At 42.7% G+C, this 226,622-nt stretch overlaps 4 protein-coding genes across 8 annotated transcripts; all 4 read left to right on the forward strand.

The window, feature by feature from the left end:
• Positions 1-1,105: 1,105 nt before the first annotated feature.
• LOC309340676 (acetylserotonin O-methyltransferase-like) lies at positions 1,106-35,256 on the forward strand. The gene is made up of 15 exons (XM_081859557.1): positions 1,106-1,207; positions 2,291-2,465; positions 3,030-3,159; positions 4,453-4,521; positions 6,892-7,013; positions 7,745-7,885; positions 8,220-8,342; positions 9,665-9,861; positions 15,094-15,280; positions 16,054-16,183; positions 32,549-32,617; positions 33,028-33,146; positions 33,405-33,545; positions 34,456-34,578; positions 34,796-35,256. The coding sequence occupies exons 1-15, from the start codon at positions 1,136-1,138 to the stop codon at positions 35,002-35,004; spliced, it is 2,007 nt and encodes a 668-aa protein (XP_081715683.1). The 5' UTR covers positions 1,106-1,135; the 3' UTR covers positions 35,005-35,256.
• On the forward strand, positions 17,642-21,411 carry LOC309339846 (acetylserotonin O-methyltransferase-like). Its single transcript, XM_081858363.1, has 5 exons — positions 17,642-17,949; positions 18,266-18,384; positions 19,432-19,572; positions 20,619-20,741; positions 20,959-21,411. Exons 1-5 carry the CDS (start codon positions 17,927-17,929, stop codon positions 21,165-21,167), a joined length of 615 nt encoding a protein of 204 aa, XP_081714489.1. The 5' UTR covers positions 17,642-17,926; the 3' UTR covers positions 21,168-21,411.
• A 7,660-nt stretch (positions 35,257-42,916) lies between the features above and the next one.
• On the forward strand, positions 42,917-51,209 carry LOC309339813 (acetylserotonin O-methyltransferase-like). Of its 2 annotated transcripts, none has more exons than XM_081858277.1 (9): positions 42,917-43,029; positions 44,614-44,761; positions 45,207-45,381; positions 46,472-46,601; positions 47,699-47,767; positions 48,478-48,596; positions 48,872-49,012; positions 49,607-49,729; positions 49,947-51,208. In XM_081858277.1, exons 2-9 carry the CDS (start codon positions 44,690-44,692, stop codon positions 50,153-50,155), a joined length of 1,038 nt encoding a protein of 345 aa, XP_081714403.1. In that variant the 5' UTR covers positions 42,917-43,029; positions 44,614-44,689; the 3' UTR covers positions 50,156-51,208. The 2 variants fall into 2 exon arrangements, with proteins under 2 accessions (XP_081714403.1, XP_081714404.1); XM_081858278.1 differs by having other exon boundaries at positions 42,925-43,029; positions 44,602-44,761; positions 49,947-51,209.
• A 37,759-nt stretch (positions 51,210-88,968) lies between these two features.
• On the forward strand, positions 88,969-224,356 carry MAP4K4 (mitogen-activated protein kinase kinase kinase kinase 4). Of its 4 annotated transcripts, XM_081858393.1 has the most exons (32): positions 88,969-89,630; positions 90,201-90,266; positions 151,833-151,889; positions 169,552-169,677; positions 171,306-171,416; positions 174,796-174,886; positions 177,017-177,147; positions 181,443-181,497; positions 182,018-182,096; positions 183,863-184,038; positions 184,975-185,047; positions 186,221-186,431; positions 188,537-188,698; positions 191,180-191,266; positions 191,913-192,122; positions 193,171-193,332; positions 196,169-196,399; positions 197,186-197,292; positions 198,539-198,690; positions 199,802-199,899; positions 202,927-203,102; positions 204,428-204,548; positions 205,634-205,825; positions 208,853-208,967; positions 209,410-209,580; positions 210,084-210,227; positions 213,166-213,300; positions 215,919-216,019; positions 217,394-217,543; positions 218,738-218,897; positions 220,257-220,396; positions 221,196-224,356. In XM_081858393.1, the coding sequence occupies exons 1-32, from the start codon at positions 89,574-89,576 to the stop codon at positions 221,277-221,279; spliced, it is 4,131 nt and encodes a 1,376-aa protein (XP_081714519.1). In that variant the 5' UTR covers positions 88,969-89,573; the 3' UTR covers positions 221,280-224,356. The 4 variants fall into 4 exon arrangements, with proteins under 4 accessions (XP_081714519.1, XP_081714520.1, XP_081714521.1 ...); XM_081858394.1 differs by lacking the exon at positions 205,634-205,825; XM_081858395.1 differs by lacking the exon at positions 196,169-196,399.
• Positions 224,357-226,622: the final 2,266 nt, after the last annotated feature.

A 226,622-nucleotide genomic window follows, 5' to 3' on the forward strand; every position in this document is an offset into this window, starting at 1 on the left:
TTAACAGTATCAGCTTCCCCTGTAAGAGTTGGGACTCCATTAGGGTAGCCTACTCCTGGAAACTTAGGGAGTTCAATGGATCCCTGAATGCCCTCAGGGATTTTCCACTACTTTAACTTGCTGAAGCCCTCATCTCACCATGAATCGACAATATGTGGAGGCCATAGATATTATTATTCCTGAGTGCCGTGTCTCTCACACGTTTGGCTCCCTGGTATGCTGAGGAGCTATACAGGAAAGATAATAGAGTACAGGAGGTGTGGTTATGACCAAACATCTGTTAAATCACATAATCATGCCTACTGTGTGGTGGCAAAATCAGCAAAGAAGGCCTACTTCATTGTTTCCACAATGAAATCAGCCAGAGGAGCTCTTCGGGGTGGTCTGTGGTCTGCTGACATATGCATCTCTCCATGGAGCCCATGACACCTCAGTGAGTTGCTTGCTAGGACGTTTGAGGACAATACTGTATGTTTCCATAGTGAGCTAGATGCCATAATTGATGCAGTCCCTGGTGAGGTTTCCAGCACTCCATAAATCCATGTTTTGTGGGCTCCATTTCAGTTTTTGCAGCCTGATGTTGAGGACAGGGCACTTTTGAGTATGTGCTCAACAATATGCTCTTGGGACACTTGCCTTTCATGGCCAATGAAAGGTAGCCTGTGGGGGGCATGGCTGGCTCTACAGCCTTGAAGGAGTTGATAGCATGGCTGCTCCTGGGCAGAGGGGGTGGGGAAGCACTCCAGACCTTCTGGTATTTAACAACTGCCCCCCTCAGTCGCAAATACTCCCTTTTTTTAGCAAGTTACTTGGCAGGGTCATGGCAATGTAGCTGCAGGCATTTCTGGAGGAAGCTGGTTATCATTTCAATTAGATCCCTTCCGTATTTATGGGAGGCAATTAATTTTCCACCTCTGCCTGCCCTTTTCTCAGATTGGGACTTTTCCATAAACCGCTCTGATCTTAGTCATTTTACAAAGGCTCTTGTGTCTACTTTGATTTTACCTGAATATTTATGGTCACTTTCAGCTAACATTGGATAGCAACATCGCAAGCAGAGAGGTCTTGGTGCTGTCAAAAGCAACTTTTTCTTCGGACACAGGCTGTCGGGTATTGGGCAGCGCAGTGAAGAACAATGAGTGCTCCAGAACATGCTGACGCTGTGGAAATCTTGTTTCAGCACCAGTATGCATTTATGATCCCAAAGGTAAGCTCTGTGATGGGTATAGTCTGCAAAGTTTAAAACTTGCAGGGACTTTCAAACCTTCAGCTTGTTAATGGATGGTAGGCTTAACCAGGATTTATATTGGGGAGCGGCGTCTCCCCAATATCCTGTCATCGTCCTCTGCTTGGCTCTGTCTAGTAGATTCGGAATGAAATGTCTCGACTGTTATGTATTCAGTGGTCTCTGTTTGCCTGAACTTGAGTCTGGACAAAGGATTCTGAGCCGCTGCATTCCGATTCGATATATGATATCCAATCACAGAACATTTCAGGATTTGGGCCACTGCCATTGGCCCTTAAACTATGAGTTACAATTTGCAGCTTGGGAGTTTAGACAGCCAGTCACGTTGAGAGTGGGAGTGGCCCAGGCCTTCAGAAGCAGTTGCTTTGCCTCTGTTGTCCAGTTCTGTTAGTTCAATAAAGGTAAAAAATCTGTCAAAATTTTCAGTCATTTGAAAACTAGGAAGCTAAATAAAAATAAAATAAAAAATCAGGCAGTAGCTTTCATGTGGTAAACGAGTATATTTGCAAAATTACAAAAAAACCTAGCTTTTTAAATCTTAAGCTTTAAAAAAATCTAAACTAAAACACGTTTTCTTGGATTTGCTGAAAACCTTTTCAGCACTTCCTTCTCAAATTCCTCCTTTTTCTAATCCAGTTTTTCTGTGCTCACGCAGTAAGCATAGCCCGTGGAGATGCTCCCCTGTTAGAGGAAGTGTCAAGCTCTGCCCAAACCTGTTGTACCACTCTGAAACAAAAAATGGAAGAATTCTGTTCCCCCCCAGTGCTTTTTGCCAGCGTTTTCTACAGCAGGGATGAAGAACCAGTGGCCCTTCAGATGTTGTTGAATTCCAGTTCCCTTCAGCTCTGGTCAGCATGGCCAATGATCAGGAACAATGGGAGTCACAACCCACACCATCTGAAGGGCCACAATAATTTATGGTGACTTTGTTTGTTTGTTTGTTTGTTTGTTTGTTTGTTTCAAAAGCATCCTTCTAGAACTTCCTAACTATAGACCATTTTGAACTCTTTCCTTTTGAATTCCCTCGCTCCTTTTTGCATCCAGATTATGTTTACTGCTTCTGATCTTGGTGTATTTGATCTGCTGATGGAGTCCAAGGAACCGCTGACTTCAGTGACTATTGCCGAACGTCTGGGTACCAGTCCCTTTGGGATGGAGAGGCTGCTGGAGGCCTGTGTTGGCTTAAAGTACCTGAAAGTGGAGAGGAAGGACAACCAAAGTATTTATTACTTACATCTTAGCATCTCTGGGGGAGATCCCTAAGCAGTTAACCAAATTATCAAATCAAACCAAACCAAATTGTATAAACCAAAAGCCAATGAATACAATCCAAGAAAGAGATCAGGAATACAGTAAATAAATTTATACCAGCAGACCAGAAAGTGAACAGGGTAGCATTCAAATAAGCCTGTCGAAACATCTGAGTTTTTAGGACACATTTGAAGCACACAGCAGACAGAACTTCCCAAATCACTTTGGAGAGTATTCAAGAGGAAAAGCTTGTTTCTTTAAAGCATTGTTACCCTACTCTTCAGCAATAATAATAAAAAGCTTTCCCACTGAGCTGTAGTTGCTTCCCTTTTTTTTTTTTTTGCAGCTGCAGTGTTGTATAAACTTTAAACAGGTTACAGGTGGGGTTTTTTTTGGGGGGGGAGGGATGTTTCATGCTGCCATGCCTGTCATTTCATGCATTTTGTTCCTGCATAATTGGGAAGGGCTTTGGGCTTTGGCGATCATTGCAAAAAAACAACAACATTAATCTTTTGTCCCTTTTCTTTTTAAGCTCTTTATGGAAACACAGACCTTGCCAATCTCTACCTTGCCAAATCAAGCTTGGAGTCTCAGTATCATTCCTTGAAGTTCACTTCTGAATTTGTCTATATGGGTATGCAGTACTTGGCTGATTCTGTGAGGTGAGCGGAAGGATATCACTAAAGCAGGAAACTGCCACCTAAAGCTGTGCCACAGTGCCAAGGCTGGCTAGCTCCATATGCCAGATGCAACTACACTGGTACCTCAGGTTACATACAGTTCAGGTTACATACGCTTCAGGTTAGACTCCGCTAACCCAGAAATAATACCTCAGGTTAAGAACTTTGCTTCAGGATGAGAACAGAAATTGTGCTCTGGTGGCGCAGCGGCAGCAGGAGGCCCCATAGGCTAAAGTGGTGCTTCAGGTTAAGAACAGTTTCAGGTTAAGAATGGACTTCCAGAACGAATTAAGTACTTAACCCGAGGTACCACTGTATTGGCACTTCCATACTAGGGCTGGCTCCAGATGAGCAGTTCCTAGTGCTTCCCTTTCTGTTGCTCATCTGTTGAAAGGTACAGGCAGAACCGCAACTGCTTTTTGACTCTGCTGGGGCAGCATGGGGCCTTTTCTCTGTCTGCCTGCTACTGTCTTCTGTCTACAGCAGCTGCCCTGACATAACTGTTGTGGGTGGAGTTCACGGTCTCCCTTGTGGAGTGCCTTTTCAGGACCCCCGTTGATTGGCTTAAAATTAATCTCTTAATATCTGCTAAACCACTTACCAGAGATTTTAAGTGAATGAGAAATATTGTGCCCCGTCACGAAAAATACTACGATTTTATTTTAAACGACAATTGGAAAGAGCAACACTGCAATTAGGCATGTTGCTAAAATGGAAGCGAAAGGGGTTTTCTTTTGCAGTGTAGCATTCTTCTTTTTATACATTTTTGTAGTATAAGTTATTTTATTTTGTATATATTCAAACTGTTAGTTTTAATTGTATGTTGATAAATTTAGGTCACTGCTTAATATTTGGTTTTCTGTTATTTTTAATTAACAATTTATATTGTTTTATGTTAACTGCTTAGAAGTCTAAGAATATATACCTACATCCAGGTGAAATTGGTTCAATTCTTCTCTGGTGACTAATTTGAGATTTAAAAATAGATTTGGAATCACTGAGATATGTAAGCTACTCAGAGAACTTTGGTTATACGGTGGTCTATGCATGTCACGAACAAACAAACCTGTGATTGTTAGTCAACCTTGACAACACATAATTTTTTAAATGTACTTTATTAGGCAATGTTTATATATTACCTAATAAAAAAAAACCCTCTAAACTGTTTATACAATAGTATAAATCTTTCATTAAAAAGACAGATAACATGATAATGGTATGAGTGTGTGCGAGCCACTCAATTTTCATTTAATTAAAACAAATATTCTTTTTCAGAGAAGGAAAGAGTCAGACTGATAGAGTATATGGCATTTCAGGAAAAGATTGCTTTGATGCTCTTAACAGGTAAAAAAATAAAATAAAAGGTTTTCTAGATCTTGATTTTGGAAGAATGGAGAAAACCTGGGATGCTTCTTGTCAAAGTGACCATTGCCGTTGCAATTTGTGCGAAACATATTGCTTGCTTGTATTCACAGTTCCAGTGTTTTCTCTATTCATTGTTGCATTTCCCTTCTCCAAATGTTATCAGATTATTGGGAAATTTCTTACCACATGCCAAACTTGGGTTCCTGTTTTATGCATGTGTGAGGGTGATGTCTGCAACCAGGGCTTATATTATGCAGCCTAGTTGTGCAGAATATCCTGGTTTGCCTCCACTATGCTCCAATATTGAAGCAGAATTGCATCTGGTCTTCACAAATGGCTTTTTCAGAGTCTTATCATGGGTACAATGCAGTTTGCCATTATCCAGAGATCAGTCTATGCTCAGACCAGATGCATCTGCACCTCATTTTGGGTATGTGCATCAGGATACTGCATTGGAATTAGATGTTCAAGCTCTCGTTACTGGTGGAGCACAGAGGTCCTGTGCCAATTAACAACTCCTGAAGTTGGAATGTTGTGATAGTTGGGAAAGAGAATCTGAAAGCATGTGTCAGAAAATGTCAAGGGTTGCTGATGAGGAAGATAAAAGTATCCATTTCAGCCCTTCGTTGCGTTCAGGGGTCCTGAATGGACAGTGTTAAGGATTCATTAGAGAGAATATCCCGTCTCTCTCCTCCCTCTTTCTCTGTGTCAAATCCTTAGCAGGCAATATCATTTATCAGCATTTGTATACAACTTAACTAAAATATAGATTAAAAATGCACACACAATATTTATTCAGATATAATTAAGGAGCCAAATATTCAAAGATCTGGTGCAGAATGCAACCAGTGATGCAACATGTTTAGGGGAGTAATTCAGACAGATACAGATACGTTCTCAGATTTTAATTTGTTACATTAATGCAAGAGACAAAGCACTTCATTCACTAGCTTCAGTTGTGTCTTCATAATGGGTAAAAGTTTTCATTTCATTGTGCCGTAGCTCAAAGTTCTTGCATTGTAAACCTGCATGTGACACGATGACTGTCTCACTTTGTTTTGCTTTGTTGTGTGTGTTGTTTTTTTAAAGTCTGTAAAAAATAAAAGAGGGACGAGACTATTGCAAAGTGTAATAAGAAGAATGTTGAAGTTTTGACGTGCTCTAAATTGAGAAGCAGGGTTTAACCAAAGTAGCAGGTTATGGAGGTGCAGGGAACAGCTGTGCAAATGCTGAGCAAACAAACCATTCTGAGGTATTGATAAATTATAGGAACCTATGATGCGGGTGGCGCTGTGGGTTAAACCACAAAGCCTAGGACTTGCCGATCAGAAGGTTGTTGGTTCGAATCCCCGCAACAGGGTGAGCTCCCATTGCTCGGTCCCTGCTCCTGCCAACCTAGCAGTTCGAAAGCATGTCAAAGTGCAAGTAGATAAATAGATACCGCTCCGGCGGGAAGGTAAACGGCGTTTCCGTGCGCAGTTCTGGTTCGCCAGAAGCGGCTTAGTCATGCTGGCCACATGACCCGGAAGCTGTACATCGGCTCCCTCGGCCAATAAAGCGAGATGAGCACCACAACCCCAGAGTCGGTCACGACTGGACCTAATGGTCAGGGGTCCCTTTACCTTTGCCTATAAGAGGTATTAATGAATTATAGAAACATCATTAATTAATTAAATTTGTATGCTGCCCTTCTTCCAAAGATCAGAGTGGTTCACAACATAAAAATACAAAATGAGATCACAAAATGCATAATAAAATAAAACCAAAACAAGCTAATCACCCCCTTCCCATAAACACATTTAAAATGCCATGGAATGTTTAATCTGCCTGGTTTGAGAAATGTTTTTGCCCAGTGCCTAAAGCTTTACTAATGCAGGCAGTGGGTGAGCCTCCCTAGGGAGAGCAGGGAGCCATCACAGAAAAGGCCTGTTCTCATGTTGCTGCCCTCCAGCATCTCATGTGATCAGGTGATGATCACAGGGTCTGGGTTGCTTTGTATGGGGAGAGGCGGTCCTTGAGGTATTGCAGCCCAAAGCTATTAAGATTTTATAGGTAAAATCAGCACTTTAAAATTGGGTCCAGAAACTAATTGGCAGCCAGTGCAGTCAGGCCAGGATCAGTATGATATGCTCACAATCTGCCCCTTGGTATAAGTGGGGAATAACAGGATCGGACCAAAGAAAATAAAATCTACCAACAGGGGTGAACATTTTTAGAATTGCTGAATGTCTACATGCAGCTAACAATGGGAAAGCGAGAGCATTTTATGGAATATCGCTCTAGTCTAGAAGCAATTTCTGTATGAAACGTTCATGTCTTTTATATGCCAATGCAATTTTGAATTACTAGATCCGAGAGTGGGCTGCAAAAAATCTTCATGGGTGCTATGCATGCAAAGTGGCATCTGTTTGGCCGAGAAATTATGACTGCATTTGATCTTTCGCATTTCCCACTTGTTTGTGATGTGGGAGGTAAGTGCTGTAAATTCCACAATATCGTCCTTTACTACTAGCTCAAAATCATAAAGCAGGAAGAATAGAAATGAGAAAGAAGTGCTACAGGTGTTTTTCTGATTTGTGAAGGGAAGGCAAAAATGGGTGGAGTGGATAACACTCAAAGTGAAAGGATCCATGACTGTGAGTGATGGAGAAAGCCAAGCAGGAAGAACGTTGCAAAACAAGAGAATGAATTAGACAAATAGAAACTCATTAACATCTTTCAAACTACATTACTTTGATGCTACTTGTGTTTAGTCCTGCAGTATCAAGAGCAATGGGAGAAACAGGGTTTGTCCACACTGGAGATTACTGTGCATTTGCAGCTGTTTGCATCCTCATTTAATTTGTGTAGCCCCCATGTCTAACAACAGATGAAATGCTCTAACAGCTGGAATCTACATGCTTTTCTCCTGGAAATTTGGTACTTAATTGGCATAAAAGAACTGACAAATTAGAAAGTGGGAGAAGCACACAAGCAAATGCCTTCTCCATGGGTCCTTCCTTATTTCAGACATCATGATATATCATGATATATATTGTGATGTTTAGCTGGTGATAATCATGCTGTTGAAAAGCAGACATCATTCAACCCTAAGTTGCCAGTCAACTATCTGATGTGCTACTCTTAAATTTTTGCACAGGGGTGTTTGGATAAAGCTTTGAGGTGCACAACATTTTCATTTTTTCTTTGTTCTCCCTTCAAGGATGTACTGGGGCATGTGCCAAGGAATATATTTCATTATATCCAAATTCTACAGTGACAGTTTTAGACCTACCTGAAATAGTGGAACAAGCGAAAAACCATTATGTGTCCTCGCAAGATCACCAGATTACTTTCCATAAAGGTAAACTGTGTTTTCCCAAGAGCCTACATTGGTTCGATCATTCTTCTTTTAACAAGCAAGATAGCAAAACTCTAGGGTAGGAATCGGGATCTGTGCTCCTCCAAAGCCTGTTGAACTACGGCTCCCAGCATCCCTGACAATTGGCCATTCTGACTGGGACTGATGGGAGTTGGAGTCCAACATCATCTGAAGTCCACAGATTCCTCATCCATGCACTAGAAGAAACAGCAGGCAGCAGCTGGGCCTTAATAACTGTTGATTTCTGAAAGATACAGTGAAGTATTACTGCATTCCTTTAAGAAAATATGCTTATTTTCTACCTATTCTATTACAGGGGACTTTTTTAAAGACCCAATTCCAGAAGCTGACCTCTATATTTTGACTAGGGTCCTGCACGACTGGTCTGATGAGAAGTGTGTGCAGCTACTAACCAGACTGCACAAGGCCTGCAAACCTGGTATGTGTATTTATACAGTGAACAGATCAATGAACAGTGCAAAGATGGGGCAGGAGTAACCAAGGGCAGAAACCCAAGAGAGCTTCTCACATACCCTTCGTTGCCCAACTACAACACAACAGCCCCTCAGGGCTGCCAATGAGTTGCTGCCACTGCCCTTCCACTTACTCCTGCCTCTCCAGATGGGAGGGGACCTGGGATGCACTAAAATAACTGCATTTCAAACGCTTCTTATGTTACTTACAGTGTAAAGATGGTCAACACTCCCTCTTGACTCTGCAGATTCTGCTGGTCACTTACAACTCCAGTCCTAAGTGCCAAGCATCTAGACATGTGTAGGGCTGCCATATATCCGGGTTTTCCCAGACAAGTCTGGGAATCGAGTAGCAAAATGGCGCCCGATTTTCACTGAATCGGCAAAGTGTCTGTGAAAACCCGGACATATGGCAAGTGGGGCTATTGGCAATAAGACACACTTCAGCAGAGAAATTAAAAAACTTTATTAAAAGGTGGGGGGAAAGCAGGCAGAATGTCAGAACGGAATACAAAATAAACCCGAGCTCTGTGACTCTAAAATTGAACTAATCCTAGCCTGCTCGCTACAATAATGGGAGGCTCAGGCCTTTCTTCAGAGAAGGCAGAGTGACAGAAGAGCTAAAGGTACCATGGAAATTGGGCCCTTGTTACTCAAAGCCTTGCTGCACTGTCCCACATTTGCCCATGTCACTCGGGTTCAACTGCATCGCTTCTGATCATCCCAGAATGCTTGGATAAATTCAGATGAACTCTTTCCTTATGCAGTTTTGAACTAAGTAATCTGCTATTTTGGAAAGTGGTATGTCTTTCTGTCCATCTGTATTCTATGGGTTCAGCTGCCTTTCGAGATCAAACTTGGCACAAGGGTTACCGAACTGAGGGTGGCAGACTTAGCTGATGTTTGGGTGTCTGGTGCCATTTTGAATCAAGATGGCGAATTGAAAAAACACCCATTTGTCCACCCACCTCTCAAGATATCATCACCCAACTTGGCATGAGGGTTCCAGAGGTGGGGTGGCGGTCTTTGTTGATGTTTGGACAATGGGAACCATTTTGAATCAAGATGGCAGGCTAAAACATGACTTTTGGCTCCCTGGGTCAGGTTGAAGCACTGAGTTGGTATGTGTGTGCATGTGTCTGTGTGCAACCCTGAAATTCACAAACTACACTATCCATTTGAAAATCATAATATTTTCTGGTTTCTTTGAATTCCTGGACAGTGTCGGGCATTTTCTGCTAATGATATATATCTTTGTCCTAACTTGGTGAAACGTATTTTGAAACAGGTGGTGGAGTGTTAACAGTGGAAATGGTCCTCAATGAAGATAGAAAGGGGCCGGTAAGGTGCCAACTATACTCTGTGATGATGCTGCTTCTTACCGAAGGCCAAGAACGAACCGCATCAGAGTACAATGCGCTGCTTAGCGCAGCTGGATTCAAAGAGATTCAACAAAAGAAAACAAGCTTCTTTGATGCCATTTTAGCAAGAAAATAATATTGACCGTACTTCATTCTTCTTCAATTCAATACGCTTCAGGTTGCAGACTCCGCTAACCCAGAAATAGTACCTCAGGTTAAGAACTTTGCTTCAGGATGAGAACAGAAATCGGGCTCCAGCTGCGCGGCAGCAGCAGGAGGCTCCATTAGCTAAAGTGGTGCTTCAGGTTAAGAACGAATTAAGTACTTAACCCGAGGTACCACTGTATTTATTTCACAAATTGTAATATCCCTTGCAGTAAGATACTCCCTTGAATAGTTTTGTTCGATTCAGGATAGTTTGGAAGAAGGACTTTTTTTCAGCTGGAACTCCAGCACCTCTCAGATGGGCCAGTTGCCATTATAAGAGAACAAGGGAGGTGTTCAGTGTGAGTTCCAGCACCTCTTTTTCTAGAAAAATAGCACTGCTTAGAAGCATTCCAGTATTGCCTCTCCCAGTCCATTTATGTCTTTTTGGATAGAGACCAGTCTTTGCTTATGTTAATCTGAATAAAAAATTGCTATGTATATTGAGTGATACATAATCTCTGTGGAGGATCAAATAGCTGTGGAAGGCCTGAAGTTTACTGAACTTGTTTTCACATGAAATGATTTTGACTATAAACAGGCAGCTCCCAGTTCCGGGATTTGAGCTGTGTAATACCTCTGGATAGGTTATGCACCCTTCTTTGAAGGACCAGGTATGAAGATCCATCATTGTCACTAGAGGCCCAGGTGACCTCTGGGGTGCTCTTTACCAACTTTGGTTGGTGTACCAGCTACAACAGTCCTAGGAAGGAGATATCATTTCCTACAACATTCCTCAGATGAAAAGGGGAACAGTCCATTCTCCATCATTGTCATTGCTTGAGCATTTCCTCCTAGTCGAGTACAAAAGTTATTAGAGGAAACACACAAAACTGTAGTATTTAAACACAGAAATCTTTGAATTTTTGTATTGCATTTAGGGAAGCCTAAGGGGAAAAAGAAAACCCCAAATCAATAAATACCACTAACTGGGTGTACACATACACAACATTAACAATAAATACAACATAATAAAAATAAACATTATTATAAATAAAAACAGCATGGGTGAAATGTCTTTATTACCAAACAATTGCTCTTCATTGCTATTGCTTCCAGTTTGAACTGGAGTTTTTAACCAACAAAACTTCCTACCCTTAGAGAAAATTCATGCTGCTCCTGAAGGCCATAATGTGAGCCCAGCCAATCCCCATTTCAGCTTTAGCTGGTTGAGAAGTTTTTTCTTGCTGTGTCTGCCAACGTAGACCAGGCCTGGGAAGCTGTGGCCTTCCACATGCCACCAGACTACAACCCCCAGTGCCTCTGATCCCAAGCCATGCAGGCTGGGGCTTCCCATTGACTGCCTCGCTGTCCAACTGCTGTCTGCACCTCTCAGCTAAGGCAGAGCCCTGGGAACACAACCCACCACTGTCTGCCATTGGGCTGTGTTGGGAATTTAGGATTCAGCATGAGAAAGTAAGGAGCTGAGATGGCTTAAGGGTCCTGGCATTTTCAGGGAAGTTGGAGACTATGAGATAGGGTTGCTATGCTGCTGCATACTTTGGTACCCTCCTAATTACACTACTGCGATGCTTTGTATGTGGGACTACCCTTGTGTCTGGTTTGGAAGCTAGTGGGAAATTGTTCATTATCACATTTAGATCCCACCACCTTTTCTTTGAGGAGTTTAAGTTGATGTTCTCCCCACTTCCATTTTATTCTTGCAATGTTAGGTAGGTTAAGATGAGAGTTGTTAAAGGTGAGCTTCATGGTTGAGAGGAGATTTCAGCCATGCTGTGGCAGATCCCATCGCTAACCACCAATTAATATATGGCAGACTGGCCCTCTAACTACCCCCAGTTAAATATGTCTACAATTTAACACAAGCTATCTTGTGAGGGTCTTCTGTGAGGGAAAAATTGGTGATTTAGAGTCTTAGGCAGGAGTTGGTCAAACAAGAAAAGTTTTGTTTACAAAAAGAAGTTTGTGAAACAAAGTTGGGTCAGGAGATGCATTCTTTCAGGTAGAAGTTAACCTGTTACTTAAAGCTCAATATAAAGATTTCACAGGCCTAAACACCGTAGTATATGCACAGCTTTTCTTAAACTTCGGTTGCTAAATATCAAGTAGATGTTCCGGTTTCTAGAATGGGTGGTAAAATGTTTAACTCAATCTCTGTTACTTCATTCTTATTCCTTTACTTAGTTATGACAGGGCTTACAGTTAAATACTTTGGACACAGGACAGCTGCCTTCACAGCCTAATACTTTGGTTCATGAGCGAGGGACACATTTTGCCAGTTAGCCACTCCTGAGGTATTGCAATTAGTATAACACACCCAGGGGATCACCTCACCCCTTGTTACTGGTTTGGGAGTTGTCTTTACCTAGAAGAACTCTTCTCCCCTCAGCTAGAATGAGGCCCAGGTAAACTGAATTCCCACAGGTTCTACCTCTCCTGGGTCAGACGCAGCCTTCCAGGTGACTGTATACCTTCCTCAGACACTCAACCCAGTCTTCCTATCTAAGCTGTGAGGCTCTTTCCTCTTGCTATAGATAGTCTCTTCAGTGTAGGTGTTCTACTCAAACCAGAACCAGCTCTCCTCAGTCAAATCCTACCCTGATCCTTCTCTGTCCCTATCTCTCAAGCTAAACCCTATCTCCCATCTCAAGCCCTTTCCAACCCTCTCCTTCAGAAATGGCTCCTTTTATTCTCCCTCCCAAAGTGCAGTTCAACTCCCTCAATCTAGCTGTCTTGAGAGAAGCTCCAGCACTCTGGTGGAATTTCTGAGGGACTTCATCACCAGACCCTAGTCTGCCTTTGCTGTCCATCATACATGCCCAGACTCTAGCGCAGAGCTTTCCGAACTTTTCATGAGGGTGACATGCTTTTTAGACATTTATCATTTCACAACACAGTAATTCAGCTTTACTAGCAAACCAGAGGTTAAACTAACCCCTTTCCAGCCCCAGGAGGGGCGCCAGGAGCATTTGTGCAATACGCCTACACATTGCAGCCAACACACTAATGTGTTGCGACACACAGTTTGGAAAGCTCTGCAATAGCCACTGCATGATGCTTAGCGGGGCACCAGCTCTACACACATCTGCAGTGGTTGCTACAGAGCCAAGTTCAAGAGTTTCTTTTTGTGTGTGTATGGACATTTAAAACCCTAAACAACTTGCGTTCAGGATACCAGCAGATCACCTCCTAGGGTAAAGGCCAGGTTAATCTTTAAGATCTTCCAAGATGACTCTGCATGCTCCCAGTAGATAGTCACTTAGTGAAAACATGGAAGCAGAACTTTTCAGTGATGGTGCCCACCCTGGCAATGTCCTGCAGAAGTAATGTGTGGTGTGGAGAAAGTAATGACATTTAAATGCCTTTTTGAAATATTGGTTCATTCAACCTTTGGAGGGATCCTAACTCTAAAATTTCTGATTTTGTCCATTTCGTACACTGATCAGATTTATTTGTAATACACACTTGTATTCTGTTTTTATCTTGTTTTAGAAAATCTGTATTGAACACTATGGTGTTTTTATGTAAACCACTTAGAGATTTTTATATGATTTTTTTAAAAAACAAAACAGTTGCTTCTAACACATTTGTTTGCAAGAGAGCACCAAAGTAATTTGAAAAGTTGGCTTATACATCAGATACACGTCATGAAGTATTTATTACCTGTCGTATGAAGTATTTATTACCTTGCAAGGGCGAGATAAATTACCATGAACCAGGCACATAATGAGCACTGGTGATGACAGAGATTGTTGTTATTGCACAACACAAATACTATACTTTGAATACTATACTATATCTTGACCCACAGTCCATCCAGGTGGGCGCCTCCTAACATCAAGGAAATTGAAGAGACTATAAAGCCAGCTGACAGAAGGGGGGGGGGACGCTAGCATTCCACTTCTCACTGACAAACCTATAAAAAGGGGAGTGAAACTGCAAAACAAAAAAAAACAAAATCCTGTTTTTGCTGCTTCTCCACAGGTAAGCGGTCCTTTATTCTTCACCCCTGCCTCAAACCTTTCTGTTTCTGGACTCTCTGATTCTTAATAACTCTATCATGTCGTTTCCCTTCTCCAGGAAACTCCTGATTGTACATTTCCTTTCTCTAGGAATCACCTTTTTTCTTTCACATGATTCTCTATATCAGCATAACAAATAATTCATTTTTAGAAGTAAGTTCTTTGGTGAGTCTCTTGGGAATTTTTGCCATTCATATTTGTTGACTTGGGCACAGAAACGGTTCCTACTATTTGACTTTCATGTCTTGCTTCTTTGTTAAGCTGCTACCATTTCCTAAAGTGTTTCTGTATTTTAAGAATTTCCAAATGGCCTCATTTCAGCAAGAGTATTTTCCCCAAACCACCTGCTCTCTCTTTTGATGAATTTTCTCCAATAACTTGTTAATTTTGCACTTCCAGACACCAGTTGATTTTCTCTCACTTGTCAGGTTCTGGTATCACTTTTACTCACATAGGCAAAGTCAACAATTTCCAGGTACTTTCTTCCTCCTGCACTTGTGAGAAAAAAATCCTTTTCCACATATCCCTTTACTTAGCAGATGGGGACTTTCCCATAAACATATCTAGTCTCACAGTCATTTATCATTATATGTTTATCATTACATTGTCATTTTCAGTGAATTCTGAATAAAAGAACCACAACTTGCTCATCAGAGGAAAACTGTGAGATATCTGACAGAGAAGTAAAGAAGAATGAGTGCTACAGAAGAAGCTGAAGCTTTGAAAATGATATTTTGTAATCAGTATTCATTTCTAATATCAAAGGTATTGTCTGCAAAATTTAATACTTGCAAGGACTTTGAAACTTTCAACTTGTAAATGGATGTGTAGAATCAAACATGCCTTTAAATGGCAAGGCAAATCTTACTGTTCCAGGGGTCAACCCAGCACAAACAAAGGCAGAAACTATTGTTAATGTCACTTGAATGTTCTAACAAGAAAATGAGAAGAACTGTGAATCTGTGTATGGGATTCACAGCACAGGTGGGATGCAGCAATAATTCAAAATTAACTTGCTTAAAATACCTGTGTCCTACTTTTATTTCTACACTTCAAATGGACTTGAACTGTATTGTAATCTTTTTGTGTTTCAAAGGCATCTTGTTCCTTTTAGAACATATGTAACTATAGACCATTTTTAACTATTTCCTTGTGTACTCCCTCACCCTTTTTGCATCCAGATTATGTTTACTGCCTCTGATCTTGGTGTATTTGATCTGCTGATGGAGTCCAAGGAACCGCTGACTTCAGTGACTATCGCCGAACGTCTGGGTACCAGTCCCTTTGGGATGGAGAGGCTGCTGGACGCCTGTGTTGGCTACAAGTTCCTGCAAGTGGAAAGGAAGGAGAACCAAAGTGTTTATTCTTTATTTGGGAATTTAACCAACACTATAAAGTAGAAATACCATTAAAAATCAATTTCAGTAAATAACTTTAAACCATCAAGCCAGCAACTGAACAGAATAACATCTAAATAAGCGTAGGGAAACATCTGAGGTTTTAGGAGACATTTGAAGCACATGGAACTTCCCATATCTTTCTTTGGGGAGCATTCCAGAGGGCCGGTGTCATAAACAGAAAGGGCGTTCTTTCCATTAGGTATGCAGGTGACACACTCCTTTCATGACTGTAAAGGGTGATTTGTCCCATAGCAGGAGAGATGGTCTGTTAGATGTGCTTGTTGTACCTAGTTGTTTACAAATGTCAGTGAGAAAGCTCAGTAGCAAATATGCAGCTAGTGCAGGTCACTAAGCACCAATGCAGCTCAGGACATTCAGAGTTTGTGCTTCTGACTTAGATGTTACAGTGGAACAAAGTTGCCTGCTGTTCATAGATTTTTAATACAGTACTTTGCTCCAGATCTCGGAATGGCCACTCCTAGTAGCAGCTTTGTACTCTGAAGTTCCACTGCCAGCAGGTGGAGGCCTAGTCTTTCTATAATTTTCTCTGGAAGAGAAGCTGGAGAATTGCAGTCTTGGTTTTTTACAATGCATGCTGTGGAATCATAGAAATGTGTCTTCTGCCTCATTATCCTTGTTTCAAGCATTTTGTCCCTGCAGAATTGGGGAGGGAAAGGGATTTTGCACAGAGGTGTTTAAACGTTAATCTTTTGTCCCCTTCATTTTAAGCGCTTTATGGAAATACTGACCTTGCCAATCTGTACCTTGGCAAAAGAAGCCCAAAGACTCAGTATTATTCCTTGAAGTTCAATGCTGAAGTTGTCTATACGAGAGCACAGCACCTGGCTGATTCTGTGAGGTGAGGAGATTGATAAAAAGGGTAAAAAAACGGTAAAACTCACAGACGTTACAAATAAACAAACCTGTGTAGGTTAGACACAGCTTTGACAACACATGTAACTGTATGAGTAGCACACTTGGTTTAGTTGTTTTGTTGCAGAGTCTGAATTTTAATTCTGTAGTTATTTTTTCTTAAACTAAAACAAATATTCTATTTCAGGGAAGGAGAGACTCAGACATATGAATTAAGTGACAGTTCTACAAAAAATTTCTATGAGGCTACGTACAGGTACAGAAAAATTATGTTTTTCTACATCATGTTTCTTTTTAAAGAATGGGCAAAGCTTTCCTTTTGCAATTTGTGTGAAACCTATTGCTAACTTGTATTCACCTTTCCAGCATTTTTTTATCCAGTGTTGCTTTCTTCCCTCTCTGATAGTTATCTTTAATGATATTGGGAGATCCCTTATTACATGCCAGACTTGGGTTCCTGGTCCCCCCCACCCCATTTAAGCATGATGTCTAAAAATAGATTCCTTGCAGGTCTTACATTACACAAACTACATAGGAGGCTACTACTCCTGGGGGCTGTGGGAGTTTCAGCCCCCACAATAAAATACTTGAGGGGGCAGGTCTCCCCCCCAAGTTGATGAACATTCCCATTCAAACGATGTGTATGAACTACATCATGTGATCAGTTATCATGCGATCACACTATATTTTATTCAAGTTGGCACCCTAACAGACTAGTTGTGAGGACCCTGCCTTGTTTACCTCTTGAACTTTGCACTGTTGACACAGAACTGCTTCCAGCAAATAGCAAATAGCCTTTCCTGAGCCTTATCACTGCTTCAGTGCAGTTTTCCACAATCCAGAGGTCAATGTGTGCTCAGACATGTCAACAGACATCCCCACTTGCTCATTACGGGGGAATCCTGTACAGGCAGTAGAGACCCTGTGCTATTTAACAATTCCTGGAGTTGGAATATTGTGATAGTTGGGGAAATAGTTAAGAAAGAAGGTTTGAAACATGTGGATAGGGGCTACTGATCAAATTCAACTGCCAAGAGGCAGCTTATGCCATGGCCAAAATTATCCTTGGCCAGAAACTGGTCAGTAAAAAAACTGAGTTAAGGAAAAATCCGTAAAGAGAATTCAAAGTTACAGTATTTATTGCAATTGAAAACATAGCATAAATAGTAGTGCAATATGGGATTGATATATAATTAATATAATATAGCATAGCATAATAAAATAAAATAAAATGATTAATATCATATCATATAATATCAATTGAATAATGAGGAGAAGTCAGTCCACTTCAACCCTTCTTTTTGTATGGAATGCTTAATTATTCCTCAGGATGACTAGTAATATAGGCTTCTGCCCATCAATTACTACACCCAGACTCCTCCATGTGAAGCATTATTAAATTACGTGTATCCACTGAGCATGCAGAGGAGCAGGTTTGAAGAGGGGTGCTTTCTCCTCCTCCCCCTCCTCCTCCTCATCTAAGTGGTCATATATTAGGAACCACAGCCTGTAGAATTGTTCCATTTTTAATAACAAATTAGGCCACCGATGGAAACAAAGATATGCAATGTTTATCCAGATGGAATTCAGATGCAAGAGTTTGGACATACTAAACAGTCCTTAGTCGAGTTCTTAACAATGTCATGCCATACACAGCAGAGTTGGAGGAAGCCTTAGTTGTCCAATTCACAGGGGAAGATGCAATCACAAGGGAAATGCAGTCAGAAAAATGGAGAAGGGAATTTGTCAAAGGTAATTTTAATAACTGATAGTTTGACATACTGGTGAGAGGGACAGTTACAGTAAATGATGTATTATTATTATTATTATTATTATTAATAATAATAATAATAAATATTTAAATTTGTGCATGGATTATGGATAGATCCCATCATGATCTGTCCACTGGTATCAATGGAAAAAAGGAGGATGAGGCCGAAGAAAGGAAAGGAAATCCACACACAACTAAAAAGCAACAGCATTATGTGGAATATGGCTCCTGTTTAGAACCATCCTCTGTTCAAAGGTATCCCTTCTGTTAACTGACAATGCTATTTTGAATTACTAGATCAGAGAGCGGCTTGCGAGAATTCATGGAGTTTATGCGTGAGATGTGGAGTCTGTGTGGTCGAGTTGTGTTGAATGCATTTGATCTCTCTCATTTCCCACTCGTTTGTGATGTGGGAGGTAAGTACCATAAATTCTCACGTGTCTTCCTATGCTGGTACTCTGAAATGATAAGGCTGCTGTTGTAGAACATCCCATTTTGTCCTGAGCTGTAGCCACTGTATATTTTGGTGGCGTAGGGTAGGGAGAAGGGCAGTAGATGACTTGAGTTTGTGAATTGTGAATTTTATTATTTCAGTCACAGACCGGTTCCAGCTCACATACAACATCAAGGAAGTCATAAACATGATAGGGATACATTTGAATTTGCAATCAGGTATAACAGAGACAATACAAATATAGCAACAGTTAAAAAATATATAAATTAAAACTTAGCCACTAAAATATAACCTAAAATTATCATTGAAGGCCTTAATCATTATGATAGCACAGCTTGTTCCCTAAGTTTTATAGCAATCACACAGACCCTTAACGTGATCTCAGGATTCTTGTCCTCTACCAGGGATTTTAGACATTGAAGTTTGGATTCATTTGGAGATTTTTGCATAGCAGGGGTAATAAATACCGAGCTTGAGTTCAAATTACCAAAGTCTCAATTAGGTCCACTGAAAAGACTTGTGTTGGCCTTAGTTCTGGCCGCTCCTGCCTGGCACACTCTCATATTCCTCTGGTCTGTATTCTCATTGCTCCTGCTAAACAGGATAGAATTGCAGCACAAGGTTTTGCTTGGTATTGTGCAAGTACAATATTGTTCTGATAACCCATGACCCAAGCTCTGAACTATCAGATCTCAGAACTGCAGAAGCACAGTGGCGTAGCATGGGTTGTCAGCACCCGGGGAAGGCAAGTAATTTGCGCCACCTAACCCGTGGGGGCAGAGAGCTGCGAGTGCGAGCGCCCCCCCCCCAGATGTTGCGCCCGGTGCGGCCACCCCCCCTGCACCCCCACGCTACGCCACTGCAGAAGCGGCACATACTTACCACTGAATGAAATGACTGAACAGCCACCTATCTGGTGTGCTATCTTAGAGATATGCGCAGAATATTTTGGAAAAAGCTTTGATATGCACAACATGTTCATTTTTTCCCCTTTGGTTCTCCCCTTAAGGATGTAGTGGTGCCCTAGCAAAGGAATGTATTTCATTGTATCCAAATTCTACAGTGACCATTTTAGACCTACTTGAAGTTGTGGAAACAGGAAAGAAGCATTTTGTCTCCTCAGAGGAACACAGAATTACTTTTCACAAAGGTAAAATGATGTTTTATCCCACATATATTAGATCATTTTCTTCCACTAACAAACAAGACAGCCATGCACTAAACAGGGGTCGAGAATCAGTGACCCTTCAATTATGGTTGGACTACAATTTCCATCATCTCCGACCATGCTGTCTGGGGTTGATGGGAGCACATACATAGAACTATAAAATTCACTCCCACAGGAGGCAGTGAAGGCCACCAAATTGGGTGGTTTCTTTTTTAAAAAAATAATTTTTATTAAATTTTCCATTTAACAATCCAATCATATCACATTAATTAATCTGAATTATACCAATACATATCATAAAATCATAAAATCCAAATATTTTGCTGAATTTTTTAAATTATTTGTTGGGGGTACCCATGCTTCGAGCTCAGTAAGGGTCCAATCATCTCATATTTCTGCTGCTTTGATGTTCACAGGTCCCATCTTCCAATCTTCTTGTTGTTATCGTTTTTCTTCTTAATAACCTCTGAGTTGTTTCCACAAGCGAGTTGAAGCAAACATTATTATCTTCCTGTGTGGATTTTCACGCTGATCCAAAAGTCCTATTCGGGCGGCAGGCACCATTTTGACAGTTCTGATGAAATAAAGTCTAAGCATCTGCTCATTAATTTTCCCAGACCAGTTGCTCCATAAATCAGCCTTTCCAGGGGAGTTCTTGCCAGATCAGACATAGAATTCAAACGTGATAACAGAACAGAACAGGAGGCAGTGAAGGCCACCAAATTGGGTGGTTTCTAAAGGGAATTAGGCAAATTCCTGGAGATAAGTCCATCAACGGTTACTAGCTGTCATGGTGTATGCACTGCCTCCATGATCAGGGACAGTATCCTGAATAGTAGCTACTTGAAACCGCAGGAGGAGGAAAGGAGAGTGAGCTCTTCTTATGCTAAGTTTTCCTTCTTCACAGTAGAAGCACCAGGAGACAGCAGTGCTCATTGTATAGCTACAAATTGGAGAAAGATAAAATCATGTATTCTCTCTGTAAGAATAATAATTATTTCACCAGATTGCTACTTGTTTTATTTCAGGTGATTTTTTAAAAGATCCAATTCCAGAAGCTGACCTGTATATTTTGGCTAGGATCCTGCACTGCTTTACAGATGAGAATTGTGTGCAACTGCTAACCAGACTGAACAAAGCCTGCAAGCCTGGTAGGTGCATGGTGTCAAAGGTGTTTCCTGTGGGAACTGATTCTCATTCCAAGCCGCGTGGATTTCCCCATGGCCCCTTCCCCTTATGTCTGTGTCCCACTCTGGCTCAGCTGCGTTCCTTTATTTCTTGAGCTTCTGATCCCAGGACACCTGGGAAAAGTAACATGCTGCTTTGCAATATGTAATGATACATCTTCTATGTCCTTTTCTGAAACAGGTGGTGGAGTTCTAGTAGTGGAAATAGTTCTCAACGAAGACAGAACGGGGCCAGTGGAAGCTCAAATATTCGGTTTGGTAATGCTGCTTTGTACTCAAGGAAAAGAACGGACCCCGTCAGAGTACAATGCGCTCCTCAGTGCTGCTGGCTTTAAGCAGATTCAGCAAAAGAAAACAGGCCACTTTGACGCCATTTTAGGAAGAAAATAACATTGACCAAGAACATTCTGTGAGCGTCGTGACTGAACGGATATATTTCAGCCTGATTCTTTGCAGCCATAACTGAACATGCTTAATCACTTTTTTTTTTTTTTTTTTGCAAATCCTCACCATGTGGAAATATCTCCTTCACCCCCCTGTTTATCATTATGCTTGAATACTAAGAGAAGCTAGAATAATAATACTAATTGTTACATGTTAACCACCATTGTAATAGTAGTAGTTATTACCTTCATTTGCCTGCTTGCCTTTTTTTTTCTTTTTGAGCACATGAGCCAAACCAGGAAAAAGAAAGAGGTTGTATCCCATATTGCATCAGGATTTTTGTGGTAATCAGAACTTGTTGGAAACAATTTCAAAATAAATATAGACAATATGCAAGCTATGATCAGCTATCCTGTGTAGCTTGAGAGATGCCAACCCTATTAAGAGGAGCCTTTCTCAAACTTTCCACACAGGTCACTCCTGACTAACTCTTTATCTTGAGTCCTCAGATGTTGTTGAACTATAACGCCCATCATCGCTGACCACTGGTTATGCTAGCTAGGGATGAGAGGAGTTGTAGTCCAACCACATCTGGGAATTCAAGCTGTCCTGAGAGAGTAGCTCCATTTAGTTCCCCCTCTTGCTGAACTCTCCATTCCATCGTTATAAGAACTTCAGCAACCAGCTCTGGGAACCTCTTTGGCCAAAGAGGAGGGTAAAACAGCTTTAAACATATAAATGTCAGGGAAAGGCAGGAACCCCCAGAGTGGGTTGGAGTGGGGGGGGGAAGCAATGAGAGCTACTAATCCATATTTCAAAATAAATATAGATAATATGCAAGCTATGATCAGCTAGCCTGCGTGGCTTGAGAGATGCCAACCCTGTTAAGAGGAGCATTTCTCAAACTTTCCACACAGGTCACTCCTGACTAACTCTTTATCTTGAGTCCTCAGATGTTGTTGAACTATAACGCACAACATAATAATAATATAATAATAAAAATTTATTCCCCGGCCACTCTGGGTGTCTTCCAATAGAGTGTTAAAAACAATGCAGCATTAAATATAAAAAATCTTCCCTAAACAGGGCTGCCTTCAGGTGTCTTTTAAAGATAGGATAGCTGCTTATTTCCTTCACATCTGAAGGGAGGGTATTCCACAGGGTGGGCGCCACTACCAAAAAGGCCCTCTGTCTGGTTCCCTGTAACCTCACTTCTCGCAATGAGAGAACCGCCAGAAGGCCCTCGGCGCTAGATCTCAGTGTCCGGGCTGAACGATGGGGTTGGAGAGGCTCCTTCAGGTATACAGGACCGAGGCCATTTAGGGCTTTAAAGGTCAGCACCAACACTTTGAATTGTGCTCGGAAACGTACTGGGAGCCACTGCAGATATCTCAGGACCGGTGTTATATGGTTCCGGCGGCCACTCCCAAAAACCAGTCTAGCTGCCGCATTCTGGATTAATTGCAGTTTCCGGGTCACCTTCAAAGGTAGCCCTTTGAATATGGAATAGAGCACGTTGCAGTAGTCCAAGCAGGAGATAACCAGAGCATGCACCACTCTGGCGAGACAGTCTGCGGGGAGGTAGGGTCTTAGCCTGCGTACCAAGTAGACTGGTGGGCAGCCGCCCTGGACACAGAATTAACCTGAGCCTCCATGGACACCTGTGAGTCCAAAATGAATCCCAGGCTGCACACCTGGTCCTTCAGGGGCACAGTTACCCCATTCAGGACCAGGGAATCCCCCACACCCGCCCGCCCCCTGTCCCCCCAAAACAGTACTTTTGTCTTGTCAGGATTCAACCTCAATCTGTTAGCCGCCATCCATCCTCCAACCACCTCCAGGCACTCACACAGGACCTTCACTGGTTCTGATTTAAAAGAGAGGTAGAGCTGGGTGTCATCTGCATACTGATGAACACCCAGCCCATACCGCCTGATGATCTCACCCAGCGGCTTCATATAGATATTAAAAAGGATGGGGGAGAGGACGGAACCCTGAGGCACCCCACAAGTGAGAGCCCAGGGGTCTGAACACTCATCCCCCAACACCACTTTCTGGTCACGGCCCAGGAGAAAGGAGTGGAACTACCATATAATAGTTCACCCAGCTCCCAGCCCCTCTAGATGATCCAGAAGGTTGTTATGGTCAATGGTGTCAAAGGCCACTGAGAGATCCAGCAGAACTAGGAAACAGCTCTCACCTTTGTCCCTAGCCCGCCGGAGATCATCAACCAGCATGACCAAGGCAGTTTCAGTCCCATGGTGAGGCCTGAATCCCGATTGGAAGGGATCCAAATGGTCCGCATCCTCCAGGCGTGCTTGGAGTTGTTCAGCAACCACCCGCTCAGTCACCTTGCCCAAGAATGGTAGATTCATCGCTGACTACAACCCATGCTGGCTAGGGATGATGGGAGTTGTAGTCCAACCACATCTGGGAATTCAAGCTGTCCTGAGAGAGTAGCTCCATTTAGTTCCCCCTCTTGCTGAACTCTCCATTTCATCGTTATAAGAACTTCAGAATTTTAAAAACGGGGGCCAGGGTTGGTTTGTTTTCCTCTTCCCTCCCTGCAAATTTTTGCATCTTGAATTTTTGACTGTAAACCTGCAGGCCCTCTTATGCAACCAGCTCTGGGAACCTCTTTGGCCAAAGAGGAGGGTGAAACAGCTTTAAACATATAAATGTCAGGGAAAGGCAGGATCCCCCAGACCTTTGTGGCCCAGGACCCAGTGTACGCAAAGAATTTTGGGGCAGGCCTGGCATGGGTACCCCCCACAGTCACCAGGGTGACTGGTCTCGTGTTGTACAAGGTGCTAACGAGGGGGGGGGAGGCAACGCTGGCGCCGCCACTGCAACCAGCTACACCAACGATTCCCAGGAGAAAACCTGGAGAAGGGTGGGACGAAGGGGTCCCAAGGGGACAGCTGGGTGGTGAGGCCAGTAGAGCAGGAAGGGTGGGCAGGGGAAGCAGAATCAGTAAGTACAGAGGGGACGCCTGAGGCCGAAAGGACACGGGAACCAGAGCCACGACTGAATGGGCTGGTAGCGCCAAACCAAACAGCCCTGTCACAGCCAGCGGCCTCAGAACACAAGCCAGAACCAGAACCCCTGACCAAGGAACACCCCAGGCTGCAATGTGTGGCTGGCGTACCTTGAAGACTATGAATGAATGCTAACCTTCCAGGCAGGACTGGAACTTAGAGGGGAGGGATGTTATGTACTGAGCTGAATCCTAGAACAATAGGATCCAGAATGCAGCAGTCTGATTGGTCCACAGGAGCCACCCAATCCAGCTCCGGGTGTAACTGAATTAGCGACCTGGGGTCACTTCATCCAGACTCCTGGATGAAGTGAAGCAGCAACCTGATTGGCCTGCTGGAGCCAATAAATAATGTATACATAGCTAGAGGTTTTGGGGAAAGTTTCATTCATTGCTACTATGAGTTGAATAAAGAGCAAGAAAATAATACTTGACTATATATTTCACTTACCTAAAGCTTTCCGAACTTTTCATGAGGGTGACATGCTTTTTAGACATTTATCATTTCACAACACAGTAATTCAGCTTTACTAGCAAACCAGAGGTTAAACTAACCCCTTTCCAGCCCCAGGAGGGGCGCCAGGAGCATTTGTGCAATACGCCTACACATTGCAGCCAACACACTAATGTGTTGCGACACACAGTTTGGAAAGCTCTGCAATAGCCACTGCATGATGCTTAGTGGGGCACCCAGCTCTACACACATCTGCAGTGGTTGCTACAGAGCCAAGTTCAAGAGTTTCCTTTTTTGTGTGTATGGACATTTAAAACCCTAAACAACTTGCGTTCAGGATACCAGCAGATCACCTCCTACAGTAAAGGCCAAGCTAATCTTTAAGATCTTCCAAGACGGCTCTGCATGCTCCCAGTAGATAGTCACTTAGTGAAAACATGGAAGCAGAACTTTTCAGTGATGGTGCCCACCCTGGCAATGTCCTGCAGAAGTAATGTGTGGTGTGGAGAAAGTAATGACATTTAAATGCCTTTTTGAAATATAGGTTCATTCAACCTTTGGAGGGATCCTAACTCTAAAATTTCTAATTTTGTCCATTTCGTACACTGATCAGTTTTATTTGTAATACACACTTGTATTCTGTTTTTATCTTGTTTTAGAAAATCTGTATTGAACACTATGGTGTTTTTATGTAAACCACTTAGAGATTTTATATGATTTTTTTAAAAAACAAAACAGTTGCTTCTAACACATTTGTTTGCAAGAGAGCACCAAAGTAATCTGAAAAGTTGGATTATACATCAGATACACATCATGAGGTATTTATTACCTGTCGTATGAAGTATTTATTACCTTGCAAGGGCGAGATAAATTACCATGAACCAGGCACATAATGAGCACTGGTGATGACAGAGATTGTTGTTATTGCACAACACAAATACTATACTTTGATAAAGCATCTTGACCCACAGTCCATCCAGGTGGGTGCCTCCTAACATCAAGGAAATGGAAGAGACTATAAAGCCAGCTGACAGAAGGGGGGGGGGCGCTAGCATTCCACTTCCCACTGACAAACCTATAAAAAGGGGAGTGAAACTGCACAACAAATCTGTTTTTGCTGCTTCTCCACAGGTAAGTGGTCCCTTACTCTTCACCCCTGCCTCAAACCTTTCAGTTCTGGATTCTCTGATTCTTAATAACTCTATCATGTTGTTTCCCTTCTCCGGGAAACTCCTGATTGTACATTTCCTTTCTCTAGGAATCACCTTTTTTTGCCATTCGTATTTGTTGACTTGGGCACAGAAACGGCTCCTACTATTTGACTTTCATGTCTTGCTTCTTTGTTAAGCTGCGACCATTTCCTAATGTGTTTCTGTATTTTAAGAATTTCCAAATGGCCTCATTTCAGCAAAGAGTGTTTTCCACAAACCCCCTCTCTCTCTTCTGATGAACTTTCTCCAATAACTTGTTAATTTTGCATTTCCAGACACCAGCTGATTTTCTCTCACTTGTCAGGTTCTGATATCACATTTTCCTCAGATCGGCAAAGTCAATAATTTCCAGGTACTTCCTTCCTCCTGCACTTGTGAGAAAGAAATCCTTTTTCCACCTATGCCTTTACTTAGGAGATGGGGACTTCCCCATAAACATCTCTTGCTTCAGTCATTTACAAAGTCCATTAAGTTTGATTTTGACCTAGACATTTATCATTTCAGTGTCATTTTCAGTGAATTCTGAATAAAAGGACCACAACTTCTCATCAGAGGAAAACTGTGAGATATCTGACAGAGAAGTAAAGAACAATGAGTGCTACAGAAGAAGCTGAAACTTTGAAAATGTTATTTCGGAATCAGTATGCATTTCTAATACCAAAGGTAAAAGTATTGTCTGCAAAATTTAATACTTGCAAGGACTTTGAAACTTTCAACTTGTAAATGGATACAGCAGGTGGGATACAGCAATAATTCAAAATTAACTTGCTTAAAATACCTGTATCCTACTTTTATTTCTACAATTCAAATGGACTTGAACTGTATTATAATCTTTTTGTGTTTCAGAAGCATCTTGTTCCTTTTAGAACATATGTAACTATAGACCATTTTTAACTATTTCCTTGTGTGCTCCCTCACTCTTTTTGCATCCAGATTATGTTTACTGCCTCTGATCTTGGTGTATTTGATCTGCTGATGGAGTCCAAGGAACCGCTGACTTCAGTGACTATTGCCGAACGTCTGGGTACCAGTCCCTTTGGGATGGAGAGACTACTGGACACCTGTGTTGGCTACAAGTTCCTGCAAGTGGAAAGGAAGGAGAAACAAAGTATTTATTCTTTATTAGGAAATTTAACCAACAGTATAAAGTCAAAATACCATTTAACACCCCCCCCCCAGTAAATAACTTTAAACCATCAAGCCAGCAACTGAACAGAATAGCATCCAAATAAGCCTAGGGAAACATCTGAGGTTTTAAGGAGACATTTGAAGCACATGGAAGTTCCCATATCTCTCTTTGGGGAGCATTCCAGAGGGCCGGTGCTATAAACAGAAAGGGCTTTCTTTCCAATACATATGCAGGTGACACTCTCCTTTCATGATTGTAAAGGGTGAGATGGAGAGGCGGTCTGTTAGATGTGCTGGTACCTAGTTGTTTACAAATGTCAGTGAGAAAGCTCAGTAGCAAATAGGCAGCTAGTGCAGGTCACTAAGCACCAGTGTATCTCAGGACATTCAGAGTCTGTCCTCCTGACTTAGATGTTACAATGGAACAAAGTTGCCTGTTGTTCATAGATTTCTAATACAGTGGGCCCTCTAGTTACGTACCGCTCTGGATATGTAACTTTCGGGTTACGAACACTGCAAACCCGGAAGTGTATACTTCTGGGTTTTGCCTACATCCATGTGCAGAAGCGCTCAATCGCACTGTGCATGTGTGCAGAAGTGGTGCTTCTGCCTACAGACTTTTCGGGTTGCGGATGGACCCCCCGAACGAATTTAATTCCTATCTGGAGGGTCCACCGTACTTTGCTCCACATCTCAAAATGGCGGCTCCTAGTGCCTGCTTATAGCATTTTCAAGCATGTGGCAGCTTTGCACCCTGAAGTTCAACTGCCAGCAGGTGGAGGCCTAGTCTTTCCATACCTTTCTCTGGAAGAGAAGCTGGAGCATTGCAGCCTCGTCGATTCACATTTCACAATGCGAGCAGCATGCCGTGGAATCATAGAAATGTGTCTTTTGCCTCATTATCCTTGTTTCAAGCATTTTGTCCCAGCAGAATCAGAGAAGGAAAGGGGCTTTGCACAGAAGTGTGAAAACGTTAATCTTTTGTCCCCTTCATTTTAAGCGCTTTATGGAAATACCAACCTTGCCAATCTCTACCTTGGCAAAAGAAGCCCAAAGACTCAGTATTATTCCTTGAAGTTGAATGCTGAATTTGTCTATATGAGAGCACAGCACCTGGCTGATTCCGTGAGGTGAGGAGAAGGATAGCACTGAAGTGGGGAACTTAATGTCACAGTATTGTAGGGTTGCCACCTGCACAGGATTTTCCCGTATTTCAATGTAAAATGTAAAATGCTATGTCCTGCATTGAAAAAGTTTTGTCCTGGGTAGCCAAGCACAGAAAGATTTACAAATGAAACTGCAAGTTTGTGTGTGTGTGACAAATTTGAGAGGGGATATCCTATTAGACTGCAATAGATGGTACTGGATTGCTTTGAAGTCACTTCAGCACCAGATGAATAAAAATAATCGCTCCCAACTGTCATAACTACTGTGGCTGAGCCATTTGAAAATTAGCACATATTCACAATATAACCCTTATAGCAAGTACTGTCTAAGGACACCCATTTATTTTTCAAAATAATAATAATAATAATAATAATTTATTATTTATACCCCGCCCATCTGGCTGAGTTTCCCCAGCCACTCTGGGCGGCTCCCAATCAGTATTAAAAACAATACAGCATTACATATTAAAAACATCCCTGAACAGGGCTGCCTTAAGATGTCTTCTGAACGTCAGGTAATTCTTTATCTCTTTGACATCTGATGGGAGGGCGTTCCACAGGGCGGGCGCCACTACCGAGAAGGCCCTCTGTCTGGTTCCCTGTAGCCTCACTTCTCGCAATGAGGGAACCGCCAGAAGGCCCTCGGCGCTGGATCTCAGTGTCCGGGCTGAATGATGGGGGTGGAGACGCTCCTTCAGGTATACAGGACCGAGGCCGTTTAGGGCTTTAAAGGTCAGCACCAACACTTTGAATCGTGCTCGGAAACGTACTGGGAGCCAATGCAGATCTCTCAGAACCGGTGTTATGTGGTCCCGGCGGCCACTCCCAGTCACCAGTCTAGCTGCCGCATTCTGGATTAATTGCAGTTTCCGGGTCACCTTCAAAGGTAGCCCCACGTAGAGCGCATTGCAGTAGTCCAAGCGTGAGATAACTAGAGCATGCACCACTCTGGCGAGACAGTCCGCGGGGAGGTAGGGTCTTAGCCTGCGTACCAGGTGGAGCTGGTAGACAGCTGCCCTGGACACAGAGTTAATCTGCGCCTCCATGGACAGCTGTGAGTCCAAAATGACTCCCAGGCTGCACACCTGGTCCTTCAGGGGCACCGTTACCCCATTCAGGACCAGGGAATCCTCCACACCTGCCCGCCTCCTGTCCCCCAAAAACAGTACTTCTGTCTTGTCAGGATTCAACCTCAATCTGTTAGCCGCCATCCAACCTCCAACCGCCTCCAGGCACTCACACAGGACCTTCACCGCCTTCACTGGTTCTGATTTAAAGGAGAGGTAGAGCTGGGTGTCATCTGCATACTGATGAACACCCAGTCCAAACCCCCTGATGATCTCTCCCAGCGGCTTCATATAGATATTAAAAAGCATGGGGGAGAGGACAGAACCCTGAGGCACCCCACAAGTGAGAGCCCAGGGGTCTGAACACTCACCCCCCACCACCACCTTCTGGACACGGCCCAGGAGGAAGGAGCGGAACCACTGTATAACAGTGCCCCCAGCTCCCAGCCCCTCTAGACGGTCCAGAAGGATGTTATGGTCGATGGTGTCAAAGGCCGCTGAGAGATCCAGCAGAACTAGGAAACAGCTCTCACCTTTGTCCCTAGCCCGCCGGAGATCATCAACCAGCGCGACCAAGGCAGTTTCAGTCCCATGGTGAGGCCTGAATCCCGATTGGAAGGGATCCAAATGGTCCGTTTCCTCCAGGCGTGCTTGGAGTTGTTCAGCAACCACCCGCTCAATCACCTTGCCCAAGAATGGCAGATTTGAGACTGGGCGATAGTTGGCCAAATTGGCCGGGTCTAAAGATGTTTTTTTAAGAAGCGGTTTAATGACCGCCTCTTTCAGCGGGTCTGGGAAGGCTCCCTCACAGAGGGAAGCATTCACCACCCCGCAGATCCCATCGCCCAGCCCTTCCCGGCTCGCTTTTATCAGCCAGGATGGGCAAGGATCAAAGAGACAGGTGGTCGGTTTCACTCGTCCAAGCAGCCTGTCCACATCCTCGGAGGTAACAGATTGGAATTGATCCCATGTAACAGGACCAGACAGAACTCTAGCACTCTCCCGCCCTGGCCCTGCTCCCACGGTGGAGTCTACCTCCTTCTGAATCTGAGCGATTTTATCTGCAAAAAACTTTGCAAAAGCATTGCAGGAGATCTTGGGGTCCCTACCAGGCCCCGGTGGTACAGGTGGTTCTGATAGATTGCGAACCACCTGAAAAAGTCTCCTGCTGCTGTTTTCTGCAGATGCAATGGAGGCGGTGAAGAAGGCCCTCTTCGCCGTCGCCATTGCCACTTGGTAGGCTCGACGTTGAGCTCTAACCCGTGTCCGGTCTGATTCAGAATGAGTTTTCCGCCACCGGCGCTCTAGCCGTCTCAACGATTGTTTCATCACCCTCAGCTCCGGGGAAAACCACGGGGCTGTCCGGGCTCCATGCAATCGGAGAGGGCGCTTCGGAGCCAGACAGTCAATAGCCCTGGTTAACTCCGCATTCCAGCGGGCCACCAGGGAATCAGCTGAAAGGCCATCAACTTGGGATAAAGCATCCCCTACCACTCTCTGGAAGCCAATTGGATCCATTAAGTGGCGGGGGCGGACCATCCGAATCGGTCCCACCTCCCTGCGGAGGGGAAGGGTTGTGGAGAAGTCCAGTTGCACCAGGAAGTGATCTGACCATGGCACTTCTTTTGTTTCGCTTTTAGTTAATGTCAGATCACCAGCATCCGTAGAGGTAAACACCAAGTCTAAGGCATGTCCGTGGCTATGAGTTGGGCCAGACTTATTCAGGGACAGCCCCATGGAGGCCATGCTTTCCACGAAGTCCCGAGCGGCCCCTTGTAAGGTCGTGTCGGCATGGATGTTAAAATCCCCCAGGACAACCAAGCTAGGTGTCTCCAGGAGCATATCCGCCACGACCTGAAGCAGCTCGGGCAGGGAATCCTTGGTGCAGCGGGGAGGTCGGTACACCAATAGGAATCCTGTACTGCCCCTATTGCCCAACTTCCAGAACATGCACTCAGAAAACTGGGTCTTCCCAATAGGACGCCTGGTGCAGGCTAATGACTTCCTAAAAATCACTGCAACCCCCCCTCCCCGCCCACATGACCTGGGTTGCTGTGCGTAAGAGAAACCTGGTGGGCAAGCAGCGGCAAGGACAGGCCCATCTGCTTTATCCAACCAAGTCTCTGTTACACATGCCAGATCAAATCCTCCATCCATGATCAAGTCATGGATGGCAGTGGTCTTATGAATCATTGACCTGGCATTGCACAGCAACACTTTCAGGTCATGTGGGTATCCCTTGCTGATTCTAGTATCCATCCGGTCAGGACCAGACCCGGAGGCAGGAATAGTCCTCAGACAACGACTAAACCTGCCTCCTCTGTAATGACATGGTCTGGTCTTAGCGTAACTCCTCCTCCTACCCGTGATCACTGAGATCGGTTGTCCCAGTGCATTCCCCCCTGTGGAACATGCCCCAGCCATTTTGTGGGCTGGGGCCCACTCCCCGGCAGCCCTGACCCCTCCCCCTAAGAACAAAATAACAACTTATACAAACAAACAAAACCAATAAAACAATACAAACAAAAAATGTAAAAATTACAAGAACATCAAAATATCAAAAATGTTTATTTATTGCTAAAACACTTCTTAGGTTTTAGATATACACTTTTCATAATGAAAGAGAAAGAGAGTGCTACAACACCATTAGGTTTTGATGTGATTTTCAACAAAATGATTAAAAACAAGACCACTACCATAACAGCTGCTGCAATAAACCATGTTGCTAAAATGGCTGTGAATTTAAAGTTGGATATTTGGTAGTATGGCATTATGCTTTATGTGTTGTATTATGATATTTTAGCACTACGGTTATACTTTGGTTCTTGAACACCTTGGTACTCATACATTTTGGCTCCCGAATGCCAGGAACCCAGAAGTGATTGTTCCGGTTTTTGAACGTTCTTTGGTACACAAATATCCAATGCGGCTTCCTGCAGCCAATCAGAAGCCACTCCTTGGTTTCTGAACGTTTTCAGAAGTCAAACAGCCTTTTGGAACAAATTATGTTTGAGAAGCAAGGTACGAATGTATAGCAAAATACAAAACACTAGCAGCATTAAAGAATTTATCTTATAATACCGTGCTATGCCTCACTTTTGTTTACAAACGTTTTTACTGATAAGTCAAGGATTGATAAGAAGGGTAATAAAATGATAAAACTCACATACGTTACAAATAAACAAACCTGTGATTGTTAGATGCAGCTTTGACAATTTTATGAGTAGTAAACTTGATTTAGTTGTTTTGTTGAAGAGTTTTAAATTTAATTCTGTAGTCATGATGCTTATTATTTCTTAAACTGAAACAAATATTCTATTTCAGGGAAGGAGAGGCTCAGACATATAGATTAAGTGACAGTTCTACAAAAAAATTCTACGAGGCTATGTACAGGTACAGAAAATTTGTATTTTTCTAGATCTAGCCTTGTTTGCGTCCAGTATTTTCAAATGTTGAAGCAGAATTGCTTCCAGTCATAGCAAATAGCCTTTTCTGAATCAGGTGAAAGGAACAGCTAAAATAAATGATGTATTATTCATACTAATAGTACTTGCTACTAGTAGTACTACGACTACTACGACTACTACTACTAGTAGTAGTATTTAAATTTGAGTATGGATTATGGCTACAACCCATCATGATCGCTAAAATGGGAAACAGAAGGATGAAGCCGAAGAAAGGAAAGGAAATCCACACACAACTAAAATGCAACAGCATTATGTGGAATATGGCTCCTGTCTAGAACCATCCTCTGTTCAAAGATATTTCCTCTGTTAACTGATAATGCAATTCTGAATTACTAGATCAGAGAGCGGCTTGCGAGAATTCATGGAGTATATGCATGAGATGTGGAGTCTCTGTGGTCGAGATGTGTTGAATGCATTTGATCTCTCTAATTTCCCACTAGTTTGTGATGTGGGAGGTAAGTACCATAAATTCTCACATGTCTTCCTATGCTGGCAGTCCGAAATCATAAGGCTGCTGTTGTAGAACAGGAAACATCCTTCAATGACCCAAGCTCTGAACTATCAAATCCTCAGAACTGCAAAAGTTGTAAATTGAATGAAGGACTGAGCAGCCACCTATATGGTGTACTATCTTAGAGTTTTGCACATGAAGTTTTGGGGAAAACTTTGATATGCACAACATGTTCATTTTTTCCTTTGGTTCTCCCCTTAAGGATGTAGCGGTGCCCTAGCAAAGGAATATATTTCATTGTATCCAAATTCTACAGTGACCATTTTAGACCTACCTGAAGTAGTGGAAACAGGAAAGAAGCATTTTGTCTCCTCAGAGGAACACAGAATTACTTTTCATGAAGGTAAAATGTTATTTTATCCTACAAAGGTTACATCATTTTCTTCCACTAACAAACAAGACAGTCATGCACTAAACAGGGATTGAGAATCAGCGACCCTTTAGTTATGGCTGAACTACAACTCCCATCATTCCTGACCATGCTGACTGGGGCTGATGGGAGCACATACATAGTTGAACTATAGAACTCACTCCCACAGGAGGCAGTGAAGTTTGGATGGTTTCTAAAGGGAATTAGGCTAATTCCTGGAGATAAGTCTATCAATGGCTACTAGCCGTGATGGTTATGATCTGCCTCCAGTCTCTGTAAGAATAATAATTATTTCAGCATGGAATTCTACTCAATATTGATCCAGCATATAGTTCTCAGAGTAAAAACTTTGCAGGTATAGTTCTCAGAGTAAAAACTTTGCAGGATTTCAAAAAATAGACCAGAGGCGATTGTATTTCATCCAACAGAGCTTTACTGCTACTGAAGGCAAATAAGCATAAAGATGACAAATCCAATACATTCAGGATTGGCCCTGTCCATAAGAAATCCAGTTGCAGCAGACTTAACTTAAATTTACAATATAATTAGTCTAAACCTTGATATTATAGCATACTATGTACAGAACACCACACCATAAGGAAAAGAGATAGAAAGTGTAGTGAAACTCAGGCTCCTTCTAACCATACTTTTATACTCAGCGTGACCTTGACAGAAAGATATAAGAGAACCAGTATAAACCAGCTGGACTCTTCTTCTCTGAAGGAATAACCCAAACATCATGAACCTTCTAACTGTTTCTTTCACACAGAGAAGCTTCCAGAACCCTCTTGAATTAGTTAGAATAGGAAAGAACTCTACACATCAGATCAATACTTTCTACACTAAGAAATACAAAATTAAAACTCTCCTTGTTTTATTTCAGGTGATTTTTTTAAAGATCCAATTCCGGAAGCTGACCTGTATATTTTGGCTAGGATCCTGCACAGCTTTACAGATGAGAATTGTGTGCAACTGCTAACCAGACTGAACAAATCCTGCAAGCCTGGTAGGTGCATGGTGTCAAAGGTGTTTCCTGTGGGAACTGATTCTCATTCCAAGCCGTGTGGATTTCCCCATGGCCCCTTCCCCTTATGTCTGTGTCCCACTCTGGCTCAGCTGCGTTCCTTTATTTTTTGAGCTTCTGATGCCAGGACACCTGGGAAAAGTAACATGCTGCTTTGTAATATATAACGGTGCATCTTCCATGTCCTATTCTAAAACAGGTGGTGGAGTTCTAGTAGTGGAAATAGTTCTCAACGAAGACAGAACGGGGCCACTGGAAGCTCATATATATGGTTTGGTTATGCTGCTTTGTACTCAAGGAAAAGAACGGACCCCGTCAGAGTACAATGCGCTTCTCAGTGCCGCCGGCTTCAAGGAGATTCAGCAAAAGAAAACAGGTCTCTTTGACGCCATTTTAGGAAGAAAATAACATTGACCAAGAACATTCTGTGAGCGTCGTGACTGAATGGATATATTTCAGCCTGATTCTTTGCAGCCATAACTGAACATGCTTAATCGCTATACTTTTTTCGCAAATCCTCACCTTGTGGAAATATCTCCTTCATCCCCGTGCTTCTCATTATGGTTGAATACTAAGAGAAGTTAGAATAATAATAATAATAATAATAATAATAATAATAATAATAATAATAATAATTGTTACATGTTAAGCACCATTGTAATAGTAGTAATCGTTACCTTTATTTGACTGCTTGCCTTTTATTGGAGTGGGGGGGAGCACATGAGCCAAACCAGGAAAATGAAAGAGGTTGTATCCCATATTGCATCAGGATTTTTGTGGTAATCAGAACTTGTTGGAAACAATGAGAGCTACTAATCCATATTTCAAAATAAATATAGATAATATGCAAGCTATGATCAGCTAGCCTGTGTGGCTTGAGAGATGCCAACCCTGTTAAGAGGAGCATTTCTCAAACTTTCCACACTACCGAAAAGGCCCTCTATCTGATTCCCTGTAACCTCACTTCTCACAATGAGAGAACCGCCAGAAGGCCCTTGGCGCTGGATCTCAGTGTCCGGGCTGAACGACGGGGTTGGAGACGCTCCTTCAGGTATACAGGACCGAGGCCATTTAGGGCTTTAAAGGTCAGCACCAACACTTTGAATTGTGCTTGGAAACGTACTGGGAGCCACTGCAGATATCTCAGGACCGGTGTTATATGGTTCCGGCGGCCACTCCCAAAAACCAGTCTAGCTGCCGCATTCTGGATTAATTGCAGTTTCCGGGTCACCTTCAAAGGTAGCCCTTTGAATATGGAATAGAGCACGTTGCAGTAGTCCAAGCGGGAGATAACCAGAGCATGCACCACTCTGGCGAGACAGTCTGCGGGTAGGTAGGGTCTTAGCCTGCGTACCAGGTAGACAGGTGGGCAGCCGCCCTGGACACAGAATTAACCTGAGCCTCCATGGACACCTGTGAGTCCAAAATGAATCCCAGGCTGCACACCTGGTCCTTCAGGGGCACAGTTACCCCATTCAGGACCAGGGAATCCCCCACACCCGCCCGCCCCCTGTCCCCCCAAAACAGTACTTTTGTCTTGTCAGGATTCAACCTCAATCTGTTAGCCGCCATCCATCCTCCAACCGCCTCCAGGCACTCACACAGGACCTTCACTGGTTCTGATTTAAAAGAGAGGTAGAGCTGGGTGTCATCTGCATACTGATGAACACCCAGCCCATACCGCCTGATGATCTCACCCAGCGGCTTCATATAGATATTAAAAAGGATGGGGGAGAGGACGGAACCCTGAGGCACCCCACAAGTGAGAGCCCAGGGGTCTGAACACTCATCCCCCAACACCACTTTCTGGTCACGGCCCAGGAGAAAGGAGTGGAACCACCATATAACAGTTCACCCAGCTCCCAGCCCCTCTAGATGATCCAGAAGGTTGTTATGGTCGATGGTGTCAAAGGCTGCTGAGAGATCCAGCAGAACTAGGAAACAGCTCTCACCTTTGTCCCTAGCCCGCCGGAGATCATCAACCAGCATGACCAAGGCAGTTTCAGTCCCATGGTGAGGCCTGAATCCCGATTGGAAGGGATCCAAATGGTCCGCATCCTCCAGGCGTGCTTGGAGTTGTTCAGCAACCACCCGCTCAATCACCTTGCCCAAGAATGGTAGATTCATCGCTGACTACAACCCATGCTGGCTAGGGATGATGGGAGTTGTAGTCCAACCACATCTGGGAATTCAAGCTGTCCTGAGAGAGTAGCTCCACTGAGTCCCCCCTCTTGCTGAACTCTCCATTCCATCGTTATAAGAACTTCAGAATTTTAAAAACGGGGGCCAGGGTTGGTTTGTTTTCCTCTTCCCTCCCTGCAAATTTTTGCATCTTGAATTTTTGACTGTAAACCTGCAGGCCCTCTTATGCAACCTGCTCTGGGAACCTCTTTGGCCAAAGAGGAGGGTGAAACAGCTTTAAACATATAAATAGGGTATTGCCATCGGAATGGGGGAGGGAGGCAGGGGGATACAGAGAGCCTCCAGCGCTTCTGAGAAGCAGCTCCTCCTCTGGCAGTGGAGAAAGCCACACCTCCAGTGGAGCCGAGGGGGAAGGGGGTAGCCGGGTGAAGGGAAGGTTCAAAGATGCTATGGAGAGCCCAAGCGCCTCACCTAGCCCAGCCGGCCAGGAGGCACCCACGCCACTTCCATCGCCCTGCTTGTGCGTAAGGAGGGGAGGCGGAGATTTGGGGTGTCTAAGTTCTTATGCTGGGGGAGAAACCGGAAGGGGGCACTCCCGGAATCTGCAAGTGACTAAGACGGACATGAATTTTGGGATTCTGCACTGTAAATAGTTTGCACCAATAAAAATCTGCAAAAACAGGTCGGAGTCCTGCCTGGTTACTCATGAGCAACTACTTCCACACCTGTCAATAACCTTTAACTGCAATGGTTAGATTCTTCCCCGCAAAACCCTCAGGTCTGAATGTCTACAACTTGTGTAACTCTTGCCTTCATTAGTTCCTAATTATGGCAACAGAACTGGCTGCAGCTTTGGACAACACATTAAGCCAAGCTCAGCACAGTGCAGGAGTAAAATAGACTGGGGGGGGGAGGGGGAGGTACAAACAGCTACAAGCCTGCCTGCTTGTGTAGTGCCAGTAAGCTACACTTTGGCTTACCATGACACGCAAGCCAGACAATGGGGAGGGGGGGGGAGATTTGGAGGACCTTAGAAATCCAGAGTGTGTGTGAAATACCAACAGACAAGTTTGAATTATTCTGCAAATCAGCCAAATCCTGAAAGGAAGTTGAACTCTCTTCTTCTGCAACAAAGAAAATTCTGCAAGTCAACCTTCTCTCTTCTTCTGCCAAGGGAGTCACACTTGATAACCTCGCTGGCCTTTGCAGCAACATGAGACAAATGGGATAAGCTCTCGTATGCCATCTATCCATCATGGTCTGGATGCCATCTATCCACTGCCCAGAACGGAACTGGAGCACACACCTGCCAACAGAGCAAGACCCCATTTAACCCAAAGCCCCAGGAACCAGGCGTTCCAGTTTTTATATTACTTTTCTTTCCAGGAACTCCATCATGTACTCTCCCAGGGGGTTCAGGTTTGAAATTTCAGAACCTTTGAAGCTGGCTGTCCTGCCCTGTTTACTGCCTGGGATTTGAAATTAAATTTCCTTAAAATGTTCCCTCTTTCCACATCCAAGGGTCGCTCTGGGTCAGACTTGCTTCTGTTGCTCTGAAAAGCCCCTTGGCCTCCTGCACAGTGACATTCCTCTGTTACATAATGTAATGCCTTGGTGAACCCAAGCTGGGCCCGATTTAGCCCTTTCAGTTAGGCATGGTGAATATTCTTACACCTCAGGCTCCCTCCTGGTATCAGTGCCAAGATGGCATCCCTTTTCAGTTAGCTGTAGATTTCCTCGGGTGCTGTCAGAACGGACAAAATCTCTTTGGGCTGCAGAAGAGCAAGGCTGGAGGTTGGGGTGGAATACAAGCATTCAGCCCATAGCCCAACTGTCCCATAAACTGATTTGAGAGGAGCTCAGGAGACGAAGCCAGAAGGTGACATACCAGGTATGTCGCTGAGAATTTGTAAGGGCTTGGTGTGTGAGGGAAAACTAAAAGTAAGAGCTGTTCAACGGTGGAACGGACTTCCTTGGAAGGTTGTGGACTCTCCTTCCTTGGAGGTTTTTAAGCAGAGCTTGGCTGGCCTCCTGTCATGGATGCTTTCGTTGAGATTCCTGGACCGGACCACCCTTGGGGTCCCTTCAAGTTCTACAATTCTACAATTCTAAAAGCACACTCCCTGATTCTCGTTACATGTGAAATGCGCTATTTATCATACCACCTACAGTAAGTCCCATTTAGTTTCACAGGGCTTGCTCCCTGGTGTGTGTGTGTGTGTGTGTGCAGGATTCCACACTGAGCTACAATCTGGAAAACATCCTTAAGGTGCCTTAGGCAAGCTTCTTTCTCCCAGCCTTCATACATACACACCCCATATCTGTAATATGGATGTAATAATACTATTTGAAGTTTTTTGGGGGGTTACTCTAAATGCCACCTGAGGTGCCTCACATAGCCCTGTAATTCTTGGTTGTCAAACTGAGGTTTCACTTAACAGAATAGGCGGCATTGCTGGCTGTTGTGGAGAGGTCAATGATTGTTTTTAGAGAGGAATTTCAAAGGGAAGCCCCAGAGTGCAGTGGCGTAGCATGTCTTCATAGCGCCCGGGACATAGCTGTCACGCGTCCCTTATTTGGCGGGACAGTCCCTTATCCCAGCGCCATGTCCCGCTGCTGTGCCTTATTGATGATGTCCCTTAAATTTCCCGGGTTTCAAAGGAAGTAGCTCCTCTCCCTCCCTCCCTGCCGGCCAACTCCAACTGTGTTGCTTGGCTGTGTTGCTCACCCAATAAGGAGTCTAAGAACGACAGGAGGTTGGAGCTTGTATGCCTTGTGCCGATCAAATCGGCCGCGTTGCCTGGGGACTCGCCTTTGCACAGTGCTTCCCAGCGGAGAGGTGACGGTGGTTTTCCTTGCTGTATCCCCTTTGCCGGGTTGCTGCGCTGTGGGAACCACCGCTTGAGGCTTTGTTTGGCTTCTGGTTGACTAAAATCCCTTATATTGGCTGCAGATCCCTTATTTTCGAGGCTGCTGGTCCCTTATCTTCAAATCTGTAAGTTGACAGCTATGGTCCAGGATGGTTGCCCCAGGGGGCATGGAGGGCAACATGAGGAGGACGCGGTCCAATTGGAGGAGCACAAGACTGTTGCTTCTTCCTCATTCCCTGCCAGCCCCACGCTGCTTTGTGAGGCTGGGATGTGGGAACGGACTCATGAAGCATTGAGGGGCTGATAGGGACCAGGTGAGGAGCAAAGTGCTCCTTCGAAGAAACTGCGCCTGAGCAATGGCCCCCCTCAGCCTGCCCACGGTATGCCTCTGCCGGAGTGAAACTGCTACATCACAAGTACTGAAGACATTCTCTCCAATTCATTTGGGTCTGAATAAAGACAATGATTTGCAGGCGTAAATTCACTCAGCACTACCAAGTCGGTTTCTTTCATGGCCTATCATCGCTATCCTAAAGGGTCCCTGTCCTTATCCAGCCTACAATGTAGCTCGAATTTGAACGGTTCCTATCTGTGTTTCTGGCATTCCATTTCCCTTGACCCCACTGCATACAACTCCAATGCCCACCCCACACCTCTTTCCACATCCAAGGGTCACTCTGGGTCACACCTGCTCCTGTTGCTCTGAAAAGCCCCTTGGCCTCCTTGATGCTGACATCCCTCTGTTATGTAATGCATGCTGGCATTGGCACACCCAAGCTGGGGCCGATTTAGCCCTTTCAGTTAGGCATGGTGACTCTTCTTACACCCCAAGCTCCCTCCCGGTATCAGTGCCAAGCTGGCCTCTCTTTTCAGTTAGCTGCAGATTTCCATGGGAGCTGTCAGAACTGAGAAAATCTTTTTGGAAATTTAGAATAGAGTGAACTTGTCTTTGTTAGGATGAATATCAGTTATTAAGATGAATGTACTGTCAAAAATGTTGTTTTTGTTCCAGGCAATCCTGGTAACAAGCAATATGGGATGCTTCAAAGATTGGCAAAAGGATATTTCAAAAATTGTATGGCGGGGCAAGAAGCTGTGAATAAAGTATAATTTATTAACCGATATTAACGATAGAGGAGGCTTCTCCCTGCCAGATCTGAAATTATATTACGAAGCCTCCTGTATTTGCTGGATCAGGGAATGGATAAAATTTAAAAATACAGATTTATTAGATTTGGAAGGCCATGACAATAGATTTGGCTGACACGTGTACTTATGGTATGAAAAGGCAAGAGTACATCAAAGCTTTTGAAATATTATAAGGAAAGCAGTTTTTAAAGTTTGGGAGAAGTATAAAGGATTATTAGAACAAAAAACACCATGGTGGCTTTCTGTATTAGAGGCAATATCAGGGGAAAAATTAACTATGGACACTAAATGGGCTACATATAGAAAGTTGTTAATTGAATCAGAAAACCAATTAAAATTGAAATAATTTAACAAAGTTAGAGAGAATGTAACAGATTGATTACAATATTTTCAGTTAAATGAAATATTTAAAAATGATAAAAAGATAGGATTTCCATATGAAATTTCAACTTTTCAGAGAGAAATAATAGAAAATGATACTTAATTAATATCAAAAATGTATAATCTGTTGCTGGAATGGGAAACGAAAGATGAAGAGGTTAAATCAGTTATCATTAAATGGGCACAAGATGTGGGACACAAGATTCAAATGGAGGAATGGGAAAAACTATGGTAGAATGAGTTAAAATTTACAGCTTGTGTGGCGATTAAAGAAAATTATATGAAAATGATGTATAGATGGTACTGAACTCCAGTCAAATTAGAAAAAATGTAAAAAACTAAGGAAAGCAAGTGTTGGAAATGTAAAGGGACATTTTTTTCACATGTGGTAGGACTGTAAAATTATAAAGAAATATTGGGAAATGATTTATAATAAAATAAAGAAGATGTTTAAAATAACCTTTGTTAAAAAACCAGAAGCTTTCCTATTAGGAATTACAGGAGTGGACTTAACAAGATCACAAAAGAATTTATTCATGTATGCAACTACGGCCGCACAGACATTACTAACACAATATTGGAAAAAAGAAGGAGTCCAGCTAAAGAAGATTGGCAAGTTAAATGAATGGAATATGCTGAAATGCCAAAACTGACAATGAAATTAAGAAGAAAAGACGAAAATGAATTTAAGGAAGAATGGAAGATGTTTATTCCATATACAGGTTAAGTACTTAATTCGTTCCAGAGGTCTGTTCTTAACCTGAAACTGTTCTTAACCTGAAGCACCACTTTAGCTAAGGGGGCCTCCCGCTGCCGTTGCGCCGCCGGAGCACAATTTCTGTTCTCATCCTGAAGCAAAGTTCTTAACCTGAAGCACTATTTCTGGGTTAGCGGAGTCTGTAACCTGAAGCGTATGTAACCTGAAGTGTATGTAACCTGAGGTACCACTGTATACAGAAGCATTGTACACAGGTTAATACATTAGCAGGGTTCAAGGATTACTTGTAATTTTGTTATGAATGGACAATAAGTAACTTAAATGGTTTTCGGATTTAACAATGAACATGAGATATGTTGATTAATAATGGAACCAAGGAAGGGACTAGGGGGAAGTCAATCTGTTTTTTGTTTTTTGTTTTTGATTTTGTATTGTTGTTGTCTTTATTTTTGTTAGTTTTGGACAATTAATAAAATGTTATCATAAGTAAGTAAGTAAGTAAGTAAGTAAGTAAGTAAATAAATAGAAAGACAACATCTCTTTGGGCTGCAGAAGAGCTTAAAAAAAAGGCCAGACATTGAGGTGGAAAATGAGCATTTGGCCCAGAGTATTGAAGACATTCGCTTCAATTCATTTGGGTCTGAATAAAGACAATGGTTTGCAGACGTAAATTCACTTAGCACTAACAAGCCTATCATGGCTATGTCGCTGTGCTAATCCTGCCTACATTGTAGCTCGAATCTGAACAGTTCCTATCTGTGTTTCTGGCATTTCAGTTCCCTCTGACCCCACTGCATCTATCTCCCCTTCCATTGCCCACCTCACACCTCCATAATTGAGAATCGCACCATGTATGTGATGAAATAGACTCTAGTTCATCACGTCTTGTGCCAGAATAACAAATGTGTGGTCCTTTGAGGTGCTTCAGGACTCTCTCGGTTTTTTTGTTCTTGTTTCTCCTCAGAGCAACTGATTCAGCAAATCCATTATTAGCTCCTGATGAAAGCTGCAATCCTAAACCCAATTAACTTGGTGCGTGGGGATGGCTACATGCCATTTAATCCAATGCAGCTGGTTTCTGAGTAGCCAAAGGATTGCACATCACAACACTGGCAACTTGGGACCTGTGCCTCATACGATTCCAGCTGCTACCTGGGAGCAAGCCACATAAAGGTTAGTCCTTTCGCTACTAATAGGTACCACTCCGGCGGGAAGGCAAACGGCGTTTCTGTGCGCTGCTCTGGTTTCGCCAGAAGTGGTTTAGTCATGCTGGCCACATGACCCGGAAGCTGGGTGGGCGTGCCCTAAGGTGAAAGACTTCTGGGAAACGATTTATAATGAGTTGAAAAAGATGTTGAAATATACCTTTATTAAAAAAAACCAGAAGCCTTTCTACTTGGAATAATAGGTTTGGAATTGCCCAAGAAAGATGTTAGGCTGTTTTTGTATGCCACAACCGCAGCAAGAATTTTGTTAGCTAAATATTAGAAATTACAAGAATTACCAACAGTGGAGGAATAGCAGATGAAGATGATGGACTTTCTGGAGCTGGCTGACCTGACCGGTAGAATCCGCGAACAGGAGGAGGAGGATTACCAAGAAGAATGGAAGAAATTTAAGGACTATTTAGCAATATATTCTAAGATAATATAAGTAGCATTATTGTGAGTACTTAAATGTTTTAAATTTTATAATATTATGGATATAAGTGAAATAGGATAAGAAAGAAAGATGTTAATTGATTAAGTTAATTTTATTGGAAATTAGTATTGGAAAACTGCTACAATGAGCTATATGGAAACACAGCTTGAGGGATTTGAGGTTATAAAAGTATGTTTATAACAGCTAGGATAAATGTTTGTATGTTTATTTGTCTGTTTTTTTATATTGTAATGTTTTTTCTTTTATGTTGTTTATGTTTGTTATAAATTTGAAAAATTAATTAAAAAAATTGGGAGGGGGGAAATGACCCGGAAGCTGTACACCGGCTCCCTCGGCCAATAAAGCGAGATGAACGCCACAAACCCAGAGTCGGCCACGACTGGACTTAACGGTCAGGGGTACCTTTACCTTTTACCTTTCCTTCAAGGAGTTCATGGTGACATCCCTGGTTCTCCCTCATTGTTCATATTCTTTCTCTTGGAATCCCCTTGTTTCCATTCTCATGTTCCAATCTCTTAAATTTTAACTTTTCTTCTTCATGCTTTACCTATCCTCATTCAGCTTTACTATTTGTATATTTTCCTGAATTTCTCTATATCGTTATCACAAATAATTCATTTTGAGAAGTGAGTTCTTTAGTGAACTTCTTGGTAATTTTTGCCATTAACACTTGTTGACTTGGGCACAAAAATGGCTACCACTATGTGACTTGTATGTGACACTTCTTTGTTAACGTGTTTCTGTATTTTAAGAATTTCCAAGTGGCCTCATTTCAGCAAGAGTGTTTTCTCTAAACCACTTGCTCTCTCTTCTGATGAACTTTCTCCAATAACTTGTTAATTTTGCATTTCCAGACACCAGCTGATTTTCTCTCACTTGTCAGGTTCTGATATCACATTTTCCTCAGATCGGCAAAGTCAATAATTTCCAGGTACTTCCTTCCTCCTGCACTTGTGAGAAATAAATCCTTTTTCCACCTATGCCTTTACTTAGCAGATGGGGACTTTCCCATAAACATCTCTGGCCTCAGTCATTTACAAAGTCCATTAAGTTTGATTTTGACCTAGACATTTATCATTTCAGTGTCATTTTCAGTGAATTCTGAATAAAAGGACCACAACTTGCTCATCAGAGGAAAACTGTGAGATATCTGACAGAGAAGTAAAGAACAATGAGTGCTACAGAAGAAGCTGAAGCTTTGAAACTGTTATTTCGGAATCAGTATTCTTTTCTAATTTCAAAGGTAGAAGTATTGTCTGCAAAATTTAATACTTGCAAGGACTTTGAAACTTTCAGCTTGTAAATGGATGTGTAGAATCAAACATGCCTTTAAATGGCAAGGCAAATCTTACAGTTACAGGGGTCAACCCAGCACTAACAAAGGCAGAAACTTCGAATATTGTTAATGTCACTTGAATGTATTAATAAGAAAATGAGAAGAACTGTGAGTCTATGTTTGGGACCCATAGCACAGGTGGGATACAGCAATAATTTAAAATTAACTTGCTTAAGATACCTATGTCCCACTTTTTTATATATAATTCAAGGGGACGCTCAACAGAAATATTTATTATATATATGATAACATTTTTGTATTTCAAAAGTATCTTGTTCCTTTTGCAAAGTCAGTAACTATAGACCATTTTTAACTATTTCCTTGTGTACTCCCTCACCCTGTTTGCATCCAGATTATGTTTACTGCCTCTGATCTTGGTGTATTTGATCTGCTGATGGAGTCCAAGGAACCGTTGACTTCAGTGTCTATTGCTGAACGTCTGGGTACCAGTCCCTTTGGGATGGAGAGACTGCTGGACGCCTGTGTTGGCTACAAGTTCCTGCAAGTGGAGAGGAAGGACAACCAAAGTATTTATTCTTTATCTGGAAATTTAACCAACACTATAAAGTCAAAATACTATTTAATTCTCTCCCCCCCCCCAGTAAGCAGGAGAGATGATCTGTTGGATGTGCTTGTACCTTGTTGTTTACAAATGTCAGTGAGAAAGCTCATTAGCAAATAGGCAGCTAGCACAGGTAACTAAGCAGCTGTAAGGGAAGTGGGTAGTGCTGTGGTCTAAACCACTGAGCCTCTTGGGCTTGCTGATCAGAAGGTGCACTCCCTTTGCTCTGTCCAAGCTCCTATCAACCTTGTAGTAGTGAAAGCATGCCAGTGCAAGCAATTATAAATAGGTATTATTGCAGTGGGAAGATAAATGGCATTACCCTGTGCTCTGACTTCTGTCATGGTATTCCGTTGTGCCAGAAGCGGTTTAGTCATGCTGGCCACATGACCCAGAAAGCTGTCTGTGGACAAATGCTGGCTCCCATGGCCTGAAAGCGAGAAGAGCTCTGCAACCCCATAGTCACCTTTGACTGGACTTAACCATCCAGGGGTCCTTTACCTTTTTACTTTTTTACTAAGCACCAATGCAGCTCAGGACATTAAGAGTCTGTCCTCCTGACTTAGGTGTTACAATGGAAAAAAGTTGCCTGATGTTCATATATTTCTAATACTTGACTCCAGATCTCAGAATGGCCACTCCTAGTAGCTGCTTATAGCAGGCATAGGCAAACTTAGCCCTCCAGATGTTTTGGGACTACAACTCCCATGATCCCTAGCTAACAGGACCAGTGGTCAGGGATGATGGAGGGCTGAGTTTGCCTATGCCTGGTTTATAGCACTGGTGACCATGTGGCAGCTTTGCACCCTGAAGTTCCACTGCCAGCAGGTGGAGGCCTAGTCTTTCCATACTTTTCTCTGGAAGAGAAGCTGGAGAATTGCAGTCTCAGTGTTGCACTTTTTTTACAATGCGAGCAGCATGCCATGGAATCATAGAAATGTGTCTTTTGCCTCATTATCCTTGTTTCAAGCATTTTGTCCCAGCAGAATCGGAGAAGGAAAGGGGCTTTGCACAGAAGTGTGAAAACGTTAATCTTTTGTCCCCTTCATTTTAAGCGCTTTATGGAAATACCAACCTTGCCAATCTCTACCTTGGCAAAAGAAGCCCAAAGACTCAGTATTATTCCTTGAAGTTCAATGCTGAATTTGTCTATACGAGAGCACAGCACCTGGCTGATTCTGTGAGGTGAGGAGAAGGATAGCACTGAAGTGGGGAACTTAATGTCACAGTGCTGTAGGGTTGCCACCTGTCCTGTATAATACAGGATTGTCCTGTAAATGTAAAATGCTAATGGATCCTTCCTCAGTAGGGCTAATTCCAGATGAGCAATCACAAACATTAACCTTCCTGCTGCACACCCACTGTAAGCTACAAACAGAATTACAATTGCCTTTCTATTTTGTCAGATATCTTGTACTTGTTCTGTTTGCCTCTCGCTGTGCTCAGTACCTACCGTATTTTTTGCTCTATAAGACTCACTTTTTCCCTCCTAAAAAGTAAGGGGAAATGTGTGTGCGTCTTATGGAGTGAATGCAGGCTGCGCAGCTATCCCAGAAGCCAGAACAGCAACAGGGATTGCTGCTTTCACTGCACAGCGATCCCTCTTGCTGTTCTGGCTTCTGAGATTCAGAATATTTTTTTTCTTGTTTTCCTCCTCCAAAAACTAGTTGCGTCTTGTGGTCTGGTGCATCTTATAGAGCGGAAAATACTAAGTAGGAGCTGGCAGGACATAGCTACTGTGGGCTAAGCCATTTGAAGCTTAGCACATATTCACGATACTGTATAACCCTTATAGCGAATACTATCTAACGACACCCATTTATTCTTCAAAAGGTTTCAATGTTATTTTCAACAAAATGATTAAAAACAAGACCACTACCATAACAGCTGCTGCAATTAACCATGTTGATAAAATGGCTGTGAATTTAAGGTTGGATTTTGGGTAGTATGCTATAATGCTTTATGTATTGTATTATGATATTTTAGCACTATAGCAAAATATATAAAAAAGGAGCTTTATAGCATTTATCTCATAATACTGTTCCTCACTTTTGTTTACAAACCTTTTTTACTGATTATTAAAAAATTGATAAAAAGGGTAATAAAATGGTAAAACTCACAGACGTTACAAATAAACAAACCTGTGATTGTTAGACACAGCTTTGACAACAAATGTAATTGTATGAGTAGTTGGTTTAATTGTTTTGCTGAAGAGGCTGAAATTTAATTCTGTAGTTTTGATGCTCATTCTTTCTTAAAGTAAAACAAATATTCTCTTTCAGGGAAGGAGAGGCTCAGACATATAGATTAAGTGACGTTTCTACAAAAGATTTCTATGAGGCTATGTACAGGTACAGAAAAAAATGCATTTTTGTATATCTTGTTTCTTTTTAAAGAATGGGCAAAGCTTTCCATTTGCAATTTGTGTGAAACCTATTGCTAACTTGTATTCACCTGATGTCTAAAATTAGATTCCTTGCTATCAGGTGTTACATTACACAAACTACATAGGAGCCAACTCCTAGGGGCTGCGGGAGCTTCGACCCCAAAATAAAATATTTGAGGGGGTAGGCCCCCCCCCAGGTTGATGGGCATTCCCATTCAAATGGTGTGTATGCACTGTGTTATGTGATCAGTTATGAGGGGTGGGGCTTACCTGGGCCCACACTATATTTTATTCAAGTTGGTACCCTAACAGACTAGTTGTGAAGACCCTGCCTTGTTTGCCTTCAGTATTTTCGAATGTTGAAGCACAACTGCTTTTAGTCATAGCAAACAGCCTTTTCTGAGTCGGGTGAGAGGAACAGCTACAGTAAATGATGTATTATTCATATTAATATGATTATGATGTATTATTCATATTAATACTACTAGTAGTAGTACTACTAGTACTACTACTACTAGTAGTAGTAGTATTTAAATTTGAGGCCGAAGAAAGGAAAGGAAGTCCACACACAACTAAAAAGCAACAGCATTATGTGGAATATGGCTCCTGCCTAGAACCATCCTCTGTTCAAAGATATGCCCTCTGTTAACTGACAATGCAATTTTGAATTACTAGATCAGAGAGCAGCTTGCGACAATTCATGGAGTTTATGCATGAGATGTGGAGCCTCTGTGGTCGAGATATGTTGAATGCATTTGATCTGTCTAATTTCCCACTAGTTTGTGATGTGGGAGGTAAGTACCATAAATTCTCACATGTCTTCCTATGCTGGCACTCCGAAATCATGAGGCTGCTGTTGTAGAACAGGAAACATCCCTCAATGACCCATGACCCAAGCTCTGAACTATCAGATCCTCAGAACTGCAAAAGTGGTAAATACATGCCACTGAATGAAATGACTGGACAGCCACCTATTTGGTATACTATCTTAGAGTTTTGCACATGACGTTTTGGGGAAAACTTTGATATGCACAACATGTTCATTTTTTCCTTTGGTTCTCCCCTTAAGGATGTAGCGGTGCCCTAGCAAAGGAATATATTTCATTGTATCCAAATTCTACAGTGACCATTTTAGACCTACCTGAAGTAGTGGAAACAGGAAAGAAGCATTTTGTCTCCTCAGAGGAACACAGAATTACTTTTCACAAAGGTAAAATGTTGTTTTATTCTACAAAGGTTACGGTGTTTTCGTCCACTAACAAACAAGACAGTCATGCACTAAGCAGGGATTGAGAATCAGGGACCCTTCAGTTATGGTTGGACTACAACTCCCATCATTCCTGACCATGCCAGTGTGGTGTAGTGGTTGAGAGCGGTAGTCTCGTAATCTGGGGAACCGGGTTCGGAACTCCGCTCCTCCACATGCAGCTGCTGGGTGACCTTGGGCCAGTCACACTTCTCTGAAGTCTCTCAGCCCCACTCACCTCACAGAGTGTTTGTTGTGGGGGGGGGAAGGGAAAGGAGAATGTGAGCCGCTTTGAGACTCCTGAAGGGGAGTGAAAGGCGGGATATCAAATCCAAACTCTTCTTCTTCTTCTTCATGCTGACTGGGGCTGATGGGAGTTGGAAACCATGAGAACAGTTCTTCCCAGGACTCTTATGTTCAGCTTTCCCTCCCTACAGTAGAAGCACCAGGAGACAGAAGTGCACACCTTATAGCTACAAATTTGAGAAAGATAAAATGAAGTATACTTTCCGTAAGAATAATTATTATTTCACCGGTTCTCTACTTGTTTTATTTCAGGTGATGCTTTTAAAGATCCAATTCCAGAAGCTGACCTGTATATTTTGGTTAGGACCCTACACTGCTTTACAGATGAGAAGTGTGTGCAACTGCTAACCAGACTGCACAGGGCCTGCAAGCCTGGTAGGTGCATGGTGTCAAAGGTGTTTCCTGTGGGAACTGATTCTCATTCCAAGCCGTGTGGATTTCCCCATGGCCCCTTCCCCTTATGTCTGTGTCCCACTCTGGCTCAGCTGCGTTCCTTTATTTCTTGAGCTTCTGATGCCAGGACACCTGGGAAAAGTAACATGCTGCTTTGTAATATGTAACGGTGCATCTTCCATGTCCTATTCTAAAACAGGTGGTGGAGTTCTAGTAGTGGAAATAGTTCTCAACGAAGACAGAACGGGGCCACTGGAAGCTCATATATATGGTTTGGTTATGCTGCTTTGTACTCAAGGAAAAGAACGGACCCCGTCAGAGTACAATGCGCTTCTCAGTGCCGCCGGCTTCAAGGATATTCAGCAAAAGAAAGCAATCCTCTTTGATGCCATTTTAGGAAGAAAATAACATTGACCAAGAACATTCTATGAGCGCCATGACTGAATGGATATATTTCAGCCTGATTCTTTGCAGCCATAACTGAACAGACTTACTACCCTTGATCTTAGCCAAAAGGCCGAGAAGTGATGGCACTGAACGTGTTCAACCGCTATACTTTGTTTGGCAAATCCTTGCTATGTGGAAATATTTCCCACCCTTTAGCATTACGGTAGAATTCTAAGAGAAGCTGACAATAATAAAAATGGCTACATCTAAACCACTGTTGTATTAGTAGTTGTCATATTTTTTCATAGTAGTGTTTCTTCAACTGTTTTTAAACTACAACTTCCATCATCCCCAGCTACCAGTGATCAGGGATGATGGGAATTGTAGTTCCAAAACAGCAAGTTGGGGAAACACTGATTTATAAGTTTTATAGAGAGATTTATAGAGAGATCTTGAAGCAGTTTCCTTCTTCTTGATGGTATGCTGGTTGGAGCTGATGGGAGCTGAAGTCCAGCAACATTAGAGAGGCCACAAATTCCCCATCCCTGTCTTAGAGTATTGGACCAGGGCCACAGGAAGCTCCCATGTGCAAAATAGAGAAGGTGTGATTTAGTCAGTGATCATCATCCTTGTGGGCTCTGGCTAGACCATTCCTACAAGCCATAGGTGTGGCGTTGACATATAAGAGTGCTGGAGGTGAAATAGTTAAACAGGTTACCCAATCAGAACCCCAGGGGGTGGAGTCAGAGGGACTATAAAACCAGCTTTGGGAGGGGCGAAGCTTTGGGAGGGTTCGTTGGGAGTTGGGTGGTTGGTTGGAGTGGGAGTGAGTTGGGATAGAGTCTGTGGGTAGGTTGAGTTAGTGTAGCGAAATAAGCTGAGTCAGGAACTGTTAGGAGCTAGGAAGACAAGTAAATATGTGAGAGGTGGTTTAGTGAGTGAGAGCAGGTAGCAGAAGTTATAGGTCTGGATAGGCATTCCATGATTGTAATTGACCGATACCGTTTATGAAACCACACGCTTGTTAAACTGCAATAAATAAACAGAAGTTCATGTTCCAATTTAACCCTGACTGGACTCAGTATTGTACTAAGTAGGGCCTGGGTGGTGGCAGTGAGAAATAAAGTGGTGGCACAGGGATCAATAGATGGTGAAATGTCTGGGGACCCTATGTGATCGCCACAGTAGGTTCCATTGTGGCAGGAAGGACTGCATCCAAACTTGCCTTGACCCTCATGTTGCTTGCCAAATTCCTTTGCTTGCTTGATCCCAGTGGAGACTGAACCAGTACAGCAAATAAGGCACTGCTCTTCATTCAGACAGGCCCCATCCCCTGCCTGCCTGCCTTCTTACTTGCAGGAAGACCAGGGAATGGCAGTGACTTTCCTGTTCCTCCTACTGGGTCTCAGTGTTTTCATCTCCAACAGGGAGGAGGATGGGGACAAAGCTGGAATGAGTTGGCTCTGGCTCCATCAGTCATTGGCTCTAGGTCCACCTCCATTTGGCCTTCCTGCCTCCCACCCTATAAGTCTCAGTGGGCACCAGCCACTTCTGCTGGATCCTTTGCCATAATGGAAGATGTTATAAACCTCAGCCTTGTGACTGCCTTCACAATATCATTTTATCTGTGTAATAGCATACCCTCCAACATTTCTTCAATGAAAATAGGGACAATAATAATAATAATAATAATAATAATAATAAAATTTAAAAAATTCCTTCCAGTAGCACGTTAGAGACCAACTAAGTTTGTTGCTGGTATGAGCTTTTGTGTGCATGTACATGAAAGCTCATACCAATAAGGTGCTCTAAGGTGCTACTGGAAGGAATTTTTTTATTTTGTTTCGACTGTGGCAGACCAACACGGCTACCTACCTGTAACTAGAATAAAAAATTATTTATACTCCACCTATCTGACAGGTTGCCTCAGCCACATTCTGGGCAGCTTCCAACATGCCTAAAAACATAACAAAACATTAAACATTAAAAAACTTCCCTATACAGAGCTGTCTTCAGATGTCTTCTAAAAGTTGAATAGTTACTTAACTCCTTGGCTCGGGAGTTGCTTAACTTGGGGCTGCCATACACCCAGAATTTCCCAGACATAGCTATGTATTGGAAACAGCGCTTGAGTGGATATCATTTAAATGTCCATGTAGATTTTAGTGGCATTTAGTGTCTGTACCCTCCTATGTTTCTCTGATGAAAATGGGGACATCCTAAGGAAAAGCAGGACATTCCAGGATCATATCGGAAACCAGGACGGTTTCTGTAAATCTGGGATTGTCCTTGGAAAGCATGGACACTTGGAGGGTCTGCGATAGTATTAATAACTCCGCTTCCAATGTGAAGCACCAAAACACTCTCAGGACTCTGCTTAGGGGTAGCATGCATATGCCACACACAAAAATAAGCAAACAAGTCTACCTGTGGCTGCTAGAGTCAACTGTGGCAACATGTATTGTAAGAATAGTATAGTGTGAAGGGATGAACCTGAAGATTACTTCGGTAGTTACACAGCTCAAGCATCATCCAATTAAAGCAGTGAAGGGGGGGGGGGACCAGATTGGTAAAATATATGGCACTTCACTTCAAGGGAGCTATGAGGCTATGTGCAGTTTTAAAAAATAGCATTTTGTGGGTCTTGTATTTGAGAGGATGGGCAAAACTTGAATGCTTTTTGTCTGATTAAACATTCCTTGTGAACTCTAGGGAAGAAGGTCCTAATAAAATTATCTTACCATACCTGTCATTGAAGGATTGGGTTGCCTTTTGAGGTATACAAAAAAGGGGTGAATTTTTAGTTAAGAGTCAGTTATCTTATCACCATTGTACTCTTAGGACTGAAACAGTTGGAAAGGGGGGGGGGGTTTGAATTTTTGCAATCCTTCTGGCACCAGAGAGTCTAGCTTGACTTTGCACAGGAACCTCTCTTTAAAAGGTTCCAAGGCCAGATACCAGATAAGGTGAGGCCAGAAGGAAATATTTACTTTTAAAACAACTTTATTGTTAGAAACCCTAAGGGAAACTTCTGGAGCAATCAATAAGTCTGTTAGAAATGCTTGAGTTGTGTGACTTTAGGATAAGTCCTCAAGTTACCAACTTCTGAATTGTAAAGGAATATCCTAAATCATAAAGCCTGTCATTGCAGCCTCAATATATGGGATCAACCTGATTACCAGTGGAACTGCAGAGAAACACCATATTCTCTCTATAGGTCTTTTTCACCCTTCATGAAGGGAGCATTTAAACAATTGATTGGCACTCCTTAAAGTTCTGCACTAGAATATGCTATATCATTCGTTGTAATTCTGTTCTGGATGGCTTCCTGATTGTTTGTTTTTTATTAGAGATTTCTTAAGTATACAAAAAAAGTGTGATGTTTCTTTCTTCAAGTTATGATTTATACAATCCAGCTGCATTTGTTATGAGACATTAATGATACAGTGGTACCTTGGGTTAAGAACTTGATTTGTTCTGGAGGTCTGTTCTTAACCTGAAACTGTTCTTAACCTGAGGTACCACTTTAGCTAATGGAGCCTCCTGCTGCCACTGCACGATTTCTGTTCTCATCCTGAAGCAAAGTTCTTAACCCAAGGTACTATTTCTGGGTTAGCAGAGTCTGTAACCTGAAGCGTCTGTAACCTGAGGTACCACTGTACATACAATGTTAGATTAGGAAGAAAAGAGGGGGAAAGAGGGGGAATGGTGGGTGGGGTGGGGTGGTTATGTTTCTATTCTTCTGTTTAGTGTATGTGTGGGGTTTTGTGTCAGCGTTACTTGTATGGGGTTTTTTTTTTACTATTCACTTGTTGTGTTTCCTTGGTGATGAGAGAGGTAGAGGGTGTCCTAGGGTGTGATTGGTTGTCCTAGGGTGGCTGTAGTGAGATTTATTTGTGAGTGTGAGCAGGGTGTGTGACTGTGTATATATTTTTAATCAGGTTATCCAGATTGATTTGTATGCTGTTGGCGGAGTTTTGTCGTTATCTTGTTGGGCTGTGTATGTGATAAAGGAGAGCCATACCGGGGTGAAGGCCTCTTCTTCTATTTGTCCCCGTGTCAGTTTCAGTTTATTGGTTAATTTTTCTAATAGGGCTGTTTCCCATACTACTTGATACCAGTGGTCCATAGTTACTCCTGACAGGTCTCTCCAATGCCTGGCTATGATGATTCTGAGAGTAGGTGGCTTCCTGTTTTTTTATCGGACTTAATATTAAAAATTGTTGCTCTGTTTCTCTCTCACACACACTGCTTTCAGGAAGCGTTCTATGCTTTGTTGCTAGGTGTACACATTAGCCCCAGAGGGGTGGGCACCCACTATAACCTTAAAGCACATTTTAAACATATTCTTTTTCCTCAAAGAATGGGGGAAAATCTCTCCCTTGATGCACAGGTATGAAATGTTCTCCTTGAGTGAGATGTGGCTGTTTGTTCCTGCCATTTTTTACCTTTGTTTGTTGTTTAGTCGTTTAGTTGTGTCCGACTCTTCGTGACCCCATGGACCAGAGCACGCCAGGCACTCCTGTCTTCCACTGCCTCCCGCAGTTTGGTCAAACTCATGCTGGTAGCTTCGAGAAGACTGTCCAACCATCTCGTCCTCTGTCGTCCCCTTCTCCTTTCCCAACATCTGGGTCTTTTCCAGGGAGTCTTCTCTTCTCATGAGGTGGCCAAAGTATTGGAGCCTCAGCTTCACGATCTGTCCTTCCAGTGAGCACTCAGGGCTGATTTCCTTCAGAATGGATAGGTTTGATCTTCTTGCAGTCCATGGGACTCTCAAGAGTCTCCTCCAGCACCATAATTCAAATTTTTTATCTTACCTTTCTTTTTATTCCTTCAATGCATAGCCCACCCCTCATCAATTCCATTCATTCCCCCTGATTTTTACCATGAAAGATCCCATATCCAACTTTCCACTCAGCCACCAACTGGGTGGTGTCCAATCACTACCCTCCCTTGCAGGCTTGTTGTTCAGGGGAAATGGGGGAAACCTCTGCCCTCCGCAGTGTAGCACAAGGTGGGATACATTAAAAAATAAATTTCAAGCTGAATGCTGTGTTTTACGTACTTCGCCTACGGCTGGCAGCACCAAATCAGGGACTGCCCCTTCTGCAATGGAGAAAACTTTTGCCCTCCAGACTTTGCCGAAGTACAACTCCCATCAGCCCCTGCATGCACGAACAACGGCCGGGAACGGCGAGAGTTGTGGTTCAGCGTTCCTTTCCGGGCATTCCCCGCACGCTGAAACGCGCTGCTGCGAAAACAGGGTGCTAATATCGCGCGAGTGTGCTGCGTCCGCTCCACTGGGTGGCACGGATGAGCCGCGATGAGATCCTCCTGCGCTTGATTCGAGCTGCCGCTAGGGGCCGCTGCGGAAGCGGCGTGAATGGGAACCGGGACCGCGCCGCGCCTCTAATTGGAGAGGCGGCGTGGAAGCCGCCGGGCGCGCGTCACGAAGGGCGTGGCTTTAAAAGAACGTTGACAAAAAGGTCGGAACGTTCAGAGAGCCGAACAGCCCCAATAAAGGGATCACGTGTTAATCTTTTACCACCACCCCAGTCCTCCCATTAGAAGAGGTGCCAGGAGCCTTGTAGGTATTTAGTGCTTTGATCTGGCGCCGACTCTTGTCTCCTTGTTCTTTTCCAAAACTGCATTCAAAGAACAATAGTCGCAGGTTTAACAAAGATCACCCCCCCCCCATTTCAGCACATCGTGTGATCTCCTCCCGCCTGGGTTTTAAGACCCGAGAGTCGCAGCTACGTGTTGCATATTTTCCTGCCCTTTCAACTTCGTTATTTCTTTGCATGACAAAAAATAATAATATGGCCCGGTCTAATTTTTTTTTTTGCCTGTCGGAACACATTTAATCGCAGCACTTTGTCCAAGCAAACTGACGTCAGCCATCCATAACTCCCGGTTTGGATGAATAGAGCTTTTTGTAGGAAGCAACCTAAACGGTAGGCTCGGTGCTCTTTAAAGAGACAGAAAATGTTATAATTAGTTTGAATTGCTACAGTCCCTTCAGTGATGACTAAACACACTTCATAAAGAAAGCAACTAATTACAGAGATTTCGCTGTACAGGGTAGATGTTGAGTGCATCAAAGGCCAGCCTTCTTAAATCACAGGCTGGCGAAACAATGTTCAAATGTGCAAAACGCTTGCCACATACAGTAGTCTAAAATGTAAAGGGCTTTCTCCTTCAGGTTGCCTTGTGACTTGTCTATCTTTTTTAGCTGAGGGTGCAGCTGCAAAAATGTTTTCGCTAGAACATAATGCAGGGATAGAGGAAACCAATGGACTCCCAGATGTTGTTGAAATTCCAGTTTCCAATATTTCCAGCCAACTTAGCAATGGTTGAAGATTATCTCTCTCTAATAAAAACAAGAAGCGAGGAAACAAGTGGGAGGGGTCATGAAATTGTACATCATGTTGTCATAAGTATGGTCCATCTCATTTGTTTTTCAATAATTTCTGAGTGTCCCAGTATGGTCGTCCACAATTTCCCATAGTTGAAGAAGGACTATGTAGATTTTTTTTGACATTGACATCTATTTAAAGGTTTATAGAATAAACATTCCACAAGCACAATCTGTCAGATTTATTGGTCCCAGAAATAAAAATAAATTAAAATGAGAGGTCTTCAAGTGTTTTGATATTATCATTCTAAAACCTCTCCTCCTTTAAAATAACCTCTGCAAACCTTGGGGTTTCCACAAGCCTATTAGTACTTTCCACTTCAAGGATGGTTGTGTTTTGGTTACATGGAGATCCACGTATCAGTTCATTATTAGTACTGTATTTACTCAAATGTAATGTGCACCTTTTTTGGCCAAATTCCATCTTGAAAATTAGATTTGATGGCGCATTTTTATTTTTTTGGTTTCAAGATTTTGAAAACTGAGGTGCGTGTGAGAGTCGATGGTGCATTAAATTCGCGTAAATACGGTATTTAGGATAGATTCGTTTTAGTTCCCAGTGGTCATCCAGCAGCCTACAAAAGTTTCTGATCTATAAACAGACATCTCTCCCCCCCCCCCAATTCCTTTAAACATTAGGTCTCTGTTTGGTGCTGCTCTCCAGTCACTTTCTGCCATGGCCTGTATTGTGAATTTTTGGTATATGGTAGCACATTTTTCTGATTTGCCTGCTCCCTCCTTCATAGTTCCAAAGGGTTTTTGCATAGGCAAAGCCAGTCCCCTGCTGAGCTAGGTGATTTTCAGCTAAGTGACTTAACCAGTTAAGAATTCATTTTTGACAAATGGGCTACTGAAAACCAGAGACTCCAGTCCATTCTCTATGTAGGTAGGGGTGGGGAACCTGTGCTGCCCTCCTGCCCGTGTTGTTGGACTACAACTCCCATCATCCCTGTCTATTGGCCATGCTTCCTGGGGCTGATAGAAGTTCAGCAGTGTCTGAAGGAAACGCAGGTTCCTCACCCCCTATGTAGAGAACACAGCACCTCCTCTTTGCCAGCTCATGGAATCTTCATGAGCTTCAGGCCTTCAATTTAGCTAATTGGGTGGTAAAAATAAATCCGCAGCTATATGCAAATACTATTTATATATTGTCTTGTTGAAATTTTAAGGGGGACTTTATGAATATCCACTGTACTCCTAGAATTGCTCTCTGGTGTCGATGTCAGAAGGCTTTCTGCCAGGCTGAAGCACTTTCAGTACTTTCCTGCTGCAAGTGTGCATTAAGTAAGACGAGCTTTGCTAGCATGTGATGGGGAAACAAAAACCAAAAACAGAAAAAGACAACTAGATGAAGCATCTAAAAGCTTCATAGTGGCCAGAACTGCATGACATCAGGGTGGTTTCTCAGAAGCTCCCATGCCTTAGTTTTAATTACTTGCTGAGATGGAACAGCATTTCGGCCAAGGCAGGGTCACCTTTCTGGCCAATTTGCGATGAGAAGGTTGCAGATGACTCCGCAGCTGGTAATGATCTTTCAGATCTTTTATCCTTAAACACTGGAGTGAAAATTAAAGTGGGAAGTGTCCAGCACAGAAACTTCTGCAACCCTTGCTCTACCATAGCCACACCTCTGGTAGTGCCAAAAATATAAAAATAAAAAAGTGTGGTGGACATCCAGTGCCCTTCCAGGCTTCTGACACCCCAGCACCACAACCCAAACCCATGAAATGACCTATTTCCTCTCTCTATCAGTAGTGGCTCAAGACCCTTTGCTGCTTCAAGAGGCCCTCCCCACCCATTTCCATGGAGAGGTTCTAACCCAGGCATAGGCAAACTCAGCCCTCCAGATGTTTTGGGACCACAACTCCCATCATCCCTAGCTAACAGGATCAGTGGTCAGGGATGATGGGAACTGTAGTCTCAAAACAGTGGGAGGGCCAAGTTTTCCTATGCCGGTTCTAACCAGACTGTTACTGCAACAGTGGCAACAGAACAGTATCCTCCTGAGGCTAGCCGGCTAGCCTAGAGGGAGCAGGCTAGGTCAGGCACATGGAGCGTCATCCTCCAAAAAACTCACTGCCACCATTCCCATCCACATTGTATACTTAAATTACATGGCTTCCTTCCAAAGAATCCTAGGAACAATAGTCCCCTCCCCCCTCCGCGGAGAGCTACAATTCCCAGCACCTTTAATACATCATAGTTTTGTTAAGTTGTGGGTGAAGATATCAGACAACACAGTGATTCTTCAAACAGCTCTTGTTTATTCACAGGCCAGAACAGAACTGGGCTGAAGAGTTCAGCCAACCTGCTTATATAGAGCTCAACTACAAAGCAACAGTAACAACTTTCTGTACATATCCAATCACTGAACGTCACTTCCAATTCCTTATTTGCATATGCGGACCTGAGTGAAAATTATCTACAGCATCCCCCTGCTAGCCCAGGGTGAGAACTTCAGTACATAACAGCTTTATTGGGGAAAGCTGTGTGCATTAATGTATGGTTTGGCCAGCGTTGTAGTGACGGCTGCCGGTGTCCGGGGTGGGGGCGCTCATGCACACCATGCCGGGAGGGGGGCGCCGCCAAAAAAGGACAGAGGAATGTGATCCTGGCAACCATTTTGAATGGGCAGTTCACCTGCCTTTGTTTCTCCTTTCCCTCCCACTTTAGGATTGCAACTTAAAACTCATTTGTGCAAATCTGATGCGAATAAAAATATTTCTTTTCAAAGGAAAAGGGCATACTATATTTCTTTTGAATGGTGCATGTATTTCATAGAATCATAGGGTTGGAAGGGACCCTGAGGATCATCTAGTCCAACCCCCTGCAATGCAGGAATATGCAGCTGTCCCACACAGGGATCAGACCTGCAACCTTGGCATTATCCGCACCACGCTCCAACCAACTGAGCTATCCAGGATGTTGCAGCAGGAACGCACTGTGTGGATTCCACAGAGATGGTGTCTGCCACTAGCTGCCGATACATCAAATGCCTATGCTAAATTTAAGTACCTTATAAAAATGTGTTCCCTGACTGAGTTGCCTTTTGCTCAGTCACAAGCTTATACAATCCTTAAGTTGGTTAACAGTGCAATCCTATGCCTGTCTCCTCAGAAACAAACCTTCCTGAGTTCAATGGACTTAGTTCCAGGTAGATAAAGGATTGTAGCCTAAAAATAGCAAATCTAATATTAAGACGTGTAAATATATGGAGCCTGAAGAATGTTCCTTGCTGCATTATTGAATCTGAACTACAGTAAAGGGGGGGGGCTGATTGTATGTCAAATCGCCCTGCTGAAAAAAACATTTTAAAACCAAGCACCAGCTAAGGGTTTCCTCGTTCCAAAAACATCCTGCCTGTGTTTTGCAAGCTGTGTTCCAAAGAAACTGAGGGGTTCCTCAATTAAAAGATCAATAATGGCAGACAAGCCATTAATAATGCAGGAAATTGATTTATTAGTGTCTTTCTTTTGGCTGGAATAATTATCCAGGCCTGCACTGCGTGTGACCAGCAAGCCAAACACAAGCCCTTATTTTGGAATTACTCACACAAAGGTGACTCACATGTTGCAGCAGGAGTGGGGCTGCTGTGCTGGCCCTACATCCACAGACTGGCTCTGCCCCCAAATGCGTTGAGTGCGAGGGCATCCCAACTGCATGGATCCCCTCTGTATGCTCAGCTGCTCCTGCCTAGGGGTTCCTTTACAGGCATGTCCTCTCAAATGGATGGGCACTTGTGGGTATAGCTGCTTCAACAGCGTGTGCTCTACACAGGAGCACTGTACAACCAGGCTTGGTATCAACCAGCAGTGCAATGTAGCCTGCTGAGTTCTGGAGAAAGCTCTGTATATAAAAACCCAGGTAGGTGTCAAAATCAGAAGCTTCTTGAGGCAGCATAAGTGGTTGGTAGAGTGCATTTAGCTCACAAGCTGTACATTCCTAGCTCCTAACAAAATGTGAAAGTTGCATAGACAGTGTGCTGATGACTGGAGCTGATAGGACTTGGAGTCCAAATTCCCTAGAGGGTACCAGGTTGGTAAGGGACATGGGTGGCGCTGTGGGTTAAACCACAGAGCCTAGGGCTTGCTGATCAGAAGATCGGCAGTTCAAATCCCCGCGACGGGGTGAGCTCCCGTTGCTCGGTCCCTGCTCCTGCCAACCTAGCAGTTCGAAAGCACACCACTGCAAGTAGATAAATAGGTAACGCTCCGGCGGGAAGGTAAACGGCATTTCCGTGGGCTGCTCTGGTTCACCAGAAGCGGCTTAGTCATGCTGGCCACATGACCTGGAAGCTGTATGCCGGCTCCCTCGGCCAATAAAGTGAGATGAGCGCTGCAACCCCAGAGTCGGCCACGACTGGACCTAATGGTCAGGGGTCCCTTTACCTTTACCAGGTTGGTAGGCTGGCCTAGGAGGCGGATATGGTCTGTTCCATCATGTTCAGGCATGTCCAACAGGTAGATTGTGGTCTACTGGTAGATCATGGGGGTGTCCCAGGTAGATGCCCACCTCCCAGGTCGATCTCCCTCCCCCAAAAAGCTCAACAACCTTGGTTTCCCAAAAAATGCTCAGCTCAACAACTCTGGTCCATCCTCCACTGACAATGGGTAGATCACTGCCAGATTTTTTAAATACTGTGAGTAGATCGCAGTCTCTTGGAAGTTGGACATCCCTGTAGGTTGATATGAAGTTGATTATAGATCAGAAAGGCTCATAATTTACATGGATCACATTTACAGGCCCGCATTCAACCTTCTCTGGCCACCAGCACAAGGGGCGCAAGAACAATGTTGTGCTAGCAGAAGCTTGTTGTGCAACTGGTTGTGCAACAGGAAGAACAGGGGCTACAGCAATCTGTTGCACAACCAGCCATGTGACTGGCTTCCTGCCCTTGCTTGGTGCAAGCCATTCCACTCGTGCAACTATGGCACTGCTAAGGGACTTTAACTTGGCACGGCGTTAAATTCCTCCCACGGTTTCTTTCCTCCATGTACTATAAATGTTCATTTTATTCTCTCCTTGGTTGTGTGCATTTGGGTGGCTGATTTTAAAATTATTATTCTTAAGTATATGTATGTATGTGTATACATACACACACACACAGTGAAATGAGCAGTTGATCATTGATTGTCTGTGCTGCAAAAATAAGTATCAGAGCTGTGTAGTTGTGACTCTAAGTCAAATTAGAAAACAACAACACAAAAAACATTATTTGGGGAGTGGGAACAGAAAACAGTGAGTCAGTTTGAATTGTAGGATGTTGGGTAAAGGTGTCCCCTTGGCCTTTCCCCACCTCCTTCCTGTGTCTGATCAGATCGTCTGCAAACAATCTTTGGATGAAATGTTTGTGCAATGAGGCCATCAGTTTGACTCATCACTGGGTCAAGGACTGCTATGAACATAGGAAAAGTCTACCTAGAATAATGTTTAGAGAAAGAAACAAGCCTGCCAACAGCTATACAGCTTTGTCTACAGATGCTGACCCTTCTACAAATCCTTTATTGAGCTAAATCAATACACAATGCTCTGTGATCTATCCCACAAGTGCATAACACAGCAGGTATCTCATTCCCTCCAAATCTGGCAGCACAAAACGGTTACTTTAAAGTAATAGTATATGTTTGTAATGCAAAGGAGTCAACAAGTGCCCTCACTAGGGAAATAAATTAAGTCATTTCCATGAGATTTGGTAAAAACTCTATAAACACTTTGAAGTTAAGTAATATAATTTTGAGGTATTGCCCACCCCAAATACAGTCATACCTCATGTTACGTTTGCTTCAGGTTGAGCGTTTTCAGGTTGCATCCCATGGCGACCCAGAAGTACCAGAAAGGGTTACTTCCAGGTTTCACCGCTAGCGCATGTGCAGAGGCGCAAAATGATGTCATGTGCATGCGCAGAAGCGGCAAATCGTGACCCGCACGTGTGCAGACACGGGTTGCGTTATTTTCAGGTTGCGAACAGGCCTTTGGAACGGATCCAGTTCGGAACCAGAGGTACCACTGTACACTATCACATTTAGAAGACAAAGGACTGAATCCAGTTAAGACATAATCAAAGTGTTGTTCTTTAGTCGTGTTCCACTCTCCGTGACCCCATGAACCAGAGTATGCCTTGGAAACTCTCACTTGCTTCTCAAAGCTTCTCCTTTTTTATGTCCATGGAGTTTCCTTGGCAAATTACTGGAGTGGTTTGCCAGTTCCTTCTCCAGGTGGATCACATTTAGTCTAAACTCTTGGCCAGGGGTCAGCAACCTTTTTCAGCCGTGCACCAGTCCACCATCCCTCAGACCATGTGGTGGGCCAGACTATATATATATATATATATATATTTGCTTTCGTAGATTTTCACGGGTACAGGAATGCAGGTTTTGGTGTCCTCGGGTGTCTTTTACACGGGACTTTTACACGGGAAGACACCCGAGGACACCAAAACCTGCATATATATATATATATATATATGCAGGTTTTGGTGTCCTCGGGTGTCTTCCCGTGTAAAAGTTGGGGTGTCTAGGCGACGTTTCGACGAGGTCTCACTCGTCATCTTCAGGCTGGTGCTTTCGGCTTCTTGTTACTGGAACAGAGCAGGATCTCAGTGTTTGAGTTCCTATAAATACTGTAGAGGGGGTGTGGTGTATAGCCTCCAATGTTCTGGGCAGAGAGGAAGTTCCCAGGCTAGTGTGCCTTTTCTTCTTTTGTTCCTTAATTACTTGAGAGATATCTTGAGTGATTTCTTGAGTGATATCCTGAGTACCACTTAGGTGGGTCATTAGGTGTGGATTAGTTGTTAAAGTCTTTGTGTCTTGACCTCTTGAACTTTGTGAAGAGTTTTCCTGAGAAGATGGCTGTACTGTACTTAGTTGTGCTCTGGCTTGGCTTCGTGTATAGGGGCGAGCTGTGGTTTTGTGGCTTGTGTCAGCCAGATCTGTGTAGGGATTGCAGGGGGGTGCAGCATCCGGAGGTGCCACCATGGATTGGCTACTGGATGGTGTCTGTAATTCATCTGTGGAGAGGGTCTGGGTTTGGGTCTGGTGTGGTTGATTGGTGTTGGCGTTCTGTGTGCCTCTGGATCTGGTGTCAGTTTTTGTGGGGAGGGCTAATTTCCAGATGTCTGGCAAGCGGGATGTGTCGTCACGCTTGTTCATGTTGTGAGGGTGTTTCTCTATCTCGATGGCTTCCATGATTATTCTCTTGTGGTGATGTTCCGTGTTAAAGAGCAATTTGGAATCTGCAAAATTAATTTCGTGTCCTGTTTCTTTCATGTGTTGGAAAAGAGAGGAAGTTTTTTCTTCTTTTTTGACGGCATTCTTGTGTTCTGCGATACGTGCATTTATTCGTCTGTTTGTTTGTCCAATGTACGTGGCTGGGCAGACTTTGCAGGGTATTTCATAGATCCCTTGGTTTTCCAACTGGATTTTATCCTTGGGGTTTCTGAGGATATTGGCTATTTTTTGGTTGGTGCAAAAGGCTGTTTTGATATTGTGTTTATGGAGGATTTTGCTAATTTTATCTGTAGTGCCCTTGATATAAGGGAGGAGGGCCATGCCATTGTTTTCTTCTGTGTGCAAAGTCTGCCCAGCCACGTACATTGGACAAACAAACAGACGAATAAATGCACGTATCGCAGAACACAAGAATGCCGTCAAAAAAGAAGAAAAAACTTCCTCTCTTTTCCAACACATGAAAGAAACAGGACACGAAATTAATTTTGCAGATTCCAAATTGCTCTTTAACACGGAACATCACCACAAGAGAATAATCATGGAAGCCATCGAGATAGAGAAACACCCTCACAACATGAACAAGCGTGACGACACATCCCGCTTGCCAGACATCTGGAAATTAGCCCTCCCCACAAAAACTGACACCAGATCCAGAGGCACACAGAACGCCAACACCAATCAACCACACCAGACCCAAACCCAGACCCTCTCCACAGATGAATTACAGACACCATCCAGTAGCCAATCCATGGTGGCACCTCCGGATGCTGCACCCCCCTGCAATCCCTACACAGATCTGGCTGACACAAGCCACAAAACCACAGCTCGCCCCTATACACGAAGCCAAGCCAGAGCACAACTAAGTACAGTACAGCCATCTTCTCAGGAAAACTCTTCACAAAGTTCAAGAGGTCAAGACACAAAGACTTTAACAACTAATCCACACCTAATGACCCACCTAAGTGGTACTCAGGATATCACTCAAGAAATCACTCAAGATATCTCTCAAGTAATTAAGGAACAAAAGAAGAAAAGGCACACTAGCCTGGGAACTTCCTCTCTGCCCAGAACATTGGAGGCTATACACCACACCCCCTCTACAGTATTTATAGGAACTCAAACACTGAGATCCTGCTCTGTTCCAGTAACAAGAAGCCGAAAGCACCAGCCTGAAGATGACGAGTGAGACCTCGTCGAAACGTCGCCTAGACACCCCAACTTTTACACGGGAAGACACCCGAGGACACCAAAACCTGCATTCCTGTACCCGTGAAAATCTACGAAAGCAAATATATATATATATATATATATATATATATTGCGGAGGGGGGGGGGATGAACGAATTCCTATGCCCCACAAATAACCCAGAGATGCATTTTAAATAAAAGCACACATTCTACTTATGTAAAAACACGCTGATTCCTGGACCGACCGTGGGCCAGATTGAGAAGGCGATTGGGCCGCATCTGGCCCCCGGGCCTTAGGTTGCCTACCCCTGCGTCTCGGCTATGACCTGTCCATCTTGGGTGGCCCTGCATGGCATAGCTCAGAGCTTCTTGGAGTTATTCAAGCCCCTTCACCACAACAAAGCAGTGATCCATGAAGGGGATAATCAGAGTAGATCTATTCAAATCAATGGCTAAGTTGGATACAACCACATTTTATAGTTTGGGGCATCCAACAACATATTAGCTTTATTTTTATTTCCCCCCCCCCCTTTCCTTTCTAATATATCTGTGAATATGTAAGAGGAAACCAACCAGCCAAGTACTTACTGCTTTACAGTATGCAAACAATATGTCCATGTACAGGCAAAAAAATACAGGTTTTCATAAGCAGGTGGGAAAGTCACTGCCACAAATGAGCTTTACAGTCTAAATTGCTCTTTTATAGAAATCATTGAGTTCCTCCTCTCCAGTCTAAACTCTTGGCCAGGGGTCAGCAACCTTTTTCAGCCGTGCACCAGTCCACCATCCCTCAGACCATGTGGTGGGCCAGACAAAGCAATCCATAGTATGTTTGTCTGAGGCATACTTTCACAATAAACCATGGTTTAAGACAAACTATGGTTTATGGTGACATGCAAATGAGGCCTCTGATAGCTATGTAAGAAACAAAATAAAAGTTAGTTTTAAAATGTTTTTATCATTTATACATTTTTTAATTAAAGCCTAGGATATACAATGGATACATGTTACAATTGTATGACTGCAATACTATCTCTGGAAGCAAGCCTTTAAGTATCTTGAAGTTAAGATAATATTGATCTTGACTTCTAAGGCTTTCTCTAGATAATTGTGGCTTAAATATCTATGGAAATTTGGCTCATCTTCTCTTCAGGAAGAACAACAACATGTGACTGAGTGTTCATCTCAGGGTAGGTACCGATGACACTTTACACTATATTCAACCACTCAGGTGTGTGCAAAATTCTCCTTACTAGTTGGAAGGTGGTATGGATGCCTAAAGCACCCTGGGCCTGAAGGAACTCTACCCTGAGGTACTTTAGCCATCTGTGTGGGATCTAGGCTTCCCCTAAAAGGCTGGTGTCAAAACAGTGGTGCCCACCTAATGGAGCATGACTCCAGGCCTTTTCCCTAGAAATGACACTAGTATAATTATGACAAACCTAGACAGCATCTTAAAAAGCAGAGACATCACCTTGCCAACAAAGGTCCGTATAGTTAAAGCTATGGTTTTCCCAGCAGTGATGTATGGAAGTGAGAGCTGGACCATAATGAAGGCTGATCGCAGAAGAATTGATCCTTTTGAATTATGGTGCTGGAGGAGACTCTTGAGAGTCCCCTGGACTGCAAGAAGATCAAACCTCTCCATTCTAAAGAAAATCAGCCCTGAGTGCTCACTGGAAGGACAGATCCTGAAGCTGAGGCTCCAGTACTTTGGCCACCTCATGAAAAGAGAAGACTCCCTGGAAAAGACCCTGATGTTGGGAAAGATTGAGGGCACAAGGAGAAGGGGATGACAGAGGATGAGATGGTTGGATAGTGTTCTTGAAGCTACCAGCATGAGTTTGGCCAAACTGCGGGAGGCAGTGGAAGACGGGAGTTCCTGGCGTGCTCTGGTCCATGGGGTCACGAAGAGTCGGACACGACTAAACGACTAAACAACAACAACATAATTAAGGTACTCAAGATTAATTTATCTACTTATGTGGAATAGTAGTAAAGGAACTTGACTGTAATGGCCAGGTCACCTGATCAGCCCTTTAGAGGCTCCCTCAGAAAGGACTTTCGTAAACATGGCCACGCTGCTTTGCCAACAATGGTTTAACTGTACAGTAGAGTTCAGTTCGTATACATGGTGTTCCACTGTAATTAAATATACATGGCTCCTTGTTCTCTGTAGAGCTAGTGATCTCTTTTAATTGCATTTGCTAGCTTAAATAAAATAAATATTCAGTCCCCCACCCCCGCAACTGGGATTTCCAAAGCTTCCAAGGGCACCACTGACAATGAAGTATATTGACATTTAAATGGATGCCTGCTTCTGTGTGCTTCTGAAAGCTCCATCCTCGTTATTATCATCATCACTATTTTATTACAGTGGCATCTGTAATAAGCCAGGCCCTCATTAGAAGAAGTGTTGTAACAGTATCATAAGATATTGTTCATAAGATAGGTCTTCACCTCAAGAAGCTTACAGTCTAAAGCAAGAATGAAGAAACAGTGGTCCTTCAGATGCAGACCCTCCATTTGTCCCTATTTTCCAGGCACAGTCCCAGATTGACAGAAGCGGCCCCATTTTCTGATTTGACCCCAGAATGTCCTGCTTTTCCTTAAGATGTCCCTGTTTTCTTTGGAGAAATGTTGGAGGGTATGGAGTTATGCAACCACTGAGCCAAGGAGACATGTAACTATGCAACCTTTAGAAGACATCTGAAGGCAGCCCTGTTTAGGGAAGTTTTTTAATGTTAAATGTTTTTATATATGTGGGAAGCTGTCCAGAGTGGCTGGGGCAACCCAGTCTGATGGGCAGGGAATGATGATGATGATGAGGGAATGGGACATTCCTGTTTTCATTGGAGAAATGTTGGAGGGTGTGCAGAGTTGTGGGACTCCAGCTCACATCAGCCCCAGTTAGCGTGGCCAGAGATGATTGGAGCTGGAGTAAGTGAGAAGTAAAAAGAAAGGAGAGAGAGATTTGAGGTGCAAGTGCATCTACGTATGTGTACTATTGTAGTGTCCCATTTTGCACATTGTTTTATGTGATATACAGTGGTACCTTGGGTTACAAACACCTTGGGTTACAAACACTTCAGGTTACAGACTCCGCAAACCCGGAAGTAGTACCTCGGGTTAAGAACTTTACCTCAGGATGAGAACAGAAATTGCGCGGCGGCAGCAGGAGGCCCCATTAGCTAAAGTGGTACCTCAGGTTAAGAACGGTTTCAGGTTAAGAATGGACCTCCGGAACGAATTAAGTTCGTAACCAGAGGTACCACTGTACATCTATCTGTCCCTTCTTCACACTTCTCCTCATCCCCTTCAAAAAGCAAAGCATGCAGAAGGCAATTTAGTCTAAGTTAAGAAAGCTTCAGTAGGCAAGATTTAACTCTTCCACTGAAGTCAGTGGGCCTTAGAGGCACTTAGTGTTGGCTCAACCATGCCGATCAACAATAATTGTGGGTGGAAATAGTGTTAATTGTCATAGCTGCAACCTCAGTGAACTAAACATTGATTAAGTGACATTGTGCAGCTGAACATCATTCCCCTACCTAGGTTTTTTACATTACCAGACAGAAAGCTGGGAAACAATGGTAACAGGAAGATGACAACAACTCACTGAGTGATAAAATAAAACTGGGCCTAATGTATGTAGGTCTAAGAGTTTTTACGGTTATGTAATGTAATAATGGTAGCAAAATGAAACATTTAATAAAATTAAAAAAAGAAATGTCACATGCCCACCAAGGCAGAGCAGGTTTTCTTCTGACTGAGCAAATTGGTAGAGGATTGCTTGCATGTCTTTCCTTATATGACGACACACCAATGAAAGCCAAAATTAAATTATGGGAAAGGCCCTGGGATGCACTTGAGTGTTTCCGACCCTTGAAGACCCTGCCAAGGCTATGCCCCCCAAGCCAGTTAATAAAATTTGTTATCAGAAAATATGCAGAAGGTCACGTTTTTATTCTGTGAATAAGAGATTTTCAGACTTCTCATTTGCACGGTTGACTGACACTGCAGTCATAAACATATTAGTCACAAGCCTGATGAGTATGCAGAGAAAGCCATGCGCACAGCAGCACTTTGATTATTTCTTCTGAACAGCAGCTTCCTGGCCTGACCATGATGCATTGCCCAAACATTGAGATGCCGCCCAAAGGGGCTTGCAATGCAGCATGGGAAACCTTGCTGTTCAGAGGCAGGCAGGAAGAGGTCCGTCTTGTGGAAAGGGCTCATTGCTCTAACTCAAGAACATTCTGCCTTGGTCAAACCACTTCTGGAATAACGGGTGCCACAATTTAAGAAGGATAGTGACAAGTTAGAATGTATGCAGAGGAGGGCAACCCAGATGATCAAGGGTCTGGAAAAGAGGCCTAGGATATTTATGAATGATGTGACTGCAGGCTTGAGATGATAGTTGAGTAACGCACCATTATTTAAACTGTTGGTGAGTGTTTAATCAAATGTAATCTGAGGCTGTGGCAAAACCATTTTTGACCACTTTGTTGTGGGCAAAATGGAGGCAAAAATACTCCAGTCTGGAAAATAAACAATTCCACCACAAGCATAATATATTAAGAAGATAACATATGAGCAAACCTCATATTTGTGTCCCAAGAAGGAATTCTCTTACCCCAAAACATATAGGCAAAGGAAGAAGATTATGAACTTGTGGGCAGGGCCTGCTGACTTTTATTCCTATTTGTATACCGTAGACAGATGCATGTGGCGCTGTGGTCTAAACCACCGAGCCTCTTGGGCTTGCTGATTGGAAGGTCGGCAGTTCAAATCCTTGTGCTGCGGTGAGTTCCTGTTGCTTTGTCCCAGCTTCTGCCAACCTAGCAGTCCGAAAGCTTACCAGTGTGAGTAGATAAATAGGTACCGCTGCAGCAGGAAGGTAAACAGCATTTCCGTGTGCTCTGGCTTCCATAATGGTGTTCCGTTGTGCCAGAAGTGGTTTAGTCAAGCTGGCCACATGACCCGGAAAGCTGTCTGTGGACAAACGCCAGCTCCCTCGGCCTGAAGCGAGATGAGTGCCACAACCCCATAGTCACCTTTGACTGGACTTAGAGATTCATCCAGAGTCCTTTCCCTTTCCCTATATACTGTTGGTGAAGCGAGATGAGCACCGCAACCCCATAGTCACCTTTGACGGGACTTAACCATAGAGATTCACCCAGAGTCCTTTCCCTTTCTCTACATACTGTTGGTGCTTTATTTTTTTATAACAGAAATATACAAATGACACAGAACTAATTATGTTATTTACAACTCATGTAACATTTATTATTGACTTATTAAATACAACAGTATATAATAAATGTCTGCAGAACGCCATGGAATACATCATTTCAAAATGCCACAAAGAAAATTTACTTTTTTGTAAATCCACCAGTTTACTTCCTCTTGATTCCTCAAGAAATAACATTGTTTCAGTGCCTCAAACAGGATTTTCAAATACCAATGTGAGTTTGGGGAAGCATCTTCTGTTTTCCAGTAGCTTGCGGTGCTGATCAGTCAACATGCTAACCACTAGTTCTGAATTAGTCTTTAGCACTGTAGGAATAGAAGACCCTTTGGCCCTGCTGCGTAGAAGAATAAATGATTTATTCAGTTACTTCAATTAGCATTCTGTAAAACTGATGAATAACAGGACAAAATATATGCAGGAAGTTGGCAGGTGAAGTTGGCAGCACACTGTGTTCAATTTTATAAATTTGGTGGATCCTGCCCTCCCCCCGCATTTTACTTCTGGTTAGATTATTCTTGCTGGGATCCATTAAAATAAAGAATAAAGAATAATGAATGAATGAATGAATGAATGAATGAAATAAGCCATTAAGAGCCTAAAAAATGAAGAATGTTGGGGACTCAGTTATATCCCTTGAAAAATTCAAAACACTGAATGAGACAGGAACCTAGTATCTGACCTTACAATTATTTCTGACTAGCTTTCATCATGAAACTTGACTCTTGTTGCAAACGCTCCCTTTCTCTGGCCCAGAGCTACTCTCACCTTCCTTATTTTTTGGGTGGGGTCTACTTAGTCACTCTTAGACCAGAGAGTAATTATCCTGGAGCTCCCTGCAGGGCTCTATCGCCATTTAGCAAGGCGGTGGCACAAGTGAAACCTGCCAACTTAATGCAACGTGTTTTCCATTGGGTGAACCACAAATACTCACACTAATAAATACCCAACAACTTCTCTCTCTCAAATATTCATCTGTCATTGAGTTCTCTCCCTCCCCTACACTGCTTTCTTTTACTGAAAGGGCAGGGCTTTTTTCCCGATGAACAAAACCTATGTTCTCAAAGGCAGGAACTATCTTTAGTATGAACTACAGAGGTAACAAATGGGAATTAACATATGTTTAATTTCCCCACGCATGGATTACAGTTGCTGGTTTGTTTTGCTTCTGGGGTTCAACGATGGAAACATGTTAGGCGGTGCAGTTTGAAATGACGGGTGAGTTCATTCTGTAAGTGCACTTCTGTGTTCATTCAGAAAAAGCAAGCACGCAGAAAGTAAAGGTTGAATCCAGCATTAGTCATACACAGAGGACACAGAGCGAACTTAATGGACCCAAGTTAGTCATAGCTATTAATTCAAATGGGTCTACTCTGAGTATGACTACTTTTGGCTGCAACCCCGAGTGATAATAAACACAACACAATGTGCACAGTGGTGGTTGATGTAGCATGGTGGGGCTGTGGCGCTCACCCAACCTCCCTCTGGCTGAATCTGTTGCATACTGGAACAGAAAGGGGGAAGAGCAAGGTGGTGGGAGGTTGCTGCGGTGCAAACACACAGGCAAGAACACTAGATTGGCTCCGTTGGCCCGCAGGTGGCGCTGTGGGTTAAACCACAGAGCCTAGGACTTGCTGATCAGAAGGTCGGCGGTTCGAATCCCTGCGACGGGGTGAGCTCCCGTTGCTCGGTCCCTGCTCCTGCCAACCTAGCAGTTCAAAAGCACGTCAAAGTGCAAGTAGATAAATAGGTACTGCTCCGGTGGGAAGGTAAACGGTGTTTCCGTGCACTGCTCTGGTTTGCCAGAAGCGGCTTAGTCATGCTGGGCACATGACCTGGAAGCTGTACGCTGGCTCCCTCGGCCAATAAAGCGAGATGAGCGCCACAACCCCAGAGTCGGTCACAACTGGACCTAATGGTCTGGGGTCCCTTTACCTTAAACTTGCCACTGCCTTGCCCCTCTCCCTTTCAGTCCCAGCATGCAACAGCAGCTGGAAGGAGGTCAGGTGACTCTCCTTCCTTGGAGGTTTTTCAGCAGAGTTTGGGTGGCCATCTGCCATGGAGCTTTAGCTGAGATTCCTGCATTGCAGGAATAGACTAGAAGAACCTTTGAGTCCCTTCGAACTCCACGATTCTATGACAGCTTGCAAGACAGACATCAGTACCTGTGAAAAAGCCCCATTTAACTCAGTGTTTGCCACACAAAGGCAAAGGTACTAGGGATAATGATAAGGGGTAGAAGGTGGGGTCCACTATAGCAGTTAGCAAATACTGTGTCAGGAATGAGCCAGCTCCAAGCAAAGTTTTGCAGCCAACTGCAGAAAGCAGCCAGGAACAGAGAGGCTGCTTTGATGTTAGACAGGGGAGAGCCGACAGCTGCATACTCCGGCTCCTCCTGACCTTGGCGTGCAAGCTGATAAGACAGTAGCGGAGAGCAAGCTAGATTGCAGTCAAAGCTTGCCGGAAGCACAAACAGGATGGGAAAGAGTTAAGAGTTAAGAGACAGCCTCTCAGAGAATGGGGAAGAGGTGGGAGCTGACCCCCTCAGTCTGAGGACTCAGCAAATGGGAGGGCTGCAAGATAGGGAGCAAAACATAAGAAGCGAAAGTTCAATATCTTCTGTAGATATTGAAGGAGGCTTCAGAAGGGTCATCTTGAGTAATGGTGCCGAAGGCTTTGTTAGAGCCGCCTGGAGCTATCTGTTTGTTTTTGCAATAAATCCACTTTTTTAATTAGCTATGCTTACTGTGTTATCAAGCCGGGAACCCGGACTCCTGACATACTGTGGCTGTCTTTTTCACGATTGTCTCTGGGATCAGAGATTCCTGTTTCTATTTATTTATTTATTTATTTAAAAAATATTTATTCACTGCTATAGTAATTGTACATTTTTTTAAAAACCCTATACTGTAATCAAAAAGCTAAAATCAGAAATCAGGTAGCTATTGTGGAAAGGTGTATTCTTGATGGCGGGCATAAACCTGCTGAAATGGAAAACAGAAGGCGCCTCTGCTGAATCCCTATTGGCAGAGTATTGCACAGCACTGGACCAATGAAACTAAAGCTGAGTTTCTTGTTGCCAAATGAGTCTTGCCAATTCGGGGCAGGAGAACAACACTTGAACACCTCCCCCCCAGGCTTAGGGGCGCCATCTGTTTCTCTGTTCTTTTAACAGCAGCCTGACAATCAGAAATTAAGCAGGTGAATGTTTCCCTATCAATTTGTCTCCATGACTGGATATTATGGCTTGCTATTAAAGGCACAAAGAACCTGTCCGAAAAAACAAGCTGACACCTCAGTTCTGGTGTTCTTGAAATTCAGTTTTGTTTATTTATTTTTAAAGTGTAAGTCTCTGACTTTCAAACACTTACTCAAAGCAGGTCAAGGCTAAACCGAAACAAATGAAAGATCATGAATGACAAAAAGAGTGCAACACCACCAAAATCCCATGCAGTTTTACTTGGAAGTCAGCCCCATTGCCTTCAGTGGGGCTTACTTCCTTGTAAATGTGTCTAGTCTGATTATAACATGTTATTCATCAACTTAAATAATTTCCACTGGATTCAATGACATCTCTGATGTTGTGGGTTGTGCCCATAGTGAACAGGAAACCACAACACTGTAGATTAAGAAGTTGTGCTGATAGGTAGATAGATAGATAGATAGATAGATAGATAGATAGATAGATAGGTAGGTTAATACTGGTGTGTGTGTGTGTGTGTGTGTGTGTGTGTGTGTATATATATGGTACGTGGTCTAAACCACAGAGCCTAGGGCTTGCCAACCAGAAGGTTGGCGGTTCAAATCACCGCGACAGGGTGAGCTCCCGTTCTTTGGTCCCAGCTCCTGCCCACCTAGTAGTTCGAAAGCGCGTCAAAGTGCAAGTAGATAAATGGGTACCGCTCCGGCGGGAAGGTAAACGGCGTTTCTGTGCACTGCTCTGATTTCGCTAGAAGCGGCTTAGTCATGCTGGCCACATGACCCGGAAGCTGTCTGCAGACAAACGCCGGCTCCTTCAGCCTATAGAGCGAGATGAGCGCGCAGCTCCAGAGTCGTCCATGACTGGACCTAACGGTCAGGGGTACCTTTACCTTTATATATATATCTCACTGTGAGATAGGTCAAGCTGAGAGTCAGTGACTGGCCCAAGGTTACTCTGTGTGCCTCATGAGCAAGCACAATATGTAATGAATTAGGAATGGATTAGGAAGACTAGCACAATGTTTCAATTTGCAGCACTGAAATGTGCTGTTCACTATGAACACAATTCAGCCAAAAATGTTGTGGGTTTTTTTTTTAGAATTCTCATTGATTTCAGTGAGGGGGAAATTAAGCAGGTACTTCACTCATTGAAATCAGTGGGATTCAGAATGTGCATGTTCTTTTTTCGCTCACAAATCTAGATCTCCTTCCTTTTTCTGCTCTTGGGGGAAGAAGACCATTGATGTCAAGCGTCCTATAGAAGCACTCTTTGTGGTAATTGCATTACATTCTTATCTGATGCAATAGTTCTCTTGGGACTGAATTAGGACCAGTATAGTAACCACAGTTAAAACTAATTGGATTTTAAAAGCAAAACAAAGCCGAAAATCCCAGATGCGACATTGTGGCAATACAGCCTAATTTCGTAAATGTCACATTTGTTGCTTGTGCATGCTCACTCTCGCTCCCCTCCCCCCCCCCCGTTTTACAATTTTATTTTATATTTTAGGTTCTTAGATTAAAACAGCAGAAAATACACCTGCTTCGGACCAATCCAAACTGCACAACTGACTTGTGGGAGGGGAATCAAAAAGAAGGAAGAAGAGAAGCTGAGAATGTAGTCTTGTGATGTCAATAGTGCAACACAAATAGAGGCAGTACCCTTGGGAACTTATTTCTGCTTTTAATAATGCCAATAATGAATTCGTATTGGGGGGATTACAAAGGCAGCAAGGAAAATGTTTGCCAGGGAAGGAAACAGAAATAAAAAGGCAGGCCCTCCAGCAAGCATGGCCAACAGTCAGAAATGGTGGCAACTGCAGTGTGCGAAGGGCCACAGGTCCTCCATGACTGGGATAGGGGGAAGATAAACTAGGGCTGCCGTATGTCCAGGTTTTCTCAGATACATCTGGGAATCAGGCTGCCCAAAAATGCCATCCAGCCATGTTTTTCCCCCCTGCTGAATCCCAAAAAAGCCCCCAAACTTAATTTTGGGGTGGAGATTGCAGATGTTCCCAAAACAAGCTCAACCACTCCGCCCCACACCAAAAAAGCTGAACAACTTTGACAAACAAATAAAAACTCAACAACCTTGTCCGGATTTTCACTTTTGGGAATATGGCAACACAAGAGGGGAATCAGCCATTTTCTCTACATAGGTCTAAGTGTGGTGCCCTCAGCATGGATCGCAGTGGCCATTAGCTTCAGGCAGCCTTGCCAATGGCAAGGGATGATAGGAGCTGTAGTCTAAAACAGGGAAAGCCAATATTTTCCAGTCACCTGAGGGCCTCATTCCCTTCCAGGCAACCTTCTGAGGGGCAGGAGTCATGTGTGCAACTATTCCCTTTGTTGAGTAGGCTGGTTTCTACATCCATGTCTTCTCCATCCTCCATCCAGAGAAGCAAGGGGCATTACTGGAGTTCAAGGACCCATTCCTGCCAGGCGATAACACTCTGGGTGCAAAGGAGGGACTGTGATGGGACTGGAGAGAGCCCTGAGGTAAAGAGGCCTGGAGGGCTACATCTGGCCCCTAGCCCTGTGGCTTTCCACCTCTGGTCTAAAACATCTTGACGGCACCAGGGTGAGGAAGCCCTGTTTGTTCATATGCACATGACTGGGGATGAGAGGGAGAGTGGGGGGTGATTTCTGGTGCTTCTCCCACTTTTGCATTCCCTTCCCCGCTTCATTATCCAGAAAAATAATCTCTCAAAGGACCTGTTGATGGCATTCTACCATTGTACTGTTGAAAGTGTATTAATTTATGGTCTCTGTGTGTGGTTTGGGAGCTGCATGGTCAGGGGAAAAACAATGCTGTCCAGGGTTGTAAAGACTGCGGAGAGAATAACTGGGTGCACTCTTCCCACCTTGGATCAAATCTATGCTTCCAGGTGTCATAAGAAAGCTGCAGAGATAGCACAGGATAGTGCGCACCCCAGAAATGATCTCTTTCAGCTTCTGCCTTCTGGAAGAAGGTACAGGGTTATAAAGACTAGGACTAGCCGCCTGAGAAACAGCTTTAACCAATGCAATATTGGTTTTAAACACAGTGTAAGGTAGTCTCTGTGGGAGTATATTGTATTTAATTATGGGGTATCAGAGTTTTTAGGGGGTTAACCAGGCTGGGATAGCTGGGATAGCAGGCTTGTTGGTTTTTGAATGTCTGGTGTAGATTTTTTCAATTTCATCATTCTGTATGGGACAATGACAAAGATTATCGTATTGTATCGTATCATATCCCTGTGTTTGAGGGAAAAGACTGAAGAGTGGAGCCTTTTCCACTCCAACAAGCTTCCTGTGCAGGTTTAGAATCCTGATCCTGCAGTGTTCTCTCTGTGTGGATCAGGGCTCCCCAAACTTGGGTCCCCAGCTGTTTTTGGACTACAAAACCCATCATCCATGACCACTGCTCCTGCTAGCTGGGGTGGATGATGGGAGTTGTAGTCCAACAAGAGCTGGAGACCCAAGTTTGGGAAACACAGCATTCCTCTTTAGACCTTCTACCAAATGAAAGTGCCTGGGTGCACTAGCTGAATCTAATCACCATTTTATTCCCCACATGTTGCATAACTTTAGGGGCACAGTGAGAAATTTAAATGGTGGGCCAGCCACCCAGATTAGTCAGAGTAATGTGCCAGATATTTTTTTTAATGGGTGCCCATGGAAAGTATTAATGATGGGACCTGCCAAGATGAAATTGGGCCCAGGCAGCTCCTCAGGATGCTAGGTGCTGACATTGACTCTCCTGGACCCTATGGATCTTGCTGCATTAGAGATACATGAATCCCTACTTGAATGCTTCTTTAAAAACTCAAGGAACACCAAAGGAAGTGCACCTTGAAATGCAAATAGAAGCTCTGGAGAGGGACTTTTTTCCTCAACCATGGCAGGGAGATAGTTAAACCTCCCTGCCCCATCACGGTCCTCCCTTCAGCTGCTATATCAACAACAACAACAACACTATGCACCTTAATTGCATTCTTACAATTAACCCTCTCCTTTGAATTTATTCTATATATGACCTGGGATGCTTTCAGAGTCTGTTGCTCGTATTGGCATCTTCACTGTTACTAAGAAGCAAGACGCTCCTATCTGTGTAACATCTCCTGGATTCATTCAATCACCATTAACCACGTCTGACCATCTACAAAAGCACCTTAGTAACTGTCTGGGGAGTTTTGCTTGGATTACTTATAATGCATCAGCATGGAAGAGTGCCTGGAAGATGTACACACAAATTGGCATTAGCAGCATATGGACAGCATCCTGGCAGTACCCTAACTTTTGATAATTGGAAGAGGGAAGAGGTAGCCAGCGTTGCAACAGGCATAATACGAGGCCTTTCTGCATGTGGTAAACTTGCTGTGTCACATTTCCTAAGCCATAGAAGTCCGACTGGCTGCACACACACAAAGCAGGTTGATAGACACTCATGTCTTCACCAGACTCCAAAGCCCTTTGCAACCGTCTGGGTCTCAACAGGCCACCTGTTGCTTTTTCCCTCCCTGTTAAAAAATAAGACTGTATGGTAGGTGGGCTGCGTTTGGCTTGGTGGCTTGCAATATGTATCTGACAGCATTGCATGTTATCCTCAAATATCTACACCCAGATTCTGGAAAGGGCAGAGGGTTTATACCACCATGATATTTCTGAGGACTAGACTAAATTGAGAAGAACAGTTAAAAACTTGCATCGTATTTTAAACCGGTGCTTTCCTCCAAACCTCTTAAAGCTTCTATGAACTTTAAAAAAAAAATATAGCCCTAAAAAACAACAACAGCTGTGCTGTATAAAAGTAGCTTGCAGGTGCATAGTTGGAACTAATGATATGAAGAAAAGCCCTGCAACAATACTTTTCTCACTTGTTTTCCTCAGAAACAGGGGAATTCGAAAGCATTTTTTTTCTATGATAAGCCTCTCTCCCCCCAACCTGCCTCCCTCCCCATATATCTAGGCACATGACTCTGGGACTTCTTTTCACAATATAAGTAGCTGAATAAGATGTGGTGGACTGCACAATAGTTTTGTGGATTGTTGTACACACTGGTTCTGTTCCTGGCCACCACATCGGTACCTGTAAATCTGGATTAAAAGGAAAGAAGAGCATGGATATAGTGTGGGACTTGGAACAGGGATATCAAGGTTCAAATCCCTGCACAGCTAGGAAACTAAAATGGGAACACTGGGTCCTTTTACCACATATGTCTTCAGCTCAAAAGTGAGATACCTCTGTGTGTGCTGCCTTCTTAGAGAAAAGGAGAGGTACAAATTAAATAAGAAATATACATTTGGGCCCAACCCTAAGCCTATTTTCTAGCAAGTAAGTCAGTGGGACTTACTTTCGTGCAAACATGTTCAGGATAAAGCTGCCAAACCCCATCAACAGGACTGGGACTAAAAATCCATTTATACCCAGGCATTCTTAATTTAATCTGTGTATGGGTTGGGCCTACCATATAAAGGCTCCCAGGGAAAGCATAAATGTCTGCCTAAAAAAAAAGGCAAGAGCAAGCAATTTAGCTTTCTTTTTCATAGAATACTACACCGCCGGGTCATTTAACATTGTTTAACAACCTGAAACATTTAAATTAAGTATCTGCTTTGGTGACTGGTGGCACACTTCTGAGTGTCTGAGGTGAACCGTTACAACCTTGTCAGGCACCATCTGCCATCCTTGCCCTCTGTTCTGCCAGACAGAAGGCAAGACAGCCAAAAGAGTTCCGCAAAATCACAGGTTGCTCCTCTTTGAGCATTTTGTGCCCGGTGAAAAGTAAAAAAGGAAGCTTATATTGGGGGCTGCCAAATTGAATTCTTAAACCCTCCGTGTGCAAAGCTGATCTGATCAGGCAAAGCAATCCTACTGAGGTGGGTAGAGGAGACTTCATGATAGAGGAACCACCATACCATATTTTAGAGGTTTGTTTGTTTGTTTTTTTATTAAGGTTAATGCCAGTTCTCTTACTTCCCCTGCTATTTCTTCCCAATTGGTTCTGGTAGGAGGGAAATTCACTGCACCGGCTCCTGACTTCTTGTACTTTTGTTTTGTTTTGTTTATTTTCATGAAGGGATAATCATAAATAAATAAGAATAAAAATGTGCACCCCACCCCCGAAACCATTCCACTGTAACTATCCAACCTCCAAAAATGTCAACACCTCTTGCGATGGTTTGACCCCTTTCTGTTTTAACAGTACAAATTCTAGAAATACTTTCCATATCTCCTCAGAATCATTTCTCCTGCATATTCCTTAATAGTACATGTTAATTTATCATTCATAGCTATAATCCACCCCTCTTTATACCATTCTTCCATTTTATATTCACCTTGCCCCTTCTACTTCCTAGCTATAACTCGTGCAGCTGTCAATAAATTTGTGAGCAAGTCCTTCATAGCTTTCGAACCTTCCACTCCATTGTAAATTGATAACAATGCTACCTGTGGATGAGTTGTTGTACTTTTGGGGGGATTTTCGGGGGGGGATGATGTGGTTATAAGTTCAATGCCTCCTTTGAACCATTCCTGACAGATCTATTTTCCCTCCTCAGGAGCGTCAGTTGAGAGGGTGGATGATGACAGCGGAGGTGAAGAACACAAGACTGGGCCTACTAGACCAGGCCCATCTAGTCCAGCATCCTGCTGCCACAGGTGGCCAAGCAGATGGCTCTGTTTACATCCCTGACATAAGAGTTCAGTCGTACCCCAGTTTGCTCTTGTGGTGATCTAACACCTGATTTCAATATTACGGAAACTTAATGTGAAATCCAAACTGAGAAATCAAGTTATACATGAGAACAATATTGACCATGTATGCCTGAAAATCTCTTCTTAGCTATGAAGCTCACTTTGGGAAAGTTAGAATCTCTGACTAGTTCATAGGGTGGTTGTGAGGATAAAATGAGGGGCAGAAGAACCATGTTCTTGTGCAATAGGACCTTCCCCATTTCCTCTTACTGATTGTCTTGGGACCATGCATGGTTTGCTCAGTGATGTGCACAGTGGGACTTACGGAGTCAGAGGGATACTTTAAGCAGAGATTAATTACTAAAAATGGCTATCAAGGAAGTCATTTAATAACCATGCAGGTGTCTTTCACCAGAACTACTTACAGAGGAATCCTTCTCTGAATGAAACCCACATAGGCTTCAATCCTGTGCTCATTTACCTGAAAGTAATACAGGTTAAACTCAAGGAGACTTACTTCTGAGTAGGCATGTATAGCGTTGCACTGTTGCTTACTGGTGAATGAGAAACAGAAAACTCAACAATTATTAATTGCACAACTGTGTTAGCCTTTAAAAATATTAATAAGGAAGTAAAGGATGTTTTATCACAACTGTTAGCAGACTGCAAGAAATAAAAAATAGTGCAGTGAAAAGGTGGGTTAAAAACTGTTTGAAAAGTGCTCTATTTTCTTCATTGTGCTTTTGGTTTATCTCTGCCATGCTTGTATTTCTGTAACCAAATGAGAGGAAGATGCAGCTAAAACAGTGACACTAAGAAAAATGAACACATCCTGCTTATCCACAGATGCACTTGTTTACATACAAAGTTTGTATTGAAGTCATCATAGAATTAATTCATCTGTGAAACTGTGTGACTGGCCCCCACTCACTGAAGCTTCATTTAGGAAATTAAATTGGGTTCTGGGACTGATTCCATTTGCATGAAGTTGATTTGAGGCTGAACAGTTTTCAGGGATATCTCATCTCAATAGTGTTGTTATGCGCCAACTGGAAAAATTTGTGGCATGCAGTGGATCTCCCAGGTCTGTACTGTGCTATGCATCTCTACAGCATCATTCAGACCAGTAACATACATGGTACATCTAGGTATGAGCTTTCGTGTGCATGCAAACTTGTGCATGCACACGAAAGCTCATACCTAGAACTAACTTAGTTGGTCTTTAAGGTGCTACTGGAAGGAATTTTTTTATTTTGTTTTGGCTATGGCAGACCAACACGGCTACCTATCTATACATGGATACATGGAACATAACATGGTGTCATAGTACTGCAAACTAGAGAGAATTGAAGAGGGGTATTTTTTTATTGCTTTTGCTGTTTGCTTCAATCTGCAGCTTCCTGCAGCTCCTTGTCACTAAAATAAAAACAAAAACAGTGGGGGCTTTTTTTTTTTTAACGTGTCTGCCATGTGATGCCTAGTTTGGTCCTGAAATGCTATGTACGTAGCATCTTGTGCATTTTGCATGATCACGCTTTCTATTTGCTCAACAAGTGAGGCTGCATGTTTTAAACAAATGTTTCATGAGTCTGCTCCAAACAAGTATGCACATTAATTGTCAGGTGCGGTGGGCAGGATTTCACTCCCTCTACTGCAACATGGTTCCAAAGTGCTGCACTTCCTCAGGAGTGAATGGCAGCCATTCATCAAAACAAGAGAAATGAAATTGTCTTGTTGGAGATACTATTGAGAGGACATCCGTTGAGATCTTCTCTGCCTCTGGTGATTCCAGTGCTTGAATTGGCCTCCACAGTTACCTATGGACTCATTGTTGAAACTGTGTTTATGGAAGACAATCTTACTTGGCTACGAGTGATAGAAGAAGAAGAAGAAGAAGAAGAAGAAGAAGAAGCAGAAGCAGCCCCCTTTGGTGATTCTAGTGCTTGAATGATGCTATAGGTTTTGCCCCCTTTCAGCTAAGCCCCAGTCCACTTAATTTGCTTCCTAGAACCTTGGGAGAACCAATGAAAATCAAGATGTGCTTCTAAGCATAGCTCCACCCCTTAATCTGTTAGTTTTACCATAGATTCCATTTTTGGGTGCAACAACAACAACAGCAACAACTTTATTATTATTTGAACCCCACCCATTTGACTGGGTTGCACTGGCCACTCTGGATGACTTCCAATATATATAAAACAACAAAACCCTGACAACCAGCTGTTAGTAGGCAAGTGGGATTTGTAACAAGCCACAACAGTGTGAAATACTCATGTCCACTGTTCTACACAGCCATGTGCTTTTTCAAGATATTCCATCCTACAACCCCTCATGTCAACCAGCGTTCTTTAGCCATTTAACATGTTCCGTATGCACTCAGTTGGTTTGGGGGTTCCCACCCATAGGAGGGTTTCCTCATAAATACGTTTTGTACTTCTGCAAAATGCTGGGATCCCTTGAGACACCTGATACCTCCCTCTAGTACACAGGCAGTTTGGCTGTTTTGGCTACATAAATAATAGCACTCACAGCTTGAACACCACATGTATGTTGTCCTAGCACCCCAAACAAATGCGGAGAACTGGGTCAAACAGAAGTGTGTATCGTATACTTAACAGTGCAAACAAGCTCTTTTTTCAACTTTCCTTTTGGTCTCGATCCACTTACCAATGGGTGTGGTGGAGGAAACCTCAAATGAAATGGGTAACCTTATTCTCCTGCATGCAGTGGCTTGCCACCTTGGAGATCCACTAAACCAGGGTTTTCCCAGACTTGAGTCTCCAGCTGTTTTTGGACTACAACTCCCACCATCCCTAGCTAGCAGGACCAGTGGTCAGGCATGATGGGAGTTGTAGTCCTAAAACATCTGGAGGGCCGAGTTTGGGGATGCCTGCCTTAGTGACTAAACAACAGCAAAACTCATAATAATCAAAATGTAGTTTTGCTGATAAAATAAGAGTGTTATAAATTCCACACCAGCATTAAACTAGAGAGCCTGGAAACGGCATAGGCTCCTTCCCCTGAGGCACAGGGCTATTGCTCTTTTCATAGGAGAACAATTAGAGAACAATTAACCTACCTATATTGAAGGGACACTCCAAATAAGATTTCAGAGCAGCTTTTGGTATCACATGGTGCCACCTACTCTCCTTTACTTGCCTTTGATAATAGTTGTAACAGTTGAAAGCTAGGGTTATTGTCATCAGCATCTGATTGTGAACTCCTACTGAAAGACAAGGAGGATTTCACACCTTGAAGATCTTGTTTCCAGCAGTCTCCGAAACTGAGGATGTGTCTGTATTGCTTAGGACTCATTTCAAGTTTTGAAAGCTTTCCCTTCCCCCTTCACAGCTAAACCAGTTAAGACACACAGAGAAGCTTTTCTTTCTTTCTTTTTCAAAGGTAAGATCTTGGAGAAACATTGTAACACCTATATGTGATTACTGGCTGGCCTTCCTACATTCTCTTTTGAAGTCTTAACAATATTAAGTGCTGGTGTTGCTACATCATTGCAGACATCCGTGTGTGTGTGTGTGTGTGTGTGTGTGTGTGTGTGTGTGTGTGTAACTGGGTAAAGATCCCACTCATGTCAGTGACACTTTAGCTTCATTTATGAGGTGCACAATTTAGGTCTAAGCTAATAATTTTCAGGAGATTTAAGTATTTAAACTAATACTGAAAGCTGAAAGTGGAATGCTTCAAGCTAACAAATTAATTCTAAAACTAGTGGAATGCCATGTGTGGAAAAAGTAGTAGTTAGGGTTCTTTTCTTACTGGCACTGCTTTTATATTCCTCAATTAGCAGTCTTCTGCACATCACAGAATCTCCATGCCAAGTCCACTTTTTAAATCATGTGCATGGTGTAACCCAGCCCATTGCAGACTTTGGCATCCCTGTACGGATGGCAATCAATAGTTTTAAGAAGATCTGTGTGGGATCAAGCTGTTCGATGCTAGCCAGCGAAAACAGTTGCAGCTCTATACACTATAGCACAGCTAAGTTATCAATGGTTTAAAAGTGTGCTCTGTTTGAGAGGACAGGCTTCTTGCAAGACTTGAGGCAAGTTGTTTCCAGATTCCTGTTCTAAAATGCAAGGTATTTGTGAACTCTTTCAAGCATGTTTTTGCTCAGATAATCAGGAAAACCATGGCTCTTGCAGTAATTGCAACTCGCATTTATTTCAGTGTGCGTATAGTTTTCTTATTTTAAAAAGTTACAGATCCTCTTAATTAACTAAGGTCTCATCTTGTAACCTGATAGATACTTATTACAGTGCATGCAAAATAACTCAATATGGCTTCACATTATTGCAAATCATTTGCAGCCCAATCCTGACCACGTTTCCCCTGAAACGTGGTATCTGAAGAAGTGTGCATGCACACGAAAGCTCATACCTAGAACTAACTCAGTTGGTCTTTAAGGTGCTACTGGAAGGAATTTTTTTATTTTGTTTTGACCATGGCAGACCAACACGGCTACCTATCTGTAACACGTTTCCCCTGCATTTCAAGACAAGTTGCTCTATAAACCTCTTCCTTTGCTTGCTGCCGCTGGGAAACAGAGGATGGTCTCTGGGCCCTGTCACCTTCTTACTCACCAGAGCACAGCCTGGGTATGGGAGTCATTCCCCCATGGTGCAATATTCATGCACGCTCCCCAGTAGTATAGGAACACACCACGGGGAAGCAGCTTTCATGCTGTGTGGGCGTGTGTAAAGGTTGTATTGGCGCAGATCAGAATTGTTTCAGTAACTGGTGAATCAGTATCTTGGTATTAAGTCAAAGCGATCACCTCTGAAGATAGCAAATGCTTGTGACTTTATGACGTTTCTATTTAAAAAAAACCATTTTGTGTATATTTTCTAACAGGCTGTTATCTATAGCTGTTATCTAGCCAATTAATCTGCAGTTTAAGTAATTGCATTGAAAACAACAGCTCTGGTGTTTTTTTTTTAAAAAAACCCTGCTGCTTGAAAAACTGGAAGGACATCATTTTAGCTGATTAAGTATACAAAATATTAAATGTTGCACCACTGTTTTGTACACCACAGCCTGATGGGACAAAGAAGCAAAGCTCACAGAGTTAAAAGGGCGGGTTGGCTTTTTAAATGAGTTGGTTCACTGGGGTCATCAGAGACAGGATGGAGGCTTAGCCCCCCCCCATTAAAGTGTCTGCAAATGCATATCTTAAGTTACTCCCACATGAGTAAATGGCTATCATTCATGTCTATGGTGAGAAGTAAAGAACTGCCCTGGGGGGGATACAGTTTCACTGAGTGTAAAACTCCTTCTTATCCTTGACACAGGCTATGTACATGGTGTTAATGCAAACTTGGGGCCACAAGAGATCTGATTTTTCCCTGTGCGCTTTTGTGCACATTCATCTACATATGAGCACTCAAGTCTCAATGTTTTTCATCCGAACTAGCAGGTGGTGCTTGATGGAAAGTGTTCACAATGTGTAATATTGTCCTCTTCCCTCAGTAAGTACCGTACTTCCCACCCTCTCCCAGTTCCAGAAACCTGAAGTCCATTGTGGGCATGCACACAGGCATTTGTTTACCTATGCATGCAACCATTTTTTTAAAAGAAAAAGCATTATTATGACACAAGCTTTCCAAAATACAGTGGTACCTCGGATTACATATGCTTCAGGTTACATACGGTTCAGGTTACAGACTCCGCTAACCCAGAAATAGTGCTTCAGGTTAAGAACTTTGCTTCAGGGTAAGAACAGAAATCGTGCTCTGACGGCGCAGCGGCAGCAGGAGGCCCCATTAGCTAAAGTGGTGCTTCAGGTTAAGAACAGTTTCAGGTTAAGAACAGACCTCCGGAACGAATTAAGTACAGTGGTGCCCCGCAAGACGAATGCCTCGCAAGACGAAAAACTCGCTAGACGAAAGGGTTTTCCGTTTTTCGAGGTGCTTCGCAAGACGAATTTCCCTATGGGCTTGCTTCGCAAGACAAAAACGTCCTGCGAGTTTGCTTCCTTTTTCTTAAAGCCGTTAATACCCGGGGAATCCGCGCTCCGCAAGACGAAAAGATCGCAAGACGAAGCAACTCGCAGGACGAATTAATTTCGTCTTGCGAGGCACCACTGTACTTAACCTGAGGTACCACTGTACCAGACTTGCAGGTTAAAACATTTTTATATCATCCCACTAGCAGCCCATTGATGAATGCCACACCGATGGCAGTAGGAGTGCAATTTTATGTTGGATTTCCCCCCTTTCCTTCTTTATCTGAGGATCAGAAAAATCCAAATTAAATGGGTGCGGGCTGCTGCGTGGGTGAAGACAACATCATGTGGACTATGGGAAAAGAATGCACACACACGGGATGTATTGAGTTCACTTTAAACTGGCATGTACCAAGGGGTATGCAGAACTCAGAAATGTACAGTACTTATTTTGTAATGCCTTGCCCACGATATTTTGGTAGTCTCTGTTTGTTACAATATTCCATTGCACAGTGGTAGAGTGCAGGGTTTTTGTGTATACATAGTCACAGCTCCAATCTCTGGGCATCTCAGTTTAAAGGCTTCAGAAAGCAATTCTGGGAAAGGGCCCTCTGCCTAAACAGCTACTGCCTGTCAGGCTAGATCACCTTTGCCAACTTGGTGCCCTCTAGATGTTTTGGACTACAATTCCCAGTCAGTATAACTGACAGTCTGTGCTGGCCTGGCGATTAACCCGAGCCACACGGTCTAGGTCCGGTCCCCAATCCAAGGATTCCGCGAGGAGTTAGTCCAACAGGGCCAAGGCAGGAAACAGGGCTAGGTCAGGCACAAGGTCTCAGGCAGGTTCCAGCAAGCAGCAATGTTGCTCCCATCTCTGCTGGGATAACAGCTGGTCCTGATCCCCCACTGACTTACCTCCCTGTCTCGCTCAAAGGCGAGCACTCCTCCTGCAAGTACTCAGGTCTCTCCTTCTCTCAGACCTGAGTCTCTGCAGCTTGGGAGATGTCGGTGGGTTACTAGACCCAGAGGCGGCCTCAGCCTCTCCTTACCCAACTGGTAGTGGAGCAGCTGTACGTGATTGCCCAGCAGAGGTCAACGAGGTAACCCCCGCATCTGGAGCCAGGGCAGGCTCAGGCCCCTGACTCGGCCCAGCTGATGCTTGTTGCAGGGGAACCTGTGCAGACTGGGGCTCTTCAGAATCAGGCCCCAGACTCGGTTCAGATGCCACCTGAGGCAGAGGATCCGGTGCGGACTGAGACTCCTCCGGCTCTGAGTCCGAGCCTGAGTCCCAGGCCATCACACAGTCAGGGATGATGGGACTTGTAGCCTTACAACCTCTGTTGGGTACCAGGGTGAGGAAAGTCAAGACTAAATAAGACTAGGCTAGATGGCCAAATAGCCTGATATGGTACAAGGCTGCTCCCTATGTTCATCGCACACAAACACAGGAGTAGTTAACCTGTGGCCCATTCTAACTCCCTTCAGTCCAAATCGGTGTGGCCTTTTGTTCCAGGATAGTGGGAGTTGTGGCCCAACAGTGCTAGGAAAGCCAAAGGTTTGTAGGCCTCATTCTAGCGTCACCAATGAGTTCAGCCCAAGATAATTCAATGAGCGACTGTGCATGTCATGTGACACCCAAGCCTGCTCCCCCTCCCCATTTTCATTAAGAATACTTAATTACCTATAGTGAGAAGCTGCCCTATAGGTAGTCAGACTATTGGTTCATTTGGCTCAACACTGTCTACACTTGACTGGAGCATCTCTCTTTCAGACAGTGATCTTTATCAACCTTACCTGGCAATGTCCAGTTAAGCATTTGTTATGCAAACGGGAGGTGCTTCAGGAGCAGAATGGGCGCCATGGCATTATTAGTGTATTAAGTACTGAGTGTGCCTGCATGATTATGCAACTTGCTGTCCGCCATTTGTAGTGCCTGATGTTACAAGGCCCAAACCCTACAACTGTACGATCTCCAACTAATAGGAGGAAAACAGCAGAAGACCGGGCTGTCAGGGAAGCCTATCTTCTCCACAGAATTATAACTAAGTCTTCGGGTCTTCCTAAGATGAATCAAACCAATAACTGGTTATAAGCCATGGCCCAAATGCTGTCAGAGCCATCCAGCAGCAGAGATGGGAATGCATCCCATCTACTTGCCCTTATGATTGAACAGCACAAGATTTCTGCCCTTCCTGCGCAAATGCATCACTGAGCATTCTCAGTATTCACTTCCAATCCTGATAAGTGTCTCAGTGACTATCCATTCATGAGCGTCCCCTTGTCCATCGATTCTCCTACCCGCCTCTCCCCTATATATAAAGGCTTGCATTGTTCTGGAGGGCTGATGTGTGGAAACATATTTTGGCTCTTTCCTGGGAGGCGAGGGCCCAGCTCGGGGCCTGACTTGAGCGGAGCTTTTTCTTTAAAACAAATCTATTGTTCCCTGCCACGCCCCTGCTCGCATATTGATATATTCGCTCGAACAAAGATCCCCCCCCCCCCGCCGGCCCAGACAGACTTTGACTGAGAGCAACAGACGACTGCCACCCCCTCCTCCTCCTCCTCGCAGCCGTTCCTCCCTAATTTACCCAGAAGTGCTTTGGTGCGCGTTTGCGTTTCCGCTGGGCTTTCTTGTTGGGGGAAAAGGAGAGAAGGGGCGCCGCTTGGCGTCCTCGGGCTCCGCGGAGTCGATTTTTTTTTGCATCCCTTTCCCGCACCTCTTCGGCTGGCTTTGTCTCCCTCCCTCCAAAGCCTCACGGAGGAAGCTCTCCCCGCCGGGGCGCCCGGTGCCCTTTTTTTTGCGCTCCGGCGGCGGCGGCGGCGGCAGCAGGAGGAGAAAGGCGAGGAAGCAACTGCGTCCGGGTGGCGCTTTTTATTGTTCGCGTGCGCCTTTGGGTGGGTGGCAAGCAAGCCCTTCTGTGTGCGCGCGCTCGAGGAAGCGGGGCTGCTGCTGCTCCTCCTCCTCCTCCTTGCCCTCCTCCTCCTCCTCCTCCTCTTTTCCTTCCTTCCTCCCTTCCCACCGCCGGCTCCCGGCTCGCTATGTTGGATGTGGCTGGCTGAGGAGGAGGGAGCGCGCGCGCGCGCGCGAGGAGAGGCGCATCTGGTTCCTCGACCATGGCGTAAAAAGCCGACCTTCGCGCGCACCAGAGGCTGAAAGGCGGGGAATCTCCTTTTTTTATATATAAATAAAACGACGACGGCCACAATTGAACCGACCACCCCTCCGCCAGCCTCCTTGGGAAGGGAAGCTAAGCGGACCCGAGCTGCCTCCTCCCACATCTCGCCCTGCATCCCTCCTCCAATGAAGAAGAGTTTTATCCTGGAGTGAAGGAAGAGAGGGAGGAGGGGGGGAAGGAGAAAGAGAGAGAGAGAGAGAGAGAGAGATTGGGGTTTTTGGGTGAGGGGGGGGTAGGAAGGAAGGGGCGGCGCTTTTTCCTCTCCTTCACCCTGGCGTGTTAGCAGTGCTTGCCGTCTTTTGTTAATAGAAAGAAAGAGGAATTATTTAATAGAAGCGACGGGGAAAATGGCGAACGACTCTCCTGCGAAAAGTCTGGGGGAGATAGACCTCTCCTCCTTACGGGTGAGTGCGGCTGGAGGTGGGCTGGCTTGGGTGGGGGGCTGGCTGGCTGAGCGGGGCGCGGCAGGCGGTGACCCCTCGTTCCCTCGCTCCGCTCGCCTTTTCTGCCTCCCGCTGGCCACACAAAGCGGGAGACGGCTCCCCTGGCGTGGCTTTTGTTGTTCGCAGCTGGGTGGGGGGAGAAAAGCGGGTGGGGGGTCGCGTTGCTGGGGAAAAGAAGCTCCGGGGTTTGCAAGGGGGGTGGTCGCGGTTGCTTGCTGCGGCTGAGAAGGGGCCCTTCGGCCGGCTGGCTGGTTTGTCATCGCCCCGTTTTGTTCCTCAGAGCTTACGGGGAGGGGGGAGAGAGAGAGAGAGAGATGAGTTCAGTCTTGGGCTGCTTTCCTTTGTTTGCATGTATTGGCATGTGCGTGGAAAATCAGGGCGCAACAGCTGTACAGCCAAACAATCCCCTCCAGACAGTGGCGTTTTTGGGGGGCGGGTGGGTGCGCCGATGGTGATTTCTTATCTATATAACCCTGCTTTTTTCCTCTTATCTTCCTCCCCCCCTCCCTTCTCCACACCTTTATTGTGTAGGACCCTGCTGGGATTTTTGAGCTGGTGGAAGTGGTTGGAAATGGCACCTATGGTCAAGTTTATAAGGTTTGTGTCAAGAATTTCATTTCCTTTAAAAATCATAATACATGCACATTTTTCTCTTGCCCAGCCTTGATGCTGGCTGGCCACCCTGCTTTGCAAACAAAAGTTAAGGGGAAGTAAATCTCTGGTGGCTTTGTGACACAGCTGTCAAGCTCTGCTGTTTACTCCCTCAATGACCCTTTTGGGGTCTGAAGAACCCACTGAGTTAGCTTGTTGCTGCCCCAAAATTAGGATCCAAGAAGCTTTTAAATCTTGTATTCTCCTTCACAACCATCCAATCTTGTTTATTCAGTCCGCCCTGTCAGTATGCTGATATGTGATGGTGGGGAAATTGGGGATGTTCCTGCCTTTATTGAAAATAGTCAGATAGCTTTTTTTGGTGGGGAGAATGTCACTAGCTTTCTTTGTTATGGATCCTTACAAGGCGTGTTAAAATGTGGAGACTGGCATCACATTACCTCCAGTGTCTTTTAACTCTGTAAGAGGGTGTGGATGTAAAGGGGTGGGGTGAATCAGGGTAAAAAGAGCAGGGAATGTTATTGTATGTCTGGAGAGCAGAAGATCAGAATTCATAGAATAACCTGTTTGACGAGCAAATGATTTGGGGAGAAGCGCACACATACAGAGGAAACAATTGTAGGATACTGAGAGATGTTGCTGTTTTCAACGGCTAGGTGTGAAGGGAAGATAACAGCCCCCCCTCCCCCCAAAGTCTGTTATATAAAGGAAACCAATATTGAGATTTCATGGCTGTGTAATGTTTAGTCACCCATATGACTAAGTTTTTCATTGTACATTTTACATGAGTAAAGGATGGCCAAGCCTAAGGAAGGTTTGTAAGAAAAGATAGGAAGAGATTTGCTTCTTGTTTGGTGTGCACCCAAGTCTAATAAGCCTGTTATCCAACTTATCACAATAGAGGCTCCTTATCACAATAGAGTTTCAGTACATGACCAGTTGTGGGTCCCCATCTTGTGTACCTTCAGTGAAAAAAGTAGAGTATGTGTCTTTGTATGTCCATAATGCGGGACCTGTGGCTCTACAGATATTGGTGGACTTGGCAACTCCCATCAGCCCCAGTCCAGTGTGATAAATGGCCAGGGATGCATTTAGAGGGCCACAGTTTCCCCATTCTTTGTTTACATGCTGGTTCCAACATGGGAATCACCTTCTTTTGATGTGTGGTGTCCTTGGTATTTCTCTTTTGTTTTACAATGATCTGCAAGCTGTATTTTGTAAGAAGATTGTTGGCTGGATGAGCGGTAGTGATATGAAGTAGCTTTGATCTTGCTGTAAACAAAAGGAGTTAGTCCTATGCAATGTTAAAACGACTTTAAAACATGTCTAAGTTTGAGGCTGATTTATGGCTGACCCTTTGAAACTATTTCATAATGATATTTTCTCCTGCAGTTTCTTTGCTTGTGAAGCTTATATATCACATTGGGTGTGTCCTCTTCCTGCTACCCCTAGAAGGGAGTTCAGTTGTGTGAGTTTAGAATCTCTTGTAAATAAAACGAGTAGAAAATAAGTCAATTAATTTGACAATGCTTTGAGCTAAATAAAATGTTTTATGAGTTGACTATAGGCTGGCTGATTATAGTTTTACTATTTATTTATTTTTTGCTTGGGTGCCATTCCAGTGTGGAATGAAAATAGTAGGTAATCACTCCGGGGTCCCATAATATTTACAAAAGGTGGCTGACTACATCATGTAAACAGAGGGCTTCGTTGTTGCCATTAGTGTATTGCCAGTACTGGTATATACAATGGAGAGAAATGTGATTGTGGAATGCCTCTACTAGAGATAACGATGTTTTGGTAAGTTGCATACACACATAGAATCAAAGTGCTGTAAGCCCAAATGTGCATGTGCCACTTTTGCTTCAAAGACATTGTGATGCAACATCCTGTTGCTTTTTTTTTTTTGTATGGCAAAAAATACCCATTTGGCTGCATGGGTGGCGATTCTTCTTACCTATCCAGTCACTGCTCAGGTTTGGGAACTGGACAATATCCAAAGTGATGGAATTTCGTTAATAGTTGAATAACTGATAAGAGATCCTAAGATAACAAGCAACTTCAAGATGAAGTCGTATTACAAAGCTGTCTTTGGGACCAGTCTTTGGAGTTAAAGCCCTGTGACCAAATTGATTGATTCTTACAGAATTTAGCTGGCAGTAAACCTGTACTTGAATCTTTCAGGGTATGCTCAGATCTCTGTTTGACACTGCAGTTGCTGTGCTACTGATAATTTCAATTCTGGGACCTTGATATGATAAATATCAGTTGAGTTGAAAATCGGGGACATAGTGAAGCAACTACAACTTCTTATGCATTGAACTATGCATGAAAATCAGAAGAATATTAAAGTTGCCTTTCTTTGTTTCGTCTTAATTATATTGTGTATAACTTTTTGCTTCCTGGTTTGTTGGGACTGCACAATAGCTTAAGTATTCTTATGTATAGGAAACTTAAAAGTTATTTTTAAAAGCCGTTGTCCATGAATATGTCCAACTGTCTTCTTAGCATCAATTAGCTGTGGTAGATTGGCTATTGCCCTAAGATATGAAAGAAGTGAAGCAACCATGTGCAAATAGTTGGTGTTAAGGTCTAAGGTTTTCTCTTTTATAGGAACTTCTCCACAGATATTGGCAAAGGAAGCTATGTAGTAAATCTTTAAAAGTATGTGTGTCAATTCATGCTAAGGCATGTGTATGAGATGTTCAAGGCCAGCCTTACCATTGATGTCATTGTTGACGTCAAAGAGATACACTAGTACGCAGTTTATTGGTACACGTAAATAGGAGAATCTGTGGCCCTCCAGATGTTTTTCAAATCCCATCAGCCTCAGCCAGCATGGCCAAGAATGATGGGAGTTGTAGTTAGCAACTTCTGGAGGGCCAAAGATGCACCAGCCCTCACATCTGTTTACAAATGTGTCTTGGCTGGGGTGGGGAGAGCCACTTAGAGAGTATTTTTTAAAATGAGCATGAAAATGAAATAACAGATTACATTGCTGTTCCAGCAACCCTCTGTGTTAAGCGAGCAAAATGTTGTTGTTTCAAAGCTATTTAAAAAATAGAACATTTAGAGTTTAAAGGAAAGCAGTAGTTGTGAACCTCCCACAGAAGTTTGACGTCTTTTGTGCAGCAAATAGTTATGTCTGGCAGAAGTACAATGAATAAAGCTATTTGGGATAAGATAAAATTTGTCTAGAAAGCAGGGTATTGTTAGAATGTCAAAGAGGAACCCCTCTTCCCTGAGTTGAGGTCAACTGATTGTCAGCTAAATGGCATGTACAGACTTGCCCACTGGTGTTCATTCTCTTATTGGAGAATGAGGAGCTGAAATGTTCTGCTGTGTGCATGTTCTTTCCTGTGTTTATATTGTGTAGTCTGCCTGATCCTTAAGAGACAATAGGCTGTTTCACATCTATTTTGTTCTAATGTTGGGCAAGTTGAATTAGCACTGGATGGTAGTACGAAATTAGCTGTATAAAATTAGCTAAATGATTTGGACTTCGCATAGTCATTGCCTGTGGTTGTGTGTGTTTGTTTGTTTCTATCTGCCTCTTTTGCTAAGAAACTCTATTGAAGTGCTCCAAGACAATAAAGTAGAATCTGAATTTTGCAATCACCAATATGGGAATGGAACTTGTGAACAATGCAATGCCAGCTTAGCAATTATCTATGGAGTACCTTTAAATAAGATTATAGGCGCCTAACTGTGCTTGACAAAACTATTGCCAACGGCTTAAGCAGTGCAAGTACCTCTGGTGTAGAATACCTTGACCCTACTTGTTAGTTTGCTTATGAATCACAACAGTCTAAAAAATCTGTGCTTATTTGTGTGGGCTGAATGCACATTCGTGCATAAAAGGCTACATGAACTTCTGTGTTTTGTTCAACTCTGTGAAGTGTTTTATAGCAGAATGATTCATTCTTGGCGGGACATTAATTCGTTAATTACAATTATAAAATGAAAAAGTACTAGCAATCTACTGGGGCACTTGTAAGAACATTATACTCTGTCTTTTTGATGCCTGATGGCCACAAAAACCATCAGCTGACTACTGTTTTCTCCTCTCTTCATCATATATCTCAGTGTGGCCCTTTCCACGACCCTAAGAGGTGTTCTGTATTGTGCCATTGCCCGTTCCTGTGTTTGAGGTTTTTGGTTTCATTGAGAGGCAGAGGACACTTGACAACTATCTGCCCATAAAGGCTGCGTCAAGCCACTTCTGGAAATCTAGTGGAAGTTTTGTGCTCATTTCCATGTTGTTCACAGGAAAAACAACAACCATTCATTCGGAAAACCATTTGGATTGCAATTTTCCAGTGTGCTTGTGTGATGAAATTTGGGGCAGGATCCCAGCACACAGTTCTTTCCTGCGATTTAAAATTGCAGGTGACATGACACTATGTTGATCAAGAAGCCACGGTTCCATAACTCGGCAGTTGCTGAGGTGTAGAAGCAACGTGAGAAACGGGGATGGATGTGCTAGCTTTATAATCAATAAAGCTAACACAATAAACCCTATGTCTGAATGCAGCCATCATGTTTACAAGCATGAAGAGCTTCTTTTGAATTGCCTAAAAACTCTTGGCAGTTCCTGAGCCTGCCCTGCTCCCAGTTGCCTGCTCCCTGTCCATTGCCACCCTGGTGCAACTTTTCAGCAAGATTAAAAAAAGTTGGCCCTTCTGTGGTTGTATGCTGCTTAGCACTTTCATACCCAAAGGGTGAATGGAATTGTGGTAGCACTTAAACTTTTCTGTTTGGTATAGATGAGCGTCAACAACTGCACCTCTGGTGTACACTGGAGAGATTCTAATTCTTCCTTTGTGAGTTAGACTCAATTTATTTTGGGTGAGTAACAAATCAAGTACTCTGAGCTATTGGGGGTATGTGTGTGTTTGCTTCAGTAGCTATAAATTTGGAGGGAATAGTTTGACAATGAAGGCAAGGCGTGCTCTGCAAAAAGACAATTGAGGGAACGATGATTGATTGCGCGCTCTCTTTTAAAGCGCGGAAATAAAAATCGAGCCCTACAGAGAAAATGTGTCATTCCAAAAACCAGCTGCTGTAAATATTTCTCATGTGCGTTCAGAGACCCCAGCACACGCTAATGATTAGAAAGTAATTGGCATGTTAGGTTTGAGCTATAACAGGAAATGTGCTGTTTGAATCAGGGATGACTCTCCTAGGTTCTCATGACTGCTGCTTTCTAGAAGCCTTGTGAGAATTAATTCATAGTGAAGGCATCTTTTGTTTGATTCATATTTCAGCTTTCCAAAGCTACATGTAAATTATGCATATTGCCTAAGTTCTGGCCCATACAGGAGTGATGTAATAGGGGATGGCTTACATGCTGATGTGAAAATAATCTGAGGCCTGTGAAAATAATTTCCCTCGCCAAGATAAATCCATTGTTACTTCAGTAAATATGGTTTAAGGAAGCCTTGGCCATTGCCGAATAACTACTTTATCCTTTGTGTCCCTGTAGTAAAAAGAGAGAGTCATTTGTGACTTCACATCATTTTGCTGAACATGGGAAAGAAATCCTATTCTTTACTGGTGAGCCACTATTGGTGAGGTCACTTGCTCTTGGGAAATAAGCCAGACCAGTTTCTCAAAAGTATGCACTGTGCTTTATACTTTCTCTTAAGAATTTGGCTCTGTACTACTTGATTATTTTGGGGGGGATGGATTACTTCTGCATAGTTTGTATACATGTGCATATGAGATGACACCACTGTCATCATTACTATTATTATTATATTTTATTTTTTATTTCCCCCACCCTTTTCTCTAAATGAACAGCTAAATGAATGCCACAAAGACCTGCAATATGCTCTGCAGTTAGGTAGTACAAAATAGATAGCTCAGTCAGTAGAGCATGAGACTCCTAATCTCAGGGGTCATGGGTTCTAGTTCCACGTTGGGCAAAAGAATCCTGTATTGCAGGGAGTGGACTAGAATGACACTCATGGTTCCTTCCAATTCTACAGTTCTATGATCCTATAATATATTCTCAGTAGAAGCCTCCCATTTATGAAGTTCCCTTCTCTCCAAAATAAAGCTGGCATTGACTTTTGTCACTAGCTGCAGACCTGTATATTTGCCCTGGCCTTCTGGATGGTTTGCTACTGTGTTAAATCTGCTGCGATAAAAATATTTGCAATGTTTTGTCATTGTTTTGTGTTTTGTTTTGTTAAGATTACATTTTAATGTTTTGGCAGCTTTGTAACCTGTTCTTCACAATGAAGAGTGGGCTACAGTTAATACTTTAAACACATAACAAATAACAAAAGCAATATAGCTTCTTCCTGTATGCTTCAAAATAATGTGAATGAGATACAGAGAAGCTAGGGCTTATTAAGGTGTTTTGTGAAAATTATTCTAATGTAACTAGCTAAGGGTACGTTAACCAAATGGAGCCCACTAATTACACTTCTATCCTTCAGTTCAGAGATTGCTACCTTAGCGCAGACTGTGGGAGCTTAAGCTTTGGAGTCTTCTAATTCAGGAAACGGAAGGAAGAAGTAATAGAAAAGTACTTAGTGTTAAGTAAAAAAATATGCCTTGTGGTGGTGAATGGAGCACAGGAAAAATACAAACCCCGGAATAAAAAATGGCTAAGTGGAATTTTCAGTAGGCAAACAGTTTTGTATCCATTCACAACAGAATGCTAGGACATCAAATGCAGCTAATAAAACTTGCACCTTGGGTTTTATCAGATTTCCTCCTTCCGGGGTTGCAGTATGGAGCTTCAAGCTGAACATTGTGGGGGTAGCAAGTCAAGTGTGGTGTAAGCTAACATGTTCCTTGGCGTGTTATTCTGAAATGTTGCTTCAGGTGTTATTTAAAAGCACATGCAAAATTCCTACTTCCCCACTATCTGTTACCAAAGTGGCTTAATTAAATAAGATGAAAAATAATCAGAATGAATCCAGTGGCGGCAAAGAGAGCAAAAACCACTTTAAGGCAGCAGGAGGGGACACAGCAAGCAAGAATGAAGCAAACCTCTTAAGCAGAATTCAGCTGGAAGGCATGAAAAGAATAAAATACTGTTTAGGCACCATGCAAAGACTGTTAGTATACATGCCATGAGAATATTTTGAGGAGGGGGGTTGCAGAGGTGTGTCAGTCATGGCGGTGGTGGGGTATGTCAGGCCTGTGGGGTGGTCTACCTCCCCTCCCAAAGGTGGTGCTGTGGTCTAAACCACTGAGCCTCTTCGGCTTGCCGATTGGAAGGTTGAATCCCTGCAACAGGGTGAGCTCCCATTGTCCCAGCTCCTGCCAACCTAGCAGTTCGAAAGCATGCCAGTGCAAGTAGATAGATACTGCTGCGGCGGGAAGGTAAACACGGAAGGTTTCCGTGTGCTCTGGTTTCCATCACGGTGTTCCTTTGTGCCAGAAGTGGTTTAGTCATGCTGGCCACATGACCGGGAAAGCGGTCTGTGGACAAATGCCAGCTCCCTCGGCCTGAAAGCGAGATGAGTGCTACAACCCCATAGTAGCCTTTGACTGGACTTAACCGTCCAGGGGTCCTTTACCTATTACCTACCTCCCCTCCAGGCCCCCCCTCTATTTCTCTCTGCCACACTCCTCACTGGCCCCTGCTTTGCACTCTACTTTTTGCATTTCTGGAGTATGCCCTGATATTCTCTCTTGCTTGCCTGGTTGGAGGACAGAGAAGGATGAGCGAGTGTGCGGAGAAACTAGCCTACTCTATGTAAGTTCAAAATCTTCCCACTTCTCCCTTTGGCCTTGTCCACTACTGGCCCTGGTTCCTGACAGGTTGCCCAAAGGGACTTGTTTCTCGGGCTGAGAAAAGTTCCCTATTAAATCCACCTCCTCTCTAAGGGCAGGGGAACTTGAGAAGGGCATTCAGGTACATGGATTGTAAATGCCACTTTTCGCTGGACTAACTTCAGTGGTAACAAGCTCAGTGCCTTTTGCACAAAACATGACATAGTGGTATTACAGTGGTGAATAAAAATAGAAGCGCTGACTTTTTAATCACCTGATTGCTGTACAAACAAAGGAGGCTGCAGGTTGCAAGCTTTATTAATTGTGGTGTAATTTGCCTGGTCTTGCAAGCTGAGAAACTGGTGTTTTAGAAGGTTTTCTTGAGAAACCCATAGCATCCTCAGCTGGACTTCCTGTAAGCCCAGGAAGCTACCTGTGGAGCACCTGACAACTGTTTGCATGCTGATGCTTAAATAGCCCAGTTCACCCATCTCATTAAAATGTATTTAAAAATAAATGATGATTTACTACATGGACAAGCAGCCTGCCAGTGGCGTAGCGTGGGGGGTGCAGGGGGGGCCGGCCGCACCGGGCGCAACATCTGGGGTTAGGGCAAATCCACGGGTTAGGGGGCGCAAATCCACGGGTTAGGGGGCGCAAATCCACGGGTTAGGGGGCGCAAATTACTTGCCTTGCCCCGGGTGCTGACAACCCACGCTACGCCACTGCAGCCTGCTGCTGCATACTGTTCAAGAGTCCCCATGTGTGGTACATGATGTGGTCATGTGTGATGAGTGAAGTGGCAGTTGGAAGTTTTGGGTCCAAATAATAATAGATGGTGGCTGCTTCTGTTTTGTATATGGTTTCATATCCATGCTTGTAAGGTTTCAGAAAGAAAACCAGCTGGGAACCCACTTCCTACTTGAAAAATCTCAGAAACTATTTGTTACTCTTCAGTTGCAAGTGGCGGGTGGTCATCATGTCAGGAAAGAATGGTAGAATCCTGAATTGAAAACTTACATATCCATAACAAACCAATATAGAAAGTAGATTTCCTGTGTGTTCTTTCTGCATCTTATAGTGTTATATTTTATAAGTCTGAGGTTCTAATGGTGATAGGTATGGTTTTGTTGGGTTGGGCACGACTTTATATTCCTAGCTTCACTAACCCTAGTTCATTTAGCTCTGAATGAGTGCTGGGCTTTTGTTTTCCTCTCTACTCACTTTGGTGCTTTGATCCTGGTCTCCTTAAACCATAGTTTCTGTTATGTTCAGAACAGGGAAACTGTGGTTTTAATATTGTTGTTGATTCCGGTGAGGGAACCACAGTTCACAACCACAATTGAACCACAACCACCCAATTCAGGAATAATGGAAAAGTGTGGTTTGAAAAAGACCAGGGCTGAAATCCTGAAACAAATGCATGAAGGAGAGTGGGGGATGTCTTCTTTCGTCTTTCTTTGGTAATCACTCGTAGTCGAGTAAGATTGTCTCCCTGAATACGGTTTTAAGAGTGAGTCCGTAAGTGACTGTGGAGGCCAATTCTGGATCCACACGTCCTTCCACAGTGGGGAAATAGGCTTCTTGATGGGAGTTAATCACGGTGAGGCTTTGCCAAGCGTTCCTTCCTCTTAGCACATTTCTCCCTTTCATTCTGAGTTCCAAGCGTCTTCAAAGTCCACAACACCTTTGATAAAGGCTGTTCTCTAATTGGAGCATTCGCAGGCCTGAGTTTCCCAATTGTCAGTGTTTATACTACATTTTTAAAGATTTGCATTGAGAGAGTCTTTACACCTCTTTAGTTGACCACCAGCATTATGCTTTCCATTTTTAAGTTCAGAATAGAATAGTTGCTTTGGAAGATGCAGGCAAGACACTGTGGTTTATTAAGCCAGGGATGAAATGTCCAAACTGGTCCATTATATGGATGGAATCCTTAAAAAGATCACTGTGTTTGTGTAATACTCATGTTGATTCACTTTTAGAATTAGAGAAGGGTCATAGTACAGTGAAAGAGCACATTTTCTATACAGTAGATTTTACGTTCAGTCATACTTTTTTTTTAGTGTTTGCCCCCACCCCCAATCAACCATGGAATCAGTCTTGACTTTTTAGAAGCCAAAAAATCCTGATTGTGATATTTTTAATCTGCATCCTTTCAAAATGGACCAAAAAAGTGTCACATATTTATTTATGTGAGACCTTTGCCTTTACCTTTTACCTATTCATATACTTACTAGTCTGCAATATAGGAATATCTATGCCTGAGATGTATGTACAGTCATACCTTGGAAGTCGGATTGAATCTGTTCTGGAAGTCCGTTTGACTTCCAAAACATTCGGAAACCAAAGTGCGGCTTCTAATTGGCTGCAGGAAGCTCGGAAGTCGCAGAAGCCCCATTGGATGTTTGGCTTCCAAAAATAGTTCGCAAATCGGAACAGTCACTTCCGGGTTTGCGGCGTTCGGAAACCAAAATGTTTGGGAGCTAAGTTGTTAAAAAACCCAGGTGTGACTGTATAGGGGTGTCAATAAAGTAATGGCAATGCTGCCTTTGATTACAGAGGGGTTGACACATTCTTGTTGTCGTAATCTCGGCAAACCCCTTGAGAGGTCTGATGATGCAATGCATTTCCATAATGTATCTTCAAGACTACAAAGCTTAATTGCAGTTCTCTGTGATCCTCTAAAGACAATTGCAATGCTGTGTTATTTACTGTACAGTACTTTTAACATTCTGAAGATGGGTGCTAGAACAAGAACGGCACTGAAATGTCTGCTCATTAACTTGCAAATCTTTTTGTCTACTTTGGGCACATCCTAGTATACAACAGTTCAACATTAAATCACAAGAGTTTCTTCCTTCTATGTTAGGGAGAATATTTTTTTTTTTAAAAAATGCTTAAGTGAATGAAACCTAAAAAATTGTATACTTGTGGGGTAGAAGATGCAGAAAATGTCTCTGAATTGGTGTGTATGGTAAAAAGCATGTTTGCATCATCCTAGGAGCAAGATTGTTTTTTCCTTTTTCAGTTTTTGAATCTTAACTTGGTGCCTGTGCATAGATGTAGGATCTAGATCAGGCATCCCCAAACTCTGCCCTCCAGATGTTTTGGGACTACATTTCCCATCATCCCTGACCACTGGTCCTGTTAGCTAGGGATGATGGGAGTTGCAGTCCCAAAACATCTGGAGGGCTGAGTTTGGGAATACCTGATCTAGATTAAATTGCAGTGATTAGCAAAAGGTGACTTGATTTTTTAAATCTTCTCTTCAGAGATGTGCAAACCCCTGTGTGGAGAGTTTACCTGACTGCTAAAGGCTGTAAATCTATGCATACTTACTTAGGATAAGCCCAATTGAACTCAGTACAACTTCTTTTGAGTAAACACGCTTAGGATTATATTGAACAAACAGGATGATGGGTGCTTGGCAGTTAGAATATTTTTCCTAGCTCATGATAAGCTTCCATATATTTATTTCCTAGATAAACTTTAACTCTACTGTGCCTTTGCCTTCTTTTAAACTAAAATCTGCTCAATAGCGACATCATTTTAGATGGAAGTAAATATTTATATTGGCTCATATATAAATACTTAGTCTTAAATCTGTTAACTTTTCACAATTCGCTCCCTCCTTTTCTGATGCTTGAAGGACCATGCTACTGCATACTTTAATCAAACCTATCTGTCTTTTAAAATCATGGTTTATACAATTTCTTTTTGTTCACTGCAGAAGTACTTTTTTTCAAAAAGAGCAATACTTTGTATAACTTAAGCATTTCAAAAGCATATCTTTTAAAGAATGCTTTTAAATTACATATTTTTTCCTGCCTTACCACAATTGCTCATGATGTATTAACATGTAAAACAAAACAGATTAAAATCTAAAGCAGTAAAATACCACAAAATCTGGAAAAAGGGTTCAAATAATATTCTTTTCTGGAAGAAATCTGTGGTAGGACTCTAGAGTGAGTCTTTTTTTCTTTTCTTTCTGGTTTAAGGAGCCATTTGGTGCCTAACTTATACAGTGGTACCTTGGTCCCCGAACAAATCGGCTCCCGAATGCCGCAAACCTGGAAGTAAGTGTTCCAGTTTGCGAACATTTTTTGGAAGCTGAACGTCCGACACGGCTTCCATGGTTTCTGATTGAGTGCAGGAAGATCGTGCAGCCAATTAGAAGCCACGCTTTGGTTTTCGAACAGTTTTGGGAGTCGAATGGACTCCTGGAATGAATTAAGTTTGAGAACCAAGGTACCACTGTACACCTGAGTTTCTAACACTGGGAGGCAGTTGCTCTTGGGTAGCTATGGGTAAACATTTTGAGCGTGGCAATAGATTTCAGCCCTGTTCTTCAATTTCCTAGCATTGTTATTCCATGAAATCATGTAAAGAGGTTCTGTTCCTGATGCCTCCAAGTGAAGTGAAACAAATGGTTGCCAGGGAGGTGGCCTTTTCATAGTGGTACCCTGTTTGTGGAACGCCGTTCCCCGAGAGGCTTGTTTTATAGTCAACAGGTGAGGGCAACCTTATTTTTTGAGACATTAAATATAAAAATATTTTCTAAAGTGTTCTAACCACTCTCTATCTGCTTTTATTCTCTCCTGTATGCTGGAAATTGTTATCTTATGTTGAGATGTATTTGAATCGTGTTTATCCCTTTATGAGCTGCAAAGCCATTCAGAGAACAGTGTCATTGGGCAGTTTTATCAAGCAGTAACTCAGTGCTGGGAAGTAGAGTTCTTGATGTTTTCGAAATAAAATACAAGATGCAGCATCTACCTATGCATTCCATATTACGCCATCTGGTAAGTCACTTGGGGAATGCGTGGGAAAGAGAGTGGGAGTGGCTGGGAGACAAGTCTCGCTGTCTGTTTATATCTCAGTTGTATCTCTATATCCTGTCCTTTTCTCGGAGGAGTTGCTCAGCTCGCTTACATTGATTTATTGTACCTTTTGTGTATGCAGCCAGGCTTGTAAATGACCACTTGGCTAGTTCCTTTTGGCAAGTAAGCATTGCTTCTAGGTGACTAGACCCAGGAAGAATTCTAGAACTTTTCTTCCAGGCTTGACTCGTGTTTCATAAATTACTAATAAAACTCAATGTGTTTGTGATGTAGGCTAGTGTATTTTGTGTGTAGTCCCATTTGCAAAGTTGCTTTCAGCTATATTGAGACATAAGTGTTCCACTCAAGTGAGTTTTATGTCTGATTGGGGATTTGAACCTAGATGGCTCCTCCCTGGTTAAAGCCTAATACTTCAACTCCAACTGCTTGGGCTCCACCCACCACAAGTATAAAACTGGTAGCTTTTGCTTGTTGCCTGCCACTACAGGAGTGCCCTAAGCAGCCAGCCCTTGCTCTTCCACTATGAAAAAAACCACCACATTGCCTCTACCTTTATTGCCCTCACTGGAATGCAGCCCACACTTTTGATACCACATGCACACTTTTGCTGGTTCTCCCCAATTCGGAAAGTACAACCGAGTAGCTGCTCTTAAATGTGTGTAGCACAAGCTTAAATTGGATAAGGTTCCAAATACTGCAGCATAAATGTTCACTTTAAAAATTGCTTTTAATAATAGCATTTAATATTAACAAAATAAAAAAAAATCCTTCCAGTAGCACCTTAGAGACCAACATTCATAACATGCAGTGTATGCAGTATAGGTGCCGGCCATTTTGCACGGGAACTCCCCTCCCGGCCCCTGTGCGCGTCGGTGGAGCGTGCAAATGTGCCCACTGTTCCGCCCCCCATTCTGCCCTCTTCTGGGTCCAAAAGGAACCATGTCAGTGATGACACGTCAGTTGGACACTCCTATAATGGTTGCCTTCTGTATCCACTTACAAATGAATGTACTTGTACTATTTTTTCCTCCCTCTCCTCCAAAGCTGGTTGGCATAGCCAACACAGACACTCTAGGACAGGGGTCTGCAACCTTTAAGACAAAAAGAGCTACTTGGACCCGTTTCCGAAGGAAAAAAAAAATGGGAGTCGCAAAACAAGCCAAATGTAAATAACCACACATTCTTCCCCTTCCCCCATTCTCTCTCTTTCCCCTGAGTCTATTTCAGATAGCAAAGAGGGGTATGGTACCTCTCATATCCATTTTTTGAAAAGCACCATGTGCATAGAGGGCATTATACAAATTAACACATAGAAAAGTGTCTGTCCCTCCCTGCAGTTCAACTCCCTCTCTTTTTACTAACAGCACATATCCATTCCTTCTGCTGGTGCAACTTTCTCATCATTTCTACATAGCAGCATTTATAAACCAGTGCCAGAGAAACTGGGTGAAAGGAAGGTGAGAGGGAAGAGATATGAATGTTTATGTGTGTATATGTATACATACATACACCTACACAATTACAGGTTTGAAGCCAACTTTAAAAAAAAGTGCTGGTAAGCAAAGGAATCTGTGGTGCTTTCCATGGGATCCGGGGACATGTCAGCTAATACTCTTCCCTTTCTTCTTCATTTGCTTGTCTCTGCAGCAAATCTCGAGGGGGAAGGGAGAAGGGCAGGAATTGCATAGGCACGAGAGAACGGGGGAAATCCCGCATGCAGGATTTTGGTGCCTAACAGCCCCCCCTCTCTCTGCAATTGCTCTCGTGCTCCCCCGCCTCTCTCTGAGGCCGAGATGCTGCATCACGGCACCTGCTGGCTACCTCTGGACCCCCTCCTCGTCACTGACGTAATTCACCCCTTCCTCCCTGACAGGGAGGGCGGGCCCATTTTGTGGTTCACCTCAGGTCTCTCCCTCAACTGGGCGGCCACTCAGAAGCAAGGCACGGAAAAGGATCCCGAAGCACCACCGCCACCCCCCCTCTCTCTCACACACACCCCGCCCCGCCATTTCCCTTGAGCGCGCGTGCGCGCGCTCTCTCCCTCGCCTCAGGTGCCTCGCGCGCGGGGCTGAGGAGAGCGTGGCCTGGGAGAGAGTTCCCCCTCGCCGCTGCCGCCGCCGCCCGTCCTACCCCGGGGGAAGCTATGAGCCATGAAGCCGCCTGGCAGAACTTCTCTCCGGCGGCAGAAGCAGCAGCAGCCCTTCTCCGGCCGCCGCCTCCTCCATCCCAGCAGCCGCCGCCTCTCGCCGCCGCCTTGCTTTGCCCGGCTCGGCTGCCCAGCTCCATCCCCCTCCTCTTTCTGGCGCTTCTGCTTTTCTGCTCAGGGTCCCCGAGGATCTGTGGAGCCGCGGCAAAGCTGTAAAAGAGCTGCATGCAGCTCTGGAGCTGCGGGTTGCTGACCCCTGCTCTAGGATCAAAGTTTGAAGGCTTAATGGGGAACCTCATAGCTTGCTTATGTGAACTTTTACATTAAAAAATAAAATGCAAGGGTTTTGAATAACACGTGTAAGCGTTCGCATCGTGCACAGTGCAGGCTATTAACTTATACCTAGTCAAGCTAGCACACTTTTTCTACTAAGCCTTTTAGTTTAAACCAGGGGTCAGCAAACTTTTCCATCAGGGGGCCGGTCCACTGTCCCTCAGACCTTGTGGGGGGCCAGACTATATTTTGAAAAATAATAATGAACGAATTCCTATGCCCCACAAATAACCCAGAGATGCATTTTAAATAAAAGGACACATTCTGTTCATGTAAAAACACGCTGATTCCCAGACCATCCGCAGGCTGGATTTAGAAGGCGATTGGGCCAGACCCGCCCCCCCAGGCCTTTGTCTGCCCATGGTTTAAACTGCTGCTAGCCCATGTGTTTCTACTGTAGTCTTACATAGAAGAAAATAACAGAATCTAGCGAATACTTTGTCTGGTACAGTATCACCCAATCTATTGCAGACCTCTTTGGAATGCACTGAGACCTCATTTGATAATAACGGATGAGGAAAGAGGACGCGGGTGGCGCTGTGGGTAAAACCTCAGCGCCTAGGACTTGCCGATCGCATGGTTGGCGGTTCGAATCCCCGCGGCGGGGTGCGCTCCCATCGTTCGGTCCCAGCTCCTGCCCACCTAGCAGTTCGAAAGCACCCCTAAGTGCAAGTAGATAAATAGAGACCACTTTATAGCGGGAAGGTAAACGGCGTTTCTGTGTGCTGCGCTGGTGCTGGCTCGCCAGAGCAGCTTCGTCACGCTGGCCACGTGACCCAGAAGTGTCTGCGGACAGCGCTGGCTCCCGGCCTCTAGAGTGAGATGAGCGCACAACCCTAGAGTCTGTCAAGACTGGCCCGTACGGGCAGGGGTACCTTTACCTTTTAATGAGGAAAGACACATGGGGCTCAAAATAAATATAAAGTGAGATTACAGTGGTACCTCGGGTTACATATGCTTCAGGTTACATACACTTGAGGTTACACACTCCGCTAACCCAGAAATAGTGCTTCAGGTTAAGAACTTTGCTTCAGGATGAGAACAGAAATTGTGCAGCGGCGGCAGCGCAGCAGCAGGAGGCCCCATTAGCTAAAGTGATGCTTCAGGTTAAGAACAGTTTCAGGTTAAGAAAGGACCTCCGGAACGAATTAAGTACTTAACCCGAGGTACCACTGTATTAGAAACACTGGAGGAGGTTGTATGTTCCTTAGTTGCATCTTCATGTGTTGATAGAACTAGACTGTGGGATGTGGGTGACGCTGTGGTCTAATCCACTGAGTCTCTTCGGCTGGCTGATCAGAAGGTTAGCGTTTCGAATCCGCTTGACAGTGGTGAGCTCCTGTTGCTCTGTCCCAGCTCCTGCCAGCCTAGCAGTTCGAAAGGACGCCAGTGCAAGTAGATAAGTAGGTACTGCTGTGGTGGGAAGGTAAACGGTATTTCTGTGCACCCTGGCGCTCGTCACAGTGTCCTGTTGCACCAGAAGCAGTTTAGTCATGCTGGCCACATAACCTGGAAAACTGTCTGTGGACAAATGCCAGCTCCCTCAGCCTGAAAAGTGAAATGAGCGCTGCAATCCCATAATTTCCTTTGACTGGACCTAACCGTCCAGGGGTCCTTTACTTTTTTAGAATGAGACTGTCTTCTGGGAGCTCCATAATACAGAGGAAAATGCAAGCAGGTGGGGATGGTTTTGTTTTGGAATTCAACTCTGACATGGCAAGGAATGAAACCTTTTAATATTGAACTAACTATAAAGTTTTGCTTCCAGGTTCAATGAACTTTATGAATGAGTGTTGTGGTGCTTTTAAGTGATTCGTTACAAGCTAAACAATAACATTAGAAAAACAGCATGCGTAGAAACAGAGGGCAGTATCTAGTTTACCTCTTCAATTATATTTGGGGTTCTTCTCAGACCTCTGGAGCAGATTTGAGAAGGTTGTAGGAGGCACTCAAGAGAGAGGAGAGGGAGGAAAGATTCCTTTGGGCAGCCAGAGCTCTTTGAATTAATGAAAGGTCTTCTTTGGATGCAGCCCAGAGAGATTTCCCACTTAAATGCTGGAAGAGTTATGTGGTTTTGCTTCCTTTATTAAGTATATTGTTGTAGACCCTGATTTATGCATGTGCTGAATCATTCATATACAGTTATACAGTGGTACCTCTGGTTGCGGACATGATCCCTTCCGGGGTGCGAACAGTCTGCAGCTAGAGTGGAAGGTCAGCTGTTCGAATCCCCGCGATGGGGTGAGCTCCTGTTGTTCTGTCCCAGCTCCTGCCAACCTAGCGGTTCAAAAGCATCCCAGTGCAAGTAGATAAATTGGTATTGCTGCAGCAGGAAGGTAAACAGCGTTTCCGTGTGCTCTGGTTTCCATCACGGTATTCCGCTGCGCTAGAAGTGGTTTAGTCATGCTGGCCACATGACCCGGAAAGCTGTCTGTGGACAAATGGCTGATCCCTAGGCCTGAAAGCGAGATGAGCTCTGCAACTCTATAGTTGCCTTTGACTGGACTTAACCGTCCAGGGGTTTTTAAAAAAACTGAAAGTAACATGTCCCCATAGTTGAAGGCAATTCCAGAAATTGGCCCCTTCCCAAAGAAGCTATAAGCGTTTGGAGTGGAGTTTTGGACAGCTTTAGTAATTTGCCACTTTTCCATTGGGATGTTGATTCCATAGGGCTGTGTTTGATCAAACTCCCATTGTGTTGAACTAGCATTATCAATAAGTTGTCTACCACCCTCTTGTGTTGGGGTTTTAAAACCAACTCTGCTTGATAGCAGTCAAATTAGGTTATTTAGCACAAGGCTCTGCAGGATTCCATCTCATTTGTCAATGTCCATGTTAATGTTGTCATAGCTGTCATCTAAATATTACAGAAGTTTTCTAGATAGTCAGGGCAATTCCTTAACTAAATGAGGTTGTTGCCCATCTGACTATTTGACTGAAATCAGTGAAAGTGAGATGGGTGCCACAACCTGTAGTCATTTTTGACTGGACGTAACTGTCCAGGGTCCTTTACCTTTACCTTATTCCTTGCTTAGTTATTTGGTTTTGTGAATACTTGGACACATCTTCCAAGATTGTGTTCTCCAAGTTGCATAGAAGGTACTAAGTTGCAAACAAAGCTGTTTTGTAAATCAAACTTTGGAGAATCCATTTTTGGCAATGGTTGGCACAGACTAGAAAAGTATTGCTTTTAATGCCTTGTGAAAATATCTTGACTTCATTTTATCAGCAAGAAATCAATCCAAAATGGTTGCTTCTTATTACATAGTTATCGAGGAAGGAGCAAGATGTTCAGGACTTTTAAGATGAGACGTTTTATTGCCTTGTGAAATATATGTCAAGCCAGAGGGTTGCAGCTACTACTGATATTTTTACTTGTGCTTATTTTGCTTAAACCATGCACAGACGTGTTGGACACCAGGTTTGCGGGACTTGAATGAAGCTTTAGTTCTTAGTTTCAGGTGATACTGAAGCCGGTAGTTTTCAACATGCTTTGAGGGGACGGGTTATTTAATTGAGAGAGCCTTGATTAAAGTTCAGTAATTAAAATGTTTAAGTGTATGTCCTTTCCCCAAAAATATTTTCAGGGAGCAATTTCCCAGCCCAGTATTACTTTTATGTGCAAAGAGTTTATATAAAGATTTCCAGAAGAGGATAGTCTTGTCTGTCAACAGCTGGGGAAGAATGCTTGCAGAATGGAACTTGACCCTACCGTCTTATCCCACACTCTGTCAGATCTGCTTTGGGGATTACCCAAACTCTCTAGATCAGATTGTGGGGAGGAGGGGTACACAAAGGAGAAGAACGAGAGGGAGTTCTGTTGCAAGCCTTCTGCAGTGACTTTGTCGGATTCAGCCTGCCTAGAGATAGTTTGAGTTCTTGCCAATAAATAAAGGCAAAGAAAAGAGAAATGTTAGGCCAATTATGCAAAACAATATGGAAGGCAGGACTCTTTTGGAGATGGCACACTTAAGCCAGTGGCAGATATTTGGGAAGAACAACAGCTGAGATTGCTGTGCAGAGATATCTCAATGGTATAACCCAGTTGCAGAGGAGCGTCTATAAAAAGCACTATAGATAATATTACTTGGATGGGGGCAAATATATTTGAATCTTGGAAAGGATGGAGGCTCTTTGGGTAGGTGCTTCCCATGTTCATGTCGGGTCCCATGTCAGTTGCCTGCCCTGAAAAGGCTTAAGCATCCTCTGAAGGAGCAGCTACAAAGTTCAGGGGTGTTCCAGCTTTTTCATAAGAGGCCCATGTGGCCTGGGCGCCATCCACCAGTTTCAGGTGATGCGATAGCTGCAGCAGTTTCTGCACCCGGATCGCTTACCCGGTGTAGCCCAGACACTAGCAACCTCAAGACTGGATTTACTGTAATACACACTCTGTGGAGCCTTCCAGAGGAGAGCTTTCCACAAGCAGAGAGGCACCACGGAAAAGGCCTGTTCTTGTGTTGCCACCCTCCAGACCTCTCGTGGTGGAGGCACACATAGAAGGACCTCATGATGATCGGGGGGGGGGGTAGGTTCATATGGGGAGAGGTGGTCCTTGAGGTGTTATGGCTCTGAGCCACTTTGTAGGTCAAAACCAACACTTTAAATTGAGCTTGGAAACTAATTGGCAGTTGGGACAGGCTTTGTGTTACATGCTTAAACCATCTTGCGACAGTGAGAAACCTGAATTCTACACTAGCTGAAGTTTCCGAGCTGCCTTCAGAGGCAGCCCTACCCTTAACGCATTGCAGTAATATTACCTAGAGGTTACCAGAGGATAGATGACAATAGTTAGGCTTTCCCTGTCCTGATTGGGGCACAGTTGAGCCACCCGCTGAAGCTGATGGAAGGCATTCTGCACCACTGAAGCCGCCTGAGCCTCAAGCGACAGCAAGAGGCCCAGAAGTACCCCCAAGCTACATACCTGCTCCTGCAGAAGGGGTGTAACCCCGTCAAGAACAGGCAACCTTCCATCCATCCCATCCCATTCCCAACTTGGACAGCCGCTCCACAAGGATACCGTGGTCGATAGTGTCAAACACCACTGAGAGCTCAAGGAGAATTAACAGGGACACATTTTGTCTGTCTCCCTCTCAACAGAGGCCATCATATCTAAGTATAATTCCATATATATTTCGTGCACATATTTTATATTGTATGTGAAAAGTAAACCTTGTTGGTTCAAGTTCCCCCTTCTATGGACCGTACATACACTGCATGCCAGCAACTATATTCAGATCTTTTCAAGTATGCTCCTTCAGCCGTAGGCATTGACGGTGGGGAAGACATGCTCAGATATCCAGTATATCTGAAGGGGTGTCTCCACCTCCATCGTTCTACCCGGACACTGAGGTCCAGCACCGAGGGCCTTCTGGTGGTTCCCTCACTGCTAGAAGCCAAGTTACAGGGAACCAGGCAGAGGGCCTTCTTGGTAGTGGCGCCCTCCCTGTGGAATGCCCTCCCACCAGATGTTAAAGAGAACAACTACTATCAGACTTTTAGAAGACATCTGAAGGCAGCCCTGTTTAGGGAAGCTTTTAATGTTTTATGTATTACGGTAGTTTAATATTTTTTTGGAAGCTGCCCAGAGTGGCTGGGGAAGCCCAGTCAGATGGGCTGGGTATAAATAATAAATCATTATTATTATTATGGGCTCTAACTTGATTTTTGTTAGAATGCCGAGGTCTACTAACAAGAGCCAAATACAAAATTGGCAAATATTGCATTATGGGAGTCAGAAAATAAGGCACCGTTATTTGTGCAAATCTGCAGGTCATTTCTGGACTTCTTTAAAAAGCAGTCAAACAAATCTTCAGTGCTGGAAAATTGTATGGGGTTTGTTTTGTGTAATGGAGACTTCTGAGCTTCTATGGAATATGCTGAAGACAAAAGCGTGCTGAAATTGGCTTGGGACATGTATCTGAATTGCAACCGATGCCCTATTGGCTCCAGCCAAATAGCTCTGGTAGGAATTAAGCATTACGTCAACAGGAATCCCATGGGACAATCTGAATCGAACTGCCCGTCAGCAAACATCTAGTTTCATTAGCGGAATGTTTTGAATGAAGTTGCTGTTGCTTTGCTCTCAGAGGCTGTGGGGATTGCATCTTTAATAGATTATGTCTACTGTACAAATGTATGATTTAAATATGTGAATGCCATTTGGTGGGAGCACACAATGAAAAACTCGAGATAGAAAAGCAAGCTATAAATAATACATTTTTAACATATATAAATAGAAAGCACTGGATAGATCAGCGGTAATGTGCCCAAATACTTCCATTAAATAAAAGCAGCATACCAGATTAGGTTTTTGTGTATGTGTGTACGTTGAAGTGGATAATGTTAGCAGTCCTTGATTCACTATGTTTTTGTGCTGAAGTAAGATAATTGTGGCAAGTAATCATTTCCAGTGGCCATGCAGGCAGCTTTTGTAAGCCGTATCTTGATCATTTTTTTGCTTTTCAGCCTATCCATGCATAATAACTTAATGTAGGTCAGTGGGCAAGTAAATTTTATAGGCTGACTTGCAATGTTGCATTTCTTTTTGTGTTGTCTGCCCTGGTTCTATGTTTTTTTGCTGCACTACTTTTCTTTCTAGTATGCTGTCGCTGCTGCTAATTTTATTTACTGTTTCGTTTTATATGTTAGATACTCTTTAGGGTTGTTTTGGGTGCGGAAGTTGATGGGCACAAACGATTGCATAAATAAAACCCATGAGGTACACAGCAGCTGCGTTATCAGAAAACATGCTAGCATGAATAGCCTGCAAATTGCACCGGGGCGGGGGTGGGGGGGGTGGGAAAGAAAAATTTAAAAGTAGAATGATGTGGGTAAAAAAAGAGTCCAGAGCAGGACAGAAGCAGCTGGTGGCAGACTACTGCGAGCCTAATGGTGACCTTCTCACCTGTAACCTCATTAAAGTCAGCCAGGAAAACACAGCTGGAAACCTTTTGGCCTCTGGGTCATCAGGCCCCAAAATTCTCACCGGGAGGCATTCCCTCTTTCACAGAAAATGTGGCAAACTCCTCATGGTGCTCGACTGAAGTAGTTGTAGAGGACTCAGAAATACTGGATAACTTGGTGTCATCAGCACCATGCTAAACCTCTTCTTCCTTCTGGCCGTAATTATCAGGTAGCTGCCTCAAATGTAATCTTGTTTTAGTTGACTGTATCCTTCAGCGTCTTGTTGCCCTGTTCCGTAGAACCGTAGATAAACCACACTTTCAACAACACCAGACCATGCCTGTTCCCTGCCCCCACCCCTATTCTCCCACCCCACAATGTCTCCTCCTTAATCTGTAGCCAAGGTTTGTTCTTTGGTTGCAGGCTGTGGATAAGGAGAGACCATAGGTATGATCCTGAGTTCTTGCAACAGACTAAGCCAAGCCTATGTTGTACTGACGTAAAAAACAACAACTACTAGGCACAGCAAAGTGGCTGTGATCATGTGTGTTGTGTATTGAGTCAAAGGATTATATATCTGTATTATTATTGTCTGTAATTGAATTAGGGTAAAGTAACTGCCTTTTGGTTCCAGAGGGTACAGCTACTATTGGTTCATTTAAGCTGCTGTATTTGGATCCTCTGTCTTATTGGTTGCCTCCAAAAGGCAGGACTGTGATTGCCTGATATTGTTCCATGATTATGTGTACGGTCGCCATTTCTCCATTGAAACGGACCACAAACCACTGTTGGGGTTGTTCAACCCGAACAAACAAACGCCACAAATTCTCTTCCCCTTGAATGTTGCGTTGGTCTATATTCCTGAACGGGTTCCAGTACACCTTGACCCATGTGCCGGGGAAACGGTTGTGCCACGCTGATGCGCTGAGTCGATTGCCCCTTCCTGGCGGGAGCAATGAGGATCCTGCTCCAGCGGAGCACATAATGATGCTGGAAACACTTCCGGGGGCTCCTGTAACGGCTACTGATATTGCTGAGAAAACGAAGAAAGATGCTGTTCTCTCCCGTGTGCTCACTTGGGTGGGGAGGGGGTGGCCAGGTGGTCCGCATGAAGACAAATTCAGGCCTTATGCGACAAGGCAGCACGAGTTATCCATGCATAAGGGTTGTCTCCTGTGGGGAGATAGGGTGATCATCCCAGCACCACTGAGAAACAGGGTTCTTGAGACGCTTCACATGGGACACCCGGGAATGGTCAGGATGAAGTCGCTAGCCCGATGTTATGTGTGGTGGCCTGGAATGGACCAGAACATAGAACAATGGGTACGAACATGCAAGGCATGCCAAGAGGTGCGGCCAGAAGTGGCCAGAGCACCAGTTCACTGGTGGGAGCAGTCCAGATCTCCCTGGAGCCGGCTGCACTTAGATTTTGCTGGGCCATTCCAGGGGAAGGTCTTTTTGGTTATCGTCGATGCATATTCCAAATGGTTAGAAGTGGCGATGGTCCCTAGCATGGCATCAGCTGCCGTAATCAAGGTGTTGAGGCAGCTGTTTGCAACCCATGGGTTACCTGAGACCATTGTATCAGATAATGGGGCAGCTTTTGTATCCCAGGAATTCAGGGCATTCTTGGCTGATAACTTCATAAGGGGGGTCACATCCGCGCCCTTTCACCCATCCTCCAATGGGCAGGCGGAGCGCATGGTAAGAACAGCCAAAGAATCCATGGCGCGCTTAATGGAGGGTAACTGGTCAGCTCGCATCGCGCGAATGTTATTTTTGCAGCATGCGACGCCGTGTACTGCGACGGGCAAGTCGCCAGCTGAGCTGCTGTTGGGTAGAAGATTGGTAACGGTGTTGAATTATGTCCACCCGGATAAAATGCCATCCTTGGGAGCCAGGGTATTCATGCTAAGCTGTGGTTTGGCCATTGAGTGCTTTTTTCTCAAGCGGGAAGTATCTATACAACTACTCAAAATATATGTAGCCTGTCTGGCAATTGGCCTTCAAGGTGGCTTTGATAGTAAGAGGGGAAGATGAAGCCCAGTTCACTTATGACTGTTGGAAGTCATTCTTGGATCCATAGGTTCATAATCCACTGTTTTTTTTTTTTTTTACAGAAGTAAGAATTAAGAGCATTATTTACTTATTAGGCTGACAAGAGCAGTTGAGGAAACTCTGCAAGCTTTTCCTTTGTTTGCTGAGTCTTAGTAAAGCTATTGCCCTCATTTAACAGGGTGGGACAGAGCATCAGGCTGAGGTTTAATTTAGTGGAAGCAAAATGAACAAATGGCCCCCTCTTCTTCTGTAAAGTGGACTGAATGTGTTTGGTCTTTCCTCAAGGGTCTCCCAGGCCTTGTTCCATGCCCATGTCTTTTGGCTGGATAGAATGCATGATTGAATTGTGATACTGTCTCTTGCTTGCCTGAGTGGAAGATGAGGGGAGGGATGACCACCTGACTTTTCCATGGCTGGAACGGAGCCTATGTACAAAGGCAAGGGCCTCACCTGTTGCTCCGCCCACTTCCTTGGCACTGGTTCCCCCCACTTCCTTCTTACCTTCTCACCATGCAGCCAACAGAAGGGCATGTGACCTTCAAATGAAAGGTAGTATATAAATTTAATAATATATCAACAACAGCAGCAATAAGATTGTGCACAAGGTAATATGTCTCTTGGAATGAAGGAGCATCCCCACCTCTGCTCTCCAGGCTAAGTAAGCCCTTATTCCATCTCTTGCACATACAATATGAAGCAGCAATGAGAGGGGGAGAGAGAGAGGAAGAAAAAGAGAGAAATAAGTAAATGAAAGGCAGCCATGAAGTGTTGGAATAGTCTGAAAGGATGTGGCTGGGCTGGCCGAGAAAGGCCAAAGGGAAAGTTTGTAAGTTCTTTCTGCAGTGTACGAAACACAGGGAAATCACCAATGTTTGCATGGAATATTAAAGTTCTATTAGACCTATTGGTCCCACAGAGCAAGTGGTACATATCAGTTACTTGCTTTGGAAGTTATATAAACCTGTCAGGGTGTTTCAAATGATACATATTTTTTCTTAGTTGGGGAGGATTCTAGTTCTATGGTTTACTTCCTAAATTAGCACTACAGTACTTGAATTGGGTATGGTTTTGCTTTCGTTTAATTCAGCAAATTACACATTGAATGCAAAAGTGACTGTGTGTTGTGTTGTGTCTTTCACCATATATTTATAACCTAAACTCATACTTACCTTCCTCTTCTGAAATGACTCTCATTAAAATATCTGTAACTAAAAGCAAATGGAACCCTAACTTGTCACTTGTGTGGTTTCATCCTTTGTTTTCTTGGAGTGGAGTTTACTGTGCTATATTTGGTACAGTGGTGCCTCGCAAGATGAAATTAATTCGTTCCACGAGTTTTTTCGTCTTGCGATTTTTTCGTCTTGCGAAGCACGGACTTTGGAAAAGCTTCAAAAATACCGAAGTCTTCAAAAACCTCAAAAAAGGCTACCACACCGCGTGCTATGAGTTGCTCCTCAAAGTGAATGCACGGTTTTAAGAAAAAGGAAACAAACTTGCAAGACAAAGGAAACAAACTTGCAAGACGTTTTCGTCTTGCGAAGCAAGCCCATAGGGAAATCCGTCTTGCGAAGCAACTCAAAAACCAAAAAACACTTTCGTTTTGCGAGTTTTTCGTCTTATGAGGCATTTGTCTTGCGAGGTACCACTGTACTGTACTGTTGTGGGAACATAAATAGTTGAACATGCAATAGTATAACCTAGGTATTTTTTTTAAAGATCAAACTGGACCAAATGTACTTATCAGCAGTATGTAAGGGGTTGTTCCCAAAGTTTAAATAGATCCATTTTTCAACTAGATATGCTGGTAGGAAGAGTATTTGCTGGTTTGAGCAACTGAGAGCCAGTGTGGTGTAGTGGTTAAGAGCGGTAGTCTCGTAATCTGGTGAACTGGGTTCGCTTCCCCGCTCCTCCACATGCAGCTGCTGGGTGACCTTGGGCTAGTCAGGCTTCTCTGAAGTGTCTCAGCCCCACTCACCTCACAGAGTGTTTGTTGTGGGGGAGGAAGGGAAAGGAGAATGTTAGCCGCTTTGAGACTCCTTCGGGTAGTGATAAAGCGGGGTATCAAATCCAAACTCTTCTTCTAATAAGCATTACCTAAATTAAAGTTGATCATTCAGTTTTTACCACTTTACCCAAGGTGGTTGTTGATGCAATTGTTGACGTGGGGTACGTACACACACACACACACACACACACACACACACAGTTTGGGTGAGGGGGCAGGGATAAGAAGTATTGCCTACACAGAATATGTAAGGAACAAACCTTGATTGTGTGGATAAATGGCTGGAGCAGTAATCCCTTGCGCTTTTTGGGGAAAATTTCCACAGTCTGCTTTAGTAAGCCAAGGACCTTGCTGTTATCTTCATACTGCTTTTTCAGGCAATCATTTATTTGGTTGGTAGTGGGAGGTAGGTAAAACTGCTTTCACTTATCTTGTGATTTTGAGAAAACATTTCTTGCTTATGCATATGTAACGTAAAGCTTAGCAATGCTTTCCCTTTTCATATTGTCGTCGGCATCTGTCTTGTCTCGAGAGACAATGGAGTACGCCTGTGAGGGTGAAGTGAAACCACTGTGTGGGCAGTGTGTATAAAGGCCCTGGGCTGCCTAGATGACACAGTATCTAGCGTTCAGTATGTATTTGTGTGTCTTCGGGTATGAGAGAGAGAGAAGGAAGAGAGTGTCATATTACCATCTCTAAAACAGGTAAATGTTCCCTAGTAAATCATCTACGTGTACAGGTCTTTGACATGCAGAGCAATAACTTGATTTGAGGCACCTTCTCTACCTTTAGGGTTTATTCCCGCTTCCTCACTGTGGCACAATTTGATTTGTAGCCTGAATTGTTAGGTCCTCATCTGTAGTCCTCATCTCCTGTCCTGGCGGCAGTGGCTTGACAGGATGCATGGACTTGTAGCTCCTCAACCTTTTGGAGGCTCAGCTTCCAGTACGGTCGCCGCTCACATGTGTTGGCTTCCCGACTCTTCTCTTCGAAGCAGAATAAATTGTGTCTTCTTTTGCAAGGGAGTACATTACCCGTACACCATTAACCTGTATGCACACTGAATAGCAAAGCATCATATGCAAAGTGTGTACACATATTTACAAGTGTGTCATTTATTAGCTTGACTGACGTTCATTTCCTGTGCTCTGATAGGTGTTTTTTTTAAAGCACCTTCTGATTTTTGTCCTTTTAAGAGATTTGCATGCCCTTGTGCAATGTTTCATCCTGAGAGCTTGCATTGCCTTCCTTTGGTAGGAAATGAGTGGGTGTGTAAAGCTGGAGGAAGTGGAAGGCAGCCATATGACAGTAACATACTGGTTTTCACTCTCTGGTTAACCAGGTGAAAGAAAGTTAGTCATCTGCTCAAAAGTTTCTTCACTCGCTTTAGGATATGATTCAGTCAGGAACACATGCCTAGTTTGAAACTGCAGCATGGAACAGAAAGAAGAATGAGCGATCTCACGTGGGAATTCATAACTAAATCTTACATGAAACTGTGTTTTGATCTGGATCTTGTCATTTTTGCCAAGCATGGAGACTGTCAATAACCTTGTTGGCGTCCCTGAATGGCATTGAACGAAACACAGTTAGTTGAACTGGAGTCTTCACGAATAGATTTTCATTATTTTTTGTCTGCTTTTATTTTTAAAACCCCTGTCCTTGGGAGGTGACAGTTGTTTAAGGATTGAAAAACTGCTTGCTAAGCATGTGTGTATATGTGTGTATTTTGAGGTATTAGGAGGTACTTAAAGGAGTTTTTGTAAGGCACCATCTGGTCACTGATTAATTTTGTTAATATTGGAGGCTGCAAGTCTGAACAGCTTGTGTGTACGTATGTGTGTGTTGTTCTGAGCTTTGTTTTGTATTGGTTCCTAGATGTCCCAAAATTCCCTATCTGTGAAAGTCAAGTAAAATAAGTCGCTTTGCTCCCCCCCCCAAACTTTGGGGTGATCTTCTGATGTATAGAGAATGGGTGTTACAAGAGAAACAAAATTTATGAATGTGGAACCTCTTCCTCTCCTTGCCTATCAACCTACTGCCCTGTTTTAAGCTGCTGTCATACTGTAGCCAGGACTGCTGCTGCATTTTGATGGTGGTGCTGAGGAAGGTAACTACCCAAGTATTTACACATGGGTCTGTGAGTTTTGGGGAGAATTCTTTCAATTACAAAACACATTTTGAGTGCTTTCACTGAAAGGGCAAGTTGAAAAGTTGGTTATGCTTTGCTGAAATTAACAGCTCACTTCTGAGATTACTTAGGAAGTCATGGGGATAATTGAAGATTTACTTGCACTGGCAATATGTTTTGTTGTAGCAGTGCTGTGCCAAAAGCTGCCCTCCAAATTTCTCAGTTTTTCTGCCTCATTTTAAGCAATCTCTGACGGCAGAGAGTACCTAAAGGTATTTAAAAAATAAAATAAAATATTAAAGTATTTGACAAATCTACAGTCGGCTTGAATGGCTTAACTAGTCAGTTTTTTTAAGCCTGAAGGAATCTTATGTATTTGCTCTCTCTCTGATATTGAAACTTAATCCATCTTTTTGTAAGGGTGCTTATTGCGCCTTCCAGAAACATTATACTTGAATCACATGTGGCTAAAAATAATGAACTTCAAAGTAATATGAAAGCAACAATCTCAGGTGCAGTCAGGCACTACTAGCCTTAAATACAGAAGTGCCCACAGGTAGCCTTGCAGAATTAAGAAAAGGGAGTTCATTCATATTGCTAGGCTTAAGGGTGTGTGTGTGTGTGTCTTGTTTTCGAACAGCTTTGCATGTGTACTAGAAGTATAGATAATAAGCATTTTTTGCTATTCTCATTTCATGACCTACCTTTTTGGAGTGTGTAATTTTTTAAATTTTTAACAGAAATGTAATGTGTGTGAACATTTGGGATTATGCTGGGCATTCTCTGCTGTTGTTCTCTTGGAAACTGTTTTTATGTTCCCGATGACTTCAGAATGGTTGGGTTTCCCTCTGTGTTTCCTAGGCAAGCACCTGTGAGAAATGACATAGTGGTGGGAGTTTATAGATAATTGCTGCTGAGCTGTGGCTTAAAAAGACTTTCTGCCTCCCAGGCATTGTTTATATGAGCTTGTATTTTGGGGGAGTCCTGTGCTGTTGAACAGATGCCTGTTGTTTTTTTTTTTGCTTGCCTCTCTCACTGTTGTCCTCTCCACTGGGCAGAATTCTGTTGTTATCAAAACATTGACAGTCAAGGTCATGGGGAAAATATAAGCAATGCCTGGTTATAGCTTCTCACAGGCCAGTAACTGATATCAGTGGAATTATTCCCTCCCCACAAATATTCACAATGCTCTTTTCTGGTTGTTTTCTTCTGGCGGGGAGGGGGAATTAAACTTTCTACAAGGTGTTTCACTGTTCCTTTTAATTATTCAGTGGACATTTCTTTTTTGGTTATGTTGATAATGAGAGTTAACTCCTCAGTAGAGAGAGGAAATGTTCAGAAATTTTGAAAACAATTTGGCTACGGTAGTGGGGTTATTTTTAAAAGCTGCTCTTTTTTTGAGGAAAACGAAAAGGGAAATAGGTGGAATACTTGGATTTTTAGGGGCACCTAAACCTTTTATACTTTGTTGAGAATGTGAAATGCATAACTTAGCACCTGAGATTGTCCTTTTTGATAAATTTACAAAATGTAAGCATACAACATTTGAATAAATATTTACAGTTGAAAATAAACCAGCTATTAAGAGATGGAGGTAGGTGGTAGCTGGGGACAATAAGTTTCCATTTTGCAAATTTAATTACAGTTCTGATCAACAGAGTTGTAAAGAAAAGGGAGGTTTTGTTATTTGGGCAGTGGCTCAGTTCAGACATATCATGCTCTTAATCACCAGCTCAATGCTTTTGTGGTTGCTAAAAAAAGATAATAGAGATGGCACCTGTCTGATATGTAATATGAGGGAGTTCCAAATGGTAAATATTCACTAATAGCTTGGCGTCTTAAAGTGAGATTGGTTAAAAATGAGGCATAGCCGCTTTACTTTGAAAGATGCCTATCCTACAGTCGCTGCATTCTCACTGGCAACATTGAACCTTACCGTGGCTCTTATCTGCTAATATACCCATCCAAGGCTGTGTATAAGAACATTGTAATTCATAAACCATCTGTTCTCACTAAGTGTTCAGAGCCAGTGCTCTCCTGGAGGACCAGATGTCAGGAGAGGGAGCAATAGGGGGGTGGCTCTCCCCATAGCTTTGCTTGTGAGCTCCCAGAGGAATCTGTCTGAATCTTGTTGGAAGTAGAGTCCTGGGCAAGAAGGGTCTTAGTCTTATCCAGCAAGGCAACTCTTGGCATTATTTTTAACACAGGGAAGAGATTAGAACATTTCTGCCAACTGTTGCAAGTTCTAGATATTGGCGTTGGCAGCGACTGCAGCATTGCTTCAGCTAGCTGGCTGCGTCTGGGAAATAACATTTTCCACATCCCTTATCAAGAGTGTTATGTGTAGTCATTTGGTCTGTGTGAAATGCATAACTGGTTTTGATTACCCCTTGGAATGTATGGGAATGGAGCTTGTATGCGTTTCCACCTCCTGCTTGTAACACTTCTCCAGTGGTTGCAAATAAATGGGATTGTTTTTTGTGCAACGGGGGCCCAGAGGTTGGGAAGTGAGTGTGACTACCACGTTTATCTCTGCTCCTCTTTCCCCATAATCCAGTTATGATCCTTTTACTTAACAGTGATGCCTTCCATTGCTTTCGTTGTCTTGATAACAACTGTGATTAATTAGGGAGTTGCCTTGGAAAAGCTGCCTGGGTAAGTCAGGGGTGTGCCATGATCCATGTGGGAATGATGATGAATGGGTCTTTGTTTCACCTTTCTCCTGGGACATGCAACAATAGCTTCAAGGAAGGGAAGACTCTCTCATGTCATGCTATGTGTTGCATTTTGCTATTCTGCTTTGTTCTCCTAGGAGTTCCTCTAGCTGAGTGCAAATTTATTCACATATAGGCTGTAGTGGGAGCTACAACTGCTGTCCAATACATTTTGCCACCTAAGGCAGAGCAGCAAACACCACCCCCTACTCTCAAGTCAAAGTGCATAGTGTGTAAGGCTTTGGCACCTGAATCAAGCGTGTTCCCCCTCTCCCTGGCAGTGTAAAATGCAACAACAATAAATTAATTAAACAACAGCTTGCTGGGGGAAAAGAAAAGAAAAAACCCACTCTGCCCGATTAGTGTGGTAGGCCCTGAAAGTTCCCCAGTGGTGTTTTGTGATGTGTTATCCAAGCCACTGTGAATGTCTGTCAACCTGGGTAATTTCAGTTCATGGCAAGGGCCACAAATGGCACACTTCCACAAAGCATCTTCATCGTGTGCCTAGCAACAGGTAAGCAGTTTCAGGAGTGAGGAGTGAAGTGTGAAATGCTTGCTTGTGATTGACTCAAGAGTAGTCAGTTTTCCTGGGATTTAGTTCTGCACTTCAGTGAATGCATGTCTCTTTGCAAATAAAACTTGCAGATGTAACTGTGAGGGGTTTCCATGTTCAGTAGCAAAAATGCACTGACTTGTTTTGAATTGGGTTTTTTGTTTGTTTGTTCAAAAGCAACTGTTAATCTTAACAGATCCAATAACCGCTCGTGTCAGTTTTTTGTTTTGGCAAGCAGATTGTAAAGGAACTTGATTGTTACAATTTGGAGTATATATTATTGTGCTTTACTTTTTGTGACTCTGAGACAGTTGGCAATCTTCTTTTTGATCACAGAGGTGAAAGTAACCAGGAAGCCATAAGGAAGGTACAGTATTGTAGTTCAGTCACATCCCTTTTCTCTCCAGTAGAAAAAAATCAGGCAGCAGGGTGACCAGGAAGACCCTTTGCTAGGCAAAATAAGTAATATTCTGGGATTGACTGGCAAATTGGCATAAGTCAAATATTATTTTTTAAAGAATCCTCTCCAAACTTTCTACAGTACATTAATCTGATATAGAAATACAGTGGTGCCTCGCAAGACGAAATTAATCCGTTCCGTGAGGGTCTTCGTATAGCGGTTTTTTCGTCTTGCGAAGCAAGCCCATTGACAGCTTATCGGATTAGCGCTATTAGCAGATTAGCGGCTTTTAGCGGATCAGCTGATAAGTGGCTTAGGGCTTAGGAAAAGCGGGGGGAGGGGAAAAACCCCCCGCAGGAACTCGCAAGACATTTTTGTCTTGCGAAGCAAGCCCATAGGGAAATTAATAATAATAATAATAATAATAATAATAATAATAATAATAATAATAATATCTGTATTGTCATTGACCCCTCTCGGGGACAACGAAATTACTTGGCTGCTCCATCCACCCAGGTAGGGCACTCCACTCAAAATCAGAACAACTATAAAAACACTAATTAAAACAATATAATATAATTCATTTTGGTTTTCATCACCTTGGGCATTTTTAATAATGAAATTCATTTTGCGAAGCGCCTCCAAAACTGAAAACCCTTTAGTCTAGCGGGTTTTCCGTCTTGTGAGGTGTTCGTCTTGCGGGGCACCACTGTATTTGCTAAATTGGGGGTGGAGGCAATAAGCACCGGTAAGATTGAAAAATGTTTTTCCCATTTTACTTATACAAAATTTTGTTTGTATGCTGCTTTTACACACACACACACACACACACACACACACACAGAAGCAGCTTGCAAAAAAAGAAAACAAAAATGCATTTAAAAATCAAACAGTGAAAAAAATAATATAATAAAACAGCAACACAATAGCAAGCATAAAAGCATACGAAAAAGAGAAGCATTTCAGTACAGTGGTACCTCAGGTTACAGATGCTTCAGGTTACAGACTCCGCTAACCCAGAAATAGTACCTCGGGTTAAGAACTTTGCTTCAGCAAAAGAACAGAAATTGTGTGGCGGCAGCGGGAGGCCCCATTAGCTAAAGTGGTACCTCAGGTTAAGAACAGTTTCATGTTAAGAACGGACCTCCAGAACGAATCAAGTTCTTAACCCGAGGTACCACTGTACTGTAAATGTAACAAGATTACTGTACAATATCCCAACAGCAAAAATAACAAGGGAGCTTGACAGTTTCACCTCTGTCCTAGGAACACCTCTCCCATGATGTTGCTTGCTCACGGTCCCTCTCTCTCTCTCAGCTTCCCAGGAGGCTACCAAAAAGCAGGGGTGGCTGGGAATACCCCTCCCAAAATGTAATGGGCCTGCAGTATCTCTAGTGGAAAGATTTGGGTAATGTCAAAAGATATGCAGTGCTTAGAAGCTGGGCAGTTTTCCAGACCGTTTGCCAAAGTGCTCATAGTCAGCATTTTAACAAAGGTGAAACAATAAGAAACATTAAACTTCAGCATCACTCCGGACATTTTAATACTTTTCAAAAAATGAAAGATGCTTATTGTGCTGTTTTATATCACTCACTTACACTTTTTTATATCTTCAGTGAAGGTAATTGTGTAGAGGAAGACAGCGGTGGGGAGGGGAACCTAGAGGTAATTGTTGATTAGGTGAATAATTATTTGGACAATTTGGATTTCGAAAGATACTGTTTTAAGCTAGTTAAAAATTGTGTGCATTCAGTTCAGTGCTGGTTCATGAATAATCATCTCTTCGTTATGCAAATGTTTTGGCTAGAAGGGATTGGCATCTTATCTCACATTGATTAGCTGCTGTTGTTGTTGTTTTATTAAAACAAATGGCTTTTCATTATTAAAAATGCCCAAGGTGGTGAAAACCTATTAGAGAAAGCGTGTGAAGGAAAATAGGATTGGTCACAGCAGTTAGCCGTGTCAGTACCTGACACCACAAACTGTAGTAGAACCTTCACCAACCCAGTATATAGCCCAAAATATTTGGAGGGCAAATCCTGTTCGCACTGACCATCAGCCATGCTGGACTGTTGGGAATCGCAGTCAAAAACACCATCAGGTCACTATGCTGGGAAAGGCTTCTGTAAAGGGATGCTTGGCATATCCAGGAGATTTCTAACCACAAATGAAGTTTAGTAGGTGTGACTAGAGCAGGACACCTTCAGTTTGATTTCCTGGAGCAGGGAGGAAGTTGAGAGAAGATACTTCATAAGTTAAGTTGGGCCCAAGTTGTTTAGAGCAGGAGGTTGGAAGTGGAACCGGCCCAGGGGACCAGATCATTATCTTCCCCACCTTCAATGGGCCCCATTTGACAGGTGGTCCGGACTGCCCATCGTGTCAACCATTTGATATCACAGTGACTCTTTCCTGCCTGAACAGTTTAAAATCAAGCCATATGGGCAAATGAACAGCCCAACTGCCAGCTGATGGGGCTTTTGGTAGCATTTTTCTCAGGGTTTTGTTTTGCAGCTTGCAAACCCCCTTTTGGTTTTAGTCAGGTCTTTGCTGAAAGTCTGAGTGCAACTCAGCTTGCAGAAGAGGGGTCTTGCATGGGTTCAGACCGATAAAAGAGTTTGGGACAACTAGATTCCCAGACTGTCCCTGTATCGTTAACCCCTTGAGCTGACCTCTCTAGCTTTTTGCTTCTTTAGTTGCAACCTGCTTACAACTTCTTCCTCCTCCTCCCACTTCTCTCTCAGACCTCAAGATGAGAGTTCACATGGGAACTATCCCTTAAGAGGAGAAAGGGGCCAGCGTAGTTGCCTTGCTCTACTATAGACTAGTTAGACTGTAACTAGGATATTTTCTAAACCAATGTTTGTTTCCTAAAATAAACTACTTTGTTATTTTTCTGACCTACAAGGATAGCTTCTATGTGTGTGATTGCAATAGAAAAAGTCTGCTTTTTAACCAAGAACCACTCCCTTAATGCTGCCTTACTCTGCATATCAAAAAAAGCTTTCAATAAGTAATTGGAACATAATAATAATACATGATACCATATGGGACATAAGGTGTGGTTTGCCTGAAATGGCTACATAGGTCAACTGGAGATGCTTGGCTTGTTCCCTGGTTTAGGGTTTTCTGTGTAACAAAGAATTCTTGCACCAGAAATTAATGGGTGTGGTGTACTCCCGGCCCCCTATTCCATTTTAGACAGACATTAGATTCCTTACTAGCAGTAGGGCAGCTCCATATAGAACAAATTGCAGTAGTCTCTACTGAAATTATTTTCTCTGTAGAAGTCATTCAGTGTCTAGGAATCAGCTGCCTCTGAATGATGACACATGCACATGTGAGACACATGGTGTGAAAATAATCATTACTGCATGTGTAGGGGACAGGAATAAAGAATTGTAGCAGCTATTGATTATGTCATAGGAGGAAGCCCATGGGCAATAATAATTGAACAAGCACCGAGGTGTGAGTTAGATGTTGCAGCCAGCTAGTGCTGCTTTACAGTGGAGAGGAGCACAATGCATGCCATTGATAATGCTCAGATGCAGATGTCGTAGCTTTGCATATCATACTAGATACTCCCTTGCAGTACTAGAAAAACATGAAAAATACTTCGGTGTTTAACTTTTCGCAGTCCAGAACCTGCTTCTCTGACGGAAAGCATGTAGAAGGTAATTGAAATACACAATGAAAGTCCAAACTTACAAAAAACCCAACCCAATTCAGCAACATAACAAAGCAATCTTTAAATGTGTGATGAAAGAGAGGGAGAGGAAAAATGCTTTCACTTTGCGTATGCAGAGATAGATATGTCAAGGCTGGCTGATGAAGTAGGATTCGAAGAACCTAATGGATTAATAAGGATCAGTGCAAGTGCAAACAATGTTTAGACACATATTTTCTCCTAATGACACAAAATGCGGAAGAAAGTTTTCAGTTGCATTGTGAACCTTTACCGTGAATGCAGAGTCTCACATGAGTAGAGTTGACATGATGTATAAAGGATCTGGTTTTTGGTGTAGCTGATATGAAAAGGGTGTGTTGTGTGTTTGTATGTGAGCAGTAAGAGGAAATTGGTGCTAGAAATGTTATGGGGGCAGGGAAATGTGATGTGCAGTAAACTACCACATATGGGTAGAGAGAGCAACATAGGTAAACATCAAATCATAAATTGCACGAGGGATATTTTTTTCCACACACACATATTTGTATGACTTGCTCTTAGGCTGTTAATATATTGTAAAGCCTTTATTTATACATTTTCGAACAACGTGGCTTTTTCCATATGCCTCTTTTAATTTATTTGTACTTAAAATGCTCACGTTTATGTTCTGTCTTTCTCCTTTGATTAAATATCCATGGGTATGTAATTGAGAAGTGATTGTTTGCTTCAGGCTCTGGAAGGAATATGCAGAAAGAAATATTAGTATATTTAGGAGTGTATATCTTATTACTTGGGTGGTAGGTAATAACATTTAGGCTATATTAGAACAAGACGAATGGTCCATTTCTTTTCTTTCTTCCTGGCTGCACTGACTTCATCTCCTGCTGCTTGCTGTATAACCTTGATTTGCAGCAGAAGTTTGTATTTAATCTTAATACCAGAAACCTCCAAATATTCCTACTACAGTGGCACCTTGGTTTAAGAACAGCCCTGTTTACAAACTATTTGGTATAAGAACTCTGCAAAACTGGAAGTAGTGTTCTGGTTAGCGAACTTTATCTCAGTCTACGAACGGAAACTGAGTGGTGGAAGAGCACAGGTGGCAGGGGGCCTCATTAGGGAAAGCGCACCTCGGTTTAAGAATGGCTCTGGTTTAAGAACGGACTTCAGGAATGGAATAAGTTCGTAAACTGAGGTACCACGGTAATCATCTACAGAAGAGTCCTTGTATATTTTTATTCTGTGATTTTATTATCTCATGCTTGTCTCTCAGAATACGAACATCTTGAACTTCACCTGAAACAAATTCAGTATTAAACAGGAACTTGCTTTAAATTTTTACTTAAATCCCCATCTGTAAGAGTTACCTTGTTTCATAGCTGGTCTTGTCTCCTAATTAAGTGTGGACCAAATTCGGTTTCCTGCATAAATTGATCAGAAGACACACATACCGCACCTAGGGTTGGCATGGCAACAGGGAACTTGTATGCTTCCTATCCATATGGTGCCTGCTGACGCTGCAATAGTTGCTATTCCTGATCTCTGCAGGCTAGTTCTGGAAAAACACTTTCTGTTTGTAAAGTGGTACTTTCAATAAATACAGACTTTAGGTTGCCTGTGAAGAAGCTAATGGTTGCTTTAAAAACAACAACAACCTGAATTTTACCACTTTACACTAATTTTATATATTTGCTCCAAAATATTTATAGCCTTTAGAAACTTAACATTTCTGACTGATGCTGTTAAGCAGATTCAGAAATTATGAATGAACCCAGATCATTGCTTTTTAAAGATGATGTCTGTGGAGAGAGCTTGTGTGTGTTTGTGTGTGTTCATGTTCAGATTAGTATGCACATCTGTTGAATTGGAACTGTTTAGGGTAGCAAGCCTTTGTTTTAAGGCACAGGTCGGTTAAAAGCTATTACAGAGAAATTGTTTGAGTAAGGAAATATACTGGCTGTATCTGAAGAAGTGTGCATGCACACGAAAGCTCATACCAAGAACTGACTTAGTTGGTCTTTAAGGTGCTACTGGAAGGAATTTTTTTGTATTTACCAAAATATTGTTGCATATTTCATATCCTTACCCTGTTTGAACTCATCCCCCTTTTCATTAGTATTAAAAGGTGAATTCCGACTACTAAATTGCTAACATTGCAACCCTAGACAGAGTGCCTAAATATTCCAGCAGAACCTGGTACGCTAGAGTTTTATAATTTTGTTGAAAATGTAATGTTTTCAGTCACAACCCTAAGAGATAAGGAAAAGACACAGGGGAAAAAGAAAACAGGTGGCATTTGAGGCAGTGAGTTGAGAGGAAGCAAATATTTTACTTGTCCTGGCACAGTATTGATTTTATTGAGGTTTGTCTGGGTTAACAGACGAAACAATACAGTACTTTAGAGGTCTGCGGCTGATCTTTTCAGCTTAGCTACTTGTATGACCACAAGCAAAGGCGAACTTAAAGACTGCTGAGTTTAAGTGTTTGCTAAGCTGCTTGTTTTGTGTTGCTGATGGGGTGACTAGTTAATCTATAAAGAAAAGGAGTTAATATGGAAAAAAACCAAGTCAGCCTGTTGGATGAGCACCCAGAAACAGTGTTGACTAGATACTCACTTGAATTGTACCTGGGCAGCAACACTATGATGAAGATACTAAGAGTTTGAGAACATAGAATTCTATGTGTTATATTTTATCTGCACAATCAGAATGAATTTCAGGAACCAAAATGCTTTTTCTGTGCAGCCTGAGCAGGAGCGAGTGAACAATGTTATAGTTAATTGTTGTAGCTTGCCTTCACTTATCCAACCCCAATGTCGTCCTCACAGTTGTGAAGAATATTCTTATGTTATGAATGGTCCATGTCACCATTCAGAAAAAGAGGTAGGGGAAAAAAGATTTTAGAGCCATCTTGCCCCAAAATAGCAACTAGGCATTCTGTTCTGGTGCCCGAAACCTTGGTTTAAGGAGCTATTTGGTGCCAAGTTTCTAACACTGCTCCCAGTTCAAATATTGGCCTAATTCAGGGCTCCAGCTCTGATTTAAATATATCCAGACCTGATCCAACCTGGATTCAGAAATGTGAATATTGTGCTCTCATTCACTTGCATTGGGAAACCAAAGAAACCATAGCTTCATTTGTTTTCCCCCCACATAGGTGCATGAACTGCTGGGACATAATAGCCCCTCAAGAGGGGAATTAACCTTCTCAGAGTACAGACAGTAGCTCCAGGAGTGTTTGTACAGACAACATTTAAAAATACCACACCGCCCCAATGTATGTAATAATACACTGAATGTGCACTGCTGATTTGCTGACTGTGATTTATTGCAACTTCTTTGTTTACTATGACTTGAGCCGCTAACTGATAAACGCATGGAGAAATATACCACTTCCCTAATAAAGCTGGCGGGACAGAACTGACTCAAGGCACAAAGTTCTTTCCTATAGTGATTCATTATTAATAACTGGATGTTTTGCTCAGAGGTCAATTCTAGGACTTCAGACTTAGTAAGTAGTGGTTTGTGGGGAGTTTTTGAAATGATGTACAACTCATCAGCATCATAATCCTATACCAACCTTTCAAAGCCTTTTTTGGGTTTTTTTGCAGTGACCTTAATCTTGGAGAAGGTTGCTGGTCCTGTGCATGCATAAGTAGCTGTCTTGATATAAAGTCAGCACATTGGTCCACTTAGCTCAATATTTTCTACCTTGGCAGGCACCAGTTTTCTAAGGCTTCCACAACAGAGTCTTTCCCACCCATACCTGGGAAATAGGGTATCTCTTCCTCTTCTTGGCAAAACACCTGCCAAGAGACTGCTGCATAAAGGAGGATAACTGATCTCCCTCACTGTTGACCCCTGATTCTGAAATGGAGGGGCTAAGCTGTTTGTGAAAATACTCCTCCTTTTTCATGGGGGCTGCACTGGCTGCTAATATCATGCTGGGCCATGTTTACGGTTTTATTGCTGGCATATAAAAACCCTAAACAACTTGGAATTAGCTTATTTTGAGGGATAATTTTGTCTCTTACAGATATAACTGGGCATTGTTTTTGTCTGTAGAGGCTCTTACGTGGTGGTACCACATGCCCTGAGGCCTGAGGTTTGATCTGCAGCTACTTGGAGAAGGGTCTTTTAAATGTAGCAGTCACAGCAATGTGGAACTCCCTCCTCATTGACATGTAACAGCAACGCTAGGCTTTGGACTTACCGTATTTTTCTTCCCATAGGACGCGCCGTCCCATAGGACGCACCTACTTTTTTTGGGGGGGGGGAATAAAGGATCCCCCCCTTTATTTCCCCCCCAAAACCAGGTCGGGGAACAGTGGGATGGTGGCGCTGCACCTCCGCGCTGTCCCCCAAGCTTGTGGGGCTGGCCGATGTCTGTCCGGCGCGCGGGGCGCTCTGCTTCAGGGCGCTATGCGCGCCGGGCGGCAGGCTGCTATCCGCAGCGTGGGGAGCCCTGCGGGGAACTCCTGCAGGGCTCCCCACGCTGCGGATGTCTGTACGGTGCGCGGGGCGCTCTGCTTCAGGGCGCCCCACCCGCCGGGCGGCAGGCTGCTATCCGCAGGGTGGGGAGCCCTGCGGGGAACTCCTGCAGGGCTCCCCACGCTGCGGATGTCTGTCCGGCGCGCAGGGCGCTCTGCTCCAGGGTGCCCCACCCGCCGGGCGGCAGGCTGCGGACACCTGCGCGAAGCACGGGGCGTCCTCCAAAGGGCGCCCCTTGCTCCGCGCTGCAGGCTGCCGCCCACAAGCCTTGCGCGCCTGGGGGGAGTTCCCCTGGGCATGCAAGGCTTGCGGATAGCTTCCTGGAGCCTGGAGAGCGAGAGGCGTTGGTGCGCACCGACAACTCTCGCTCTCCAGGCTTCAGCGAAAGCCTGCATTCGCCCCATAGGACGCACACACATTTCCCCTTCATTTTTGGAGGGGAAAAAGTGCGTCCTATAGGGCGAAAAATACGGTATAGTCTACTTTTTGTGCAAGACTTCCCAGAAGACTTAATTCTACCCGTGTATTATCAGTCACCATGAAATAACATATATGTATCATGCACAACTTGCATTTATGTTGTATATTGCTATTTTTTAACTTCTGTGCAATGTTAAGCTGACTTATAAATATTTTGGGTCATCCCTAAGTAATAGGTTCCCATTTCATGTGTTTTCTTTACCTAACTATCTGAGGAAAAATGAAGTTGCTTCAAGTTCTCAGGTGGTCTTAAGCTTACAGTTAATGAAACTTTTATTTTTTTTTTTGTCTGTGCCTGGGCTGTGGAGCTGTGTGTGGACAAAAGACACACACATTTCTAGAGTATTTAGTATTTCCAGTACATATACACAGAACCTATAATTGGTTCTCCCACCCATCCACAATGGATTAGCAGGTGCCATTATTTGTCAACAGTATTAAAGCTGGAATACAGTAAGCTGTGTTTGGTTGGTTTGGACAACTAGTAACTTTATATAATCTGACGGCTGAGGTTTACTTGATAGAATGACACTCATGTATACAGTGGTACCTCTAGTTACGAACTTAATTCGTTCTGGAGGTCCGTTCTTAACTTGAAACTGTTCTTAACTAGAGGCGTGCTTTCGCTAATGGGGCCTCTTGCTGCTGCCGTTGCGCTGCTGGCAGAAGATTTCGGTTCTCATCCTGGGGCAAAGTTCTCAACTCGAGGTAACTCTTCCAGGTTAATAGTTTGTAACATGAAGCGTTTGTAACCTGAGGTGTTTGTAACTCGAGGTACCACTGTACTTGCATGTTGTTCTCCTTTAAACTCTCTCTTGGGTCCTTTTTAAAATTTGTCACAGTATCAGTAAAGATTCAGGAGATTCATGCTGCTCTCTGTAGCTTGTCTTCAAAAGAATATAATAATTACAGCAATGACTGGATCAAGTTTTGGTGATGTCCTCTTTTTATGATGTGGTAAGAACATAATTTTGGGTTCTAGTGTTTCGAAAGCCTAATTCAGCTCTTGTATAGACAACCCTGTAGAATAAACACAGACCTAACTCCCAGTAACTGATATTTTTGCATAAACATACTGTTGTTTTTACTTCATGACAAGTCATAGGGAAGAAAGGAAACCGTAGAATGCAATTGTGGGGAATACATATTCTGTTTGCTTGATGGTGACATGTGCTACGTTTTTGTTTTGGTTGCATATTCATGGGGATAATTGTGGTGGGTGAGGAAAAGTGTACTTGAAGTGTTTTCCATCTTCATTTCCCGCCAGCTTGGATACATAGAAACCATACTTTTAAATGCATTTGTCATCCAAGATGGAGTCAATTCGTTTTTATACTTCTTTCTCTCCATTGTGCTTCAAAGCATGTTTGTAAAGAATAAGTAGGCCACACACAATGCTATCCCTAAACAGGTACTTAGTACTATTTTGTGAGAAGATCTGGGATAATAGATGCTGAATAGTTGATAGGATGGGAACGTTAGGCAGAGATTGTAGCCAGGTGCACAAACTTCATATTTCCTAAGCTACTGGATTTATCCTTGTATTTTAAATTAAGCATTTCCCCCCTTTAGCTTCTAGAGTTGTTTTAATAAAAAAGCTGTGCTTTAGCTTTCCTTCTAGGGAATTCACCCTCTCAAGTTGACTTACAAAGGCAGTCAGCAAACCAATATAATAAGATTGCAAGCCAAACATTATAAATGTCATTAAGTGTAAACATTGATTCTTTAAATAATGGTTTTACAAATGATTTAAACTGTGATTCTATGTACAAGTTGTTTTGACTATTGCGCTGATATGCAACGTCCCCTACCCTAGGATCATATAGTGAAAGTGGTTTATAAATTTATATAATAAGTTTTAAAAGTAAAATAAAATGAGGGCAGATGAAACTGCTGCTAAAACACAGTGCCATAAAATCACCCCAAAGCAAATTCCCAACCTGCCCCCTCAAATACTCCTATACTCCAGCACTCGATAATCCTCTGCATGAATATGTCTTAAATGAATGGCATTGATAGGGAATGAATGGAATTGGTAGGAAATGCTACAGCTACAGTTTGCGTTTGGCAGGAAGTGTATTTCCCCTCTCCTTCCTGCATGTTGGAATAGAGATCTTGTGGAGGGGGCACAGTGGTGTCCTCATGTGGGGTGTCTACCCAATGGGAAGGGAGGCAACCTGGAGCTTTGCTGCCTTTCCTACAGCTTTATCGGTTATGATGGAGTCCATTTGTCACATGTGGACTTTAATATGTCCTTATCAGATCTACAATGAGGCCTGATAGGCTTGCTCAGCCATACTGATTTTTGTGAATAGCTTCCTGCCCCCCTCCCCATTTTATTTCCCTCTGGATCCACTGTTTACAGCCCCTCCAGAATCATCATCACTATCATCAATTGTATACAGTGGTACCTCCGGTTACGAATTTAATGCTTCTTAACCCAAAACCGTTCTTAACATGAGGAGCGCTTTCGCTGAAGGGGCCTCCCGCTGCGCTCCTGGCATGCGACTTCCGCTCGCATCCCAGGGCAAAGTTTGTTACCGAGAGCATCTACTTCCGGGTTAGCGGAGCTTGTTACCCAAAGCATGCGTAAGGAGGGCGGTTTGTTACCGGAGGTACCACTGTTTGTGCCTGTTCCTCATGATAACACTTCCTGCTTGTCAGATGGACTATATCCCACAGTAGTTTATGCCATAATCATTGGTTTAGTCTTTAAAGTGTTCTTTGTTTTTTGTTGCAAGAGATTAACCTGGCTACCTCTCCAGAAGTTGTTTCAAGGATGGGTTTTGCCTTTTGAACAACTGAGCCTTGTATGTGACTCAGGCTTAGTATCTTTTTCAGATGAAGAGCTAGACATTGAGGAAGTTAGTTTTTGGAACATGCCCTTCCAGGAAAGCCTATGGAAAGGAATTTCCACCTGTCTAGACAGAAACATTCCGTAAGCACCAACTTATCAGGCAGGTAAGATGTGTACCGTGAGAAGGTGGCTGAGACAGTTCCCTGGGGCACATTGATTGTTTCCTTAAGGTTGGGTTGACCCTACTGTGTTCACAACCTTGAGGCCAGTTTTGAATTCCTGACAGCATGTATCCAAAAAGGACTTTCCTATCCCCCAGTGTTGATAGAACTGAAAACAGGAAGGCTACGCAGTTCAACAAGTTGCAGTGCTTGGTGTTTGTTTTCAAAGCTCTGGGAGGTGGAGGAGGTAACAGTTGCGTGTTAAGATCCCAAGACCTCCCCCAATAAATACACAATTGACACGGAGTTTAGTTTAAGGCTATTGGCATAATTTTGGTCACAACTTTGATTACAGATCATGAGTGGTTTGCTTAGGCATTTGTTCCTGACTAGCTGCACCTGACCTCAGCAGGGCAGCACTGACGCCTGGACTCTGGCAGACGTCAGTAAAGGAAAACATCCTGGGGGAGCATTGGACCAGGTTCAGACTCAAGCTCATCCCAAATACTCCCAGGGGCTCTGGCATGGCCCTAACCCCTGGAAGGGGATTGGACAAAAGCAAGGCGAGCCCCTGGATTCCTTTAATGGAATACCCTAGCGTTGGAGGGGCAGGCACAGCCTATCCACATCCCCTCCACCACCATTGAACCAATGCCTAACTGCCAAACCTTACAAAGCTGTGATGGTTTGCTACGCGGCAGGCGAAACCCAAGTGGCACCAGCCAATCGGCCAAATGGGAAAATTCCCTGTCCCAAAAACAGACAACCCATGACTGCATAGCAAGCTCATAATGAACCCTAAATATAGGGAGGGTGGGTGGATGATCTGGTGCACGAGATGAAAAAGAGGAAACTCATTGCAGCATGCAGTGGTATATATGGGTCCCTCGGTTAATGCATGAAACGATCCCATTGGCCACATTTACCCCAGCAACTGAGATACCACCAATCGGGTTGTTGTGGCTACCCAATCGCTCCCACCCACAACAGCAGCGAGGTCAGTCTTGATCTCACTACAACGTGTGCTCTATGGGAGGAGGACACATTTTAGTTAAGAGCACAGATGATCCTGCCTGTAGAATTAAGAAGAGAACACTTACCGGGCTGTATTATGAATGATGACAGATTGAAACAAAATGTGTATACAGTCATATCTTGGAAGCCAAATGGAATCCGTTCCGGAAGTCCGTTCGACTTCCAAAATGTTCGGCTTCCAAGGTGCAGCTTCTGATTGGCTGCAGGAGCTTCCCACAGCCAATCGGAAGCTGTGGAAGCTCCACTGGACGTTCGGCTTCCAAAAGAACACTCGGAAATCGGAACACTCACTTCCAGTTTTCGATTGTTTGGGAGCCAAGTTACAACTGTAGTATAAAATGGTCATTGGCCCATTTTATTTCATTTATTGTGGGTGACAGGTGGTCTCAATGCAGAGTTCTTCATCATGCATATTTGAATTGATGGCAGTCTCTTTTTGAACTGTGTGTATTCTAGTATATTTTACTGTAGTGAGCGGCACGATGCTTAATTTTGGTGATACAGCTCCTAGCGAGATTAGTGTTTGCAATTTGTAATGCGAACCAAAGGGACCCTACAAATTTTATTATTAATAAACTAGTTATTGAATTTTAAGTTTTATTTTAAGCACTTAAATACTTTACCACATGCATAACCAGTATTCTTTCCCTTACAACATTTTTTAAAAATTACATTTATACCCCACCTTTCTTCAAGGTGCTCAAACTGGTTTACATTATTCTCCCTCTGCCCTTTTAATTCTGAAAACAACCCTGTGAAGTAGGGTAGGTTGAGAGACAGTGAGTGGGTCACCCAGTGAGCTTTATGGTGGTTTGGAAATTTTAACTCTCGTATCCTGCATCCCAGTCAACTATATAGCCATTACAACACACTGCAAAACCTACTTTAAAAATATAGCCATTTTACTCAAAGTGTAATGAATGATAGTGAAGAATTAAATGTTGTTGTGCCCCTAGTGTTAATTAAGCTTTTTATGTAGACCAGTTTAAAGTAGAGGGCACAGCAAGGATGCAGAACAAAGTTGTTGTGTTAAATATGTCATGGTATTCTCTTAAGTTGGTCAATCCAAATAAATGACAAAATAATGTACATTGTGTTACTTGCAGCTTTGACGTTTGTGTTGCTCGAGCTATAAGAGCTTTAAAAATACCTTGCAAATATAATAAAAGGAAGATAAAAACATATTAAAACATGTGATGGCTTCTTAACGGAAACCGTTAATGTGTAGTGGCTCATTTTCAACCTAAAAGTTTTTGAGTAAACTCTGTTCTTGATGAAAACAGTTAATAGCTCTTCTTTTTCCCATTTTTACCTTTCCAAGTTGCTGTAGCAACTTTTCATAAAGTAGTGTGAGTGTAAACCTGTCTTTGTTTGTAGTTTGAGATTGTTATTTTTTTACATTGGTCAAATATTCCGTGAAATTGAGCACACCCCCATGTAGGTTTTGGTCTACCTCTTTTAATAGCAGGATCCTGTAAGCAGAAGAGAAGGAAGAGGACTCCTTGTTCCCTACCCTGAATCAAGCTCTTTAGCCGATTCATCCCCATCACTCATCTCTTCCTCCCCGTCATCATTTTATTTGCACACAACTTTTCTATAGTGAAAACCACGCTCGCAGTGACTTGCAACATGAAACTTATTTACATAATCAAAAATGTAAGAAAAGTAGTCATAAACACTAAATAAAACACATCACGAAGTATACAACCAAATTGTAAAAAACAACAACACCCCTACGTAAGTAAGAATACCTAAAAGTAAAGATGCAAAAAATGATAATAGAAATAATAGCAACAAAACCTCCTAAACAGTACCCCAGCCCAAGAGTCTGTTCAGGAGATTTGGAGATGGACGCGAAAGTATTGTGTGGGTGGATGACTCTGTAACACACCTTTTGCAGGTATTCCTATGACGAGCTGGAAGGTATTGCTCAATGGTTAAGAGTCATCCTGCATCAGCGGCTTATTTGATTTCAACATGGAACAAACATTCAGTGTAGAATTCCTCCTCTCTGCCCCCAAGCAGAGTTTTGGATTCAAGCCCAGTCTTTCAGATGTTGCTGTCTGCTGATACTTAATGTTTTTATGTAGAATTCTGAGAGAGTTCACATTTTGGGTAGGGCTCCCTGAGCATCGCTGCGGATAGGGAGTTGTCCTACAATTTACTTGAGCTTTGCAGTTTACATATATAGGCCATAGGCAATTTTTTCCCTTCCCATACAGCTGTTTAAATAGATACTTAGATAGGCAGAACTTAATTTGATTAAATAGATGTACCTTTTTCTAAACAATTAATGCATGCTTTTAAAAACTCCTGATTGCATGCATGGAAAGCTTTTGTGAAGAAGACCTGACTTGGATTATGATACTGAAGAGCTCATGACAGAGGAGAATAATATGTGTTTTATGACCATGCTTGCTTGGTCTTTTGAGACTGGATGTACCCCTGATTTGAACCTGGCCAACGGCTAAATGTGAAACACTAAATTCAATCTGGTTTCACGTTAAACAATGCATCCAATCTGGCTTTGTTATCAATTTACCCTTTCTAATTGAAATATTTTTAATTGGCCGTGCTCTGGTGTACTTCAGAAACGGCTGTTTTATGAGGCATGTATGTGGTCTCGTCCTTAGTTGTGGGTCCCCCTGCCTCCAATAAATCTTGTCTCTTAGTTTACAGTTTTATAGTATGAATGCAGTTTGGCAATAATGTGAAGGTTTGGGTAATGTGTGTGTGTGAGAGAGGGAGATAGGTAGAGATGGGGGGTGGGGAGTATTAAACTGGGATGTTTCTTCCACTACATTTGGAGTGTTCTCTGTAGGGTGAGGATTGACAATTTTGCTTAGTATAAACAAACATTTTAAAGCCAGATGGCATGGAGATTCATCAGTACTGGTCCCAGAGTCAAGAAGGCAGTTTCTGCATGTGCTGTAGAGGGATTCGAGGGGCAGATGGGGCTCATCAACCTGGGAGGGTAACCTATCTAGGAGAAGGAGAAATCTGACCATAAACCGCTGCTGCCTAAACCCTAAATCCAGACTGGAGTCTCTAAGATGGTTGGATGGTGCCTTGTATGCCATCTTCTGGCAACTTCTGTAGCTCAGCTGGTGCCAAACGTATTGTTCTGTTTTCCTTTGGACCATATCAACAAGGCTGAGAAGGGGGTCTTGTGGTCTGGGCACCCAGGACCTCCATACACACCTCCCAGACTTGTACCCCGGGGAGGTCAGTTTGGTGCTGCTAACATAGCAGTCCAACCTCACTCCCTGGAGGCATATTCCGTTGTCTCTCGAGACAAATGGATACCAACAAGGTTCGCAGCTCAGAAGACGCTTGCCTCAAGCAAGGTGTCTTGTCTGTTTTTGAAACACTTTCTGCTTCCAGCTGGAAATTTATTTAGTAAGTAGGGACTACATATGTGTTTCAGGCTGTATGTTATAATTCGGGGAGCACTGTCTAGCTGCAGTCTGTTTGAAATTAATATCTTCAGTTACTTGTTGCTAGTAACTCTAGATAACTTTTGAATTATACTGTCTGATTAGTCACCGTACCATATCCGCTCTGTACTATATAGCAGCTTTGCAGATAAACCAAGATAACACTGCTGCCAGGATGTTAACCGGAGCTAAGCAAACAGAAGATATAATTGCTGTGCTGTTTTAATTGGGCTTCTTTTATTGTAGATTTTAATTGTGGAAGCTTATTTTGATGTTTCAATGAAATTGTTCTGTTGCCTATTTTATATTCTTGTCAACTGCTTATAAGCGATCTTGGCAATTAAGCAGTATATAAGTTAATAATAAGTAAATAATATATTTGGGGGTTGTTTCTTTGTATCTGTGATTTGAATTCTTGTTGTACAGTATATGAATTAGCCACTAGGAAGACCTTTTTAAAAGGAAGGAAGGAAGGAGGGAATTAAATCCTCTTACAAGGTCAGAAGATATAGTCTTTAAATTACATTCATACCTGCTTTCCCCATGTACAGTTGTACCTTGGGTTATGAACTTAATTCTTTCCAGAGGTCCGTTCTTAGCCCAAACCCATTCTTAACCTGAGGCGTGCTTTCGCTAATGGCTCCTTCCGCTGCTGCTGCGCCGGCGGCGCACGATTTCCGTTCTCATCCTGGGGCAAGGTTCGCAGCCCAAGGTACTACTTCTGGCTTAGTGGAGTTTGTAACCCGAAATGTTTGTAACTCGAGGTACCACTGTGCCTTCAAGTTAATCACATATGTGTGTGAGAGAACACACAAACCAGCCTTATATTTAGAGAAAGGTGTTTTCCTTGGACAACCTAGACAGATCTTAATTCTCATTAGTCTTGTTGTATAGGCGGGCTTGCAACCCCCCCCCCCAAGCAATAAAAAGTTGCAGCTTGCTTTAATGCAGCTCTACTTGATTGGCTTCCAGTTTAGGCTGGATAGGTGTTTTCGGTTGTGTTTTGCTTCTATACTGGTCACCTTAAGAATGACGCCTTTTCCGTCTTTCCAGATGAGCAACAAAAATACAATTATTTGCCTGTTTTGACAAGTGTGTACATTTGATATAAAATTATCTGCCTCCTAATTTACATCATTTTGAAGTTATGTGGGGTTCCTCCCCCTATGAATGTTCCTTTCACCTGTAAAAGCCATTTAAAAAAATCAATTTGTTATGAACATGCTTGTGAGGAAGCAACTGGACTTAAACAGCTGACAATGTGCATGTAGCTCCACATGATCTTTTCTTAAATGGATCCCAACGTGCCTTTGGCAGCTTCAACCACATTAGTTCAAGTACCTGGATTAAGAGAGTATTGTGTGGCTAAAAACACTGTGTCCATGAAGTTGCTTGCAAGTAGTTTCTAGTGACAGAGTGCATATATGAATCTGATTTCTTGAACTTGACACACACACACACACACACACACACAGAGAGAGAGAGAGAGAGAGAGAGAGAGAGAGAGACAGACACACTTAACTTTATTTCTGACAAAATGGTACAATCTGCCATTTACTCAGAAATTAGGTATTCTTCCCCTGGAAATGACTGTGCTATTGAAAATATAATCTTGTGAATTTAATGAGCCATGGCACTTGCTGTGTAGAAAAAGAAGCACAAGGCTATTGTTTGTGAATATGTTGCCTGGCTTGAGAGGAACTGAATGCAATCCAGAGTATCATCTGTGGCTACAGAAGAGCTAAGCACGTGGAGATCCCATAGAATTGTGTAGCTAAGATCCATGGCTTTCAGTGGTAGTTAAAAGTTTGCTTAAATTCTCTCAAGCACAGTGTTCCTGGTGTGATATTTAGCACCATGTTTATATGTTCTGGAGAAGGTTGAAAGAGGAAACACGAACGTAAGTGTGCCTTTGCTTTGCACACCCTGGAAAAAGAATTGTGGCTCCAGCATCTCTCACAACATCAGGAACATGCACACACACCCTCTCTTGGATGTGAGGACAAGGTCAAGTCTTTTATGTTTTCTCTTTTCACTTCCCTCTAACTTCTAAATCAGTTGGCACTATTATTTTGGGGAAAGTTTCAGGTCCCATTTTTATTTCTTAAAATGTTTTATTCCAAGTTCCAAGACTATCTTTCCAATGAATAGTTGTAAGCAACGTTAGAAACTCAGACACATTGGACTTTGTGATATGTATTGATACAATGTGGAATAATTAATATGATATGATATGATTGGTTTGGTAAATGGAAATCTAATAAAAATTATTTGCAAAAAAAAAGGAAAAAAGAAAGAAACTCAGACACATAAAGTAGGAGCCAAAAGGCTCCTTAAACCAGGGTTACTGCTGCCAAAACGGAATGCCTAGTTGCCATTTTGGGGCCAGGCAGCTTGAAAGTCATATTTTTAAATATGATTGGGGGGAAGCAGGTAAGCCCTGCCCTACATAATCACATGACAAGATGCACGCACACCATTTGAATGGCAATGCCCATCAACCGGTGGGGGGAGAGCCCCCTCAGGTATTATATTGGGGGGGTGGGCGAAACCTCCACAGCCGCTAGGAATTGGCTCCTATGTAACTGATATAATTCTAAAGGATGTGTTGCTAGTGTGTGAAACAGTCAAAATCCAAGGATTTGCAGGCTTGCAGCTCCAGATGGTGGAGATGTCAGGCACCAGACATCTTGACTTGGTCGCAAGTGGTCAATAAGGTAAAGGTAAAGGGGACCCTGACCATTAGGTCCGGTCGTGGCGGACTCAGGGGTTGCGGCGCTCATCTCGCTTTATTGGCCAAGGGAGCCGGCGTACAGCTTCCGGGTCATGTGGCCAGCATGACTAAGCCGTTTCTGGTGAACCAGAGCAGCGCACGGAAACGCCGTTTACCTTCCCGCCGGAGTGGTACCTATTTATCTACTTGTACTTTGATGTGCTTTCGAACTGCTAGGTTGGCAGGAAAGTGGTCAATACCCAGGTGCAAAGTGACCTGGTGCCTGGTGAATTTCAAATGCTGGTTGTAAGGGTTAGGATGATTTGAACTGGATTATATTGGATATGTAAATTTTGCTGTGTATGGTCACATAACATCAGGGGTCAGCAATTTTTTTTTAGCCGTGGGCCGGTCCACTGTCCCTCAGACCTTGTGATGGGCTGGAGAAGCGGCACCAGGGGGAAGCTGGAAGAAGGGGGGGGGAGCAGTCGTCCTCTCCAGCCCCAGCCGCTGCGCTTACCTTCCCTGGGGCTGCCACTGCTACTGATTCTTGTGGGTAGGCAGAGCAAGCTCGTCTGCTCCGTTCTTTGGCCCACAGGAGCACCAGGGCGGTGGAGAGAATATGAGCGGCGCGAAAGGGCTGGTTCCAGAGAGGGGCTGCTTAAAATGCCGCTCAGCCCAGCCCCCTTCCTCCTCTAGGCAGGGCAGGGAGAAGCCAGGAGGAGGGAGGAGGCGCTGCCGCGGGGTGTGTGTGTGTGTGGGGGGGGGAAATGGAATGGCACAGAAAAAAATGGCATAGCCCGAACTAATAGAATCCCCATGCCGATCCACGGATAGTCCACAGGCCGGATCCTGAAGGCAATTTGGGACCTGATCCGGCCCACGGGCCTTAGTTTGCCGACCCCTGCATAACATGGTAGCATGATGCTCCCACCTTTTGAATGCATCGTGCTAATCAAGCAACATTTCATAAGAATTGTTTCTGCGACCCAAAAGGTATTAAGTAGGTATATTGGCAACATTACTGAGATTTCTGTACTGTATACAGACTTTGAACTGGTACTGAACTTTTCCCCAAGGCACAATGGAACAGTAGCTGATTCTGAGCGATATACAGAAAAAAAACGAGTTAGTGTTGGAAAATGCGACCTTACATAGGTTTAGATGTAGGGTTGACGTTTTTACTCCCAACCAGGGTTATTTGAGGCATAAAATGCTTTTTAAGTGGAAGTGGTAACTTTGTTGCATGACCGATCTCTCTTAAAATTTGATGCCACAGTTTCAAGACTAAATGGAGCGATGCTTTGTATGTTCTTAAATTCTTAAAGGCCTCCTTGTAGACTTCCTAGAAAAGGCCTTTTGTTCTGCCTTGGGAATGTTTCTCCATTCATGTGACTACAACTAGAGAATAAATTATTGTACGACATAGACACAATGGAGGAGATCCCCACTTACACTCCCAATGAGCCAGTGATGATTATTTTTTAAATGGAGCCTGTTCCTCACTCATTGGTTGTTTTTATTATCCTTCACATTATTTCAGAGGAAAATTGCTTCTGAAGTTATACTACAAAAATTTGCCATAAGTTTAATTCTTTCTTTCATTAGTAGCAGTTTAGGAAGCACATTTATATCTGGATTAACTAATACCAAATCTGGAGATTCATATCTCTGTGTATAGAAACATACTTTACCCGTCCCTGTGAAAACACAGTGCAGCCCTTCTTCCTGTGTCTATTTTAAATGGCATTTTAGGCAGCTTTCAATAACTTTATACAGTGGTACCTCATATTAAATACTTAATTTGTTCCGGAGGACCGTTCTTAACCTGAAACTCTTCTTAACCTGAAGCACCACTTTAGCTAATGGGGCCTCCTACTGCCGCCGCGCCGCCGGAGCACGATTTCTGTTCTCATCCTGAAGCAAAGTTCTTAACCTGAGGTAATATTTCTGGGTTAGCGGAGTCTGTAACCTGAAGCGTATGTAAACTGAAGCGTATGTAACCCGAGGTACCACTGTACACCATGGGCATTGTTACTTTATGATAACTTTTCAAGGGGCAGTAGCAGTGAGTCTAACTAACTGATGCCTGTTTAGGGGAGGGTTCAGTAAGACAGCCCCCCGCTCTCCCCAAATCTCCAACTTAACTAAAGCACAAAAGCAGCATGCAAGACAGAGGCAAATCGGGAATGCTGACTGTCCAGAAATTAGTTTCATTTTCTCCCTCCTCCACAATCTCTTCCTTTTGATGAATACCTTGACTGGTGTCTCTGAATTTATGTATCTCTTCTTGTTTTCGTCCTGATTGATTGTATCTGTGTTTGGTTGTGACACACACTCACACGGTCTCCCTATGGGATTGGTGCGTGAGAAGCTGCTGCTTGAGGGCTTTGAATGGATTTAGCCAAGAATACATACAGTTCTTATCTTCCAGACCCCCAGATGTGCAATTTTGCTGCTTGTTCCTTGCAAGTCGGCAATGGCCAGCTTTCACTCACTGCCTGTGCATTCAGCAGGATCCGTCACAGACCGCGGCGGGTCACATGAGCCTGGGTTTCTTTATTTTTGTTGGGCTGTGTGCATGGTCTCATTAGAATGCTGTTGCATCGTCCAATCTCTGTCTGGCAGCAGCGATGACTCCTGCCTCATAACAACAGTAGGATATTTGAGGTCTCCTGGTGTGCATGCGCACTTCGCTCTGCTTTCACTGGGTAAAGAAAAAAAAGACCCCCTTTTTCTGATTCTGTAGAACTCTGGCACAGGCTTTCGTCCAGGGAATACAGCTTTTCTCTGAACAGCCTAGTGTTCCTGAATGCACAGAGCCTCGGGATGATTTTTTAGCAAGGAAAACTGGCAGTTCTGCATTTTCTTGAGGCTTGTTTGCAGAAGCTTTGAATAGGCAAGGGAAAATGGTAGGGGCTTCCTAGTGTCTAAGGCCAGCAATTGTGGGTGTTTGCCTTCCAGCTGCACCTCTGTGAGGCCCAAATAGACTGGTGAGGATAGAAATACAAGCCAGGGGTATGAATTGGTAAAGAGAGGCTTGTGGATGCCTTTAGCATCACTGTTAAGAGTTCTGTTTCTCCACAGTCATAGACAAAGCTAATGTTTAGCCTCAGAATAAGCTTCCCATCACAGAGGTATTCCTTTGTAAGCTACTTCAGATGTGATGTGCTGGGATAATAATACTTAACGCTTTTGCATTCTAGAGTGTCTCTCTCCCCTCTCACTCTGGTGAATAAATAACTTGGCCTATCGCACACATGCATGCAGGTAAATAACCATAATTCATAATAAAAGAATCATAGAATTGTAGAATCGGAAGTAGTCCCAAGAGTCATCTAGCCCAACTCTAAATGAAACCTTAAACCAAGGTTATGGGCACATCAACAGAATGTCTAGACGTGTTTAGAATACAAAGCTGAAAATGAATGAACTGCAGCAAAAATATGTTCATTTTTCTAGTCCTTCCCCTGCCCACCCCCCTAATACAGTGGTACCTCGGGTTATGTTAGCTTTGGGTAATGTAATTTCGAGTTACTAATGCGGCAAACCAGGAAATGTATACAGTGGTACCTCAGGTTACATACGCTTCAGGTTACAGACGCTTCAGGTTACAGACTCCACTAAACCAGAAGTAGTACCTTGGGTTAAGAACTTTGATTCAGGATGAGAACAGAAATTGTGCTCCAGCGGCGCAACAGCAGCAGGAGGCCCCATTAGCTAAAGTGGTGCTTCAGGTTAAGAACAGTTTCAGGTTAAGAACGGACCTCCAGAACGAATTAAGTTCTTAACCCGAGGTACCACTGTACTACTGGGTTTCTCTTCGCACATGCGCAGAAACAGTGCCTCTGGATGCAGACTTTTCGGGGTAAGTACGGGGCCCCGGTGGGGAGGCAGAAAAAGGTCCTCATTTCCTTCCACTCTTCAATTTTAATCTGAAATCTTAGATGCACTACTGCGCCCACAGCTCAGAAACTGCTCACGCTAATGAAATTCCCTGTCGCAAAATGCGCCTAAAACAGCAAAATGCGCCTAAAACAATGTGAGTTTCAAGCACTGATTTGAATGGAAATGACCATTAGTATTATATTATGATACAATAATAGTAAAAGATTCCTGCATTGCAGGGAGTTGGACTAGAGGACAATCGTGGTCCCTTCCAATTCTACAATTCTATGAAATCAACAGTTGCAGTTAATTGAAAAATATATCTTAAGTTTAAAAGAGCATAAAACACACCAATAATTTTGTTAACAGTATCAGACACCAATAATGTAATGTTATACCCACATTAAAAAATTCCTTCCACAGTTCACAATAAAGACACCTGGCGATAATATATCTAGCCCACATCCAACTTGAAGCAGAAAAGATAAAACATGATAGACACAAAGCAGTTAAGGTAGCTCATCCCCAGGAAGCAGAAACAGAACCTTCTCTCACTAAGGTCCCACAGTCTTGACTTCTGGATGTTTTAACTGCTAACTTTTGGAAGAGTTGATTCTGTAAACAAAAGAAATTGGTTTTTGTTCGTTTGTTTGTTTAAAAGAAGCTTATCCACATGACAAGTGTCCCCCAAATTTAAAGTACAGCTGTTCGGCCATGTATATTTTTCTGCCTTAGCTTCAATTACTTGTTGGATGAAAGTGTTTTCCTTTGTTTGCATTGCACATAAAACACAAGATTCTTCTATTGTTCTTGCGTGTCTTTTGGAATAAACATATTTTTTAAAATCACGCAGTGCTGACTTCAAGCTTTTGTGTGCTAAATGTGCCAAGGAACAAGATTCTCAAGACCTTGATTCTTTAAGAGTGACCTGTGGATTATTTGTAGCCTGTGGTGTGCTTTTTAAAGTGTGAATTTTGGGCTGTTCTGAGACTACTTTGTGCATAACTCTGGATGCTTCCCATCAACAGACAATTGAACAAGTGGCCTCTCTCTCTGTGTGTGTGTGTGTTTGCTAATGCTATATTACCACAATATAGTTTCACGATATGTAGCCCATTTTGGAATCACAACATTTTGATTCCAATATGTGGATCTTCAGCCACAGTAGGGACCACTGATTCAGCAATTCAAAAAATAGAAATTGTAGAATTAGAAGAGACCCTGAGGATCACCGAGTCCAATACCCTGCAATGCAGGAATAGGCAGCTGGCTCATACTGCATTATAATTGAAATTATCTAAAAATTGCTGTGAACCAATTTGGGGGAGGGGTGAGGTGGATGGAATGATACACCTTAAAAAAAGGAGAATGCACCTGGATTCTCAGGGATAGATGAGGGACCACAGAGTAATATAAGCACTGGGGACGAAAGCTAATATGGGAGCATAGTCTGTATGTCTCGGCTTACTCTATGTCCCGGTGATTCACTGTCCTTACTCACTTCTTCATGGTATGGATGTTGGGAAGGTCAATTTGAAGAATTGCCAGCTGGGAAAGACTTGATTTGTTACCCCCACAAAAAAACCAACAACTTGGGGAGGTTTACTTGGGTGATGAAAGATGCAACTAATGCACACCGTTCATGTTGGGGAGAGCGTCAGAGAGGAGCCCAGCGATGACAGCAATCCTGTATAATGTAGTAATTTGCCCGGAGGCAAGTTGCTTTCTTAATTTAGTATCCCTAGTAATGTTAGTAACACACAACTTGCATTTTGCCTAAGGCTTGTAGAATTCCACATAACAGAATCTACTTGAGCAAGTAGCATCATGGAAAAATCTAATTCTGGCCATTGCTTTATAGAAGCAATGCAATGAGATCCGGTTATAAGACTTTGTTTGAGTGCTTGGATGTTCCTCATTCACCATTCGCTTGGTCAATGCAGCACCCATGAGTTACTAGTGCCTTTTCTTTCCCTAATCTAGCTGCCAAGTGCTCCTAGTTTTTGTTTTTGTTTTGTTTTTAAATCTTGTTAGGTTTGGAACTGAATAGTATCTACTCTGTGGTACGATTGAGCCTCAATCTCTGAAAGAAATTTCTGCCTTCTTCTAAGCATCAGTTTATGTTGGGTTTCCTGGTCTGTTGTCTTGTTGTCTGTGGCTGTTTGTTTTAGGGCATCTTCCCCAAAGGAACAGTGAAGCAGGTATTTTGGGCCTATTCTGACTCTGTGCCAAGGAAAGTAAAGATCTTCACATATTCTGTTTGATTTGCACAGCTTATTCTGGTCCAGATACAAATATTTACAGAGCTCGAGATCTTATGGAAATAATTAATTGAAGTGACAGGAAATACAGTCTTACCGTGGAAGTCGAGCGCCTTGCGAGACAAACGTTTTGGCTCCTGAACGCCGCAAACCCGGAAGTGATTTTTCCGGTTTGCAAATGTCCGCGGTTGCTTCCGCGGCTGCAGTTGGAAGCCGCGCCTTGGTTCCTGAACATTTTGGAAGTCGAATGGACTTCTGGAATGGATTCTGTTCGACTTCCAAGGTATGGCTGTACTGTAATTACTATGTGCATTCTTTATACACGGTCCCGGTATATAGTTTAGTAGTGGGGAACCTGTGGAACTCCGTAGGTTGTTGGGTAACATCTCCCAATCAGCTCTAGCTAGCATGGCCCATGGTCTGGAATGCTGGGAGTTCTGGTTCTTCATTATCTGGAGAGCCAGAGGTTACCCAGCTCGGATAAAGAGACAGATAGAAATGCAAACAACAGGAGGAACTTCTGCAGCAATTCTTGTTAACTTCCAAAACTATTTCCATGAATGCAAGTCTAAGAGCATGTGTTGAAAACAAAAACAAAAGATGCAGCAGTCACTTTCCTGATAAGCTGTCTCTTGGAAAACAGACAAACAAAAAACCTCTTGTGCCAATCGCTTGTTTGACAGGTGAATAGGTTCAAGTCCTGTATGCTTTAAATATAGCTGAAACATTTCAGTGCCTGTTCTGTGTTGACACTGTATAAGCTGTGATCAGTTTCTTGCCCAAGTCCCAAGATCTTTAAGTATTGCATACATTTATGGTGTACCATAAATTGAATTGCCTTTAAAATAAGGTTTTGAGTGCTATGTTTGGCTTGGGACAGTGGGAATTCTGCACTTCCCACAGTCTTCTTTTCCCATCCCACCGCTTGACATAATTCTCCCCAAGGGCCTGGGGGCTAGTAAATCCAAACTCTTTTCACATCCTATCCTTAGGAGTAGCAGAATGAATTATTAGTTTTAGTGTACTTCGCTGCTTTGTGGAAAGCACTGAATTTTGGAGCAGCAGGAATCTTTTGAAGCTGCTGGGTCATGACTCTGTTCTTCACAAGGAAGAACCACTGCAGATTCTAATCTTCCGAAAGGGCGTGAATATGAGGAAAGCTATATCTTGCGCAAATGCTCTGAACAGATTCCTATCATTAAATACTTAGTTTGCTCTTTGCTTTTCCAAGGTGTTTGTTTCTTCTCCCTCTGCATGTATGCATTATTATTTTTTAAAGCACAAATGATGCATTTAAACGGGGAATGTTTGCAGAATGGACAGTGGAAGTAAATAATGAAAGGAACAAGTAGTTCCTTTCTAAGTAGGTCTTTTGCTCACCTGACTCTGCTTTGTGCTCTTCATTTAATCTTTTCTTTAATTACCGTATTTTTTGCTCTATAAGACTCACTTTTTCCCTCCTAAAAAGTAAGGGGAAATGTGTGTGCGTCTTATGGAGCGAATGCAGGCTGCGCAGCTATCACAGAAGCTAGAACAGCAAGAGGGATTCCTGCTTTCACTGTGCAGCGATCCCTCTTGCTGTTCTGGCTTCTGAGATTCAGAATATTTTTTTTCTTGTTTTCCTCCTCCAAAAACTAGGTGCGTCTTGTGGTCTGGTGTGTCTTATAGAGCGAAAAATACGGTATGCATTTTTCTCTCTCTCGCTCCTTCGGTACACCCCCCTTCAACTCGTAGTAAGATTGTGGGAGGGGCATGAGTCACTCTTCGTCTTATATAGACTCTTGCTTTATTTCCTGTAACGAGATGAAGAAGAGCTCTCGAGTGATTATAGAACTAAATTACTCAGTGAGCAGAGGTTACAGTGCTTGGATTTGCTTTATCAAGTTTTTTTTCCCCACTGAAAGAGAACGGGAAGAGTTTTACTGATCTATTGAAAGTGTGTTGATGTGGTGGCAAGAGCAGGTCATCTATCATCAAGGGCAAGTTTGATTCACTGCTTGAAGGTTCCACAGCTCTTGAAAGCAATTCATTCTGTAGCCCGTAGCTACTATTCTAAAGCCTGAAATGAGGCTTTTACACTTACACACACACACACACACACACACGATTAAAAGAACACCACCCTTTTGGATGAGACAAATAAGTTCATTCTGTTCAATTTCTCTTATTGGCCAATTGGATGCTTCTGGCAAGCCTTTCAAGAAGGCGAGAAGGCAATAGCTCCTTACCTTTGGACATAGCTACTGGTGCCATTCCTCATGGTTGTAGATATAACATTGCAGCAGTGGCAGGCAGAGTGCAGAGAAGTTTGCAAAGCCTCTCCTGGCACCAGTCCTTTTAACCTTGCAGGACATTTCAGGTTGAGAGGTTCCATGTGGAACGATATCAAAGAGCAGTGCTGGTAGAAACAAGCAGTTTCCATGGAAAGGAAACCACATTCCCCTCTTTGAGCAACTTCCCATCAGCCGAGGGTGTCTTCATATGTGGAGTGGGTGGGGGTGTGGCTTCCCCACGTTGGTCTGGTAGGCCAAATTTGACCTGCATGATGTTAAACATAGGCTTTGTGGTCCAAATTGCATAGCTCCAAAGAACATTGTTTTACTTTTTAGGATGCAGAATCTGAGGTTAGCAGGATCAGAGGCGGTCTCACTGAAGGCTGATAACTTCAGTCTCTAGTAATCTCTTAGTGCAACTTTTAATAAAGTTCTTGTTTGCTCGGTTCCAGAACAGGGGAGGGCAGACTTCTGTCTTATCAAATCCCCTCCTATTTCCGTTTCCTTTTTCTGTGGTCTAGCTTTAGAACGTTATCGTTGTTGTTGTTTAGTCGTTTAGTCGTGTCCGACTCTTCGTGACCCCATGGACCAGAGCACGCCAGGAACTCCCGTCTTCCACTGCCTCCCGCAGTTTGGCCAAACTCATGCTGGTAGCTTCGAGAACACTGCCCAACCATCTCATCCTCTGTCGTCCCCTTTTCCTTGTGCCCTCATCTTTCCCAACATTAGGGTCTTTTCCAGCGAGTCTTCTCTTCTCATGAGGTGGCCAAAGTACTGGAGCCTCAGTTTCAGGATCTGTCCTTCCAGTGAGCACTCAGGGCTGATTTCCTTTAAAATGGAGAGGTTTGATTTTCTTGCAATCCATGGGACTCTCAAGAGTCTCCTCCAGCACCATAATTCAAAAGCATCAATTCTTCGGCGATCAGCCTTCTTGATGGTCCAGCTCTCACTTCCATATATCACTACTGGGAAAACCATAGCTTTAACTATACGGACCTTTATTGGTAAGAACGTTATCAGCTGAGGTTAATTCTGACATGCGTGTACATAACTCATTATCGAATGGCTGGACAGCTTACTTGATAATTCACAGCTGAAATATGATCCTACCTTACATTGCCATCTGATGAGAGGTAAAGATCTATATGTGAACTCTCCCATTGTCATTTGGGTTCTGGAAAAAAGAAGCTTTTGCATATTTTGAACACATTTTTGATGACCTGCTCCCTAAGATCTGTTGGGAAGGCCCTATGGCTCAGGAATGATTGGTTCTGATGACAGAAAGAATTTTCTCTCTGGTCATGCACAGATTGTGGAACATCTTTACCTGTGAGATGCCTCTCATTGTGAAACATTTTTTTTTATTACTTTTATGCAACAATCCTTCATCTGTAAAACGATTTTATCTGCTGAGCCTATCTTAATTTCCATCCTACCACTGTTGGATTTTATTGTTGTAAGCTAGTCTTGTTACACTGCAAGTGCATTGGAAAGGGAGGGTTGTGTGGGTGTGTTTGTGGTGCATTACATATGCGTGTGACACACCACACATGAATCACTGAAATTTCTCGGGTTGCCAAGGGTAGATTTGGATTTATTTGTTTGTATCTAATCATCAGACCTTCACAACGTAAGAGTTTAACAAGGGGAGTTATGCATGCAGGTCCCACTATCCTAACACTCATCATATGAGAATTCAGGTATCCAAACTTTGCTGTACACATACCACAGGTTCAGACATCCAAATCAGCTGGATGTGCATTTAGTAAAGTGGTACCTTGGATTACAGACGCTTCAGGTTACAGACTCCGCTAACCCAGAAATAGTTCCTTGGGTTAAGAACTTTGCTTCAGAATGAGAACAGAAATTGTGAACCTGAAACTGTTCTTAACCTGAAGCACCACTTTAGCTAATGGGGCCTCTTGCTGCTGCTGTGCCGCCGGAGCACGATTTCTGTTCTCATCCTGAAGCAAAGTTCTTAACCTGAAGCACTATTTCTGGGTTAGCGGAGTCTGTAACCTGAAGCGTATGTAATCTGAAGCGTATGTAGCCTGAGGTACCACTGTATCTCCTAGTTTTAAGATGCAGCTTTTTGTTGTGTGCACATTTTTTACAGAGGTCCAGCTCTGAGGGCCTTCTGGTGGTTCCCTCACTGCGAGATGTGAGGTTACAGGGAACCAGGCAGAGGGCCTTCTCAGTAGTGGCACCCACTTGGTGGAACACCCTCCCATCAGATGTCTATTTCCAACTATCTGACTTTTAGAAGACATCTGAAGGCAGCTCAGTATTGGGATATTTTTAATGTCTGATGTTTTACAATTTTTTATATATGCTGTAAACTGCCCAGAGTAGCCCAGCCAGATGGGTGGGGAATAATAATAATAATAATAATAATAATAATAATAACGACGATGATGATGTAATGGAGGAGTTAATGGGAAAGCAATGCTGTGGGAAATGGAATAACTTTTCTATTGTCTTTTATTTCATGCATTAATAGAATGGCTAATGGTTCCTTCTTCTTTTCTTAGGGTCGACATGTCAAGACAGGCCAACTTGCAGCTATCAAAGTCATGGATGTTACTGAGGTAAGTTCAGAGTCATCATCCCTTTCTTAAGGAAAGCATAAAAGGAATTTATTCAACCCTGAACCCTTAATCTCTTCAGGAGGAGAGAGATCTTCACAACAGCATGCATGCAGATCTCTGGATTAGGGCCAAAATGAAAAGAAACACGCACTCATCTGATAATGTCGGCGTCATCACAATAAACCTATACCCTTTTTAGGTTGAAAAGGAAATGGACCCAATAAAGATCCCAAAGGCCTTAAACGCAGAAACATCTGCTAAAATGTTGAGCAGATTGTTGGCAGAATTCAGCAGTGTAAAGCAGTAGTTGTAATGGACTCGGGGGAATTCAGCTTCATATGAGAACGGGGAGAAATTAACCCAACCAGAGAGATAAAAATATACACCTGTAGTTAAACCCTTATCTTTAATAGCTTTAGTCAAAGGCATTAAAAAATAGACCAGTTTTTCATCTAGAAGTAATATTTTAAACATCAAATGGAAGGTTAATTCTGAATGGTTAATTCTGCATTTTACAACCAGGCAAGATTTATTCATCGACTGTGTTTTATTAGCTTAGCAGTGCAAAATCATTTTGGGCCAAACAGCCTACTGTTCCAGTACCTATTTATTTATATAAATCACTCGGCAATATGAAAGCTTCTTTTCTTGTTTTTCAAAGAGAAGGTATTTTAATTGGCAGAATTATTTAGCTATTCTGGGTGGCAATTTTAGAGAATCTCTTCCCCCCCCAGAGGCTTCATCCAGAATATTGTTTCATTCTGAATTTGACATCCAGTTTTTTGTTAGGTGTGTGCTTGCTCATGCAACTGAAGACCCAGCAAGACTAAGCATCTGGGTTAACAATATTTTTTAAAAAACAAAAAACAAAACATAAGGCAGCAAGCAAAGGCTCCTTCCTCCAAGTATAGGAACTCAGTCATTCTCTGTATAATATCTGTATACCAGCAGAACAGCGCAGGTGGCGCTGTGGGTTAAAGCCTCAGCGCCTAGGACTTGCCGATCGAAAGGTCGGCGTTTCGAATCCCCGCGGCGGGGTGAGCTCCCGTTGCTCGGTCCCAGCGCCTGCCAACCTAGCAGTTCGAAAGCACCTCAAAGTGCAAGTAGATAAATAGGGACCGCTTACTAGCGGGATGGTAAACGGCGTTCCGTGTGCTGCGCTGGCTCGCCAGATGCAGCTTGTCACGCTGGCCACGTGACCCGGAAGTGTCCACGGACAGCGCTGGCTCCCGGCCTCTAGAGTGAGATGAGCGCACAACCCTAGTGTCTGTCAAGACTGGCCCGTATGGGCAGGGGTACCTTTACCTTACTTTTTTTACCAGCAGAACAAGGCTAGAGTTTGCCAAATGTGGTTTAATGTGGGGTGTTTTGTTTTTTTGTTTTGTTTTTAAAAAGAACGGTGCGTTCTTCCCATATAGAGGGAATTAATGTGCAATGACAACTTGCTTGAAGCCTGTCATAAAAAGACTCACAATTAAAGTAATTGTAATTAATGTGGGGGCAAGACATTCTTCAGAAAGTAGATGGTTAAAGATATCAATGCATGAATTAAGAAAACCTTTTCCTGCCAGTAGTGCACCTGGCCATGGAGACGTCAGGCTTTTTAACAGTCTTCCTTCATAGACAGGCAGAAGTAGATACACTGGGTAGCGCCAGCAAAGGATATATTCTTTATTCTCTTCCTGCAGGTAACAGGGTTCAAGTTTTGGAACAATAATATTCTGCTGTCAGGCTACTTGCAGAGAATGATCCTCCCTACCTCCTAGGGAGTGATTCACTCTTAAAACCAACATGTTGGTCGGGACACTTTGTGGAAGATGCTTGGTGTTAATTTTATAAATTATAATTATATAAAGTCATAGTTTGAAACAAATACATATTCTTGTGCAGCTGGAATTTCTGCCTCCAGGCTGTGTAAAAGGTTCTGGGTGGCGTGAAAGTGAGAAATCAAGCTAGTTTAAAATATTTTAATTTATCCGGATACTTTTAAAAAGGAAAATGCTTTAAAGTCACAGTTCCTAGTAATACGATGAACACCTATCTTTAAGAGGAAGAAGCAGACACCAAATTTAAAAGTAATGATGGTGCAGAAACTATTAAAATATGGCATTTGTTCAAAAAATGTGAATTTGAAACTGCAAATGTAAAAACAGATTGCAACACTTATCTTTCCCTAGCAGATGTGGGGACATCTTAGTTAAATGAATATCCTTTTGAAAGAACTAGCTGCTGTTGGTCAGCTTACAGGCCAGCATTGCTTGTCCCGCTCCCTGCTTGATGGTGATGAAGTCCATTAAATTCAGGTGTGACTTTATTAAGCAATATTGCTTAATGTTGGTTGTCATTGCTTGGTTTGATGCTGCATGAAAATCAATATAATATGCCTCCTTCATTTCAGTATAGATAATGAAGACTTCTTGCTTGTTGAAGGATCTTGGTTTGGATTTTCTCCAAATGTTCCCATGTTGTGGCACTCATTTAATTTTGTTGTGACTTTTGTGGTTGTCTATTCAGCATAACTTTTATTTGGGCTGAACAGTCCAAATGGATTACGTTAACAAAGCTTTTTGATGCAGGCTGTTGTTGTTCTTGCATAAGTTGAGAACAGGAGTCGTATCCATGTCTAAATCTCTAGTGTATGCGAAGTGTATTTTTATCTACTCTAATAAATCAATCAGACTTGGATTTGTTGGAGGTAAATGACAAGCAGAATTAAACTGCTAATAACTTATTTAAATACCACCTGTGAGTGCTTGTTTCTGGCCACAAAATTATGAAAGGTTGGAGGAACGAGATTCTGCTGCAGACACTCGCTGCAGGGATTTGAAACTGAAGTCTGTGGAGCGGGAGAAGATTATGAAATACCTGTAGAAAATTTTCATAGGCTCACCTTGTCTGAGTCTTCAGTGTATGCAGTGTTTAGCTTTTTCAAGTTTATTTTTACAACAGTGGAAGGTTATATATTGGCTCTTATTGAAGGTTGGGAGTTTGGGTTTTCAGGGCACAATCCCCAATTATGTCAACGGAAGCCCTATTCAACCATTGAAAGCACTGTTAGGCTCATGCATGGAATTAGTATTCCTGACAAAAGCCCAGAAATTGCCAGGTGGAATCATAGACTTGTAGAGTTGGAAGGGACCATGAGACTCATGGCTTAAACCCACAACCCTGAAATATTAAGAGTTTCATGCTCTACCATCTGAGCTGTCCGTGAAACGTGGTTGTGACTAAAGTGTTGATTCACATGCCAGCGTTATGTATTCTGTTGGCATTAATGTGCAGTGAGGGGTCATGGGAGTGAGTGAAAGAGGCTTCTGTGTACCCATAGGTTGTGTGCAACATCTGATGGAATTGAGTACGGTGGCCCACTTTCCACATCACAACAAATAGTGGTTAAAAGTTTACAACGTATCGTGGTTTGCTGCTTGGAGCAAAACAAACCACATTCTCTGTTGTGGACATAGGTCTAAGCCCAGGGGTCATGGTTTGTGCTGCCACTTGTGCTAGGAGTGAAGTAGGAGCCATCTTGTGTGTTCATGGCAGGCAACTATGGTTTATTGTGCCATGTGAACACTGGGTGTGTGGTCCGTCTGTCTCAGCTATGTGAACTGTTTTGCTTGTGGCGAATGAATTGTGAGCTGACACTTAAGACTCACTTAATTGTGTACTTTGGAGTCACTGGCCATCAACAGTAAACTTTCATTAGATTTGTATACAGTGCTACTTCCAGTTGTGGACGAGATCCATTCCAGAGCTCCGGCCGGACCCCAAGGTTTCCACAACTGGAGGGACCGCTTCTGCGCATGTGTGCATAGCAAAAGCCCAGAAATATACTTCCGGGTTTGCCGCTTACGTATCCCGAAGTATACGTAAGCAGAGTGATACATAAGCAGAGATACGACTGTACACAGCTATGCCTGCCTCAAGTAATTATTATGTTTTTCAAAAGTTACCGTATTTTTCGCTCTATAAGACGCACCAGACCACAAGACGCACCTCGTTTTTGGAGGAGGAAAACAAGAAAAAAAATATTCTGAATCTCATAAGCCAGAACAGCAAGAGGGATCGCTGCACAGTGAAAGCAGCAATCCCTCTTGCTGTTCTGGCTTCTGGGATAGCTGCACAGCCTGCATTCATTCCATAATACGCACACACATTTCCCCTTACTTTTTTAGGAGGGAAAAAGTGAGTCTTATAGAGCAAAAAATACGGTACTTAGTCTGGAGGCAAAGGTGTGAAAGGAATTGATTTTCTACTATCACTGAAATCTGCTAATACTTTCCTGGCTCTTCAGCTAAAGCTGCATTCCTTTCCAGTACAACTTTAAAAACTGGCTTTCCTCTTGAAATGAAAGGACCACTTCTCTTAACTACGTCACAGCGAGGGGGGGAATAGAAAAATTTCAAATCGTGGCTTATTGAAGTGTTAAGCTTTAGTAGGCAACAGTGCTAAGCGAATCGGATGAGGAAGGCTGTGGCAAACAAAAGCGCATGACGTAATAATGGCGGCGGCTAACAGATTGAGGTTGAATCCTGACAAGACAGAAGTACTGTTTTGGGGGGACAGGAGGCGGGCAGGTGTGGAGGATTCCCTGGACCTGAATGGGGTAACTGTGCCCCTGAAGGACCAGGTGCGCAGCCTGGGAGTCATTTTGGACTCACAGCTGTCCATGGAGGCACAGGTCAAATCTGTGTCCAGGGCAGCTGTTTACCAGCTCCATCTGGTACGTAGGCTGAGACCCTATCTGCCTGCGGACTGTCTTGCCAGAGTGGTGCATGCTCTGGTTATCTCCCGCTTGGACTACTGCGATGCACTCTACGTGGGGCTACCTTTGAAGGTGACTCGGAAACTACAACTAATCCAGAATGCGGCAGCTAGACTGGTGACTGGGGGCAGCCGCCGAGACCATATAACACCGGTCTTGAAAGACCTACATTGGCTCCCAGTACGTTTCCGAGCACAATTCAAAGTGTTGGTGCTGACCTTTAAAGGCCTAAACGGCCTCGGTCCAGTATACCTGAAGGAGCGTCTCCACCCCCATCATTCTGCCCAGACGCTGAGGTCCAGCGCCGAAGGCCTTCTGGCGGTTCCCTCATTGCGAGAAGCAAAGCTACAGGGAACCAGGCAGAGGGCCTTCTCGGTAGTGGCGCCCGCCCTGTGGAACGCCCTTCCAGCAGATGTCAAAGCGATAAACAACTGCCTGACATTCAGAAGACATCTTAAGGCAGCCCTGTTCAGGGAAGTTTTTAACATGTGATTTTACTGTATTTTTGGTTTCTATGGAAGCTGCCCAGAGTGGCTGGGGAGGCCCAGCCAGATGGGCAGGGTATAAATAATAAATTATTATTATTATTATTATTATTATTATTATTATTAGGTTAGTATGGAAGTTGTCATGGCATTTAACTTCACAGGTTTTTGCTGATGAAGGCGAATGCTGCTACGCCTTAAGAATGCATAATATTGTGATTGCTCCGAATGGGTGAGCCTTCTCAGACTTAGGAAGTGAAGAGGGAAGAGAGAACTCACCGGGCTCTAACCTTAGCTGAAACCTATTAATCTCTCTCAGCTGCTGCAGTCTATTCCGAACTTCCCTATGGATGAAAATGAGCCTTTGAAAGTTTTCTGTCAAGTTCCAAGGAATGTTGAATCAGGGCAGCATCAAGCCTTTAATGAGCAACTGTAGGGCACAGCAGTAGCGGTACAGAGTTACTCTTTGTAAGGCAGCACTGGAAACGTATTTCCACAACTCCCCACCCCAAACACACACTTGTGCACACATAAGAGTTTGTAAGAGTCCTTTGTCCCCATAGGTAAAAAACTAAGCCTTAAATGAAGCTGCAGGCAGATGCTTAACTGTAGCTTTTTTGAAAGATAATGAGGGAGGGAAATATTCCTACTGCTTTGAATAAGCAAAAAATTTCATTTCCCTGAAATTTAGTCAACTTTGTTTATTTAAAGGTGACAGCGCTTGCCTTTTCAGGCAATGATTCAGGCATGGGAAATTGAATAATACGTATAATGTCCTAGTCACCTTTTTGTGTTTCCCCCCCCCAAAACCGAATGGTTTTTTTGTTCGCTTGTTTTCTGATAGAGGAGGTTGTGGTATTTTCTCTTTTAAAGGCAAAAGGGTAAATGCTTTCACATTATTGGGAGTGATTCTTTCCTTCCTCCATGGCAACTCTACATGTTCTCTGTATATTTTTATGTTTCACTAGAGGGAGAAATTCCCATTGACTTCCAGATTTAATCTGTTGTTTACTCCCTTCCCCCTTGCACCAACAGTAGCATTCAGTTTAAGCCAAGATGTCTTTGGAGCATTGTCGCTGAAATGGCAAGAGGTAGATTCTTTCCTCCCCTAAAAGAAACAAGCCCAATGCTTTCCTTTTATGTAGAAGCTGTAGCTATGGGAACCTATGCACAGGAAGCACAAAGAAGCTACTTTTAGACATTTAAGCCCTCACCTCCCCCTGAGAATTATTTCCTTTAGCCTGTGGTCCTAGAATTAGTGTTGTATCATTCTCTGCATTAGCCTTCTTTAAGAATATATTTACTCCTGTTTCGGGATTTTGGGTATAGGCTTTATTTTAAAGTGAGGGGGGTGCACAGAGGAGTTTTGGATAGTCCAAAAATAAATAAGTAAATCCTATTGTGAAGTGTACTCTCTTCTTATAATGCAAGGTGATGAGTTAGTGGGAGCACGTCATATCCTTAGTCACCACTTTCTCATATCTCAGGAAATCATTCTTCCTTTGACCTAATTTCCTCATACCCAAAAGAGTACACAAATGTGCTCAACTTCCTTCCTCCCCCAAAGCATCCTTTGCTGGCTGGTAATGTGACCCATCTAGAAGGAACAGCCTTGAATCTCGATGGGTGATCTTGGGCCAATTACCCTCTTTCATCTCTCTCAGCTTTCAGGATGCTTTGTGAATATAATAAAGGTGTTGAGTGTATGCCATCTAGCTTTTAGGAGGAAGGGAGGAATACAAATGTATTTTTTTTTAAAAAAAACAAACCTTATCTATTGCTGGACTATGGTCCCCTGACACTCTCATGACTCCAGCTTGAGAGCAGTATGGTATAATTATTGAATGGGTGAGCTGTGAAGCCACCTCAGTTGTTAATTCAGCCTTGGGCAAGTTGGAGGAGTGTCTGCCTCAAACCATCCTTGCCATCTAACCCACATCAGAAGCTCATACAGTATACTATATAAATGATGTGATTTTTATTAACTGGACTGTCAGGTGCTACATAACACAGGCTCCAGACAGTGTTAGAAACTGAGATATGAAAAAGGTAAAGGTACCCCTGACTGTTAGTCATGGATGACTGGGGTTGCGGCGCTCATCTCGCTCTATAGGCCGAGGAGCCGGCATTTGTCTGCAGACAGCTTTCGGGTCATGTGGCCAGCATGATTAAGCCGCTTCTGGCGAACCAGAGAAGCACATGGAAACACCGTTTACCTTCCTGCCGGAGCGGTACCTATTTATCTACTTGCACTTTGACGTGCTTTCGAACTGCTAGGTTGGCAGGAGCAGGGACCAATCAACAGGAGCTCACCCCGTCGCGGGGATTTGAACTGCCAACCTTCTGATCGGCAAGCCCTAGGCTCTGTGGTTTAGATGACAGTGCCACCCGCTATGAAAGCTAGGAGCTAAATGACACCTTAAACCTAGGTTATGGGTTCTGCAATGGTGTGTCTAGGTGCACTTTTTATAACAATACAAAGTTGAAAATGAATGAACTGCAGCTAAAATCTTGTGTTCGTTTTTCACATGTTCTAGTCCTCATCTGAAGACTGCAAAAAGCAAAGCCATGCTTCCCCTGCCCAACTCCCCTAATATTCTTCTGAGGGTCCCTTCTCCCATCCTCAGAGAGTGGCTGGAAGTGGGGAGGCAGAAAAAGGTCTTCCATTCCTTCTAGCAGTGGCAGTTTTATTCTGAAATCTTAGGTGCAGTACTGCACCCAGAGCCCAGAAACTGCTTACATTAATGAAATTGCCTGTTGCAAAATGTGCCTAGAACAACGGGAGTTTTTTTTTTTTGGGGGGGGGGGACCTTTTTTACTTTCCTTCTGTGATTTACAAGAACCCTCCTCATTAGAATCGTCGGTTGAACTGACACAAGCAGGATGATTAAGGTCTGTGTGGAGATAAACTTTAACCAAAAGTATGCTTTATGGAGATCGAGAAGCAATAAGAGCTTTTGGAATGGCGCAGCAATTAATTCGGAGTCGCCATCTTGCCAAAGGATTTATAGCCGGGAGGAGGAATGGACCTGTTTTCAGACTGCATTCTTGGTGAATCTCCTCAGAGGTTTTGAGAAAGGAGGCAGATTGGTGAAGATTAATGACACTAAGACTGTTTTGATGTATGGAAGTTATATGGAAAACGTCTGGATATGGCTACTGGATAAAAAAAATAATATCCACGCAGGATTACAAACTGTTCTAACCAGCTTGTGGAGACTATCAGAGGTCACAAAGAGAAAGGAAAAATATATGAAAATAACAACAAGAGATGTGGAAAACAATAAGAAAGGACTGGATAGTACTGTGAACATCCTAAGGTTAGATTTGTGGACGTTAAAACAGCAGTAAGAAGCAAGAAGTTGATTGGATCTCCTTCGGAACTTGAAATATGGGTACCCCCAACAAAAATTAAAAATTCGGCTGTGTAATTTGGAATTTATGTAATTTGGTTTGATTTGATGTGATTGGTCAGTTAATAAAAAATTATTCTTAAAAAATAAATTAATAATAATAATAATAATCATAATAATAATAATAGAACAACGGGAGTTTTGAACGCTTGCTCCAAGCAGCCACTAGTCATTCTCCACTCCTTCCTAGTATTGGAAGTATAGTTTAAACCAGTTTAAAGTATAGTTTAAAGTATAGTTTAATTTCCAGTCTATTTGGTCTCCATGCTAGCTTTGCAGTAAGGAGAGCTTATCCCTCAGTTATATCTGCCCTTCACCAGCCTATTCAGTCAAAGGTGTTTAAAAAACAAACACCCCACCGAATATCCTGTGTTTCCATGCTGGCTTACCTAATAAAGCACTTTCCTTCCTCTACTGCCTTCACAGAAACAGGTTAGTTAAAAAACACCTCGCTGGCTAGTAACGTTTGAGGACTCAGGCTGCATTTAAAACTAAAGATGTGCAAGTAGGCAAAGATTCTGACCTGTTGGTCAAATAAGGATGGGGTTGAATTTTATCATACTTGTGTCACCCCTCCTTTCTATTTATGAACTATCTTCTCATGAGATCCTTTAGGGATTTTTCTGTAAACATTTGGCAAAATACTGATTATGAATACATAGAGGGGATTCTATTTTTACATCTCGTGTTTGGATTATTCTGATGTGTACTTATGCGCAATTGAAGCATTCTTGCAAGAAGATTCACTGGCTGCTGGAAGCTGTTTTGCTGACAGGGAAAAAATCATATTATTTCTGTGTAGAATAATTTAAATTCAATATATTTCATGCATGCTTCGTTTTCTAATATAAACGTTATGCATCACTTCCTGCAGAGAAAATGGGCCACTGTTTTCCGATTCCATTTATAGAACCGTCCTGAAGATTGCAATCCATAGATCACCCTTTGGAGACACACCCTGACAAATTTAGTTCATGCATTTTTGTTTAAATGGCAAGCAAGAGGCAGCTGATCTATAAATGATCATTTCCTGTCACTAGCTGTGATGCTATCTGCCTTCCTGGGTGCAGTTTTCAGCATCAAGCTGCTTGGCCACAATTTAGCTTGATCTATCGTATCTGCCAAACAAAAGGAAACAAAATAATTTGTAGGAAACACATTACATGTCTTCTGTAGAAAAGATCTTAATCCATGTTTCTACATTATGAATTAAGATTTGAATTTGAGACGTTTTATTTTGGGAGAGAGGATTAAAATAGAACACTTCTCTGTATTTATGCTGTAGCTTCAGGTAAATCAGTTCTGCAGCCTATTTTAAGGCATTCATGGACAGATGATAGTTTGGCCATCAGGAATATGCAGTGGGCTTGAGCGTGCTCACTGTTTCCATCCTTTCCACTCTACACAAATTATTCCATCCTGCACTTCATAGTTGGCAATAACCAGAGTTTGAATCAGGCATAACACCCCCCCCCCAAGTGTTTAACACACAATGCACCTGAAACTGGTTTCTTATCCTGGTTGGGAGGCTAGCAGTAACGACAGGGACATAGGTTCTTAGAGTCAAAGCATAAGTTCATCTAGCTAAGTACTGGCAAAACTGACTGGTAGTCGCTATCCAGGATTTCAGATGGGTTTGTCTCCTCACCCTACCTGGAGATAGTCAGGGACTGAACCTGAGACCTTCTGCATGGAAATTATATTTTCTGTCCCACTGGCAGGCAATTCATGGGGTGTGTGTAGTCCTTTCCCCTTTTCTGTTAAAAAAACAAACAGTAAAGGACCCCTGGACAGTTAAGTCCAATCAAAGGCGACTATGGGATTGCGGCACTCATCTAGCTTTCAGGCCGAGGGAGCCGGCGTTTGTCCACAGACAGCTTTCCAGGTCATGTGGCCAGCATGACTAAACCGTGACGGAAACCAGAGTGCACGGAAATGCCATTTATCTCCCCGCCTCAGCGGTACCTATTTATCTACTTGGACTGGCATGCTTTTGAGCTGCTAGGTTGGCAGGCCCTGGGACAGAGCAATGGGAGCTCACCCCGTCACGGGGATTCGAACCGCCAATCTTATGATCGGCAAGCCCAAGAGGCTCAGTGGTTTAGACCACAGCGCCACCCACACCCAGCTTGCCAGCTGTCATTGACAACTGCTGCCAAAATTACCCTCCAAAATTTGCTGCTGCTGCCCCTGCCACCAAAGTAAGATTGCTGTTGCTCCACCACCCATCACTTAAACAAAAACAAACGCAACCATTTCTGTTGCAGTCCTTATATGGCTGCCTCTGCGAGCTTTCTGTTGTTTCCTTCACCTCCTTTCCATAGACATGCCAGGTAGAATGTCTTATTAGGTGCATCACCTTGCTGGAAGCTCTATGGTTTCCTGTTGGAGTTGATGCGCTCAGCACTGAGCTGATAATATCTCCTGAAAAATATTCTTAAGGTCTGATTGACTTTGGTAGAGAAAGTTCCTCCCTTGGAAATTAGTGGGATGTTAAGTGTTCAGTTCTTATCTGGTTTGGTCTGTGAGCATATCTGTGATGAAATGGCCTTTGGATGTGAATGGGATTTTTTTTTTCTTTTTTGGTCTGATTAATAAATGACTCTTTTGTCTGCTGTTCTTAAGCAGGTATGGTAAATGAAGATGGCTGTTGATTGTCATCAGCGTGCTGCCTGTATGATGTCATGTCTGCGACAGACAGACATGAACACCTTGTGACTCTGTTCATTGTTGATTACCTTCCCATGTTAGCTGCAAGGTTTCAGTGTATGGCTGGCAGCTGTGCTGCTGTAAACATCTGGTCTAAGGATACTGGCAACTCTGTGAAAGTGCTTTTGTACTCTGTTATAGCTATCAAAAACAAAACAAAAGTATATGTTTCCTGACTGACTAATGATCTAAGAAAACAAAAGGAGTCAGCACAGGCTATGCATATAATTCTACCCCTACGTAAAGCACAATGGAATATATCATAGCCACAATAGCTAGTAAGTAGGTCTCTATAGATAATACCAAGTTGACATTCTGAATAAATGTAAATATATTAATCAAGTTGTAACAACATGTACACAAAACAGACATCTTTCAAAAGCAATAACCGGATGCATTTTTACAAAAGTCTGCCATGTCAGATTGTGAATTATATTTCTTTTTTAATACTCTGATAATTTTGAAGATTATGCCTTCTGGATTTATGCTCAGCTGGTGTTCACTATTCTTGAGTGGCAAATGGAGACTTTTTCGAAGAAATGCATGCATGTGGCTCTTGGCTATGGATGATATCCATTTCATGCACATTGTACATGTTGTTACATCTTAATTGATTAATATATATTTACACGTATCTCTGTAAATTCACAGGCTACATTTGTGTTCTCAAGAGTTATGCCAAGTGTATATTACTAATAGAGTCTAATAGAGGAACAGCCCTCTACTAGTCCAGAACCCCAGAGGAAATTAGTGTAAAATAATGAACATACGGATGTGGGTTGCAGGAAAGCTTTCATATATTTGAGATATTTCCAGTTTTCATATTTATTTTTATAAAATTTCAAATATGAAAACTGGAGTTCTCTAATCCTAGCTTTCATTGTAATTTGAATAAATTTGGCTAGTCATAAAATCATAAAGTTGGAAAGGGACCCCAAGGGTCATCTAGTCCAACCCTCTGCCAATGCAGGGATATCATCGGTCTATCTATCTATCGAGCTGGTACAATTGAATGACTGCCATTTATGAAGAACTGCTAAGTTGTGGGAGTTATTTCCTTAGCCCAGTAGGGTGGCTCAAGTGGTTCAAGCAATGGTGTGCGTAAAAGTAACAGCCTTTGAGCATGTTCAGAAAGCAGTACAGAAATCAAATTTAGCAAAAAAGGAGCAACTAGCTATTCTGTTTTGGTGCCTGCAACCTAGGTTCTGGGAGCCATAAGGTGAATAGCTGTTCTATCTCAGTTTCTAACACTGAATGTTCACAAACAACAAGGGACTTTAGGTCCTGGAGAGAAAGTGGTGGATCAATGTTCACAATTTTGCAAGGTTTAACGGTCAAATTAAAGCAAATGTTTCATACTCCGTGCATAGAGAATTGCTGTGGAAGTCCTTTTGCTAGCCTGGTTGGTGTCTTATCAGAGGAGTGGCACCCCAGCACCCAGGCCTGGCAGATCTATGATGCATCGGACCTCCACAACACTAGTATTAGACTGCTGTATCTAAATGCCTTTCTCACGTTATTCATTTTGTGGAGATAGTGTTTTATTTCGCTTGCATCTATTACAGGCATAGGCAAACTTGGCCCTCCAGATGTTTTGGGACTACAACTCCCATCATCCCTAGCTAACAGGACCAGTGGTCAGGGATGATGGGAGTTGTAGTCCCAAAACATCTGGAGGGCCGAGTTTGCCTACGCCTGATCTAGTATATACAGCAGCATGGAAACAGCATGGAATCTGTATAAATTGGAACTTGGGAGAACAGTGAGAGGAGTCAAAGCTCAGCAGTAATCACATGCTTTGCGTGCATAAGGTCCCTAGTTCACTCCTTGTCCTCTCTAGTTAAAAAAGTCTTGGAGTTTATCCCTCTGTCTGCTGCATTTCCTCCTGTTTTCTTTTTCGACAGAAGCCATTGTGGTAGTGGTGACATTGTGTATATTTTTTGTCTGGAGTCTGAGCAAAGCTTTTAGATGAAAGAAAGAAAGAAAAAAAGACTTGATAGGAAGAACACTTCCATAGCATTCCTAAGCAACTAAAGGGAACACAATACTCCTGTATGCATTTAGGGAATACAGAATGAGAGAGAGAGAGAGAGAGAGAGAGAGAGAGAGAGAACACAAAAACAAACCATGCATGAATGAGGGTCTTTCTCAAATACTGTTAACTGGCACAATAAATTTACGTACAGCAGCCACTTCATTACTAAAAGTAATGTGTCCCCACATTTGAAGGCAATTCCGGAAATCGGCCCCTTTCCAAAGAAGCCATAAGCGTTTTGGGTGGAGCTTTGAACGCCTTTAGTAATTTGCCACTTTTCCATAGGAACATTGATTCCATAGGGCTATGTTTGATCAAACTCCCATTGTGTTGAACTAGCAGTATCAATAAGTTGTCTACCGCCCTCTTGTTTTGGGATCTAAAACCAACTCTGGTTGATAGCAGCCAAATTAGGTTATTTAGCACTGTAATGAGGGCTGTTAAGGATTCCATCTCATTTGTTACTGTGCGAATGGCCATGCTAATGTTGTCATAGCTGTCATCTATGTTCTAGATCAGGCATGGGCAAACTCGGCCCTCCACAGGTTTGGGGACTACAACTCCCATCATCCCTGACCACTGGTCCTGTTAGCTAGGGATGATGGGAGTTGTAGTCCCAAAACACCTGGAGGGCCAAGTTTGCCTATGCCTGTTCTTGATAGTCAGGAATTACCGTATCCTTAACTAATTGGGGTTGTTGCCCATCTGGCTATTTATGACTAAAATCAGCATAGGGTTTTCCGCACTATCACGGTAAATCCTGTGTGATAACTTTAGAAGTTTGTGAGAAGACATTCTTTCTTTTTTTGTGGGGGGACGTATTTTCACAGATCCAACTGCGCACTTATTTCATTTATATGAGAGTTATTTTCTTGTTTCCATTTCATCCTTCTATATCAAATGTTGCACTGTTAAGAGGTGAAGAATTGGAGGCCAAGTGAGAGAAGTGAAACAAAAGAGGGAGGGGAAGCCACCACCCTTAGGAAAATCGCAGCAGGTGGTTGCATTATCAGTGACAACAAAACCAGTATTGTGCAAGTGTTTTGGCTCTGATACATGGAAATGGTTCCAACATGTGCTTGCGCAGTTCTGCTAACCCTTGCTTCAGGCGCTGCTTATAGTCCCATAAAATACCTAGCTGCCTGTTGTTTGAAGTTTCCCTTTTATCTTTATTCTTATTTTATTGTCCTTTCTCAGTGATACTGTGATACAGAGAGTTAATTTTCTTTGCAAATGGCATTATCACGCCCTGGCTGGCTTCTATACCCCAGAGAGAGGGCCTATCAATGGTGAACAATATAGTATCCTTTTTAAACCACTAAATAAGGAGCAACTTGTTTTTAAGCCACTTAAGGAACTGTATTATGAAAGGTGATTAGGCCAGAGCTTGGTGGCCAGTTTACTCCCCCGAACCCCATTGCAATATGAAGTTTATAAATCTATGAATTGTGCCCAAAAAGCAAACCTGGTTCCCTAAACGTATTGGTATCTAATTTACATGCAAGCTGTAAATATTTAGTAAACAAAATGGTAAAAGTACATGGCATTAAATTTGCATGCTTTGAAATAGCTCAAAGTGGATGAATTAAAATATTTCAGAGGGGGAATCAATAATGTATACAATGGGGTTTATATTAAACATAAATCCCTGTATTGTTTAAATTTTGAGATAAAAGGCAATGAACTGTTAACATACTGATTTTATTAGTATCCATTCATTATGTTCTCCATTACATAATGGGAAACATCATCCCTGACCACTGGTCCTGTTATCTGGGGATGATGGGAGTTGAAATCCCAAAACATCTGGAGGGCCGAGTTTGCCTATGCCTGAACTATACATTTTTTTTTTTTTAAAGATGCAAAGTTTTAAGCAAAAAATTAGTGTTTCTGATGCATGCTACTGGTTTATAAATTTCTTTATTGGGCAATAAAGGTTTTTTATTTCCAATTTATGTGTTCTTTCTATTATTTAATATTTTAGCACTGCATTTATTATGGCTTGTATACTTCCAGCATTGTAGATAGTTTTCAGTAATAAATTATGGCCTGATACTGTACTGGTTCAGACTGTGGCTGTGTACACTCCCTGCTTCTCTTTTGCCTAGAGATTTCCTCTAGACATAATTTACTGCAACATCCAAATAGTCTCCTCCCATATTAGCTTTACCCTATGCTTTAAGATCAGCACCGTGTGACATAATAGAACTGCCATCTCCATCAGAAGTGGGGTACCCCAATAAGACCCCGATTGTTTTATCCTAATCATGCAAAGCCTTCTCAATGGAGGTTCTCCTGGCACCAGCTTTTGTCATTGTTCAAGGTGTCACACAGAGGCTTAAAAAGCAGCAACTTTGGATTAACTCTTGTGATAATTCCATGGCACCTTGCTCCCGTTATTTATTTTGGCTTTGCTTCATATGCTCTCTGCCTTTCATCCAAGACACAGGTCTCTGAGGACGTCTCTTCCAGCTAAATAATGGGCTTGTTTTGTGCTGTAAAAGAGAAAGGGGTATAAGAGACCGTCTGAACGTTTTCTGGTCCAAAGAGCAAATAAGAGGGCCCTGGAGACGTTACCATTGGTCCAAATCAGGAATCTCTCTTTCAAGTCTTCCAAGTGCTCTGCTTGGAAACTGGAATGATCATACAAATCATGTTGTAGAACCTACCCTTGGTTTCTTTGGTCTCTGCTGGCAGTCACATTTTCTCATGCTACAGCTGCCATGGTAAAGGTTGGCTGACAGGCTTCTTCTACTTGAGACATCTGCACTTATGATGCAGCTGTACTGAAAACATAGGTTCAGTGCCTCGCTGGATTTGCATATGAGCTGTGGGACGTTAGTTGCTGGATCAGATGAATGTGGTCTAGTCTTGTGTGTCACTGTATAATGAAATGCCCGTAAACAAAAAGCCTACACTGCCAATCAAGAGTACTGTTTTTATCATAATCATGCTGCTTATGCTAGGAAGCCAATATAAAAAAATATGTTTAAAAGATTATGTAGGAATGAGAATAAATTCTAATTCGAGGAGCTAATCAGATGCCCATTCTTTTATTGAACCATTGAAAATGTTTTATGCTTTGGTGCCGACGTTTTCCTAATTAATTTGAACATCATACTTACCTTGTTTGAGAAATTTATTTCTGTTTTCCTGTCGTTCTTGCATGCTGCTGTTTTTAGCCAGATTGGTATTTTTGGCTCCATCATTCATTAGTCCCCTCACTAAGCTCTTACGAGAGGTCCAAGAGACAAATAGAAAGGTATAATTTTTGGTGAGGGAACAAGATACTTGATTCTCAACATGCACTCTTATATGAGGGAGAGGGGAAAGATGGGCAGGGGAACAGATTGACGTGAATGAATTGCAATGTACTTGCATTTTTGAAAACTGCTAGTACAAGTCAGTGATGTACAGTAACCACCAGATGTCACTGCTGTAGATCATATCTCAAGGCAACTGTATTGTGTGCGCGTGAGTGTTTGGGCAAGGTCTGTTGTCCTATGCACACAACGTTGCTAATATGCTGTGACTCTCTTAGCAGCCAGGGCACATGAATTTTGGAAATGTGTGTGGATTTGTTCTTGGTTGAAATTTCCCTTTTGTAGAGCAAAACTGAAACGTACACAGTAGGATCGTTTATAGCGCGGAAAATGTAGCTTGCTGCTGTAGTTCTCAGTAATAAGATGGGCTGTCACAAATTAAAGCTGGAGTCATGTCATGAATACAGAGGACATGTGCGGGACAGCATTTCAGGCCCAACAGTAAGGGCTTTAAAGCGATAATTGATGCCAGCTGCATTAAAATCACCACGAGAGCTTACAGATGCAGAATTGTATTTAGTTGGTTTGAAGTTGGCTTGCTTAGCCATTGTGTATTGTAAGTGAGGATCCCCCAGTTTGTAAGTAACAAGAAGTGAAGATTATTTGAAAGCAAAACTAAACACAGGTCAAACAATCTAATAGTAGCACACTTGATCGGATCTTTGAAAGCCTATACAAAAGGGCAGGTGGGTGGAACAGGCAGCGAATTGCACTACTAATGCTAGATCCGGCTTTTAATTCATTGGGCTGAACCTGTTAGTTGTTTTCCTCTGCCAAGTGCTCAACCCACCCATGATTTCCACAGGATGGGATAATTTTGTGCTGCTGCTCTGAGGTTAATGGGGGAGATATGTTTTGGGGTGTGCGCGCCACAAATACTGCAGTAGATGCATTCATATAAACATATATCTATCTATTTCCCCCCTAAAAAGGACGAAGAAGAAGAAATCAAGCTGGAGATAAACATGCTGAAGAAATATTCCCATCATAGAAATATTGCAACTTACTACGGTGCTTTTATTAAGAAAAGTCCTCCAGGACATGACGACCAACTATGGGTAAGCATGTTCACAAGGAAATGGGAATGTGAATGGCAACTAAATGCTCGATTCCCAGCAAAAATACCCTGAATGCTTAATGCTACGCTCACTAGCAGAGCAGGAAAATGCAAAAGTCTTTAAAATCGTGTATAATTTTGTTCCCTTAAACACTCCCTCTTTAATGCTTGGTAGAAATGTGAAGAGTTTGCATAAATTCACATGAAAGAAGCACTTACTGTTCTAGGATTTTAACTAGTAAAATAGTTCTGCTAGGTTTTCCGTGTTTGTGTGATTGAGCTGGGCTAAGCAAGTTAGCCTGTGCTTGGGATGATCAGCACCAACTGGCTCTTCCATCTCTCCCTTAAGAGACTTCCCATTGCATCTCTGCATGAGCTGCTTTTCTAGTTTTGCCTCCTTCCAGTCAGGAAGCACACCCAGTAACTCCAGCAAAAAAAATACAACAGAGAGGAATGTGAGCATTTTATTTTTCTGCAAATAATCCTTTCGTGCTGTCCACAAATCTCACTTGGTTCAGTGGGCCTTGCTTACACATGCAGGTAAATGGGAATAGGATTGTAGCTTAGTGGTATAGAGCAGGATTGGGAAACTTGTGGCCTTCCAGATTTTGTTGAACTCCCAACTCCCATCAGCCCTAGCTGACCCATGGCCAGTAGTTACAAATAATAGGAGTTGCTGTCATTTGACACCTGGGAAGCCACAGATGCCCTAGTCCTGGTGGAGACTGATTTGGCTTGTATGTCAATTGGTGGGGCAAGTTTGTGTCCTTGCCCTCAAATTTTAGAACACCATGTATCTTGGCATTCTAGAAATTCAAGGCAAAAGAGAGAGAGCATGTGTATGCTAGGATCTGTTTTTTGCCTTGCTCATTGAGGCAGAACTTTTCTCTTTTTGTTCAATTTTTTTTATTGATTTTCCAAATTATAAACAAACAAACAAACAAACAAACAAACAAACAAACAAACAAACAAACATAAATCCTAACTGTAATAATTCCACTTTTGTTAACATTGTTGAATGACTTCCTCGAATCCCCCTGGCTGAATTTCAATGTATATCATTGTAGCAGTTTTCCAAAACTAATTTCTCATAAAATTTACTTAGTCAAGTAACATCTTTCTTTCTTTTCATATTAACTTTAAACATACTATTCTATAACATCACATATTTAAATCCTAAGCCAATCTGGTAATTGCAAGTATTTCTATTTAAATTATCTTAGCATATTTAGCTAAATAGTCTTTGAATTTCATCCATTCCTCCTGGTATTCCTCCTCCTTCTGGTCACGGACTCTTCCGGTCAGGTCGGCTAGCTCCCAAAAATCCATCATCTTCATCTGCCATTCCGAGGCAGAACTTTTCAATATCCATACAATCTAGCAGTCTTTGGTTTAGTCACCTGTTACTACTATATACATGCCATACATTAAGTAATGTGAACATCTTTGTTCTCTGGAAGCTAATAAATGAATGTATTGATGTTAAAGGAATATAGATTAAGATCCACTTTGGCTGATATGATTGCTTGCCTTCCTTAATTGTCCAATAAGCTTTGTTGCAGTGCAGCTGAATCACTGATATTTCTATCATATATTGACTCATTTTTTTTTGCCCTCTGTCTTTTGTAGCTTGTCATGGAGTTTTGTGGTGCAGGCTCTATTACAGACCTTGTGAAGAATACGAAAGGAAATACTTTGAAGGAGGACTGGATAGCCTACATCTCCAGAGAAATTCTTAGGGTGAGGAAATTAGAAGCATTTTTTTTCTTTTCAAAAAATGAAACAAAAATGGCGAGATTTAATTTCCAGTGAATTGGCAGTGAAGTACATGGCTTTGACCCTGTGACATGGGACACAGGGTTAAAGCAGTTCTTGAATATTAATCATTAAAAATAAAATAAAATAAACCAAGCTTAAGCCAACGGTTAGATAATCATTTTAACATAGATTATGTGCATTAGAATCCGTACTAAGTGGTGGGGTCTGATGCTTCGCTTGTAATGCAAAATAGACCTCTGGGAGTAGACAGCAGCCTGATTACCCGCGGAGAAGAACGTTTTCCAAATTGCTGAAGTACAGTCAAAACATATGGCCAAGGGCTGCTCCCATCTTTGTCTGCAAATCTGCAAATTGCGATGGATATTAAAATACAGCATGTGTTTTCTTCATCCACTTCACAGGGCTAGCGCTGGGTGATTTCTTTGGGTCATGCGGCCAGGTGGTGGATCAATAAAAAGGGCTGCATGCTGGCCTTCTTCTGTTTTCTTTGGCACAAGTGTTACTCTTCCTTTTTCGTATGTGGTTTCTTCTTCTGTAAAGCAATACCAAAGCTCAAATTTGGATACATACATACGTCATTTTATTTGCATGCTGCCTTTCCATTGTTTAAACCATGAACGCAAGAGAAGGCAGTTCTGTTTTAACCCGTACCCGTTCGCAGTTGCACAAACATTTCCCTTTGTGTTAATTTTCCTGGATAACTTTTGGCGCCAAATGGAACACTAAGATAAAGTTCATACTCAGAATATAGGAGCAGCCCAAATCTCTACCTCAGTACTGCTCAAACCTGAACCCTTAAGTGTGCATAAAACAGCATGGATTACCGGTAGAATGCTCTCTTGCTGCTTCGTTACTTTCAGCGTGTAGGTAAAGCCCTGCTTTGTGCTCCTCCAACCTATTAGAGGGGATTTGTTGCCTACTTTGGAATCCTGCCTTAAGTGCTGTTTGGAAGCAGGGACCTTCCATAATGTTTTGGGTTTTTTAGCACTTAAAAATCTATTTGTGTGCTCAGAATAATCCTAAATATAGAATAAAATCCAGATTGTGTTAAATAATAATCATAAAACAAGCAAGGCAGTATTCCCCCAACCTGATAAATCCATCAATCCTGCTGCAAGGTGTATTGACATAGAAATATGTCAATATAGGAATATGCCTTCCTACAGCAAATGAGCATCAGTTCCTGGCAGGTGTTCCTTAAAAGGAAAATTACCTGTTGTGTTTTGGCAGCTACTGGAACCTTATCAGCACCACTGTAATATGTATATTGTGGTGCATCCATACAAGTGATAGGGCTAGGAATGGGTTTAGCACCACACACGATTTTTTTGGACCTTCTTTTCAAGGGCAGGTCTGTGTAGAGTGCCCGATTACCATACCGTATGTAACAATGGATAGACCATTTACCTCCAATGAGAGGCTGCGGTTGGTGTATCAGAATAGGTGGTGGTAAAAGGCCGCCGCCTGATTGTTGGTTGGCAGGACTGAAGCTTGATTAAGTAGAGCAGAGTTCCCCAAACCTGGGTTTTCAGCTGTTGTTGGACTACAACTCCCATCATTCCTAGCTAGCAGGACTGGTGGCCATGGGATTGTAGTCCACAGCTGGAGACCCAAGTTTGGGAAACCCCGCAGTAGAGCTTTGGAAGTTTTTAACTCCTAGGTAATATCAAACCTTTTCTAGAATGGATAAATCCTTCCCTCCCAAATTGCACGGACCTACTACCAAAACAGATCACGGAGGCATTTTGTTTATTAATTATGGCCACCGCTGCTTCTGTAGCAGTATATTCCAGAGGTCAAGTCTGCATTCTTTGTGGGGAACAGTATTATCATTGCCTTTATTCCAGTCCTGCCCAGTGTTCAATTTAATTGGATCCCCTCATTTATTTTTAACACATGTTGTAAAAGCAGCTTGGGCATAGCAAATCATGATCAAAGATTTTTGTTTAAAGCAAATCAGTTAACTTTGTGCTATTAATATTAATCATTCAGCTCCAAAGCACTTTCAAATAATGTCTGTTGTGGGCAGGAAAAGAAAGAGAGAAAAGAAAACTTGCTGCTTGGGGTGCTGCTTATAAGTGACCTGGCACTTGCACTTGACTTGAAGTATCTCCTTCACAATTAAGTTTCATGAAAACAAAAGAGAACAGCAGTAAATTTGCGAAAGTTACTGGCTCAGAAATATTTACTAGCCTATCTGCCCCCCCCCCCGATACCTAAAAGAAAAATGAACCAACTTCAGCAAAGCACTGCTTCCAGGTCATCGTCACTTGTCAGGAGACGGATAGCAAGCATGTCTTCTTTTCTCATGGAATTTCAGAGTTCTTCATACAGTTCAGTACTTTGTAAAAATCAGCACATTCACTTAAGTTCTAGAAGTTCAGTAGTGTAGGTGTCCCACAGGACCAGTGTTGCATGTTACCTATTGAGGTGAGGGGAAGCACAAATGATTCATGCTTCCTGTTCTTTGTGCTGCTTGGGAACTTACAGACAGTGAGAAGAAAGAGTTTCCAGTGCTGTCCTAGCATGCAATGGGATGTAAATGAGTAAGACTTAAGGCACTGCGAATAATTGCCGAAAACGGTCAATATAAACCATTTCCTGTCCCTCCCCTCCAGTAATTTGGCCATGCTTGAAGACACTATCTGTACCAAATAGATTTATATATCTGCTCATCTGCATAACAGTACAAGCTAAAGAGAAAAAAATGCATCTAGAATTCACACTGCTACTGTGCTTTTAAGTTTGTCACATCCAATTTTTAGCCTCCTCCGGAGGCTCGAGGCAGGTAATAAACATGCATTAAGTAACAGTGGTAAACAAGTGTTCCTAATTACTCCTTATGTCACATGTCTTCTTAGCCACCCCTTTCCTAAAGCTGCGCATTTATTTGCTTTTTAGTCCTCTCTTACACAGCTGAGTCATTCCATATTCCTGGCAAAAGTGCACTGCTTTGTTTCTTGCATATTCTTTGAATACCTCTGCATAGCTTCCATAAGTGGTTTCATTGTCATTCTGCAGTGTGGTCCTTATAATATGAACTCTTGCCAGGCAAGCATACGCTATACATATTTATATATTCTTAAAATAGCTGTTGTGCTTCACCTTTGTAAAATGTGTGCACAACGCTTTATAGCTGCATTTATTTTTGACAAGTAAGGTCTATGTGGGTGGCATGCTGTTGAAAACATCTACAGTTGATCATGTTGCACTGGGCTGGAGGGAAAGAACCCCCAAGGTCTATAGTATGGTTTTGTCAAATAGTTGCAATAGAATGTAGTTGCAAAATTAAAGTGGAAGCAGACCCTACAGTCTTTTGTGTTTTTCTTTTTAAATGCAGGGATTGGCGCATCTCCATGCCCACCATGTGATTCATCGGGATATCAAAGGGCAGAATGTATTGCTAACAGAAAATGCAGAGGTGAAACTGGGTAAGTTAATTAGCCTGTTCTACTCACTTTTTTCCCCTCTGCTGTTGCTGTTCTTCCATAAAGCAATAGGCAGCATTTGCTATCCAGCTGAAGAGAAGAGGGTTGCAAATCTATATTTTAAAAATAGATTACCGTATTTTTCGCTCTAAAAGACGCACCAGACCATAAGACGCACCTAGTTTTTGGAGGAGGAAAACAAGAACAAAAATATTCTAAATCTCAGAAGCCAGAACAACAAGAGAGATTGCTGCGCAGTGAAAGCAGAGATCCCTCTTCCTGTTCTGGCTTCTGGGATAGCTTCGCAGCCTGCATTCGCTCCATAAGATGCACACACATTTCCCCTTACTTTTTAGGAGGGAAAAAGTGAGTCTTATAGAGCAAAAGATATGGTATTTCTTACTTTCTCCTCCGCATTTTAATGTTTTAGCCAACATGAAGCTAAACTATGCAGGCTATAACTGGTCATGCCATAAACATTAAGCTCTGAGGTTTCAGCTTTCTTTCTCTCCCCCCTACCCACCTCCATGTGATGGGAAGAGGGTATATGTTTTGCAATACTTGGCAAAACCTGCAAGTACTACCCTCACCCCAGTGACAGGACCACGGCAAGGAACTGCACACAGATGGGGTGGCAAGCATGTTGCTCATCATGAAGAGTATTTTAGCGCTGAAAGTGTCTAGGAACCAAACTTGGGACAAGGTTGCCACAATGGGTTTGGTCACCATTTGAGGGTCCAAACAGCACTCTCTTGCTAAATTGCAAAGCGAGACTTAAATAAAGCCTTGGGGAATAAGCACAGGGCCCTATAAGCCTAGACCCTCTTAATCAACGGTGATTATGCACGGCGCTCCAGATTTATAAAACAAAGTTATCAAACTTCATTTAAAAGATGTGTAGCCTGCCTTCCAACTATGAACTGCATTCAAGGATTCCTGAAAACTCCAGTTAAAACAATTAAGCAACAACAAATACAAATATAACAGCAGCACAGCTGATAAAACATGCTAGTTAATATTAAAAGCTTGGGCAGAAAGGATTAATTTAGCCTGCACTTTGAAAGGCAGCAGTGTTGGCACCATGTGAATCTCCCTGGGTAGGGAATTCCAGCATCTGTTTTCCATCCATGCCTGTGTCAGATCTATAAAAGACTACTTATTGTGATGCAACTAAATAGCTAAGCTGTTTTCTCATTTTGAGGGCACTGATTCACTTCTAGATTCCACTTGTAGCATTTGTGTCTTGACCCTATTCAATCTCTGCTTAGTTTCTGTATCTCTTAATCTGACTTCAGAGCATTTTTGCTTGTTGAGTAGGTTGTTCCTGGTAACAAGTAAATAAGAGGGTTGCCTTGGTTCTCCAGTGAATAACCATGCTGCCCAAAAAGAGCTGCTGGTATAGCATGCATTTTAGGAAATTGTATTTTTTGATACAGAGATTAATTTCTGTGTCAGAAAGTCTTCTGCCCTTGTTCGCACTTAATGTTAAGCCATGCCATGGCTTAGCATGAACAAGCACGTACGCAGCTTCCTAGAGAGGATATTGCTGCCATTTTGCTCCTCCCTTGCTGTTGTGCTCTGTGGCGTCGTGGTTTGGCTTGCTATGTTGTCCAAACCCACATTTGTGGTTCAGCTCTCCCTGACAAACAATGATCTGTAAACACAGAACAAACTTTGGTTACGGCTCACGGTATGTCTGGAGAGAGACCAGGTTCAGGTGACACACTAAGCTAAATGGTTTGATTTAGTATGTGCAAAATCTGCTAAATGTGGCACATGGCCCTTGATTATTCCACCCTTCTTCCTTCAAAAAGGGAACCACTTACTTGGCTTTGTGCATGCAGCTAGATAGAAAAGAACATTCTGTGGACAATGTTCTTGCAGCCCTTTGTTTGATATGGATGCTATCTTGCCAGTAAACCCATGAGATGTGTTGAAGATTACTTTCTACTAATGAGCCGAATACCTTCTAGCATCGATCCGTATAAATGTCCATTTTAACTCATTTTCCGAATTGTAGAAGCCTTGGTATATATCTGCAACATATTGCCAGAACACCTATTTATTTTACAGTGATCCTGGAGATCTCGCTTCAGTGTGTTTTGATTCTTCTTTTTTCTGTTCTTGATGTAGTGGACTTTGGTGTTAGTGCTCAGCTGGACAGGACAGTCGGCAGGAGAAATACCTTTATTGGCACGCCTTACTGGATGGCCCCAGAAGTTATTGCCTGTGATGAAAATCCAGATGCTACATATGACTACAGAGTAAGAGAAATATTAACATAGCTGTTGGGGTGTATTGAGTGTTCTACAAATTCTGTATTTATCATATGTGCTGTGCTTGGAAGACATGACTCCCCCCCCCACACCTTGCTTTTCTAAGGAATTTCTCTTACAGTTGATTAAGTGGAGTGGAAAGCAGGCACAGACAGTATAACCTAATAAATTAATGCATGTAGTATAAAGCTTAACAGTGCATTTCCTACACGGAAAACTCCTATATAGAAAGGAGCATGAAACCTACATGTGACAATCTTAAGACAACATTTCCATTTTTGTGTGTGGCTTTGTGCAGCTTGTGTGTGTGCACAGTGAAAATAAATACATGGGCAGTCAAAGTTGAGTGTCTGCACACAAGTTTCATACTCCCTTCTCCCCTCTCTCACACTCTTCATAGAGGGCTTTCAGTGTTGGAAATCATAGAATCATAGAATCATAGAGTTGGAAGAGACCACAAGGGCCATCGAGTCCAACCCCTTGCCAAGCAGGAAACACCATCAGAGCACTCCTGACATATGGTTGTCAAGCCTCTGCTTAAAGACCTCCAAAGAAGGAGACTCCACCACACTCCTTGGCAGCAAATTCCACTGTTGAACAGCTCTTACTGTCAGGAAGTTCTTCCTAATGTTTAGGTGGAATCTTTTTTCTTGTAGTTTGGAACCATTGCTCCGTGTCCGCTTCTCTGGAGCAGCAGAAAACAACCTTTCTCCCTCCTCTATGTGACATCCTTTTATATATTTGAACATGGCTATCATATCACCCCTTAACCTCCTCTTCTCCAGGCTAAACATGCCCAGCTCCCTTAGCCGTTCCTCATAAGGCATTGTTTCCAGGCCTTTGACCATTTTGGTTGCGCTCCTCTGGACACGTTCCATTTTGTCAGTGTCCTTCTTGAACTGTGGTGCCCAGAACTGGACACAGTACTCTAGGTGAGGTCTGACCAGAGCAGAATACAGTGGCACTATTACTTCCCTTGATGTGAAGGTAAAGGTAAAGGGACCCCTGACCATTAGGTCCAGTTGTGACCGACTCTGGGGTTGCGGCGCTCATCTCACTTTATTGGCCGAGGGAGCCGGTGTACAGCTTCCGGGTCATGTGGCCAGCATGACTAAGCTGCTTCTGGCGAACCAGAGGAGCAAACGGAAACACCATTTACCTTCCCGCCAGAGTGGTGCCTATTTATCTACTTGCACTTTGACGTGCTTTTGAACTGCTAGGTAGGGATGAGCAGGGACTGAGCAACGGGAACTCACCCCGTCACGGGGATTCGAACCACCAACCTATTGATCGGCAAGTCCTAGCCTCTGTGGTTTAACCCACAGCGCCACCCGCGTCCCATTGGAAATGTGAAGGTGCCCCTAAATTCTCCTTTCCTCCACTCTTTCTTTCTGTGCAGCTCACATGAAACTGGGCCAAGGGTCACCCCTGGTAGATATGATTCTCCCATCCCACCTCCATTTCTTCTTCTGTGAAAGGAGAACTGAAGTTCAGCTTCAAAAGAAACCAAAGTTTGTTGTGTTGTGGTTTAAGACCCTGGTTTCTTTGGACATTTGCAACTGTGATTTGTTCTAAGAGTAAGCTTTCATTCTTCCCTAATGTGAGGAAGCGGGGGGAAGCAAGCATTCACCCATGCCATGGTTTAGTTGTTCATCTGAAACTGGTATTAGATATGAGATGATTGTCCTTATTTGACTTTTTCTGTCTGAGCATCAATAGATGCAACAAACGTCAGCCTTTATGGGCTATCAAGGTTAAATGGTCTTGTTTCATAACTTGTTTCCTTCTCCTTCTCCTTTAAAGCTAGGTTCCTTTTAAAGCAGCCCTATGGAAATCTCTAAGCACCTCTTAGGCAACCACAGGAGAAAAGAGAATAAAATATTTAATTCTCATTGCTAGAAACAGTGCATTAATCTAAACAAAGCTTGGGAACTTGAAATCCTTAATTGCCTTTGAGAATAAGATCTTACGTAAGACGAGATACTATTTTTATTAGGTATATCATAGCGCTCTGAAACACAGTCGATTTTGAGAATATGTGAGAGAAGGGAAGGACAGAAGAAGTGGACAGGGAGCATCATCATCATCATCATCATTAAAATTTCTATACCACTCTTCATCAAAAGGTCACAGAGCTGTTTACAATATTAAAAACACAAAGAATACCTACCCTAATAACAAACAAAAACAATATCGCTACCACCACCACAGCCATAGATTGTTAAATTAGCTAAAGGCCTGGTTATAGATAAATGTTTCTGGCTGGCACCCTTCAACAAATGGGGAGCCATGGCAGGAAAGGCCTGTTCTCATGCTGCCACCCTCTGGACCTCCCACGGAGGAGGCACACAAAGAAGGGCCTCAGGAAATGAGCCCTGGTATCTCATCATGTGCAAAAGAAGATAATAATAATAATAATAATAATAATAATAATAATAATAATAATAATAATAATTATTTATTATTTATACCCCGCCCATCTGGCTGGGCCTCCCCAGCCACTCTGGGCGGCCTCCATAAAAACCAAAAATACAGTAAGATATCACACGTTAAAAACTTCCCTGAACAGGGCTGCCTTAAGATGTCTTCTGAATGTCAGGTAGTTGTTTATCGCTTTGACATCTGCTGGAAGGGCGTTCCACAGGGCGGGCGCCACTACCGAGAAGGCCCTCTGCCTGGTTCCCTGTAGCTTTGCTTCTCGCAATGAGGGAACCGCCAGAAGGCCCTCGGCGCTGGACCTCAGCGTCCGGGCAGAATGATGGGGGTGGAGACACTCCTTCAGGTATACTGGACCGAGGCCGTTTAGGGCTTTAAAGGTCAGCACCAACACTTTGAATTGTGCTCGGAAACGTACTGGGAGCCAATGTAGGTCTTTCAAGACCAGTGTTATATGGTCTCGGTGGCCGCTCCCAGTCACCAGTCTAGCTGCCGCATTCTGGATTAGTTGTAGTTTCTGAGTCACCTTCAAAGGTAGCCCCACGTAGAGTGCATTGCAGTAGTCCAAGTGGGAGATAACCAGAGCATGCACCACTCTGGCGAGACAGTCCGCAGGCAGATAGGGTCTCAGCCTACGTACCAGATGGAGCTGGTAAACAGCTGCCCTGGACACAGATTTAACCTGTGCTTCCATGGACAGCTGTGAGTCCAAAATGACTCCCAGGCTGCGCACCTGGTCCTTCAGGGGCACAGTTACCCCATTCAGGACCAGGGAATCCTCCACACCTGCCCGCCTCCTGTCCCCCCAAAACAGTACTTCTGTCTTGTCAGGATTCAGCCTCAATCTGTTAGCCGCCATCCATCCTCCAACCGCCTCCAGACACTCACACAGGACCTTCACCGCCCTCACTGGTTCTGATTTAAAAGAGAGGTAGAGCTGGGTATCATCCGCATACTTATGAATTCAGGCACTGATAATGTTACGAATTTGCAGTTGTTGTGATAGTGGTGAATAAGGCTGTCTTTTTAGCTATCACAGTGTCCTGAAATTGCCACCTAGTGGGTCTCTTCTGGGAAATCAAAGTGTTCCTCCACCCATAATAGTTATCTCCTGTCTGTTATTGCTGACAGAGACATTTCTATCTCTGGGCAGCACTAGAATGTTAAGATTTTCTTTAATCTACCAAACATCCTGGAAAAAAGTCATTTTATGTATCTCATCCTACAAGAGCATTGCGGGAATACTTGGGAACTAGAACTTAGGACAACTAGCCTGTGGAAAAACAGCAGTAGCATCTTAAGTCTTCTTGCCTCCTATAATCAGAAATTCATCCCTATGTTTATTTTGGAATAGAATAAGCAACATGGCTGTGACCTCTTTGGAGTAATTTTTTTAGCCTTCCTCTTCAAGTGTGTATTTTAGGAGTCTTCCTTGAGCTTAGTTTAGCTCCATATTTGCTTTCTGTTGGTGTCAGCACCCCTCAATTTTGTTTGGTTTCTATGTAATTACATTCACCAAATAGCAAAAAGCTTTTGATTTGTAAAAATTCCAGAAATGTTACTTCATGGAGGGAAGACATGGGGGTTTGTTGGGGGGGGGACTGTAAAGGAGGGAAAAAATTATATATTACTTAGAGTTTGACTTAACACATGAGATTGGCTGTGTAGATGCTAAACAATAAGTTCTCCATTAGTCAGTTTAAATATTCCTATTTGGGTATTGTTTTCCCCACCCATAATAAGGTAAAAGGAAAAGTCTAGGTTTATGCAATTTGATATGCAGTGCATCAGAGACTGAAAAGAAAAATGGATTAAAGTGTTTGCTAACATATGGCGTCTTTTTGCAGAGTGACCTTTGGTCATGTGGCATTACAGCTATCGAGATGGCAGAAGGTGCTCCTCGTAAGTGATATGTATCCATTTTCTACTGGCCTGAGGTTTTTTTTTGTTTTTTTAAAATTCTGAAACCTATATTTTAACTTGCTCTTTGTAACCGAAGCTTACACTTGAGATTTTTGAAAGCACAACGGTCGATTTCTGTTCTCTTGGATTCCCACCCCACCTCCTCTAGCAGCATAAAAATAAAGCACTATAAATAGCCCTGTGCCAAATCATTACTTTGTGGTTGTGCTAGGGCTATAGAAACAAAACAATGGGAGAAACCTTGTAACTGAGATTTATTGAATCCATATAAACTTTCTGATGAGAGACATCAGATCTTCAAACAGATATGCTGCAGCAGTATCAATGCTTTGTGTTTGTGTAAACTGTAAAGAACAATCTTTAGTGGATAGTCTTGCCAAGGAAACTTAAGTCTCAAGTCCCCCCCCCCCCCCGTTTCTATGGGTTATCAGAAATAGCAATTTCCATAAAATGCCTCGGTGCAGAGAATGAAATGCTTTTTTTTCTTATTTATTTCTAGCTCTCTGCGACATGCATCCAATGCGCGCCCTGTTTCTTATTCCTAGAAATCCTCCTCCACGGCTAAAATCTAAGAAATGGTATGTGGTTGCTATAATGGGAAGTTGTGTATTGGTTGTAATACAGCATTTTTCCTTTCACAAGTCAGAAAAGCCATGTTTGGACATAATGCAGAACCACTGTTCAGAGCTACATCGAATGTGCCTTGCCTCTTTTCAGGCTTGTGTGATCTGCTTTCTCTTCCTCTTCCTATGCTCAGGAGCAGTTCAGAAGTTTTCACTTTCCTTTAAATGTTGCTCAAACTTAGGATCGTGATTTAACATAACTATGATGAGTTTCAGAATAAGAAAAATTGGAACTGTGAATTATAAAGCTGGGTTGCTAAAATCAACCAAAGGTGGTGTTAAACATGGTCCTTGGTTGGGATGAAATGACCAGGAAAAGCTTTCGTATTCAAGCCCAGCAGGTTGCTAGGGTTGTTTACAGTGGTGCCCCGCAAGACGAATGCCTCGCAAGACGAAAAACCTGCTAGACGAAAGGGTTTTCCGTTTTGGAGGTGCTTCGCAAGACGAATTTCCCTATGGGCTTGCTTCGCAAGACGAAAATGTATTGCGAGTTTTTCCGACTCCCCCCCCCTTTCCCCCCTTTTTCTAAGCCGCTAAGCTGCTTATCCGCTAAGCCGCTAAAAGCCGCTAAGCCGCTAATTGCGCTAATCCGCTAAGCCGCTAATGGGCTTGCTTCGCAAGACGAAAAAACCGCTAGACGAAGAGACTCGCGGAACGGATTCTTTTCGTCTTGCGAGGCACCACTGTATATAGTGCTGAACTGAGGTTTAGTGTCCAAAAGTGGCCATTGTATTACTTCTAAAGACCTGAAAAATAATTCACAGGTGTCTGAAAATTCTTAATTACTGAGTGAGAGCCCGAGCTGAGATCATTATATAGTTTTAATGGTTCTTAACAATGCTTACACGTTAAAATAAAGGACAAAAAATAGGCATGGTTGACACCAGCTTCTTATTAGGCTGACAAATTCTGCAGCCACTGAAGCTGAAAATGACACAACATATAATAAGGGAGTGGGCAAATGCCACCCAACTCCTGGCTTCCATGTTGAAGGTATTTGTTAAAATTCATGAAGTCTTTCACTATAATAATTGCAAACAGCGAATGGTATGGCTATCCATCTCACCAGATGACAGAAATTCATTAACTCTATCAGATTGTATTTTTAAGCCAAACCACTTTTATGTATAACTTTGACAGCCTCTGAGAACCTCAAGGTGACTCTAGTTATGTTCAGGAATGCAGAGTTCTTGTGCTAATGTTTTAGAACTCTTTTTATAAATTACATTTAAGGAAATTAAATGGAGTTGTCCTTTGTTGAATTTGTGTGTGTGTGTGTGTGTGTGTGTGAGAGAGAGAGAGAGAGAGACAGAGAGAGAGAATGACTGATCATGTGCACCTGAGGTTCCTGTGGATCTCAGGTTGGTTGGCCAGAATGGGGACTCATGCTAATTTAAAGCTATTTCCCCAGGAAAAATGGGCTCAGTTTGAACCAGGCACTTATTTACCATTTATTTCTAGAAAGATAACTCTCTAAATTTGTATAGCACTGCTTACATTTGTTATTGAGTTAGAAAAATGTGATAATGACTCCCCTAAGATCCTTAATGTAATTGCTTTTCCTTGTGAAGTTATTGCCCTCACATTTTGTGTCGCATTCAGCCAAGTTTGTTTGTCAGAGATTGGTCCTGCCACTTTTTAGGATGCAAGGTGAACCTTGCTAAATAAATTCTGATCTTGTCAAAGTGACTTGAAATGTGTGTCATTTTCTTTTTGCTCAGGTCAAAAAAGTTCTTTAGTTTTATAGAGGGCTGTTTAGTGAAGAACTATATGCAAAGACCTTCTACAGAGCAGCTTTTAAAACATCCATTTATACGTGATCAGCCAAATGAAAGGCAAGTCCGAATCCAGCTTAAAGATCACATAGACAGAACCAAGAAGAAGAGAGGCGAAAAGGGTATGTGATCTTTTCGAAACTACAGCCACAGTGTTTGTGTGCATGTTGTAGTAGTAATGTTTGTTCTAGAGCGGTATATAAAATAAATCACAGGTGTTCTGGATTACAAACTAAGGACCAAACTAGATGCTCACTTAACATGTAGCATGCAGGTATATATTTTGATTTCCCTTAAATAATTGCAGGTTACAGGTAGGTCGATTCTTGCTGGGTGTGAGGAGGGGAGGCTTATTTCTCCAGTGCCACATCATGATCCCAAGCAATCCCAACTTTCTGCATGGCTAGAAGCCATTGGCTACCATGGGGAATTTCCCCTCTAAGGCTCCTAGCCATAGCTCATGGGGAGGAAAAATCTACCTTCCAAACATGGTGGGACAATGAAGAGATCAGACCTCCCTCATGCTGCCTTCCCAGTAAGACACCCACCCTCCCTGCCTATAATTTAAGGAAAAACAAGATTGCATGCTATGCATTAAATGAATACAATCAAACCTTGGTTGTCAAACGTAATCTGTTCTGGAAGCCTGTTCGGCTTCCGAATCATTCGACAACCGAGGTGTGGTTTCCGATTGGTTGCAAAAGCTTCTTGCACTCAAGTGGAAGCTGGGTCGGACGTTCAGGTTCCAAAAAAGTTTGAAAACTGGAGCATTTACTTCCAGGTTTTCGGCGTTCGAGGGTTTCTAAAACGGCCTCCCTAAAATTCACATCATTGCTATAGTTGTTGTTGCTTTTTTAAAAAACCCTCATGTTGGTGAAATTGCCTATTATTATCTTTATCTCAGAGCTTTCCCAAAGCTTTGGCTGATAAAACAGCTTTTGAATAGAACTCCTATGTTCTGTTTGGAATGTGGGGTTTAAACATTGCGGGATAATTGTTTTCATGAATGTTTTCTCCTGCCACATTCTCCCCACCCTACCCCACCCCACTCCTACCAGATGAAACTGAATATGAATATAGTGGAAGTGAAGAAGAGGAAGAGGAAGTGCCTGAACAAGAAGGAGAGCCAAGGTAGTGTATCTCTAACATGTTGATCCAACAGAGAAATGTTAGGGGTCAGTTAAAAATTCTGTGGACATCTGGTTTGCAAGATCACCAAACTCAAGAAAACAAGAGCAGACCAAAGGCCCATCTGGTTGAGCATCCTCTTCTCACAGTAGCCGGACAGGTGCCACCAAGCAGGTCCTGGAGTGTAACAGCACCCTCCCTGCTTTAATTCCCAGCAGCAGGTATAAAGGGCCAAGTTGCCTCTGACAGTGGAGGTACAACATAGGCATCTTGGCTCATAGCCTTTGATAGCCCCACCCTCCATGACACTAAAGTCTTACTCTTAAAAGGCAGGGGTAGAATCCTTAATATTAATGATTGGTGTAGAATAAGGAGTTTCTCTCTCTGTGTGTGTTTGTGTTGGGGGGCAGGGAATCTATTTTATCATTTGTCCTGAACCCCTGTTAGGATTGCCATCCAGCTTAGAGTTGAGTGTGCGGCAGCTTGGAACATTTTGTTTGAGCACAGAAAGCTCACCAAGGTTCAAATCCCAGCTTAGGTGTGAAGCTCATTTGCTTCGTCTTGGCCTAATCCTCTCCGCAAGATGGAATAATGTTTAAATGATTGCAACAACGGCACATGAGTGGTCCAGTGTCACATGACCAGAAGCAAAGCAATGACCTCATTTCCCATCATGCAGGGGCAAATGTAAAATATTGTTTGCTTGCTCAATATTAAAGATCTCGAAATACTAAACATACCAAATGGTAGCCTAGGCAAGTCTTGGGATATGATAAGCACCTCAAAGCATAAAGATGCTTGAGACATTGCAATGAATAACTTGGAGATTACTAAGAACCAGCTGTGTGTGTGTGTGTGTGTGTGAGAGAGAGAGAGAGAGAGAGAGAGAGAGAGAGAGAGAGAGAGAGAGATCATTTCCCCTTAAAAACAAGAAAGCAAAACACCCAGATTTTTGTTCATACTTCTGGAGAAAATTGACAACATTCTGATTTCTGCTGATTTGGCACTCCCAACCCCCCTCCTGCAGTGTTACTGTACATTTTAGTGTTCCCCAGGGGAAATCAAAGAAAGATGTGAAATGAAAAAGTTCCCAGCAGCATGCTTGAGTTATTTACTTACTGGCTTTTGTTCGGGTTTGTTTGGGTTTTAATAACTCCCCCCCTCTCCTCCTTACAGTTCTATTGTTAATGTGCCTGGAGAATCTACCCTCAGACGTGATTTCCTGAGATTGCAGCAGGAAAACAAGGAACGTTCTGAAGCTCTTCGGAGACAACAGCTGCTACAGGAACAGCAGCTCCGAGAGCAAGAGGAATACAAGCGACAGCTGCTGGCAGAGAGACAAAAGCGCATTGAACAGCAGAAAGAGCAGAGGAGAAGACTAGAAGAGGTAGAAACAGGCCAGAACAGAAAAGTCTACACTTTTTACCTTTTGTTAAAAGGGCCAAAGGATATAGATTCTAGCCTAAGATCCTGAAAATGCTGGGGCCCCTGAATAAACACCTCCTGCTGTAGCGTTTCTGATTCTAGAGTACTTGGATTGAGGCAATAGGTCTAATGATCAGGAACAGCCAAGCCAAAGGGGGAGTTTTATTTGCCTGTTTTGCAGCTTCCTTTCTGTCCTGCAGTGTCTGAATTGGGTGCTAAAGCTTGGTGGCTATCAGGCCATTTCAATAATAATAATAATAATAATAATAATAATAATAATAATAATAATAATAATAATTTATTTATACCCCGCCCATCTGGCTGGACTTCCCCAGCCACTCTGGGTTCCAACAAAATATTAAAATACAGTAATGCATCAAATATGAATGATATGATGTCATGATACAAAGCCCACAAAATGTAATCCTAGCCTAAACATGCTGAAAGTAACCAATATCTGCCTGCTGGATTATTCACCATGAGGTGTGCCAACTGTATGAGGCTGAGGCCTCTACAGCCCCACCCCCCAATGTCCACTGGGAAGGGGCTCAGCCCCCCAATCTTGAGGGGATAGAGGAAGCCTGGCAGGGTGTCACCCTGGGCTGTGCAGTGTTGGGAGACGCCATGCAGACTAGTGCATCCTGGCAATGAATTTTGATAGTAAAGAAGCCATGGATTGCTTTGTTTTGGGTAGTGGGTTTAAGGCTATCTATATAGCATTTTCCCATATGTTTTGTGACAGGGATTACAGGAATGTTTTATACAATAAGTAGGTTCGGGGGATGTAATGCCAGCCCTTTTAAAATATGGGATTGCTTTCCAAATACTGGCACACACCCAGATGGATTTGACAGAGGTTTTTTGCAGAGTTGCATTGGAAATCCATTCTTTTTCAGAATTTAAATAAGAGTTTGAAAGCCAACGTGGTATATTAAATGGAGTATGTGCCCTGAATGTGAGAAACCCCAGCTATGCACTGAGATAGAATCCAACAAAGATCCTGGTGAACTTCTGCAATACATGTCCCAACAACCCCTTCCTTAAGACAATACATTCTTGTGTTCTCTATAGCTATTCAGGATGGATATTAGGCAAAGCAGCAACATAAGCTGGGCCTGTAGAAAAAGCCCCAAAGTCCTGCAGTTCATAATAGTATTGAGATGGGCTGCAGGGGCTTTTTTTTGTAGGCTGTGTGTGTGGACTGCTGAGCTGCAAGTCCAACCTGGTCTCCCACCAGCAGCAAAATCGGTGGCAGCTACACTGAACGAGGCACCTCCTCACTCATTTGTGTATTGCCGTTGATAGGTGATTGGGGTTCTCCTAAAACAGGAGGGAGTGCTCCATTGTTTCCCAAGCCGCCCCCGGAAACATTGGAGGAGATGTCACCGTCTGATCAACTTTTTAATCACACAGAGCATTTTTGCATTAGTGGCAATAATATTACTTATTATTATAATATTTATTCTACACCTTTCCTCCAAGGAGGCAAGAGGGCATAAATAGTTCTCCCCTTTCTCATTTTATCCTCACAGTAACAGTGTGCAGTAGGTAAGGGTAAGAAACTGTTACTGGCCCAGCGAGCATATTTAAGGATTTTATATGGAAGCCAACCTCAAGTTGGGAAGCAACATTTAAATTTGATTGATGCATCACCCTGTTTCTAGTATCTGCCACTTTTGCATGTATTGCTTCATAGATTTGTTTCATGCTGTATATAAATTAATGTGCATTTAGAAAAACATCCACACAGAAATTCAAATTTAAATATGTACTGTATATAAATAGCATTTTTGAAAAATATATATCTTAAAATATATATTTTTATAGTGTGTTCCTTTCAGATATGCTGCATTTTGATATTGTATCGGGCCAATTACTGCATTCCAAAATTTGGGAATTGGAAATCCAAAGGATGTTCTGGTCAGGAGGTGCAAATCTGACCAATGTTTTTGCAAAAAACTCAAGTATCCTTAGACAGAAAAATAAAAAGCTGAACTTGGTTGATTTAAGAGTTAGGCGAGGTGAGACGTTTGTATACATCACAATATATACATATTTTAAATGCAGCAACAAAGAAGAGAACGGGAGGCTCGGAGGCAGCAAGAGCGGGAGCAAAGAAGGAGAGAGCAGGAGGAGAAGAAACGAATGGAGGAAATGGAAAAGAGGCGCAAGGAAGAAGAGGAGAGAAGGAGAGCAGAGGAGGAAAAGAGGAGAGTAGAGAGAGAGCAGGTAAGTCAGAAAAAATGCAAATTAAGTATGATTTCCCTCCCCACCAGAACAAAATATTGAAGAAAACCAGCAGGAAGCCTTGCGTGGTCAAAGAAACATCCATATTGCATGTAAAAAGAATATTTGTTGCATTAAAAAGAATATTTGTTGCATATGTCACATCTAATGGCTTCAAAATACAATTTTATTTAGGGGTGGGACACACACCCAAAGAAGGCTGGAGAAGCTGAGCTTTATATTGAATTATATTTGGCTCTTCGCTCCCCTTCTTAGTCACTCGCTATAGCACATATGGAAATTTATTACACAGAGCTATGGCATTTAAATTGCTTGACATGGTGGGTGAATTTCCATTACATTCATTAAACTGAGGCAAGATGGGCCTTAGGTTTTGTGCTGTTACGATCTTTCAAACGCCAAAATCAAACTGTGCATATATATATTTTGCAGGCTTGTACACTAAAATGCCTTAATAGGGGCCTGTTTTCCAAATCGTATCAGCCTTGCCTGCTTAAAATGAATTATAATTTGATACATGATGTAAAAAATCAAATCAAATGCCTTAATATAAGTATCAATGTCAGTACTAGGAAAACAATATTCCGTGTAAGTGGTTACATAATTGGGCCTGAAATAACTTAACACTTTGTATTCAGGAAAAAAAAAATAGCGCTTGCCACTATGGGTAATTGTACTTGGATTGCAACAATTTCCCCTCCCCTGCTGTGACTTTTATTTTGAGAATTCTGAAATGGTAAAAATGAATATTAAGTAATTGAAGCACATAATGGCAGAAATGTTACCTACTATTAGATACCCATGTGTGCTAGGTTGTCCTATGAAATGGCGGTAAATTGCCCCAAATCAGGAAATTCTGCATGCAGAAGAAGGCCTCTGTAGCCCTGCGAACATGCGGAGGCTATACACCTCGTCTCACTCCCAACATCCCTTTTCCTGCCAGCTCTGGGGTCAGTCTATCATGCATTGAGAGGGAAGATCTGAATGGGAAATCTTCACACATTAGGTCGATCATCCGGAAGTTTCTAAGCACATTCAGGAGAGCATTCTGCCTTCTGCATTCATGCACAATTTATGAAGGTCTGAAGCTCTAGCAGTTGGGGACAGGGATGTTTGAGGTGGGACTAGGTGGGCAGTTCTGCCCCTTCCGCACGTTCTGAGAAGAGGGCTCCTGCGTGCCGCAGACATCCACCTCGCACTGCACATCTGGGCCCCATTGAATGGGACGGTGATGATGCACAAATCCATTTGAGGTTACTAGTTGCATGCGACTAGAATTGGACCGGGGCTAAGGGGGGAAAAACCCAACCTTCTAACAATACAATGGCAACTCAGAGAGATGTTATTCAAACTCTATCATTATGGCTGATTTTAAGAAATTACACTTCTGTCTTCACTTCACCTGAACTCTGGATTTGCAAGAGGTGCATATAACAAATCTGTATACATCATTTCTTTTCCTTCATGAGATTTCAAGTAGCTCCCATTTTGCCACAGCACTGAATCATTAATTGCTTTTGCATACACTGTCTCTCTGTGTTTGAGTGCATGTGTTTTATGTTACCTACATTTATTAATTTGCATGGTAGGATGTTCTTAGCTTTGGATATGGTGCTGCATATTTAGGCTTGGTTTAGTGGGCCAGACAAACCAGTGTTTGACTTCTGAAGTGTAAGGCTTAGATTTCCAGATGAAAAGGCTTTTTTGGTCTTCTACCTGTTCTCTAGTGGATGTTTGTTTGTTTGTGTTTTGTCATAACCACCACATACTTGGGCAAGACTGGCATTGCTTTGATGACAGAGGCTAGGATAATCTACAGTCGAGGTTAGAGTTGTGTTTGGCAGAGTAGTTACCTGTGGGAAGCTTGCAAAAGGGATGCCTTAACGAAGCCTGGCTCTAGCTGTTGCTAACGGTTCATCACACAGTGCCTAAAACTAATTATTTTAAAAAAAGTTGCATGTGGTTTTGCGTTGGCTGTGTTGGTAAGACTTGTTGTGTTTTTAACTCTCGGTTTGTTTCAAAAATACATTTTTGCTTATTTTTTTCTTTAATAAACATTTTTCAAAATTCATCAGACAACCTAGGAACTATTCCCACCTGAATTTCTCAAATACCATCTTAGTCTTTTAGTGGAGTACTTTTCAGCCATTACTTAGGTCAGTTTTTCCTGAACTTGGGTCTCCAGCTGTTTTTGGACTACAACTCCCATCACTCCTAGGTAACAGGATGTGGTCAAGGATGATGGGAAATGTAGTCCAAAAACAACAGCTGGACTCCTAAGTTTGGGAAACACTGCTTTAGGTGATAGGGTTTTCTTAACTTGTTCACTGAGGATTCACAAGAAGTGATTCACCAGAAGTGAATTGTCGCCTGAAGGTTGCCTGGGGTGGTTTTGCTACTCAGGTGGTTTCGATGCATTCCTGTTGTGAACAATTTTATTGCTGGGTAATTTCTGTGTGACAGGAGTATATCAGGCGACAGCTAGAAGAGGAGCAGCGGCACTTGGAAATTCTTCAGCAGCAGCTGCTCCAGGAGCAGGCCATGTTACTGGTAACGCACCTGTATCTGTTTTTGTTCAGTAGCAATAGGTTTTTTCCCTTTCTCTGGCTGGTGTCCCAGGCTTTTCCCAGTTGGACACAACTGAGTTTTACTGTATGCACAATAGAACTTGGAACAAAAGCCATTTATGTGATAGCGCATTGGGCTGGCAGGCACATGTGAAAATTACTGTATCACAGTGCAATAAGAGTAGATTTCTGTTTTTAAAGTTGGGGATGTACCAGCTTGGTAGTCAGGTTTTTTTGTTTTTTTGTTTTTGGAACAGCCCTCCTTAGAATAACAAGAGTGCAGACCATAATATTTATTCTTCTTATTATTAAACACTGAATATAAAGGCCAGGTTGTTGTCTCCTTCCCCCTTCCCTTCCCCTATCTTGCCTCCAAAAATACACTGTCCTTCAAGATTACACTTGATTGCTCTTCTTTAAAAAATAATTCAATTAATTAAAACGCCACTGTTCCTTTGGGTTTCCAGTCTTGCTCAGGTTAGCATAAAACATCGCCAAGAAAAAACCAATACCAAAACCCAATACGTGCTCCTTGGGGTCCAGTTTTAATGGTTGGTACACTCGGTTGCATTGTAGCAACAGTATACCCTTGGTACTCACGTCTTGACTGCTGACCTGTTTTCTCAAAGGAATATAGATGGCGGGAAATGGAAGAGCACCGACAAGCAGAGAGGCTGCAGCGCCAGTTGCAACAAGAGCAGGCGTATCTCTTGTCACTTCAGCATGACCATAGGCGGCAGCAGCAGCAGCAGCAGCAGCAGCAACAAGAAAGGAATAAACAAAATTATCATACTCCTGAGCCCAAATCCCATTATGAGCCTTCTGAAAGACCACGGGAGGTAACTGAAATTTTGAAATTTAGCAAGCTTTCTTCAACGCTTATCCATTTAAAACATTTATGCTCCATATATACATACAGTGGGGACCCAACTTTCGAGTTGCGAACGCGGCAAATCTGAAAGTGGGTTTGCCGCTCACATGTGCGCGTGAGTAGAAGTGGTCTTCCAGTTATGGAATTTTGGGGATACGGCTGGGCCTCTGGAACTGATCCTGTATGTAACTGGAGGTACCACTGTGTGTGTGTGTGTGTGTGTACACACAGAGGGACAGAGAGAGAGACATATTCATTCCAAGGAACTCAGGAAGGGCTACATAGTTCCTCTAGTTTATCATCACAATTATCCTGCAAAGTAGCTGAGGCTTAGAGTGATGATTTGAACCCGCTGCCTTTGCAGAGATGCCCAGTCCTGGATGTTGAACAGTATTGGGAGCCAGTGTGCTTCAGAGGTGGAAAAATGGACTCTACGATTCTGTGATTCTTTTAAAGCCTTTTAGGATTGGATCTATTTCCGCCCATTCTGTATGCAAGCGACCGTTATATCATTTTTCAGCAATAGACTCCATATATGTGTGTAATTTCATGTGCGTGTTATGGAGAATGCCACTACCAACCCTCTGGAGGAACAAAGTGTGATGAATACACTGTAGGCAAGGATCAGAGGTGGGCTGATTTTCCAGCCATTTTCAGTTTTTCAGCCATTCTTGAGTTTCTCATTGAGAAACTGATAAATCTTCTAAGGGACTCCTGGGTTTTCATGCCCACACTTTGCAAACCTTTGCAGTCGATCATTATGTAGAAACACTGTTGTTCTCTCTCCCCCCCCCCCCCCAATTTCTGGTTGTGTGTGTGTGTCAGTGTCAAAGAGAGAACCATTTTACTAGTTAGACAGACAAAGTAATTCAAATGTGCTTTTGTAGTTGATGTAACTTTTGCAAAGTTTTGTCATACCTGGTATTCCTTGAAATCTCACAAAAGCCACAGACAATCTTCCCGCTCAAATATGGCTGTGCAAGTCCAGCTCACGTACTTTCTGGTTTTTCTTTCAGGTTGACGATAGATATAGGAAAAATAACCAGGGCTCCCCTGAAGCACAGTCTAAACAGACGAGCAAAGTGTTGGAGCCACCAGTGCCTTCAAGATCAGAGTCCTTTTCAAATGGAAATTCCGAGCCTGTTCAGCCTTCACTGCAAAAGCCAATGGAACCACAGGTAAAGGCAGAAAAGGTCTCTGGGAGAAGTATGTGGGAAGGTGAGGAATGACCGAGAGGTATGGAAAGCCACAGATACAAATGAACAACGTGAGGATGACTGTGTCTTGGAAAACACGTTCATTATGTGTGAATGACTTGTAACTCCTGCGCTAAGCCAAGCTAGCTAACACCTCCTTTTTTTCTTTTCTCCTGGTAAAACTTAAACTTGCCCTGACTTCCTGCAGCTTTCCTTAAAAGTTGGGTGGGTTGTAAGGAAGAAAAATGTGTTTTAGTGTATTCTGTTGAAAAACTTGCGATGAAATACAGAAACACTTGCATTCCGCCTGCTGACTTGATCTTTTGGAAGGACAGCGATGCAGCAGTTGACCCAGAATCTCATTCCTTTTTAATGGTGGTTTCCCTAAAAATTCTTTCAGTGACAGCTGAGTCATCTAGTGGCATGACTTAAGTAGCAAGCTACTGATGGCAAAAACAAACAAACCACTGCATTGCACTTCTGCAATCAAACAGACTTAGTCCGTCTGTGAAAGCAGTCTTTGCCAGACAGCCATGTAACTAGGTCTCCAGGTGTAATTTTACCTTCATGATTGCTTTTGAGGGATGATTCCTTTGGCTACAAACCAATTTCACTGATATGTGCCCCTACAAACCTATTTCACTGATATGTGCCCCTTTCTTTTTACTTAAGGATTAAAAAACAACAACTGAGTTCCTAGTTGAATTCATTTCATGGGATTCTCTCTGTATATTTATGGGTGACACCATGTAGATTTAATATATTTTCAGAAGTAGCCACCTCTAACTTTTTAGCCCTGTTCAGGTACAATCTATATACAAACAGGTTGTTGTTCACCTCTGTAGCACAAGTGCAGAACCCTCTTTTATTTTGAGGTGATGTGTTAGAAGAAAATAACCTGTTTTTGAAAACCTTAGCCACTTTTGTAAATATTTGGCTATTACATTTTAATAGATCTTTGAAACCTGTACAGTGGCATAGGTTGTCAGTAGAAGCTCAAGTAAACACTTTTCTAAATATCTCTAAAATGCAGTTTTAATATAATACACTTATGCTAGAAGCTTGCAGCAAAACAAATTGGCCGCTTCAAATCACTATGTGAAATTGTGGTGGTGTCGATTGGGACGGCATTTTGCTCCCCTTTTAATTTCCTGTCTTCTTTTTCCTTGAACCACTTAAAATTCCTTCATTCTTCCTATGTTTGCAGTCTTATTCCATCTACTTGACTCCTGGGTTCCTCATTCCTAAGCTCCTCCTACACTCTGGCGATTCTGTACAATATCCCTTTATGACATTTTAATCTCGGCAACACATGATCCTTTTTTTCTGGATCTAAAAGAAGCTGACCTGCAAACTGTTAAGAGTCTGTTCAGCTGAACATTCCATGCCGGTGGATCAGCCAAAATCATCAGGGACTTTATTGCCATAATCAGAATTTGATACACCCGCAATACTTGCTCTGAACAAACACACACATACATCCACTTTCTCACACTCTTGTTGCATTTAATTTTGCCCAGTGCTCACTGTGCTCAGAGTCCTGTGATTACTTGTTTGTAGGGTGAGCTTGAATCTGGACTACTTCCCAGATTAATAGAAATGGGGTGAATTTGGAAGCATTGAGGAAAACATTTCCATTTCCTTTCACAATATTAGGAGGGGGGGATTTACTCTGGTGTGTTTATTTACTTTTTAAAAATGTCCTTAATGAGGTGTGCAGGCTGTGGTGGAAAAGAGTACTTAGCAAAATTATGTATACGTATATCCCCAAAAGAGGTGGCTATTGCAAGGCTACCCTTGGAGGGTTCAGAGTTAACTATGGATTTAAAGCTGTGCTTCCATAGTGTGTGTGGTCATACTTATGTGTCGTCTCTAATGTGCATCTCTAGTATAAATTACCTGTGACACATACAATATGTGTATATTGTTTTTTATACAGCATAGTGTATGTGCATGTTATATAATGCCACTGTGCACATATTTTCAGCCAGTGACTGCTGAAAATGTAAAGGGTGTCTTATTTTTGTTCTATGTGATTCTGTCTTAATGCCTTAAAAGCAACTTACTACGTGATCTAAAGATGCCGGCAAATTGTTTTGAAACCAGTATATACCGTACTTTTCCGTGTATAACACGCCCCCACGTATAAGATGCTCCCTATTTTGGGGGACTAAAAATTAAGGAAATGGGGGGAGATTGCACAGCTAAAACTAACACACACACACGCGTTGCAACAGCCTCCTAAACATCTGTCCCCCTTGCTAGCAGAAGCAGCCTATTGCCTGCCCAGTTGCCGCAGCAACAGCCAATCAACACCATCTCTTGCTGCAGACACCAATAACACGCTGCAGACTATCTCCGGCTCGTGGCATCAACCAATCCCATGCCCCCCCCAAGCACTGCCCATTTATAAGACGACCCCTATTTTAAACATAATTTTTCAGTAAATTTCAGTAAAAAGATGGAAAAGTACGGTATTTGCCAATATTATTTTTTACTATTCCTTTTGATTTGATACTTGGATTTGAAAATTTTCATCTGGCATAGGTTCCGCAAGATGGAACTTGCCCTTATCTCTTCCCATTAATTTGTGTGCCCAGAGCATACACCTTCCAAAATGCTGATTTTATGTTCTCCCTTGCTTTTAAGCTCGTATTGATTTTCAACCACATGCTTGCCTTACATCATATCCCAAGTTGTGCTTATCCCGCCACCCAAATACCCTCTTTGCCTTTTTTATTCTGTGTTTTGATGGGGGCGGGGGGAGCCCGTGTGAACAGAACGCATTGAATGTTCTATGTTTTGTTTTCTTCGTAAGGTACAGTGGTCCCATCTGGCATCTCTCAAGAACAATGTTTCCCCTGTCTCGCGGTCCCATTCCTTCAGTGACCCTTCTCCCAAATTTGCACATCACCATCTTCGCTCTCAGGACCCAAATCCACCTTCACGCAGTGAAGTGCTAAATCAGAGTTCTGACTCTAAGTCTGAGGTACCCGACCCCACCCAAAAGGCCTGGGCTAGATCAGACAGTGACGAGGTGCCTCCAAGGGTAAGGAAGTAGAAAGACAGAATTTTGAATTTTTTTTAACAAAAAGAAACAAAAAGCAAAACGAAAGTAATGAAAGGCATGCGCTAGATTTTTAATTAGTGAATTGCACACCCACAAGAGTGACACTGGTATCAGAAACAGTACTTTAGGCAAGGAGTTCTCCCTCCCCTTCTTCAGCCAAGATCTTACAGGAATTTCTGCCCTAACCTAACACAAAAATGTTGTGTGGGCAGTGGCTGTTATATAGAAGTAAAATATTATGCCAAGTGATGTAGAGAAGAAAACATATGAATAGCTGAAAGCTATCTCTTTGCCTCTAAATGGAATATCAGGCTTTAAACCGGTAGTTTTGTTGAGACATTTCTATCCACAAAGAAAGTGTTTTCTTGCTTGGTTTACTTCTGTCAAATATAATCTTGCTTTCCCCCAGTTCTCTGCCTTCTACTGATCCATTACTAGGCATTTGTTGGCTCCTTAGAGCTTAATTTCCTAAATTTCCCATGCTATTACAGCAGATTGCTTTTTGCATCCCTTGCTTCAAAGTCCTGTGTTCTAAACCGTCATGGTAGTCTGTGAGTGGGTATTTGTGTTTGTTTGCTAGTTACCTACTAAATTCTTACATTCTTTCTAGCATCTTAGATGCAGTCCAAAATGAGCTTAAGGACTTTTAGAACTATTTTGTTCAAAATGCTAGTGTTTTAATAATGTACCCCAATGCATTGTTGCAGCAACATGTTGTTCTTTTGCTATGCCGTGTTATCTGAATTGTTTATTCTTCCATGCAAGGTACCTGTGAGAACAACATCCAGATCACCTGTGTTATCTCGCCGAGATTCGCCGCTGCAGGGCAGTGGACAGCAAAATAACCAAGCAGGTCAAAGAAATTCCACAAGGTTGGTGGTATTGGGTTTCCCACTTCAGCTATTGGGAGGAGCAAATTGGAATCCATTGTTCCCCAAAAACACTTAGTGTTGAGAGATGCTGTTGTAAGGCAGTTTCTGCTGTATCTGAGAAGCTTCTAAGGGCAAGTTTATACAGTCTTATATAGGAAGTTATCTCATGCCATTCAATGATAGTTGGTTTTCTTTCGGAACCACATCTTATAGCATGTTCGTAGGTAGTGCAGGCAAAAGGCTTTGAATGACTCTTAGTCAAGATGCTCTGAGTGGGAACCAACCCCCCCAATTGCACCCACCTCTTCCTCTCACCTGTTGTCTGTTCTCATGCTTCCTCCTCTTGGGATCGGTCCATACCACCTCTCAGTAGGACATCACAAGCCGTGTGAAAGTTACTGTTTCTTCTCCTTGCTCCTCTCAGTAATTGCTCATTCAGAGAGGGCTACGAGGCTTTATTGGGATTGGAAATGGGCAGTCTGCTGTGGCATGATAACGCTGGTCCCAGACACTGGGCCTTTTCGTAGTGTTTGTCTGATTGTATCTCCAGCTAGAGATAACCTGAAAGCAATTGTGCGTGCGTCATGAAGTGCTTGTTCGACCTAGAATCATAGAATTGTAGAGTTGGAAGAAACTTCAGGCGTTTCACGTATTCATTCTGACTACTCATGAGAACGTGAGATTAAAATAACAACAACAATAATATAATTTATTATTGATACTCTGCCAATCTGGCTGGGTTTCCCCAGCCACTCTGGGCAGCTCCCAACCAAATATTAAAAGCACAATACAGCATTAAACATTAAAAACTTCCCTAAACAGGGCTGCCTTCAGAAGTCTTCTAAAAGTCAGATAGTTGTTTATTTCCTTGACATCTGATGGGAGGGCGTTCCACAGGGCAGGTGCCACTACCGAGAAGGCCCTCTGCCTGGTTCCCTGCAACCTCACTTCTTGCTTTGAGGGAACTGCCAGAAGGCCCTCGGAGCTAGACTTCAGTGTCCAGGCTGAACGATAGAGGTTGAGATGCTCCTTCAGGTATACTGGGCCGAGGCCGTTTAGGGCTTTAAAGGTCAGCACCAACACTTTGAATTGTGCTTGGAAACGTACTGGAATAGTGATAGAGGACTAAGAATGTCTTCCGGAAAAAAAGAAGCATTGTTAAGGCAATAAAATAAAATATTAACCTTGATCAATGTGGGTTTTTTAAAAACAAACAAACACCTTTTATTTTTATTTTTCCACATAGCAATATAGAGCCTCGCCTGCTCTGGGAAAGAGTGGAGAAGCTGGTGCCAAGACCTGGGAGTGGAAGTTCCTCTGGTTCCAGCAATTCCAGTTCACAGCCTGGGTCACATCCTGGGTCCCAGAGCGGATCGGGAGAGAGATTCCGAATGAGATGTAAGACACAACGTTTTCCTCTCTCTTTGTCCTTAGAAGTCTACAGATTAATCTGCATTCTTCTTTTGTATTTGTTGGTTCACCCAGGCCAGGGGTGGCGAACCTTTTTGGCTCCCTGCAAGCCAACTTGCAACAGGTGGGCAGGACAACCTACCTGTCAGTCACATGACACCATTATGCCAGCATATGATTGACAGCTGGCTGCCCTGCCCAACTGTCAGAATCCCTGGTGCAGGGTTCCAAAGTGCCCAGCACCCGCCAGACTGTGGGGCACTTGGGAACCACGGTACAAGGAGTGTTGCCAGCCCTAAGCTTAGTGCTTGAGGAAAAGCTCCAATCATAGGGTTGGCAAGCTGCTACTTTCTCCCTCCCTATCAGTTGACTTTGCAAGTGTTGACTGAGCAAGCCAACGCCTGCAAAAAGTAGGTTTCTTACTCTCCCATTCTGCCATTGGCTGATGGGGATGGGGTAGAAAGAAACTGACTTTTTGCAAGCTGTGAGAGTGCAGAAGGCAGCCTCTCACATAGGGCTTGCAAAGCACCTCTCTTTCTCCCCTACCCACCAACCTGCTTTTTGTACCAAGCAGGGAGAAAGTGTACAGCCAGCCATGGCAGGATTTAACCCCCTCTTAGCTGATGAGCAGGGAGTTAAATCCTGAAACTTTGGCCAAAGTTACCTGTTCCCTGCTAGCAACAGATAGGGGCAGCCAGCGCAGAAATGGACCCCACCCTCCTTGTCCATAAGTACCAGCAGCTATGGTGGGTGGGCATCAGGGGAAATGGCTTGATTTCTCATTCTTGGGTCTCAATAACTGTTCTTGGACTACAACTCCCGTCATCTCTGACCGCTGGTCCTGCTAGCCAGGGATGATGGGAGTTGTAGTCCAACAAGAGCTGGAGCCCCAAGTTTGAGAAACAGTGGCCCAACTGGTGGGCCACGATCGGCCCGCCGGTTGCAGGTTCCCCACCCCTGATTAATTAAGGTATCTCAGTGGGGATGGAGAAATAAGATGCATTGAAATATTAAAACTCCTATTGCTTTAACATTCCTCTTAATTTGGAATTAACTAATTTATTCTTTCCCTGCCTCTTTTTGGTCTTTATTCATGTAGCATCGTCAAAATCTGAAGGTTCACCATCGCAACGTAGTGAAAATGCAACAAAAAAACCAGAAGAGAAGAAGGAAGCTTTCAGACCGAGCAAACCTGTGGTGAGGCTCTCAGACTATGTTACCTCCTCATCTACGTCTGATACGTAGCATAAAAGCTTGTCGTGTGAACTTTTACATAAGAGACGGCCTACGTTTAAGGTGCAGGAGTGGAGAGTTAAGAATGAAAAAAAAAAAGTTGGAAATGTTGGAAAGTTACATGAAAAAACTTATTTTCATAAAATCCAGCATTAGATATTCACTCAAGTTAAATCCTGTGAACAAACAAACAAACAAGCAACACCACACCGAGTTAATAGATTTCCTGGAAATTATTTTTACTATTTTATTTCATTTTATTATTTGTACTACGCCCATCATGCTGCCCTTGCCCCAGCCATTCTGGACACATGCACAGTGCATTAATGCATATCCTGGAAAAAGTACACAAACCCTTCTAAATGGATAGAGGTAGCCACATAGAAGCATTCTGTACATGACACTTGCAATGCTTAAATCTCTACTCAGAGTGAGCAGGACACTTGATGATGATGATATGCTGTAAACTGCCCAGAGTAGCCCAGCCAGATGGGTGGGGAATAATAATAATAATAATAATAATAATAATAATAATAATAATAATAATAATTTATTATTTATACCCTGCCCATCTGGCTGGGCTTCCCCAGCCACTCTGGGCAGCTTCCAAAAAAATATTAAAATACTGTAATACATCAAACATTAAAAGCTTCCCTAAACAGGGCTGCCTTCAGATGTCTTCCAAAAGTCTGGTAGTCGTTGTTCTCTTTGACATCTGGTGGGAGGGCGTTCCACAGGGAGGGCGCTACTACCGAGAAGGCCCTCTGCCTGGTTCCCTGTAACTTGGCTTCTCACAGTAAGGGAACCGCCAGAAGGCCCTCGGTGCTGGACCTCAGTGTCCAGGAAGAATGATGGGGGTGGAGACGCTCCTTCAGATATACTGGACTGAGGGCTTTAAAGGTCAGCACCAACACTTTGAATTGTGCTCGGAAACGTACTGGGAGCCAGTGTAGGCCTTTCAAGACTGGGGTTATGTGGTCTCAGCGGCTGCTCCCAGTCACCAGTCTAGCTGCCGCATTCTGGATTAGTTGTAGTTTCCGGGTCACCTTCAAAGGTAGCCCCACGTAGAGCGCATTGCAGTAGTCCAAGCGGGAGATGACCAGAGCATGCACCATAGTTCAGTTTGGTAATAGGCAACCATAGTTGCCTAGGCAACCATATATTAGTAATAGTAAGAGCTATCAGATTTGCAACAATCCTAGCTAGCTATGGCAAGAAGCTGCAATTCCAGTAACCGTTTGATAACAATTTCTGAAATACAGAAAACAGCCATATTTGAATTTTTATTTTATACTGTTTTTGGAAAATGAAGTTGCTGGAATTAATAGAAACATGGCTGCAAATAGTTTTAGAATATACTGGTACAAGAGGTGGTAGTTGCGGTGGACTAGGGGGACTAGGCTAGTTCCCTAAACATTCCCCTATTGCTTCCTTCCCAAAGCCCAGGAAGCTTCTGCCTGGCTTAGGGAAGGAGGTGTAAATTCTCTGTGGTCCAAGAGCCTGCTGCCACCTTCCCAATATGTAGTTCAGTCCTGAAATTATGAAGACATAGTCGTTCTCTCTGAATTGTTAAGATGCATCCTGCACTGTAGCACCAGCCACACATGCTGTGCTCTTACTGTCTGCAAAGGAAATAGCTGTAGCTCTTAATTATACAAATGAGACCAAAGAAACTGGAGAAAGTCTGCATGTGGCAAAGCCAATTACAAGGATTCTTGCTTGGACGGTCTGTGAAAGTGTGTAGTTAGTATAGTACAAGCTTTTTGCTGCCTTGGCCTGGCCATTAGTTACTGGTCGGCTGTTGGAAGGAGATGATAATCCTGAGCGAGCACTCTTCTGTTCAAACAAATAGCAAGGCACAGCTAACGACTACTTCTAGAATTGTTCTGAAAATGCCTGCTTTTTCAAAGTACAGTGTTCTTCATTTTAAACGAATATTGGCTATCAAAATGCATCACTGAAACGGAGCAACAATCACACCATGAGCAAATGCCACATAACAACTTTTTTGTTGTTGTTCCTTCCAAATATCTAGCAGAGCATTTCAAGTTGTCCCCTTCATGTTACCATTTTTCCTAATGTCTGTAAGTGTAGAATGGTTGAAAAAGCAAGTCTGTTATCTCCCCAACACGGTCCTGATTCCTACTCATAATGTTGTAGCTCGTTGTTTTGCGTTCTGTTCCTTTGTTACTAAATGGCAGTTTTTGAGCAAGCTAGTGATACAGCTTTAGCACCTTGAAGACTGGATTTATTTTCTTCCTATACTAAACTTGTGTTGTAATGTTTGTTTCCCCCCAATTGCACTCCATTCACTCTTGCCCTGATGTCAATTCGCTGAACCTGTTCGTATGGCTGGTCTTCAGGGAGAAGTGGTAAGCAGTCAACTGTTCGTTTAATGCTGCTGAGAGCAATGAACCCTCTTGCCTTTGTAATTATTATAACATTTGCACAGCTTTGCTCCGAGACACCTTGGGTGATACCCAACAGTGCCCTTCCACTTATGTAATGGGACTTCCTCTTCATCTCATCTCCCACTGCAGACCTTATATGCTCCCCAGATCTGTTCCAGAGGATTGGGGAACCCTCCCAGAGCAGAATATGGAGGTACAAGGGACTGCAGCAGAGCAGAGAGGAACGGGACACACCATCCCATCTGTTAGTGTTTGATAATGGCGAAAGATACTAGGCAAACTTCCCAGCAATCAGTTTAACACCTGCCTTTTTAAGTGAAGTGTGTTACTTTCTATCTGAAATACACTTAGTTCAAATAAAATTATCAAGCTGCTTGACCGTTTTCCTCCATGCACACCAAAGAAGTAATAGAATTTTTAAAAAAGTCTTCTGAAATAATAGCGTAGGCCTTTAAATCAAAAGCATCAGCTGTGACTAAATAGATCCAGCTTTTGGAACCCGAAATGGGCAGTGTTATCCATCTGCTTGCATCCTTTTCTGCAGTTGTTCACCTGGTGCTTTTCCTTCTGCTCCTTCTAGAATTTAACTGATTTGGCGAAGGAATTACGGGCAGTCGAGGATGTGCGGCCTCCACATAAAGTGACTGATTATTCATCATCCAGTGAAGAGTCGGGAACAACTGATGAAGACGATGATGACATGGAGCAGGAAGGAGTTGATGAATCTACTTCGGGACCAGAAGATGCTAGAGCAGTGTTAGTTCTCCTTTCCCTCTCTTCCTGATGTGATGTATTAATGGAACTTTTGCCTACAAGGCAATTTCATTTTGTGAATTCTGGTAGGGCTTCCAATACTGTATTTAGGTATGGAAATTGCGATTCGTGAAATTGCTCTTTTAGTTCTTCTCTAATTCTATGATCCTATAGAATATAGGATTGTGTGTGTCTCCTTCCGTAATATAAACATAACATTGGCAATCTGCTATATAAGTGTTCACAATATCCTATTACAGGAAAATGAATATATCTTGAAGATATGGATAAAGTAAGATGAATAGATAACTGAAAAGTGCATGTTCTGAAGGCACCGATACAGTAATTAGTTTCAGTTTTAATACAAATATTTGACTTGCCATTCCTTGAGAAGCTACTAGCCAATTTACAAAAGCTTCCCTACCTGGCTGTCTGGATGATGATGATGATTTAAATTTCTGTACAGCTCTCCATCTGAGGATCACAGGGCTGTTTGCAATTTAAAAACACAAGAGTGTGTATCATAGTAACATACTATCCCCTCCCACCAAATAAAATAAAATAAAATAAAATAAAATAAAATAAAATAAAATAAAATAAAATAAAATAAAATATAAAATATAAAATATAAAATATAAAATATAAAATATAAAATATAAAATATAAAATAAAATATAAAATAAAAAATAAAATAAAATAAAATAAAATAAAATAAAATAAAATAAAATAAAATAATCTTGTTCACTGCAGGCATCCAAATGAATGGGGTTTGCAAATAAAGGCTTTTCAGATTGGCAAGGTTTCTACGATTAAATGTATCCTAGTACTTCTGTTAAAATAATCCTTGTGTGAAATTATTTTAGTATTGCTGTGGGACACAGGTGGCGCTGTGGTCTAAACCACTGAGCCAGGCTTGCTGATCGGAAGGTTGGTGGTTCGAATCCCTGCGACGGAGTGAGTTCCTGTTGTTCTGTCCCAGCTCCTGCCAACCTAGCAATTTGAAAGCATGCCAGTGCAAGTAGATAAATAGGTACTGCTGTGGCAGGAAGGTAAACAGTGTTTCCGTGCACTCTGGCTTCAGTCTCGGTGTTCTAGTGGTTTAGTCATGCTAACCAAATGACCCGGAAAGCTGTCTGTGGACAAACGCTGGCTCCCTCGGCCTGAAAGTGAGATGAGCACCACAACCCCATAGTCGCCTTTGACTGGACTTAACCGTCCAGGGGTCCTTTACCTTTAGCTTTTTAAAATTGCTGTGGATACTGTAGAATCAGAATAGAAACAGAAAGGGCACATGAGGATGCAATCGAAATGTCTCCTTTACCAAACAGATCCACTCTAAACCTCAGCAATGGGGAAACAGAGTCCGTGAAAACTATGATTGTGCACGATGACGTGGAGAGTGAACCTGCAATGACTCCTTCCAAGGAGGGCACTTTAATCGTCCGACAGGTATGCATTCTTTCAAGTGTATTTTTTCCTCTCCCTCCTCCCACCCTCATTAACTCACTCATTCTTTCATACTCTCTTCCTACATAATATCAGTTGCAGGACATATAGACACGGTTAATAGCCTCTTGTTGAACCAGCAGACATTTCAGGCCTGCAAAGGGAGTAATAGTTTCCACACAATGTTTGTGCTTTGTAGAGACACGTCACAGCACTATGCTGAGTTTATCTTAGTCTTGGAGCAACACAAAGGTTAAAGAGCCACAGGCCACTGGAAGGAATCTCTGTTGTGATTCTCAACCTTTAAAAGGTGTTTAAAAACAAACAAACAGCTAATTGTGGGAGAGCCAGATGCAGCAGAAGAGGAGATCACCTAGTTTGCTTTAAATCAGTTACAAATCCACCATGTGGCCCTCTAAGGAGTTCAGAACAGCTTACATACATTTTCCAAGAGGTTTCCTACCCAGACAGCTTATGAAGCCAGACCTTCTTATCTTTAGCAACAGAACTATCAGGTCACATGGTCTTTCTGTCTCGAAATGTTATGCACAGAATTGTCAAGGCATTGCTTCCCTTGTCTTGAACTTGCGGGTCTGTTTAGTGTGGTCGTTTGTACAATATGAACCTCACTCATTACCGAGTTTTCCAGTTCTGCAGCCGAACATCCCTATCATAATAGACCCCCTAGGATGTATTAAAATGTCATGCATATTGTTCAGATAACTAAATTAGGACATTCACCAGATGTTTCAAGCACTTTCATCTGATTGTGTCTTAAAAAAACAGAGCTAAATTTTAAAAAAAGATGATAGTGAAAATAACCTTAGGGAACGTGCAGGTTGATGTGGTAGTGCAAATTTGGCCAACAGGAGCTTAATTTTGCTGGTGAACAAAGCTGGCTTTGCCAGGGAACCCAAACATTCCCGTAGTGTGTGGCTGAATTCACCGCCACCGACCTTTCTAATGGAGGCATCAAGGCTTGGTTGATGTTATGCATTGGTTGAAGCATTGAAAGTAGACCAGCTTTCTAGGGACAGAGACCTTTACGCAGCACTTGAGCAAGACAAGTGTGCCTGTTTTTTCTGCAGAGTACAGTTGACACAAAGCGTGCCAGCCATCATGAGAGCAATGGCTTTGCCGGTCGCATTCACCTCTTGCCAGATCTCTTACAGCAAAGCCATTCCTCCTCCACTTCCTCCACCTCTTCCTCCCCATCCTCCAGCCAGCCGACACCCACCATGTCCCCACAGACACCCCAGGACAAGCTAACTACTAATGAGGTATGTCTTGCCCCCACAGCTGGCTGCTTTCATAGGGTTATTGCTTCATAGCTAGCTTTTCCCGAGGAGCTCCAGCTCAGCATCCCTTCTCTGCTGCTCTTCTTCTTCTTCCTGTCACTTAACCCCTCACTCCTCAAAAATAACACATTTCAGCTCTTTACGTACCAAAACCCCCTTAACTCTAGAGCAGTTTTACCCCAAACTTGCCAGTTGACTACTCTTGCTACACCCCCTTTTTTTAATACAAAAAGTCATTAATTGCATGGCTTTTGGATAAGCTAAACTGATTGCCCTGTTGGTATTTGTTTAAACGCTGTTTTGGGGAGAGTGCCTACTTGGAGAGGTCACACTTAGGGTAATCTGGCTTCTTCAGATGACAATACTACCCGGTTTAGCAATACTACTAAGTAACTACGCATGTAGTGGGGTCCTTGCTTTGGGAAAAAGGTGTGCACTGTCTTAGAAAGGAAGCTTTCTCCAGCCTTACCACAAGAGGCTGCTTTTTTGAAATTTCTTGATGGGGAGAGGGAATGGAGCAGCCGGCTCTTCGATAGCTTTGTTTCTGTTTGTTTTATTGTTTTGGAATGTCGTGTGAAAAGATCCGTCTCGGTTTTTGACGGCACAGATCCGCTTTGAAAGGCATTTTGTAAAATCGGAGGCAGCTTTCCTATGACATACCGTATTCTTCGCTCCATAAGACGCACCACGAGACGCACCTAGTTTTTGGAGGAGGAAAATATTCTGAATCTCAGAAGCCAGAACAGCAAGAGGGATCGCTGTGCAGTGAAAGCAGCAATCCCTCTTGCTGTTCTGGCTTCTGGGATAGCTGCACAGCCTGCATTTACTCCATAAGACGCACACACATGTCCCCTTCCTTTTTAGGAGGGAAAAAGCGAGTCTAATAGAGCAAAAAATACGGTAGCTACTCTTTCCATGCGAAGACGTGTCGATACACTTGGAAAGTGCCCTCTGGTGGTAAGCAAAAGCATATGTTGAGCTCTTCCATACGAATTTTTGTACACATGATAGGTACCTAAACAGAAATACTTCCAACAGATTAGGGATGTGCAGGTTTTAAAGGAAGAGGCACCATTTATTTTCAGAAGCTTTTACAAATGAACAGAACAAGGAAGGTAGGACTCGGAACTGAATCTCCACAAAACGCTCCTAAAGCAGCGAGTCTGTTCTGCCAGGGCTTTCAAATATACAGATATGCACCCCTTTGCTGCACTGATTTGGATAGTCCCTGTGATGTTACCAGGGAGTCTGCCTTCAATCCCAAAGTTGCATTGGGGGGAAAAAGAGAAAGAGAACGTTAAGAAAGTGTGAAATTGAGACAGTGTGCATGAAAATTCATGAGCTGCTTAAGAATGTTAATATAGTTTGCTTGAAGCAAAAGGGCAACGAAATCAGATTCTAGCACTGGAAAACAGAAGCCACCTTACAAACCACAGCATATTTGTAGGTGCCACTTGAATGAAAAAACTCATTTTTTAAAAAATAACAAAACTAAATTCATGGGGGCAGGGTCTTAATTGTTCCTGGGTTGTAGTGTTTTGGAATTTCACAAGTAATCCCATGTTAAAGCGGTAGCATATCTTTCACAAGAAGCTCCTGCCTGAGGGCACAAGGGAGGAGATGATTTTTGCCCGTTTCCTTTTCTTTACCTCATCTTCTGTTCCAGAGGGACTTTAACCCTCTAGAGCAGATTTTCTGGAACACACTGTGTGGGAAATGAGGGAGGGTCATTGAATATCTCTTCTCCCACTTCTACCTGTGGACATGTACAATGAATGGAGCTCTGTCTACTCTATGCAAGTTTGGAATCAAACCCAGTGCATATTGCCGTAGGGTAGAAGTCAGTTGTTTGAATACTGTCAAGGCCCACTTCTTTCTTTGTTCTAAATACCATGTTTTTAAACAGCCGCAGTGTTTTTGGAGTGGAGAAATAGCGCTTGTAGAATTTGGTGGAAGCAGAATTCCTTTTAAAACCCTAGTTGCATGAAGTCCACTTTGAGGGACACAGTAAAGGCTTAAAGAGGTTTTGTAGGAGAGAGAACTGAGCCAACACTTCAGATGTATGAAAAAAAAGCCTAGTTAAACATCAACTCGCCCTCCCCCCTTTTTTGTCTTTATACATTGCACCCTTTGTTTTTAACCCGTGTCATTCTGCCTTAAAGTGTAGTGTTGTCCCTGTGACACTTAACTCTCACAATCTGGCGAGGGATTTTTAAAGTCATCCCACTTCCACTTTTTAACAGTTTCATTGTTTCACTTTTCTCCTTTCGTTTGTGTTTTCCATGTTTATTGTGTTTTAACTTCAGGGTGCACCGGTGCCTGAATATTGCTCCATGTCCCTGTCCACACCTCCCCTCCCAAATAATTCCCCTTGTTCAATAAAGGTTCAGTATTTTTCTGTGAGATGATGGTGGAAGAAACTGCTGCAGCTTTCTGGCAAGAGGCTCAGTTTACAAGGGAGATTTGAGAGTGAAAGAATTGTCCTACAATTAACCGGATGCTAAAACGGCATATCAAATGTAGAATTGAATGCCTGATTCCTAATTGCTCAAATTTTGTTGCACTAGAGGAGACTATAGTTCCCAATTGGTCGCTAGCTGAGGGTAGAAGACACAGAATAGCAACAACAAAAGCAAAGGAATATCACAGTAGAAAGATGAAAAGCAGACTATGTTGGATGTGGAATAAAGAAATATTTACAGAATAAGAGCCTTACACGTTTCAGCAAGAGTAGACATTCTTGTATGCTTGTTTTAGTGAACAGGCCTCATTATGTAAACATCTAAATAAGGACTGTGGGTTGGACTGAACTTTCACAGTAGCGCTTAGGAAAAATGTTTATTTAAAATGTTTATGCTACTCACGTGTAGGCAGCACTTGAGGAAGGGGGACGAGAAGGCTTCTAAAACAGTGCTGTCCAGTAGTGGCTGGAATTATTTGTTTGGGTTTTTTGTGTGATCCTATTTGTTTATATTATAACCATTAATGACTCTGAAATTTACATTGCAGACTCAGTCCGCTAGTAACACACTGCAGAAACACAAATCTACCTCCTTTACACCTTTTATAGACCCTAGATTACTACAGATATCTCCATCTAGTGGAACAACTGTGACTTCTGTTGGTAAGTAATATAAACACCAATGAGTAAGGCTTATAGTAACTGTTAAAATGCTTAGAACAGTTCCCAATACAGTCGTACCTCAGAAGTCAAACAAAATCCATTCCGGAAGTCCGACTTCCAAAATGTTCGGAAACCAAGGTGCAGTTTCCGATTGGCTGCAGGAAGCTCCTGCAGCCAATTGGAAGCCACAGAAGCAGTGTTGGGCATTCAGGTTCCAAAGAAAGTTTGCAGACCAGAAAACTCACTTCCGGGTTTGCGGCGTTTGGGAGCCAAAACGTTCGATTTGCAAGGCATTCGACTTCCGAGGTACAGCTGTATATGTTTCACAAGCTGTACCTAACAGTATTTTTCTTCAACTTGATGTGCATTTCATGTGTGAGCCCAAATGTATACTAAAAGATAACTGTTTTTTCCTCTTTCTTTCTTCCATTTTTTTTTGCAGTAGGATTCTCTAGTGAAGCAATGAGGTCAGAGGCAATAAGGCAAGATCCAACCAGGAAAGGATCAGTTGTTAATGTGAACCCTACAAATACACGGCCACAAAGCGACACCCCAGAAATCCGCAAATACAAGAAGAGATTCAATTCTGAGATCTTATGTGCTGCCTTATGGGGTATGCAATCCAGTCTTGGTCGCTAGTTCCTTCCTTTTATATGAACACGTTGCAGATGAAGCATAAGGTCATAACAAAAAAATCTATTGGAAATTTGGGACTAATGGTTGTCGAAAGTGTTTTCAGATTAGTTTGCTAGGTGCAGTATGTTTATCAGGCCAAAGGTTCAGAAGTATTCATGAAGTTTACTAAAAGTAAATTGATGAGTCAGTTTGCACAAGAGTAGACCTTCGTATGGGCGAACATTTCCATTAAAATTCCTGGAATGCAATTTCCGTGAGAGCACGGCCGGCATGGAAATGAAATCCACCCTGATCCAAACTCTAGATGGAAGGAAACCTTGCTTTAACAGCATTTCTAGAATGTTGATGGGCATTCCACGCCCCGTTGTCATATTCATTCTTGTGTGAAAAGGTTTGGCATTTGCCCAGAGAACTGCAGATATCTACTGAACTGGCCAATCAAGGAACTTTGTGTTCTGACCTGATATTATTTTATTCTAGGGGTGAATTTGTTAGTGGGTACAGAGAGTGGTCTGATGCTGTTGGACAGGAGTGGCCAAGGGAAGGTGTATCCATTAATAAACCGAAGAAGATTCCAGCAAATGGATGTACTTGAAGGTCTCAACGTCCTGGTGACAATATCGGGTAAATATAAATTCTCTTTTTGAAAAAAACATGTTGTGGTCTTTCTTTAACAGAATGGTTCAAACCTCTACTTTATACACTTTTATCTCTTTTTGTTAACTCTTTCCCCTTTTAAATTGCTGCTTCATCGATCAATAAATCTATCAAAGGTCCCTCCAGAGAACATGCTACTTTTAATATTGGAGAACTTGTGGCTGTGCAGATGCGGCTGGAATACAGTTCTCATCTATCCCAGACAACGTGGTCTATAGTGAGGAATGATGGGAATTATAGTCCAACAGCATCTGGAGGGTTATAGGTTCTCTATCCCTGATTAACCAAGGTGATAGCCAACTAAAGTGTTAATCAGAGTTGTTGCTGGCATCCATCTGTCTTGAGAGACGATGGAGTTCACCTCCAGGGGTGAAGTCAAACCATTCTGCTGGCAGCACCAAAGTGCCCTCCCCAGGGTGCAGGCCTGGGCAGTTTGTGTGGAGGTCCTGAGCTGCCCAGACAACACAAACCCCTCACAGTCTCACTGATGCGGTCCAAAGAAAAGCAGAGCAATACGTTTGGCATTAGCTTGGCTGCAGGAGTAGCTGGAATGAGGTGTACAAGGTGCCATCTGACTTGTCTTAGGGACTTCACCTTGGATTTGGGCAGGGTTTACTCCTTCGCCTTTTCTTCTCTTGAAGATATCGCATGAGACAGCAGAGGTTTAGAGTTTTACTTCTCCCAGGTGGGCTACCTTCCCAGGTTGACGAGCCCCATCTGTCCTACTCTTTGCTCTACAGCAGGTGCAGAAATCACCTTCTTGACCATTGGTCTTGACTGTTGGTCTTGTCCACTCAATCCTCCGGAGCCTGTCTTTGCACGTAGGGGAAGTCCCTAACTCACCAAGGAATGGGGCCCATCAGCTACCCTCTCCTGGTTTAGCCAAACAGTTGAAACAGGTTCTGGGGTGTGACCGCTATCTCATGCTGACAGCTTCTGGGAGCCGCTGGTGATTGCTGAATGCAGGGTGGGGACCAAAGGGGAACAAACTGTCCCAGAAGGAGCATGACATGTCCCTCACCAGAGGTACTACCCCTCCCCTAGCAGCCCATACACCCTACTGAAGTATTACCTACTGCAATTAATGAACATGCCTAAGTTAGGTCTATTGATTTCAGTAGGTCTGCTCTGAGTATATCTTATTTGAGTATATCTGAGTATACCCAAGAAATTAGTAGGACTACAAACAGAACCTTTAAATACCTAAATGAGACGCCTCTCTCTATGGAATACCATTTTGCCTTTAAGCTCTTGTGTTTATTAATGAAAGAATCTTTGTGACCTCCCAGAAAACATAAGGACATGGAATGGCTGTTTCTGCAACTGCTGGGTTGGGACCCACTAATGGGGTACAGCCTGATCCAAGCTGGGTCATAACAAGAGCATTACCACCATGCAAATATATAGTAAAAGATGGGTAAGAAATAGATTCCCAAATGCATGCTTGGGTTAAAGGTGGAGCTGAAAAGGTTGATGATATACTTGGTTGATGGTATGTCCCAGTCACTAAGGATCATGCAGTTAAAGGGTTAACATAACGTGCCATAAAAGAGGAAACAATATTCAAGTAGGAAACTAGTGAATGTGGCAAGGAGTCTTGATCTCCAATGACGCAGTCAAAAACAAAGGATCACACACAAGTCTTAACCGCAGTATTTCGCCATCAGCAACATGTGAAGCTTAAAAACAAAAAACTACAGGTCTTTTCCCACATCATGTCTGTTATGATAAAACTATTCCAGTGATGCAGTTCAAACCCAAGTTCCCATGGATTCACATGTTGTAACTGAGTAAATACTACTATAGGAAACAAATAAAAAGTCTGAGGTAATATTGTGCAAATATTAACACAAATCTAAGCAAACATTCTGTTTGTTTAGGCAAGTCTAGCCAGAGATGCAGTCTTATTGGCATGTGTTGATTTTATCTGTATTTTGATTTTATCTAGCAATTTTAAAATTTTGATTTTATTTGAATTTTATTACGAATATTTTGTATTGTTTGTATTGTAAACTATTTTTGTTATGGTTAAATAAATAAAAATGTGGCTTGAATAGCATAACTATTGTAATCTTTAGGAGTTTGCTGTTTTGACCTCTCGGCTTAGGTACTGGAGAATTCAAAAGGTCAAGTTTTGATGGGCACATTGGGCATGGGCCAGAAGCAGACCTCTCTGTCGCTTCCTAATCCTCACCTTCCCTACTCCCCACAGGAATTTGGAATTCTGCATTTGGAATTCCCCATATCTTATAGCACCCACCCCCCAATGGCTCTTTATAAAGCAAAATTTTGCACTTGCCTTCCAAATCAGGATTTGAAGCCTGCTTTAACCAGGAAGTAATGAGTTGGCTGTGAGCAAGACTCAGTTGTAATACAGTGAATTGTAGCTTAGTAAACCATGACTTATTAAACTAGGAATGAGTGCTGGGACCACATACTCCCCCTTATTCCTCCCCTCATACCCCAACTGTGTCACTTCAATCATGGCTTCTCTAAATCCCCAGTTTCCAGTTACATTCCAGTCACAGGAAACTGTGGTTTAATGCCAGCTTGGTAAACATGATATAAAAGCACGATTGAAGGGCTGAAGTTGATGCGAGAGTTGATGTAGAAGTGTATGTGAGCACAGAGCTTATTACTCATCCCTCAAACCATTATTTGGAGGACTGAAAATGTTAAATCAACTGTAGCCTGGTTCATCTTACTTTCTTTAGGTAGAGTTTTGATTTTTTTAAACATAACAGGCAGCAGCAATAGCTGGAAGGAAAGTTTGCCTTTGGTGAGCTTAAATGGTTGGCATAATTTTTTTAAAAAGTGGATTTTATCTATGATTGCTAATGTGTTTTTGTGGAGGCTTGTATCCCAGCTCTGTACCTTATTGCCCATTCTTACCACACTTTTCTAGGTAAGAAAAACAAATTGAGAGTGTATTATCTGTCATGGTTAAGAAACAAAATTCTTCACAATGACCCTGAGGTGGAAAAGAAACAAGGCTGGACAACTGTAGGTGACTTGGAAGGCTGTGTACACTATAAAGTTGGTAAGTAACTCATCCTGCACATTTATGAAAGTCAGTGAAGATGGAATTGTGTAATGGAAAGGTCTGGTTAGGGTAGGAAACTGTTGAAATGGATTGTGCTTAGCTTTTGGTCTTCTCCTGTAAACAAGTCACAAGGTCTAAAAGAGACAGCTGCCTCTTTTATTTATATATTCCAGGATGAATGTTGTAAGAATGCTGTCAGAGCCACCCGTGGTCCCAGCTCACAAGAGACCAAAGTCCAGTCCGGCTTATGTACAAAAGCTTTTATTGAAGAACATTCTTAGCTTTACATCTGAGCTCCGTGGCTCTACGTCTGTTACGCTTAGACCGCCGAAGTCCCCTCTGAGTCAGTCCCGCCTCTACACCAGTTTAAGAGGCTTGTACTGGTCCACCTCTTCCTCTCCTTCCTTTTCCGCAGGGTCTTTCTGCCCCCCTGTGTTCTCTCCCTTCGGGACTCTCCAGAGGCTGAATCCTCTGGCGCCTCCTCCCCCCTCCTTCGCGCTTTGGGACCAGGCTCCTCCCCAGGACTCTCTTCACTTCCGCGCGCCTCCCATTTTGAACTTGGCGCGCGTACGTTGCTTCTGACCTTCCCTCCGACAGTTACACTGCTCTCGGTACTACTCTCCGCCCCTTCCGGCAGGACGTCTTGCCCCGATCTCCTTCCCCTCTCTGCTTCCTGTTCTGCTCCTTCTGACACACTGGTCACTCCACCCCCTTCACTCCGTTCCGGCGGAGCAGCCGGTCCCGATCTCCAACTCCCCCTGGGGGTTCCCCCTTCGTTCCCCTGCTCCTGACTGCTTCCCCCTCTAGCTCCCCTTGGCTTGCCCAGGGGGGCTCCCTTTTGGGAGTCCTCCGATTCACTGGACGGACTCATGGACAATCTTGGGTCATTGTCGTCCTCTTCCTCGTCACCCTGGAATCCTTCCCCCTCGCTCTCTGTCTCCTCCCTCATCTGCGCCTCTCTCCTTGAACCCCTGACAAATGCGTTCTTACGTCGCTTTAAACTGCGCTGAGACAACATGTTAACAGGAAACATGTGTTAAACTGAGGATGATACACACATCTCTGCTCCCCTTGCCTTGAGAACAACACATTTCCCAACATGCTCTTAGATCTAGTGTAAAGGCAAATGTGTTTTGGTTTTGTAAATCCTTTCCCTGCCACTGTCCCAGTTCTGAACCTGGCAGAGGTTAACTGGTTCACAGGAGCCACATGAGGTAATTTTTGGGAGGCAGATTTTCAGAGAAATGCCCACGGGCCTCTTATCCTCTAGAGGGATAGGCAAACAAACACACACCAGGAAGCCTGTGTTTCTGCTCCTGGTTTCAAGAAATCTTGCAAAGGAAAGATGCCCTGCAATTTTTGGATCTGGTTTTAGTTTTAACTTGAAAGCATTATTTTGGCTGATCCCACTATCGCCCCCTTCTATCCCTTTGTGTAATTTGTCGACCCCCTCCTTCCATTGACAGTTCTGATTGTTGCCAAATAGCAAGGATTATTTGAACCAGCCTTTTCTCCTCATATGCTTAAAAAAACCCCAACCCAACCCTTTAGGAGTCAATAAATGTCACATCCAGAGGGGTCAGAAGACTACAGTGGCTTTTGACAACTTTAACAGTAAACTTTCAGAAAAAGAAATATCTGCACTTAAAAATGTATACGAATGGTAATCCTTTTTGGTGCTGAACTTCATTAAATAATTTATAAAAACTATATCCAACTCTGTAATGAGAATGATTTAATTCCCTTAAAAAGATGATATACGTGTTAAATGTAATATTACTAAGGCTGACACCCCATTGAAGGTACCAGCTGCTCAGTTGATAATATTTGCATAAACTTGCATATATACAAAATAGCTTTGAAGGGAATTTTTTTTACGATGCATATATGTGTTGCATCAGTTAATGGCTAGGTTTCCTCAGTTCTATTTTTCTGGTGAGTTCCCCCTGAAAAAAAAGCCCTGGGTTTCCTCTTTGTGACAGGAGAGAATGTTTTTCTTTCTAAAATGGCACCTTCCACCTGCAATTTTAATAAGTCCATTTTTTAAAATAATTAGGTTTTTAAGAAGACGGGCTGCACAATTGGAAGCAGCCCTTGAATCAATCAAAATTGTTTTAAGTGATTTTGAGTCCCTGTCAGGGAGAAAGGTGAGATATAAATAAAATACTAATTTGTCAGTCTATCAAACAAAACACGACAGTGCTAAATATTAGTTTTATTATTCATGTCTTTCATAATCCATTGGATTAATAAGGATATAGCTCCTCCAAAGTGTTATAGCCATTCAGATAATCTTTTGATTGTTGTAGGAATTAATACATTCAAACACTGGAAATGTGAACTTAAGGGATTTTATTCTATGCAAGCAAGATACCTTATTTTAAGAAAATAAAATACAAAATTCTCCCCAAAGCACACTTTTCTGAGATATAGCATCAGCTCATATTTTTTTTGGAGAAGACCATGAGCTAACTCAGTTATGAGTGCATATTACATATGACAATATGCATTATTGTTTTTAAATTGGTAGTTCTATAGCAGTTATAAGACAATAATATGACCCCCCCCCCTCATTATAATGTAAAAATCATGTTCTCTTTCCTTTTTAATTCCAGTGAAGTATGAAAGAATCAAATTCTTAGTAATTGCTTTGAAGAGTTCAGTAGAAGTCTATGCTTGGGCACCAAAACCATACCACAAATTTATGGCATTTAAGGTAAGGGTTCAGATTGGTAAGTGTGGAACGTAGATAGCTGGTCAATACAGGTGCATTCCCCAGCCCTACCTGACAATACAAAGGTTCAACCTGTTTTGCTTGCCAAACAGATGCTCTACCACTGAGCTGTGTATTTGATGAGGGTTGTGTGTGACCAGTAGCACACTTAAACGTGCTCTTTATACAAACTTTAGTGCTATCTGATGAAGGAGAATTAGACAGTTAGTATTCCATAGGATCAAAAACCAGGAGACCATGTGACTACTTTCATATGTGGTGGACCTGTGACAAGGTTAACAAATTTTGGGAATCAATTTACAATGAACTCAAAAAAAAATTTAGGTATACCTTTCCCAAAAGACCGGAAGCGTGTCTATTAGGTTTAATAGGAATGGAAATCAAAACGAGAGACCAAAATTTGTTTATATATGCTATGGCCACCGCAAGAACCCTCCTGGCCCAAAGATGGAAAACACAAGACATACCAACCATCCAGGAGTGGCAGGTGAAGCTGACAGAAGGATCCGGGACCAGAAAGATCAAAGATACAAGAATAACTGGAGTAAATTTATTGAATATTTAAAGGAGAACTGTAAAAATGTCAAGATGCTAGCAGGATTGGCATAATACCTTCAATGTATAATAGTATTAATGTGAGAATGAGGTGCGCGATAAAAAAGGAGATAAATATACCAATTGCAGGGAGGGAGGGGAGTCGGGACTTGGCAGAGTCAAAGGGAATGTATGGTAATAATATGATTTGTTGGGAAAAAAATATGTAAAGAAAATAATAAAAATTTACTTGAAAAAACAAAAACAAAAACCAGGAGACCATGAAGACCAAATCTGTCATAGCAGGAACTACTGTAGTAGAGTTGAGAGTCCCTTTCCTTCTTGGGAGGTGGTTTTCCCCAGTTTGTATGTTCCTGCCCTCTGTTCCTAAATTGGGAAATGAGAGAACAGACTGAAACCAATCGGCTCATCACCATTTTCTCCACAATTCATCAGCTTATACGGGAGATTGATTTGGCATATTTTGAATGAAAGCATTTATCCTAGGAATAAATTATATTTTGAATATTGAGGGGGAAATATAATCCTGGTGTTTCGCTTCGGTTTTTAAAGGGGAAAACTTAGCTGATCCTGTAGGGAGCCACTTGGTGCTGATTCATTAAAGGAGCCAAAGAAATGGCAAAAACATAGTTCCTCCGTACAGCATTTTTTTAAAAAAACATGAAAATGAGTACCTTAATGGAAGAAGAAACCTCACACAGGAGAGAGGAGGGGGATGGAGGCATGCGTACATTTCTAAAGGAAACATATTTTAATGGAGTGTACTAAGTGAATTCTTTATTTTTATTGCTTGCACTGCAGTCATTTGGAGATTTGGTACATAAGCCATTATTAGTGGATCTTACTGTGGAAGAAGGTCAGAGGCTGAAGGTGATCTATGGCTCCTGTGCTGGATTTCATGCTGTGGATGTAGACTCTGGATCAGTGTATGATATTTATCTCCCAACTCATGTAAGAATCCAGATTTCTCGCTGCGCGGTATTCTATAGCCCATTCTGCATTATGAAAAGAGTGAGATGCATGTCCAAACCTTATTCATATGTGAAGGGGAGTTGTCTCTATGTTCCAAGAATAAGTTTCCATTGAGTGAGTGAGTTCTCTTTCTCTCAGATGTTGGGCACTTAAGAACTTCATTGGTCCTGAGGGTAAGAGCTGTTCCGACAGTGGATGGAGCGTCTCCATCCCCATCGTTCAGCCTGGACACTGAGATCCAGCGCCAAGGGCCTTCTGGTGGTTCCCTCACTGCGAGATGTGAGCTTACAGGGAACCAGGCAGAGGGCCTTATTGGTGGTGGCACCCGCCCTGTGGAGCGCTCTCCCATCAGATGTCAAGGAAATAAAAAACTATCTGATGTTTTTAGAAGACATTTGAAGGCAGCTCTGTTTAGGGAAGTTTTTAATGTTTAATGCTGTATTATGTTTTTAATATTCGGTTGGGAGCCACTCAGAGTGACTGGGGAGGCCCAGCCAGATGTGTGGGCTATAAGCAATAAATAATACTGATAATGATATTACAGTGGTGCCTCTCAAGACGAAAAGAATCCGTTCCGCGAGTCTCTTCGTCTAGCGGTTTTTTCGTCTTGCGAAGCAAGCCCATTAGCGGATTAGCGCTATTAGCGGCTTAGCGGCTTTTAGCGGCTTAGCAGATAAGCGGCTTAGCGGCTTAGAAAAAGGGGAAAAAGGGGGGGGAAAGTCGGAAAAACTCGCAAGACATTTTCGTCTTGCGAAGCAAGCCCATAGGGAAATTCGTCTTGCGAAGCACCTCCAAAACGGAAAACCCTTTCGTCTAGCGGGTTTTTCGTCTTGCGAGGCATTCGTCTTGCGGGGCACCACTATATATTATATTCATATCATATCATATCATATCATATCATATCATATCATATCATATCATATCATATTATAAATTTTCACTACTGCTACTACAGTGGAACAGACTCCCTCAAGAGTTTTTGGTGTCTCCTTCATTTGAGGTTTTTAAGCTTTAATCTGAGAGTTTGGGGGGCACTCAGTCTGTCATGGATGCTTTAGTGGGGATCCTGCATGGTACAAACATTGGGGACCAGATGACCCCCGAGATCCCTTCCAACTCCTTCCAGTTCCTAAAAGTGCAGGTGACATCCAATTCTTCTTGTTGTTCTTGCAGATCCAGAGTAGTATCCAACCCCATGCAATCATCATTTTGCCAAACACGGATGGGATGGAGCTGCTTGTTTGCTATGAAGATGAAGGAGTTTATGTTAATACATATGGAAGGATCACCAAAGATGTGGTTCTGCAGTGGGGAGAAATGCCAACATCAGTGGGTATGTATGCCAAGATCCCCAGCTTGCTTGTACTGTTAGGGATTGATGTGGCCCAACGGAGATGGGTTTCTTTTGTTTTGTTGTTATCATCTTGGAATTCAGTCATTCATTTGTTAAACAGATCTGTACAGCGGTAAAGTACCTTTTTACTTGTATGTTGTGGAGGCTCATTATAGATCAGTCTTTGCCAACTTGGTGCCCTCCAAATGTTTGAAGCTGTAGCCAGTAGCTTTATTGAGCATTTATATTCCAGAATAATTACCATAATAATTCTTAGGACATATATAGTGCTCTTTCTAAGGGTTCAGATGCTCTACTTTTAACATGTGCCATGTACTTCTCAGAAGCCTTTCTGACTACTCTGGTTTGGTAGACCAATATTACTATCTTCCCGTTGCGGTTGGGCTAGGAGAGCAGCTTGTTTAAAGTCACGTAGTGAGTTTATGGCTGAGCTAAAATTATATTACTTGTAATTACAAGTTGCTCCCTTACAGATGGGGCTTGAGGCGAGCCGCTTTGAAAGCACAGACCGCAATCCAGAGATCCTTGTTACATTTTCACATGGGTTTGTGTCTGTAGCGATTCTCTTTATGTCTTCCTGAAATTGAGAAAGCTTAAAAATCCCATTGTTTGGCTAAATCAGAGAAGAATAAGAATCCTTTGTCTGTGCATTCCCCACAGAAATACTGGTATATTTTGAGTCACATACTGCAGTCCCTGCATCCAGTTATGGCTACCAAATCTTAAAGACTTCAGACAAAACAAATTCCGCCATAAATGTTTCCGTAGTATTTCAGGAAGACAAACTGTCTCCATATGACACAGACTGCCTGGGGATCTGTTAGCAGTCCTTAACAAGAAGCTGTTAATCCAGATAAACGTTTTTAATAGTCTTGATGAATTGGAAGCTTTATGGTTTATTCTAAGAGATCTTCTTCACCTTAGCCTTTATGTTATCTTTAATGTATTTGGCTGAGGACAGAAACTCGTAAACTGCAATCCTATGCCCACTTACCTGGGAGTAAAGTCCATTAAATACATAGGATGGTGCTGTTCGTATTTGAAATTAAACTTTCAAAGATATCTGTTCTCTTGGGGAAGGGAGTATAGTGTAATCAGTTAAAAGCTTTCTTACAGAAGCCATGTTTTCATCTAGCTGTCTAGCCATCTAGTTACGGCAACAAGGATGGAAACATCAGTTTCGTTTATGGATTTTACATGAATTGATTACTTTGGGTGAAATATTATCAATTCAACAAGCTGCAATTAAAAGTTGGAATGCATAATATAACCACTTTGCTTTGTGTTGCTGTGTATCATGAGGATGATTAATCGTGGCTTTTTGTTTTGATTGTAAAGCGTATATTCGATCCAATCAGATCATGGGCTGGGGAGAAAAAGCTATCGAGATACGATCGGTGGAAACAGGACACTTGGATGGTGTATTTATGCACAAGAGGGCACAAAGACTGAAGTTTCTATGTGAACGCAATGACAAGGTAAGAGATCTGTTTCTCCCTCCTTTACATTAGTTCCCCCCTGCTCCCCATTTCAAAATTATTGTGGAGAAGAGAGAGGATGAATGCTGGTGATCAGTCCAAAATGTGTTCCACCCAATTCCACAATCCTCTGACTAGGGTTGGGAGGAAAGGAATGGATATATGGATCAGATATGGAAAGCCATGGATGCACACAATGACTCTCTTGGGCTCTTCGTTGGCAGGGAAGCAGAAAAGAATTCCTACAGCCTTGTACTCCCCAGATGTTGATGGACTGCAGCTCCCACCATGTTGGCTGCGGCTGACAGGAGTTTGAGTTAAACAACATCTGGAGGCAGCAGGGCGAAATATTTAAAAGGACAGGAGAGGTCTTTCCACATGGCTTTCCTTCTGCACTTGGTGTTCCACCGAGCTTTGAGAGCTTAGCCACTGATGCCCAATGACTTCATTCCTACTGCCTTAAAAGTGTCCCACTAGTACTATTTCTTCTCTGCTTTCTAGTTTTTGTTTTAAAACATGGGTAGGCATCCGACCCAATTGCCTTCTAAATCTGGCCCACAGACGGTCTGGGAATCAGTGTATTTTTACATGAGTAGAATGTGTGCTTTTATTTAAAATGCATCTCTGGGTTATTTGTGGGGCATAGGAATTTGTTCATCCCCCCCCCCCCAAAAAAAATATATAGTCCGCCCCCCCCCCCACAAGGTCTGAGGGACAGTGGACTGAAAAAGTTTGCTGACCCCTGTTTTAAAACCACTTGAGTCCCATTTTGTTTTCTCTCGTGTCTCTTGCTTTACAGGTTTTCTTTGCATCTGTACGGTCCGGAGGAAGCAGCCAAGTTTATTTCATGACGTTAGGCAGGACTTCTCTTCTGAGCTGGTAGAAGCTATTGTAGTTTGACAAGGGATTGCTGTCATCTGGAGTCTTCATAACTTGGAACCATTTGCAACTGGAGAACAGGCCTGACGTGATGTAGGGCCACATGCCACTGCGTGTGGAGGCATCACCGATGTTGGGTTCTTTTTGTTTTAAAATTGAGGCTGCGGTACGCAGCTGGTGCTGTAAAGATATTGCCATGGGGTGCTATCTGTTCTGAGATCCCACTAGAGGAAAAATCAGGTCTCCCTCTCCTTTTCCTCCTTCCCCTCCTGCAGATTGCCTAGTGAGAAAGAAAGAGACGGATCAGAAGCAAGTTTTTTGAAAGGAGGCAGGCATGAGAAGGTAGCTGGAGGGTGTTGTAGGTGGAGTCAGTGTTGCTGAAGCAGAGAGCAAATCTAATATAGTAATATTAACAATGTATTTAATTGACATTTCTTTTTTTTCTTTTTTCTTTTGTAATGTGACAATATGTGGGCAAAGAGGAAGATGCAGGTTTTAAAATTAATATTTATAAAATGTGAAAGGCACAGTGGTTTAGGGGGAGATAGGGTGACTTTTTTTTAAGTTTTGGCTTGGCCAAGAGTTCAGTCATTTTTTTTTCTATGTACCGAGTTTTGCCTAAAAACCACACGTGGATGATTTTTTAAATAAATAAATAGAATTGTTCATTTTTCTATAACGACTCTTCATTAGGCTAGAACTTGGTAAATGTCAGTGTTAGCACTGCCTCAGTTAAAGGTTTAATTTTTGTTTAAACCTGAAATGTGCAACAACTTTTACTACCAGTCTGCGCATGTAGCCTTTGGGGAAAGAAAATTCCAAACATGTTTATTTTTGTGCCTACCTCATGGTTTCTAATGCATACAGTAAAAGAGGTGGTTTAGGTTTCTACTTTTTTTTTTTTTTTTAGGAGAACAAATATTAATGTCCAATTATTGATAATACCAAAACTAGCAGGTTAAAGGTTTGACTGTTAATTTTGTATTGGGTTTCAGCAGAAGAGACAAGCAGTTATTTGAGATGGTTGATAGATTCGTAGCGGTGACACAGCAACCTAAGCAGTCCATTTCTTAAATTTTGAAAGCGAATTTTTCACTTTATTTTTTACCGATTTTATCATGAATAGAAGTTTTAAGGAATTCAGCCTAAAATTCAGAAGGTTTTACTCCTAACATGTGGGGTTTGGTAACAGGCAAGTAACAATAGTTAGGCTAGTTCTATAACTTGTTAAATGTTGTAGGAAACTTTTGGGGAAGTGACGTTTTCCTTTTCTAAGAATGCAATGCACTAAAACTATTTTAAGAATGTAGTTAATACCGCTTATTCATTTTCCTTTTTTAAAAACAGCATATACTTGTGTTTTAATGTAACATCCAACTCTTGGCTCTTTCCCTCATTTGCCCCACTTTTTTAAAGGGAAAAAAACCCCCTCAGTTTTGATTTATCAGTAAGTTTTTGGCCTTCGTAATAAATGTCTCAAGACTAATAATTTGTTTAAAGGCTACATGTGTTTATTACTTGAGAAAACTTGAGTGTGTATTATTTGTTGGTGATGTAATAATGCACAGTGTCATTATTCGATCGTTATGGGGTTGGTTTTCTTTTTTAAGTGATTTTTTTAAAAACAACAACACTCTTTTGGGGTACTTTTGTTGACAGCTGCCTTAAGTTCACTGTTCAGCCAGTGAACTGGAGTCCAGTGTTTCATGGGCTATGTCTTCTGCTGTGGTTACCTTTATTCATGGCATGACAGGTGTAGAGATTTAAATGTGATTCTTCGATCGAGACGCTTCAATAGTTCAAATGAGATTTGTCACACAACTTGTTTTGTGTTGAACAGTACCAGTTGGGTGAACCAGCTGCTCAATAAGCCTTTCTTTTGGAATCAGACTGCTGTTCCTTTCTTTGACCAACTTATTTTTATTTACTAAGGGCTTTCTTTGCAAGATCAGGAAGGTCCCCCTCTCCCCAAAAAGGAGTAAATAGCAGAATACACACAGATAATTGTTGACAGATAAACCTTTTGAAGTCTCTCCTATTTGAGGGGGGGTGGGGAATGGTTTGGGTTTTGCATAGCACTGAACATCAGAGCTAATTCTAGACGTGGCTTTCAGTTCTCACTGTACCTGTTGGGAAACAGGTGAAAGTAGCAGCTTTGCTTTGAACAGCAAGGAATTAATGGGACTCAGAAGACCAATGCAGACAGAGGCAATAGGTGTATCTCTCACATGGCACTGTAGCATATTCTCCTGGTTGACCAGACGCCCCAAAGGAAAATACTTAAAAGGCACGGTGTGGTTAAAAACTGATTTAATTCTTGACCTCTCTTCTCATGCCACCTTGCTATCTATCTATGTTTTAAAGAAGACTACTGTTAAATGTAGGAATGTTGTAATATGGGGGAATTCTCCCTGGTCAATATGCTGATGAAATTCTGTACAACAAAATAGGAGGGTAGGGGCTAGGGTGGGGCGCATGACTTGTTCAGTGGGGCAGCCGCCTTGCTGCCCCCAAACCCCACACAAATGCCAGGGGGGCTGACTTGACAAGTCAAATCAGTATTACGAAACCACTACATGAAAAAATGTTGAAATCCATTTTTAAAGCAGTGCTGTTGGTGAAGCATAAAAAATACTCCTAGTTTAGTTTTAAGCTTTAAGTAATAACTTTCTGTATCTTAAGTCAAAGTAATTCTAACTGTATGACTGCAGTGGCTTTATTTTTTATTGTATGCACATGTTATGTTGGAGAAAATGTTTACAAAAATGGTTTTGTTACACTAATGTGCATCACATATTTATGGTTTATTTCGAAGTGATTTTGTGGGGTTTAGGTTTTCATAGTAGTAGCAGTACACACTTTTGTGATTTTTTTTTTAAAAAATAACCCCAAACTCTGCCAACTATAAAGATGCTTAAACAATAATAAAAATGACAAAATTACTAATTGTAGAGCTGCAAAGCAGACTGGTGGCAATGAAACACTCAGCCTTTTTGCAGTGCTGTCTAATTTGTCTTTTGTGTATTATAAAATACTGTCCCCCTCTCCCCATTTTTCCTTAAATAAAGAAAAAAAATGACACCTTGTTGTGTATGTGGAAGTATTTTGAGTGACTTTCTTTTTTCTGTGGAAGGGGGAAGTGTACACTCTTCTAAATCGCAGTGAAAGAAACAACAGTCTCTTGGCAGCACATGGGTGAAATTGTATTCTGTAAATCTTATACTTGGTAAAACTCACAGACTATGTAGATAGACACAGACACAACAGGGTGTGCAGCTTTGCTGAAACAATTTAGAATGGCACAGCTGGATTAAATGGGCCAACAATGTCTTTCAAGGCCCAACTCCAAAGTTTTCAGTAGAGATGATGCAAATATACTAGCAAGGTGTTTTCACACAACCTGCTGCTGTTACTACTGTGATTAACTTGTGCTCTTCTGTTCAGTATGGAACAAGAAGATGGAACTGTTTTGTGTGCAAAAAGCATGTGATCTGTATTTCATAAGTAAAACTACTCAGGGTACAAAAAGATTTGTAAATAATGTCCCAGAATCTCAAGTCAGAATAAACAGTGTCAAATGGATCGAAGTTTGGTTGCTTGTTTTGCAAACTAGAACTTCAAATGTCATTGTCAAGAAAATGAGAAGAGTGTGTGCCCTTAATTCGTGCTATTTTTTCTAGGCGGGGGGAAAGGTGCCGGAACTCACCATGAACACCTCCCTTGTTCTCATATAATGGCAATGGAGCCTACTTGAGGGGTGCCAGAACTGAGTTCCGGCTGAATCCAAATGGAATTCCCTGCCCTAGGCGCACTCTGGCTTTAAACCTTCACAAGAAACAGCTGAATATTTCACCTGCCTTAGCAGTTCTAAAAGCCTTTAAAAGGCTGGAGATGGAGAGAGAGAGAGAGAGAGAGAGAGAGAGAGAGAGAGAGAGAGAGAGAATGAATGTATATAGCTTGAGTGGCAATTCAGTCTGGGCCCAAGGATTCTGTGGAAGATGCTTGCATTTGTCATGATCATATTCCTATTCTTCAGGTGGTGAGATCGAGGACTCTGACGGGGAACCGCACACACAGCCAAGCCCAGAAACACGTTAGCAAGAAGATCTCATGGTTCCATTGTACCCCCAGCCCAAGAACATCATCTTCACATCTGGCTTGAGAGGACTTCTATCAGAAGTCCTGGTACAAACAGAGTTTCCCCTGTTTCAATGGAGTAAAAGACTGCTAGGCCTCTTCAGGCTTGAAAAGACACATTTCAGAGAAGATGGGTATTAAAACTGGGACAGAACTCAACCTAAGATAGTCGGTTGCTGAAGCAACATCAGAGCCGTGCTATCTTCTAAGATTCTGCCTGGGCCCTGAACATGGCCTCACCTCTTCCACATAAAACAGTATCATAGCCTTAAAATTCAACATGGCTGTGTAATTTTTCAGGGACCCTTGTCAAGGGCTGAATGGACTTGACAGTAAAGTAAATTTATTGTGCTCTAAGAAAAGCAGAATACAGTTAGCTGTATACATTGTGCAATTTTTTATTGCATAATTCTGGATTTCCTGATTGTGGGCACTACCGAAAACCCAGTCCCAACCGCAAAATCTTATTCAGCCACCTCTCGTTTATGAGACTTCAGCAGATGTTGCACACATACTTTCAAGCATATCTTAGCAGTCCTAAGGCTTCTTTTTTGTTCTTTAAAAAATAAATAAATCAAAGACAAACTTGAGTGATGTTCAATCTGCCATCATTCTTGCATCTCCTGTGCTTATGTGGAGCTGTGTACATACAGATCTACTCTTGAACATATGTAAATGCAACGTTTACTGTTTTTGAAGTTTAAGATTCTTGTTAGATCTGCCCATTCTCTTACCCATTGTCAAAACAAAACTGGTTTGCACAAATCCTATGTTTCCTCGACAGGAGCTTTGACTAGGGGTTAGACTTGATGAACTTTGGAGGCCTTGAAATTTTGTAAGCTGACAGTCTGTAAATCTTTCAACCTTAAAGGTAAAGGTACCCCTGCCTGTACTGGCCAGTCTTGACAGAGTCTAGGGTTGTGCGCTCATCTCACTCTAGAGGCCGGGAGCCAGCGCTGTCCGCAGACACTTCCGGGTCACGTGGCCAGCGTGACGAAGCTGCTCTGGCGAACTGGCACCAGAGCAGCACACGGAAACGCCGTTTACCTTCCCGCTATAAAGTGGTACCTATTTATCTACTTGCACTTAGGGGTGCTTTCGAACTGCTAGGTGGGCAGGAGCAGGGACCGAGCAACAGGAGCTCGCCCCGTTGCGGGGATTCGAACTGCTGACCTTCTGATCAGCAAGTCCTAGGCTCTGTGGTTTAACC

The sequence above is a fragment of the Podarcis erhardii genome (assembly GCF_964252035.2).
Source record: "Podarcis erhardii genome assembly, chromosome: 4".
Lineage (NCBI taxonomy): Eukaryota > Metazoa > Chordata > Lepidosauria > Squamata > Lacertidae > Podarcis > Podarcis erhardii.

What these genes read in the sequence shown, in the direction of transcription:
- LOC309340676 (XM_081859557.1), top strand. Translation starts at nt 1,136, where the DNA reads ATGAGTGCTCCAGAACATGCTGACGCTGTGGAAATCTTGTTTCAGCAC. An exon ending in ACTTGTTTGTGATGTGGGAG is followed by an intron (nt 7,014 to 7,744) that starts GTAAGTGCTGTA and finishes TCTCCCTTCAAG; the next exon opens with GATGTACTGGGGCATGTGCC. An exon ending in CCAGATTACTTTCCATAAAG is followed by an intron (nt 7,886 to 8,219) that starts GTAAACTGTGTT and finishes ATTCTATTACAG; the next exon opens with GGGACTTTTTTAAAGACCCA.
- LOC309339846 (XM_081858363.1), top strand. Translation starts at nt 17,927, where the DNA reads ATGGAGAAGGGAATTTGTCAAAG. An exon ending in ACTCGTTTGTGATGTGGGAG is followed by an intron (nt 18,385 to 19,431) that starts GTAAGTACCATA and finishes TCTCCCCTTAAG; the next exon opens with GATGTAGTGGTGCCCTAGCA. An exon ending in GAACAAAGCCTGCAAGCCTG is followed by an intron (nt 20,742 to 20,958) that starts GTAGGTGCATGG and finishes TTTCTGAAACAG; the next exon opens with GTGGTGGAGTTCTAGTAGTG.
- LOC309339813 (XM_081858277.1), top strand. Translation starts at nt 44,690, where the DNA reads ATGAGTGCTACAGAAGAAGCTGAAGCTTTGAAACTGTTATTTCGGAAT. An exon ending in CACCTGGCTGATTCTGTGAG is followed by an intron (nt 46,602 to 47,698) that starts GTGAGGAGAAGG and finishes ATTCTCTTTCAG; the next exon opens with GGAAGGAGAGGCTCAGACAT. An exon ending in CAGAATTACTTTTCACAAAG is followed by an intron (nt 49,013 to 49,606) that starts GTAAAATGTTGT and finishes GTTTTATTTCAG; the next exon opens with GTGATGCTTTTAAAGATCCA.
- MAP4K4 (XM_081858393.1), top strand. Translation starts at nt 89,574, where the DNA reads ATGGCGAACGACTCTCCTGCGAAAAGTCTGGGGGAGATAGACCTCTCC. An exon ending in GGAGAGTAGAGAGAGAGCAG is followed by an intron (nt 188,699 to 191,179) that starts GTAAGTCAGAAA and finishes TCTGTGTGACAG; the next exon opens with GAGTATATCAGGCGACAGCT. An exon ending in CTTATGTGCTGCCTTATGGG is followed by an intron (nt 209,581 to 210,083) that starts GTATGCAATCCA and finishes ATTTTATTCTAG; the next exon opens with GGGTGAATTTGTTAGTGGGT.